Here is a 287123-nt window from a genome sequence, read left to right on the forward strand (position 1 = left end):
GAGGGCTCAGGACATCTCAACCCTTTTTTCCCCTTCCTGTTGTGTGCCAAGGTTCCAATAGAGAACAGAATTGCACTGTGTGAATAAACCGCACAGTCCGTCCAACAATTACTTTTGGTTGTGAGAAACAGATCACAAAACAGAAGTAATATTCAGTTCAAAATCATATAATATTCATTGCTCAGTTTTCTTTCAATTTAATCAAGTCTTCTTACTTTTAAGTCATATGACAAAAGCTTTGCAAACTGCAATATAGTCAGAACAGCAATAGTGACGCAATACAGAGGAAAAAGTAATGAAAATTTTTTTCCTCACTTTGTGTTAGACTATCATATTCTCAAAATATGAGAATGTATCTTATATATACATACAAGACACGTCATAATATTGCATATATATTAAATTGTAATAATATGTCACACAATATTATTATTTTTTTTTTGATATGCATAGGACAGAGGAAACGTCGGTCCTGAAGAGCCACTGTCCTGCAGAGTTTAAATAAGTATCAACAGCGCCCCCCAGTGGTCACAACTGCTCATTGCAAGAGTAGCTCACTTTCTCCGTGAAATGGTACGGAAAAAAAACAACTATTTATTTGTTTACATCGAGTCACCTTGATTAAAACTTTGTCCCACTGTAAACTGGGAAAAGTTATAAAGTTTAGAAATTAGTCATAAGTTCTCAATTTTCGCTGCAGAGTTTTCTTATTACCTCATCATCAACACTTTGTTGAAACCAGCAGGCCATTAGAAACCAATAAGCCTCCCTTTTCAGCTTGCTGCATGCCTTGTGTAATGTAAACAGAAATACGCTAGAAAGACGGACATAATACATAGAGGCAGGAAGATGTACTTTAAACCAGCCTTTATTAATTATTATTGCAGAGATTGGGTTTGGGGCTGCTTCCATGGGACTGCTTCTGGGGGTTCACTTTTTATTTTACCTACCTTTTGTCCTCTGCATTCTCCTTACCTTTGTCTCCTGTTCTTCCCTCAGACTCATCCCCCAGAAACAGTCCCATGGACCCAGCCCCAAACCTCATCTCTGCAATAATAATTAATAAAGGCTGGTTTACCTGCCTCATGTATTAATGCTCATGGGTAGCCTAAATGGGTTCCATTCAGAGCTTAACATTATGTATTTTATGTCAACAAGATTCAACAAGACATTTTCGCCTGGCTATAGGCTACCCAATGTTTAGATCTGTTGTGGTATTTATGCAAATTAGTCCTATATGTAATTAGATTATGCACCGTTTGCATGTTAACAAACAATTTAAAAAACTTGTAATACAGTTTTTGTTTGTCTTGATGTAAGTAATCAACTCAGTAATTTTCATGGTGATATGTAGGCTAAAGGTTAACATTTTTACCCTATTCACGCGAGAAAAATAATGTATTGAATAGGCTATTTGGGTCTTTATCTAAACTTTCCCCTAATGGGATTCTTCGGGGCTTTTTTCCCCTTGATCAGGACATATTGAGGATACAAAATCAGTTGAGTTTGCTTCTGTTGCAATTTGTCCTAGGTTGACCCCCATTTCCCCATTTTGGCTTAAAATGACAGGAGTTTCAGTCACAATACACATTCATTATTATTATTATGCCTACTGAAAACGGCTTCGTAATGTTTCTTGTCCCCAGCTACAACATTAGGCTACACGAATCGTGTAAATTATGGCTAACTCTGTAGATTTGAGCTCTTGTTTATGAAAGTTGAGGCTTTTAATCGGATCTTTGTCATATGAATGGAATGGAAATTAATAAAATGTAGTCTTATAGGCCTATTTTCAATTCAAAATGGCGAAATTAGACAAAAGTTTGTTAGTTTGCCAATTTATTTTTGTAGGTTGTTTAATATTTCTATTCTAAAAAAGCTGTCTTGTCAAATATAAAATGTTATCGACGAGCGGTGAGTGAAAGTGCGCTCGCGTTATTTTCTTTTGCAGTCTCGTGCATGACATGGCGTTCTTCGAACGGCGCCAAAATTCTATTGATCTGTTCTGACTGTGTCGAGGGAAACAACCACGGCAAGGGAAAAGTCAACCACAAATGTATTGACATTACACATGATTTAGAAATTACGTTCCAAGAACACTTATTGAAATGATGGTTGAGGTAACTCATGGTGGTACGAAGTGTGCGTACAGGTAGGGGCGCCACATGATCGAAGTTTACCATTATCTGGTAAAACAAAACAAAAATACACTGGTAAAAACAAATTAATAAATCTGATTGAAACTGGATTTGTTTTGCTGTTCACAGACTTGAGGACAAGATTTAGACTTGACGTCACATTTATTTCACAGAAAAAAAAAAAAATCATGACTAATTCAAATGAAGAGAAAACAGAAATGATTAACTTTTGCTGTGACAAAAACAAACCATAACAACACAGATATTACAGCCAAAAAGCACTGAGGTCTCTACAATTGCCATATCAAAACATTCACAATAGAACGGTCAGCAACAGCAATACATATACAGTATGTTACAGTGTCAAAGCAGATCCGGCTACACAAACAAATTCAGGCCCAACAGCTATTAGTCCAGTTCAGTTAGAGGTTGCCAGATCACCATGATAAACTATCATTATGTGAACTCCAGGGCCCATGTATATACATGGTCTAGTTATGCACAATAGTTGTCATTTGGACATCTGTTGGTGACACTGTAAACATTGTGGTGGATTTATCACAAGTTGTCTTACCATCCTTAATATTGGGACCAAGATTTGCTAGTACTGAATTATTTTTTATTTTTTTAAGCAAGCAATCTGGTGGAAAAACAACAGCTAAATCTGATAAATGATATTTGGTCTGTAGGGGTCATTTGGTATAAAGCATTCGAGGCCTAATACATAGGCTTAACATGTTCATAATCCCAATTGGTTACCTTCCCAGAAGAAAGGCCAGTGTGATTAGATTATGAATCAGATGTTAATTACTCTATTTTTAAGTTACAGAAGAGGAGAGCTTTATAAAAAAAAAAAGACAGCAGCAAAATCAATATCACAATGAAGAACAAAAAAAGTGATTCATAGTCAATGTTTTGCTTATTCTTTGGAATGTCAGACAATGTAAAAATGTCATGTTATAATCAATACTGTCAGATGACGCTTCTAAATTGTTTTGCTTTACCTGAATAGGCACAAACAGATACATTTAAAATATTTTGGATTTATAAAATAAAAACATTGCATGTAAAACATACTAAGAGATACAACAGGGTGTCTTCATTTCTTTTTAAATACATTACCTTCCTAAAGATAAATAAATGTTTGCTTCGCACATGCAGTGATCAATGAACTTGGGATGATTTTCTTTTCCAGAGTCATTTCCTGGCTTTGGCAGAGTTTAAATTGGCTTTTTTGTTTATCAGTGTTTAAGGCCTGACCGTGAAGGTCAGCTGTCTGTGTGTGTCTGCCAAGCATGACAGAAGCACGAAGAAGATACTGTAGCTAATCTATAGATGCATTTATTGGACAATTGTAGGCTACATTTAAATTCTACATTTAAAAAGCTCATTTAAAAAATATTCAAGAACTGTGGTCCACCAAAGTTTTGTCCCTGATAGAATTTACAAATAGGTTAAAACATGAAGGTTTAAAATCAGCAATTCATGGAGATGGCTTTAAAATCTAGAAATCTTCAAACCCTATTTTAAAACATCAGCTCTGCTGGTATTTTATATATATATATATGGATTTTCTGAGTAAATTGAAACAATAATACATTAACCTGGCAAAGAATGAAACGCCAATAAAAAAAATACCTGTATAAATTTTTTTGTTTACAAAAGGTGGCACATACACCACTCGATTGAGAATCAGTGAAACTGTACAATGAGAAAATGTCAGAGAAATAGGTACAAAAGTGTTTATTGATGATTGTATATTTTCCCAACCGATGGCTGGTGCTGGAGCCAACCAAACTGCAAAAATACTTTAAAAATCCTAGCTGCGATGAGTGTACAATGAAGCTGAGATTTATTCTGCTTGATCAAATCTGATACATTTATCCCACTTGGTAAGGTTCACTTGACAGTAAACAAAACCCTTCCCTGTGCAATGATGAAACAAATCACAAAGATGACCAAAAGAGTAAAGGGTTTAGGTATTAGGGAAACAATGGGGGGGGGGGAGAAGAAATAAAAATAAAAAAGTCAAATAGTTTTTTTCCCAAAGCTTTAGGCCAGTTTCACACCGCACGCGTAAACAGAGCATAAGCAGTGCATATTTTTTTCGGCGGCCATGTTAAGATATTAGAGCATTCACACCGCACGCAGAAACGGCGCGTCTCAGGAGCAGAGCAGAAGAGGCAGTGCCGCGATCGTTTCGGCGCCGAGTCTATTTTTCCTGCACCACTCACGCTGAATTAAAGCCAAAGTGCATTGTTATTGATCAAAATTGACCTGATTAACATGAAAAATAATACATTTTATCATAAAATCATGTAAGTGATGCGTTTCGTGTTTCACAATCACCATATGACATTCAGCGCTGTGAAAAAAATAAATAAAATACTCGAAAACACATCACTGACAGGAGCTTTTGGCCTGTTTAATTGATTAAAACTAGAGGTATATCTTAATATTAAGATTACTTTTATCATGTAAACTACCTATATACAGCATGTTACACACGTATGTGTGTGGGACAGAGGGGAACACGGTCGCATCGCAGCAGAGTATGCTGCCTATCATAAATCAAAGCACATGGCAGACAAGGGTCGGAGGAAAACACCATTAAAGGTGACAATGGACGATACTCATCTGTATTTGCAGTACACAAGCCGCGGCTAGTGTGAAAGCACATCAGGCGCGTGCTGCTCCCGCTCTGCATACGCACAGCTTCTGCGCTGCCTCCACACTGCTTACGCGTCGAGTGTGAAACAGGAGATGTTTAAGTGAAAACAGATCTAAACTCAAATGGAGAAATTCAGTCCCATTCAGACTGCTTTGTTTGAATCTGTTCTGCTCAGTACAATGGTATGTCCATTTAAATCTTCTGGAAAGAGAACAGAAAAATAGCTCTCAAATGCATTGTGTGATTTCTTTTATCTATATTTATACAGTACATCAAGGATTTTCCATACTTGACTGGTTCCCGCTGGTGGCATGAACCGAAGTGACTTCTGCAACTTTCCGTTGTAACTTGTGAGAGATGGAGAGGGTGTCATCTTCACCTTCAAGATCTCGTTCCGACTCCCTCTCCCTCTTCCCTGTCACGCTTCCTCCTGTGTGCAGCAGGTGTCCTGCAGAGAGCGCATGTCACACCTCTAAATCAATTTGCACTGGTTGCCAACAGTCGCTCGCATTAAATTCAAGGCACTGATGTTTGCCTACAAAACGACCACTGGCTCTGCACCCCTATACCTAACCTCATTACTCCAGACCTACATGCCCTCCAGAAGCTTGCGTTCACAAAATCACTTTCACAGACCTTTACCTGGACTGATGGTGGAACGACCTGCCTAACTCCCCACTTCTAAAGGAGTGTCTTTTTCATCAGCACATGACCCGTTAATACTACCATTTACTATTCTATTCTATTCATTTTTTTTTTATATATATATACACGTGTGTATATATATGCTATGTGTCTAACTGGAAGTTGTCACAGCACTTGCATATTGTTGCCTTATTGTTGATTTGATTGCTTCTATTGTTCTCATTTACAAGTCGTTTTGGATAAAAGTCAGTCCTGCTAAATGTCCTGCTAAATGCCACACAGAATATTGAAAATGCATAAAGACAAGCATACATTAAAACCTTTCCTTAACAAAGCTTAACTTCCTTAAAACATTTTTTTTTAACTATTTTGTTTTTAACTGTATCATATAACATACATGCCCATTAGGGGGCATGTATAGGAGGTGGTGTGGCGCAATGGATAAGACACATGCCTTTGGTGTGAGAGACCCGGGTTCGAATCCACTGTGAGACACCAATGTGTCCCTGAGCAAGACACTTAACCCCTAGTTGCTCCAGAGGCATGCGACCTCTGACATATATAGCAATTGTAAGTCGCTTTGGATAAAAGCGTCAGCTAAATGAATAAATGTAAATGTACCTGAATTTTGGGCGCCTGCCATGTCATGCGAGACATTACATTGGTTAAGTCGACTGTTGTGCCCCGTGTCGGGCATATGGTGGTATCCTTGGAAACAAGCAAGAGAAAAGGACAGCATGAAAATTTTTTATCTTATAATGTTTTGCAGCTAATTTAGCAAATAATCTTTTGCAGCTATAAATCTAGTAGTGTATTATATTAGTGTACAAGGTGGCACCTAATTGCTGCTGTTTTTGTTGCTGAATTCCACTTGATCCCTTGTGTTCTTCACTGTCAAAGTTCAGCAGAATTCTTCCACTCCTGTTACCACTGGCAACAGAACTGCCCGATACAGCTGGTGCTATTGAGATGTCAGAAAGTCAATTTACACCACATAAGTATGGAGCTCAGCACATGACATGCAGGGGGAAAAAAACAAAGATAATGTGGGAACAGATTCTTAATTTATGGCCATGATATATATATATTTTTTTTTTCTGCATACCATGTGTGGGGAACACGTTTAATTAATTCAATTCCTTCATTTTAGGTCAATTCGTTAGTACATAAGTATATAGTAATTAGTTAAATCGTGGCCACAATTTTAACAAAACTAAAACGAGGGAATAAATTAGTACAACGTGGCCAAAAATTAACAAGTTGCGGAAACAAATTCATTTGTGGCCACAGTATCTTGTTTTTTTTTTTCTTTGTGTCATGTGCAGGGCTCCATACATCAGTAGTTTGTTTTCTTCACATAAATACAATGTAATTTGAATAATATATCATACTATATATAAAAAAAGTATCAATTATTTTATATTATATTATTATAATCAATTATTCAAGATAAAAACCTTGGCATAAAAAAAATTTGCTTTTAAGTTAGCCATAAAGTTATGTTCTCCTTTGTTATCTGTGAGTATTTCTCAGAATATTTAAGAAAAAATAACTACTCATAGGCTGCAAGAAGTAGAAGTTGTCACTACTTTGTAATCTCAAATTAAGAAAACAATGACTTTCACCTGGTGTATTGGTCCCGGACTGCTGTTCCCCTGGGTAGTACGCCATCCCATTCCCATTTCCGTTGTGTGTGGATGGTACGGAGGCCAGAAGTCCTGGAAAAACATAGAAAGAAGAATTATCCTCCACTGCTATAATGTACCAATAAATTTGCTACCATTTCTAACACTTTTACTCTATTTCCAGCCATTTCTGAAGTCATAATTGCACGGGGCTTCTTTTCAGGGATAAACGTGATTGCAAGTAAGCTAGCTATTTGTTACAAGAAACAAATTCTTGCCAAGTCCTCTGTAGCGTGAAAGTTGTTGGTAGATCTGCTTCATCCTCTCGATGTTGAGGCGGCTCGCTTCAGCATGGTTTACCATTGGTTTGGGGTAGTGGACGCCGATGATGCACTTGGCAGCGGCCTGCACTGAGTCTGGGGCATTCCATGGGTCGTAGATATATTTGGCAGGGAAACCTCGGAGAATGGGTAAATATCGTCTGAAAGAACAAAGAGATTAAACCAGTCTCATCATAAACACGAGAAAGGTTACGTGAGATGGTTATTGGGTTCCCATGTTTGAACAAGTGGATACAACCAGAACACGGTTTCTCCGATTACGACAAGAGCCAAGAATGCAGCATGTTAGTGATTCATTTACAAGAATCTCAAAATGGTAAGTCACATTTAACTGAGTATGTGAATTTATGGATATGTGCCAATTCATACTACTAAAGAAACAGTCAACACCATAACAACAACAAAAAGTTCAGTAAGGCTCTACTAAAATCAGGTCTTGCATCACTCCTCCAGGTCCCAGGACAGAAAAGGCCACCTACCTAAGGTGCTCCACCTTACCAGAGCGTGGGGACAGAGGGCTGCAGGAGGCACTGCTTGCAGACAGACGGACGCAGTTTAAACAGGGCAACAGGGTCCCGCCTATTACGGAGATTCCTACTACAACACGCATTAGAAAGAGGCAGTGACCAGACCCTCCCAATATCTCCAGATCCAATGACACAGCACCCTCCCAGAACCCCATCCCACCCGCTTCAAAAAAAAAAAAAAAAATTGAAACTCAGGGCTGAGTGAGAGGTTCAGGTTCGCTCCCTGCCCCTCGCACTGCCACTGATCGTTTTTGAGACGACAGCAATCCCGAGCCAAAGCAGAGAAACCTGCTAGCTGCCAAAGAAGAAACGCAGTATACTGTCCTCTGCCCTTTTGCCAGGAACAGTCACATCCTGCCTGAACAAGCAAATGATCAGAAACACGTTACATCTACAGAAGCAGATTTGAGAAACTGAAGGACGACCTATGGACCGTGAGCGACTTCGCTGGGATGGTGGTGTGCTGAAGGCGTGGACTCTTGTTCTCTTGCACAAGCAGGGCTACATTCAACGCCTAGAGGAACGCTAAACATTTCAAAAAGAGTCTGATAAGGAGGAGTTCTCCAGAGCTAGATTGAAGTTGGTTGCTCTGGCTTTGGGCTTCATCATGCTCTAAGGGAAATGCATTGCGGCTCTCTATGCATTGAAAACAGACCAGGCTTTGAATATTTCCCTACAAAGCAGTTAAAATACCTTTTGATGAAACAAGATGCTACCGAGCAAAAGAACAGGCTACTACATTTCCCGCTGATAAAGCATCAAGCTTCAACCACATTCACAGCTAACAGGTTTCCAAATGCTTTGGCTGAGAATGGCTTTCGTCTTAAAAGCAATCAACCACAATTCACAAAGGGGAAAGGGAAAGCTGAACTTTTCACCCAATCCGCAAAGCGACTAGACACAAGAAACACAAAAACATACAAGCTTTTGGCTAAAATGCATATGAGCTACAGTAAATCTGGTAACAGAAATGTTTACAAGCAAACATCTGTTCCTTGATGTGGCCTATAAAGAGGATAATGTGTTGGGAAAGTCCAAAATCCTGGAATACCAAATAACTGGAACTAGAAGGCCTCAGGTAGAAAAGTTCAAACAAAAAGAGACTAAATGGGACAGGCTTGCTTTCCTGACTAATTCATATAGGAAGGTACTTATCCAATTCTAGACCTCAAATGATACTTTTGTGCATCTCAGTCAGATAAATTATAAAGACAAATGCTGCCCTATAGTACAATAAAAGTTGTATATATGCATATACATTCCTCTAATGGAGTTACTTGAGTTAAATGTTTCCTCAGTTTATTAATCTGTCCTTCCATGTGGTAAATTTTTATGCATTCTAGATTTTAAACAAGGGCCCTTGGTGAAAGCAGGTAATTCAGCCTGGGATTAGTGTACATGTTTGGGAATGTTACCAACCTAATGAAATCGCCGTTAGGGTCGGTGCGTCTGCCGAAACCCACTGGACAGTAGCAATGAAAGAACTGTTGAAAGAAAGAGCTACAGGAGAGCCACATCCAGCTGCCTGCGTTCACGCTCCAGTCAGCATCCAAAAGAAGCTCCTCAAACACCTGTCAATAATAACTACCATTACTCTGCAACCAATCAGAGATGGTTGATATTAAGCAGTCAGACCCATTAAAATGAGACCTATTACCCTACCGTTGAAAAGTTTGGGGTTAGTCAGTAAAAAAAATGCTCATGGCTTTTCATTTCAACCTTTCTGACATGACAAGTGACATTTTTAAATTCCCAAATCCCCCTTCAATAATTAGATCTCATCCTGATCAAACATCCTTCTCATGTATTCAAAGTATTGTTCTGAGAACAAAAAAACAGACCATACTGCAAGACCTTATGGCATCACCGCCATAAGCACAAGCGGGACTGTGTTATTCAACTGACCCACGGAGAGCAACCCACTGAAAGAGCAGAATGGATCAAATTGTATTGAAAAAGGTATGGTTGAAACTAGTCTGTCTCTTACTGCAATAGGTTACACATGTAAATGGACCTATTCAGTTATTAAAACATGCTATTTTTTACGTTTCACTGTTTTTATATTATATATATATATATATATATATATATATATATATATAAAAAATCTAATAAAATTCAAATCTCCCATGTGTAAGATATGCACCTTCATGCCCTCTTCCCAACTGATCCACAGGTCTCCACGAGTGAGAAAACAAGCGACAGCATGACGAGCCAGGTGGTGGATCCAGCCTTCCTGCCGCAACTGGGTCATGATGGCATCGATCCAGGGAAAACCTGTCTTAGCTTCACCCCACTTGGCCAAAGCCTCTGGGTTCTTGTCCCAGGGGATGCGCACACAGATCGGGTTGCCTTCCATCTTATCAAATCGTGGGTTGGTGGTCGCAGCAGTGTAGAAAAATTCCCTCCACAGCAGCTGACCGTAGAGGGAGAGTGGAGGAGTACTGGTTTTCTTTACCTGAAAGGAGAATTTTTATCTTCATTTTGATCAGATATTTATCTTCATTTATACTTATGCAAACAGTATATTACCACATGGTTATCTAACGTACTGTATAAAGGATTTTAAGCTGAATTTTCAAAAAAAAAAAAAACGACATTACTTATAAGATGTATAGCATTACCGCCCACCCCTAATCAATACACCTGTAATAAAAAGTGAAATAATGTGAGCACACTAGGTTTATACACAGACAGTTAGTGTAGAATTGTGTCTGTACCTTCCTGTAGAGGTCTGTAAGTTTAAAATAGAAGAGGCGGCAGGATAGGCAGCCGAAACGGAGGTAGGGACTCAGGCCAGTCGGGCTGGCCAACAAAGAGTTGGCATTCATTCTGGGTCTTTCAAAATTTGCAACCCAAGCCTGGAAAAACATGAGTAAGGAGGGAAAATGTAAAGTCTTAGAAAGACATGAGGGTGAGCAAATGACAATATACATTTTTGGTGAACTATCATTTTAAGGTGGTGCTTCTTTAAATATATATAAAAAAATATATTTAAAAAAATCATGATTCACTTTCAGCCTGTTTTCCCATAGTTCTGTTAAAGCTTAACATTGGCCTAATGTATCTGAAAAGGTCCATCAATAACTATATAGTGAAAATTCATTGTTGTAAAACCACTTTCTGTTGTATTTGTTTTAGCTGTTAAAGGAACACGCCGACTTTTTGGGACTTTAGCTTATTCACCGTATCCCGAGTTAGATAAGTCCATACATACCTTTTTCATCTCTGTGCGTGCCGTTACTCTGTCTGACGCACCCACCGCTAGCCTAGCTTAGCACAAAGACTGGAGGTAAACGGCTCCAGCTAGCATACTGCTCCCATTAAGTGACAAAATAACACCAACATTTTCCTACGCCAACTCTCTGCTCCTCACCACGGGGCTTCTCAGGTGCTGCAGAGTGATTTGCTAGTTATTTTGTCACTTATTGGGAGCAGTATGCTAGCTGGAGCCATTCACCTCCAGTCTTTGTGCTAAGCTAGGCTAGTGGTGGGTGTGTCAGAAAGAGTTACGGCAGGCACAGAGATGAAAAGGCTATGTATGGACTTATCTAACTCTGGGGGATACGGTGAATAAGCTAAAGTCCCAAAAAGTCGGCGGGTTCCTTTAAACACCACCTGGCATATGGCCCCGGGTAATAAGAGTTTGAGTCCCCTGCTGTACATCTATATGTGATCACACCTTTCGCTCCAGATGCCTTTCAATCCTTGTTAATGCCTCCGTTTCACCTCCTGGCCAGACAGCAGAAGGTAGTCCCTCAATGTCAAATCCTGAATCAAGATAATGTAGGTTAAAGAACCAATACTAATCTTGCATAACCTGATGGGTTCTCGTGTTGCAGTTTATGAAACTCGTGAACATGTGTTAGATCACAGTAAATGGACACAGTGATTGTCTCATTTAGGTCAAGTGTATTTCGTTTTCATTTTAATCACCATTCCAAACTGACTTGACTAAACTGAAACCTGACAGATAAAGCTCTTTATCTCAATTAGCTCACCTAGTTCTTCCAGAGAGGGCACACCATATTTGTCCCCATGGTCGTCAGAGACAGGTGTGACGCAGCAGCCCATAATGGTGTTGGAGAGGGTTTCCACTGGCATCTCCGGTGGGTCTATTCGGCTGATCAGAGTCTGGAAACGTTTGTACGTGAGGGGAGGCTGACCACCATTTAGTTCAATGATCCTGAAATAATGGAGATGGTAAATTAATTTTAAAAAAATGAAAAAGAAATATAGCAAAACTAATGGTCCAACAGAAGTGATGCTAGATTTTAAATGGGTAAAGATCATTAAAGCTGAAGTGTGTTGTTTATTTACATTAGCATCAGCAAAAATTGCTTAGAGAATAAATAAATAAACAAACAAACAAGTAAATATCAAACATGCTTTCTGAACTCTCCCCAAGTGCCATTTGGTTGAACAAAAGTTACTGTCGGGCTAGTGGGATTAGGGGTGGCACGGTACATGAAAAAACATCCGAACCGTTCGGTTCGCTTGTCTCGGTTCGGTGCGCGTGTGCGTCGCGCGGTTTGCACGGTTCGACGCATGCGCAATGTAGCCTCGTGCCCGTGCTAATACAAAGCTAAATCATAAATCAGACATATGTAGAATTACATTACAATGTCCAGCAATCGATTTATATAGTACACTGAGTTTACCTAGACATTTAATGAGATCTACTCCACTATATGTTGTTTTTTTCATGTGAATAAATAGGCTACATAGATCGACTGTTCCACGTAGCCTAATGGTCCAGTGGCAGAACTTGCCAAGCGTATCAAAGGTTCTGAGTTCTAATCTGCGCTCGTATATATTTTTTTCTTTATCAAAACCGATTATGTTTATCAGCGGTTGTATATCAAGCAGGGACCGATTTGTATGAATTTTGTTTTATTATTTAATCGGAACGAGTAGCCTTGAGTCTCCTCAATGGATTGAAGCGCGCGTCCGAGTGATGAATGTGCGGCCGCTGCGGTGTGTGCGCGAGCCACGAGAACACTGTATCAGCACCACTGATCGCAACTGCAACGAGCACTTTGATCACTTGATTAAAAAAACACATTTCAGCGCTAAATTGCTTCTTATTTAACAAACGAATGAAACAAATACTTTGCTAGTTAACTGGAAATGTTTTATTTATTTGTATTGGTACACCCGTGCTGCAAGATAATATCAACCCTGGCAAAAAATGGTGGGGACATGTCCCGCCTATGATGACGAGACACGAGGATAAATTGACAAATAACGGTCCAACACAGCCCACGTAGCTCTACAGATGATGGACCTCCAGGGCCACTGAAAGTTTCCTCAGGGTGACTGCTCACTCATATTACTTCAGAATGGGAAATGAGAAGCTGCGTTTTGCAAACACACCCCATTTATGAAATAAATAAATAAATAATTAGATAATTCAGCTATATATCATATGCTGAAGTAAATTTTTGGAGTGTTAAAGATTAAAAGAAAAAACAACAACATGAACCGTACAGAACCGAAAACCGTGACCCTAAAACCGTGATACGAACCGAACCGTGGGTTTTGTGAACCGTGCCACCCCTAAGTGGGATGCCACAGTGTTTACACTTTTTGGGCAAAATCAACCTATAAATGGCTTACTTATAATTGCACATTAAGCAGGTATAGGAGAAAGTATGTAAATATCAAAAATCATTTCAGATTTAAGGAAAATAACTCTTACTTATCAAGATTGTAAAGGGTGTGTGAGGTCTTGACAATGACTTCAACTCCAGCTTCCATCGCAAGCTTTTTAATAGCTGCATCCCTCTCCTTCCCAAATGGCTCGGAGTCATACTCAAAGGTCAACCTGGATATGTTCCATTCCTGCAAAAGCAGATTAGAAACACTGGATAGTTATTCAAAAAAGTCAGGGCAGTGGATTGAACTAAATTGTAATGTGTGGCTTTCAGAAAGAAATACTGCAAGTTCTTTTGTGACACTATATTCAAGGACTGACAGCAGTATTTTCAACTGAAGAATTTCACCTTGAAAAGGCGTGGAAAAACATTGGCTGGTTGTCCTCGGATGACAAAAAGGCGGGAATTGAGTTTTCTTAGATTGGAATCAAGATCATCCAGGCACTGCAGGAGAAATCTGTCAGGAAAAATGTAAAATGTAACATGAAGTGTTTTAAAATATAATTTTAAACATTCAAATTAAAATTAAACATTACGAAAATCGAACCTGATCCGAATGACCGAATTTTTTGATGGACGAAAGTTTCGGAGGCGTGCGTGATTGACATAACGTGAGGTCGTATTTATTTTTTAACGTGCAAAAATTTTGGATGCGAATTTCGGACTCAGTGTGCAAGGGCATTTACTAATGTAAATTCCTGTATAGGCATTTTTGTATATTCTTTCCACCATAAAAGCAGATCCGCCTCCAATGGAATGATTCTAATACGAGTCAAATATATACCAAAAAGTATATTTTTTATATAATGTATGACACTTTAAGATTGGCTATTTTGACTCAAATTCCAAAATATAGTGAACACTGTAGTGAACAAATGGTACTGACATGTCCTGATTTGCCTTGACCAGGGACTTGGCGTGAAAAGTTTGAGAACTATTGATCTACAGCAAAGCCCTGAGGATTTACCTGTTCTGCAAGCTGTCCCTCAAACATTCAGATACTCTAAGTTTCCATTCACAAATCTGTTCATTCATGACCTGTTTAAACCATTAGGAGCTTAACTGCTATTTCCTCTCTACACATCTGCCTACCAGCTAAAGGGACATAAGTACTGGAGTCTTTAAAGAGAGACAATGAATAAATCAGCAATCAGATAACACACTGCGTACTTAGATAAAGAGGTCAGATTTGGTTAACAAAAATAAATAGATAAAAATGTAATAATTTCAAAAGTATCTCTACGTTATTTAGTAGAAATTAAAATCATTTCCAAATAAAATAAAAATAAATAAGATCCTCTTAATTTATCTATCATTTTTATTTCAACTAAATAATGCACTTGTACTTTTGACATTATATATATATATATATATATATATATATTTTTTTTTATTCAAGCCCACAGAACACAAAAACTAATAGCTATTGGGAGTATGAGGATGGAAAACCTATTTTCCAGAACTCTGCCTTGTCATACAACATTACTTATGTAACTGCCCTGGCCTAGATTTGCAGCACGCATGGTCTCCAACACTGGAGGGCATAAAATTAGCCCAGTTACCTCTTTTCAACCATAACAACTCTCAATGCCTAGTCTGAGAAAAGAGCACATCCTTATATTGCCGTTTCCACAGATCGTAGAAGGTTCTGACAGTAGAAGGTTCTGGGCATGACATCTAATGAAAAACAATCAGTCTATCTTCTAGGAAACCAAGATAAGTTATGGGCTACATTCATATTATCAGTTGTTACACAAGATGGATAGCTAACTGAGTAAATACGCCTCATTCGTTAGGGTAGAGAAAGTGCTATAGTTTAGCAAAAGCAAACATTTTAGGTGTTTCACACATTCTGCAGAGTGTAAGCAAGAGACTAACATTCTTGTTCCAAGGTTATGGGTTCAATACTAGAGAAAGCATGAACTGATTTAATGTACACTTTGAATGGAACTGAATGTAATGCAAGTTGCTCTGAATTAAAAAAGAAAATTGGGGGAGGGGAATTAGTACGTTTTTTTAATGGTTTCGAAAGAAGTCTCATACTCAGAGGCTGTATTATTTGATCAAAAATACAGTAAAACACTAATATTGTTTATCCCGATAAATTTAGTTTATCCCGATTATTAATATTGAAAATCCCGAAAAGGACTGTTTATTTAAATTGTCTGTTTGTTCTATTGATGTGGTATTGCTATTGTTTCTTATTTTATTACTGACTGTCTTTTGTAATATTTGAGATTTATATTATTATTATTTTATTAATTTTGGAAGGGCCTGTCAAAATTAACCACGGGTCCAATCAGGCCAGTAGAAAAAATCCTTAACGTTGAGCCCCAAGGTATCATTAACTCAGTAAAACATGATGTAACTGATTGAGTTACTGCTAAAGTTTTAGTGCATAACACATCAAGCACATTTATGACATGATGCACTAACATGAAACAACACATCCCTCTTGAGGATGTAATGACTAGTGTACACAATAGCAGTGAAGACAAAGAATCCTAACTGCAACTAACTTACACGACTATTTTTAAAGGCAATTTAGAGCAGATCCCACAACGTGACCCACCATCTCTCCTGCATTAAAGTACCTAAACTAGGAGCTCAACAGGTGATTTAAGTAAGACTGCAGAGGCCATCTGAACACTGCAGAGGACAATGACAAATCCAGTCACAGGTGCTTCATCTTTTAATCTGCTGAATTCATTAACATTCAGTCAGTATCCATTCAGTAGGTGAGCAGAGCTGAATGACAGGCTCTGAGGACAGACTGTGTGATTGTCTTCTGAGAGCGAAGCATCTGCTGGTCTGCGACTTGGCCTACTTTCTTCGTGAATTACTGTTATAGTACTGGATCGATCTGCATACATGGCCATGTGGTCAGATTACTTCATGTGTGGGTATTTACTGGTTTAAAATAGAAACACATAGGCATATCTGACTGTTCACATCCGACTGCAAACAAAATTCTGCAATCCTTTTCATGAAAACAGCAGGTGCCTGAAAAGGAGTGTTTCCTAATTTTAACCATTGTGTAAATCACTGGTTTTGCTTCAGAACCACAAATTTCCGTTAGACATGAAGTGGTCACCCAACATAATACTAATAGTGTTTATGGTACAAACATAAAACAACTGTTCTTAAAAAAAAAACCATTACCAAGATGTGGACAGACCCAGCAATATGATGTCTACAACATATATCCAATTTTTGGGTCATCACCCAACAGTTAAAAACATTGAGGAAATCTAAGGTCATAAGAGAATATACAATTTCTATTTCTGTAAAAATCCAGTTGCATCAACTAATATAATGGCTGCACCTTTATGATCACAGCAGGCAGCATGTGCCAGTAAAACTATGCAAATTGTAGTGATTTTACAACAAGGTAATCAAATCTTTGGTTTAACCTTTTTTTTAACATGATGTAACGTTGTGACTTTGCCCAGTCGTATTTTACAGTTGGAATAAACAACAACAACAGTATACACAATAGACTGCTTATGTGATCATCAAATTGTCTCAACTCATATTTCAGGTTCATGCAACAAAAGGGTTTGTTTTCATTGGAACAGAATGTACAGAAACCTAAAGATTTTTTCAACACCATGACCTCAATATCAGTTTCTGACCCTCATTCAAATGCAAACAACATAAAGTGACATAAGATGAGAGATCAGTTATGGTTTGTGATAAAATAAAAAAAAACCTGCTAAATGACTATTATGATATGGGTGTGAATGTATCGGAAGAAAAAACCTTTCACTTTAGCAACTAGCTTCCTTGCAGTGGTTATAGTATATGTCAAGGCTACTCTGCTTTTCAATACGTATCAGTTAATTATCAGTAATTATCACTTATCAATAATTTAAGGTACAGATTCTTACAGGGTTTTTCCTACATTGAAATTTTTTTGGCGGCCGCCAAAACGATTTTTTGTCCCGCCAAAGCCTTATTTGATCTGTAATTGGGTTTTGTGAGTGAAGCAGGCTACTGACGGAGAGAACGATCACAGCACCGCGCGGATTCTTATATGCATCGCGATGCGGACGTGGACGATTCTGAATTGATTCACAAATGTCAAAAAAATCAAATCTCTAAAAAAACATAATATTGACGGAACGCAAAAGGCGGAACTCTAGCGGACGTGCAGTGCGCGTGCAGTCTGTGGCGCGCACTTAACAGACTCGCGCACATAACAGACGCATGATGCCTGAGCGCCAAATTCGAACGGCACCCTCTTCGTTAAAAGCTAATGTAAAATTGGCAATTTCATTGTTACCTATTTAGTATTTTTTGTATGAAAGCTGCTTTCAGTATTTAGTTTTCACATCAATATACTGTAAACCGATCTGTTATACTTACATTGTACTGCCCTGCAATATGTGCAATGCCAGTCACAAAAAGTTACATTTTGACTGTGCTCTCTGCAGATGTTCATTCACTTTTTTTGTATAAGCTGTTTTTGATTGTGGTATACAGCAAACATTTCAAGTCATACCTCTTTATTATTTAGTTGTGAATAAGAGAGGCTTTGTATGTTACTAATTATTCAGAATATGCATAAGTCCACAAGCATTATATGTGAGCTGCTGGTACATAATTCTATATTTTTGAACGAAAACTGTTTGTGAATTTGCTACAGCAAAATGTTTTTTGTCTGAAGGATTATATTGCTCATTGGAAATAACCAGAGGATGTTGGTTAGAAGTCTATTATTAAATGCTAGAGATTCAGAATATGCTGAAGTTTGTATTAATTTACAAGTACGCTACTAGTACAGGCACATATTTATTTTCCTGTTGGTTCTTTGCAATGTTCAAATAACTTCCATTTGTTTTATTAATAAAATTATAGGAAGATGGAAGTAAGTTCGTTATGGGTCATCATAAATACTTTGCTTTAAAAGTACCAAGTAAAAAAAAAAAAAAAAACGTTAATAATCGATAATCGTTACCCTCTGAATCGTAATCGAATCGAATCGTGAGGTGCCTAGAGATTCCCACCCCTAATCTGAAATGAGAAAGTAAGTGTGCTTACCTAATTTAGCAAGAGTGTTTAGTAAAATTTAGCCTTAATAATCCACAGTATGTATAGGGCTATGACAATGTGTAGTAAATTACCTAAAAAAAAAAAATCACAAACTGTTTCTTTGTATTTATTTTAAATTTAACATTTATTTTCAATATTGGGCTTGCGGATCACGTGGGTACTAGGGTACTCTTTGCTGTGTGTGGATGACCATGTCGGTCAGCCACCACCGAAGACCAATTTTGACCCAGGAAAAACCCTGTCTTAGTGTCTTGCACTCTTTTTTTGGATACTGATAATTGAGATATTTGCTTGATTATAAGATGAAAAGATGCTTTCTTATAGAAATGCACTAACCTCCACCTGTTGACCCCAAGGTTGGACGACCCAGCGAACCAGGGATCCAGGAAGTAGACACATCGAACAGTGTCTGCCCCACGCACTGCCTCCTGAAGTGCAGGGTTGTCATGGAGACGAAGTCCCTTCCGGAACCAGTGGATGGAATTTGGGGCCATGTTCACTGAGTCGCTGTTCCGGAAAAAAAAAAAGAAGAAAAAAAATGAAATCACACCCTCATTGAACAGTGTGGAAAGTGAAAATACAAGACATTTCTGTCATTTAAAGTTATAAAAATTAAAATAAATTAAATTATAAATACTTGAAGAAATTTGGGACTCTACAATCCAGAGACAGGAAAAATGTTGTCAAAAACTAAAATTGAGGACAATCTCCAAAACATCACACTATAACAGACATGCAATTAAATTATCTACTGATGAAATTGTCTGTAAGACTTTCTTTCTTACTTGAGAGATAAGCATCATCACAATAACCTACAGTACTCTGATACCGTAAAAATGGATTGCCTTTTTTAAATTTTGCTCAGAGACCTTTAGGTATAGATTTGAGCTGTTTCCGTTCATGACAGAGGAATCCTCCAAATCTGGACTTAAAATCTGTCCATCTGAGCAGTCATTCTGTGACATTCAATTCTTGACTTTTCTTCAGTCTGACTCAATGCCATACTGCCTCTCATTAATTATGTGACATTTATAGAAGCCTGTATGTCAATCATGGACATCTTTGAGCCCTGCTTGAAAACTGTCATACACTATAATAGCTAATACAGGATATGGTTTGCATTTGTATAATACAAGACCACTTAATTTCCATGCAATAGTAATTTATCACGTTACTTAAAAAGTGCATAATATACACCAGACACTATTACATTGTTACATTTTTGTTTAAGGCAAGACACTATAGGCAAAAGGTTTTTTCAAGCACTGGTTACAGAGGGTTTGGTTCATATGTGACCCTGGATCACAAAACCAGTCACAAGTAGCACAGGTATATTTGCAGCAATAGCCAACAATACATTATATGGGTCAAAATTATCATATAAAAGAATTATTTTTCTTTTATGCCAAAAATCATTAGGATATTAAATAAAGATCATGTTTCATGAAGATATTTTGTTTATTAAAAAATAATAATAATAATATATATGTATGTGTGTGTGTGTGTATATATATATATATATATATTATCTTATATATCAACAAAAAGAAAAAAGAAATTTGAACCTGGCTTCAGCCAAAATTCTGATTTCTGTGTAGCAAATTAGTGCATATTTAAATGGCTAATGCATCATTTACATATTTAAACAAAACATTTCAGAAAACTTGCAATATAAAACAATTGTCTTTAATGTACTGGAATTAATCCACCGGCTTACTATGGCGATATTTATCTTTCTAATCTCTATTACTATTACTACCCTATTCACCAGTGGTGTCTGTCTTGCCTTAATATCTATTTAAAGACATTTTACCTGGCAGTCTAGTGAAAATCTGACCAACCCATTTAAGATTGTCTACCAGTAGTTTAAACTGTCTGTCAGCTTTAAATTTACAACATGGGTAGGACACCTCATTAGGCAGAAGAAAATCTGGATATACTACCAAAAGCACCCACAACCAAACCCCACACCTTAACATTAAACGAATGCTGTGGGAAGGTAAGTTAGGTCAGATTTTCATAACTGTACCCTTCTCAAATTACCATTGATGGAAAAAAAGATACAAATAGTAGTAAACTAAATAAATATATTAGGGAACGAACAAAAATATGATAAAATAATTTTGTTTTTACATAATAAAAAAACATTTTACAGTGGCACACGACAATGGTCCACGGACACACTATTCCTGGAGTAGAAATTAGGTCAATTCTAAGTAGGTAAAACTGCGCTGACATTGTAGTTAAAAGAGTTAATGTATACATTTCGGGTACTCCACAATGTTCCCTAAATCTAAAACGAGATATACGGAGAAAAACGAAGACAAATATAAGAAAAACATTTGGAAAAACTTCAAAAGGAAAACAGACATCGGAAATTAGGTCACCAGCCCACGTTATGCAACTCGTTTTTTTACAAGGCAATAAGTAAAGCCCAAATAAATAAATACGCGGTTCGAACGCTTTACCTTTGACCGTTATGTCAGTCCCGAAGACAGGGCCATCTCTTCTCACGATATAGCGAGAGTCTCACAGCTAAAACAATTATGCTTTTTCACCGATCCAGTCTGGCTCACAGACTGTCAAGCTGCCCTCATAAGACGCTCGTGCACTGCGCCTGCTCCGTTTGGCTCTCTGTTCTTGCCTGGATCAATGCAAAGCTCTCAATGTGGATTTCCTAGTGAGAGCAATGGCGCTTCTGATTGGTCAAAACGAAGTCACGGGGTGCGTGGACGCTCACGTTTGGAAAGCATGAGCAACTAATGGTGGATATAAATTGAACTTTTTACTGAATAGATAAGCAGTTTGAAAATATCTAAAATAAAAATACGTTAAAAGAAAAGACAAAAATTAGATCTCTCAGACTGCCAGTCGATCTGATCGAAATCCCAAATGTTTATATATCCTCTCCTTTCTTGTTTTGTCAGTTTGTTGCCTGGTTTCATAGACAATAGGCCTAAGCCGAAAATATAAATATAAAGTCGAAAAAATATGTCAGTGCCTTTGTTTTGTCTCAAGATGCACACAGAAATGTTTTTATTTTATAAGGCACTTTTGTAAAAGGTACTTAAATATCCTAATTTAACTATGGCCTACTCCTGGCTTAATCTAAGCCTTGTCTGTGAAACCGGGCTTGTGTTTCATAAATTGCAGACCTGTGCCACACAGATTCCCTTGAGTGCACCGAGTTCCAGTAATTTTCACAAAAGGTTAACATTTTAAATGATGTTTTATTAACAAAGTTCGGGAGGAGCAGGTTCAGATAATTAACCAAATTATGCACAGCTGGAGATTAATCAGTAATCAACTCAATGACAAAGTATAAATTCACAGCAGACCTATCTCTGTTCATTGAAAGTTTGTCAGCATCCCTCCTCCACCCCATCTCCTCACTTACAGTTCCATCTACACTTACCAACTGGGGGGAGTACTCTGGGTTCGGGCCTAACTCCGAGCTCGGAGCCCTCCCCCCGGACAGCACGCCAAATACGCATAAACTTATTGTACTAATTATATGTAGATGTGAACTCGTGAAATAGGCATATAATACACATCTCATTAAAGCTCTTCAGTTTGGTTGACAATATTCTGTAAGATTTTGGATGGATTGTCCCAACCACCCGCACTAAAAAACTCCTTGATTCTGCACAAATCACATAGGCTAAACAACATAATTTTGCTTCAGAATGGCAGAATTCATCAAAAGGTGACGGCCTTGGGGTACAATTAATTTTGTACCTAAAAATAATCGTGGAACTGAATTATCAAATGCAAAAACATGGAAGTTAGCATGGAAGTTAATCAATCCTGGCTCAAAAACCTGAGCGGGCACGTGTCCCCTCGGTTTGAAAAGTGGCGAATTTAACTTATGGGCAAAATTGGAATGTCACACAAAACATGTAAGGGATAATGTAAATCCAGCCAGTTGTTATCTCAGAATAAACACAGACAGGGTGATCAGGACCCCGACGGGAAGCAGAGTTTCTGTGTAACTTTTGCCATATTTTCACACTAAAAAATATTGCTTTGGTAATCCTCTTTTACCTTTGTCCTCTTTTGTACAAAGAAATAAGCCTTCTGACATTTCTCTCCTACGTGGTTGCCTTGTTGTCAGCAAGTCTGTGAATGATTCAATGGGCTTTTAATTGTCGAGAAATTACTCGTATTTAAATGTTTGGTTCAACATACTCACCTGTTGATCAAAAATTGCCTGACTTGCACCAGAAAAGTTTTATTTTCAGAAGGGTGTACTTATTTTTGCAACACAACATTTTATCAATTTGATAAGAAAATCTTCCTGATTAATATTGACATGCTTCTCATTTGATCAACCAGATTTGCTGGAACATTGTATCTTCAAGGAACACTAATATGTCTTCTATGTAAAAGTATAGTATTTGCTGAATTTGTGGACTTTCGGACAGGGTGTACTCATTTATGCTGAGTACTTGTGCAAGCATTTGTGTCTGATAGCCTGTGTGCTTCTATTCCAGAAAATTCACAAATATACAGTACACACACACGCAAACTAATACAAACAAGCAATGCAACTATAGTTTTGTACTCCAAATACATACATTTAACATGTTGTGCTCATGATGATTAAAAACACAATTAAAATCTGACTTCATAATTCCTTGTTTTTTCCTTTATTTTCAATTTACAATAATTAAAATCGTAACAAAACCAGAACCAAACAGAGAGAACAAACAAACAAAAAAAGACCAAGATCATAATAATATTAATTATAACAAAAATATACACACCCTCATACACACACACATCCTGCTCAGTGCTACGGCGATCCTTTGGGAGCAAAATTCCGGCATTGCCAAAAGAGTCCCTCTGTCTTTTGATCATCCCGCGTAGTTCCGCATCCTCTGAGCAGGCTGTGTGTGTTGAATGAGGCCAGTTAGGGAGTGGGATGGTCTGGGAATTCTGGGAAATACTGACTGATAGATCAATACTAATAGCACCTTCTGAAGATGGACTGAGCCGTGCCGGGGTGTCTTCCTGACGTTTCTCGAACCCCATGCTGCTTTCGTTCACATCCAGATTTTAACTTTGTTTTTTCCTGTGTGAGGTAGCTTTTCTTGAAAAATGAAGATCATGCAAATAAACAAAAAATAGAAATGTTTTCCAAATTTTATTTTAATTTTTTTTTCTTTTTTGCTATTATGTTAAGGGACCAAAACTTCCTTGTTTGGGCGATCATGAGAAAAAAATATTGATTTACAAAAACAAAAACAAAACAAAAAGAAAGAAAGAAATGGAACTGCACTTTCCCCCAAAAATTGTAGGTGTGTATAGGCACATGCTCACACACACAAACACATAATTGTGAAAATATATAGATCTGGCTGCTTCAGTAAAGACTGAATCAAGATTTTTTTTTTTTGTTATTATACACAGTAAATATAAACTTATTCCCTCCTCAGGTTTAACATTTCACAAAATCTTGCATAATGTGATGTTTTCTTCTGAGTCACAGTCAAGAGGCAGAAGGAGGGGTGAAGTGGGACTGGGTATGGCCGTTTTTTTTAGTGGGAGGGACTACTGTGGTATCCAGCCATGACGCTGTACAGCATCACCCACCCACCCACCCACCCTCTGCAGGATGTGATGACATCAAGCCATGTTTCTGTCTTTCATTGAATCTCTTATTCTTCTTGTTGCGCTCACTTGTTCTGTCCCCCTCTTGGCTCCCGTCAGGAGGAGGCGCTGCACTGAGGACTTGTGGGAAACATGGCTGGATTTCAGAGGGAGAGACTATTTGGGGCAATCCCATTTAGCGATGGTTTTCCTGCACACTAAACATGGACAGCACGACTTTTTGTGTTTTAGAGAAAAAAAACTTTCGTCAATTTTCAGATTTCTTTTCTTTTCTTCCATATTTCGTTATTTGGAGAGTGTATTGCATCCTCACAGTTATTGCTCGTCATTGGTATTTTTCCATGTCTTATCTCAATCCACATATGTTTTTGTTTTGTTTTTTTTACAAGAAGCAGACTGCACCAATGTCCACTCCAAACTCCTGATCTGCTCCTCCGATGTCCATTGGAGCAATGTCCACGATGGGCAGCCTGGATGTCTTCTGAGTTTTGTACTCAATCACAGTCTTGGCCCACTGACCAGTGTGCTTCTGTAAGACAGCAGAAAAAGCCATGTAAGTAGTGTAAATATTTTATTATTTTATTTGGGGTCAACACAAATTTTTTATTGTTTTTTAAAGAAGCCTGCTCACGATGCCTGCATTTGTTTGTAAAAAAATAATATTGTGAAATATTATTATAATTTAAAATAAGTGTTTTCTATTTTAATATATTTTAAAATGTAATTTATTCCTGTGATGGCAAAGCTGAATTTTCAGCATCATTACTCCAGTCTTCAGTGTCACATAATCCTTCAGAAATCACTCTAATATGCTGATTTTGTGCTCAAGTAACATTTATTATTATTATCATAATCAATTTACTCAATGAAAGTAGCTGATATGTTTTTTTAGGATTCTTTGATGAATAGAAAATTCAAAAGAACAGCATTTATTTGAAATAATGTTTTCTAACATTATAAATATCTTTACTGTAATTTCTAATCAATCTGGTGCTTCCTTGATGAATAAAAGTATTATTTTCTTTAGAAAAAAGATTACTGACCCCTAAACCTTTGAACAGTAGTGTGTATAATTTCATTTATTTCATTAAAATGTAATTAAAAGTATATTATATGGTGTGATTCACCTTGCAGCCATCCTCAATCACGCCATATGTAAAGCGGCTGTTGCCCTCTGCTCTGATCTCCACATCATTGGAGCCCTGCAGCAGAACGGCCTTCTTCAGGTTTCCTGTGGCTTGGTCCATGTAAGCCACACTGTTCTTGCAGTGGTAGGTGATGGTCTGAGTGGCCTCAGTAGACAGCAGTCTCAGGAAGTTCAACTGGATGCTGGTAGTACTAGGAGTCTGGCTGCTATCAGCATAGCTGAACTGTTAGAAAAGATGGAAACAATTATTTTACTTAAAAAACTGGTCATTAATTTCAATGACATGTTAAATGTAACACTAGAAAAATAGATGGAAAACTGGAAAGGAGGGAGTATTTCAGCATAACTCCTTGTCCCTGCTGATTTTCAGTACCATGGACCAACAGAAATTCAGAACTGTGAACAGCTCCCCAAACCAGCTGTGATCTCAACCACATGATTGGAATTTGCAAGGACTCAGGCTGGCTTTGGAACAACTGTTCATAATCAAATACAAATGTGCCTTTTTGTGGTACTGTAAACCTTTAAACAGACTTTTTATGATTTCTTTTTATGTTTAGTTTTGTTTGTGGTCACATAACTAAAATTTAAAGTGAACATCTCCAAAATGAAAGGATTATACTCACGTGGAATCCACCATTCATGCTCTCTCCAAACCACACGTGTTTCAGCCCCTTGCCCTTACTGCTCCACCAGTTCTTGCGTGGGATTTTGGGAGTGCTGGGCTTCACACAGGTCTCTCCGGTCTCCATATTACAGAAGACTTTGATGGCATCAGCACTGCTACCAAGGTTAGGATCAACCCAGTAGTCACCTGTGGATTGGGACCAAACATTCAAGTCAAGTCACCTGTATTTATATAGTGCTTTATACAATATAAATAGTTTCAAAACAGCTTCATAGTAATAAACAGAAAAATAACAGAATTGATGCAAACTTCATCAAATATGAGACAAACTAAAATAAGACAGCTGAAAAGACAATAGAGTCATTATTCACTTCATGTCAGTTCAGTGTTGGTTGAGTTCAGTTCATTAACTGTGTAAAGTTCATCAGTTATTTATGAAACAAGTTCAATTCAGCTGTACAGAAGACAATTGTGCCGTTATTCAGCTCATTTCGGTTCAGGTTTTGTTCTCATCCGATAATGTCAATGTAAAGTCAAATCGATAATATTACAGAATATTAAGTGTCTTTTAAACTCCAACCAAAAGCGACAGTGCCAAGAAACATGAACTCCATCAGGTGACAGAAATGAACATTTGGGAAACCAGGATCAGTCACAGGGCCCGTTCTCCTCTGCTCAAATGAACAAATGTCAGTAATAGTGAGTATCAATCAAGCAAGTGTGTTTGACTGTTTGAGTCAGGGTGTCCAAACTAGGTCCTGGAGGGCCACTGTCCTGCAGAGTTTAGCTCCAACTTGCTTCAACACACCTGCTTGGAAGTTTCTAGTATGCCTTGTAAGACCTTGATTAGCTGGCACAGGTGTGTTTAATTGGGGTTGGAGCTAAACTCAGAAGGAAAGTGGCCCTCCAGGAGCAGGATTGTAGCGATGGTACGTTCGGATCATTTTACTGACTCGAAATATTCGTTCATTTTGATGAGCGAGATCAAACGAGAGAGTCATTTCTTTCATTTAAGTGGCTTTATATGTTATTCTTTTAACAGCCAAATTCCCTGAACACATCTACGCAATCTAGATCATATTCTGAATTAAGAAATCATTATAATACAGCCAAAGAAAATTTATTGGGAACATAAATATTTACTTTACCTTCCAAGTCTTTCATTCATTTGTCATGAGACAGACGCAATGAACGGATGGTTCATGATTGACCCATCACTACTGGATTGGACACCCCTGGTTTTGAGCATTTGGAAGCTCTGTCGTGATGCATATGAACATTCTCCTAATGTAAAATTTTCTCTGAATCATTTCTTCTTCATTTCTTACCGCTCTTCCATTCAGGGTGGCAGAGTTTCAGGTCTCGGCAGGAGCGTGCAGGTTTCTTGCGGGAGCCATCTGGGCTGCGGATGTCCTCGATCTGGCTGTTGATTGACTTCAATGTGGCATCCACCTCCACGTCATGTTGTCTAAGAGAGCTGGAGGCCTCGTCGGCACGCATGTAACGCAGAGGATCGGGTCCTTTCTCAGTCTGAGCCAACCCAGCGAAGGCAGACATGTCAATGCCAGGGCCAGGGGGACCAGGAGGACCAGGAGGTCCAGCATTACCAGGTGGACCCTAAAGAGAGCAGAAAGGAAGAAAAATTAATCAGACATATTCCATTCGATATGAATGTCTGTGAATATTTCAGCTGCACTCACACTTGGGCCACTCTCTCCAGAGCGTCCACGAGGTCCAGGTGGTCCAATGGGTCCAGGCTGACCGTTAGAACCGTCCTTACCAGCTGGTCCAACAGGTCCGGAAGGTCCCTATTGCAAATAAGATGGGTTAAAGACACCATTAGTAATCCATCTGAGCATTGAAGTTTCTAATTTGTGGTTCTCAGCAAGTTTAAGACAACAGAACTGACACTCACCTTAGCGCCAGTTGGTCCAGAAGGTCCGGCAGCACCCTGGTCTCCAGGAGAACCCTTTTTTGAGGAGACACAACAGAGTTGTTAGCTTATCTCATATCACTGCTTTACCATTATAGCCTGTTTGTAAAAACTAAGACTTGTAAATGAGACTCACTGGAGGTCCTGGCAGACCCTGCAGACCGGTGAATCCTCTGTGTCCCTTCTGACCTCTTTCTCCAACTTCTCCTGCCTCACCCTTATCACCACGAGGTCCTTGGGGTCCCTGATGCAGAGAAATGGAAAAGGTCCAGCAACATGTGAGCAACTACAACGTGATATACAGTAAAGCCACAAAAATGACTTTAAATGTGACTTTAAATTAATAACATGTTTAACTTGAATTAAACCAGTTCATTTAGATGTTACCACATGAAGGACAGTTTTTGCATTTTAACTAAATGGAGTTTAGGAGTAAGAAACTGAACTCTTCTGGTCAATTTACTGTATTTTCTTCTTAGCTATACATTGTAAGCATAATATATTTTGAAAATGGCTATTTTGAGGATTTAAAAGCTCAAGCTGAGTATTTTTAGCTTTATGTTTTGGTATACAAGCTTAATAAAAGGTACTTACAACCATGCCTCTAGCTCCAGCCGATCCAGGGGGGCCAGCAGGTCCTTGTGGGCCCTTAAGAAAGTAAACAAGATGGTAAATACATAATAAATAAAATTACTTCATGTAATATAAGTGGTAAACATTTCTAAAGCTTTTTAGCTTTCTCTTGTCTCTTGCACATCATCCTACAGGTGATTTTTCTTGGGGGAAATGATGTAACACTAATGTGTTTTGATTAACACAATTAGTAGGGTTTTGTTGATTGAAATTTGAGACCATAAATGAAATCAAGCAGCTTCCTGTAGAATTTATCCAAAGATATAATGGTGATAATTGTGATATTTTAACAAAGAGTGTCAGAATCGAGGTAATCAGAATGGTCATCATTGGTGATTTGAATAATGGTGGCAATAATTGTCATGCAAGCAGTAAATATATTACTGCTTTGTGTTTCTGTCCCCTAGATGCAAATGTCATGCATTCTTGTATCCAGAAGATACATTGTTTGTATTATTGAAAATTAGATTTCTTAAGTTTATGTACTCACATTCTCTCCTCTGTCTCCCTGTTTGCCAACTGGACCAACGGAGCCAGGAGCACCAGGGGCACCAGGAGCTCCGGGAGCGCCAATCGGGCCAGTGTTACCACGCTCACCCTAGAGAAGAACAAACAAAACTCATTACGTGTTTCAGCTGGCTGGAAATCCATCTGTGTATGGACTAGCCACCATTTTTGTCCAAAATTTTAGACAGAGAAATTACTTAAAATGAAAAAGAAATATTTAACATTTTGCCAAATAACCACATTTACTATATATTAAATAAGTCATTTAAAAAATCATTTTTCCCCAGTAATTTAGAAATGAAAAAAAAAATACGAAAAAAGTTAACTTGACTTTTGGACCTCAGTGTATGTGGTAAATAGTAATATTATTGTTTACTTGTATGGAATTTTTTAGACTTCTTTGTGATTTACAAAGATCAGAGGGCAATAAAAATGTATTATATGTGTTTGTTTGTTTCCTCACCTTCACACCAGTAGCACCATCTCTACCAGGTGGACCATCAGATCCAGGATTACCCTGAAGACAAACAGAACAGATGAGTGAGATCTGGTCTTGATATAGTTGTATTATATATATATTGGAGGAATCTGAACTTCACTTCAGATCTACTTTTGAGTCAGATGAATCCAGTCTAGTTTTGCCTTGTTTTTTTCATGCATGTGTTTTTTACCTCACGCCCAGTCTCGCCAGCAGGTCCAGACAATCCAGGAGGTCCAACTGGGCCAGGAGGTCCACGGTCACCAGAAGAACCAGATGCTCCCTGTTTGCCAGGCTCACCCTGAGGTACAAATCATTAGTGTCAGATTAGGGACATTCCATCAGTATCTAATTATATCACCATCAGTCCTTAATAATGATTTTGAAATCTTTAGATATGATGTAAGCTAAAGATATGTAAGTGGCCCATTAAAAGAGGCATTTTTAATATTAATACTTAATGGCCTGGTTGTTGCTTAGATTTAGCCAGGATTAGTCCTTAGTTCAATTAAGATATTTAAGTAGCTTTTATAAACGTGCCTTATAACAAAACATTACTGGTGTGCATCTTGAGACAAAATAATGGCACTGACATATATTAAGATATGTCAGTGTAAGTTGCTTTCAGTTAAAGCAGTTTAGTCTGGGACTTGCTTAAGCCTTGTCTGTGAAACCGATAGATAAACACTAAAGTCTATGCTAAAATGTAAAAGAATGAGGGATTTTCAAGTGGAAATTATGTTTCTTGTGGGTTTATCTACTTACAGAGGGTCCTGGGAGTCCTGGGAATCCCCTTTCACCACGCTGACCAGGCAAACCAACAATACCACGCTGACCAGCAAGACCAGCAGGGCCAGAAGGACCATCAACACCCTACACAGTAAATAGCGAGAGAAGAAAAATTAGGAATACAGTAAGTAAAAAAATGGAGCTGTGCTGAATACACCAGACAAATTTGCCTTGGGTGATAAAATGGGCATGTATGAATCTGAGCCTTACAGCAGGACCATCCACTCCAGGCTCTCCCTTCTCTCCAGGTGAACCAGGAGGTCCACGCAGTCCAGCATCTCCTGCTCTGCCTGGGGGACCAGCATCACCACGAACTCCCTTAGGACCATCCTTACCAGCAGAACCTGCAGGGCCAGCAGGACCAGGGTTACCCTGAGAGGAGAGGGAAAAATAAGTGAAAAAATATTTTGATTTTCGATTTGGATAATACAGTCTAGTCTATCAATTTAAACTAATTATGGAGGAACCACAGAGAAATGTCTGTGATTTTGAGGGGCTTACATTGGGGCCAGGTTGTCCAACTCTTCCTGCAGCACCTGGGAAACCAGTGACACCCTACAATGGAGGAACATATTTTTGTTTAGAAAAATTAATGCAGTCTAATATCTTTACTTTCAAAGGAACTAGTAAATATTAAAAAACAAATTGCTCATGACTAATTTACTTATTTAGTAACTCACAGGGGCTCCTTGGGCTCCACGTGCTCCCTTGGGTCCTGTAACACCAGTTGGGCCCTAAAATTAAGCAGTGAACATTGATGAGCCAAATATGATCATTTCATCCAGGTAAAAACAGCACAAAGTTGATGCACTATGCTAAACTCTCAATTTATTTATGCAGACAATGACAAAGATTTCGAAAATGTCATGTGGCAATAACCAAAACCAAACTGCTTTCTAAAAACAGCCTCTTTCAATTGAGTATCAGTGTAAAACTGATTTACAAAGTGACAATGCCTCAAAGTAGCATTAGATGCTGAGGCGAAGACCCTTACCACTGGGCCGGGTGCTCCGGATGGTCCTTGGGGTCCAGGGGATCCACCATCACCTTTCTGTCCTGACTCACCCTGCTCTCCCTTAATTCCAGGCTGGCCATCAGCACCCTGAGGAGAGATAGAGATGAAAGGTTGTAACCAGTTTTGGCTTTCTCATAACTGAATGCTCTAAATTTCAGTTTAAATACTAAATTGACATTCCCTACTTGATTATTTCACATTCCACTGGGCTATTTGAGAAAGGCCAAATTGTAGCAACAGAGAATTGTACATTTTGTACATTGTACCTAAAGAGTATTAAGTTTTGTAGCAAATCTGTGGAATGTTCAATAGATGTGAAAATGATGACATTAATTGGCACATTGTTTTTCTCATAATTTTGCCTTTTATGATGCTCTTTAAAATGCCTTGGCATTTCTGTCAAATCTGTCCACCTTTTCATGTCAGAAAATATTTTATTTTGAAAGGAATGCATAAAACAATGTATAATGGTGCTAGTGGGTAAATTTGTATTGTATTAGCATTTGTGTCTCACAGAATATCCCTTTATATTCACATTGTTATTAATTGGTTGTTTTTATTTTTCATTTTTATTTTAATGAATTTATAATGGAAATTATATTTTATGATAAAAGACAGTCTATAATATTCCATCACAATTGTGCGCATTTTGTAACAGTGTTTCTACTTACAGGGGGTCCAGCAAAGCCAGCAGGTCCGGGTGCACCAATCTCACCACGATCACCCTAACATGATGACAAAAGAATAATAAACAAGAAGAAAACTGAAGATAACCTTTAGACTACACACTTGACAAAACCACAAACTCCATTAGAACTTCTTTTTGCTGTCTAGTTGTAATGTTAATGAATTACACTAATCACATTGAATAAAAATGTAACAAATGTTTTGCTTACAGGGGCACCACGAGAACCAGGAGCACCATTTGGGCCAATGGCACCAGTTTCACCCTGTGAGAGAAGAAAAAGAATAGTGAATTAAACAATACCCTCAAATCATTTCAGCATACACTCAATGGTGGAAGACCACAGCAGGGATGAGACATTCACCTTTGCGCCATTGGGACCAGAAGGACCAGGTGGACCAATTGGACCAGTCAAACCCTGACAAAAAAATGACAGAAACATCATTACTTATAATGAGTAAGAAAAATGCAAGCAATTTCCTTACATTTGCTGTATACATAGCACTTACTCTTGAACCATCTTTGCCAGGAGCACCTTCGGGTCCTTTCTCTCCGCTGTCACCCTAGTAAATGAGGCATTCGATAAGTCATTCAATCATTCAGTAGGCTGTTCATAAGTAATATGACATTAGGTTGATGTAATCACTGAGAGGAGGGGTTGTACCATTTCTAAAGACACTTACTCTGTCACCTTTAGCTCCAGAGATTCCAACAGCTCCTCTCTCACCAGGCATGCCCTGCAGACCGGGAGGGCCCTGAACTCCACCAGCACCAGCTGGTCCAATTGCACCCTGTTGGAAATCAAGCAGAAACATGAGTAGGAGTTTGAGAGATTGGCTGTGTTGAGGGTGTTGGGATGGGGTCCAAAAGTTTGAGACCACATTGAAAATCTGTTGTTGTTGTTGTTGTTTTATTTTAACTTGGAAGTAAACAAATATTTATAAAGAATTATTATAAAAAAAATAAGTTATTGAGTTAAATATAAGTTATTTATAAAACTATAAGTTATAAAAATTGAGCTTTTAAAAAAATTTAACTAAAAAAGTGTATGCTGTAAAATTAATACAAAATATTAAAGAGATTGCTAAACAAATGTAAATTTATTTCATAGTTACTGTAACTCCAGGCAGTTAATGTATATGTATATGTACAACTGGAGGAATTAAAGTAGAAAATAGTTATTTTAAATTGTAGTTGAATTTCAAAATATTACTGTTTATTGTATTACTATTTGTGATTTAATAAATGCAGCCGTGGTAAGCATAATAGTCCATAAATGGTAGTTTATGTATTCATTTGACTGTTTAAGGATTTAAATTTTTAATAGTAGAGCACAATCTCAGTCAGATGTGATTTGGGTCTGACCTTAGGTCCATCAGTTCCGGGAGTTCCTGGAAGTCCCCTTGGTCCCTGGAGACCCTGAGGGCCAGCACCTCCTCTCTCACCAGGGAAACCACGTTCACCCTGAGAGAAGCACAGGCAAGAGTTATTTTTGTGCAAAGTAATGAATAATTAGTCATTTGTACTGATTTGCATAAATTGCAAATTGGGAATCTTGTTAGTTCAGGATAGGAACTCACTCTTGGTCCAGTGGAACCGGCAGCACCACCCTCTCCAGGAACACCCTATAGAGAGGAAGAAAATCAGCATAGTCAGGATAGTTAAAATCACTAATAACATCACAACAGCACAAATGGAGAATAACAACATATATCTTAAGTGATCCTTACCTGGTCACCAGGTTTACCGGGCTCTCCGGGGGCTCCAGTAGGTCCTGGCAAACCCTGTGCAAAAATTAGAGTAAATATTACAAAACCCTGATAATTACACTTATTCACTCAAAAAGTGTTTTAACCCTCTTTCGCAGTTAGTTGTGTTGTGTAATTGTACCTGGAAGCCAGATGGACCAGGCTGACCTTGCTCTCCTCTCTCACCAACAGCACCCTTAAAGCACAATGAAATCACAATTTATTTAAAAATCCAAGGAATTATTACAAATGGGATTTTAAGATTACTGATTAATTAAAAAAATTGAGGCATTGTGAGTGATGTGACAAAATACTAACAGCAGGGCCAGGTGGACCAGCAGCTCCAGTCTCTCCATCTTTACCAGGCAAACCCTAATAGAAGAAAAAACAAAGAGAGACAAATCTGAGGATATCTGAAAAAAAAAAAATATGCATGAAAAAAATCTGTTGTAACATGACTTACTCTAAGACCAGACCGTCCAATAAGTCCTTTCTCTCCAGTTTTTCCAGGTTCACCCTGTGTGGGAGAGATACAGTCCCTTCAATACAACACATACACTTCCCACCCACTTTTATGGACATGAATATGAACCCTTGTAGTTAATTTGCAGAAATACTCTAATGGTCTTACATTGGCTCCCTTAGGTCCAGGGAATCCCATCACTCCAGGCTGACCACGAGCTCCCAGAGGCCCAGGAGGACCAGGGCGTCCATCATCACCAGCGGAACCCTACAATGAATAAAACATCTTCAGCGCTGAAGATTGCCCTGAACTATGTTGAAATGCACCGATTAGCATCTGAATATCGTTTGTACCCAAAAGATATTTAGTCACTTTTAAGGTAAAATGTACACTAGCGTTCAAATGTTTGGGGTCTGTACGATTTTTTTTTTTAACGATTTTAGTGCTCAAATAACATTTCTTATTATTATCAATGTTGAAAACAGCTGTGCTGCTTAAAATTTTTGTGGAAGCTGTGATATGTTTTTCAGGATTCTGATGTTTTAAAAATGGTTAACTCTGAAGCTGTGTGAATTAAAGAGACAACAAATGAAAGAAACTGTGTCCCTCAAGGAAAAAAATATTAATTTCTTTCTATGAAAAAAAAAAATCGTACTGACCACAAACTTTTGAATGGTAGTGTACATCACTTTGCAGTCTGTAACTCTTTACTTGTAAAGTGACAAAAAAAAGTGCTTTAAATTGTATAGATACTCACAGGTGCTCCAACTTTTCCTTGAGGTCCAGCATCACCAGGGCGTCCAGTGAGACCCTGTTAGAGGAAGGAACAGATGAATGGTGAAAAATGCACTGAGCCTTTAAAGCAACAAGCATAAAAGCTTAGATTTTAGATTGATGTCTGCTGAGTAAAGTCATGATCATCTAAATTGATCTAAATATTATGTTTTCAGATAAATCCAAGAAATACCACAATGACTCACTCTGGCTCCAGGAAGACCAGGCTCGCCTGCGCGGCCAGGATCTCCAGTCCCTCCTTTTGGTCCAGTCAAACCTGGAACACCACGATCACCAGGTGCACCCTATCATAGGACAGAACATTTGAGTACAGAAATCAGGAGGAAATACATGTGTTAAGTAGTTGAGTAACCAACTATGAGTCTAAATCAACAACCTTTGCTCCAGCTAGACCATCTTGACCAGGGAATCCGCGGTTACCTGGAGCTCCCTAATAAGGAAGAACACATATGGACTTATTAGTGTGGTTCTTTATCATTCTGTGAATCAGAAAAACTCATTTGGATATGATACATACTCTCTCTCCAGGGGGTCCGAGAGGTCCGGCAGAACCAGGCTCTCCTCTTGGTCCTCTCTTTCCTTCCTCTCCAGATGGCCCAGGGGAACCCTGAGGTCCTACAACACCCTGTGCAATTAGGAGAAAAATATGCCTGATTAGTTTGCTACAATATTTCATATGATTGTTATGGCACCTTTAAAGTGGATACAATAGAAAGGACAGCTGATGATAAGTATGATGTGGGTTACTTACACGCTCTCCCTTGGGTCCAGCCTCGCCTTTAAATCCTGGGATACCAGGGTCTCCCTGTATAAATACAATAGTGTTTTCAATAAGTACAATGGCAAACCTCAACTGGTAGAATAATCAGTAACCTGTGCTATCCGGATCCTCTATATGAAATAATTATCTGGAAAACACTGAGAGCTATTTTTAAATTGGTTCAGAATATGATTACGTACAGATTGTCCCTTAGGCCCAAGAGGTCCAGTAGCCCCCTGAGGTCCGGGCGGGCCACGGGGTCCTGGGAAACCAGGGGCACCAGCAATACCAGAAGCACCCTGCAAAGGGGAAATTAATCAATTGTTGTTTACAATAGATTCACTGCAACAGTGTGACCAGAGTGTTAAAGTTGACATGAAAAATTGTATGCTAAAAAACTTATTTTATTTTATTACAGAGAAATTAGAGAAAGACATTTTTTTATTATGTGGATATACTCACAGAAGATCCTTTGGCTCCAGGAATACCATCAGTACCAGGGTTACCCTGCAGAGTGTAAACATTTAATATTTAAAAACTAATTTTAACCATTGAAATCCAAAATATTGTATATATTGTATACAATGACAAAGAAAATCAAATATTTTGCTTGTAATATTATCTGTAAGTTTACTCACAGATGCACCAGAAGGTCCAGGTGATCCAGGTGTTCCGGCTTCTCCACGGGGTCCTTGTGCACCCTCAGGTCCACGAGCTCCGGTGGGACCAGCTTCACCCTGCAGGAGTAAAGATCACATCTCATTGTCAAGGCTAATTGTATTTCTTATACTTCAAATGTTTAAATTTGAGAATGGTAAGGAATTCACAGAAGTGCTGTAGATGACGGGTATTTTACCTTAGAACCAGGGGATCCAGGGAAACCTGGAGCACCAGCAGGGCCAACAGGACCCTGAGGACAGAAACATCAACAAATGATCAAAGAGGCATGCTTATTTCTTGTGCACCCTACACATTCTTTGATTTGTAAGTGGATGATGCACACTTTCAGATTTTTTCAAGTAAAATTGTAAAATAATTTGACTAAATATTGTGTGAAATCATTTGCTATCAAGTTGAATCAATATATTTATATATATCGATAACTGTCCATGTTGATGTCTCTATGTAACCCATATGGGTTTACTATTAGTTAACAATAGCCATAGCATTAATGAAGTAAAACCAAATTATCTGAGAACTTGCACTTGAGAAAGTAAGAAAAAGCACTTACAGGAGGACCAGCAGGACCAGGCAGACCATCATTACCACGGGCACCCTATGGACAGACATAAGTAGAATCATTATAGTTTGAAGCCACCATCAGCTACACAAATTTTGATCATATATAGTATTCTTAATTTGGCCAGTTATCTGAGTGTTCACTTACAGCAGCACCAGTTGCACCAGGACGACCTCTCTCACCGGGAAGACCACGTGGACCCTGACAAATAAAAAAAGAAAATAGGATGGAGAGAGTAAGATGCACTATTTCAGTGTCCGAAAACTACATCTATTGAATCATCAGGCCATTTCTGACTTTAGGTACTCACCATTGGTCCAGGAGCACCACTCTCACCATTAGAACCTGCCTCACCCTGGAGGAAAAGAGAAGAGATTGATTAGACAATTCTGTTGCATAATTTGCTCAGAAATTAGTCAAATGAATTAGCCCATTTAGCATCTGCGCAGGTAACACATGTTCCTCAATGTTTCTTAAAGGTCTGGTGTCTGGAGTCTTCATAGTTTAAAATATCTTTATATATAAAATAAATTGAAATCAATTCAATTATATTAGTTGTCTTTCTGTACAAACATTTAAATTAATCATTTGATACAATGCACTTATGTTTTACATTGTACTTCTATTATTATAATTACCTGCATGTTATTACATCTGTAATTCTTTTCTGTAATTACAGCTATAATTACACTGTTGACCCTTCCCTTCCCTTTTAACCCAGCCTTAAAGGGATACTCCACTTTAAAATGAAAATTCTGTCATCATATACTCACCCTCATGTTGTTTCAATCGTTTATGAATTTCTTTCTTCTGCTGAACAGAAAGGAAAATATTTAGAAGAATGTCAGTAACCAGACAGTTTCTGGTCTCATTGACTTCCATAGTATATTTTTTTCCTATTACGGAAGTCAATGAGACCAGAAACTGTCTGGTTACTGAAATTCCTCTAAATATCTTCCTTTCTGTTCATCAGAAGAAAGAAATTCATACAGGTTTGAAACAACATGAGGGTGAGTATATGATGACAGAATTTTCATTTTAAAGTGGAGTATCCCTTTAAACCTAAACGTACCACCAAATCTTTCCCTAAACTAACCCGTATACCCCACCTCAATAGCAGCAAAAGTGTTTTGCAATACAATGTGAACACAATAAGTACATTGTATTTATATCTGATGTAAGTACATAATAATTAAATACACCTGATATTAAGTGTGACATTATTCAATATATATGTTCCTTACAACTACATAAATCTATTATAATTCTGATGCCCTATGAAACCTGCGTGCAGTTTATTCTTGCATGCTGTTTGTCAGAAATGATAGACAGTGTGTTATGTGACTTTTACATAATTTATCTTTTATCTAAGAGTTGGGTATAAATGAGCAGGTAATATTTGATTAGGGGAAATATGTTATTATCTCAGTTTCTCTTAAGGTCTGGTGTCTTTATAGTAGTCTTTATAGTTTAAAATATATTAATCATATAAAATATCATTAGAAATTAAATTAAATATTACATTAAATAATACATTTAATTGTTTAATAATAAATATATTGTTCCAAAGCATATCTGCAAACAATATTGCCTTACAACTACATCAATTTAATAAATGTCTGTTAGAATTCTGATGCCCTATGAAACCCGTGTGCAGTATATTCTTACAGGCTGTTTGTCAGATATGATTGTAGACTGTACTGACCACAAACTTTTAAATGCAGTGTCCATCACTTTGCAGTCTGTAACTATAGACAGTATATGTGACTTTTACAGATTTTATCTGTAAGAGTTGGGTGTTTTGGCTAAAAACTGATTGTTTTTTATGTTGCTGTACCTTAGCACCTGCGGCACCGGACTCTCCTTTAGCTCCATCAATACCTGGGTGTCCCTACAAACACATTCAAAGATGTTAGATGCATACAGAAATAAACAAACAGAGAAACAAATGACTCCAGTCTCCGCTGAAACTCACTCTGTGTCCCTTGATTCCAGGAAGGCCAGGAGTTCCAGGGAATCCACGGGCTCCCTGTCAAATGGAAAAAAAAACATTCAATGATTATGTTGCATATTTGAATAAATTGTATTATATAAGATTGTATGACCATCATCAGAATACTAACAAGTGACCAAAACTGTTGCATGCTGGCTGTTTACCTGAGGCCCTGGGGGTCCACGCTCACCAGGCTTACCATGTTTGCCAGCCTCACCCTGGAAAGAGAACAGGCATAGACATATTAGTTAATATCTGTCAAGTTTCACTATTTGGAATAGGTTGAATATCAAGCCAATGGCAAAAATTACTCACATCACTTCCGGGTTTTCCAGGGGGCCCTGATGGGCCACGGGGTCCAAGGGCACCCTAAAATAAACCAAAAATGTATTAACCTTGCATTGTGTCCTAGTAAATATACTTTACCATTGCTGTCTGTAAAGCCATGTCATTGTCAATGAGCATATGAATGTGTCATCTGTGTTAGCCATTATGTATGTGGGTATATAAATGTGTTTATGAATGTGTCATATGTGTAGGCTTGTGCTCTAAACCAGCAAGATTTGGGACACTCACAGCAGGGCCGGGTTCACCAGTCTCTCCAGGGTTGCCTTGGAAACCTTGTGGGCCCTGGAATGGAAATAAATGACAGTGTGGGGTTAGGAGTTGGCGTTGGTGGGTTCTAACATTTACTCATATCTGTCTCATCAATGATAACTTCTGTTATTTATCAATAAATTGGGAATATGAAATGATTATATGAACATAAATGATTGTGCATTTACTTACAGGTGCTCCAGAGGGACCGGGAGGACCACGGGGACCCATTGGACCCTGCAGAAAAAGATAAAGTTAAATGCAGATTGGCCACTTTGACCCAGATAAATGGATGCAATGGATTCATTTGAAATCACAGAAAGAAGTAAAATAACAAAGCAGCACCTTAAATAGAGGCCTATGCTTATTTCAATCCTAAATATTGAAATTTCAGGTGTTTTATTCATTTGTGCATGTTTTTGCATTATTTTCATTTCTTCATTGTATTTTACAAATGCAGCTCATGTCTATCCAGACCATTCCACAAGGGGGCAGTTTGTGAATTAAAAACCTACATACTATAATAACTATGAATATTTATCTTGTTCTGACATATTGTTAAAGTTCCATATTAGCCAAGCCAAACTGAGTACTTTAAAATGTGAGATTAATTCCAAATGAGTTTAAAACAGATGTGATGTGCCAAGTCATTTTAATAGTTATTTCATACATATATATGTTTTCAGAGTGGGAACACTGTTTTTTCTCACCATTGGTCCCTGCATCACACCCATCTGACTACTTCCTGCCTTCTCATCAAAACCACCAGCCATCTGAGCAGCAAAGTTCTGCACAAACACACACAGAAAAACACACTTACAGTAACCCAGAAAGAGGCAGACACAAATTTAGCAAGCAGATGAAGGAAAAGGAGAGACGTACTCCTCCAAGTCCATTAGGTCCTGGTGGCCCAGGGGGTCCGGGGGGTCCTGGGTTTCCAGGTGTACCAGGCTCACCATCTCTCCCTCTTGGGCCGAGATTTCCCTAAGAGGAGGGGGGAAAACAGGGCATATGAGTGGAAAAGAAAAGAGAGTGAACAGATTAACTAAAGCCTTTTCACATGACAGCTTCCTGCAGAGTGTGTCCACTGCCCCCTAAATGTACCCGGATAACTGCTAATAAGGTTTGACATCACTTTACCTAACAAGTCTGAGAATGAAAAAAATGTCTTACCTTCTCACCCTTAGGTCCTTTCTCACCACGTGTTCCTTGCTCTCCTGGGGGTCCCTAAAATCACAGAAAGAAAGAAAAGAAAAGTAGTAGATAATTTATCTACAATAAACAATTTATCTACAATCTCTGAAGTGAACTCAAGAACTCGAAAGAAAGTTGCAACAATAGGCAAATAAACGTTCAGGAGAGCCACCTAGTGGAGAAACACAACGCAGCATTACAAATTATTCAGAAATCTACTACCAAAGTGTGTTTATAATCTCACCATTGGGCCAGCAGGTCCTCTTGGTCCAACTACCTACAGAAACAAATAAATAAATATTATTTAGCAACTCCAGTTTTTACAATTTGGTGAAATCATTCTAAAACACAAAGTTGTTTACTAGTGAAATGACTTACATCTGCAATATCGCCTGGTTCTCCTTTCTGTCCCTGTGGACAGTAAGAAAGAACTTATTTAAGACCTAAACCTTAAGAATATTAGGTATTTCTTAAATAACGACCTTGATAAGTGAATAAGTCATGTCAAGACCTCACCTTTGCACCAATTGACTCTGTTGAATCAGGTCACAGGATGAAGGGAAAATAATAAAGATTGACAGTTAGACACAGAAGGAATTCTATGTATACATTCTATCAATTAGCAAGTATTCACAAAATATATATAAGAACCAATGTTGCAGAATAACTGTCTGTCTGGAGTCATAACATCTGCCTAATACATTTAGAACAACACTTGCAAGCTCATTATCAAAAAATTAGGGGTCACAAAAAGGGTCAGGAAAAAACAACCGTGAATGAAGTATTCAGCTGATTCTGACTCCTAATGAGGACGGTAAACCAGTCAGACAGTCAGTGTTACTGTAATCACTAATGAACAGCTATTCCCTGCTGAAAGAATTCCAACTCAACGGCACCCCACTAGGCCGTGTACCAAAACAGCATCATTCTCTTCCCAATCTGCATCGGTTAAATTGTTAAAAGCAGAATATTAAGGTGCAAGCTGAGGATCAGTTTAAAACATGATGTGCATTATAGTTGAATATTAGAAGCATTATTAAGCTATATGTTGCTAAGTAAATTAAAATAAAAACATTTTAATAAATATTTAGAGAAAACTCATTCTGTATCAGTGCCATGATCTGATTACAGTAAGACAGAGTATATTAAAATGTTTAGGTAAAAAAAAAAAAAATTTTGACAACTATGTTCATCTTGTTATTGTGTATATCTGTAGAGCAGCAAAAAACACATTTTATGAAAATGAACAGAAAGTGCATTAAAAAGTTGAAAGAACACTTCTAAATTTTTCGTAGGTTGTTTTGAAAGAGGTAGTTTTATGACTTCTCATTCAAAGAATCTTGTTTTTCAGCTTTTCCGAACTAAAACAGTCTATGGCCAAGGTGAGTCCACTTAAAAAAAAAATTCTATTTCATATCAATCTATTTGAACTACTTATGTATACAATAAATATAATATAATGCTATTATATTATAGAAGGAAGACAAATCATCCTCAGAATGAAGTAGGCTATTATGAGACTAAAGTATAAATAAGTTAGCTCAAAGCTTATTTGTGAGCAGTATAATTAATTGTATTTTTTGTAGTATCGACCAAATATCTAAAAATCATAGATTCCACAGCAAACTGGTGGAAAGATTGGATTATTTTCTGTAAAACAACAACAACCTACTATCAAAGTCAAATGTAAAGTGGGCCCATTTTAGCCATAGCCAGCAAACGTAAAACTTAAAAGTGTTGCTTTCTTCCCCTTTGAATGTTGCTTTGAGTTCTGAACCAAATCACATGACCAACTTGAATAGGCTGTAGTCTGGTATGTGCGGCTGTTGCCATAGTTACAGAACTCAGAGCAGACAGCTAGCGGGACAGGTATGATGAGCAAAAAGATAAGCAGAGAGCGGACCGATAGGCTCGTCGGTTTCGGCAGGGCAGATGGGACAGCACTCTCCGGGTGGAATGATGGGATTGGCACAGTCTCTCAGGTCCTCACAGATGACCTCGTCACACAGCACTGCCCCAGAGTCGCACACGCAGACACGGCATGGTTCTGGCTTCCATACAGTATGGTCTGCATACTGTTGGCCATCTTGGATGCAGCTGCCGAACTCTTCCTCTGCAGCCACCAGAAGGGGGCGACAGAATGGAGTGCATGGGGGTGAGAGACAGGTGAGCAACACATCTTCAAGCATACTAAAATAAAATAAAAAACCTTCCTGAAAAAAGTTGTAAGGGCTTCCTAATATAATTATTATATTATAATTAAGAAATATTTTAGTATATCTATATAAAATAAAATATATAATATATATATAATATATATATATATATATATATATATATATAATATTTTCTTTTATATATATACATATAAAATATGTTCTATTATATATATTCAAATTTGTGTCCCACTTGTGGCTGACATCTGGTTACATTATGATTATACATTCACTGCAACACTAGCTAGCAATATTTGCAGGGTGCATATCTGACACCCTGGTGTAAAATGTGGGCTCTTGTAGTCTGTGGATTTGTAACTGAACCCCAAATCTACTAAACTAGCCATGAATGGGGCTTTCTCAAACACAGACAGGGCTGCATTGACAGCCTGGTGCCTTATGCAAACACACCCATCTCGAAAGCCCCATCTGGATCTAATGGTCTCACTTACCACCAGGGCAAACACACCCTCGTGGGTAGGGAAGGACAGCCCTCACACACACAGAGCGCCTTGACGTGTTTCGACTTTCATATGAAAGTGTAATTTGACTTTAACTCCCAGCAGCCCTAATGTACATGAATGAGGCAATTATAGCTGTTTAATTCTGTAAATATGGAAAATCCACTTTTCTTGGGTGCAAATATAGGCCAGCCTAAACAAGTGTTCAGTGTAATTAACATTTCCTTGTTCACAGTAAGAGCATAAGGATATCATCATCTGGGTGATTTTTCTTCTATCGCTTCAAAGTTGATCAAATCTCACAGTTCATAATCTTTCTCATTCCAAGATGCTTGAGTCCCTTTGAGGTTGTCAGTGTGATGTTTTGGTCATTCCAACAACATTCCAGAAACCCCCTCCCCTTCCACCCACCAAACCTAGTTCCCCAAATCTCCTTTAATCAACGCCAAATCCCCTGAACTAAACCTGAAATATTTTTTGCTTTCTAAACACTTTGCACATGTGCTAATGGTGCACCGTTTGAACCCGTGTAGGAACCTTTGCTCCTAATCTTGAGTGAAACAGCTCTGTCACTAGTGGATATTAATGGCCTATATATATATTATATACACTTTAGGAATCATTTAGGGTTCCTCAGATCGAGACACTGGCAGAATTTCCTCTGAGAACAAAGATTGTCAATATTTCTTCCGCACTTTAAACACATATTGAAGATTGGCTAGTATCGAAAGCAAGTTTGCTTTATCATCTAATAAGTTTTTCTAGCATTACAACTAAGAAATCATAATTGTTCAGCAACTTTTAGGGAGTTTGCTTTTTTCTGTCAGTAACCTAATTTTGTGGACGCAATCGATGTCACTTAACTATTTTAAAACGTTTTATATCAGACACTTTTTCTGTCATATATGTGGAAATCTATATTAAAGTGATAAGTAATGAGAGAAGGAAATGTTTATTCACTGTTGACACTGATCCTATCCAGCAGAAAGTGCTCGAGCAGCGTATTGTTGCTAGTAACCTCTTGCAAACGTTTGTAAAACGCATACATACGTAATGCCAAAAATTAATACATGCATAAATAGTTTAACTGTTTTGTTCTTTAACTTTAAACGTAGAAAACTAATAAAAACAAGCGTTTCAGTGAGTTAACCTGTCGCGCAACGTCAGCATCTGTCATTCAGTCTCCACTGCGCGTGACTGACGCGCGAAAACCAGAAGGCTCTGGTGCGTCGCATCGCATGTTTGCAGTGTAGACTGCGTTCAAACTTTAAATATATGCAGACTTAGACTTAAAATACAAGCATACTGCATGTACTTCAGGTCTTATATTTTACAAAGAGCAAAAGCATCCCACAGTCCAGAGGTGAAACGCGCAAATCAAACTGATCAATTCCAAACTTTCCTCTCAAGTCACCATGGCAACACTGTACAATTTTTTAGCAGAATACTTTGAATTTCAATGTGAAAAACTCCAACTTACGGTCATCTTCTTGTTGACATCTTACAAGGGATAGCAAAACGCATTGCGTTGCTACAAGTAGCAGGAGAGTCCGTGAATCCACTAATCTGAACATGTCTAAAGATTAGACATGCAGGTCCTCAGGGGTGAAAGTCGCCGAAGATCCGGCGGAGCGGCAACTCTGTGCTCGCGACGAGTGTTTAAGTGGATGTGGATGTGTTTGGGAGGATCCGACGCCAGGCACACACAGACAGAACCCACCGCGTCTGTCAGAGCTCCGCGGTTTTATGTTCACTGGCGCATTTATGAATCTTAGTTTATCCCAAAACGTGAGTCCAACCCCGACCCCCATGAGCGCTGAAATTCGAGCCATATCAGGCCCCCAGCCCACCCCATTGAGAAAGAAGAGGAAAAAAACTCCGCCACTCCTCTGTCTCAAGAACAATTCCATCCAAAACCCATCCACCCCCTCCCCTCGTTGCCCTTTCCTGGCAAGTGGAGGGCTTTCGCCCTGTGCCTTTGTATTAAAGTGCATCAGAATGGCCTTTGCTCAGAAAAGAGACTTGGAGAACCAAAATACATTCATTGTTTGAAAGATTTAGACCCACCAGGCTGCACATGACCATTGAAAACCCAAGATAATGTTATGTATCGAAATACTGCGAGTATAAGAACCATGGGTGTTCATACCTGATGCAGCAGATATGTAGAGTTTGGATTTTCAATGTTACTTCCATATTCTTGCAAGAGGTTATTAAAGGGATAGTTCACCCAAAAATAAACATTTTTGGCATCACTTACTCACCCTCAAGTTATTCCAAACCTGTATGAGTTTCTTTCTTCTGTTGAACACAAAATAATCCAGACAGTTGATGGTAGCCATTGACTTCCATAGTAGGAAAAAATACTTTGGAAATCAATGGTTACTGTCAACTGTCTGGATACCAACATTCTTACACTGTAAAAAATGTCTAACCTCCCCAACTCCCCTAAATTTTTTCTACATTTTTCAATTGGCCCAAGTGAAATTCTGTACATTATTACATTTACAGAATTTCACTTGGGCCAATTGAAAAATTAAGATGTGACCAGTCACTAGAAAATTTTGAGTTGGGGAGGTTAGAAATTTTTTACAGTTATGAACATGCTGATTATGGATTTCCCCCAAAATCACTGCGAATCACAGCTTTGAAACAACAACAAAAAACATTTTGTTTTAAATTCACAATTCTAACTTAAACTTGTGTCAACTTTATCAACTAATAATCAAGTAACCTTCAAAACTCACTAAATCTAAACTAAGCTTACATTATTTTCTATAACTGAAAGAAAGCTGAAAAATAAATATATAAACTTAAATGAAAATTAGAAATGTTGCCATGGCAAATAATTGAAAATAAATAAGTTTGATAAATAAATAAGAAATAAATATATTGAAATACTAAAATTACAAAAAATAAAACTGTAAAAAAGAACCAACAAAACTGACAAAAGCACATAAACTAATTAAAAATATAAATAAATAATATAATAGTATATGAATGATACTAAAATAACACTTCACATATATAATTTATCTGTTGAATAAATACTGATCTTTTGAACATATAACTGTAAAGTGGCATGCTTGACTTGTTTTTTTGCTAAAACTAGCAAAGAATTCTCCATCACAGATGTATTTGTTGTGTCTTCCCCAGTTTAGTTCCTTTATGTAACTGTTCCTCAATTCAATCACAATAAAACATCTACCATATCATTTATCCCACTGTGGGAACAGAGGAGAAGAGAAAAATTGCAATGCTCGAGGGATTAAAAGATCAAACTGCAAAAAGCGAAGCATGAAAGAGTAAAAAATGAAGAAGGATACTGGAATCTCGGCCTCGGTGTGAGACATCCTGTGTATGTAGATGAGTGTGTATACAGTGTGCACGTATGAAAATCAGTGTGTGTGTTTGTGGTCGTGTGCGCACATGAATGCGTGTCTATTAGTTTTATGAAGGGATATGTGTATGTGTGTGTACTCATCGGTGCGACTGTGCACACACCCTGTTCGATGTGTGTGAGTCCGAAATGAGCCCTGACTGTGTGCTCTTTAAGACACACACACAATGCGGCTCTGTGTGCAGACCTGAGGAATGTGAGAGAGCACCGGGCAGTGGGGGAGAAGAGAGCCGCGGGTGTGGATGGAGGGAGGGTGCGGAAAGGTAGAGGGATGAGGAGAGGAGAGGAGCGGTGGCAGGAACACGGCGAGGCTCCAGGGGTGTGTAGGGTGGCTGGGTTGCTGTGGATCAGATGATGTGGGGCCTGACCATTGGCAGGAAACCCCGTGTCGGCAGCAAAACACTAACCATGATTGGCATAAGGCGTCAGAAGGCCGATCCGTGCCCGAAGATTAAGCGCCCGCCAGGCTTTTCTTCCAAATGTGGAGCTTTTTGTCCATTCTTTCAAAGCTAAAAGGGAATAAAGCAGAATTAAGTGAATAAAATCCACTACATGGCATACAAGACCCTGAAACATTCACTTTACAAAATGTTCTGATCCATGTGCCAAGATAAGATGCCCAATGGCCTCACATGAGTGAACATTTGTGTCACTTGAGACTAAACCGTAATTAAAATGCCGAACAAAGTATTTGCAAGACAGTTAATTGAAATGAAAACATTTTCTGTGATAATTCACCTTTCAAGGCACGTTCACACCACGGATGATGACTATAATGGTAATATCATTTTAAAAATCATTCTAAATTTAAAAGAGTAGCAGTGTCCAGACAACAACTATAAAGATAAGGGCACAGATATCATTATCAAACTTTTTTTCCCCAGCTGACAGCCAATCTTGCTATTAAGAGCTCAAGCATTTAAATTAAAGCGATGGATGGACAAACTGCTGCACATGCTTTGAATAAACAAAACATTATCGTGCTTTGGTGTGGATGCTAATATAGTTTTCATATTAGCATATATAGCATTATAGTTGTTATAGTTATCTTTCTTGGAGTGAACAACAGGCCTTCAGTTTAATCAGCCTTTTACGGCCGTGGGAAACCGAACTGTTCTGTTTGATATTACAGTCCACATATGGGGCCTGAAGTGGGGGAAGGATTCGTTCTGTCTTTGTTTGGTCTAATAAAGCTTTCTATTTATTCTCATAACTTTTGAGATAAGCTATGGCAAACAGAGAGGCTGGTGTCCTGGGATTTTTTGAATGAAGAGTCCCTGTTGATAGAGTGATTTAGGCCACAAATGAGCTTAATTTATCCAGGACACCACTGTCTGGGTTTAACAGCTCCCCTTTTGACTTTATCCAAAACTTAATGCGTTTCATTTCTGATCCAGCTTTCACCATTTGATTTAATCAAAACTCTTGATCAGGGGGGGTTTAAATGGCGGTCCAGGGTCCTCCAGGGGGACGCAAGGGGGAACTACAGGGGGTTCACAGAAAATTTCAGGATTTGATCATATAGGGATCTTTCGCATCAAAACGTTTGAAAATCTTGCACTAAATCATTGAGGCTTTTGTAATGTTGCCTCAGGTGCGATTTTATATCATAGAGCTCTGTGCAAAACCAGTGCTTCATGTAGTCTACTTTCAGTGGAACCAATAGTGTTTACCAATGCTGGATCTATGAACAAACACACGCGCACACACACACACACACACACAATGATTACTTAAACAAAACAAACAGTTCACCACAGGATTCTGCATTCTTAGCAGCTCCCTGGTACAAATTCGAGGGTGAAAGTTAAGTCCTGTGAACTGGCCTGAGAAACTGACCCTGTTCGTGGACATTGCAGTCCAAAATCCTCATCAAGGTTCTCTAAGAATCCAGGTAGAATGTGGATACCTGTTCTTACACAACACCAGCACCATAAAGTGAAGAAGAAGATGGCAGAGAATGATCAACGATGAGAGTCATCAAAGCCAGGTCCAATAAAACTTTTTAAATAAAATAAAATAAACACAAAAGAAGAATCTATATGTGCAAATATAAATCAGTATAATTATATACACAAACACACACACACATATATACATTTTATATATATATATGTATATGTATGAAGACCTCCGATGCAAAAGCCTCTAAAAGCCACCTCTGTTAAAAATGAGATAATAATATTGAGTGAATGCTCTCCGCACATAGTTTATGTTCATCAAATACTTTAATTTCAAACTCTCTAAATCCCAGCCTCAACTGATTCAGAAATGCTGGTACTTGGGTAGAAACCTATAGGAGCCTGATAAAAATGTTAAAATTAAACAAAAACTTTAGACGGACTTAGAGGCTTTTGCATCTGAAGTCTTCATATATATAAATATAAATATATAGCTGTAAATTTAAGTGTGTTACTTTGCTAGTTACTTGGGAAAAGTAATCTGATGTAAGCTTGTGTTACTTGTAATGCGTTACTGATCACAAGAATACATTACATGTTAAAATATATTAAAGTTTCTATAAATGGTAATAATGTTTCATCAAGTAAATGTAGACTTGGTGAGCATAAGAGACTTCAAATATATTTAAAAAATCTTACTGACTCCAAACTTTTGAACGGTAGTGTATGTACATACTGTGTATATTTATGTTTGCAAAATATGTGTTACAGAATCAACTGATAATCAATAATGAGAGCTTAATGAATAAATAATGGTTGCAGTCCGAATGTGTGTTGGAATTATTGACATCCTATAATTTCTTAATTTTCTTAGAGCAAAATGCGTTTTTGAGTTTCACCATTTACACATGGCAGTTATGGCCAGTACAGAGATCAGAGAAAGTTGGGAGAGGCAGAAAGGAGGAAGATGGAGGGGAGAGAGGGGGGTTTAAGATGGAGCAGGTAGACAAAGCCTGCATTCATGGACACAGTGAAGGAATGAAAAACATTCTCCACCAAGAGACGCATGGTCATCAGTAGGGCATGGGTTAGGGTTGCGTGCATGTGCGTTTGGATGTGTGTGTGCCAACACGAAAGGATATAATACGAGGGGAAGGGGTGTTTGATCTAATGATAAGTGGGTGTAATTTTACTCCAGGCTCTGGTTAAAAGGAGCCCTCGCTTCAAAATCTATCAGCTGCCGTGGAGCTGGTCAGAGGAAAAGAGTGGGGAGAATGTCAAATTGCATGGGTAAAAAGTGTGAGGTTTTTTAGTGTGAGTATGTGTTGGTAAGTGTGTGACCGGTCCCCAAAGACAACAGTACAATGGCCCACACAGCTTCTGTGGAATGCATTCAATCAGAGTTCACAGGCAATTCTGTCAGTGTAGAACTTAAAAAAAGAACACCCTTCACTTATTTTTATGCTTTTCCACAAACTGAACAAATTGAGACTGTAAATAAACCCCCCAGTGTAACAGAAAGGATAATGTCTGATCTGGCATTCGGCTGTGGGAAGGTGAGGTTAGTCAGTATGTTGGACTCGACTGATTCTCCGTGTCCGTTTATAGAGGTGAGTTGGTGCGGTCTGCCCCCTACAGCCAAAAAGGGATATTAACAGCGCTCCTGGTTGGACAGGGGACGCAAAAGAATCCTCGTTTTAGTCTAGTCATATCATATGGACGTTATGAGCAATTCGACTTATATAAATACATTTAAAAGTGCAAATTCACAAATATTATAAACACTGAACTGTTTTATACGGAAAAGATCCACTGACACCAACATCAGAGCTGGGCTTGAACTGCGTAGTTACACCAAAGTCCACCAGGGGGAGCCACAAAAGAGCAAAGCTGATTCAGTTCTCAGATCTGTTGGATACAGAAACTCATCACTTACAGGCTATATGAGCTCATAAATCCAAGGTTGACCATGAGCCATGTGCCATGCAGAACCAAGTCTCTGAAATGACGTCTCAGAAGGTCTAGAATGTCAATAGTATGATCAGGGACTTCATAACATGAAAATAAACAGGAATGTTACTTCAGACCCTTTGATGGGGTGAGCCGACTATGGTCCACTACCCACTGTCGGATATGGGGGGGGGGGGGGGGGGGGGGCCTGCTACTATGAATTTAAGTAAAAGAGTAGGAGTATGATGATCGCAACTTTTTCAACCCAGCTAATTTTTACAAGAATTTTACATTAAAAGTTATTAGTGGTGGAAAGAAATTAGAAATTTCGAATTTAATAAAAATAAAACGCATTTTGTGACATTCATTTTATTTTTTCCATCCTAATTGTAAACAGTGAAGCACCAACATTACAAAATTGTGAGGTTACAGGAAAGTAGTATACAACTATCAATACTGGACAATACAAACCTTTAAAAAAATATTTTGCTTTCTGACCAGCAATTCTAGCTTGTCAGAACTTGATTTCTAAGTTTCAGTATTTTCTATGTAACAGGAAGTTGTAGAACCCAAGTGCAGTTTATTTCCCAAACATGATCGAACATAATTACCACCAGTGGTTACACAAAACAATTCTTGACCAGGAATAAGGTAAACATGAGGGCTTAAAAACACAAGGACTAATGACAAGACAAAGGACACCTGTGCACAATGAAACAATGAACAAATGACAACATGACAACACAGAACACATGGCAGGATCACGTGACTAAAACAGGGGATCACATCAAATCAACATATTAGAATGATTTCTATAGGAAACAAGAACATAAAAGTAAAACAAAACGTGACAGATGCAAAGCTGAATTTTCATCAGCCATTTCTCCAGTCTTCAGTGTCACATGATCCTGATAACTTGATATGCTGATTTAATATTCAGTTATCATCAATGTTGGAAACAGTTATGCTGCCTAATATTTTTTGGAACCTGTGATACTTTTTTCAGGATTCACTGATGAATAAAAAGTTAAAAAGAATAGCATTTTAAACTATATTCAAACAGAAAACCATTATTTTAAATTATAATATTTCACAATATTACAGTTTTTTCTGTATTTTTGATCAAAGGCTTGATGAGCATAAGAGACTTCTTTCAAAAACATTAAAAATAGTAATGTTTCCAAACTTTTGAATGGTACTGTGTCTGTGTGTGTGTGTGTGTGTGTGTGTGTGTGTGTGTGTGTGTGTGTGTGTGTGTGTGTGTGTGTGTGTGTGTGTGTGTGTGTGTGTGTGTGTGTTATTGTAAATATCAATGTAATATCATAATACATTTATTTCTACAATTTTAATAACTGAATGGTAACTGAATGTGAATCAATCAGTTATTAATTCAAAATGTTTTGCCACTGGTCACAATTGTTTACATGTCTTGTGATCATGTGATTTATGTGAATACGACCTTTATAGATCATTTATATAGCTATCTCTTTACCCTTCAAGCTCAAAAGTCAACTTTGGTCACAAATATTATCGGTGGGATTCAATGGGTTAATATTTATTTCTGATTTTGTGCCTTCTGATTAATTGGCAAAATGTCCATGCTCAGTAAGTATGTCCTTTGTACAGTTCTACTATTGAGCCATCTACATGTGTTCTGGCATCCACCAATGATCTATCTCTTTTTTGCCCCACCGCCACAGCCGCTAGGAGGCGTGTCCTCACCTGCGTATGATGATATGATCCCTCGGTTACCGGCTAATTTTGTCAACAGAAGTCACTACCTTGCCTCGTGGGACGATCAGGCACTTGGAATCCAATAGAAAGCACGCGATACATAAGAATACGAGACACGCGTTGTTTATTCAGACTATTTTACAGCTGTCGTTGGTTTAGAAGTAAAACATTTCTGGATAGATTATGCATGGTGTTAAAACCCTACTGGCGTCTAGAGCTGGTGTTTTGCTCATAAGGAATGGTGGAAAATGGGAGAGAGTTGCGGGAAGTTTGGAAAGAAGACACTCACCTGCTCGGCTGTTGCACACGAGCGCATCACCGGGCCAGCATCCTCGCCATCAGCACGTGATCGCAGAGACGGACGCCGGCACGTGCAGGTAAATCCTCGGAGAGGCGTAGAGAAAATATAAAGTCCTTTTAAGAATTGATTTCGGAAGGGTGACTATCTTAATGAAATTAATTGTATTATGCATTGTATTTTGGTAAAACATGTTGTTTTCTAATTTGGCTTATGTTTTGAGCAGTAAGAAGGTGGTTGCTGGGTTGGAGGACTTGTTGTTCTACACAATCACCCAGGGAAAAGAGAAACTCTCAGTGGCACGTTTCCTGACAGTGAGTTGCTCTCTAGAGTCACAGTGCTGATGACATTATGCGTGTGTGTGTGATTTAGTCAGCATGTAGGCTACTGCTGTGGCTATCTGTCAAACCAAATGGAATAAAATGCATGCTATAAACATCATGTACACTCATGCTCTCTATTTTGTTTAGTATGATTAAAATAAGACACTTTTATTCTTACACAGGTTATAATCATAAATCTTTGGTATTATATAATAGTAGACGTCATGTTTGTGCTAGGTGTCAGGGCTACATTAAAGCCCCTAATAAATATATCTATTCCCAGACACATGTGGATCCATATTTGGATGTTTGAGTTTATACTAAAGTAGGAATACATAAAATGATGGACTGTTTTGACCAAGGTAACACATTCCATTTCCAGGCATAGTGCTGCACCTTCTTGTGAGTGTGTTTGTGTGTGTGCTTCAGTGCACATGCCACCCAGAAATAGATAGCTATTAAAGTGTCTGCTATAATTTATATGCATGGGGTTGTTTTGTCTATATATGATGGTCATCTCCACCAGCTGCAGTCTAACAACTCAGATGCCATATACCATTGAATGAAGATAACATGTTCCTACCAAATGACTGATGGTAAACTCTTTCAATCGACTTGTGTAAACACTGTTGCACAGTACCAAAGCACCTTAATATTTTAGTCTTTGATTGAATCTTAATGTATGTTCCTGTGCTTATTGTAAACAATTCATCCATGTTCCAAAAAACTTGCCTTCGTCATTTTTTTTTAATCAAAATGTAAGATCTTGCTCCGGCTTTGAAAGACTTTCTTTTTCTGACACCTGTCATATAGCCTAGAGACCACTTTTTACGATCCATTAGACTCCTAATGGATCAAATCAAGCCCCACTTTCTTCTCATAATTTCCTGTTTCACTCGCAAATACACTACCGATCTATACGTGCACTATACATGTACTTACAGTTTACTTACCTAAGAAAGTACTGGGTAATATAAGGCAACTACATGGGTTAAGGTTAGGTTTAGGGGTAGGTTCAGGGTTAGTACCTAGTTATTACCCAGTAAAAAAAAAACAAAAAAAAAAACCTATTTCACAGTTTGCGTTCTCGAGCCACCAGGCACTGTTGTTGTGCATGTGAATCGATCAAAACTAACTTTAGCTGGACAATAACTTTATTCTAGAGCTGCTGGAAAGCCAAAACAATCTCTGTTACTTTAATTTCCTATTATCACTGTAAAGCTGCTTTGAAACAGTCTGTATTGTTAAAAGCACTATATAAATGAAGGTGACTTGACTTGACATAGTTATGAACATGGGAAACAGGACTGTAAACTAAAGTGCTGCCAGAATTTTTAATGTTTTTGAAAGTAGTCTCTTATGTCATGAAATATTATTACTATATAAAATAACTGTTTTCTGTTTTAATATGCATTAAAATTTAGTTTATTCCTTTGAGGGCGAAGCTGAATTTTCCGCAGCCATTACTCCAGTCTTCATCATTCTAATATGCTGATTTGCTGCTCAAGTTTCTCATTATTATCAATGTTGAAAAGAAAAGTTATGCTGTTGTTCTAGTTTTTTGGAAACCTGATATATATTTTCTTTGATTCTTCGTTGAATGGAACGTTTAAAAGAACAGAATTTATTTGAAATAAAATCTTTGTAACATTATACATGTCTTTTCTGTCACTTTTGATCAGTTTAATTCATACCTGCTAAATAACAGTAGTGTAAATCAACTGGGTTGTGAACGCTGTTTCAAGCTGACATGAAATGTCTCTATATAACTTATTTTATGCTCCTCAGCACATAAATTTGTGCTAAAATTTTCAACCAATAATTTTTCACTGACCTGTGTTTTGACAATGAATTATCCCAGTATTAAAATACATGCTGTTGTATTTCTTAGGCACTCAAAAGCACAGGCTTGCTGACCTCTGACCCCCGTTTGAGAGACTGCATGCGACAGATCCATCTAGCTGTCAAAGAGTCTGTTGGAATGACAATGATGGACCAGGAACTGTTCAGAAAGTGGGTAGAAAATTGACTCAGCAATGCAAAGAGTGAGAGAATATGTGTTCATGTGTTTTTAGTGATTTATCATCACTTTCAGTTTACCGCCTACAGCTGTCGTGACTCATGCCCCTTACGGGTAAACGATAGCTCAAATTTCTTGGAAGGCTGGAAATATAAGCATCATGCCCACATATCATCACATACAAATGCTTCACCTGACTTTCTGCTCCCCAACAGAGATAAATACAACACTCCACCTGTTGTATTTGTATGTATTGTGTGTATATGCTTCCTGCTGGAGCGTGTGTGGAGCTAAGCTATGTTAAGCAGTGATAATGTGTTTGTTAGTCCTCTGAGGCACAGCTTATGTTTCTTTTGAACCGATTCCATCAGTGTTAATAAACATGGATCAAATATCATTTTCAGCCATGTACAACTCTCTTAGCACATTACTGATCACAGGTGGCCATTAAGTCACAGTTGTGTCACATTGGCATATGTGTGTGTTTCTGTTTCTAGATGCGTTGGCAGTAACATAGTCCTCCTGACTCAAGCCTTCCAAAGGAAGTTCATCATTCCAGACTTTGAGGCCTTTACCTCCCTCATAAACCATTTGTATTATAACGTACAGGCTCAGCAAGGAGGGAAAGTAAGACATTGATTTTCCTTATCGCTGTTTTTGAATCACCTTGTCTTTTAAAAACACATTTATTTACTTCTAATCTCTATTTGTCCCTGTGCGTGTTTGCTCAGGTAGCAGACTACATCCCTCAGTTGGCTAAGTTCAGTCCACACCTCTGGGGAGTTTCTCTGTGCACAGTGGATGGTCAGAGGTAAAATATATTATCTTCAAACTTTCTTTATTCACATCTGTGTGATGAAAGTAACTTTTTGCAGCATCTGTAAAACAATTGAAGCATTTGCAAACAATGCACAATTGACCACATTTTCTGACCAGAAATACACTACGTTCAAAGTTTGGGGTGCTAAGGAGGATTTAAAAAGAAAAAATGCTTTTATTCAGCATGAATGCATTATTAAATTGATCAAAAGTGGCTTTTCTTTTGAATTTTCTATTCATCAAAAAGTCCTAAAATAAAATTAATTCAATGAAAATATTGTCAACATTGATAATAAGAAAGGTTTCTTGAGCACCAAATCTGCATATTAGAATGATATCTGAACGACTGGAGTAATGGCTGCTGGAAATTCAGCTGGAATAAATAACGTTTTTAAATATATTAAAATAGAGCCGTTATTTTAACTTGTAGTAATATTTAACAATATTACTGTTTTTAATGTATTTTAAATTTTTATATATTTTTAAATACATGCAGCCTTGGTGAGCATGAGACTACTTTCAAAAACGTTCTTTCAAAATCAACCATTACCTTTTGAATGGTATTGTATTTCAAAATAAGTGTACAATCATTTTCTTATAAATATTTCTAAAATATTATGCAATTATTTTAATGATTTTTTCCTGTCTCAACAACAATATAATTTTTTATATATTTTGTCAACGGTTTTAATCTTTGAATCATTGACATCACTTCTCACTATCAAACTCATCAGATTATCATTCTTACAGTTCAATTTAATGTGTTATGGTGGCCAAGAACTTTATTAATCCATAAAGTTCTTGGCCAACTGGCAAATCCAAATTTCACTCACATCACATGCTTTCTGGTTAATTCTGGATCTTGAATAATAGCAATTCTGTCTTTTTTTTCTCTTCTTATCCCTCTCTCACTATATCTTTCAATTGATCTCTTCCTCTTTACATAGGCATGCAATAGGGGACACGAATACGCCATTTTGTCTGCAGTCATGTGTGAAGCCTCTGGAGTATGCGCTGGCCGTGCATGAGGCTGGCACTGAACATGTGCACAAATATGTGGGGAAAGAACCTAGTGGCCTCAAGTTCAACAAACTCTTTTTAGATGAAGAGGGTGAGAAACCATCAAAATCTATCTTATTTCTCTTTTTGTTGGTGTCACTAAAAGATATGGCCACACAAAGTGGTCTCAAATAGTATTTGGACATTTAAAGTGAAACATTGTCAGTATACTTGTATTTTATTAATCTTTCTTTTTAATTTCCCTGGAAGAAACTCCAGAGGTTCAAAATCAATGGCATGACTCTAAATTAGTGATCTCAAAGGCTCATTGTGTTCTATTGCAACATGAAGTCTTGGAACAAGTGGAAGCTTTAAAACAGTTGTCAGTTATCAGACGTCCTTTCAGTATAAACCTTATCAATGGATTTCCTCACCTCTGAGGAACATTGCATCTGCAATCTTTACTGGAGCTTTACTGAATCCTTCCCAGTCAACATGATGCTCCCTTGACATTAAGACTTGATCATTTATAAACTTTTTTGGGGGGGGGGTTCCCAGATAAACCTCATAATCCCATGGTGAATGCAGGAGCCATTGTAATCAGCTCTCTCATCAAGGTAAGATGCTATTTTTGTACATTTTTATTTCACTGTTGATATACATTCATTATAATAATACCACAAGTACAAACTCAAAATGAAATTCCTACAGCCATAACACATTAATTTGTTGGTTTATTTTATTTTTGTCCCAGCCTTTACAGGGACACCCTTTAACCCTAACCTTGAAGAGTTACTTTAAATTAAGCAGCATTGCTGTGGTGCATGTTATTGATATTAAACAGTAAAATTATTACTGTGACAGGCAAAATGCTTTTATTGGGACAAAATTAATTGTCTGTCCTTTCCTTTTGACCTGATTTTAAATAGCTGACAAGGTGTGTGTTTGTGTGTATGGTGGTAGTGGGTGGTTCAATGAGGAATCACATAATAAGTGCTGCTAGTGGTCAAGAGGTGTGTCTAAACAGCCAATCAGAAGATGTGCTGAGAAATACGCCTTTCAGTGTGTTTAAAAGGGCTGCTATGAAAGAGTAAAAGGTTTCAGTGGTTTAACTGATACAAAAAAAAAACCTAACTGCATGTATAATTAAGGGACTTCTTACTTGTAGTATTAGTTTCTAATATGACCTATGCTCTTAAATATGTTACACAACCTCACGGAGCACAGACACACTGGAGTACATTTTAAGATGAAGACATCTAACAGCTGTGATCGCATTACACTGACCTTCTGGACTCCCTCGTGGAACTGGTCATCTTAACGTCACACCTTAGGACATATGAAACCCAATATGTGTACCACTGTACCACATGTTCAGTTACGTTTATGGATTTTTATAGGATGAGACAGTTATGATCTCATATCATACCACATTTTCTTTGCTGCACCTCTGTGCACACTGCCACCAAGTGTCTAAATACAGCACTGTATTACTGTTTGCAGAGGGATCTTTGGATCAATCCCAAAACAAACTGTCACTGGAACCACTGTTAGCTATATTTATACAATTGATTTTGAGCCCATTTGACTAAATGTGAAGAATTAGTGGACAGTGTGAATGTTAAATGTGTTGTGTGTTTCACATCTGACTCTTTCCTTTTGGATCTTTCTGACTGTGTTTGTACTTAGATGTTTTATTGTCTTGAAGATAAGTAGCATTAGCTATGGGTTAGCCCTAAGAAATTTCTAATGGCTTTTTGAAATGTATTTATGAGTAAAATAAGCCATTATAGACTAAACATATCACAAGGATTTAAGTTTATTGGCTTGATGAATCACAAAACTTGTGTAGTCCTATAATATTATTATAAATAAAATTAGTGAATTAGCCTTTTGTGCAAATTAGCCTTCCAGGTTGGCCTTCTATTACTGCTTTTAGTATCAGTTTTATTGGCTTGACTACACTTGTGAAAAAGAAGTGCGCTTAATTCTATTGAATGTGCACTTGTAGTAAACTTCAAATCTTAAAAGTATACTTTTAAAGAACTGCATTTGCAGATATAATAATATTAATGAAATAAAAGCCCACTTAAGTGTGAGAGTGTACTTTAATGACTGTTTATTAACACATTTAAGGACACTTTAAATAGTACATTTTATATTTATTATGTTTTAATAATCTTTTGTCATGCTTTAAAGAAGTACACTTATTTTGATGTGTTGACTATTGTACTAAAACATGTAATGTATATAAATATACTAAATTGCAACTTCAAAAGAAATTTCATTAAAATATATTTTAGTTTACAGAACTAGTACATTTGACAGAACATTATTTCAAGAGTTGGTTCACCCAAAAATGAAAATTCTATCATTAATTACTCACCCTCATGTCGTTCCAAACCCGTAAGACTTTCGTTCATCATCGGAACACAAATGAAGATCTTTTTAATGAAATCTGAGAGATTTCTGTCCCTCCATTGACAGATTATGCAACTACCACTTTCCACCCGAGAAAGGTAGTAAAGACATCATTAAAGTAATCCATGTGACATAATTTACCAATTTATTTACAAATTATTAATCTCCAACATACATTCACTAGACTAGAGCACCACGATGCAATTTTGCGTGTTGTGTCATTGACACAAGAGCAGTCCTTGTCACATGAACGTGCGTTACAGATTAAAGGGATAGTTCGCCCCAAAATAAAAAAATTGTCATCATTTACTCGCCCTCAAGTTGTTCCAAACCTGTATAAGTTTCTTTCTTTTGCTGAACACAAAATAAGATATTGTAAAGAATGTTGGTAACCAGACATTTGACAGTAGCCTTTTCTTTTCATATCATGATCTTACTTATTTTCTCACTTTCTCTCTTTTTGTCTCTATTACAGCCTGGTTCCAACAAGGCAGAGAAGTTTGACTTTGTGAGTACACTGCAAAATCTCCACCATGTGAAATATCCCAGGTTTTAAATTTTATCTCACTTGTTATAAAAATTGATTTCTGTTTGTCTGTCAGATGATGGATTATCTGAATAGAATGACTGGCAGAGAATATGTTGGGTTCAGTAATGCGACGTGAGTTTTTAATACAACTCTTTTATTTGTATCAAATCACACTCTCCTAGAGGTGAACCTTATGTAATTTTTACTGGTTTATTGGTGAATGATAACATTTTCTTGCTTTTTACAGTTTCCAGTCAGAGAAAGAGACCGGTGACAGGAACTATGCAATTGGCTATTATCTCAAAGAAAAAAAAGTGAGTGTTTTTTTGGTTATTGTTTTTTTTTATAAGCCTAATGATGGGATTTGTCAGCCATTCTCTCACCTGCTGCTCTGCTCTTTTTCCTGTAGTGTTTTCCCAGTGGAGTTGACATGATGGCAGCCCTTGACTTCTACTTTCAGGTAAAAGAACTGTCATTCTGACACATACCAATTGTGTTTAAAAGTAGAACTTGCTATTATTGCTCAGACTAAACACAAAATGTGTTTATGTCATTCTTTCATTTCCAGCTGTGCTCTATTGAGGTGACATGTGAGTCCGGCAGCGTCATGGCAGCCACATTAGCTAATGGAGGGATTTGTCCAATCACAGGCGAGCGTGTGCTCAGTGCCGAGGCCGTCCGAAACACTCTCAGTCTCATGCACTCCTGCGGCATGTACGACTTCTCTGGCCAGTTTGCCTTTCACGTGAGTCACACACTCACAGCCAAATGATTGCTTGGAGAATTCCTCAGTGTGATAAAGCACACAGACACAATGGACTTTACAGCTTGACGAAACTATTCAGTTATTTACTTTAAACCTCAGCTAATTACTCAAATAAAATCACTGTTATTAGATGGGGCCATGCTGCAAAAGACGTGAGACACATGCGCAATGTGTGTTTACATTGAAAAACGGTCAAATGTGTAAACCGGCCCTATGTGTGTCTCTTCCTCAGGTGGGTTTGCCTGCTAAATCTGGGGTGTCTGGTGCCGTGCTGCTCGTAGTTCCTAATATTATGGGAGTAATGTGCTGGTCTCCGCCTCTTGACCGTGTCGGCAATAGCATCCGAGGCATCCACTTCTGCCAGGTACTTTTTCATGATCTCTGCTTTTGTCTCTCTTTCTATATCTTTATTTTTCTCTGAGATCATTAACTTGTTTCTCTTTTAGGAGCTAGTCTCGCTGTTTAACTTCCATAATTATGACAATCTGAGACACTTTGCGAAGAAGTTAGACCCTCGCAGACAGACAGGCCACGAGAGGGTGAGACCACAGACCAAATTCACACTGTGCTAACAAAGCAAATAGTTAATAGTTGTAAGCACTGATTATATTTAATATATTTCAGAACAAGTCTGTGGTGGATCTGATGTTTGCTGCTTACAGTGGTGATGTTTCAGCTCTCAGGAGGTAAAAATCTCTTCTTTTTAAAAAAAAAAATCCCAACATTTTTATGTGAATGGTCATGAGCAACAATGAGCTATTAATTTGTTTCAGAATTGCTCTCTCTGCAGTCAATATGGAATTGACTGACTATGACATCCGTACCGCCCTACATGTGTCCTCATCAGAAGGTAATAAGGCTGAAAAATGTGTTTTATGTCTCTCCACTACCATTAAAAAGTTTAGGGTCAGTACGAATTTTTGACATTAGTACTTTTATTCAGCAAGGATGCATTAAATTGATCACAGGTGAAGTGACTTTAAATAACTGCTGTTCTTATTCATCAATGAATCCTGAAAAATATGTATCACAAAAAATATAAAGCAGCACAACTGTTTTCAACATTGATAATAATAAGAAATGATTCTTAAGCACCAAGTCAACATATTTGAATGATTTATGAAGAATCATAAATGCAGCCTAGTTAGCATAAGAGACTTATTTAAAAAAATCAACTTTAAAGTTATTTCTAGTCTAACCAGCAACAAATGCATGACATTTTTACCGTCCCAATCCAAATCACATTCATATGTGGTTGATATATAATGAGTGAATGCATGATCTAAAATACAGTAATGCCTCAAATGCTTATTTTGTCTCATGTGCCTCATGATTTGATGTCATAATGGAGGTCAAAAATAAAAGATTTTCTGTCAGTTGTTGTCTTTTGGCATCGTTCTGATGCTCAAGTCATTATTTAATTCATTACTACTATCATCACTAACAGCGTGAACAGTGAGTCCTAAAGTTTGAATTGTGAAATCTGAATTGGGTGTAAATGAAAAACTAATTTATGCATTTATTAATAGGTTCCTAAAATTCTGATTTCAGGGCACTTAGATGCGGTAAAATTTTTAACAGATACCTGCAAAGTCAACCCCAATGCAAAGGACAGGTAAGGCAAAACTCACCTCCCTTGCACTTTTTGTGGTCTGTTTTTGTTTCATTGATTTAAAATGCATGCCAATCTGTTCTTCAGATGGGGGAACACACCTCTCGATGACGCTATGCAGTTTGGGCACAACGCAGTGGTCAAGGTACTACAGGAGTACCAGAGCATTTACACACACACACTAATACCAGAGGAGCTCAGCGCTGACACGTGTCCCGATTCCACCATTGACGCAGAGGGACTAAATGCTCTTGGAGACACTGAATGGTTTAGTTTGAGTGAGAACTACCAAGGGAAATGCCAAACCGCAATGTCTCGTGACTTCAGGGAAGCATGAGTGTGTGAGATTTATGACAAAGCCTGTGTAAGGACTGAGCAGGTGTGCACAGGTGTTACAGAGATAGTGCTTCAAACCAAAGCTTTGCTGTATGTAGACCTCGGCTAGCTTCTACTGATGGTCTAAGATAGTCATTACTGTAGGTTCTCAGACCTCCATTCAGTCTGCTGTGGGATTATGAATCTACCAGGTACTTCCTGGTATTTTCTGGTACGGCTCCTCAAAGACAGTTTGGTTTATTCTTGGACCAATTTAGAAATGCTGAGGCTTCCTAGTTTATCCTTGCAGAAGAATTTTTATGTAAAAGCCTTAACTCAAAGGAAGCCTTAGGAACCAGGGGCCGGATTCACGAAACATTCTTAGGATTAAAATTCTTTAACTGCTATTTTCTTCCTGGTTTCTGACTTTAAAAATTATGAATATTTTGTATTCCAAAAATACTTGAGAACAATTTTACGAAAAAAAGATAATAGCATTCTTAAGACAAAACTTAAGAATTCATATTCTTGAAAACTGTTCTTAAAAATACTTATAAATAACTTCGTAAAGTTAGGATAAGCTCTAACTTAAATCCCTGTTTAATGCATTCGAGTTGTTTCAAATATCTAGCATTTCAACACAACACTAGCTTGAACTTTAGGAACCATCTTTTGAACTTCGAATTTATCTTTACTTATCTTAACTTCTTTCTTAAGAAGATTTTTGTGACTCTGGCCCTGTTACTAAGTACAAGGTTAGTGTAAATTTAGCAGGCTGTCTATCAAAACAAACATGCATGCACATTAAAAAGTAGTTTATTTATAAAATAACCGTACTGGAAATGTCATTACATCATATTGCCTTGAGTTAAGAGGTTAGCCAGCACTCTTCATAATGTGAACTGTAGCCCAGTTTTTTAAGTTATTAATAATTTTTGGCTAAACATGTTGAGCAGGTATTTGTATATTTGTACTATTCTTAAGATGTTGGAATTTTTTATGTTTGTTAATAGACATTTTTGTAAGGTATTTAATGTAATTTAATGTAGGGCACAAAAGCTCTAACCGAACCCTCTGTGGACTTTGCACACAAGAAATGAATGGTATTTAAAACTTGGTACATGGACAAACTTTATTGCTGGATTCATAACTGGATGTTTTGAAAAAAAGATAGTTCAGATAGTTATAGAAGAGCGTTTGTTCCGAATGAAAGTGAAAAGTGTGAAATGGACAGAATCAGATGACGTGACACAATAAAGTATAGAATAAATAAAGAATAACACTAGTGAAAGGTGTCTTTTTATTGAAAAAAACACAGACGCAAAATGAGAAATGACTAAGGATATCAAGTATTCATATGTGCATGTATGGATTCATCAGTATTATACCAGCTGAACGGACAAATCTTGTTTAATGGCAGTAAAAAAAACAGCTGTGTTCCCACTGAATGTCTATTCATAAGGCCCTTACTTCCTCTTCTCTATCCACTAAGAGGCATGTAGCATCAATGTGTGAATAATGAACAAGAGTCACTGAAGCCCTGGTGGAATCTCCAGTCCAGAGTGTGAGAGTAACTCCCCATCCCAGAGTGCAAAGGCAGGACAGATGGGCGAGCGGAACTGTGTTCTTATCGTATACACCACTTCAGCTTTCTGGGTGTCCACCAGACTGAACCGTCCCGCCTCGTAGTCTAGCAAGAGGCCGACACGATCAGGTTTCCCCACCAATGGCACCGGGACCTGCTTACCGGTGGTCATGGCAAACCACTTCCTCTGGACAAACGCGAACACCCAGGAACTAGAATTCGTGCCCACACATTCGTCACGTGATGTCGACACCTCGGCCACTCCCACACGGAATTCGTGGGACTTTTTAACCGTGATCTCCCAGTAGTGCCGTCCAGAGTCAATGTGGGTGTCAGCGAGAACCACAGCCCAGTCCCGAAACCGGAGAGGGGTATCCTGCACGAGGGAGGGGTCCACGCCTAGCATTCGATAGATCACACCTGTGTCCTTCTTAAAAAGGTCCAGGCTGCTGTGGGCTGTCCGCTCATCAAGCTTAAACTGCAAATCTATAGAGACATAAATAATCTTTAATATATAAAAAAAATATATATGTATTATATAAAATACGTTTTGGATTGTTTTATATATATATATATATATATATATATATATATATATATATACACACTGATACCACTGTAATTCCATGATATCCCTGGCGTACACTGTAAACACTGTACACTGAGCCTTGTAAATACCATGTTAAATAAATTATAATTATTCAGTATCATGGTAAATAACTGCTAAAATATGTACAACAACAACAACAACAAAATCACTGGTCACTGGTCTCTCAGTGGTCCAATGTCTAATTCAGATGATCAGACTGGGAGAAACTATCTATGACCAGCAAACCATTTTAGACTGGTGCAAGATGTTTTTGATTTTTGTTCCCAAGTACACATTACACTTCTAAGCTATAGTAGTAATTTTTGTAACGGTTGCTATTAACAGTGGAAACCTGATATTAGCCAACAAATGTCATTTAAAAAGAAAATAAATACAAATAAAATAACATACATTTTGTAAGGTGACTCACGCATTTTCTGTAAAGCTGCTTTGAAATGTGTGTTGTGAAAAGCGCTATACAAATAAATGCTTGAATGGAATAAGTTACATTCTGAAAGTTGTATAAAGCAGATAACAGATTAATTAATAATCCCTGCCACAATTAGTAGTAGCAATTGCATGGTATTTTGCAGGTACCATGGTTACTGGTAAGCATAGTATACTGGGAAAGGATAAAGGATAAAAGAAAAACGATGACTCTTTCGAGTACTGATATGAACATAATGTTCCCGTTGTCAGATTATCGAGATCACGATGATAATGATGATGTGGCCACATCACACTTAAGAAACGGGAACATATAATGTCGGACATTTGCACTGTTATTCACAATGACCAGCGTAAATATCGCATTACTATCACGAACATTTATAATGATCTCGTGCCAATCTACTGTAATCTCTGCTGAGACACGTGACTATTGCCAACGGTCTACCGCATAATTTTTTTTTTCCTTTTTTTCTTTTACAGTTAATGCAACAGAACTGATATATATGTTGTGTAATGCATGCCACTATTGATAATTAATAAAAAGGAAATGTTTCACGTGTAATTATTATAACGTTAGCCAGAAGTATGACCTCCGAGTTTGACTGGACTTCACACTGAGGTGCGTGGAAATCATTCCATTTACTCACTGTTGCCTGCACTGGCAGTAATATACCATCTCCGAGCTGTGAGGGTTTTCCCACGGCCGTGACCGAGCGCAGTCCCCAAAGATCTGCCTGTCAAACGGCAAAAGAGTACCCTGCCCGAGGACATCGCCATATTGTCCCATTTGTAGTGCGCTTTACCTCTGTTTTTCTGTCGCAAGGTTGCACTGTACAAATGCTTGAGCGCTGCTGCCCCCTACTGTAAAGCGCACACACACACACACACACACACACACACACACACGGAGTGTTTAGCTATAGGCTACTTGTGAGGACCTCCATAGAAGTAATGGTTTTTATACTGTATAAACAGTACACTCTTAAAAGAAATGGTTCTATTTAGAACCAGAAATGGTTCTATCACCCGCTTCATATATGGAACTCCAAAATGGTTCTATATAGAACCATTTAAAAGGGTTCCATAAAAAGAACCCCAAATGGTTCTTTGAATCCAAGTTAGATGGTTCTAAATGGAACCATTTAAGGGTTCTTTATTATTAAACGAGTTATTATTAAATAAGAAAATATAAACAATCCAGAACGCAACGCATGTACGCCACCAGGGAGCATTTTTACGATTATTTGTTTTTAATGTTCCCTTCGATAGATTAAAACCATCACAATATGGTATACAAAATAAAGAAAACTCCTGGTTAGTTTATTTTTTTCTTCACAAAATGATTTGTCAAAAAGTTTAACTATAATATATTAGGAAATATAAGTTTCATGCTAATGTACAGCTCATATTAATATTTGTTTACTCTTGTTTTTGACTATAGCAGTCATTCTCATGGGTCTTGACTCAAAAAGCTTTGTGAATGTGTTGTGTAATCTTTAGTTTACACTTCAGTCATAAAACATGAATTATAGAACCATTTTAATAAAAAAAAGGTTCTTTGCTATGCAAGGGTTCTACATAGAACCATTTTTTTGGTAAAAGGTTCTATTGGCCAAGTACTGAACCCCAGGGTTCTATATAGAACCTCGAGGAACCCTTTTTTTTAAGAGTGTATATTATATCCCCTTAGTATGATTTATAAGCTGTTTTCCTCATGGGGACCAAAAAATTTCCCCATTTTGTTTTATAAACATGAGTGGCCTAGCAGTCAAACATACATGAGACAGTAAAAATCATCCATGTAATTTGAACTCTTTATTATTCACTAATAAAAGCAGGGATTGATTTACAACAGGGTAATTTAATGGAAAATGTGTTGTGTGATGAATGTCTGAACACAATCAATAAAAGAAAATAAGAACATACCTGAATTAAGCTAGTAATAATTATTTTTCTGTTTGGCACTAAAATGATTTATATAAAAACAATCAATTATGATGGTGTCAATACTCACTACCAAACAGCAATATTAATAATACACATTAAAATAAATACACAGAAAACAAAAACACACTTTATACTTTTCCTTTTCTCATTTCTTGTTGCCATAAATAATTTACATTTAAAAAAAGGTTAAATATAAGAAATTATCAAACACTACTTACTAATACTCTCGGTATTCGAATGTCTCAAAGGGTTTCAAACTCACCCAGAGACTTACTTACAATTCATACAATAAAAAGGATGTGAACTTTATCATATGTTCATTCAGAGCCCTATGAGGATGAAGTAATTTGCCATGTTTGTTGTACATGAGAACCATAATGGACAATCTGATTGTGAATCGCGGAATATGTGCTTTAGTGGAAAAGCATTAGCATTAGTTGATTTTCCATAAGGGAATGGCAAAAAAACAGTCAGGATGAATAGATGCATACAATATATGCAATACAAAACTTGATTTGAGCAGTTTGACATTAGAGCTTCTGAAAAAATCAATGAGAATATTTATGTTATTTTCACACAAACAAGTAATTATCCTAAACCATCAAGCAAAACCTACCACAACTATAAGATGTATTAGTCAGTCATATCAAAATCTTGATCAGTTCATTAATAATGGCTATGAATAATTCAATATTCACAGTTTGTCTGGATTGCTGTGTTAGCTTAGAAAACTTCAGAATATCCTGGTACTTGTAGAGGTCTTGGTCATGTCAAATTAATATTAACTACAGCAGTTTTTCCTGGATTTGAGGACTCTGGTCTCCAGTCACGTTCATCCAGAGTTCACAGTGATGTCATTAACGGCCATGACTCCTCTAAGGTGAGCTCGTATAAAATATCCAATCACAGTTATTGCTATCCTCTCCCAATCTGTGTTTATAGAATAAGGCGATACACGACCCAAAGGCCAAAAGTCAACCAGTGGCTTGTCCAGCTGAGCTGCATCCATTTCTGAATGGTGTGGCTGGCCATGCTATCCTGCGGACAAAAGAAAAATATTTTAAACAAATATGAATAATAACCTGCACAGAAAGTAAGGACCATAGGATTTCAGGAGAAGTGGCTTGTACCTCATCAGAATCCATGTCATCTGTACTGGAGCCAAAAATAGAGCCCAGGTATGTAAAATGTAGCACTGCTAACATGCTAAATGTCCCATTAATTAAATATACCCACAATTCCTAGAGAGAAAAAAATAGGAAATATTAAAAAGTTACATTTTTAAAGACATAAACTCCAAATTAAGTTTTTACTTGAAATTTTTTTTAATATACAATTTTTTTGTGGCTCTTTACGTTTTCTTTTTCTTAAAGATTGCTTAAATAGCCATAATGACATATACAACACCTTTTTATGTCTGTGTTTGCAGTCAGATAGGCATCTCTTGGAGAGGACGCATGCATTTAAAATGGTTGACAATCTTTTTCTAAGCACTGAAAACACAGAATGAAGGCACAGTCCGTCAAATACACAACCAAATAGCAAGATGAAAAACAACCAATAGTGTGAAGAGCACTTAGAAAATTTTCAATTAGAACATTTAAAACATTTTATAAACTGATTAAAACATTTTATAATGTTTTTAATTACTGCAATAACTGAAAACAGTGACATGAGCAATAATAAATGTCTATGCTTAAATAACTGTACCTGAACAGATACTCACCGTGTTCAATATATGTTATGAAGCCTAGTGTAAATAATACTGCCACAATGTGGAAACTTAGACCCTGTATGCACAGAAATACAGTATTGCATTTATTGTACTCTTGAGAAAGAATGCAATAAATTCAAATTAAAAATTAAAAATAGGCCAGAACGCACTCACATGCAGCAGAGCGCTCGCTGTGTATGTCAAGATAATGGCTGTGAAGCTCCCATATCTGAGAGCCTTCTTAAACACATCTAAAAGAGGAGGAGAAATGAGACTTACCCATATACTTGGAGGTATTCGAAATATAAAATATACAAAAGCCTGCTTTAAATAAAAGCTGGTCATTCTGTTCATTCAAGTCTTTTGGGAGCTAAAATATTTAAATTAATATCAGAGTGCAATAGAACCAATACAAAAATTTTAGAGAAGCCATTAACAAACGGACAAACACGTACAGGTGTTGAGCCAGCGGGACATGGGCAGGTTCCAGGACGTGACCACTTCAACCATAGACCTGGGAAACTCAACATTAAGTGGCTTTGCTATTGTCATGTCCCTGAAAAGACAGAAATGGAATGACAAAAAGAGAAACTGAGAGAAAGAAAGAAAGGAAGAGCATGAAATATTGATCAATTAAAAGTAAATGGCAATTATAATCTTTAAGTGAAATTAATCATTGCAATGTCAGAAATAAACTTTATTATATTTTTATTGAAGCTAGGGTAGGCAATGCTTTTCATAAACACTTTTTATTATACTGGTTATAACTCTCTTCACATCCTGATAGCAATTACAAATAGAAGTGGTGTAAATATAAAAAAAAAATTATATCTTCTGTGGAAGTCTCAGGACCAAAAAATGTTCGCCCAATCATTGCATTCAAAAAGATAGGATTTATGAATAGGATTTATAATAGGATATATTAATATTTATATAGGATATATTAATTAAAAATATATTGTCATCACATATTGCTAGCCTCTCTGAAATTGCCTTCCCTAGCTTTAAATGGAATAATAATTTTAGTAGCAGTAGTAGTAGTAGTATATTTTATTAATTAAAATTAATTAATATTTGCCCTTTATAATTTATTTTTTATAAAATAAAACAAAATAATTCCTATAAAATAATCAGACAGTAGGTGTAATGGCCATCAGTGTCTTGAGACCATACTAAACATAACATCAAGCCTATGGATTTGGATTAGATTACTGTGCATATGAAAAAGAAGGACTTTCTCATGGGGCTTGTTTTATTTCTGACACTCATTGGTATTATGTGAATCTGTATAATTTATACAAACCACTTAAGATTGTCCTTCTCTTCTGTGAACCCAGCACCTGTCAGTGTGGTTGTCGTCTCACCAAGGTAACTTACAAAGTAATTACTGAAATGGAAGGACAGGCTGTTCTCATAGGCCTGTAGCCACCTGATGAGGAGAATCACAATGCTGAAGGTTATCACAGATCAGAGAGAAAACCACAGAGACTGTTGGGTTTTAACATTAAGGGCTTGTGCATTTCTTACCTTTTAATAGAGCCTCTGCATTGAAATATAAAATGAAATTCATTATTAAACACAATCCAAAATGCCTAGTTTATTAATGGACAGAATTCAGAATTCTCTAACCATCATTATTTTAATTCATATTCAAGTAAATTTCGCTGATGTATGCATGTTTTATGCTTATATTAATTTGTCTTTATTCCCCATGATCAGATTTTATAAATGTATTAATAATATAAGTAGGACAATACCTCATCTTTCGCTTCTTGCTGAGGAAAAATATGAAAACAGATCAGTCAAACATTAAAAACCTTCACTGAGCCACAGATAGCATTAACATGTTTGATATTAGAAGAATCCATCCATACTTTACACCTTATTGCTCACTGAATAAACTATACACTCAAATTTATACTCACTTGCGGAGCAGTTTGTCTCCAAAGACTGGGATGAAGTAGGGAAAGAGATAGGGGGCAATGCAGTTGGAAATGACCAGACAGATCTGGCTCTTTACACAGCTGAAGATTGACTTCATAAACCAGGAGGCACTCTGTGGAAAATATCAGATAGATGCTCTAAAGTGCTGATGGAAAGCTCTTATCCATCTTAAATTTAATTCATTTAATTCATTTAATTTTAATTCTAAATTGCATTAGAACGAAAGCTGGCAAATTTGAGACTCACAAGTTTTCGACTCTCTACCGCATCCATGTAGCTGCTGAAACTGATCCAAGGCCCAAAGATGACGGTCCCCACAAAGTAAATGTAGCCCATGAACTCCACTGGAGAGGGAACTTTCTCCACTATGCCTTTGTCCAAGTCAAAGGCAAGAGAAACTGCCTTCATGGCCACTACCATCTGGGAACCTGGGTGACCACAACAACAATTTCATTTTAAATTTAGTCAAAATTCAGTACAGTAAATATCTACCATCCTGGTCAAATAGTCACTGTAGTTAGATAACAAAACAACAACAAAAATACTGACCTCTCATTTTATGCCAGGTTGTTGTATCCATCATATGCAACTCTCTGAAACAGAAAGAACAGAATCTTACCACTGTATCTCTAACTCTGGGGAACATATATATAATATATATACATATATATTAGTTTTGGTCAGGATTATTGGCACCCATGGTAAATAAGACAAAAAATGGCTGTAAAAATGTATCTGCATTGTTTATCCTTTTGGTCTTTCATTCATTCATTCAAAAAAAAAAAAAATCACAAAAATCTAACATAATTATTGAAGTAAAAGAATTGAAAGTGGGGGGGAAATCACATTGTAAAATAAATGTTTTTCTCCAAAACACGTTGGCCACAATTATTGGCACCCCTATATATTTTTTTATGAGTAAAATATCTCTGAAGTATATTGCCATTAATATTTACATTTTTTAACACACCAGGGTGACTAGGAACATGAAATTGTCTTGCTATGACTTCTTGTTTCACAGGAGTATAAATATGAGGAAACACGAAAGCCAAATTCCCTTAATCATCCATCACAATGAGTAAAACCAAAGAATATAGTTCTGATGTGATGCAAAAGATTGTGGAGCTTCACAAAATAGAAAGTGGCTGTAAGAAAATCCCCTCAAAATAATTGAAAATCCCCATTTCCACCATCAGGTCAATAATTTAGGAGTTCCAATAAACTTAAGATGTCACAAATCATCAAAGAGGACACGGACACGTGTCTATATTGTCTTAATGCATGAGGTGGAAAGTTTGAGTGGCCAAAGACTCTCCAAGGATTACAGATGTTACAGAGTTTAGGTGGGTCTTGGGATCAAACAACCCCTACATCACCACATGTTGTTTGCAAGGATTTCAAGAAAAATCCTCCTCGCTCATCCAAAAACAAACTCCAGCCTATTTAGTTGTCAGACACGACTGGAACTTCAAAAGGGACTAGATTCCACGGTCAGATGAAACTAAATTAAAAAAAAGCTTTTTGACAGCAAACCCACCAGATGGGTTTGGTGCAAACAGGGATAATAAAAAAAAAAGTACCCCATGTCCATGGTTAAATATACTGCTGGATCTTTAATGTTGTGGGCCTATTTTTTGTTGGAGGTCCTGGAATCCTTGTTCAGATACATGGTACCATTGATAAATATGCTGAAGTTTGTTTTTGGATGAGCAAGGAGGATTTTTCTTGAAATCCTTGCAAACAAAAAAGATTCTAGCAAATACCAACAGATAAAAAATCTAAACCTGACTGAGCACAAAATGAAGCTTCTGCCATGACCATCCCAGTCCCCTGACCTGAACCCTTTAGAAAATGAGTGGGCTGAACTGAAGAGAAGAAGTGCCAACATGGATCTAGGAATCTGAAAGATCTGGAGAAATTCTGTATGGAGGAATGGTCTCTGATCTCTTGTCAGGTGTTCTCCAAACTCATCAGGCATTATAGGAGAAAACTCAGAGCTGTTATCTTGGAAAAAGTAGGTTACAAAAAGTATTTAATCAAAGGGTGCCAATAATTATGGCCAACATGTTTTGGAGAAAAAGATTTTTTAATGGCAGTGTACAAAAAAAAAACACTATCCAATTAAATATACATATATATGAAGAGTTCAGATGCAAAAGCCTCTAAGTGCCATCTGAAATTTTCTTATAGAATGATAATTTTTATCAAGCTCGTATATTTAAGTTCAGTAATTTCACTTAAATGACAATTAATAGGTCATTTTCATTGCCATTTAAGTGAAATTACTGAATTTAAATATAAAATTTCAGAAAATTTCAGATGGCACTTAGAGGGTTTTGCATCTGAACTCTTCATATATATATATATATATATATGAGATATATTTATCTCAGTATTTAGTGTTCAAATCCTTCAGCCTAATTCATCTAACAATATTCATCTCCTCATCTTAAGTATTTCCACTGTAATCAGATATACAGTAAACATTGACTACATTGTAAATACTATGCATAAAAATGACGAAACAGAAGAGTGTGAGAAGACGACAAACCCCAGAAGAAGGTAGATGAGGATAGTGATGGACAGGAAGGGTCCGCGGCTGCTTGAATGACGACACAGGAAGAGGATGAGGTAGCAGAGGAGGCTGAGAAGCACCACCCAAACCATGTGCAGCTCGAAGAACAGGTAGAGAGTGTAAAAACCGCCCGCCACCGTACTCAGGTGTTTCAAGAAAGAGGGCAGACCTGAGAGAGAGGAAACAGCTTTAAAAAATCTTTTTTTAACATAACATAATTCAATTACATGTTTTTAAATATGACAATTCTGTCATTATTTACTTCCTGTCATGTATTTTGAAACATTCTTCTTTCCATGGAACACAAAAGAAGTTATTTATAGTAGAAGTGTTTTATCGCACAATGAAAGTGAACGGGATCGCAGCTGTCAAGCAAGATACAAAGCTATTATACGGCTTCAAAAGACCTACTTTTATAGTGAATTATAGCATTTTTGTCTTTTTTTGGTGCTTAAAAAACATAGTTATACAGGTATATGTTTGGATTGACATGAGGGACTATTCCTTTAAGATTACAATACATGTTATGTGTTGCATCAACCCTCTTACCCAATCTCCACAGCAGCCTACATACTAGGCAGATGAGTAACAGCTGCCATACTTGTTCTAGACCCTGCTGGACAGTTGGAAGCAAGCAACCGAATCCCAGTTCCTGGAAGAACTCCTGTCTGCTTAGAGCTCCCATTGCTATGACTCTGAGAAAATAATAATACAATTTGAGTTTGTACCATAAATAATAAGATCAATAATGTCAGGGTATTTGGTATGAGCAATGACAGATGCTTTAAGCTTGAAAGGTAAAGCTAAGATCAAGGCTGAATTGAGGTCAGTGTTTGTAAAAATTAATCTCAGGGCTAAGCTAATACTGAATCCAATGCACCTATATGTTATGATTGCAACAGCTTTTAGAAATAGAAATATATTTTTTATAATTCCATTATAGAAATCTATTCTCATCAGGATGGGGGAAAACCTTATTGTTGGTATTCTGAATATATTTGTTATTATGACCCCCAAATGTTAAGCCATGCAATAATCTTACCTCTGCAAGATGTTAAATACCTTTACACCGCAGTGCAACCAGACCGGACGTTCGAGATGCAAGCTATTTGTAAAATCGACATCAGGTGTTATATCCTTTAAATGGGAATGATAATAGCTCAAATGTACAATTCGTTACAGAGCGCGAGAACGGAGGAGGACGATGAGCACTTCACCCCCACTATCAACTCAGACAGCGATGAACCGCAATAGGAATACGTCTGTAGGTCCCTAAAATGTCAAGTTTTGCATACATTCTCTTATATTACATAGTTACATTTAGAATAAAGATGTATCTTTTTCGCCTGGGTTCTTATCTAAATATTGAGAATTGTGTTGGGCTTCGTACAGCACAATCGGTCCAGATGATGCTGGCAATGCGCCTGATGTGGTGGTTGAAGACTGATTCCCATTGATGCTGTCCGTCGTTTATGATTACAGCGTCCCAAAGGGGACCGACGACCAATCATCTTTCTGAGCATCTGTGGCTGAACCAATCAGAACGAAAAGGCGGGGCTTTAATAGTCTGAATGCGTGTTGAAATGTATTCAACGTATATGGGAATATAATAAACAAATATAAATAAATACAATAAACTACTTAGTATTGGTTTAAAATTTTCTATATTAAAATATACATTTAAATGTTATACATTATTTCTGGCGAAATATATCACGTTGTCTGTTGTTTTGTGACAGTTCCAATTATAAAAATAGCAATTTAATCATTAAATGCACAACTTATCAGCCTACATATTGTTTGTGTATAAATGGCCTGTTTATATTGGTACTTTTATTTTGAAAAGGGTGAAGTTGGTGAGGCGGAAGTAATTAATTAAATATTACAACCGGATTTTTTTTTTTTTTTTGTGAAGCCGTTAGTGAAAATTATCTTAACAAGCCGGTTTTTTTTTTTTTAAGGTTTGTTGAAATATTTTTCTGAATAGAAACGTTAAGCGAGAACAGGCAGCTAATTACTGTTGGCCGTTCCGAAAGCGACAATATCTGTCAGACATCCTGCATTCATTCAGTGGGTTGCCAGCTTGCAGAAGGTTTGGAATTGAAGTTGAGATTTAAGAAAAGCAAGCATAATTAATTAAATTACAAGTTGTATGATGGCAGGGCTGCTCTCTACGCAATATAATTCCGCATGGAGTAAATTACACCTGTTAAGAAACAACCCTGCGCTCTCAGTTCTAACGAGCGCTCAACGTAAATACAGTAGTAAGGATGGAGCTGGGATTGAGTTTTTACACAAAAGTGTCGTCCCGACCATGCACTACCAGAAGAGTTTACCAAGGTAAGAGACTTATTAAAATCACAAAAATGACATATAACCCACGTCAGAGAATGAATTTCTGTGACGCTGTGCTTTGATATTGTGTCTTTGATTTTGAATCGGATTTTAGTTGGAAATACTATAAGTAAAACGTTTGTATACGACAGTTTTAAGTCATATTACAGAATGTGGGTGAAAGTGCAAAGTCTACGCTTTGATTGCAAGGGGATGAGGACACGGTGTTACACGTAAATACGCCCCCCCTGCCTCAATTTTCGTTCCCCCGGCATTGGTCCGTGTTACATTGTAGAGGTAGAATTGCATTTGTTAATAATGAAATCAATTTAATTGAATGAAATGTCCTTGAAGGGAAATTGTCTTGAGCTTGTGATGCTGTATACACTACCGTTTAAAAGTTTGGGGTCAGTCATATTTTTTAATATGTCTCTTATGCTCACCAAGGCTGCATCTATTTGACCAAATTATTTTTACAATTTAAAAGGATTTTTTTTTATTATTATTATTTTACTATATTAAAAAATGTAAATAAATAATATGATGGAAAAGCTTAATTTACAGTAACCATTACTTCAGACTTCCAAGTCACAGGATCCTTCAGAAATCATTCGAACATGCTGATTCGGTGCTCAAGAAACATTTCTTATCATCATTGTTGAAAACAGTTGTGCTGCTTAATATTTTTGAGGAAACGGGATACATGTTTTCAGGATTCTTTGAAGTTCCTACGGTCTAGAAATCTTTTGTACTGTGTAAAAATACTTTGATCAGTTTAATGCAACCACAATGAATAAGTAATAATATATATATATTTTTTAAATCTTACAGACCCCATTCTTTTGAATGGTAGTGTACATCAACAAAACATTGTTAAAATCAGAATTTAAATAAGAGTAGTAAATAATTATACCAAGTAAAATATCTCACAATAAAATCCATTCAAAATGATCTGAAATGCAGTAAAACAATACAAAAGATTTAAGTAGTACATTAAAAAATATTATACAGTATTGAACAAAACCGACAAATACATAAAACTGTCAATGAATTTGTTTTCCGAAATACATTTTACATGATATTTACAGGTTACCAGTCCCAAAATTGGAGGATACAATACAGAGATATTTGGCAGCTCAAAGGCCCCTGCTGAATGATGAACAGTACAGGTAATAAGCCAAGGGTAGCTATATCAACTAATTCAAAATTAATTTGAATTTTGATATTTTCCTATTTCTGTTCCCTTGAAATCCAACAGTAATACAGAGAAAGTAGCTCACGATTTCCAGAGCGGTGCAGGCAAGCAGTTGCATGAGGAACTTGTGACCTTAGACAAGAACAACAAGCAAACCAGCTATATATCAGGTGGGATATATCTATATCTATCTATCTATCTATGTATATATCACATAATAACAATTGAATTTTGTTTTAACTGTAACCTCAATTCAGTGAATCAATGAATTTCTCCTTTTTACCTTGCAGCTCCATGGTTTGACATGTACTTGTCTGCTCGGGAGTCTGTTGTGCTCAACTTTAACCCCTTCATGTCCTTTAACCCTGACCCCAAACCTGAGTACAATGACCAGCTTGTGCGGGCCACCAACATGGTGTGCTCAGCCGTCCGGTTCATGAAGACCCTTCGTGCTGGTTTGCTTGAGCCGGAGGTGTTTCACCTTAACCCCGCCAAAAGTGACACAGATAGTTTCAAGAGGCTGATCCGATGGGTTCCCCCCTCCATCTCATGGTTTGGAGCCTACATGGTGAACGCCTATCCCCTGGATATGTCCCAGTACTTCCGCCTCTTCAACTCCACACGTATACCCAAGTACAGGCGCGATGAGCTCCTCACAGACAACAAGGGCCGCCACTTGCTCGTAATAAGACGAGGCAACCTGTATGTGTTTGATGCGCTGGATCGGGACGGCAACCTGATAAAGCCTGCTGAGGTTCATGCTCACCTGAAATACATCTTGACAGACCCCACAGAAGCTCCTTCATTCCCGTTGGGTGTTCTAACCAGTGAGAATAGAGACACCTGGGCAGACTTAAGACAAAAACTGCTGGAAGCTGGAAATGGCGAAGCTCTGCAGTTAGTAGACACCGCTTTGTTTTGCCTCTGCCTGGATGAGGAGGTGATGAGAGACCATATTCACATCTCTCACAACATGCTTCATGGAGACGGCTGCAACCGCTGGTATGACAAGTCCTTCAGTATCATTTTGGCTAAGGACGGACAGGCGGCCATCAATTTTGAGCACTCTTGGGGTGATGGCGTGGCCGTTCTCCGCTTCCAGAATGAAGTCTTCAAGGACACCACGGAAAAGCCTCTGGTTGGCCCTGGCTCCCAACCCGCATCCGTGGACTCTGCCTCTGCGGTTCGCAGAATAGGGTTCAAACTTGACGAAGAGTTAAAAGCTGGAATCACAAAAGCCAAAGAGAACTTCCACGCCGCCGTGTCAAAGCTCACCATCGACGCCATGGAGTTCAAGAAAGGTGGAAAGGAGCAACTTAAGAAGAAGAAGCTGAGCCCGGATGCCATCAGCCAGCTTGCTTTCCAGATGGGCTTCCTCCGGCAGTATGGCCAGACTGTCGCCACATACGAGTCCTGTAGCACCGCTGCCTTTAAACACGGCCGCACTGAAACCATCCGTCCCGCTAGCATCCACACAAAGCGCTGTGCCAAGGCCTTCGTCCAGCAGCCCGGGCAGCACACAGTGGAGCAGTTACAGGGGCTGTTGAGTGAATGCTCCAAATACCACGGGCAACTCACTAGAGAGGCGGCCATGGGTGAGGGCAGCAATTCAACAACCTTTCGGTCATATTCATGTGGTGTCTTGTGATTTTAGGAGACAAAAACTGATTTTTTTGTTAGTAAGAACTTAACCAGTATTGAGCAAGTTAAAGGGATGAAAATGAAATGTTCTGTCATCATTTACTCGCTATCTTGTCATTGCAAACCTGTCTGACTCTTTCGGTCTTCTCTGGAACACAAAATAAGTTGGTTTTTTTTGTCCATATAATGAAAGTTATTGTGATTCAAAACAACATTAGACCCCATTGACTTCCATTGTATGGACAAAAAAAAAAAATCTTCCTTTGTATTCCATAGTCACACAGTTTTGGAACAACATGATGGCGAGTAAAAGGGGTGAAGCATCAAAATTAGATCTTTAGTTCACTCTCAGCTTATTTCATCATTGTCATTGTTTCTTCTTTGTGTATTTTCATCTAGGTCAAGGGTTTGATCGCCATCTTTTCGCCATGCGCTACCTGGCTAATTTCAAAGGAATGGCACTGCCTAGTCTGTACCAGGATCCTGCATATGCCGCCATAAACCACAACATCCTGTCCACCAGTACTCTCACCAGCCCAGCAGTCAGTCTGGGTGGGTTTGCTCCTGTGGTGCCTGATGGTTTCGGAGTGGGCTATGGTGTCCATGACGAATGGATCGGATGCAATGTGTCCAGCTACCCTGCCAGAAATGTTCATGAGTTCCTTAAGTGCGTTCACAAGTCCTTGGAAGACATTTTTACAGTCCTTGATGGAAAACCCATTCATTGAAAGTGCACTTAATATTTTGAAGTTTATTAAAGCACTTGGCCTATGGGCTAGTCTGAATTTAGTGCATTTGTTTTACTTTTATTAGATAAGCTCTCAATGTTATTAGGTCTGTTGGTTTAAGGTAGAACTAATAAGCTTTGTGCTGTGTGGATAGACAAACGTGACTGCTTGATTTTAAACTCATACTAAAGTGATAACTGATTATTGGTTGTGGGGTATAGGCAATTCTATCCTAAAATCTATTCTTTTTGAAATTTTTGCAGTGTATTTCCCCATGTTCAGTTTTTTGGACTGCAAAATTCTGACTAATGTTTAAAAGAAAATTCACCAAATGCAGAATCACTGTAGCATACAAATAACTAAAAGACGAAAGATGTGCCTTATAAGATGTAAGAACATGGAAAACTATGAATACTGTGATTGTAAATATTGTAATAAAGCTTAATAAAAATAGCATGCAGAGTGAAATAGTTCTGCTACATATGTATGCTTATGTGCATCACATACACTAACATTCAAAGGTTTGGGGTCAGTAAAACATTTTTGGAAAGAAATATTTTTACTCAGCAAGGATGCATTAAATTGATCAAAAGTGAATTTGTACATTGTTACAAAAAAAATCTACTTCAAATAAATGCTAACTTTCTATACATCAAAGAATTGTGAAAAGGTTGCAGCATCCAGAAAAATAAAATGCAGCACAACTTTAACTTGATCATAAGGACTGCTTCCTGGGCATCAAATCAGCACATTAGAATGATCTCTGAAGGATCATGTGACACTGAAGACTGGAGTAATGAAAATTCAGATTTGCCATCTTACATTTTAAAATAGATGCAATTATTGCTGTTTTTACTGTATTTTTAATCAAATAAATGCAGCCTTGGCCAGCATAAAGGACCAGAAGTGTGTATATTTTGAAGCTCTTACACTCACATCATACCATTAAGGTATAGAAAAGATCTTTTGAACGTTTCAGAAATATGAAGCACATCAACAGTTGAACAAGTTTTTATTTAAAAAAAAAAAAAAACAGCAAAACAAAGCAATATACAAATGTTGAAAATAGCTCAAAGTCTAACAATAAACTAAAACATTACTTTCATCCAGAATAAAAGCAACTATGCAGTTAGATGGGCTTGATTTTGAAGTGGAGGCCGATGAGACTGAATACGAGGCATTTGAGGTCCTGAACCAGGTAGTAGAAGACTCTGAGTCCCTCCGGATCCCTGAAGAGCAAGATTGCAAATGTTACTCTCTTGTAATACACATTTACAAACAGTAAAACTGCAGAGTGGGGCATTGCTTGATAATGTAAAAGGGAAAGCAATAGAATGCATGACAATACTAAATAAATGAAGCAGAATAGATCTACAGTACATTACAATAAATCATTTGTGTTACTGCAATGCCATGTTTCAAGATTTAAGAAAGTAGTGCAGAAGAGATCAAGAGGAGATTGTTTATCTATGAAGTCCATCCATGAAATAGACTTACTTGGACTGGTTGACATCAATTAAAGATCCAATTTTGGAGGTTGTGAACGAAATGTGTTCATCACCGATGACAATCTCCAGTTCCTATGAAGCACAAAGAAGAGCAATTAGGATGCTGAGTATTCCACCTCACATGGTGACCAGAGCAAGAGTAAAGAAATTGCGAAATATATGTTCCTACAAACCTGTCGGCCGACTCTGTCTGGAGGGGGCCACAAGGCATCATCTTCTTTTGTGATCTCACTGTCGTCAATGATTCTCTTCAACTCTTCCATCACACTTTTATGTACATAAGCCTGAAAGAGGGAAAATCTTGTAAGTTACACATTCTGCTATTCAAAATGCTGCAAATTACAAAATATTGTATGTTACGTCATCATGCAGCTGACTTTACCTCTTTTCGGATCATTACATCGTTCTTGTAGTTACTGTTGTTTGCATATCTCAGCTTTCCTGAATGAAAACAAAACGATCTATTCATATTACATGAAAGCTACTTATGAGAATATTTAAGTCACTTTGAAACATTCTATCATAAAAACAACAATTATTCACCAGAAACATTTATCAAGTTACACTAATTAAACTCAAGATATCAGACTGGCAGTTAAGCACTTAAAATGTTGTTTAACGTGTTAATTCGTTTATCTACAGAAACAAACCCACTAATTTGTCATGACTAAACAAATTAACAAGTAACAAAAGTTTAAACAGACTGAAAAAAATGTTTTCGGCCAGGTATGAAAGCAAGCTCAGAATTCAATAGAAAGGCTGTTAGCATTTAGCAAGCTAAAGTTGGCGCCTCGCTTACCGTCCGGTCTGAATTCAAATTCCAGAAATTCGTGGCCGAATTTACCTTTATGGCCCACATAGTACCTCAAATAAAAGTCACTCGTGGACATAACTGCACAGTAAAGAGATATATATATCTAAATTACCGCACGCACACACTTCCTTCAATGAAACGCTTTAGCTTAAACGACCAATAAGAAATCGCATGCGTACTGCAGGTCGCGGTGTGACGTCGCGCACCGGTCGCATAATGATGATGCTGCACCTCGGCTTTTTTTTTTTTTTTGCAACTGGGCCTAATGCAGTTGACTAAAAGCACAACATGACCCCCATGAACCTGTTAGTGTTGCTGTATTCTTTCATGTTGTCTTTGTTCTAATCTAAACCATTGTGTACTTCTGTCCAGCTTGCAATAAAGTTCTTAAAAGAGAGGGATTTACAGACTTATTTTCTCTCATGCAAGCAAATGTTACTACAGCACTCAGGTGTCCATGTGTTGAATCGAGGCAATGAACGTGGGTACAAAAACTTTTTTATTCAGCTTTGCTGTCAATCCACTTTGTTATGCATTTTATACATGATGATACAGTTGTCATGGATTTATTAAACCACAGAGACATTAAAAAGGAAAAAAAGCCCATATCCAGCTTCAAGAGTAACTTTTTAAGATAAAGTGTACTCATTGCAATGTCACAGAAATGCTGTTTTAAAGCCTTGCAACTGTAGTTCTATTTGGTCCAACAACAAAAGCATGCAGTGTTTTCCAGTTTTAGTATGGTTTGGCTTTCTTTGCATTTTGCACCCCTTTTGCAAGCACCAAAACTCAAAGGCATCAATAATGAACATATAGGCTTATGATACATCATGCAGAACACCCCTTTTTTGAAATCCCTTCCAAAACCACTCCTCTTCACAACAAGACAATGTTCCAGACTAGGATTTCTTTCTAATGTCAACATAAATAGGTCACATATTCTGGAAAAATCTGTATTAATCACAGACAGTAGTGTGGGGATCCAACTAATTGATTGCACATTAAACAATGACAATATCTTAAATCTTTGGAATCCCACAAATTTCAGTAAAGACAATGCTGTATTTGCATCAATTCCAGTCAAGTAGGATTACACACTGGGTGTGCAAGTTGGTAAGATGACAATGAGATGAAATCATGATTTCATTCAGGGATGAACTGTGTGGTTCAGTGAAAATAATTGTTTGTAAGGTGTACTGCATTTTTGAAAGCTGGTGTTTAAATCTGTGCTAATATATCAAAACCCTGACGAGAGGTATTAATATCTCTGTTCAACAGCCTGGATGTTTGAGCAACCAAGTGTTGTCTAGAAAAGTAATATTTACAATATTTAGCCAATGTAAAAAAAAAAAAAAAGGAACAGTCTGTAATTTCACACGCAAAAATGCTATGATGGCACAAAATTTGTTGCAGAGGTTTCAAACTGGTTCTTGAGAAGCATCTGGTAAGATATCTCAAATTAATTTATGACCATGCTGATTGAATCACACATATAATACCTAAACGAGACTAAGGCCCAAGACGTCAACAAAAGACTTGTAATAACTTGTGCAATTTTGGCCCAGGGGTGAAAATGCCTTTGACAACAAAATAAGTATTCAATTTGCAAAATTAGGTTTTTTTTTGCATCTGGCCCAGGTATAAATGATGATGATTAAATGTAATAACCTGATGTTTAGATGACGTCAAAGAGAATCGATCATATTCAATCAAATAAATATTCACATCATTCAATAATGGATCATTTAGAATTTTCTACATACAATTGTAGATGAGTCACCCTGTATAATAGCAGCAATGTGAAAGAATAAATAAAATATAAAACGCTATTTTGAATAAGAACAGTACACAGATCAATGATTAACCAATTTTAAGTGAACATTTTCAAGATCAAAGGGAAGATATATGGGGTTTAAAGGTTGGATTGTTCAGGTTCACATCTCTGCATGATTTCAGTGTGACTTGAATTGGCTTTTTTGTAGCTCGAAAATAAAGAAAACCGAGCTACAAGTGAAAATATGTATTGCGTATAAAAAAAATTCAACTGCTTGAATTGTGAAAACATATGCTGAAAAACACAAAGTTAACTCTTTGGTGAGTTTCTCAAAGTGGCATCATGGTGTAAATATTATGGGTAGTCTGGGCATCTATGAAGTCACAACACAGATTAAATAATGGTTAGACTAGTTTAAAAACTGACCAAAAAAAAAAAAAAAAAGAAAGAAAGAAAGAATAGAAAACATGGGAAAAAGCATCGCAAAGGATCAAAGAATTCCATTCAAGTAAGCATCTCCATTTGTATAAATGCTTCTCACAAGTCTAATTAAAGAGAATCATAAACTGAGTGTCAAAATGCAGTATTAGAGTCAAGGATACAGTGCATAGTATATGAACATAAATCTCTTGACAAATAGATCGCTATTAATGCTAACACTGCACAATCAACCACTGGACTTGGTTTATAAGTACATGACCATTCTGAATGAGGCATCTTTGTAAATATTCTAGAGGTGCCAGGAGTCTGGGTGGCTACTGTATGTAACACTCAAAAGTGATTCAATTGCAGTTCAGTGTACAATATATATGGACATAACAAAAGCAAATGTAGTCTTGCTTAGTTAGCCTGATTACTGCCCTTTATTTTAGAGTTGTGGCCTCTGATGCTTTCTATATTAAATGTAGAATACAGTTCTTTCTCTTTCCTTTTAGGATAAAACTGAGTTAATGTTTTCATTTGTAGTAACTACACCCTGAGAGGCCTGTTGTGACCTAGCAACACTGCCTGAATTGTTCAAGTGAAAAGGAGGAATAAATGTTTATCCTTCAGCAAGAAATACTGATCTTAGGGACATCATATCAATAATGCCAGAATACTAAAAACTTATTCCATTACTGACAACCAAGGAAAAAAAAGAAAAGGAATTTTAAAACATTGACTGTTTTTGGCCTCAAAAGGGTTTTCCAGGGATGCAAAAAAACATAAAAGGTTATTTAAATAAATGTACAAATGTAGTCCTTTCTGATAATAAAATAATTTTTTTAACATTATGTTCAGTCCTCATTACCATGGAGTCATAAAATATTTTATTATTTGCATCCCCCCTTTATTCAACAAACCTATTCTCAAAATAAAATGCTAAAATAAATAGTGAGGAAATATCAATTTTGACCTTTAACAATCACAGACCTAGAAGCTTATCTTTCTAACTCCTAAAACATCAAGTGTAGCCAGTCCAAAAAACAAAGGAGGAAGTAGAATGAAATAAAAGGCAGTCTTTGAAATTCTTGAGTTTTTCGTGATTCTTTTGTCTTATACAATGTTGGCTGATTAAAAAAAAAAAATGCACAAGCAATCCTTTTTTTCTCTTGCATCCATCCTTCAAACATTCATTCTCTACTGCATTCCCTGATGTCCTGGTATAGGGCTGGTCAATGTGGCCTGCTGCTGGACTCTGAGGGTTGCCGTTTACGCGGTGTGTTGTGGCCGTTGAGGTATCCATTTAAGCGTTTGTTCAAGCCACCATTCAGAATATCCTGAATGTGCTGCACTATCAAATTTATGGCAACTAGAGAGAGAGAGAGAGAGAGAGAGAGAGAGAGAGAGAGAGAGAGAGAGAGAGAGAGAGAGAGAGAGAGAGAGAGAGAGAGAGAGAGAGAGAGAGAGAGAGAGAGAGAGAGAGAGAGAGAGAGAGAGAGAGAGAGAGAGAGAGAGAGAGAGAGAGAGAGAGAGAGAGAGAAAAAACAACTTTACATATACATTTCTTCTTTTTTTCCCACTTGTTTCACATGTACTAGAAGTACTTCTACGTCTAATACATGTGAAACAAGTGATTTAATTATTTTGTGTTTTGGAGTGCTGGCCTTGATAGGCACCCTCAAACATTCCTATTTTCAAAACAATATCTGTATATGATAAACCGTTCCAAAACATTTCCATTTCCAGGTATTTGTATCTCCTCTATTTCATGGTAAAATCTAATAGCACATTTGGACAAACATTCAAAATCTCACCCAGATTGTCAACTCCCCTTGGAATGATCACATCAGCATACTTTTTTGTCTGAGGGAGAAAAAAAAAATAGAAGAAAAACAAAATGAGAAGCCCTGAAAAGAAAAATTCAATATGACAATCAACAACAACATTCCACTGGGCAAATATTTCACCACCTGTTTCCTCTTAAAAGAATGTCAGAAATACATTCTCACGGAACCTGAAAGACTTATATTGGATCCGTATATCAATGAAAAAAAAGAAAAAAAAAATGGAGCTAATAAAGGGTCCTTACATATATTCTATATAAATAAAAATGTATATTTAATTTCAATTTATATAAAAACTAAATAGGACCATTTATAATATATTTGGTACAAAAAAAACAAACAAAAAAACATGTAAGGTTGTTTTGCAATTCATTGTATAATATCACAATATTACTGTTTTTCTGATCAGTGAGCACAAGACTTCTTTCAAAAACATGAAAAATATATGGCAATGGTAATGGTAGCGTGTCTGTCTGTCTGTCTGTCTGTAAATTGATAACGCAAACACCATTAATTAATAAATAAAAGAAATAAATACATACATAAATAAAAACTAATTCCAAATAGTAGGTCAGCATACATGGTAGAGAGTGTAAAACTTACTGGCAGACAAAATTCCTCGAAGGCAGGCTTAACAAATGTTATGTATTGGCTTAGCACTTGCTCTAGGTCACGGCCTCTCTCACTGATGTCTCTCAGGACTATGTGCAGAGGGGAATGAGATGAGAGAGCGAGAATTGAAATATGGGAATCAAATTGCACAGAAACACATAGCCCTATCACTACCACATTATGAATGTTTTTTGAGATCCATTGATCTTGCTGAAACCCACACACACCTCTGCGTGACAGGCGTGTATCTGCATCCGTATCCACAAACAGCTTCATCTGAAACAGATCTCGGATTTCTTGCGAATAAAACATAAGAATGCCTTCAAATAAAACCACGTCTGCTGGATAAACAGCAACCGTCTCTTCTTTCCTGCATATGTGTAAGGAAAACAAAAGTGTTTCAGGATGCAGGAAATACCTGAACAAACAGATTATGTAACATCAAGATAAGGCCCGTTTCACTTTGCACTCAAGTAGTGTAAGACAAGAAACAGCAGTTACAATTAGTATTGAAACTGCTACCTTCCTGGAACCACTCAATATGCGCACCAAAATAAATACATGCTTCTTACACATTGCTTTCATGTGTAGTTCTCACATGAAAACAATACAATACAATGATAATAGGTTAAAGGGTTAGTTCACCCAAAAATGATCATTTACTCACCCTCATATTCCAGACCTGTATGACTTTGGTTAATCTTCAAAATACAAATTGTAATATTTTGAATGAAACCTAGGAGGTTTAACCTAGGAAACTTAGAAGATGTCATAAAAGAGTCGTAGAACAAATACAAATCGAACGGTTTAATCCAAGTCTTGTGACGAGATAAAAATCGCTTTATAATGATGAACAGATTTAATATAGGCTTTTTGTGTTTCGAAGATTAACCGAAGGCTTATGGGTTTGTAGTAATGATGAATTTACTCAGAAATATTATTTTTGAATGAACTGTCCCTTTAAGCTATCTAAACTGTTCTCAAATGTGGTCTGAACTGACCTTGAATGGGTAACAAAGTCGTAGACTGGAATTTGGACCGTTCTTCCCTCCATGATATCACACAGGGTTTTGACTATCAACTCATTATCAAACGCATCTGTGAGATGGAGTAACAGAAGGTCAGTGAGACAACACAGAATTTGTTCTAAGGTTTCCTGATCTACAGGACGTGGAAAATCAAGAAAAAGCAAAAAGGTGATAAAACCGCTTGTGCTGCTGCAGAATGAGTGTGTATGAGGGTGGCTGAGTCAGGCAGACAGTCACTCACACACACACACACACACACACACAGTCTGGATTAACGGTCATGGTCTGATCTGTATTCTGCTCACAATAACATGCTGCAATAGGCATCGTTATTTGGCAATACAAAAAGCACACATGAAGAACCATAAATCAGGTTAAAAAAAAACTAATTTAAATAATATAAACTAAAATTATATCAATGTAACATGAGATTTTCAAGCTCTTTTACCTGGGTGGTCAAAGTTAAATTGTCCTTTTAGAGCCTTGGCCTTTTGTTCGGGGGTCAGTACCCTGTAGAAACTGTCCTGACTGAGGATGGCCACCTGCCTCTGATGATGGTCGATCTTATTCTGGCCAAGGAGCTCCATAATCTTCCCACAAACTGATGACTAAAAAAAAAATTAAGAAAGGATTGTAGTTCAGCACATATATGCTTTAACAGCATGTTTCAGTTAGTAATCTTCATTTAAACTGTGAAATTCTGACAAAATGGCCAAAAAAAAAAAAAAAAAAAAATCAAGGTTAAGTGTGTAATTCCTGTGGGTGGCCACTAAACTTGGTTAAGGAACTGATAACAGTTTTGTATTCAGATCTAAATAATAATAATAATAATAATAATAATAATATTAATACAAGATATTAATTATTTTCATAGTGTTCAGTTCCATTCAGGGGCACCTCATTTTTTTGACAGTTCTGACACCTCGTCCTCAGACTTGAGCAATTTAGTTTTAAATTTAGTTTTTAAATTTAAAGTTTTAGCATTAAATCAGTTGGATTAATCTGACTCACTCACTGAACCGCACATCATTAATTTCATCATGACAAAACATGAATGAACTAAGAACTGATACAGTGTTACCTTGAACAGTACTTAAAGTCACCATGAAATAAAATAAAATATTCTTATTTTTATGGAATATTGCAGTATTTATTATAATTTTTTTTTAATCGAAGCACATTTTTATTTTTAAAAACATGTGCCCATAATCTTTCATCAAAATAACTTCCCCTCTCCCTTCTATGGTGACGTGTTTACTGGCTCGAGGGCGGCACAACCAATCACAGCAATGACAAACCACAACGATCCAATCAATTTCTGATGTATAAAATTAAGTCCCACCCACTCGGATTTACATAACAATAGGGAAGCAAAGACTATCACAACTTCTATTTCATGCTACTTTAAGGCTAGTTAAACATTCACATTATGACTATTGTTAGTGGCATTTTGACACAAAACAATGACATACAATAAATATAAAATATCACTAAAAATCTTTCAGTCATTACTTTCAAAAGCAAAATCACACCACCCACATTCAATGCATAAACACAGGACCGTGTGTATTCAATCCCTAAATGCCTTGCTCTGCTGATATAATAATATACATGCTTATTAAAAAGATAAAACAGAGCAAGCACTATAACCTACCAACACACACAAAACAGGTGACACTCCCTGTACAAAAAACCCCACAAACCATGATCAGTTACAAAAACACACAGGTGTTTGTTCACATTGTCACTGAGAGATATCAGCAGCCTGCTGCACCTTGAAAATGTCTAGTTCACTGACTATCTTCATAAAAACTGATCTATATTCCCAAGGCAGTCTACTAATGAACACCATCATTTGATATATTACATGATATGGAGGAAGGAGTCACACCCTGATGAGCCCGGCACAAAAGAGAGAGAAATGTACAAGGTCTATGGTGTACCTTTTCAAATTGCTGACTTAATCATGATGAGAAATATTAATACTCTAGCACATCCTTAATTCGGAAAGGGTTCATACACACTCTGCAAAAATGACTAAACTTACAGACACAAAGTCGTTTGATGTATGACGTAGAACTGACTAATAAAAGCTACTATTATGAAAGACCAGAAAGTATAACTTAGCGATCGACCGATAATCGGTTTTGCTGATATTTTCCCGATATTTAAGCATTTTTCCATAATCATGTATAGCGTTTGTTATATCGGATTCACCGATAATTCACCATTTTTATTTTTTGCACTCTTTCAGACCCCTTTATTTACTAAGTGTGTTTTATGTATGCAAAAAGGCAGTAAAATTACATAAATTATAGCACAGAAAAAAAAACACAGTGTTGAAACAGTTTTGTTCAGTTCAGTGCTGTTATAACTGTCAAAAAAAAGAAATAATATGTATCGGTACACAAATATTCAGTATTGGTAAAACTAAAGAGACAGGCCGCAGTGCAGGCATCTTCAACTGAATCCTGCGGAGTCTGATGAAACCCTGCTGTATCTAACCTATGAGTATGCGCTAAAATGTCTTGCAAAGCTTTCCCTCACCAGCTGCAATGCTGCCTGCCAGTCCCTCAATCCATTTAAAGCATAATCTACAGTTCAAGCTGTCCCAAGCCCTATATAAGAAGCTACACACATATACACAAAGCAAATGTTAAACAAAAACAGCCATCCTCTGCTTCAAGTCCTTCATGTCTTTCAAAACACAATGCATTTCTGATTTAAGAGTTACGGAAAGCACTGACTTTTGTCACTCACACACAAAATAATCACAGCTCTGCTCAAACACATTCATTGCATTAACTTTGTGTTGCATATAGTTTTGTGAGAATTTTACCTGCATCACAATAACTCCACCAAGAAAACAACTCTTCTTATATTTATAGCAAATTTCAACTTCAATTTGGCATGCTGGGTCCTTAAACCATTTTGACGGTGACACTCAACCACATTTTTAAATATAGTGGTGCACTCTTATTTACACCCTGTGCAATTCAAATGGACAAGCAGCATGTTGAACAGTGAACAATAAAGCACTAATTTGTATTATTTACTGGTAAGTGGTAACACTTACTGGTAACAAGGTTCCATTTGCTACCATTAGTTTTCCACTATATTAAAGTCTTGCAAAAAGAAGAGAGAAAAAAAGAGCTCAAAAACAAAAACATTTGATGGTAAAGGTCTGTGCCCAAGATCTATGAACCTCAAGCAAAAGTAGCTTCCAACCCAGTCCACATGCTCAATGGCCTCTTTCAGTGACATCTCTTCTCTGACGGCTTGTTTAACGGTGAGGGCAGGATAACCTGTCACTCACATTAGATCATCAGCAATAGCAAACCACAACAATCCATTGATCCAATACTGATGGTCAAAATTAAGTCCCACCCTATATTGTTTTCTTGTTCGAAAAGCCGTTTCACTTCTACGTCACAGCAATAGGAAAGAAAAGAATATCACAACTTCTGTTTCATGCTAACTTTAATTCCCAAGCATTGTTGTGTACCTAACAAGCTAAGCTGCAGTTTAGAAATGTAATGCGAATGCTACCGAAAGTGCACCTATAGTGGGTTGTATGATGTATGCCCTCAATGCAAAGAAATGGCTGCATTAAACGAACTTGCTTCAGTCAACTATCTGCTTTCTAGAGCAGTTCCAGGATGTAAACAAACTGGTGTCCTTAAACAGCACACTGAGTGGAGAGCATAACATGTTAGCACTGGGCAAAACATTGAGTGTCTACATGGCCAAAGGAATGTTAACATTCCGCTTGAGGGAATCTATACAGTCAAAGCATTTTCACTGAGAAAATAGACTACACGTTCTCCAGCAGTGTGGTAGAGAGAAACCTGCACACCTGACAGCTGGGAGATATAGCAGTCACAACATAAGCAAACAAGATAAGCCAACGGAAGAAAGAAACAGACAAGTTGTGTACAGAGACTATTTAAATTATGACTAAACAGAGTAGTCATTAAATACACTGTAAAAAAAAAAAAAGGTGACTTGAACTTCATTACCATTGGTCTTTCCAGCAACTATGGCCAATAATAACATAAAAACTGTTACCCACACATTCACAACACAAAATCTTGCACACAAACATAACACTAACGTCTAGATTATGACATGCTATCAAGTCATAATAAATTGAAATTATGAAATGAGATAAATCTAAATTATGAAATAAGTCAAAATTGTGACATTAATAAGTAGAATGACATACTAAGTCATAATTATAAAAGAAGAAGTAGAAATTGGCATACTAAGTCAAAGTCAGCATAATTATGATTTAGTCTACAAAATCCATAGGCTACATAAAAGAAAAATACGACCAAAAAAAACATAGAATGTATATAAATTATGTCATTAAAAAATTCATTACATCAGTTACTTGCATTGGTTCTCTCTCTCTCTCTCAAAAAAAAAAAAATAATAATTATGGGAAAATATGATCTATAAATATTTAAAATGACAACTTAAACCAAATCGAAAACAAACACGTCTTCATTGGAGCAGCTGTCTTGACGCATCACTGCGTACGCACGCACGCCGCCTTTACGCACGTAAATGAGGTAAGATGTGACACATTCGCTGTGCCGCTGACCCCAATAACGTTAACTAACAAAAGCTCCGCGATTATTCTTCTTTATCGTCCAAATTCAGGAGTTGTTTATGTTTAACGCTAATCACACATATATAGAACCTGTTAGCTCATTCTCTGATATCACACACACCACTAGCCCATGAAACAAAGACCGTTCTTTGTGCTTGTATAACTGTTATCCTAGCGGATAATGCTTCATTCATGCACATATATAATAACTATAACCGCAAAGTTAGACTTTCCTCACACCACGTTGTAAAGTAAAACTGTAATTAGGGTGTTCGCCAGCGGATGGGATTTTACAGAATCTGATGGAATGTCAGAGCGATTGTGGTGATTTACCCGGCGCAAGTTTCATGCTGTTCTCTAACAACAAAAGACAGACGTGGTGATTTGCTTCGATGCAACAACATCTGATCCATCCTGTTATTTTTCGCAAATGAATTAACTGGCTCTTGAGCACTTCAAAAGAAAATAATAGTAACGATTAAATGCTTATTAATAAGTTGGTACGTCCACCATCGCCGTGGTGTTTGTATGGCGACGGTGTGTGGGAGCTGTCTATAACAGGGAAATGACCAACATTTTTGTTTTTAAGGGATATAAACTACTCAATATATTCTTACTGTACGTGTATTTCAGTTTTAAAATACTAGGCTACCATACTGTATTAGTTATTACTTTAGTCTAAATGCGTAAACTTGATTAAAAAAAATATATAAAAATAAGATCACTTAAATGCTAAAAGTCTACACGCCCGTTTTTGCATTGGACCTGTCAAACCATCTCAGGGAATAAAATACATTTTCACACTGATGATTCCGTGACAATGAGCCACGCGGTCAGTGTGCGCTCATCTCATCTCATCTCATCTCATCTCATCTCATCTCTGTGACAAACATACAATCAAACGATAACTAATATTCATGTAACGTAAAGCAGAATGCCAACCTTGCCGCTGGCAGTGCCGCCGGCTACCCCGATGAGGAAAGGTTGCCTGACAACATGCTCATTTTCGGCTTGATTGTCCAACTTGCTGTCGCTGTCTCCTGCCATGCTGTCAGTGGGCGCACTGAGGCTCTGGGCTGCTTTAACCACGGCAAGCAGCGGCTCCTCCTCCTCCCCCTTCCTTTCAATTGTGTCTATCCTTTTCCTTTGCCCTTTGTGTGAGCAATTACATCTGTTTGTTAGAATTCTCAGATATCCAGATTGTAAGAAAGTATGAAAAGTTTTTAAAAATCTGCATTAAATTCTAATAGTGTGTGTGTACAGATAGACAGACAGATAGACAGACAGATAGATAGATAGATAGATAGATAGATAGATAGATAGATAGCAACATTTAAGCGGACAAAAACAAGTATGAAACACAAAACAATTAATGAAAAAGTATACAATGTGTAGGCTACTGTATTTGTGGACTATCCACAAATATCTGTCAGTACCTGTGTCTTTCAAATCATCCCTTAGTCATGTACTAATCCATTTTCCAATCTAAATGTTGGTGATAACATTTGACAAACTTTATATATATAGGAAAGCTAAATTAAATCATTTTAGAGGTTTAGAAATATTACGTTTGATTTTAATAATATTACAAAATAATTTTAATAATATTACATTATTTTGTTATAATGTATTATAACATATAACATACATTATGTTTTTGTTTTTTAATCAATTCTTTAAACATTTTAACAATCGCACTAGAGTCCTGCCAACTTTATATTTCTTATATTTTTGTATTTATATGAGAAAGTGAATTGTTTATAATATAACTCAATGTAACAATGTACATTAAGAAAAAATGAGGTAATATGAATAAAGTGTCATCACATTACAAAAACAATTAAACGAGAGCACAGGCTCACAACTGCCATAATCTGTTTGCACACACAAGCACACAAGCTTCCAGTACGAAGACAACAACAGTACACAGATAGTAAAATAAAAAAAAGATTTATGTAAATAAGACACATGTATAAATATAATATACCAATCTGTATACAAATGTGCTTTATACAAATAGAATTAGCAGGGAATGGAATAAGAAGAGGTATGGTATTGCTGATATAAGTATATAAGTGATATTGCACATAGTTATCATTGCATAGTGGGGAGAACATTTTACTGTTTATGAGGCAGATTGTCTGAGAGAAGAAACTTTTCTTGTGCCTGGCTGTTCTGTAGCCAGATGATAAAAGTTTAAAGAGAAGGTGGCTTGGATGTGAGGGATCCAGAGTGGATTTTCTGAGCCCCTTTTTCTCACTCTGGATGTATACAGTTCTTGGAGGGTGTGCAGGGGAGCACCAATAATCTGCTCAGCAGTCCGAATCGTCCCAGTCTTCTGATGTCTGATTTTGCAGAGGACAGACTCATTGACGGCTGAGTAGAACTGCATCAGCAGATCCTGCGGCAAGTTGAACTTCCTCGGAAGTACAGTCTCTGCTGGGCCTTTTTCACCACTTCATGTCCTGAGAGATGGTGAGCCACAAGGCTACAGATAGTTACTGGGGGGAGTGCTGGGGGGGGGGGGGGGGGGGGGGTCTCCTAAAGCTCACTATCATCATCATCATCATCATCATCATCAGAATTGTCATTCTGTCCCGTTCATGCTGGCTGATAATGCCGGGTCACTGCCACTAGTAGGAGATGTGGTTTCATGAGTTCATAGCTCAACCACATTCTCACCCACGAGGAAGCCGGGCGCACATTGATGACATCACCACAGTAATGCTGACGCTGCTACAGTAGAGGTTATCGCCCCACCAAAGTATTAACTAGTATTATTATCAGTTTCCTAATCGTTTTTCCAAAATGAGCACAATGTTTGCAGATACAATTCTAATCGTGTTCATATCTATTTGCACAGCATTATTAGCGGAAGGTATGTAAATGCTATCTTGAAATTCTGGTTTACATGTCAGAAAACGTATCGAGTGTCTAGGAAAATGTCGTAAGCTCAGCAAATACAGGACAAATGCTTTAGCTCAAATCGTGCTGGATAACCGTTTGCTTTGCTCTGTTTCTACAGGAATAACATGGGTTCTGGTGTACCGCACAGACAAATACAAGAGACTAAAGGCTGAGGTTGAAAAACAAAGTAAAAAACGTAAGTTGTGTGAATGAATTATGTGTCTTTTGCATTTATTTAATCCGAGTGACCATTGTTTAAAATTGTGCAACATGTTTCAGTGGAGAAAAAGAAGGAGACAATCACAGAATCAGCTGGGCGTCAACAGAAGAAAAAAATTGGTAAGATAGTTAAAATTATTATGACAATTATAAAACAAAATTGTAAAGCTATTATTATTATAAGTAAAATAGTAAATTATTAACAATTAGTACAAATTCAATTATTATTATGCAACATGGTCATTGGTCCTCAATGAAACATAAATGGAATTACTATATTGTTGTCTTTAACAGAGAGACAAGAGGAGAAACTGAAGAACAATAACAGAGACTTGTCTATGGTATTCTAATATTTTCTATTCCAATCCTTATTTCTTATGTTGTGTTATTTTTTTATAAATTCTCATAGTAAATGTGGTGATCTGTCTAACAAGTTTTTTTTTTTAATGCCATTGTATTAAAGATATTTTAATTGCAGGTCCGGATGAAATCGATGTTTGCCATTGGCTTTTGCTTCACTGCTTTGATGGGCATGTTCAATTCCATGTAGGTAGACTCATTCGTTGCATTATCACAGAGGCGCTTTGTTATAAATGTTCAATAATATCTTAGGCTAATAGTGGTTTGATTCGCTAAAGTTACATGAAATGGCCTGATACTTAATTTATGTGCTTTTAAACACATTCTGGGTGCTTTTTTTCCATTCCAGCTTTGATGGTCGTGTTGTGGCCAAACTTCCATTCGTCCCATTGTCGTATATCCAAGGTCTCTCACACCGTAACCTCCTTGGTGAAGATTACACCGACTGTTCCTTCATCTTCCTCTACATCCTGTGCACCATGTCGATTCGACAGGTAATGTTTATATATTATTTCTTCAGTGTTTCTGTGAGTGAAAGGGGCAAAATCCAAGTTGTAAAAATGTAATTGCAGGTTTGTGGGAAGAGTTTAAACTTTGACACTGTTCAATTCAGTTGTTTGTTTTATGTAATGCATGCCTTAACTTCTACCACTGAATACCTTTCATTTCAGAACATCCAGAAGATGTTAGGTCTCGCCCCTTCCCGTGCCGCCACCAAACAGGCTGGAGGGTTTTTAGGACCTCCTCCACAAGCTGCCAAGTTTTCATAAACTTTTGTAGTGAGGTATCTACAAAAAAACAACAAAAAGATGAGACACTCAGCTGTACATTGTGTGAGCAACACTCAGTGTGAGAGTATGATTGCCAGGTTGTGCAGCTACCGATACCTGTGATGACCACAGAAGTCATGTACATTTGTGTGTGTGTGTGTGTTTTTTAAATCAGGTAAATATATAACTTGTATGTAGTCCCAATTCTAACAGAAAATGTTTCTTGAGCATAGGTAGTTATAATTATAAATTTAGTCTTAAGCATTTCTTTAAACCTTTTTGTTGCTCAGAAGGCCAAAAAGATTCTTTGTTAAAATGATTATTATTTTATGATTAATTACAAGCAATATTAATTAATAACATTCATATTGAAAATTTGAGACAATAGTTTTTCACCCGTGGATTCTGTTTATCTATTTTTTTTATTGTCTGTTAACGTTTAAGTTAAAGGATTTTTGTGAGTTTAGATTGTGTGCATTTGTTCTTCTGTATTTTGTTTATGTCACTATTTAATGTTCAAATGACATTTGTACAGAAATAAAATTGACTAAGCAAAGAGCTTAACAGTTTTCCTTTAAAAAAAGTATGGAAAATAAGGCATAGGCCCAAGTTGTCGTTTTGCAATTTGGAGTAAAGTTTTAGCCTTCTGTAATTATGCTGCAATTTTCCTCACAGAATACATTTTATTCTACTGTGAGTTACTGTTCCTTTTATAATGTAGTCACAGATTGTTAATGTAGCTTTAATAATATCTGGATGGTGGATTGTTGTTTAGGCAGGTATGAAGATTGCATACATTTGACAGATTGCTGCAAAATGGACATTCAGGGTTTCATCAAAGAACCAGACAGACCTCAGCACAGACCCTATGGCCAGCTTCGGCTCCATACTGGCGTGATGAAGCCGATCTTCAAACAAAAGCAACTGGATGAATATTTGATTTCTGACTTTTGATGCAGACTGAATCATAATCACACAGTGTTTGTTCGTTGGCCAGTTTGAACTGGCCTCCAGACTGAACCTGATTTCTCCCAAAGTTATTTCTGCATTCTGTCACTTGATGGAGTTTGGGTTCCTTGCCACTGTTGCCTCTGGCTTGCTTAGTTGGGGACACTTAATATTCCAAATTATTGTTGATTTGACTGTATTGACACTGTTGTGTGAAAACTGAACCTAGCTCAACTGATAACATCTTTTTCTTTTCTTTTTTTTTTCTTTTTTTTTTGCAGAACTGTTTTATAGATTAAATGAACTAATTTAATAATTTAATTAACTGATCTTTACAACGGAACTGAATCAACACTTAAACAGCCAAAATGCAGATAAAATGTGCTGACAAGTACATGTGAGAGAGAGCAAGACCGAAGAACAGTTGCAGTGCATTCAATTTGAAGATGCATATCTTGATGTTTTGCGCAATTCTTGCCCTTTGGAACTTTGGCCAAAATATGTTGAAAGTAACCATAAAAATGTGGTCCAAAGGCGGTGCTCATATTATATCCCACCCCCCATTTATGCAAGCAAACCACGGGGTCAGTTTGAGCAACCATATTTAAAGTCCAAAACAATTGACACACCCCTTCTTTTTCGCCCCACAACCATAGAAGGTGAACGATCTACTTGTCTTTTGTGCAGTAAACAGTTTGTTTTTGAAAAGGTAAGGAACTTGACCTTGGAAAGACTTTTTAGTGCGTCGCATGCAGTTCTTTTAAAATATTGTTGTTTTTGTAGAATTAATGCATGAACTAGATGCGTTGGTGCTGCATTGTTGTGGAACTGGCAGTGGTGTGGATTAGTCGAGCTAGACAATGGGAAAACTCATTTTTCGCCGATTACTGAATATTATATGGTGTGTGCACACCAAAAGCGAAGGGAATATTCCCATCGGATGACTCGCTTTAATTTACTCGGGGGATGTTTCTTGTTTTTCGAGTCACTTGCAGTGTCTTCACCTTCACGCACATCAACATTTATTTCTGCCATTTTTTCCTTCATCAACCATGTTGGAGATACTAGCCTATATCCAGAGCATATTACTCTGAGAACTTCGCCCACTGGAGGGGAACGTAATCGGCGAGGATATTAGCTAACAGAAATATAATATATAAACGACATTTGGATATATATGACATTTTGATAATTGATTTACCAGTGACGAAATGTTTACTGCACACGTCGTGAATTTTTAGTGCTTGCTTACTGAGTGTCAGAATCCCACAATTTACCCATTCTTCCAGCTGATGCTTCGAAGTCTTATTCACTTTTGTGTCCTTAAACGCTCGTTTTTTGGGGTCGACAGCTTATAAAAACGTAGTTCTGGTTTTTTTTATATTGTTTGCTCTGCTGTACACCCTGTCTCATAGCAGATTTTAAAGCGGCACCAGAGCCCGTCTACGGAGAGCCTGCCCACTCCCTATTAAGCCCTGTTGTACCGAATTTTGGCTGTAGTACCACCAGAGTTCCAAATGAATGGGAGTCAATGGGGCTAGACAGCTAAATTTGTCTCTTTCACCCGATTGCAGTTGAGAAATCTCAGATCTGATTGTAGATTTTGCAAGTTCAACATGGGTTTTAGGTCGAAAGTTGAATGAACGAGTACTTACGTCCTTTCGATTTCTTACAGGTTGAGTTGTTGTTGCCCATAACACGCTAGCATTCTGCTAATGAACGCTGATTGGTCAGTGAAGGACTGATTACGACCAGAGATACCGCTTGATGGCATCGTGGCATCCGAAGCGGGACCAGAAACAAACAAAACAAAAACTCTTCTAGCATGTGTATTTACCTGTGTCAGCTGTGTTGTCGATGCCTCGAGAGAAAAGAAAGTGCAGAGCACGAAAGCACCAGAGTGACTGAAGGATTGCCGTAAAGCAGTATCTCTGGTCGTACATGTGTATGACGTCATTGACACTTTAAAAGACTTTTTAAAGCAAATAAGTGACTCAAAAAAAATCTAACACCCAGCAATGTGTCATTTATTTGCATCTCCTTTCGAATACAACATTCAAATTACTAGACAAAAAATTATATCCTGAGAAAAGTGGATTAGACATCCATTCATTCTGCACTCGTCCTGTGAGCGCCCTCATATGGAATCAGAGAGGAACTGCAACCAGTTCAGAAGCCGGAAGTGTACTGAGAGTGAACTTCTCGCCTTATTAGACATTCTGGCGGCACTATGCAGTTTTGCCAATTTCTTCGCTGTTTTCTCGCTTTTTGCTCGCGGGTTTCTCTAGAGCTCCCCCTACAGCTTCGGAATAGATATTTGACAACACTAGCTACGTTTACATGGACACATTTTGGTTCAATCGGAATTAAATCAATACGATTGATGAATCCGAACACGGTGTTTACATGAACGATAAATAAAGTAATCGGGTTGATGTGCGCGTTTATATGTTACAAGTTTCAAATCGGAATAAATTTTTGATATGCATGCACACACTGCACAAATATACAGTTTCCCGCTGTTCACGCATAACTATTCTCCTTTATTGGTTCTTTACTTTTAAACAGCAGACGTAATATTAATCCGTCTCTGGTCATGATTTGGAGACAATGAGCATATTAACCGTTTTGCCGTGCTGCTTATATTTATCTGTGGTATCTATCATCTGTGGATGAGAATCCAAAACAAGGACTGGTGGGACGTTATCCTGCGTCACTTCACAGATGCTGAGTGAAATGAGAATTTTAGAATGATGGGACACTTATTTATGAGACACTTTATTCAACAGGAAGAACAGCTTGTTCCGTGCATCATACGTCATTACGCTATTTAACGTCATCGCACATGAGCAGTCCTTTCAGTTTTGGTTTTCAATCCGATTAAGTGTTTACATGTTCTCTCGATCGGACTACAAAAGGAATAAACCAGCCCTTTCAATCCGATCGAAATTTCTTTTGGATCGAGCTCAATCGGATCGATTAAGGTGTTTACATGAAGGTTTTTTAGTCCGACTGAAGGGGTCTACGAGACTAAACCCGCCCCACACCCTCACAGTTTATACATGGGACCTGTCTACGGTCCTCAGGGCCCTCAAGGGCCATCCCTTCGAGTCACTCCAGCTGGCCGAATTATGGCCCCTTTCGCTAAAGGCCGCTATCATGCTAGCCTTAGCATCGGTCAAGTGAGTGGGTGACTTAGAAACGCTCTCTGTGAGTGCTTCTTGCCTTGAGTTTGGGCCTAACAACTGTAAGGTCATCCTCGAACCATGGCATCGCTATGTGCCAAAGATGCTCTTAACCCCGTTCAGGGCACAGGTAATTACACTCTCTGCTTCCCCCATCTGACGGCGAGCAGAAGTCTCATCTACTCTGCCCTGTTCTGGCCTTAAAGGGTTAGTTCACCCAAAAATGAAAATTCTGTCAGTAATTACTCACCCTCATGTTGTTCCAACCCCGTAAGACCTTCGTTCATCTTCGGAACACAAATTAAGATATTTTTGATGAAATCTGAGAGCTGGCTCACTCCTCCATAGACTTCTAGGTGACCGAAACTTGCTGGCCCAGAAAATGTATTAAAGAGATCGTTAATATAGTCCAAGTAACTACAGTGGCTCAATCTTAAGTATGTAAAGCGACGAGAATACTTTTTGTTCGCAAAAACAAACAAAAATAACGACTTTATTACACTATTCATTTCCTTCTATCTGGGCCTCGAGTTAGTTCACGTAGTGTTTTTGCGCAGCGCGTCTGTGTTGTGCGTCACACGCATCACACACATGACCAGCGTCGGCCAATAGTGAGCCTACGTGGTGACGTGTAACACAGACGCGCTGCGCAAAAACACTACGTGAACTAACTCGAGGCCCAGATAGAAGGAAATGAATAGTGGAATAAAGTCGTTATTTTTGTTTGTTTTTGCGCACAAAAAGTATTCTCGTCGCTTTATATACTTAAGATTGAGCCACTGTAGTTACTTGGACTATATTAACGATCTCTTTAATACATTTAATGGGCCAGCAAGTTTCGGTCACCTAGAAGTCTATGGAGGAGTGATCCAGCTCTCAGATTTCATCAAAAATATCTTAATTTGTGTTCCGAAGATGAACGAAGGTCTTACGGGGTTGGAACAACATGAGGGTGAGTAATTACTGACAGAATTTTCATTTTTGGGTGAACTAACCCTTTAAGAGTATTTATTGAGTGCTCTGCCCCATTCAGGCAGTCAGAGCAGCTCTTCGTGTGCTTTGGCAGCCGCACCAAATGGCATCAGGTCACGAAGCAAAGACTGTCCCACTGGATGGTTTGTGCGGCGGCTGGCTGATCCTCACGTCCACATTCGCTAGATTCTATAACCTGGATGTCCCTGCGCTACAAGCATAGGTCCTGTCTGTGTAAACCTGCTAGAACCCTCCATGCGACTCCGACATGTAGTCTTTGTTTTTTGGGCTATTATAATGCCTATCCTTACCCTGGTACTCGTGGGCCCTTATTCAAGCGCCCTTGGCCAGGGCCCCAGAACAATTGTCGGCCTGCAGTTTAAGCACTGCCCAGCGATTGGACTGGGTTCCCATTGTGTCTAGCAATGCAGTACGAGTGAACCATTTAAAAAAAGGGGAAACGTACTTGGTTACTAATGCAACCTCGGTTCCCTGAGATAACGGGAACAAGTACTGTGTCCCTGGCCTTGTTATCAAGCTCCACAACTCGGCGTTCGTTGCTTGTCGCTGTAGTCGAATTAACCTTATTCCCTATGCCAGAATGCTGCTTATATAGAAAGATAGCCCTGCCCATTTCGGCCCATAGGCTCATGCCATTTCACTGTTACTCAATAATCTTCTAGCCTGGAAATCCAGACCCAAATCCGAAAGATTAAGGGTCTGGCATTGAGTAATGAAAATCGCCCAACTCGAGGGGCGGTACCAAGCATGTATTTGAAAGTCTTGAAAGTCAAATTGCACGCAATTGGATAACACTACGACCAATCACTGTCGTGATTGCACTGTCACTAGCCATCATCTGTTTAACTCGCCTCTGGCCCGCCTATATCAGACACACCGATGTGATTGATGCAGCTTGGCTACAAGGGCATAGTTAATGAGCATCATTACTCAATGCCAGAGTAACTCGCTGAGCAAATTCAAATTGTGCTCTCTCGAGAACTCTGGATTTCCAGGGTAATAATCTTCAGTAATCTGAGAAAAAGGAGTTTTCCCATTCCATCTTGTGACGCACTACTCATTCCCATTATCTCAGGGAACCGAGGTTACGTTAGTAACAGAGTACGTTATTATTTGAAGTCTGTGCATGCATAAAACTTTAACTTTGCACAAATTCCTGTAGTACACGTTGCCTATTAATATTAAAACTACTGCAGCCAATGATTCATGATTGATTGGAAACAAAATATACTGCTAACAAGTATTGACATTGATAGAGTATTTAGGTTCCCGTCCAGACCAGAATGGCTCAGCAAATGCTACTGTCGCTGCCCGAGTTTCAGAAAGTTTCCACGGGTACTTTGGTGGTGAAGGAGCCGCTGAATTTCTGGGGAGGAGTGAGAGTGAAGCCGAAGGACACAAAGAATTCGGAACCAGTATACGAACCTGCAACTGGTATGATTTATTAACCATAATAAGTTACTTTTAGGTTATGTGCACATATGTTTTTTTTGTTTTTGTTTTATCCTACTATGGAGTGGGTCGCCCCCTAATGTGCATTTCCGTTTGACATCATATGATCAGCATGTCATGCAATTGACCAACTATATAATGCATTAAACATGATGTGGCTAGGACTTAGCTAGCTAAAACAATGAACATAATATACATACTAGAGACACTGGAGCCCAAGTTAACAGCATAGATGAAAAAACTAAACAAATAGCCTTAGTGTGAAGCAGGAGCAGCTGGTAAACAAACTTCATGTATCCAGGGCAGGCCAATTGATGTCAGTATAACATAAAAAATAATAATAATTTTTTTAAAAATCAGAAGAGTAGTACATACTACCAAATCATAATTGTGTCTGGGAATCCACAGATTGTTGTGCTGCATATGCTGTAACTGTGTACTGCAGGTCAATGATCTTATCAGTTCATTTCTTCATACGCACTTTTGACGCTTTTAATTTAATTTAATACTGTACAATCTCAACAATTCATCCTTCCATATTGGAGGAAAAAGAAATAGCAGTAGCATGTTGATCTGCCAGTCCTGGGTCATTTAATAGCAATTTATATTGCTTTTGTGAACTTTTATAAAGATGTGAACAGCACGTTGTTGCAGGTGAAATATTAATAATTATAATATAATAATATAATAATTATTTTTCATCAGGTTTAGATACTGATTATTAATCACTTCACCCCATTTACCCAAATCTCTACTTAAACTTTGGTCTCACACAGATCTGTCATGTTTGTAGTTCTTTTTATTTGTGTTTGTAGTTCTAAACGGAGCCTTTAATCACAATGCCATAGTTTTACAGGCTGTGCATGGAGTTATTGATTTACTATAACTATCCTGCTCACATCTCAATAGACAATTATAGAAACATTACTTTGAAACTAGATGCGAAAGTTCGTCGAGACAAACTTTAAGTTGGCTTGATAAAGTCGGACCAGAAAGTTTGAAGAAGTTTGAAGTTTAAATTAGTTTGAAGTTTAAATTAGTTTGAAGTAGTTTGAAGTTTAAAGTAGTTTGAAGTTTAAAGTAGTTTGAAGTTTAAAGTATTTAAAAGTAGTTTAAAGTATTTTGAGTGGTTGGTTAGTTGTCACAGATGGTTACTATGGAGTTTTTATAGAGTTCTTAGCATGATCTTGGCATTATTTAACACAAAGAAAGAAAGATAGGTTAGAAAGATAAAAAGGTTAGAAAGAAAGATTAGTTCGAAAGAAAGAAAGAAAGAAAGAAAGAAAGAAAGAAAGAAAGAAAGAAAGAAAGAAAGAAAGAAAGAAAGAAAGAAAGAAAGAAAGAAAGAGAAAGATTAGTTAGAAAGAATGAAGGAAAGATTAGTAAGAAAGAAAGAAAGATAGGTTAGAAAGATAAAAAGGTTAGAAAGAAAGAAAGAAAGAAAGAACAAAAGAAAGAAAGATGGATTAGTTAGAAAGAAAGATAGATTAATTAGAAAGAAAGAAAGATGGATAAGTTAGAAAGAAAGATGGATAAGTTAGAAAGAAAGATGGATAAGTTAGAAAGAAAGAAAGAAAGAAAGAGAAAGAAAAAGAGTAGTAAGAAAGAAAGAAAGAAAGAAAGATCAGTTAGAAAAGAATGAAGGAAAGATTAGTTAGAAAGAAAGAAAGAAAGATAGGTTAGAAAGATAAAAAGGTTAGAAAGAAAGATTAGTTAGAAAGAAAGAAAGAAAGAAAGAAAGAGAGTAGTTAGAAAGAAAGAAAGAAAGAAAGAAAGATTAGTTAGAAAGAATGAAGGAAATATTAGTTAGTTAGAAAGAAAGAAAGAAAGAAAGAAAGAAAGAAAGAAAGATGGATTAGTTAGAGAGAAAGATAGATTAATTAGAGAGAAAGAAAGATGAATAAGTTAGAAAGAAAGATAGATAGATTAGAAAGAAAGAAAGAAAGAAAGAAAGATGGATTAGTTAGAAAGAAAGATAGATTAATTAGAAAGAAAGATGGATAAGTTAGAAAGAAAGATGGATTAGTTAAAAAGAGATAGATAGATAGTTTAAAGTTTAAAGTAGTTTGAAGTAGATAGATGGATGAGTTTATTTGTTTAAATGAGTCTCAATGGCTCATATAGTATATAGAACGGCAGTTTGGTTTAGTCTTCAAGGTGTTTAGATTTAAATTTTTGTCGGTTTGAATTTTTTAGAACTCCCCAATGTAAGTCAATGGGAGTTTTTGAATGAGTTTTTTCGAGTTTTGATCGTCATTTTTAGGAAAACCGTAAGTCCGATCAGTCTGAAAATAGATAGCACACTTAGTCAGAAAAGTTTGAGTGTCTGAGCCGAGTTTGGAGTATGTAGAGTTAAAGCTCTAGGAGGAGTTACATATAGAAATTTTTAGTCTCAGAAGAATAATAAGTTTAAGTACAATATCAGTAAGTTGGCTTTCTCAAGCCAACTTAACTAGTATGTTAAGTCTAAATATAAAAATCCTGAACACCTTTAATTTAATGTAACAAAAGTATGTGCTCACAAACAGCCTTACTTTATCATGTTCAATGCTTGTACTTCACCCTCTGTTCTGTTCCCAGGTCGTGTGCTGTGTGATATGATTCCCTGTGGAGAGGAGGAGGTAGATCAGGCCATAAAAAGTGCTCAGTCTGCATACCTAAAATGGAGTAAATTATCAGGAATGGAGAGGGCCAGGATCATGCTGGAGGCTGCCAGAATTATTAGGGTAAACACATATAATGTATAATACTGCTTCTAAAGATGTTCTCATGAACAGTGTAGTAGTCAATTGAGTGCAACAGTCGGGTTCTGAAAGTAAAAATCTGATTAATTTTCTCCATAGGGTAAATTATTTTTAATGATAGATTATACACCTTTAAGACAGACCTCAGAGGGTGTTTATTGAGGGTATATGCTTTTGTCGAGAGGGTACATGTTTTTGTATATTGCTTTTTGAAGTCATCCGCCTGCATTATTTAGGGGCCAAGCACTGAAAGTGCGTAGGCACCTCTTGAAATTGTTAGCGTTCTTCTTATTATTCTTCCGTATGGAAATCTATGGCAGCTCATAGAACGGCTTGCGGGAAAGTTATGAAATTTGGCACACTGATAGAGGACAGTCTGAACAGTCAACATAGCAAATTTGGAGTCTCTAACTCAATCCCTCTAGCGCCACCAACTGTCCAAAGTTTCACTCATGTTTATGCTAATAACTTTTGAACCATAAAGGCTCAAAAGACAAATTTGTTTCCTCTGATTCCTTTGCTCAAGACTATTCGTTTGCACCATATGACGTAATTTTCTGTCATGGAAATCTTTGAATTCTCTGAAAAAACTACTTTTTCAAACTCCTCCTAGACGGTTGCTTCCTTTTTTCATGAAAATTTAACCAGATCATCTTCAAACCATTGCCGACAAAAAGTTATGGAATTCAAGTGGATTCGTCAAACTGTTCTCGAATGCTGCGCAAACTAATTTTACGTAGTGCTTGCAAAAACAGATGTAAGGCTGTATCTCCGTAACGCTTTATCGTATTCAGACCAAACTTGGTACATGTCATCACAAGCATGACCTGAGGCTACATGCTGCGTTTCGTCGCAGCGCCACCTACTGGTCCGGAGATACGAAAAATGGCTAATTTTGCCTATAACTTCTGAACGGTTTGTCCAAAAATCATAAAAGCTGTCTCGATAGATTCAGAGTTGTCTGATATCCATATGGACTATTTTAGGTGTCAGCCATTTTGAATTTTGTACCAAAATCCTGTATTTTATGAACGCATGAACGTATCGTTATGAAACTCGGTATGGGTCATCAGTACAATGCCCTGAAGGAGCCTGAGAAGTTTCGAACTAGCGCCACCTAGTGGTAAAATAAAATGTTCAAATGCTTATAACTCTGGGTGTGGTTGACTTATTTCTATGGGATCTCCTTAGATTCCTGAATCCTTGCAGAGTCCAACGATACCAAACATGCTATGTTTCGCCTTAAAAAGTTTGTGTAGCGTTGTGATTTAGCGCTTAAAAAACATTTGCTAATATCTTCGAAACCGTTAGACCGTTCAAGACGAAACCACCGCAGGAAGTTTGGAAACATAGGTCGTTGGCAAGACACTAATGCCCAAATGTCAAAATTTTGATAGTAAGTGTGTTGTGAGATCTGATATTATCTCATCTCCTGATTAGCCTCATAGTAACCAAAGTTATCTAGAATAGCCTTGTGCTGTCAGGTCAGATTTCAAAGATTAATCTCCCTTGGCTTGTCTAACATATATCAGCAAATCTAGGAATATCACAATCCTATTGTGTAACAATACAAGTCTACAATTTCAAGCCTATGGATCAAAGTTTATGCTTACCTTCCAGCAGAATCTTGTCCAAGGTTGTTCTTGAAGAATAATAGTGGTATAAGCTACTCTTATAATGCTCTGTTATTATATTTATAGAACTGTCTTGTGTTGAGCTGAAATATGAGTAAACAGTACTTGTCTTTATAAAATAAAATGTATTTATACAAAAGATTAAAATACTGGTTATACAACAAAAGGTTTGTAGCAAATCAACAAAAGATTATAGGTTATAATACTTTCAGCTCTATCCTATTCCAGGGCAGTCCTGTGAATGGATTCGCAAAGGCTAAATACCTTATATGTAAGAGCAATATCAATCAAAGAGTCTAAATAAAACTGAAGATGGGCTATATTCTCTTCAGGGCTGCAACGACATCAAAATCATAAGCGCAACCAACTCATACAGAGGCACTCATATATATAGGAACGTTTGGTTACATCAGTTCCTCTGCCTACGCTAGGGTTTTTCCCTCAAGAAGTAAAACCATGTGACTAATAAATCATATGACAATGTATAACATGTGACATATATAAATCATGAAATAATGTGACTTTTAGTACTACATTGTATTAACTCCTGGGAACTGTGTTCAAATTATGTTCACCATAAGTGTGCATTCATTTCAACAATCTTTCTTCCTTTCCTTCCTTTCCATCTTGGGAACCTATGTGTGTGTGTTCTAGAGTACAAGTCCGGAAATGGAGATGTGTTTGTTAGTGCATTATACATTTCAGTGCTTAAAGAATCTTCCCGTGCAAGTGGCAAAAAAATCCAATCAATGTCATCCATGGGTCATTTTTTTATGCTCTCATATAAATGTATATAACTCTAAAACAAAATGAGATATTTTCACTAAATTTGACACACACGTGTATGGGCTCACTCTGAGAACACATTAAAAAATGGTGGAACTGCACCACTTGGTGGCGCTATAATAGAACAAAACAAGGACATTGCCATTAATTACAATATAATATCATGATATTAAATGCTACACTTTACGAATGCATTGTGGCTCTTCAGCTATCAGGTTAACCATAAGCTACATAAGCATTAAGATAGCTTAACATGCTAATCTGGATAACATGCTTTTGTGTGCTAATTCCTATTCTGAAGCCTCTCCTCGGCATCAACTGAGTGGTGCAAGCTGCTAAACCACGTGCCATGAACCCCGAACCAATCAGGTCATGGGTTTGAATCCTGTGTTGCACATTCCTAGACAGCAATAGGTACTGTGGCCAGAAGTGGTGCAAAGATGCTTAAGTTCCAGACATGGTTTCTCTCTGAGAAGGAACTCCATAAATAAGACATGTGGCGCATATAATAATTATTCATTTTGAGTAGATTCTCACTTGAATTATGGAACATCAGCATCTTGGTGAATGCACGTCTTTGCAGTGGCACAACGAGATAAATGACAGGCTTTTCATCCAGAGATAGTGGGTTTGAGTCCTGCATGGGACGACTTTAGAAAAATTATGTGGAATATTGTGTCATTTTGATTCCTTTATTATTCAAGCGTTGTACTAATCTTTCTTTCTCTTGGATTAGAAATAAGTATGTTTTTGTTCATTCTGTGTTCATTCTCATCTGAACTTCTGTTCATTTTCACCTGTACTTCTGAACCAGTTGTTTTTTTCATGCATGTTCAATTTCTACTGATTTTGCTCTTCCTGCTCTGCACTGCTGTTGCAGCTGCTTCAGGGGCTTGGCCCCGTATCGCTGCTTGCAGCTATATTTCAACTTATTTTTTGAAATAATCACATTCAACAGCGGAATTTTTAGTGTAGAGCTACATGATTCTGCTGAGAAAACTCCACCAATCGGAGTATCGCGACAATTAAATCACACCGAAAGAACTGTGCCCACCCAATCCTATGAAGAACTACAATTGATGTAATCAATCTCTCTACACTCTCAAACTACTTAAACATTTATATACATAAAATGCATATTTTGCAATAAACCCAAAATATCTTGTTTCTAGTTTTATATTCCTCCATGTTTAATTTGATTCTCATTCACAATGCTTCATAGAATTGTTTCTGAACTTTTGTTCTCACATGCAGGAGCGCAGAGATGAAATTGCAAGAGCAGAAGTGGCCAACAATGGCAAATCTATCACTGAGGCTCAGGTGGATATTGACGTTGCTTGGCAGTGTATTGAGTACTATGCTGGCATTGCCCCCACACTGTCAGGTAAGTTTGGATACTGGTTGATAAACATGAAAAGGTGACTGATATTCTCAAAATCTAAATGGAAATGCTTTATACGTCATAACTAAGAATGTTTTTTGTAAACTCAGGCCAGCACATACAGCTTCCAGGAGGATCTTTTGCCTACACCAGAAGGGAGCCACTGGGAGTGTGTGTCGGCATTGGAGCTTGGAACTACCCATTCCAGGTAGCTGCCTGGAAGTCAGCCCCAGCTATGGCCTGCGGTATGAGAATATTGCTTTACATATCTGTAATTTGTGACAGGATATTTTTACATGCAGTCCCCATGATTGTGTTTACTTAATGAAAGTGGTCCTCTATCATTTCCTTGCTCCCCATGTCTGTTTCTGTCTCATATGCAAACATATGATTATCTTCCCCTCTTAGGCAATGCCATGGTGTTTAAACCGTCTCCCATGACCCCAATCACAGCAGTCATGTTGGCAGAGATCTATAAAGAGGCAGGTGTCCCAGATGGACTCTTTAACGTGGTACAAGGAGGAGCCGAGACTGGAGGGCTGCTGTGTCACCATCCCATGGTGGCTAAAGTGTCCTTCACAGGCAGTGTTCCCACCGGAAAGAAGGTATAGCATGTAAACAAAACAAACCAGGAGAAAATCAGTAACATCAGTACAAGGTTATGTTAGCAGTCAATATAAACATTTTGGTTTCCCTTTGAAGTCTTACATCCTCACTCTTCTAGTGTTCACTCTTTCCAGAAGTTCTGCTAAAATTATGACAAAGCTGCTTTTTTTTTTACATTTAGCTAATTAACATTTAATTCATTTTATATATACAGTATATAATTAATTAATCACAATTTTGTGATTCCAGAAGTTATGTTCTGTATTCCAGAACTATATGTTCTTCAATAAAAACAATAGATATTGACATTTAAAATGTATTTCTGATGTGGTGTGCCCTTCTTATAAAGGTTATGGAAATGGCAGCCAAAAGTGTGAAGCAGGTGACTCTGGAGCTTGGAGGAAAGTCACCACTGATCATCTTTAAAGACTGTGAGCTGGAAAATGCAATCAAAGGGGCCCTCATGGCTAACTTCCTCACCCAGGGAGAGGTGTGTAAAAAACAATAACATAATTTCTGTGTCAACCACACACTTTTTACTATAAACACAGACATTTGCACATTTGTTTTTTGCACTTTCAAAGGGTGTCTGTTTTTGTTGTCACTAGCTATGTTTCCATCCACCTGTTTTTATGCACATTTTGGGATGTCTTAAAAAAAAAAAACGCTGGATGGAAATGCTAACATGCAACTAATTCACATGACTTTACCTTAACAGAGGATATGATTGGATAACTGGACTAACCAGTGGCCCAAATTCATTGCACAGCAACTCAGATTATGGTTTGGTCATTCTGAAATGCCTGAGCCAAAGTCGTCTTCAAAATTATTTGGTTAAATTCCCTCCCAGAATTGTGTTTCCAAACACCAGGCATCCGAACGCAGCATTTATCTGATATGCTGCATCATCTGCGCGCGCTCTGAGGCACACGTCATTTATGATGTAGCATAAAAGAGCCACAGTGGCTTCCCCCATTGAATAAACTTGCATATATTTTGCGCCAATTTCTCAGGAAGTAACAATTTTGTTCTCTTGACTTGAACACATGGGATGGAAACGGTGCTTTATTTGCAAACGTTTCATGCAATGGTCCTCTGGATGGAAACATAGCTAATGAAAGTGAGTACATTGCACATCACTGGCTTCCCCAGATGCTTTTATGTGACCCAGATGGGACTCAAACCCAAAAGCATCAGCTTTCACTAATGTGTTGCTGGACTAGTGTAGTACTGCATGTAAATTTTAACACATTTCTTGAAGACAGCTTCTTTATAAATAAACCAAACCTGCAAAAAACTATTTGTGTACCACTGGTTGCCCAACATTATTAGAACAGAACAGAAGGGCCACTCTCTTTAAAGACAGTATTGTAAATGTGTTGAATTTTTCCCAGGTGTGCTGCAATGGAACACGGGTGTTTGTACAGAGGGAGATCATGCCACAGTTCTTGGAGGGGGTGGTGAAGAGGACCAAGGCTATTTCTGTTGGAGATCCCATGTGTGACGGGACACGCATGGGGGCTTTGATCAGTAAACCCCACATGGAAAAAGTGCTGGGCTTCATCAAACAAGCTAAAGAACAGGTACTGTAGTACAGCTACTTGTGAGCATGAAAGGAAAGCTCACTTAAAGGGATACTTCACCGATTTTTCATATTAAACTATGTTATTCCCTTAACTAAGACGAGTTGATACATACCTCTCTCGTCTCAGTGCTAACTATAATGTATGGCGGAATAGCACTTGAGAGCACTTGGACTCGGCGCAGTAATATCATCACTCCTGAAAAATCCTCTCCCTCTCACTTCTGTCATTAGAACCAACGTGACTTTTTACTGCGCCGAGTCGAAGTGCTCCCAACGAGTCCCAAGTGCTATTCCGCCATACATTATAGTTATCCTTTTTACCCGCTTAGAAAAGCGCCACGTTTTATTTTGTGTCACCATACTTGGTCGTGTAACTACTCGTGTAACTGTATTTAAATAGTGAAAACGTGGAGGTGTTTGGTCGCTTCTAGCTTCATCTCTGTCTGGATCCTAATGAATGAACTGGGCTAAGCTAAGTGCTATCAAAGTGTCGCCGCGCGCCAGAGCGATTGAGTGCACGCACTGAGACGAGAGAGGTATGCATCAACTCGTCTTAGTTAAGGGAATAACATAGTTTAATATGAAAAATCCGTGAAGTATCCCTTTAAGGTAACTTTATCATATGTAAATGTAAAACATCTCGTGTAATTTTAACTGCTGTATTTTTCTTTTTGTTTGGATGTTATTTTTTATTGTATTTACGTACGTTTTTTTACCACGAAAATAGCCTTAGATGCTGACATGGCATAAAAATCTATACTACTACTGCTCAGCATGTAATGAAAAGTCATTCCATCCAAATTGTTAAAGGTGACATTATGCCCCTTTTCACAAGATGTAATATAAATCTATGGTGTCCCCAGAATGTGTCGGTGAAATTTCAGCTCAAAACACCCCTCAGATAATTTATTATAGCTTGTCAAATTTCCCCCTTTTTGGGTGTGAGCAAAAACGCACTGTTTTTGTGTGTATCCCTTTAAATGCAAATGAGCTCCCCGCCACCGGTTAGAAGACGGCCGATCCTTTACACGAGCTTCGGATTCAATAACAAAACACACAAATAATCTCACTCATCCAAAATCTCAGAAATAACCAGTAGCGGAGTGCAGCTTTACAGAGAGACTCAGGAATAGGTGTCTCCTGGACACAGGAGCTGCACCTGGACGTTTCTGAATGATTAATGGATACATTTATGTAGTTGTGGAGTTACATTGATTCATCTGTTTCTGGGGGATTTCTGTTGAAAATAAAGTGAATCCACTGCTCTCTTGTCTCATCTGAGGCTGGGACTCTAAATAGTGCAACCAACGACAGAAACGTGCAGATTAAGGTAACGGTAATATTATCTAATAGTAGGTAACGGTAATGGGGAGCGAAATCTGATCGGTTTATTTTTTGACATGCTTGCAGAGAAAGGCTTACCACAACAAAGTTATTGGGTTGTCACTTTTCACATTTTCTGGGTTGGTAGATGCACCGGGACCCGATTATAGCACTTAAACAAGAAAAAAAGTCCGATTTTCATGATATTTCACCTTTAATGCATGTTATAGATTATTATAACATGCACGTATTTCAGTCAAGAAGTCTTCCAATTACACTCAAGATCAACATATTCGAATCTGCACGTGTCTCAATCCTGCTCTATGGTTGCGAGAGCTGGATCCTTAGCAGCAAACTCAGAGACCAACTCAACAGTTTTGCCACCAACTGCTACAGAATCATGCTTGGCATAAAGCGTCTGGACAAGAAAAGCAATAAAGAGATTTATGAAAGAGTCGGCCGCAACCAACTCGTTCTTCAAGTACAACAGAGGCAGCTAAGATTTGTAGGACACTGCCTAAGAAGACATGAGAGCGACTTGATCAAGTATGTCTTGTGCGCGCCACAACAGCGGCATGGCAAAAGAAGTCGAGGCAGAGCGCGAAAGCTATACCATCAATATATCGGCGAACTCATCAATAAGGACGTACCAGCAACAGCGAGCGAACTACGAGAAGTTGCCAGCAATCACAAGGAATGGACAAAATTAGTGACCGACTGTCAACCTACCCTGTTCGCAGCCGATTGATGATGATGATAGATTATTATAGATAAATCTTAGGTGTGAACAAATCACTTGTAACGTTTTTTTTTAACCTCATACTGTTTAATCAAAATGTCAACTTGATCTTCAGGTGAACACAACAGACTTTTATTTGATGACATATGACTTCTCCATTCATTTAGTCTGCTTAAACCCCGGCCCTTCATAATTGACTTTTGAACGCAATGGCCACATCACAAACACGACACTCATGCTTATTTAAACTTTTCACTGTTTAAAATATCATTCATGTAGTTGTGAAAACTTGATCATTTTTGTTTTAGGGTGCAAAGGTTTTATGTGGAGGAGAACGATTTGTTCCCAGTGATTCCAAACTGAAAGACGGATACTTTGTGTCCCCATGTGTGTTGGGTGAGAAAGCCGTATTATTATCATCACCTTCATATTACAATTTTCTTAAACAAATGTTTTAACTTTTTATCTCACAATCAGCTTGATTCTGATCTCTTTTTTCTTTACCTGTACTTATGCTTTTGCTATGCTACACGCACAGATAACTGCAGGGATGATATGACCTGCGTAAAGGAGGAGATCTTTGGACCTGTGATGTCTGTTCTGCCTTTTGACACAGAGGAGGAGGTTCTTCAAAGAGCCAACAACACAACCTTTGGCCTGGCGTCTGGAGTCTTCACTAGGTGACTCCATACAGAATATATATTGTTTCAAAATTAGGGTCTCCCAAAGCTAACACGCATGTGATTTAAATAAAAATGTTTAACTAAACGTCACATTGGAATTGATCGGAGACCACACACACACACACACACACACACACACACACACACACACACACACACACACACACACACACACACACACGTATTATCTTGGTGAGGACTTTACTAAGATAATTATATTTTCTGTCCCCAACCCTACTTTGAAATGGCCCGTTTACACCAAGAACAATAACTATAATGATAACTAACTTTACAGTTTTAATAATCATTCTAATTCTGAGAACAAGGAAGTCCACACCACTATAATAACAACCCACAGGAACAATATAATTTGAATCACTTCCAGATTTTTTTTTTTTTTTCAGTTGATAAAACGATAAAAAAGAGAGCCAATCAAAATCTAACTTTAAAGAGCTTGAGCATTTAAAGTGGCAGACAACATAACTGCAGTAATAAAAGTTATTGTCCGTTGGTGTGGACGATATATATTTATTGTTATCTTTATAGTTATTCTTTGAATGGACCTTAAACCTAGTTTTGAACCAGGAGATATTTTTTTATGGTTTATTTATTATGTTTATTTTCAATGTTGTTTTGTGGGAAGTGCTAAGATTTAGTTGTTTAACTGAATCTGTTATCTACAAAAAATACATTTCTGTGAATTTTAACATAATTTTTTTCATATTTAGTTTTTATTAATTGGACTAAATGAACCCAGTAAACAAAATAATAGATTTAACATTCTCCTGTGCTTTGTTTTTAGGGATATAGCTCGTGCCCACAGAGTTGCTGAAAACATTCAGGCAGGAACGTGCTATATCAACAACTACAATGTTGGTCCTGTAGAAGTTCCTTTTGGAGGCTACAAGATGTCAGGTACTCTAAGCTTATCTTTCACGAGACGATTATCAGGAAAAACTTAAACCTAAATCAGTTCGACCAAGTGTTTCAGTACAAATAAGTATACTTCGTAAATGCTAGAGAGATCTAACATGTTATTACCTTCCCCTTTTACCTTTTCTTTTAGGGTTTGGAAGGGAGAATGGGCAAGTGACGATTGAGTACTACTCTCAGCTCAAGACTGTTGTGGTGGAAATGGGAGATGTGCAAGACTACTTTTAGGCTACCCCACACAGCCATGTGATTTCCAAGTTTTCAGATCTAGTTTACAATGGAACATCTTAAAAATACAATTTACAACTTACACTCAATTATTTGAAAAGTAGCCAAGAGCTATGCTGTTGTTGCTTTGACAGTCCATATGTCTGTCTCCAAATTCCATTATGCCTTAAATTGTGTTGGTATGATATTACCAACATGTGAGAACACTACAACAGGCTTAACTGTTAACTTTTTCAGTACTGTGAAACATGTTTGACAAATAGTGCCATGTATATTTTTTTTAATGTGCATAGCTCACTAATTCGATCAAAAGCAAGTGCCTGATGTTTTGTATGACAGTCATGTATGATCGGGGGTGTATTCCAGAAAAGGTTATGTTACCATCAAACATAGCCTAAACCCAAGGTTGATTAAACCAAACCAAACCTAACCATGAACATACTTATAAACTTGCTCCTGGATGCGTTATTGGAACCAGCATACCTCGAGCAAGTAAGGTTTGGTTTAATCAACCGAGTGTTCAGGGTATGCTGCACTTGTTTGTTTACCATCCCTCTGTTCCTAACTCTCAATGCCATGAAGAATTTGTGTAAGACTGGTGGATGACAAGTTGGTAGCATTTCAAATAAAAGTACCTTGGTTTTCAAGAGTAAAGAAGTTGTACTCTTTTCCTTCACTTTTATGTAACCTGTGTCTGTGGCGTCACAGGTTCCACAAGTTTGTGGGGCTATTGTGAATTAAACATAAACACCTTAACTTTGTAATAACATCAGAAAGTGTGTTCTACAATTGAATTCAATTCTATTTATTCCTCAGTTAAATAAAGATAAGATTAAAACACTGCCACTGGAATCAGTGTGCATTCTACTAGATTGCTAAAACATGGATGCATAATGTGTGCACTTGAGGAGGAGTGTCTTACAGTTTTTCTCAATTGCTAAAACACTAAAACCCATTGGCTGAACAAAGTTCTCAGTTGCCTGAACTCATTTAGTTAATTGTGCAGTCTGTTTTCAATACCTTAAACAATTAATCCAAGAAAGGAAGAGGGACAATATTGCTTGTGATGTCGACGAAGTGGTCTGGCCTGGCCTGACCCAGCCCAAAGACAAGAAGCACACTGATCACATCTTTACTCCTTTGATTTTTGTCCCTTTTAGTATTGTATACTGTAGTACAGTGCATTGTAGGCTGTATACTGTACAATGAACAAATTGTATGGCCCTGAACATTGTGCTTTCTATTTGTTAACAGTACTGACTGCTCAATAGATTTTGACTGGTTGCAGGTTCATATCAACAAAGAACAAGAATTACAGTATCACAGAGACAAAGGACAAGTTTGTGAGATGCAGGGTACAGTACTGTAAAAATAGGGGTACAAGGAGGAGGAAGAACAAAAAAAAAAAAAATGCAAAGAGCAAAGCAGAGTAGTAATTTCTGATCAATTTTGAGCTACTATGATAGAACATGTTTTCGTTCATCAAAAGACAATGACGGAAAAATATGAAATTTGTTTTGAGATTAAAAATGTACTTCTCCCTGAGACCTATATGTGTTTTTGTTTTTTACTTTTCTTTTTATTTCCTTTTATCAAGTGCAGTCATACAGTATTGTCACATATGAACTTTTTGATAGTACAGTAAGGTGTCACGGTAAGTCTACAAACAGAATAGCAGTCCATATATCTTTCGAGAACTATATGTTTTGAACAATGTATTTTCTATTTTTTGGTGTATTGTTTACTGACTGCTTGATAGTGTGTATCATTTTGATCACTTAGTTTCTGATTTGAGAGCAGTGTTTGATTTTGAACACAAGTAAACCTGTTTTGAGGCGACAGTTTCATTTTGCAAGAGGAGTCAGAGGTTTTGTAAATAGTGCTTGAAGATGAGGTTTTGTGTTTAATGTTTACAGAAAATGGAGCAAGGTTTCAGAAATTGTGTTTTAGCAATTGAGAAAAACTGTAAAAGAAAAATGGTCAGAAATTGTCTCTTAGGTTATGAACAAGGCATGCATAAACAAAACTATGAAAAAAAGAATTAAAAACATATTTTACATAGAAAGGAATATAAGACTATTAAATGAAGTGATTATATATTTTGTTTAAGAAAATAAAGAGTGTATTGTAAACTGCATATTTAGTTAGCTAAATTTATTAGTTAGCTAAATATGTCTAAATCGTTTTTTTTGTGGATTAAGCTTTATGAAAAATAAGAATGGCATTAAATAATTGAAACGGTTAGAAAAACTTTGGTTTGTTGTGAGTGACTTGGTTAAGCCCTGTGGAGTTTCTGGAATTTTATTATTTGTAAGTAATTTATTTAAGATATCGTTTTGCTTTCAGTGTATGCTGCTTGGTTTATTATGGGTCTGTTTAACAATTAATAATTCCTCTTTGTTATTTGAAGATATTTAAACAATATTTATTTATTATTATTGCGCACATGATGTCCCTCTTCAGAAAACTTCCGAAAGAAACAATTCACAAAGTCAAACAGTTCCTAGCGATACCCGGAACCACTTTGGCGCAGTCGCATTTGGAAAATGTGAGTTGTCCGGAACATAGGGCAAAATCCGAAATATTATCTGTGTTATGCCAGCTAGATAATTGGTGAGTATGTTTTTCAGACTATAAGAACAAGTTTCAGAGGTTTTTGTTCTACGTGTCAACGTTGATTTTTAGCAACTGTGTTTGCTGTATTTCAGGTTATAATCTACTATCTTATTATCTGTCTGCATTTTCATGTCACTGGATCATTTGTGGTTTATAAGTTTGTTTATGTGGTGTTGTTTCTACATTCAGGTCCATTTCAAATCCCCTGCTATAACACAACTTATTGATAAAGGAGGCATTTGTGCAAGAGCAATGGCAAACGAAGTCGACAGTGGTAAATATAGCCTATAAAATGGTTCTGAACTTTTGTTTTATGCTAATCTAATCTGCATACATGTCCATAACTTGTTTCATTTTGCTGACATATTAAATGTTTTAGATTTAATATACTGTCAACAGCCAGGAAAAAGATACTGTCAACAGCCAGGAGAAAAAAAGTTTTTAATGAATAAAATGTTATATAAATCACGCAAATGATGTATGAACAAACTCCTCTGTAAAAACCTTAAGAATATAGATAGGAACATAATTGTTAAGTTTAGTGTATGTAAGTGCTACTTAGTGGAGATTTCTGGAAAAAATCTTGAGAAAACGACCTTTAAAGGTAATATAATTGAAATCCAGAGAGGCAAATAAATAAAGTGTAATAAAATAAGCACTTGGCTGTGTATTTTAGATGCTTTCTTTCCACTAGCCTGAAAGAAGACATATTATGGAAGCAAAATAGCCCAAAATCTCAAAATTGACCAGTGCATGAAAAAACAACAATAGGAATCAAGAAAGAAAGAAAGAATGAAAACTGTGCTCAAATAATTGAATGGGTCTTTAAAACCCTGACCTGCTCCTTTCCTCTTTTCAAATGCAGAATTAACATCTGCAGTGACTGATCCATCTAGCGGTTCTTTGTCAGATGACAAAACTTCAGTAGAGGGTGGTAAGTGACGTGTTGCATGAAGTCAAACTTTTATTATCACGATCATCATGATAGAATTTATGTTTGTTCAAGTGATTTTTAGGGATTTAAGTAATTCCACAGATTTGATGCAATATGCTGTTCCCTTACCTGACAGAGAAGACAGGGCAACCTTCTAGACACTAAGCAACATTTAGGAATCTAATTTCTATAGATTAGGTGAAATGTTTTAGCAATTTGAAAAGTGGTTTAATTTTTACATTTAAAAGCTTTTGACTGTGTTTGCATTTAGCATCGATAATAAATAAATAAATAAATAGCCTCTTCTGCACAAGACAACCAACCACAGATCAGAGTTGCAGAGAATGAGAGTGAGTTGAATTTTTACATCACATCATATCATTGATTAACAGAGGGAGTTTACAGTGCTATATGTAGTACTTCTTTGTATAGTGCATTTCCAGATAATCCACCCAAAGAGAGTGGTACATCTGGATTTCAAACAGAATTAATGCTTGTCAAAATGTTCTCTGAACAGGGAAATATAAAAATGTTGGCATTCAGAGGTCAAGTATTAACTTTAATTTTGTGTGATATTAGTTGTACATTTCACATTTATTGTTAAGATAAATGAGGCTATTTCACTGGCAGTATGTCATGTTAAATAATTGTGTAAATTTTAGAACCTCATTACTAGATTAGGTGAATTATTGTTGCAATTTGTAAAGTGTTGTTTTACAACTTATTATTATCCTATGTTTTTCCGGCGTGCATGTTAACCAATGAGTGCATTCACACCGGGAGCAGTGGAGCGTGGGTTTAGGCGCCGACTCCATTTTTGCTGCGCTGCACACTTTTGATGGACAAAATAAATATGATTTCACACAAAAAGTGGCCAAAATTCACAGAATAAGCATGTCCAGTGTTTTTGAACAAGAACTGGATTATGTCAGAAAAGAAAATGAAAACTCAAAAATATTTACTGGAGATTTACTCATTTACTGTAAATTGTTTTTAATTATTAATTTTGGGTGAAAGTATGGTGTAGCCTATTATAAAAACACTAAAGTAAACTAGCCAGAACATAATGATATATTAATTTTCTTTTAGTTTATGTAATACACAAGAGGCTAGCCTATAGCACTACCCAAATAAAACCTGAGTGGGCTTCTTTTTTTTTTTAATCTGCTGACGTGCCGCTCACACTTGCACTGTGAAACGGCTGTTAGGGTCAATACGTCATATACTGCTTCTTCTGGACCACAGATCAGTGTGCCAGAGAAAGAGAGAGTGTGTGTGTGTGTGTGTTTGTTTGTTTTTAAACTGCATTTCATATCATTGTTGTGTAACGTTGTCTTTGTCATACAACAAAAATATATAGAGTACGTTAGTGTATGAAGTCGACCATTACAGATTTAATGTAACGGTTTATAGTGATGTTTATGCTCAGTTATTGCACACAACACTAAATACTTTGAATTGGAATTGGATTGGAATCAGGTTAGGAATCAGGTTAGAAAGTTTGAATAAATAGCTAAAACTGCTCTTCTACTGCTACTTTACAGATGTTGACTCGTCTGCTGATTGTTCTCCAGAGACTGGAGGTAAAGATAAGGATGGTAAGTTTGGTTTTCATAATGGTCTCTCCACTGGGAAATATAGAATGCAGTCAGTCAGAAGTCAAGTATTAATGTTAATTTTGAGTGATATTAATTGTACATTTTGAATTTATTGTTGAGATAAACAAAGGTATTTTATCTGCTGTATGTAATTATTATTTTTTTTTTTTTACATTAATAAAAATGTTATATATGTGTGTGTGTGTATATATATATATATATATATGAAAAAATAAAAATAAGTGTGGCACTATTACAGATTTCATATTTGTTGTAATGTTTTATAGCACTGCTTACGCTCAGTTATGCACACAACGTTATATACTTTTTGTTGTATGACACAGACAAGATGAGACTTCTCGGCAGTACTCAGACCGGGACTGTCCCTCAAACTGGATCTACAGTAAAAGAGGATAAAGAGAAAGAAGAGGATGCTCAGAGCGGGACTGTCCCTCAAACTGGATCTACAGTAAAAGAGGATAAAGAGAAAGAAGAGGATGCTCAGACCGGGACTGTCCCTCAAACTGGATCTACAGTAAAAGAGGATAAAGAGAAAAAAGAGGATGCTCAGACCGGGACTGTCCCTCAAACTGGATCTACAGTAAAAGAGGATAAAGAGAAAGAAGAGGATGCTCAGACCGGGACTGTCTCTCAAACTGGATCTACAGTAAAAGAGGATAAAGAGAAAGAAGAGGATGCTCAGACCGGGACTGTCCCTCAAACTGGATCTACAGTAAAAGAGGATAAAGAGAAAGAAGAGGATGCTCAGAGCGGGACTGTCTCTCAAACTGGATCTACAGTAAAAGAGGATAAAGAGAAAGAAGAGGATGCTCAGAGCGGGACTGTCCCTCAAACTGGATCTACAGTAAAAGAGGATAAAGAGAAAGAAGAGGATGCTCAGACCGGGACTGTCCCTCAAACTGGATCTACAGTAAAAGAGGATAAAGAGAAAGAAGAGGATGCTCAGAGCGGGACTGTCTCTCAAACTGGATCTACAGTAAAAGAGGATAAAGAGAAAGAAGAGGATGCTCAGACCGGGACTGTCCCTCAAACTGGATCTACAGTAAAAGAGGATAAAGAGAAAGAAGAGGATGCTCAGAGCGGGACTGTCTCTCAAACTGGATCTACAGTAAAAGAGGATAAAGAGAAAGAAGAGGATGCTCAGACCGGGACTGTCCCTCAAACTGGATCTACAGTAAAAGAGGATAAAGAGAAAGAAGAGGATGCTCAGACCGGGACTGTCCCTCAAACTGGATCTACAGTAAAAGAGGATAAAGAGAAAGAAGAGGATGCTCAGAGCGGGACTGTCCCTCAAACTGGATCTACAGTAAAAGAGGATAAAGAGAAAAAAGAGGATGCTCAGACCGGGACTGTCCCTCAAACTGGATCTACAGTAAAAGAGGATAAAGAGAAAGAAGAGGATGCTCAGACCGGGACTGTCCCTCAAACTGGATCTACAGTAAAAGAGGATAAAGAGAAAGAAGAGGATGCTCAGAGCGGGACTGTCCCTCAAACTGGATCTACAGTAAAAGAGGATAAAGAGAAAGAAGAGGATGCTCAGACCGGGACTGTCCCTCAAACTGGATCTACAGTAAAAGAGGATAAAGAGAAAGAAGAGGATGCTCAGAGCGGGACTGTCCCTCAAACTGGATCTACAGTAAAAGAGGATAAAGAGAAAGAAGAGGATGCTCAGAGCGGGACTGTCCCTCAAACTGGATCTACAGTAAAAGAGGATAAAGAGAAAGAAGAGGATGCTCAGAGCGGGACTGTCCCTCAAACTGGATCTACAGTAAAAGAGGATAAAGAGAAAGAAGAGGATGCTCAGACCGGGACTGTCCCTCAAACTGGATCTACAGTAAAAGAGGATAAAGAGAAAGAAGAGGATGCTCAGAGCGGGACTGTCCCTCAAACTGGATCTACAGTAAAAGAGGATAAAGAGAAAGAAGAGGATGCTCAGACCGGGACTGTCCCTCAAACTGGATCTACAGTAAAAGAGGATAAAGAGAAAAAAGAGGATGCTCAGACCGGGACTGTCCCTCAAACTGGATCTACAGTAAAAGAGGATAAAGAGAAAAAAGAGGATGCTCAGACCGGGACTGTCCCTCAAACTGGATCTACAGTAAAAGAGGATAAAGAGAAAAAAGAGGATGCTCAGACCGGGACTGTCCCTCAAACTGGATCTACAGTAAAAGAGGATAAAGAGAAAGAAGAGGATGCTCAGACCGGGACTGTCCCTCAAACTGGATCTACAGTAAAAGAGGATAAAGAGAAAAAAGAGGATGCTCAGAGCGGGACTGTCCCTCACACTGGATCTACAGTAAAAGAGGATAAAGAGAACTTCATTAAAAGTGGGAAGAGAGAAAGAGGTATTTTTTCTTAGAATGAAGCAGATTATTGCATTTGTTTGCTATCAATGTGTGTTTTTGTCATTTATAAGCATTTGTATAGCAAACTGAATTAATTCTTGACATAATGGTCTCTAAACAGGTACATATAAAAATGCAGGGAGTTAAAGGTCAAGTATTAACTTTTATTTTGTGCGATTTTAGTATTCAATATTCAGTATTTAATATTTTCTTATAGACGACAAAATTGTGGCTACTTCAGAGACTAAAACTTCTAAAGAAACAGAGAAGGCAAGAGATATAAATGAGAGAGGTGATGGATTTAAAGACAAAGATAAAGAAAATAAGGAGATGGGTGAGGATGAAGACCAGGATCGAGATATGAACTTGAATGCAGAAGCTGAGAAGGAACCTACGCCCAGTTCGGAAGGTAAAATACTATTTGAGAAGTCAGCTTAAATAAGTTCACAGATTTTCAGCCAGTTTTATAATGTAACAATGTCAGTAGTATTACGTAAATGAACAATGTGTACTCTTTCTCCATGTTACCTGCATTCGGATACCCGTTCATTTGTCATGATGCAAAATGTATAATTTTGCGTCATCTGGCAGACTTTTGACAGCTCCAGGGCTTTTGTTAAAACTACCAGTGGAACTTCTGCATTTTTGTGTTCCTGTCCATGAACAGTTGGATCGACAGAGGGGCAGCTCCAAATTCAAAAGTGTATAATGAGTGTTTTAAGTTTTTGACCAAAGGGAATGCCACAGCCCTTTTTCTCTGTTTTCTCTAGTCATGTAGCACCAATATCCAAAAAACATATATATTGTGTTTCTACTGCATAGATAGCCAGGTTTTATTAAAAGCCCATCTTGTCACCAGTGAATTAACCCCTTTAAGTGATTCTCCTGTAGTATGCCATTGCCATATTATAAATTTACATTTTGTAATCAAATTTTTATAGATTAGGTGAATTGTTGCAATTTGAAAATTGGTATTTTGTTCTTACATTTAAAAGCTGTTGCCTTGCTTTTTACATTTAGAGTCACTACAGCGTGAGTCTTCTGGATTTCTACAAGAAAGCCAACCACAGATGAGAGTTGGAGGAAATGACAGTGAGTTTTTCTCTCCATTCTGACTGTCTATAAAGAAATTACTTGACTAAAAAAAGTCTTTACCATTATGAAGAATGACTGTCAAATGATTATCGCAGAGAAGCAGCCAATAATATCACTCTAATCATTTTTTTTCTTACAGAACGGTTTTGGATTTGTGCTGTTGTTGTCCTTCTTGCATCTGTGGCTTATGGTACATTATATTTTTCTGACTCAACTCCACCTGTACCTGAAGAGTTTAATGTGGTGGATGTGTTCAATCAGGAAATGGAAAAACTTAAGACTAGCTTTCCAAATCAGCGGCCAGAACTCTGGAGGAGGAGTCTGATTCATCTCAGACGCCACCTAAAAACTGAGCAGCCCACAGAACCCGTCAGCCTTATTCTAACGTCTGGTCACAGGGCTGAAAGGACACTTGGTTGTCTGGCTCAATGCTTGGCTCATGCTTTTTCCACTGCTCGTAACTCATCGGTTCTGAACATTGATGGAAAAAACAAAGCGTCACAAGACAGTGATCAGGTCAAGCTGGACATTGATAGTGAGTTGAGAAATGCCTTTGAGGGTAAAAAGTTTGCTGCGGTAATCCACCGATTTGAGGAGCTCCCTCCTGGATCCACTCTCATCTTTTACCGATACTGTGACCATGAGAATGCGGCTTATAAAGACGTCTTCCTGGCCTTTACTGTAATGCTTGATACAGAAGTGGAAGTGCCATCCAATGTCAGTCTAGGGAGAGTTGAGGAGATGGTTCAAGAGCACGTAAAACAGAAGTTTGTCTCCTCAGACAAGTTAGCTACGTTTAATCAAATGGATGTGGACAAACTGAGTGGACTGTGGAGCAGAATTTCACATCTTATCTTGCCTGTGGCTGCAGAAGAGAAAATTGAACATCAGGGCTGTGGTGGGGACTGTGGTAAATAATTTAGAAATAGTTATAAGAATTTTTTTTTTTATTTTTTTATTACGACTTTAAATGTTATACTCATGTGTTGTCTCACAAATTTACTTCGAAATTACTTCAAATTTAAAGATTCATATTTGTATGTGTTGCATGTATGAATGACGGTCCTGACAATTTTCTTTCTTTCACACTAAATAACTTTTCAGATTGACATTTTATAGAAGGATAAAGCGAAGTAATTTTCCCATTTGTATTGATTTTCTTTGCTTTCATGAAGATCTTTTTGTATTTAAATTATGTCTTACATTAAAGTTATTTTTAATCTGTAAATTTGGTTGACCAGGGATGAACGTGTAATATATTTAATGAATTGTTGAGGTTTTCCTACTCAAAAAGTATTTTATCTAAGCTGTATTAGATAAAATAAACGTGCCTTAATAAATTCATCTGCCATGTGCTTCCTTTGATACGCTTGTGACGGATTACAGATAAATCAGAAATTAAGACCAATGAATGCTGTTGACCTACTGGCGCATTTGTGAAATGAAAGTAACTAATTGTGAACTATTTCCGGAAGTTAAGTTGTGTTCCTCTAAAGTCGCTCCGACGAAAAGCACCCTTAATGTTCCGGTTTCCGGTTTCAGCTGCATAGGAAAAGTAAAAAGTTTGTCAAAAGAAGTGTGTGATATAAAACAAATGGATTCGGGTGTTTCTAAAGAAGATGGAACTGCAATTAGGAGAAGAAGCGCCAGAACTTCATCTAAGACAGGTTTGACTTTATAAAACTCTTAACGTGACTTCAATACTACAGAAAAGTAAACTGAGCCAAATGCTACTTACCTTAAATAAATATTGTCTAATGCCAAAAGAACGATACCGTAATGCAGGGTAAATATAAGTTATATATTTTATGTTAGGGGTTTCATTGCTTTCAACAGTCTAACGGTGCTTAGTAAACCTTTATGTTTGAGTTTACATTCTGGGCTCAGTCCTCTGTCTTTACAGTATTTTTTATTATCAATATAATGCTAATCAAATTATTTCAAGGTCATTGTCTCCGTAAGTTACATCAAGTTGATTACAGCGGTTTTAAATTATAACGTAAAGCTTCGCAATTTGCGTTCAGATTGTCTCATACGTTTGTGCACCTCGGAATTCTCTTTATAAAACGGAGCAAAACTGTTCTTCCAAAGCTTCTCTCTCTCTCTCTCTATGTAAAACATAAGTTATTTAGAATTATATAGCTTGGATTCGCTAACTAGGCGAAATTGTTAAAATATCCACTGGTTAGCTTGAGCATATAAGCTAATTAGCTAATAGTTACATAATATTAATATATTCTCAACAAGTCGTTTAGTGTAAACATTTTATTAACATTTCTTATAAGGCTATTATTGAAGATCACAATGTGCAGTTGTTGATATGTCTGTTTAAAATCCCGTCAAAATCGGTTGTCGCTGTGTCAGTTTCCGCTAATGCAGTAGCAGCTAGCAGTACTTAACAAAACCTTGTAGTTTGTTGTTATTTCTGTAAGATAAATTTCTCGGTTCGTCCTCAATCTTTATAATTTTTTACTGGGCAGCCGAATGTCCATTCCTCAAAAACCTGTGGACCATGAAATACACAGACCTAAACCCCAAACAAAAAATTACAGACCAAACACAACATCTGGAGGTCTGTTATCATTAAGAAAATACCTTTCAGTTTCCAACTCCTTTGCATTGAAATGCATAGATGTGTCAGTTGTAGTTGATTTTACTCACAAGTATTTTTTGTATTTTTTTTTCATTGCAAGATCCCTCTAGTTTGGGTGCTGTACCACTGGAAAACCAACAAGACGCCTTAAAGAGAAATAAGAATAGCCTGAAATATCAGAATCAGAATCCCACAACGAAGAAAGCCAAAAGTTTGTACAATCTTTATATTGACCAATTTAATGCATCCATGCTAAATAATAGAATACATTTTTCTATTTAAAAAAATCATTCTGAGCTCACATTCTTTATACTTGCTTTTAACCACGTCCTCTATCTTAGCTTTATACAGTGCTGATGTTGAACCCAGACCCCAACTAAAAAGAACCTGGCAAATAAGGGAAGATGATGGTGCATCCAGTACTGTCAATGGATCCAAAAAGTCCAAGAGCCTCGAGAAAGGGGATGATGATGGTACGTCAAATTAAATAAAAAAATAAAATAAAAAAATTGTCTAACATTTTGTTTTCTCAGGCAAACCGTATTTGTTATTCAAATGTTTGCACTCATTTATATTAAACCAATGCAGAATCCCCTGTCAAGAAGAAAAAGCTTGAAGAGACAGAGAAGGCAAGAGATATTAATGAGAGAGGTGATGGATTTAAACGCACAGATGAAGCAGATGTGGAGATGGGTGAGGATGAAGACCAGGATCAAGATATGAACTCAGATGAGGAGGCTGAGCAGGACAATGAGCCCGGTTTGAAAGGTAAGATGCTATTTGAGAAACAAGCATAAGTGTTAGGTCAAATAATATTAAACAGGTGGTGCTATATTTCTTCAGTGGATTCCTATCAGCCAGGGGCAGTAGAAAAGCATCCTGCCTATGCACGTGGAGAAAATCTGAAAACTGACGAGATACTGGGCAGCCGAATGCCCATTCATCAAAAACAAATGGACCATGAAATACACAGACCTAAAACCCAAACAAGAAATTACAGACCAAATACAACATCTGGAGGTTTGTTATCATTAAGAAAATTACCTTTCAGTTTCCAACTAATTTGCATTGAAATGCATAGATATGTCAGTTGTAGTTGATTTTACTCCAAAGTATCTTTTTCATTGCAGATCTCTCTAGTTTGGGTCCTGTCCCACTGGAAAACCAACAAGACGCCTTAATGAGAATTAAGAATAGCCTGAAATATCAGAATCAGAATCCCAGAACGGAGAAATCCAAAAGTTTGTAAAATCTTTATATTGTAATTATATATATTAGAGTAAGCAAATTGTTCACTGGTAAAAGTGCACATTATGATACTTAACATTCTTACTGTATATGTCACAATTGTTCATGAATTTTAGTTGATTAAAGTTTATATCCCATCACTAGATGCCCCATGTCCTGGTAACTGGAACAGATACCAATCTACACCCCGGATGATCAATGTCTACCCAACAATTACGCATCCCATTGCAAAACCAACCACTCATCTCAAAAACAAAGGTAAAAAATTATGTTTTGTATTTGTCACTTACTATTCTCTTATTTTATTACTTGAAAAAAGATTTATAATCATTTTTACATTCATAACTTAGTCTATTAAGAAAAATAGCCAATAAAATAAAATGGTTAATATTTAAGAATTTGTAGATCATAATTATTTTACTTTACTTTGTCTTCAAGAATGGAATAATTTGCAGAAACCAGTCACCTCAAAAGCAAGTCCGGTCTCTTCCTCTCGAGGTATTTTTTGTGTCCTTCATCTATTCCACATAGTTTAAACAAGCAGATTTGTCTCACATTTACTATGCTTTATTATGCATGTTTTCCTAGGCTGGTTGTGGCTTCTTTGGTGTTCTCTGATACTGACAGGAGTCCTGGCTTTGAGCTTTCTGTTCTTCTATTTGCGTCAAACTGATGTGTCCCATTCTGAAACCATAGAGAAATATGATCTGGACTTAGCTGCTCTACAGATCCTTTTTCCCAGTCAGCGTTCAGTGTTCTGGAAGAGGAGTGGGAAACATCTTAAGCGCCACCTGGAGACGGTCAGCCCCACTGAACCGGTCAGTGTAATTCTGACTGCTGGCCTTCAGGCTGAAACGACGCTGGGCTGCCTTGCTCGAAGCTTAGCCATGACGTATTCCAGCTTCCATAACGCTTCAATCTTAGAAATCAACGGGACCACCAAAAAAGCAAAAGACAGTGATCAGGTCAAGCTGGAGATTGATGAAGCGCTTAAGGAAGCGTTTGAAGGTGATAAACCTGCAGCTGTTGTGCACCGTTTTGAGGAGCTCCCTCCTGGATCTACGCTCATATTCTATCGTTACTGTGACCATGAGAATGCAGCTTATAAAAAAGTTTTTCTTGTCTTCACTGTGATGCTTTCGGTGAATGAAATAGACCGAAATGCCAGTCTGAGTGTAGTTGAGGACATGGTACATGACCATGTAAAACAGAAGTTTGTCTCCTCAGATAAATCTGCCAAGTTTAATCAAATGGACGTGGATAAACTGAGTGGACTGTGGAGCAGAATTTCTCACGTCATCCTGCCGGTGGCTCCAGAGGAGAAAATTGAACGGCAGGGATGTGGGTACTAACCTTAACAGAAAATCGTAAGATTAAATCACTGTATTGGGCTGGATATGTCATTTTGTAGAGTCCAATGACCATATAAATGTACATAGAGGATCTTTATTCCAAAGAGGTTTTTAAAAAATGTGTTTGTTTATAAATGTTTTATACAGATGGTTTTGTATTGGACTCCATTTTGGTTCTTTGTTTTCTTTGATGATAATATATGCGTGAAGGCAGACACTTGATCATATAATAATAATAATGCAACAGCATTTGGCTTACAGTTGTACATTTCTTCCCAAGGCCATGACTGAATAATGACTGAAGTTTTGCACTGATGTTTGAAGTTAAGCTCCGAATTGTAAACTATACTCTTTTTACCAATCAAAATGTAGTTTGGGTTCATATATTTGCTTGAATAAGATTATAATAATTAAAAGTCAGGCTATATTTGTTTTCTTGTTGTGAGTTTTCATTTTCTTATCCTCTGGATAATGCTATTTTGTCATAGTTCCTGTTTTTGTAACATTTGTAACATTTTATTTAGTTTATATATACGCAGATGCAGTATAATTCAATAGTGTGGGGTTGATTGGATTTTTTCAAATGTTTTTGAAAGCCTTATGTTTACTAAGACTAAATTTATTTGATCAAAACTACAGTAAAAACGGCAATATTGTGATTTACCAATTAAAATAACTATTTTCAATTAGTGTAGTGCTGATTTGGTGATCAAGAAACATTTCTTATTATTATTATTATCAATGTTAAGTTGTGCTGCATGATATTTCTGTGAAAACTGCTTTTGCAGGATTCTTTGATGAATAGAAAGTAAAACAAAGAAAAGAACTGCATTTATTTAAAATAGACTTTTGTTACAAATGTCTCTATTATCACTTGACCAATTTAACGCATCCGTGCTAAATAATATAATTTATTTTTCTATTTAAAAAAAAAATCTTACAACAAACTTTTGAACTGTAATGTGTATTTGTGGCAAAATGACCGATGGCGGAGTCAGGGAAGATGCAAGTTTTCTAGAAAGCCTCTTGTTTATTTTTCCTTTTATATTTTCAAAACGTGCAAATATTTACAGTGTCAGGATAGTCAAAAAAATGCAAAACAAAAACTGTTCATAAAGAAAATAAATAGGCATTAAGTTGCCAGGCTACGTCTCTCAAGACCCTGCACACTTTACCCACCAGCATTACTATGCCACAGTTCTTTCTCTCTGCTCAGCCCCTCTGCTACTGAGGCCATGGGGCCTAATACAGCCTTAAATTAGCTGTAGCCCCACCCACTAGATTGCCCCATTGGTAACAAAACAATTATCCATGTAATCACATGAAAATAATTGAATAATAAATCAAACAAACAAACAACACATAAACAAACATATACCAAACGTTTCTCCCCCACCAAAATCACATTTGTAGAGAAAAACCCATACAAGAAATAAACACAAAAACACCCCTGCAATATTGGTTTCTCCCACCCATCACCCACGAAACCCCTCTATTTCAACCCAGTGGCACATCCCCTCGGCTTCCCCACGCGAAACCAGGAAGTTGAACCGGAGATCGGGACGGTGGTGGGTTAAGTATGTACAGTGTTGTAATTACAAAGCTTTTAACTAAATAAATAAGAAGTTTGACAGCCAGTGTGTATATTTTCATTACTTGAAATCAAAAGACGTTAATACAGATGGGTGATAAAATGACAATGTATAGTTCGTGTAATATATGCCTGGGATCATGCACAAACATTTGCTATTTAAGAATGCCGGTAGGCCTTTCCCTGCAGCTTAAACAACATTGCATACTAGCTGGCAATTATGGCAAACTGTGGTAAATGACATTGTAAATAGTGCACCAGTAATAGAACAGCAAACGGCAATGAAAGCGATATGACACGGAGAATAGCGGCAAAACAGCTTGAATGTTAGTGCCGGCGTTTGGCTGCCTGCCCGCTTCATGAGCACGTCACGGCTCAGTTCGTGACAGTATTTGTATTGCTTTTAACCACATCTAAAACAGGAGCGAATGTAATTTGGACCTAATGGGTGGAGCTAAAATATCCAACCACACCCTAACGCTACCCAGAACTCTATCCCTCCACCCCATTAGACGTCCAGAGAGGAGGAGCGTCATTTGACTCTGCAGTGAGTACCAACTTGAAAGGGTGTGTAATCCTGCGAAATTGCTGATGTCTGGTGACATGACTCATCATGCACTTTACTGCCACAAGAAGAAAATTATTAACCAGATATCTACAAGTTCAAAGTGCTTCAAGAATAGTTCCATTGTTTTATCCACTTTTTTCCTAACGAGCCTATACTGCGGTTTAGATTATGGGAGGAAAATGCTTATATTGCGTTCATAGAGCAAAACTTTTTTTACAGTTTACAAGTTACTCCCAAAGTTCACGCAAAGCGTCGTGAGCTGTAGGAATTAGGTAAACAAGTGGTACTGCTCAGCTGTGTCCCAATTCAGAGGCTGCATCCTTTGAAGGCTGCGAAGGTCGGACAGAACCGAGCGTTGTTAAATGGGACTGTCTGTCTAGTCTACCGAGAATTGTTCTTGTCGCCTAGCTAGCTACTAGACTTTTTTGAAAGTTATATTAAACTGTCTGAAAACAAAACAGGGTTCACAAACTGTCTAAATATGTTCACCATGGTTAATTTCTGTATATAATAGTATAATCACATCTTAGTAAGATATAGGTCAAAATTTGAACCACTTTTAAGTTGTTTTCTTTTGTTTTTGTTTTACTTTTGTATTGTTAGATATTTGAGTGAGTTGAAACCCAATACTTGCCTTTAAAAGTGTAATTTGGCAATGTCTTTCAAAAATAAATCCTGTTGTCACTGGCGCCGAATGAATTCTGGGTTAGGCAGGGCCGCGAAGGATCCATCTGTTGTATTCATCATTGCGCGGGAAACGAAGGATGCATTTGGAGGCTGCATTTGAAGGAGCCTTCAAATTGGAAGAGACTTTGACGATCCGCGGTGACGCAATCAGCCTTCGAATTATGCAGCCTCTGAATTGGGACGCAGCATAGTGTTCGACTTGAAGCGGCGCCGACATAATGGGTGGATCTTGACCTAGTCCAGCTCCACCTCTGTGGACCTAATGGGTGGAGTTATATGTAGCAATAGGGTTATAGGGTTAGGGTGTGGTTGGAACGTCTAGCTCCTCCACACATTAGGAGTGTTCGACTTGAAACGGAGCTGCGCAGACCGACCGGTGTATGCTTGGATTGCGATTGGAGAGTAGACGGCTCCGTATACTTTGGAATTGCTCTGGCAGTACCTTGATGTCATACACCGATCCGTCGTCGCAGCTCCACTTCAAGTCTAACACACTTATTACGTCCAGCGAGGGGAATCGAGACATCAAGCTCCACCATGCAGCTTTACAAGAATGAAGCCTTCCGGTTGAGAAACACCCAAACAAAGCATTTGGCAGAGGTTTGAACTGATGACAGTTAAGCAGAAAGATAAACAGAGAATTGGTTTTACCCAAGCAACTGCTTTTTAATGTTGATGGAATGAGAAAAACAACAGGAAACATGACACATCGAAACTAATTGTAATTGCGTAAATATTTTAGTATCAAAATACTAAAACAGACAAACTCAGATACATAATTCATAAGAATTAATAAAAAGGTGTAAAAAAAAAAAAAAAAGGTGTAAGGCTGGGAGCATACGTTGCTATTTTGAACCAATAATCTGAACAAAAAGCATTTAAAATATATAGTGCAGATTTCAGTTTATCTGACTCCAATATAATTAATCTCCATTAAAGTTGTTGTCATTATTTGAATGAATGAATGCTTTTATTTCGAACATAAACATAAAACAAGTAACAAAAGAAAGTAAACTGAAAATAAAAAGACAACTAAACCAAACAATTAATGATAATAATATGAAACCAACATGTCCGAAAAGATTTAACCTCTTATTGTTCAAAGGTTCAAGTTTTCTTAGAACTGAACAGAAAACGTAGGATTTAACTTGAACGTTTAGATTACAGAAGTTATACAATCACTTTAGCGTTCAACATTATCAGTGATAAAAGGAAGGATTCTACGGAAGCGTATTGCATTCACTTGAGGAAAAAAAATCTACTCTGTTTTTCTGAATTAATGACTTAATTATCTCAGAATTACGAGATAATTTTCATGAAAATTTTTTTTTTTGCTCTGTTTTTCTGAATTAATGACTTAATTATCTCAGAATTCTGAGATAATTTTTTCTTGAAATAAAAATATTTGCTCTGTTTTTCTGAATTAATGACTTAATTATCTCAGAATTCTGAGATAATTAAGTCATTAATTCAGAAAAACAGAGCAATTTTTTTTAAATGAAAAATTATCTCATAATTCTGAGATAATTAAGTCATTAATTCAGAAAAACAGAGCAAATATTTTTATTTCAAGAAAAAATTATCTCAGAATTCTGAGATAATTAAGTCATTAATTCAGAAAAACAGAGCAAAAAAAAAAATTTTCATGAAAATTATCTCGTAATTCTGAGATAATTAAGTCATTAATTCAGAAAAACAGAGTAGATTTTTTTTCCTCAAGTGAATGCAATACGCTTCCGTAGGATTCTCATCAAAAGCAGACAAAGTTATGATGATGAAGGGCATTTTTCCATCTTTAATTCACATGTATCCTTTAAATGATTACTGAATACTGATGTACTACTAGAAGTGGAAAGAGTTGCACCCACTTTGCTCAGCCTTTCAAAGGTACCAAGATTAAAAAATTGCCAACTGAAGAATCTGCAGACGGTCTCTCAATTTATCATTCTGACCAAAGACACTCCTGTCATAAGTGCTGCTGTCAACATTACATTAAGAATTGTAAAGATTATAAACATAAACATCCATGGGGATAGCTGCAAAAAAAAAGAAAAGAAAGAAAAGTCTTAATTTACAGTAATATCGCAATATAATTGTATGGTCTTATCATTTTGTGAGTTCCTAAGATGTTGAGGTCAACCTGTTACAGTGGATATAAAAAGTCTACACACCCCTTTTAAAACAGCTGTTTTTTGTGATGTAAAAAAAAAAAATCAAACTGCAAAAACAATTATGTAAATATTACAACCATGCAATGCCACTGAAAACCAAAATGACACATTTCAAAGAAAAATAAAAGGACCCACTTTATATTAAGTGGCTTTAAGTACTATGTACTTGCATCGAAAAATAAGTACAATGTACATATTGTGTTCATGTTGTATTGTATATTGTAAAACACTTTTGCTGCTATTGAGGTGTGATAAGGTGAGGGACAGGTGTAGTGTATGAGTAGGTTTAAGGGTGGGTTAAGGTGTAAGAGAAGGGTCAACAGTGTAATTACATACATTAATTACAGCTGTAATTACATGCAGATATTTTCAAAATATAAGTACAATGTAAAATAAAAAAAATATGTACACAATAAGTCCAGTGTATCAAATTAATCATTTCAATGTAAGCACATAGTACGCTGACAGCACTTAATATAAAGTGGGACCAAATAGGAACTTGGAATAACTAACCGCATAAGTGTGCACACCCATGATGTGTTGACAGTGTTGTGTAAATTCATGAGCTTGAGCTTGATGATTAGTCATTCTCAACAGATATAAGTATTGAAGGGTGCACACCTTTTTTCCTTTGAAATGTGTCACTTTGGTTTTCAGTGGCATTGCATATGTTGTAATGTTTACATTAATTGTGCAAATGTTCTGATATGATTTATCTTTGTTTCATTTCTTCATCACAAAAAAAAAACAAAAAAAACAGCAGTTTTAAATGGGGTGTGTAGACCTTTTTTAACTGCAAGGATCTTGTCTATAGTGCCATAAAATCTGTGTGGGTCTGTGTTTGTTGCTATACACTGTAAAGTTTATTTTATAGTGATATACATGTGTATTAAGCAGGTTGACTGAAACTGGAATGGCTTTATCTTTACAAATCTAAGATATACAGATGTAAAGTTCACTTACCCTCTTCTCCCAAATATGATTCTTATTTTCTGCAGACATACAAATGCAAACAAATGAGGTTGTTAATAAATTCTAGGACATGCATAAGGAAGTACAAAAGACTGTGTCTGGGTGTGAAAGATAACACATAGCATTCTTTAAAATCCATTTATGAGTCTATTTATGAGGCTTGTGTGGGAATCTGTCTAATGCCTTGAATCAACTGGTAGGCTACCAAGGATACTTACTTCTGACTTTTTTTCTTGTCTGGTATTTTTCATAGCAACCTGAACCAAGGTAAAACATGATCTCCCAAACAACATAAACTCCCATTAATATTGGCAGCCAGCACTCCTCAAAGCACCACATTCCAAAAAATATCGCAGTGGCTATAGTAGATGAAAGAAAAGGATTATAAACAAAACAAAAAATTTATTAGATAAATCTGAATTAGCTTTTCATTCGTTTGGATGAGTAAATGAGTATTTACACCTACACCAAACTTATACAATATAACAGAAAAATTTAATTTACTAATAAAGAATGTGAAATACTGAACCTTACTTGTAATGGTAGTATTCATTAGGTCAACCATTACAATGGCACAGAGCCAACACATCCTTCTGTAAGTCAAGGTTTTTAGAGTGTTAAATTCAAAACACAAATGTTTTACAGTCTAACAGCCTGACCATAAAACAACTCATTGCAACACTGAATCAACCAATGGTGTGAGTTCGGGGCGGAGCTAGCAGACAAATATGGAGTGAATTATGTGCCATAATTAAACAAACAAATCCAGCATTTTGCAAACAAACTCGATCTACTTCGCAAAGGAAAACTCGACTCGCAAACAAACTCAGGAGAACTCAACTCGCAAACAAACAGAAAGCAATGTGCAAGTACAAAGGTCAGTTTGAGTGAAAATGCAGTGGAGTAACAAATATGTATTGTGTTTTACAAATATAAATAAATGAGCCAAGATAATACTTCACGAATAAATACAAACCATCCTACAAATTGCATGTAACCTTTGAACAAATACCAAATCTAGTGCAAACAAATGCATATCTGGCTGTTATGATTGTGTGAAACTTGGCTTTTTATGAGATCTCTCAGCTCGATTTTCTCACAAATGTGTCCAGGCAGATTTTCTCACAAATGCAGTTGAGCAACTTCCTCTTCTAAAACAGTAGATGGCGCTAAACTAGGGGATTAATTTAGCGCTAGTCTCCCGGGAGAAGCACTGATTTGAAACTTGCCTTTGCCTACAGCTGAGCTAAATGACCAGTGAACGGGTGTGTTTCTGTCTTAATTTATCTATAATTAACCTTTTTGAGGTTTTCTTTTGCAAAATGTTTATTACATATCTAGACAGATTAGCACTTAGCAATTCACTCTCTCTAGGATAGGGGAATCTATAAATTGACAGCTCTGCCATCATATGTTGATTTTTTACATTTTTGTAAAAACTTTACATTTACTGAACAAGACTATTTCTTTTGTTCTCCATAAATTAATGAGAACATTTCATTTAATTGAAAGTCAGCTTAACTGTTAACTGTCTGAACTGTGCCCTTCGATTGTGCCTTTCCAATAGCTCACAACCAACAATTATCGAGATCGTTTGTACTTTCTGGAACAATACACACAAGGTCAACCTAAGGAACTTGTGCGCAGTTGTCAGCACATGGATGCACAAAGAGGATATGTGCAAGCTAAAGCATTGTTAAAGGAACATTTTGGCAATGAGTTCAAAATAGCTGCTGCATATATAGAGAAGGTACTTGGATGGCCTTCAGTAAAATCAGAGAATGTAAGTTCACTGCAGTTATGCTTTCTTCTTGCGTGGATGCTGTAATGCAATGGAAGAAATTAAGTACATGGAGGAGCTGGAGATGCCAAGCAATTTGAAAACAGTCATCATGAAGCTGCCTTACAAATTAAGGGAAAATTGGAGAACTGTTGCTTTCTAAAGGAGAAAGGTATTTGCTTTGGCTGTCTTTGTGTTGGACACATGAGCAGAGATTGTGAAAAGCACTTGACTTGCACAGTATGTGGCCAAATGCATCCTAGCATTCTGCATATTCAACAAAAGGAGAGAATGTGCACTCAAGAACAATCCATCACTAAGTAGTGCGCTTGTTGCCCTTCAAGCATGTGGTCAAACAGGGGCCGGTAATGGAGAATGTGCATTATCAATTGTACCAGTTCAAGTCAAATCCTGTAAAGGACAAAATGTAATTCAAACATATGCATTCATGGATCCTGGTAGTTCTGCCACATTTTGTTCAGAACACTTAATGCACCGTTTGAAATTAAAAGGAAAGAAAACTAATATTCTTTTGAAAACAATGGGCAATCAAAGGTCTGTTAATAGTTCTATTCTGACTGGATTGGAAGTGTCTAGCCTTTATAATGACATTTTTTACAGTCTTCCGGATGTCTTCACTCAGGAGAAAATGCCTGTGTCCAAAGATAACATGGTCACCGAAGGGGATTTGGATAAATGGCCATACCTGAAAGGTGTTAAGATCCCTCAAATTCCTGCTGATGTGGATTTGCTAATTGGAGCAAATGCTTCCAAGGTAATGGAGCCCTGGGAGGTTAAAAACAGTGATGGAGAAGGACCTTATGCAGTTATAACCCTACTGGGATGGGTTGTGAATGGACAATTAAATGTCCGGATGTTACTGTTAATAGGATTTCACTAGGCAAGCTGGAGGAGGTGCTCAATAAACAGTATAATCACGACTTTAATGAGATCGCTTCTGAGAACAAAGAGATGTCAAGAGAAGATCATGCATTCATGGAAAAGGTAAACAGGTCAATTGAACTTCAGGATGGACACTACAAATTGAATCTTCCATTCAAAATGGAAAATCCCATGTTGCCAAATAACCTTTGTGTGGCTAAACAGCGAATAATGGGATTGAAGAGGAAATTGGACAGAAATAAGACTTTTCATCAAGAATATAAAGTTTTCTTGGATGAGGTCATCAATCAAGGTTATGCTGAAAGAGTACCATTGCATCAGTTGAAACAGGATGAAGGGAAAGTTTGGTATATCCCTCACCACGGTGTCTATCACCCCAAGAAAGGAACGTTAAGAGTGGTATTTGACTGTGGAGCTGCTTTCAAAGGTACATCGCTTAATGATCAACTGCTGCAAGGCCCTTATCTGACAAATTCACTTCTGGGAGTTCTTGTGAGGTTTCGACAAGAGCCTATTGCATTTATGGCTGATGTGAAAGCAATGTTTCATCAGGTCAAAGTTGCAACAGAGGATACAAATTTTCTTCGTTTCTTGTGGTGGCCAGATGGTGACTTGAAGCAAGAAGTGACTTGCATTTGTTTGGAGCTGTGTCATCCCCAAGTTGTGCTTGTTTCGCACTACGCAGGACAGCAGAAGACAATAAGCCCAACTTTCCAGAAAAGGTCACTGACACAATTCATGCCAACTTCTACATGGATGATTGTCTGAAAAGTGTAGCTTCAGAGGAAGAGGCCATTTTGATGATCAAATATCTCATAGCGGTTTGTTTATCCGGAGGTTTTCAATTGACCAAATGGGTCAGTAATAGCCGTGCTGTGCTGCAAACTGTACCTGAAGAACACAGAGCACATGGCATAAAAATTATGGATCTGGACAAGGATCAACTACCAATGGAAAGGGCTCTTGGTTTGTTGTGGTGTGTTAAATCGGACACTTTCAAGTTTAAAACGACCATCAAAGATCATCCTTGCACCACGTGGTGTTTTGTCGATTGTATGCTCTGTATTTGATCCTTTAGGATTCTTGGCACCATTCACTCTTACAGCAAAATTTCTTCTGCAAGAACTGTGTAGGATAAGATGTGGATGGGATGATCCGCTACCCTCAAATCTTCAAAGACAATGGTCTTTATGGTTAAAAGAACTTGAGAGGATTGCAGACTTTAAGGTGGATAGATGTTTAAAGCCCACAGGATTGGACCAACTTACCAACATTCAGTTGCATCATTTTTCTGATGCAAGTACACTTGGATATGGTACTGTAACATATCTTAGGATGGAGACAAACAAGGCTGTCCATGTTAGTTTCCTACTCAAGGCTGGATTAGTACCCACAGGGGCCCCTGGGCACTGAAGCTCATGGGCCCCCCTCCCCTTCCTGACAACCACACTCTCCAAAGGAACACACACACACACACACAGGTGGCCCACCAGGTGTGGGATTTAACATGCCAATCACTATTGATCAAAAGCTGAATGACTAGTTCACAAGACAATGATACAAAATAATTTTTTCTGAAAAGTAGGGCTGCACAATGTGGGAAATGTCATATTGTGATTATTGAGGTCAATATTGCAATATGCGATTGCGATATAGTAAACAAATGGTTTCATGAGTTAACTTGCTTATTTCTCAAGTAAAATGCACACACAGATTAGTGACAATGCTGAAATTTGTAGCCTATTTCTCAACTCAAACTAGAAACAACAACTAAATGCACTGTGTTTTCAAATTAAAATAAAACATTTTTTAAATTAAATATTGTTATTTGTCTCAATAATACAAGAGTTAAAAATAAATGTCATATTTACCTGTGCCTGGTCTAGGACACGGACATATACCGAAATTTAATAAAGTTATCAAACTGCACTGCATAAATTATAAATTATATATAGACTAATCCTTATTACAGCAAAAAAAAAAAAAAAAAAACCTTTAGTCAACAGCAGTGAGTCATTTTCTCTGTTCTTTTTGTTCTTTGATTAACTTTACTGACATAAAGCTTTATTGGCTGCTGTCTCTTTAAGACCAGCTGACGGAGACGCGGATCTCACACGCGCCTCATTCTCTCACAACTCTTCACGTTCATCATAAGACAGCTCTAATGTTATGAAGATACTCGACAAAACGGACATTTTGGCATAATTGTGTGTGTAAGTTCAATCACGAAAGATAACTGTATTCTGGCGTGCGGTCTGTGCGCGCGATACTGGCGTGCGCGCGCGTTTTTCTGTGTCTGTGTGTGTGTGTGTCACAGTCACACTTTTGTCTTGTCACACATGAATTGTTTAAAAGCATTTGCATGAATAAGAGATTATATAATGTAATATATACTTTTTTTTTATTATGATTGGATAATTATCAAGATCGAGGCCAAGCCTTGTGTATACTATTTTTATGTAGCAACGTACATGGCGCAAAAAAAAAAAAAAAAAAAAAACCTCCGACCACGGAGGGCCCCTCTCTGCGCAAGGGCCCCTGGGCACGTGCCCAGATTGCCCGTATGGTAGATCCGGCCCTGTTCCTACTTGGCAAATCAAGAGTAGCACCATTGAAGCATGTAACAATTCCACGTCTTGAATTGACAGCCGCTGTACTTGCTGCTTGAGTGGACAAAATGTTGAGGGCAGAGATACAGTTTCCATTGGTGGAATCAGTGTTTTGGACAGATAGTACATCTGTGATAAAATACATAAAAAATGAGGATAAACGCTTTCTGACCTTTGTGGCCAACAGGATCTCTTTTATAAGAGAAGTTACAAGACCGTCGCAGTGGAGATACATATCTACATCTCAAAATCCTGCAGACTGTTGTTCAAGAGGTATGAAAGCAGACCAGCTGTTATCGAGTGAAGAATGGATCAGTGGACCAGATTATCTGTGGAAACCACAGGAAGAGTGGCCAGTACAAATAGTTGATTCTACTCTTAAGGTCAATGATCCTGAGGTAAAGAGGAACATGAGTGTAAACACCACTGGTGTAAATGAAGTGTTAAGTGCAACAAATGCCACTCATCGACTGATTACACACTTCTCAGATAAAGCTGAAAGTTGCTGTTGCTTGGTTTTTGAAGTTAAAGAAAGTTCTTAGGCAACGGAGTCAAAGACGAAAAGAAATCAAAACCTCTTTAGACTCTTTGGGTGTATTGCCATCCTCCAAGAAGATAGAGAATGAGCTTCAGAAGCTAACATTCTCAACGATTACACAGAACTTAACTTTGGAGGACCTGACTGAAGCTGAAACCGCTATTGTTGCATTTAGTCAACAGCAACAGTTTGGAAAGAAAATTGCTGCTCTATCATCTTCATCTGTTTTAAAGGTAAAATGAGACAGCAAGTTGTATAAGTTGGATCCTGTCTTTCAAGATGGTCTATTAAGAGTTGGAGGACGACTGAGGAATGCTGCTATGCCTGAGGAAAGGAAGCATCCTATCCAGGGGCGTCATGCAAGCCAAAATTCTGGGGGGGCACAATCTGAGACGTTGCAATTGTTTTCTGATGGGTGATATGGATCATGTTAGGAGGGGTCAGGGGGTTTCTCCCCCTGAAAATTTTTAAATTCTGGCTGCTAAACATACCATTTCAATGCAGTTTGGGAGGGACAGAAATACCTTAACGGAGATAGCAGCAACCCTCCTTTATCTGAGGACTAAGTTAAAGTATCTATTTTGTAAGTTTATGTAAAAGACAGGTTGATGAAAGAACTGTAAGAACAAATTCAAAAGCTTTTGAAGTCTACTTCATTAAAGCATGTTTACACACACACACTTACTGTACACTTAGGCCTACTACACATGATTTTAAAAACAGTACCATTGCAGTTTTTATGTTATGATTTTAAATTGGTATGTGACCTAAGAACGATCTTACATTAAAGGTACATAGAGGTACATAAAGGTGTTGAGGTCTGACTTTGTGGTGCTCTGAAATTAAGTTATTTTAATATTAATATGTGATGAAGGACTTTGAAAGAAAGCGTATAACTAGACGCAGCAGGCGCGAATTTGACGCGCTATTCGCGTCCGGTAGGAGCGCACAGTATAGCCTACATCACGGTCATAGCGATCTGTATAACAACTATGCTGTAGCTTTCGAATCTTTTTTCACTGCATTTGAATTAGCTGCCTGATCCGTGAAGAACCGTGAATAACAAATTTAACACCCTCGTTTCTATGAAACTGAAAACAATTGAACCAGCTGGAGACTATGACACAAGACAAAACAGAACAGATGTTTCAAAACCGATCAGATAACGTTACTATGGCTTTGTATGGCAGTAACGTTAGCCAACTAGTATACGGTTAGACTAGGCTAGCTATCGATAACGTTACACTGACACAACTTAAGTTAATGCTCTGAATTCGCAGCTAATATCAAATCCATAACTTTATGATCAAGTAAAAATTTCCAGGTCAACCACAAATAATCCCACTACCTTTTAATATCATCCGATAACTAATTCAATGCTGATTTGTTGCTTTGCCCACTTACCACTTCAAGAGCATCTGTAAAACATTGCCAGCTCAACGTGCGAGACGAGTGAGTTGCTTGAACATACACAGCAAAGATTCACGTCAAGCGCTCTAGATTTGATACACAGACACCATATTAGGAAAAAGGGCTGATGCTGACCGATTTATTACACATCCAGAAGAATACATTTGAGTCGTTATAGGCTCTGGTATATTATGGAGCATAATAGGAATAAAGTTGTGACAAAAAAAATATCAGGGAGGAAAAATCTGAGGGGGCACGTGCCCCCTCACTTTGAATGGGCATGACGCCACTGATCCTATCATTCTTTATAAAGATCAGCATATTCATTCATTCATTTTGCGGCATATTCATCAACAATTAGGTCACAGTGGAAGAACTCATATGCTTTCCAAGCTGAGAAAAGAATATTGGATCATTTAAGGTAATGCAGATCATATCTAGTTGTGGCCATTGTAGACGTCTTGGAGTTAAGGTTGGTGAGCAGAAGATGGCAGACTTGCCAAAAGAGAGACTCATTCCCGACCTTCTTCCATTTACGAACATAGGAGTGGATTATTTTGGTCCTGTAGAGGTCAAAAGAGGATGCTCCATTGTGAAACGTTATGGGGTCATCTTTACTTGCATGGCAAGTAGAGCAGTTCATCTGGAAGTCGCCTATTCCTTGGACACTGATGCATGCATTAACTCTCTAAGCAGATTTATTTGCAGACGAGGACAAGTTGTTCATATAAGATCAGACAATGGTCCCAACTTTATTGGAGCAGAAAGAGAGTTAAGAAAAAACACTTAGTTCATGGAATAAAAGCAAGATTCAAAAGGCAATGCTTCAGAAAGGTGTTCAGTGGAGTTTCAATCCTCCAGGAGGCTCACATTATGGAGGAGTGTGGGAGCGTGTGATCAGAATGGTCAAGAAAATTTTGAGTTCCATCTTACATCAGCAAACTTTGGATGATGAAGGATTTCATACTGTGCTATGTGAAATTGAAGCCATTCTAAACGATCGTCCAATAACAAAGCTCTCAGATGATCCTAATGACCTAGAGCCACTTACTCCAAATCACCTTCTTCAAATGAAAGGCAAGTCAGTTCTACCACCTGGACTCTTTGACCAATCAGAGTTATACAGCAAGAGGAGATCGAAACAGGTCCAATATATGTGCGACTTATTCTGGAGAAGATGGACAAGTGAATACTTGCCTTTGCTTCAAGAGCGACAGAAATGGAACAAGGAAAGGAGGAGCTTTGTTCCTGGTGACATTGTTGTCATTGTGGACTCTACAGCCCCACGTGGATCCTGGTTGATGGGACGAGTCTTGGAAGTTTTTCCTGATAAAAATGGACTTGCACGTTCTGTGCGAGTACAAACTAAAACCAATATACTTGAGAGACCTGTGACAAAGCTCTGTCTATTGTATGACCGCCTGGAAAAGTAAAGGACTGATTGCAAAGACTATTATGTTCTAACAAACGGAAGATTGTTTAAATGCAATGTTATACAGTGTCGCTTTGGACTTTAATGGCTCTTTGTATAAATATTGTATTGAAATGTAATGTCTACCTGTCATGTACAATTAGGGGCCGGTGTGTAAGAGCCATTATGCTCTATTTAAATGTCTGTTGTAGCTCCACTGGAGAACACTGGGTGGAGTATGGGTTTAGGGTATATAGGTAATCAGAGAGCAAGAGACGTTAGGTGTAATGGGGAAGCAAAATTTTTTGACCGTGTCAGGATCATGTAAGGACATGCCAACTGGTGATTGCAATGTGTTTGAGCATCAGAACTGAGACAAATAAAGAGGATAAATGCAGTACTGGACTGGAAGTGTATTTGTTTGGAACCACGCGTCATATAGCCCTCCAAACACCTCTAAGTGACAAGATGGTCATTTGTCGCTACAGTAATAAAATAATTAATGAACAAAACAAACAATACAATTGCTTGCCTGTGACGTATGCAGTGCCCAAATTATTATTTTGGACAGACAAATGAAACCCGCCTCTCAGTTAAATGAAATGTTCTCATTAATTTATGGAGGACGAAAGAAATAGATTTGTTTGTCTCAGTGTAGACATAATCACTAATTTAGTAATTTCGCATGCGTCCGATGTAGAAAAAATGTACAAAAAGCAACATATGATGGTAGAGCTTTCAGCTTATAGATTCCCCTATCCTAGAGAGAGTGAAGTGCAATCAGTGCTTCTCCCTCCCGCGAGACTAGCGCTAAATTAATCCCCTAGTTTAGCGCCATCTAACATTACTGTTTTAGAAGAGGAAGTTGCTCAACTGCATTTGTGAGAAAATCCGCCTGGACACATTTGTGAGAAAATCGAGCCGAGAGATCTCATAAAAAGCCAAGTGTCACACAATCATAACAGACAGATATGCATTTGTATGCACTAAATTTGGTATTTGTTCAAAGGTTACATGCAATTTGTAGGATGGTTTGTATTTGTTAAGTATTATCTTGGCTCATTTATTTATATTTGTAAAACACAGTATCGCTACCCTACTTCCGGTCTCGGTTGCCATTTTGTGAAATAGGCCTGTTGCTTTCTGTTTGTTTGCGAGTCGAGTTTTCCTTTGCGAAGTAACTTAGATCGAGTTTGTTTGCAAAATGCTGGATTTGTTTGTTTAATTATGGCACATAATTCGCTCCACCCGTTTGGAAAAGGTTATAATTTCTATTTTCTGCATTTCTCTTCGGTCACACCAGTGGCGCTGATATTTTGCTAAAGACAACACTCACAATTCATGGCTTGGCCCGCAGTGAAGGAAAACAGTGATAGTGTGCAGCAGGCTTGAAACCATGGCAACCATCGTCAAAGCGGTAAACACAATCCTGAAACTAGAACACTCGTGTACGCACTCATACTAACACAGAAATATGCAAAGATTGAAATGGGAACTAAATTGGATGTTAATTTCCTTTAATGCTTTTACTTTTTATTCCTAATATAAAGTGTAATATTCAGTATAAACAATGTAATACTGTCTGTCAAAGTCAAATGTAATGTATTAGAAAAATAATCCTTACTTTAATTGCTTTTATTAGTACGAGGATGACAGCAATAGTTTTGGATGCTAGTTCAAGGACAGACGCACTCATGGTTGCCTGTGAAGAGATACATTATTTGCCATATGCGGAAATTATGTTTAAATTATGGATTTAGTGTAAATCTGTTAATTTAAAATGGAGGTCATAAAGTTTTTTGACACACTTACCGTTTTTTTCAAAACTGGTCTAATGATAATCAGGAGTGAAGAGCCTCCAAGAAAACAGAGGCGACTGAACAATAGCAGTGCTAAAACACTTCTCTGACATGTATACAAAAATATATAAATGTACAAATACAAACACACTCATGTAAAGTAGAAAAAACAACATTGATAGTCAAATATACATATTTTAATAACCAACATGCAGATCATGAAAATTACATTCATGGAAGCAAGAGGCAAAAAGGCAAAATTAGTGAGATAGAGACAAGCAAGCCGTGCAAGACTGCAAAACCTAATTGCATTTGTAGATTCATCATGAGAAAATTTGATTTATAAACATGCTTGCTACAATAAAATACCACTTAGCAACATGCATAGTCTACATACCATATATTGCGCACACTGAGAAGGCGATGATGGTATAACTACAATAAATGAAAACAAATGACAAGATTTATCATCATGCTCTTAAATATAAAGGTTCTTTATTGGTGTAAGGCCCGCCCGCTGGCCCAACGACGGTTTCCAATAGAGCGGGTGAAGGATACCTGCGGGTTCTGTCTTTTCAGTGTGAAAAAGTAGTTTAATTCCAATTAAACTTTTATCTGACTCCATTTTATCACGACCTCGAATTTAGATTAGAATGACAATCGATTATTGACCATCTATATAATAAGTTATCAAGACAATTGATTATTCTATTTAACTCTTTACTCTTATTGTACTAGTTCATTCAGATACCAATGGCGCTCATGGGTCTTGCGCTGGCCGTTCTTTTACGCAGATCCCACTCGCTAGTCTTGGTGACTAGACAGAGGTAATTGACTGTACTATTTAGATGGCCGCTCCAATGCTTGCTCTCTCTAAAAGTATTATGTATAGTCCCCATAGATCTGTATACACTTGAATAAAGCAACACTATCTCTAGTCAGAGGTCACGATCACTACTACAGATATAGGCCGACCAATATTACTTTCTCTGATGGTAGCTTTGGTTTGGTCATGCCATGGCTTCCCATGTAGGTCTACACTTAGCTAGAGTAACATTACAATAAACAGAGGTAAGGCTCACACTATTTAGGTTGGTCGATCAACATTCTTTTGTCCTATATGGAAATTCCCTTTGTAGTCTTTACAGTATACTTGAACCAGTTAGCCGGCGCTCTAAAATCTCAGTTGGCGTGCCCTATGCTCCACTTCATGAAGTTTCATGTAACAAAGTTCGGGAGGAGCACGTTCAGGTAATCAACCAATCAGCACAAGAGGAAGCTGGTATAAATAAAGCCTTTCCTCACCTTCAGTCTCACGACAAGTTTCTCAGCATCCCTCCACCAACCATCACCTCACACCCCATTTGGTTCGGGCCAAATTCCGAGCTCTGAGCCCTCCCCTGGACAGCAAGCCAAATATGCATAAATACTACATCAGATTTCATGTACGTGTGAACTCGTGAAATACTGGACTTTAGTCCGTTACTAACCTGAACACAGATTTGCGGTTACAATGGATACAATGTAATCTACTAGAGTTCATAATTTCAGAGTTAGTCAGAATAAATTCAAATGTAACTATTTATTTTTAGTCAGGTAAATGTATCGTTACTATTGCTCAGAAATAAAGAGTAAAGGATGCATACCTAACATCAGAAAAATAGACAATCAGTACTATGGGCTGATCTGGCTATACAGAATCGCTTTTGCAACATTTCTTTAAATACTCATTCCAAGACAAAACATCCCCCAAATTGAGGAATGAACTTAAGATAGGAATTTGCAAAGACCCTGGGAGAGGGCACATCCACCACAGTAACCAAAGTATCTCTATCATCTGGTTTACTTCAGTGGGTATGAGACCATTGTACCAATCAAACAGAGACATTTCAAATTATACCAAACATGACTGTTAATTCACTTGCATTGATATAGAATTGACATCATTCTAAGTGAACTGAGTGAAGGGGGGAATGGGTAAAGAGAAGGAAGGACAGGAGGGAAAGAAGCTTTCCCGCATCTTCACTCTGTGGGGTGTGGAGACAAATGCCTGTATTTGTTTGTGTTGTCCATATCTCAGGAGATCAAAGTATCTGAGGTTCTTTTTGCCTTACATTGGCATCCGTGGTTCCACAGACAACCTTTCACATCCATGAAACCTTTCCATTGTGCAAAAGAGTTCTGAAAATAATTACTGTTTTCAAACATGTTTCCCAAAAATACTGTGATATGTTCTACCCCAAACATATGTCATCTACCACTTTAAATGCTATATATATAGACTGTAAAATAGTGTATATACACTGTAACAAAAATCTGTGAAATTTAGGCAGCTGTGAAGTGCCAGAACTTCGCCGTAAAAAATGCCTATGATAGCAACATTTTAGTTTTTACAAATTGAACTTAAATTTACAGTAAAAACGTGTATAAATTTACAGAAAGACACGTGTAGACTGAATCTCATCACAAGAAGTTTTCCCACATGGCTGAGGTCAATACTACTATATAGAAGGTGCACACAAATACCAAAAAAAAAAATAAACACAAAAAACATCACAGTAACACACAACACTAAAATAATGCAATAACCAGTAATTTAGTATTTAACATTTAACACTTTAACAAAGAAGAAACTTATAACAAAAAAATGTGACTCCAGAACATCAGAACTGGATACAAAGTGCTTAAAGGATCCCATAAGTTCCGGCAAGAACTGCAGGCTCCTATTATAAAAGAAAGAGTTTTGAGGCACTTAATATACATTTTGAAGTTCCTCAACAGGATAAGATTGAGGCACCTTTAGTTTTTACAGTGTTTAATTGTCTCTGAAACACAAGTTTATTTATATTAAAAACACAAATTTTTGCTAATATATTTAAAGGTATTAATACCAGCCCTGCGATTTTGAAATAAGTATCTTATGCTCACCACTGCTACGTTTATTTATTACTAAATACAGTATAAACAGAAATATTGTGAGATACTTTTTATAGCTATTTAAAATGACTGTTTGCTATTAATATATTTAAAAATGTAATTTATTCCAGTGATGGCGAAGCTAAATTTTCAGCACCCATTACTCCAGTGTCACATGATCCTTCAGCTGCTTTTTAACATTGATAATAACAACAAATGTTTCTTGAGCATCAAATCAGCATATAAGACCGAAGTAATAGTGGCTTAAAATTCAGCTTTGTCATCCAAGGAACAAATTACATTTTAAAATATATTCTAATATTATATTATTAAAATACCAAACAGTAGTTTATATTCTCTTTCTTGTTTGTTTTTGATGTTGTTGTAAATTTTGTTGAGCTTGTAGAGCTTGTAGCGGACATGCTTAAGAGGAATGCTGAAAGCATCACAGAGCAACAGTGTTTACACTGACTCAACAGAGAAGTAATCTACAGTAAGAATGTGTAATGTATAAATGTCTCTGAAACATAAGGAAGTATTTTTTAATTCAAAAACACATATTTACAGATATCACCAGCCCTGCATTAGTGGTTATATAATGTAATTGTTTTATATGTAATGCATTTGGTTTATATATTTTACCTGGTTTGTGTGAGACTATATTTGATATTGATACAAATTTTGTTGTGCTTGTAGGTGGGTTCGTTTGTGCACTATTGGCTTCAGTGGTCAGTGGTGCTGTGGACATGCCTGCGAGGAGAGCTGAAAGCATCACAGAGCAACAGTGTTTACACTGACACAGAAGGGAAGTAACCTATGAATATGTAATATATAAATGTCTCTGAAACATAAGGAAGTATTTTTGCATTCAAAAACACATATTTTAATATATCACCAGCCCTGCATTAGTGGTTATATTTGTCTGTCTTATATATATTTTGCTTTTGGTTTATATATTTTACCTTGAATCTGTAAGCTTATATTTGATAGTGTTGCAGATATTATTTTGATTGTAGGTGGGTTTGTGTGTGTACAGCTGGCTTCAGTGGTCAGTGGTGCTGTGGACATGCTTAAGAGGAGAGCTGAAAGTATCACAGAGCAACAATATTTACACTGACTCTACAGGGAAGTAACCTATGAATGTGTAATGTATAATTGTCTCTGAAACATAAGGAAGTATTTTTGCATTCAAAAACACATATTTAAATATATCACCAGCCCTGCATTAGTGGTTATATTTGATTTTTCTATATGTAATGCTTTTGGTTTATATATTTTACCTTGAATCTGTAAGCTTATATTTGATAGTGTTGCAAATATTTTGGGGTTTGTAGGTGGGTTCGTTTGTGTACAGCTGGCTTCAGTGGTCAGTGGTGCTGCAGACATGCTTAAGAGGAGAGCTGAAAGTATAATAGAGCAACAGTATTTATACTGACTCAACAGGGAAGTAACCTATGAATGTGTAATGTATAATTGTCTCTGAAACATAAGAAAGTATTTTTGCATTCAAAAACACATCTTTAAATATATCACCAGCCCTGCATTAGTGGTTATATTTTATTGTTCTATATGTAATGCTTTTGGTTTATATATTTTACCTTGAATCTGTAAGCTTATATTTGATAGTGTTGCAAATATTTTTGGGATTGTAGGTGTGTTCGTTTGTGTACAGTTGGCTTCAGTGGTCAGTGGTGCTGTGGACATGCCTGCGAGGAGAGGTGAAATCAAAGAGCAACAGTATTTACACTGACTCAACAGGGAAGTAACCTATGAATGTGTAATATATAATTCTCTCTGAAACACAAGGAAGTATTTTTACATTCAAAAAAACATATTTAAATATATTACCAGCCCTGCATTAGTTGTTATATTAGATTTTTCTATATGTAATGCTTTTGGTTTATATATTTTACCTTTAATCTGTATATTTGATCGTGTTGCAGATATTGTTGGGCTTGTAGTTAGGTTTGTTTGTGTACTGTTGGCTTCAGTGGTCAGTGGTGGATCTCCTTCAAGGATGGATCTCTCTGGATCTCTCATGCTGAGAATGAGATCACCTGAAATTCACCCAAAAATCTATATGGTTTAAATGTGAATTATTATCATACAGTTTTATACATGTTTGGTATCATTTGAAATGTCTCAGTGCGACTGGTACAAATGTCTCATTCCCAAAGAAGTAAACCAAAAGTTAAATAAAGTTTTTAAGAGTTTAGAGATAACCTGCACACAGAGGAGGGCGTGTCTTCCAGGCAAATGGCATTCTGCTCACAAAAGGTGTAAACTCTGAATGCAAATTCCCATTGTTAGCAAATGTTTCCATGTGAAAGTTTCTGTCTTGGTCTGGGTATATAATGAATTGCAACAAGGGGCTCAGGGAGATTTGTTGCTCAAATTAACCCGTGATGCTGAGAGTAAACGGATAAAATGGCCAATCCAAAGCTATTATAAGACAAGTAAAGTTGGTTGACTTATATCTGTAGTAGTGGCCATACCTCTACTGAAGTAAACGTTATTTTAATTTCAAGTGTATGCAATCACAGGGGCTATACCAAAGTATCTTTGATTGTGTAAGCGTGAATTGCGACCAATCTCAGGTATATAGCATTTTCCTCTGTTTAGTGACCAAAACTGATGAGATTGTGATCGTGAGACCCATGTTAAACAAGGCGCGAGGACCGCTGAGCGACATAGCTTCCTAATATGAATGGGTAAAATATAAGTAAAGAGTTAAAAAGAATAATCAAACATTCGCTCACTTTTAATGATGCTAAGATATAATTAAAACCTTTTTCATTTATGGAGTCAGATGTTTAATTTAATCTTGTTGTGTTGCGTAAAAGGAAAGACAGTAACCCGTATTATTGGAGACCGCCATTTGGACCGATAAACTGGCTTACAACACACACACACACACACACACACTCATACACATTGCTTTACTAGTTTACATTACTTTCGTAATAAAGCAATTCGGTCGAATGGGTTTTTTCGACTACCTCTGGAAGTGGTAGAAAGTGGACAAGCTCAAAACCTTTTAGACCTTGTATACATAAAAACACCTGTATTTAGTGTTATCCACTTGGTACCCGATCGTCCAAAACACATCTTAAAGTTTTTTCAAATTACTTACACACTTAAAGTGGAACTTTACACTCAGTTTGAAATTGAAAAACAAAACTTTTTGCAAAACTCCAAACACAGTTCTCTACATGCCACACTCATTTACTGATGACCTACACCCAATGATCATGTGTGAAAAACACTTATACATAAATATAACAGAATAGATCACATAGAAACCAAAACTCAGTTTTGAGAAAGAAATTATTTTTACCCCTTGAATTTTTGTTTATAGTGTTGAAGGGGGTGGACTGGAATCCACTGCTGCTTCAATATATATGTAATAAGTGATTAATAATCAAGGATAAGCAAATCATTTCTATATTCAATGACATGAGTGATTAAAATATACTTTTAATCATATGTTTGCTGTGAGTGTTAACCAGCTGCTTTTAGGTACATTCTGATGTGACCCTCAACATGTGTTGTCTATTTGATCTGTTTCTAGCTGACGAGTTAAGGTTACAGGGGTCCAACTATACGTGACTTCAACTGATTTACAGAATTGTACCTCTTTCATGTGTATTTCTCTAGAAACTAAAGTGAATAGTATCTGTACTTCTTCCTGAGGAGGGAATGTATGTTTTGGTAGTTTGTCCTGATGATAGTTAGCTCAGGCCCTCTTCAACCTTGGAGAAACTGCGATTCCCTAGTGCTTGTGTGTGCGTTGGACACTTCGGGATGCAATAACAAACCTGGAGACGCCTTTCTCCGACCTCCGAGGTCAACGCAGACCTAAATCTAGGAACTATAATGACTAATGGCGACATACTCTCTATCTATCCATGTATGGAAATTTGCTTAGACTATATGAGTTCTTAGCCAATCAGAAACTGCAACCTGAAGCAAGGACGTAGCTTAGAACTTGGTGAAGGGTTTAATTGCTGTGATCTTTGTAACTGTAAGGGGGGCGGCCTACCAACTCCTGTGTGAGTCTTGAAGCTGACTTCTGCTAATGAAACTGCAAACTATCTTCAGTAAAACTTTTCTTCAATTTATTATAAATCTGACTCCGGGTCTTCTTTCAAACATCTGGTCCTTGGGTCCTAAACTGTTACCCACTGTAACAGTGTAAATATACAGTATATGTATATATATTTACATTATGTATTTATGTATGTATGTGTGTGTATATACACACACAACGCATATATATAAGTACATACAGGCTACGATATACAGTAGATTGTTTCACAGCAGGTTCACAATAGTAACAAATTCAAAATCGCCTGAGAAGCAGCTTGGCCAACAAGCCAATAGTGTCAATATTCAGGTCAAGTCACTTCAGTGTTGATTTAGTTCAGTTTACTAACTGTAGCATTCATCAATAGTTTTGAATGATGTGTTTGCTTTTGCAAGAGATGTCAGATGTTGGTTTTGTGTGTAGAGTTTCAAGAAATTGAGCCATAGTTTCAGAAATTGTTTGTAAGCAATTTGAAAAAAATGTAATACCAGGGGCATGTTCAAGTTCAAAACGGTGCGCAACGTTTTGCTACGGTTTCCGGGTTGAACGTCATGTTTCCTGGAAACGGCATGCACCGGTGTGCAACAGGGTTTGAGATACGTTTTCTCTTGTTTGGTGGGTGTGTCAGAACTGCAGTCCAATCAGCATCAACATGTATATAAAACACGGGTATTAAAGTGAACTCGCACAATGGGTTCAAGGAAAGTAATTTACAAATGTGTTCGATGCAGCTCGGTATACGCAACAACTGAGGATATAAGAAGACATGTTTGTCGTAAGTTTTATTGTAAAAATATAGGATATCAACATAATGATGTAGTTGTTTATATTTTTAGCTTCATTGCAAGTGTATGACATTTGGTATAGAAATAAACAATGGTAATTAAGTGCTTTTCCTAAAAATGAGAAAGAAAATACAGGGTATTAAAACAGTATGACCTACAAATAAAGTCAGTATGTGAGGCTAAATAGATGTGTTTTAGTCTGAATTAGGTAAGATGTGTGCTTCCATTTCAGTTTCAGCAATCCCTTCACTCGATTGGGATGTTCTCTTTTGTTCTGGGCGGCAAGTGCAGTAACTGTAACATCGGGCATATTTTGTAGTATTAAACACATATTTATACCGACTTCACAAGGCTCCGAAAATTCTAAACAAAGAACACAAAGAATGGCCTTCTCAGCTGCAATAGTTGCAACTCTTGCGTCATCAGAACAGTGTGTTCAACGCATCACCGTTTCTGTTTAAAAAACATTGTGCAACGTTTTGTCGGGGCTGAACGCAGTGCTTTGCCTTGTCATGTCTTGTCTCACCTTGTGTCATGCCCTCACTTCCTTGTCTGTTACCATGGTTGTCCTTGTTAGTTTCCCCAACAACACGCCCCTCCCCTTGTTATCTAGTTTGCTCCTTGGTGTATAAATAGGACCGTGGTCGAGTGGTTTGTTGGTTATTGTTTGAGTTTCTCATTGTATGTTTGTTGCGTTGTCTTGTCATGGTGTTCATGCCTTGTCTGCCTTGGAGTTCATGTTATTGCCTTGCCAAGATTCATGTCTTGGCTGTTTGTGGATTATTGTAACTGTGCACGTGTGGAATGAACTGTTCGCAATTAGATCCTCATCTCTTTATTTGAGACAACGCTGCAGATGTTACAGAATAACCAACCCTCAGATGGATCTAGCAGCAGTTTTACCCCCTGGAGCTCGTCTCCTCCTTCTACGTCAATGCAACCGTTCCATAGAGGATCATACACAGGACTTCCTGGACCTTGCTCACCAAAGTGACTTTTCAGATAAGTCGCTTCTTTTTTTATCGGACTAGTCTTGCTCCATAGAAAACACTGAGCCTCTTCTGTCATGACTCATGAGCCTCTTCACGCCAGGCCTGCCGAGCCTAAGCTTCTTCGCGTCAGGCCAACCGAGCCTGAGCTTCTTTGCTTCAGGCCTGCCGAGCCAGAGCTTCTTCACGCCAGGCCTGCCGAGCCTGAGCTTCTTCCCCGTCAGGCCTGCCGAGCCTGAGCTTCTTTGCGCCAGGCCTGCCGAGCCTGAGCTTCTTTGCGCCAGACCTGCCGAGCCTGAACTTCTTCACGCCAGGCCTGCCGAGCCTGAGCTTCTTTACGTCAGGCCTGCCGAGCCAGAGCTTCTTTACGTTATACAAGCCCAGCCAAAGACTGTTCACGCCATGCATGCCACGCCTGTGTCTTCGGACAAGATGGCCGTCGCGCCTGAGTCAGCTCTTGAAGATGCAGCGCTGATCATCGTGGCCACGTCTGTTTTGTGTGTGGGCAACACACACATCGGATCCAACCCGTTGAGCCCTCGGCCAAGGTGGCTACCGTTCCAGAGCCTCCTGCCAAGATGGTCACCGCCCCTCCAGAGTCTCGTCCCAAGATGGCCGCTGCCACACCAGGGCCCTCGGCCAAGATGGCCGCCGCCAGTCCAGGGCCATCTGCCCTCCCATGCTCCACGGTAAAAGTCCTCTCCCCCTTCACGGGCCTGGCCCTCCGTTATGCCCCTCGACACTACCTTCATGAACTCTTTAGTGTGGCGCGTCTGGAATCCGCTCCTTAAGCGGGGGATTCTGTAACAAACTCAGTACTGTGCTGTCTGAGTTTGGGACTTATGTTGAAGTGTGGTTTTGCCATGTCTTGTCTCACCTTGTGTCATGTCCTCGCTTCCTTGTCTTTTTGTAACTGTGCACGTGTGGAATAAACTGTTCGCATTTAGATCCTCATCTCTTTGAGACAACGCTGCAGATGTTAGTCAGAAAAATACTGATCCTCCAACAGTTTTAGTTTTGACTGCCAACTTTTTAAAATACATCACTTATCAGTGATAACATATCTACTTCCGAAAATAACAGGCAGTGGGGGTTACAGAGATAAAAAGATGGAAAGGCTTTTTCACTAAACTCATCACTATTTTAAATTATAGTGTATGAAAAAATTAAAGAATTAAAATCCCTTTACGTTTAAAGGGTCTGGCCTGCTCTTAATGAACACTGATCAAGCTATTGTTGCACATAAAACAGCCTATGTTCAGAACAATGAAAAGAATACAAAAACCTTTAGAAACTCAAGTAGAGTTTAGTTCAGCTTCACACATCAGATATATAAATTCATTATATATATATATATACTTTTTTTTTTACCTGTAGCCTGTGAGTCTATATTTGATGTTGTAAATTTTGTTGTGCTTGTAGTTAGGTTTGTTTGTGCACTGTTGGCTTCAGAGATCGTTGGTGCTGGGGATGTGCCTGTGAGGAATGCTGAAAGCATTACAGAGCATCAGTATTTACACTGACTCAGAAGGGCCTATGAATGTCTTTGATAAAACTGTCTATGAAACATAACAATGTATTTATATATATACAGTCCTTGATAAATTTAGACCATCACCCAATGTAAGGTTTGTGCCACAGCTGCCCTAAACTAACAGTATTGGTGATTACCAAAATAATTTTTTTATGTCTCTGTAATCTGTAATGGTTAATCCACCAGTATGTGTAAACTCTTTAGTCACAGTTGGCCAGGTCAAAGTCTGGGATTTAGTGGATTCAAATATATATCACACAAAAGTTTCATAAAAAGCAAGTATTTGGAAGTTACAACAGAGACTGTGGAAAACTGTACATAAAAACAATGCCAACAAGAATACAAGCTGTTATCAAGGCCAAAGGACGCCATTCAAAATATACGTTTTTTGGTTATTATGTGTGAATAAAGACTATTTAGTTGTTTCAATTTGTTATTTGCCTAATAAATGACAATATCATTTTTAGTTTTAAACAAGGTTTTGACAGATTCCTAAAATATTTGTGTTAAATGTAGGCTACATATAAAAAAAACTAGTAAAAGTACTCATGAGTAGTGAGTACTGAGCTATGGATTCTACCCTTCTAATAATAAATACTGTACACTGCAATTTAAAAATTTAGAAAACACTGTACATACTGTAATACACACATTCCCATTTGCTGTTTGTCATAAAAAAAATTTTGAACACTGATCCTCCGATGGTTTTAGTTTTGACTGCCAACTTTTTTAAATACATCAAACTATTGTTGCACTATTGTCTTTGTTCTGAACTGTAAAAATAATTCAAAAACCTTTAGAAACTCATATAGAATTCAGGTCAGTATCACACATCAGAGATGGGTTAAAAAGGGTTCTCTCTAAAAATGTCTCGCTAAATTAATGTCCAAACCAGCGCAAGTTTTAGCATTTTGTGATAGAGAAATGAGAATCACTAATATTATGAAACCGTTATCCTCTCCTAATGCACTGAAATAGGCAAAGATAGTGAGCTAACACTAATAACAAAGTAATTCCATATAGTAGGCTATAGAATGCTAATATGGCATAAATATCAGCAGCCAGCCCAATAGTATCAGTGATAACCAGGGGTTAACTAGGATTTTGAGGTGGGGGAACCCTTAATTCTACAAAAGTAATGCTTGATTAAAGAACACATAAGTAATTTTTCTAATTGCAGTATTGCCATTTTGACGCCCCTTAAAATATCTATTAATAGGCCTTAAAAGACACTTATGATTTGTCTGTTATTTTGCAACTTAAAAGCAGAATTACATTTATTACACAGACTATTTTGTTTATTATTCTATATTAAATGACAAATAGTATTAGTGATATCAGATGTATTTTATATTAATTAAAATCAGTTGGGCCAAGTTTACCTTCTTTTCCCAGGAAGTGGGCACCCTTGAGCTTATATCTGAATATCTTACAATTTAAACGTAAAAATGCACATTGTTTTAAAAGGGAACATCCTCCCCTACACAGCTACTTTTACTTAAATTGTTACGCTGACAATATAATTTGTAATGCAATATGTGCATTAAATATAGAAGTATTTTCACCAGGGAAAACTTTTTCCAAAAAAAACACAAACACATCTCTTGGTGGGGCAGTGGCACTCACTAAATGAAGAAGAATTGTACAAAATGAATCAAACAAAACCAGCTGCCTATGAACAAGCTGTAGTGTCACCTCACACACTGACAGAGATATAACACCAGTATAACACCATGGGCAATCAATAAGGTGCATACTGAATTTGGTAATTCAATTTGACTATCTCAGTAGCCTACACTAAGGAATAGTTGAGCTTTTTTCACAATAAGCGTTTTAGAACCGAGACTGATTACGTTTTATTCACATAATAAGCTCCAATATATTTATATAGTAGGATTTACTGCTTCTGTGGTTAACAAATATAAACTATGTCCCCAACTAGTGTCCCCCCAGTGATTCTCTGTCATATATGTGTGATGGCTTCTTGAACAAGAAAAAATATAGGGCAGGAAGTGACTTTGTCCATTGGGAATTGATTGGATTGTTAGATCATTGTGGTTTGCTACTGGCCTTTTTCACAGACTGTGATGACGAGGTTTCAGTTATCAACATTGCAATAGTAAAGTTTTTAATGTTTTTTTTTTTTTTTTTTTATGCATTTAAAATCCTAACTTCGTGTGTAAAGAAGTTTCAGTGCTCTTAGGAGACTGAAAACATGGCTCAGAACAATGGCACAAGTGATACTTAACAATATTGCTGTGTGCCATGTCCAACAATTTTGGAATGATTTACCAACGGAAATAAAAACAGAAACCGACCTGAAAACATTTAATAGAAAGGTGAAACACTGGCTGAAAGAAAATCAAATATGTGGACATTGAGTCATTTTTGTTGTAGTGTATTGTCTGTGATGGATGTGATGTGGTGTTTTGTGTAATGTGGTCGGGATTGTGTAAAATGTTAATGTTAGTGTTTATAATGCATTTGTCGCATGATTGTGTAATTTACACGATGTAGTTTTTTACAAATTATATATGAGGTATATGTTTTTAGAAAGGCCCGACCAGGGACTGGGGTTGCAAATTAGCCTATCGGCTAGAAACCTTTTATGCAACACATTTACACATTTTGTTATGGCTTGCCTATGATAATTATGTATGTAATAATGTGCGCTGCATTGTCCCTGACAAATAAACTAATAAAAAAATAAATAAAAAAATAAAAAAAACAGGACAAACTGGACAATACTGATGTGAAACAAATGTGCCAACAGTTCATTTCTGTTAACGGCGTAGTTCACTTAAAAATGAAAAATTTTAGGCTAATGTTAAAGTCATTATAGACTAAAAACTTTAATACATTATCCTATTCATTTCCTGATTCCTCAGCTTCTTGGGATATCTCCACCAATCTCAAAATAAAACGTACGCCCTCCCAGCATAAGTTGCCAGAGTGACTGAGCTTGAGCAATGTTAAATTAGCTATATGAAACCAAATCATTTGACAATGAGTCAGACTAACTGAAATAAGCGTGGCTTATTTGGTAAACTTGTTTTGTAAAACAGGCCTTTGGGATCAGTGTTTTTCCAGTGTTGTACCAAAATAATCTCCCATTCATTTTTAGCAAATCAGGTATAAAGAGGTTGAAAAATGCCTATCCCCATTAGAATTAAATTAGTCCAACCTACATTTTTATTTAACTTACTCAAAAGGTTATGAACAGTCTACAAGAAAAAAATTGATGACTAACATTTAAGACAAGCCTTAGTGGTTTATGCAACCGGACCCAGATGTTGTGGCATGGTAGGGGACATTATTTTAATAAAAAAAATTACGAAGGCATGTAAATTAAAATAAATATTTATGTGCATGGATACATAATTTATAATGAATACTGCAATTACTTTTAATAAGAATTGTGAATATTGATTGTATGGTGTTGACTAGTCCTACTTAAAAAATAATAATAAAACAATTTAAAAAAACAGTAGGTTACAAATTACAAAAAATTTTCTTACCCGTGGCATGTGAATCTGTTGGAAATATTGTTGGGCTTGTAGTTAGTCTTATATGCGCACTGGTTTCAATTGGCGGTGGTGTTGTTGTGGACGGTACAACTATCCGCTTCCTTCGCCAAAACGTAACAAAATCTTCTACAACTGCAGCTCTGAAAAGGAAATTGAAGATCAGATTTGCAAACTAATAATATGAAACGTAACAAAATTATAATGATGCTATTCTGTTTCATTTCGTCTTATTAGGCTCCACAGTAAAACTAGGTTACCTGAAGAAAAATCGCCCTGCCGATCCGGGTGTCCAGGACACTCTGATTGATCTTTTCCCTATGTTATTAGGTTGAGCAACGACTCTGTTCTAAAAATATGCACATAAACAGTTGACGTTAGTTTAATGAATGAATAGCTGCTAACATTTAACACATGCTCATGGCGTAAAGAATAACTTGTGTGCAGTGGGTGCACGGCAGGACTCACACCACAGATGAGTAGGCTGTTGTCTGGGTCCACCAACCTAAACCTACCAACAGGCGGACAGTTATCACACTCACGAGAGTCCAACATAAACCCCATAAACGCTCTCGATCCCGAAAGGGTAACTGTGGTAAAATGAGTGATTTTAAAGTGACACATCTGAAAAAAACATTTCGTTTACACTAATAAAACAATAAACTGTGTGTGTGTGTGTGTGTGTGTGTGTGAGAGAGAGAGAGAGAGAGAGAGAGAGAGAGAGAGAGAGAGAGAGAGAGAGAGAGAGAGAGAGAGAGAGAGAGATGTAATTACCAAATTCAGAAAAATTCAATCATATTTTGGGAGAAAACTTTAGCTTGATCACAACAGCAGCAAAATAGGCAATATGTAACAGCCTACCACAAACTAGAGAGTCAGCCAGCGGACAAAGCTAAAGTCAGAAATATTCTTAACATGCCTGAATGTTGGTACAAATGTACAAAACTTAATTATTTTTCTTGTAATTTCTTGTTTATAAAATTGTATTCATGTATTTGTTTGCTGATTGATTTATTGACTTTATTGATTATTTGTTCATTGCTTATGTAATGGCCGATGCTTTGGCAATACTGTACAAGCCATGCCAATAAAGCTCATTTGAGAGAGAGAGAGAGAGAGAGAGAGAGAGAGAGAGAGAGAGAGAGAGAGTCTACCGGTAATAGTGGCCGTATTCCATTCCGAGTCTGCCAAAGTTACACTTTCTGGTTCGACCTTGAAAGGGGATTCCGTGTTTTGTGCTGCTGATCCTTCATGGATAATATTCATTTCTTGACATTGATCCTCCAAGGCACCTCCATCGCTGAAACAGGAGATGAACCTCAGCATGGATCCAAATGAAAGAATAAGGAGACCTCTCGCAATATACATCTGAAACGACCAATATAAATAATAACATCAATTTTAAACTACTGACTTGTAACAATTCCCGTTCATAGACACTTAGCCATTACTGAAGTTCAAATGTAATAAAGTTATTACAATACCTTGTTTTAGACCTACCGTGCGCGTTGCTGATTAGAGATATAGGCTAAGAGAGGAAAAGTAAGTGTCTTGTTGTCAGTTGATTCTTTATAGTGTCCCTGAGTCCGTCGTCAGCTCAACAGATAGGTTATTTTATTGCCAAATTAAGTTGGCTAAATGGTTTCTAATGCCCTCTTTTGGCGAATTCAGTTATTACGATCGAAGGGGGGAAATGGTTATGATAGCAACTTTGAATTGTCCTTCTGCCCCACAATAAACGTGCATAAGGAAGTAGGCTACACATGACTTCTTTTTTTTATCACAGTTCTTTAGAAGTGTTTATAATATAATCATGAGGTCACAGCAGGCAAACCCCTGATGATACAGAGCCAATCCTTTCTAATAATCTCAGACTTGTTTTTGACATTTTGGATTACTCAGATCTGATACAGGATGATTCATTTATCCTCCTCTTAGACTTCTACAAGTGGGAAAATGTTGTGTTTTGTTTTTTTAGAAAACAAAGTAAAGAAGATATGTTCTTTATTATAAATGTATTAATTGTGCAAGCTAAATTCTATACCCAAAAAAAGCAAATATATAAAACAAAAACCGGCCTTTAAACATTTTTATTGTGATATGTTATCGTATATAAAATTAATTAGTGGTTCATTGAACAAAAAGGTTATGAATACTAGAAATATTTGTATAACTTACAATTTGTGTGAATGTATGTGATGTCTATCCCCCTGGCAAGGGTAATATTAAGTTGTATGTTTTGTATACTTTGTATACTGATGTTTACGTTTGAGCAAAAAAAAAAAAAAAAAAAAAAAAAACCGGAGCCAATCCTTCATTTTGTAAGTCAAGGTTTTCAGAGAGTTAAAAGGTGAGAGAATAATTTGACCTAAATTGCAAGTTCATGTCACAATCCTTTGTAAAGAAGATAAAATAGCCTACAACGTCTTTGCAGAGAACTCTGGGTCTATAGATTTCTGAGAACAAGAACCTTAAGCTTCAGCTCGTGTTTTTAACACAAGACAAAAATCAGCACACCAGCAGCTGGAAGCAGAATCCAAAACACAAAATATATTATAATAGTTACAAAAAGCATGTCATTATTTACAGTATATTTAATCTGTATCCATCTGCAAATAAAATATGGAAGACGGTAATGACAATTTGCCCTTTATGAAAATGTATTTGATTAGATTAGATTTGATTAGACAAAAGTAAAATACACTTGTTCATCAGGATAACAATAAAGTTAAGGACTTGTTTCAATTACGGTCCTTGATGTTAAGCACAAACTTCACCCCATGTGGATAATGGCATTGTGTAGTATTATAATAAATACAAAATTACTATAAAACAATCACAATTAAACACATACACACACACACACACACACACACACACCATATACTAATACAAATTCAACACTAAAACAACCTATCTGACCTAAATCTTTTATTTGAAGGAATGTAGACAATGACGATTCTGCAACAGTAAATTTTCTGGGGTTTACAAAAACATTAAATAAAATCTCTGCTGATTAACACCATTTGCTCTACTGTAAGTGGCAGTACTCTGAATGTCTTGAGTGTATAATAGTATAACAATTTAATATGCTGTACGTCTTCCAATAAGGAAACTGTATGAATAACAGATGTGTCAAAACAACGGTGTCACTGTCTGTCTGCAACCAACCAAAACAAATGCTGTCAATCAGAGATACAATCAGAGATTCATTTGGGGTTTTTTGTTTTGTTTTGTTGTTTTTTTTTTTCAAGTGAAATGCGGGTACAAGATAAAATGTAAAAAACATCACTCAAATGACTCAAAAAAAATAATAAAAATAAAAGGGATCCAATAGCATGAAATATTTACTCCAACATAACAGATAACCTTTCTAAACAGTCTTAGTAACCTTTTGGCACACCTGTCTAATAATACAAATAGATACACCTGTATCTATTTTAGAGCTCTTAACATGAACAAAATCTATATAAGAGTTTGTACTCATGAACAACTTTGAGTGGTAAAAAAAAAAAAGGTGTAATTCAACTTGAAAATAACTACATTTAACATGAATAACACAAAACAATTGTTGCCATGACATTTAAAATGAACCAAAACACAAATTTGTACAAATGTACCATAAAAATAGCTCAATATCTCGATTCTATTGTAAATAGAATTTTTTTACAGTTACAACTGTAAAATCATAATTAATCGTGTTATTTAAACTGCAATAAGCTTTAATTACATTGTTGTTTCAAGACTCTCGTTTCCTGACCACATGACTTAAAGGTCATTTTCTCTGAAAGAAAACCTGCATGGCAACATTTCTGTTGTGTGAGATTACAATCGTTGAGAACAAAAATAAAGTGCATTATTAGGATCATTGCCGTGATTCATGACCACTACAAAAATGGCATGCATGGTTTAAAAGAACTCAATTGACAACAGGGTGTATTGTAGCCTACTTTTTGGTACTTTTATGTTGACATTTGTAGCAGGGATGGATCTCATGGAGGTGAATCTTCGAGGTTGACATGAAATCAATTCAAATCAAAAGCAATGTTTGCTTATTCAGAACAAATAAATTGAATGTATTTGATTCGATGTACATTCATAGGTCTAGATGATTTAAAAAATTGCACTTAAGTGATTCTCCACATGCTTTATAACTGATACTTTGAATAATAAAAGTAAAACAATTCAAAATCTAAAATAATCCTTGTCAGAATTCTCTGTAACATTTTGTTTAATGTTTAAGCTCATGAATTTAGACAAAAGTTTTTTATTAACTGTGGAGGTATTTTCAATTTTGTAAGCCTGACAACTTCTGTAGAAAAAGAAAAACACAAAAACAGTACGTGTGTGGATTTATTCTATAACAGAAGCTAAACAATCTGCAAACAATTAGGCTATCACTGTTACATTTTTTAGTGTGAAATTACAGTATTCCAGGTTAATAATTGCATGATTTTCTCAGTAAATCCACAGTATCGGACGTCTCTTGGATCTGTATGCACTCTTGGAATTTTCTTGGAAAATCCTGTTCAACACTGCATATGTACCTGGAGGTATACCCAGCATGTAATGTGGATGAATATAATGCTGTGGAGTTTCTTGATTCATGTTGGTTTTATCTCTGGTGCTACGTTTAATTTTGGTTCACTTTTAGCAGTTTGTGTTGTTCATTTTGTAATGTTCAAAATTTATCTTTTTTTATTATTATTATTATTATTTGTTGAGTGCCATTGTTGTGTTTTGAATTAGTATTGATGTCTGTGTCAAAGATAAATCTCAGCAGCTGCTTTACTATTGTGAAATATCAATCTACAAAAATTATGAATTATATTGGTAATTTTTTTATGCTGAAATAACGCTTATAATATTATAGTTTGAAGCTTAAAATCAGCCAGTTGGCTTATTTTATTCTAGCTTGTCATTGTTTTAACAAATGTTTTCATTTGTCACACTTCTGACTTGACTAGATCAGAAATTTGAATATGAATATACAAGGTCCAAGATCCCAAGCTTATGGAACACTGTAACTATTATAGTGACTTCAAAACAAATACAGTACTATAAACAATATAATTTCTTACAGTGCACTGTAATAAAGGTTATTATTTTACAATAAATTATTGTAGTCCGAAATTTACAGTGAAATTAATGCATGCTGGGTCATTTTCTTACGAGTTACTGTTAATCAATAGCAAAATGCTGACATCAGAGTAATGTTTTTTACTGCGAATTCACATTATAAAGATGTTTTTAATCATAGCCTATTTTTTAGAACGGAACCTTCTCACAGACTGTGATGACGCGTTAAGGGCATATTTAAATCCTGCATAGTTTTTTTAAATAAATGTTTGTACTTTTATATCACTATACTTTTGTATTATATAAACATTGCATCAAATTACAAAAATGTAACGCTGCTGTGGGGGTGTTTATAATAGCTAGCAGCTGTGGGAGTGACGTTTGACATATAAAATTGACATATAAAGACGTCTAAATAGATTATGATAATATGGCTACCTGTTTTGATGATAAGATGTGACAATTCAGATTATTCAGTGAATTTAATCCTAAAAGCAATAGTCTATTGGGGGTCTGTTTGAGGAAATAAAAAATAGAAATGCATTCAATACAAAAGAGATTAAATGGGTAGCCGACAAACAGGTCCTGGGATAAAGTTATGACATCATTTTGCGCGGAACATGTGAATGGTGATGTTTGTATAGTAACCTGTGGGGGCAGCATCGGCACAATCAGTTACAAATCGCAGAATAAACGGGGGCGAAGAAACGTCTCCCGCGGATTTTGACTGTGTTGTCTTTTCGTCATCATTTAGATTTAGAAGATGTGAGATTTGGATACTGTAGGTTTGGTTTATTATAAAAAGTTTCAAAAAGATGTCGAGTCTCAGTCAGGAACTAAAGCGCTGGGCTATTGAGGAACTTGATTTGCCTGGAGCCAGACTCCCGGATGACGGCTATATGAAGACGTTAGTGGGTTGTTATGAATTTTAACATTAATCCTCATCAACGATTTTAGAATGATCACGTGTTTACGTTTTTGTGCAGATTATGTGTCGGTCCTGGAGCTTCCATTTGGAAATATATAACGCAACATGTTTATAAAGAGAGGTGAGAGCTCAAGGTTTTTATAATCTCTAATTCTTACTAAATTACGTGTTTTTTTTTAAATGCACAGATTCAAATGTCTTTTGAAATATATCTTACAGGAATGTTCGGGTCATGAGGGGGAATGTTCAATGGTATCCTTAAAGTTTTCTGTAAAATGTGATGTGTTTTATTTACACACACACACACACACACACACACACACACACACGTATATATATATATATATATGCGCCTTTGTTAATTTAAATAAAGCTGAAATATAATTAAAATATAAATATTACATGAGAAGCTTAAAACTAAAGAAAATAGAAATTACAAAAAGAATACTTAAATTACTAATACTCAAATTAAAGCTAAATAGAACATTTAGATTTAAACAAAGACTAATAAAAATGGTAAAAGCGCATAAAAATTGAAAATTAAAAGTACTGAGCTAATTAAAAATAGAAGATAATTCAAAATAGCAATAAATGGTATATAATTAAATTTAAATAACACTGATTATGTGACATAAATCATTGCATATACAGGATCTGATGATTTCAGTAGGCCCATCACAGTTTTTGTGTTTATACTACACTGTCAAACATGTTGCAAATTAAGTTGTTACTTAAGATAAATTGTGGTTGTCTGATCAGTGGAATTGTTCCTTGACATTCTGAATCCTTAGGTACAAAGTTTTACAAAATAAAGAGGTAAAGAAGAGGAGCTTATTTGCTTAATTTCCTTTTTGCTTTTCTGCTCCTATAAGGAATTCATATAAACAGTATGAAAAGGTGATTGTTCTTTGTAGTTTAAACAGTTGAAAAATCAGAATAAAGATGCAAGAAGGCTTGAGCTTCAGAGAGAGATTAATGCCCTTCAGACTGAACTCCTTCAACTGGACACAAAGATCAGTAGAGCGGAGGATCAACTTGCTACTGAAGGTGAATTTTCTTTTTCTGTTCATTTCTATCCATTTCTATCCCGATGCTCTTTTATACTACCAACCCCTGTGGTACACACCTGCCACAGACAATGTGAATCGTCATAATGAGATCAAAATGGTCTCTTAATTACTTAATGCACGTCACTGGTTTTATTGTAAAATCGGTGTATGCTTGCTTTTTTTGTTTATAATTGTAACTTAGTCTTAGAATAACTTGCTCTGCCCCTGCCGCAACTTTCATTTTAAGATAATTTGTTGCCCATTTAATATCCCGTTTAAAAATACGTCAGATTACGAAAAGGCATTTTATGCTGTTGTTGTTACTAATATCTTTCCTCCCTTGTGACTGCTAAGCAGAGCAGAACGTGAACAGGAACTGGGAGGACTTTATGGAGAGCAGGTGCAGACAGATCCTGTTGGAGTCGTTCAGGCAGCGCTGCTCTGAGGAGAGAAACGTGCTGTTAGAGGACACACACATGATTGGCACCCAACGCCATGCCCTGGAAGAGTTGAGCAAGTGAGCAAATGCCCATATCACCTCCAGACTGTCATATTTCTATGGCAGCTTTCTAATGCTGCTGTGTGCTATTTGTTTGATGTTTTAAAAGTAATACTTTCCTCCAATCCCTGTTTAATGTGCGGAGACAACTATGAAAGTTCATTTATATATGGATTTCAGATGTGCAAAATGCAAATCTGGTACCAGTAGTGGAAGATTTATCTCTTTTTTGGGTTGTAGAGACATCTCACACACGTCGGTGATGTGAAAAATCGTAACTGTGGTTTGTACTCAGTAACACTTTAGAATAATGGTCCGTCATTAATAAGTAACTATGCAGGATCACTAGTAATTCCTGCATGGTAACTAGGTAACACTTTAGTGATACATTTTATGACTATATTCAGAGTAAAAATGATGACTGATTACGTCTCAGACACACAAAAATGTTCTTTATAATTTGTCAGTTAGTTAATAGTTATTGATGAGGCTAATCTCATTAAGCAATTATTGATTACTTTATAAGGAAATAACTTAGTCCTACATTTTATATTACTTACTGATTCGTTAAGCTTGTTTCTAGATTAATTAGTAGCTTCAGTAGTAGCTGAAGTGTTAATGTAGTACTACTCATTAGTCCTGCATTACTTCCTGCACAATTTCGAGTTTATAACTTGATATAAACTTGATATATAGCATGATAAAATTGCTAGTCTCAATTGCTAGTTTAAAAAGTCAGAATTGCATAATATAAAGTCTCAATTGTGTGTTATAAAGTCAGAATTGCATGATATAGTCACAATTGCGTGTTATAAATTCAGAATTGTGAGATATAAACTGAGAGTGGAGTAGGACTTTATAACTTGAGTTAATATCACAATTCTGAGAAAAGATGTCAGAATTGGAAGATAAATTTGCAATTGTGTTATAAAGTCAGAATTGCGAAATATAAACTTGTTTACAAAAAAGATATAAACGAGTTTATTTCTTGTGATTGTGAGTTTATATTTTACAATTCTGACTTTATATCTAGCAATTCTGAGAAATAGTCAAAATTGTGAGATGTAAATTCACAATTGTGAGAGAAAAAGTCACTATTATCTTTTATAATGTTTTGTTCTGTGGTGGAAACAAGCTTCCATAGACCCCAGACTTTTGAACAGTAGTGTGTATATACTCTAAATCACACTATTTCTCTTCTTGTCCAGGAAAGCAGAGGTGAAGCTTGTGTTTGGGCCGTCTGACAATTCAGACAGTGAAGATGGATCAGATCCCTTAGTTTTAGTAAGTGTTGCTGTATTTAATGGTGTTTGTGATGCATACTGTAATATTGTAATATAGCTACATTTTGGCCTCTTGTCATAGTTGATGTTTCAGGCAGATGATGCAGTTACAACATCTTCCACCAGTAAGGGATCATGTAAACAAGCCAAACTCAACTTGATCTCTTGATTAAACAACTTGTCTTTCCACTGATTTTATGAAATATCTTTTCCGTCTCATTTCAGAAGAATGTGAGAGAGCTTTGCAGCGAGAGGGTTCACTTCTTCCAGTGCCTGTTAGAGAGTGAACTAAAAGCAAATCCCTCCACTGAGTAAGAGACACAGGCCTTTGACGTTGATATTGTAGATCACAGCTTTAGCTCTGTTGCCTTGTTGATGCTAATTCATTTATTTATCATTTAGATTTACTCACGATCAAAGGAATGCTGTGATCCAACACTGGATGAGTTCAGTGGAGGTAGGTGAAGCACTCGTTTTAAGAGTATGCATGTCTGTTTATCATCTGCACATCAACACCTTATGAGAACATCAACATGTTTAATTCCTCAGAACCTCCTACGGTCTCATCCTCCAAACCAAGTGCTTTCGGCTCTGCAAGCCCTGACCTCCAGACAGCAGGTGGCGTTAGAGGAGAAGATTGCAGCTTTAAATGTGGAGCGGGATGTTTCAGCCCTAGGGTAACATTTTCCATCGTAATGTATTATCAAACCCCACACTATAAAGTATCACATTATTGAATAGCTAATTTCTCAAGCATTTGTGTTTATTACAGGTTTCGTTATGAGCGTGATCACCTAATAGATGTGTCGTCAGAGCAGGAGGAGTTAACACCTGTCCATAGTCTATTACAGGTGATCAATTGAGATGGTACTCTCAGTGAGAGCTTTTTACACTCTTTCTCTTTTGGCTCAGGTTGTATTTGTGTGTGTGTGTTTGCTCACAGTCTGCTTGGGAGGAAGTGGAGCAGTGTTATTTTGAATTGTCTCAGACTCGCAAAAGACATGGGCAGCTGGAGACTGAAATCATAGCTTTGATGAGAAAAGCAGAGACAGCACACGAAACAGACCCAATGTCCAGGTGAGGATTCCCTCAGCTCAATCTATATCATTATGGCAAAGAATATTGTATTTTCTCATGAAATTTATTTGATGCAAAATTCATCAAATTTATAATGTTGCAAAGTAATTTTTCAAATGACTTGCTCAATTCCTCAAAGCGATTACTGGATTATCATCTAAGAAACAAATAGATGTTGTAAAATACAAATGAGTTTTGTTCTGTTTGTGAGCAGGTGTGTGTTTGAATTGGAGATGGAGGGAGTGAAGCAAGTGGCAGTTCGAGACAGCATCAGAGAGCAGTGCTGTCAGCTACAGCTGCAGGCCAGAGAGGGGCTGGACTCCATCAGAACCCTGCAGACACAGTGGCAAAGTGTCATGGACTTCAGACAGCTTGTGGTACGCAATTGTATTTATTGCTGATAAAAGACTGCATATTCATAGTGTGGAGTTGTTACGTGTGTGCTTTGTCTGTATAGGACAGGAGACAAGAACAGATACGGAGCCTGATCAAGGGGAACTCCTCCATGAAGACTGAGTTAAGCCGTGTCCATGCAAAGGTATCATCTCATCCAATACATTCTATATATTTATATTTGTATATGTATATGTGTGTGTGTATGTAATCATATACAAGAAACCTTTTTCAGGTTGGACAGTTTGTTCAGGAAAAGCTCAATCCTCAGTTTGGCAGTGTGATTGAAGCCAGCAGCGGACACCGCAACTCTGTGTCACAAGGGGCCAAGCACTTTAGCTGTGTATCACTGGCTGCACTGGATTGCAGGGTCATGAAGGGGTCAGGAAATCTACCAAAATCCATTTTTCTTTCTCCATTAGTAGGATTTAAATGCCATTGTACAGTATACCATGCTTCACTAGAATTTCAGTTGCTTTAAAACATAAAGTCAGAAGCTAGTGAAGATGTTAAAACATTTTCTTAGTTACTGTCTGTTTGCAGTGCACATTAATATTGCGTTATCACTGTTTCATTGGGGAAAAAATATTCTCTGAGGCTTAATGTCTGTGCAGTGACCAAGCCTTTGATTGTTTTTGTTTTTTGTCAATAGGGGGCAGAAACTACCAGCAGCTCAGCTTTCGATCCGCCGGATACAGTCCCCAGTTTTCCACAAACTCTGTGAAAGTCTGTCATTCCCCATGTATATGGTGAGATGCTCACTTATAGTGTATTAAGGCGAGACATGGCAGGCAAAAACATCGGGGTTTTTTTACTGGTCAATTTAGAGATTTTTGGGATATTTGTCTTCAATAACATGTCTTCTTTCAGACTTGTGGTGAAAAAAAGTCAGAAATACACATTTAGGTCTTTATTTTATTACACTTTGTCTGTTTGCGTCTGTAGATTTCTCATAAATTCAACAAAAGTTGGCGTTCTTAATCAACATGCTGCTCCATGATCGCTGCCGGCACCCTTTCATCACATGCAGAGGAAGCTCTCTCTCCTGTACAACCTGTCGGATCCAAATATGGTCATTTCCTTTTTATCAGCAACCAATCGTGAAAGTAAAAGGGCTGAATGCGCAATCTCATTGGCTGATGATAAAAACCTGTTTTCTCAAAATGACCTTTCTCTCATACTCCAAGTCCGAAATCTCCACTTCAGTAGCACCTATACACCAAACTTTCCATTCTTGTACCTAGTTATATTATGAAGACATTTACAGAGGGATTTGTAAATATATTATTCCTAGCCTGATTTATATAACATTTTATTCCAAAAAACATGGCAAAAATCTTTTTTTTAAGGCTATTGACAGTATATTCTGATTTGCAGGATAACAAAAGTAGATATCCATAAATCCCTCTGTAATTTTTTTCCCATCTAATATGTGAACACAATGAAAAAAATATTTTTAACTTGGCTTTATCCAATACTCAGATTTCGTTTTTTAAAATGTATGCAAATTAGTGCATATTTAATTAGATATTGCCTAATTTGCATATTTAAACATTAAATTACAGAAAACATCTCATCTTAATGTAGGTAATCAACTGGGAAAGTTTCATGGTGATATCTGCTAGTTAAAAATGTTACCCTATTCACCTGTAGTGTCTCGTCTTAATACTCTTCATTTATTCCTAATTTTTCTGAATGCCATTTTAAAGTTATTATTTTACCACCTACAGCAATTGTTACCTTTCTGATAATTGCTGCTATGACAGATTAAATATTTTTGTCAAAGATTGACAGTATCCATATCCTACACTTTTCTTTCAACCCAAACTTCAGCCAAAACTGCTGGTAGAGTGTGTCAGGAGTCTCGTCTTTCTTTCTGTCAGGCCCCAGAGGAGCTTTGGTCTCAGGCAGCAGCCCGACGGCTGGAGTTACGATATCTGTGCAGGCTTCTTCAGCTTTTCTCAGAGTCAACATCAGACCTGCAGAAGCTGACGGCACAGCTTCTATCTCCCGATCAGCAGAGTATGTCATCATGGCAATATTTAAAGTGTCCCTATTATGCTTTTTCAAATTTTATCTTTCATGCAGTGTGTTTATACAGCTGTTTGTGAATGTAAAAAGTCTGCCAACTTTTAAAGGTAAAAGTGCATGACAAATAAAGTTATCTCCTAAAAGTAAGAATTGATTCGGTAGACCAATCACTGCAGACTAGGCTGTCTGGCCAATCAGAGCAGAGTAGCTCATGGAAAGGAGGGTTTTAGAGCGACCAAATCTTCAAACAAATTGTTTTCAGCCTCTTTGAGAAATTAGGTGATGTGCAATGTATATTATGATAAAATGTTGTTTTTTTTACTATGGAAGCATGTAAACTTATTGTAGGTGACCTCCAAAACAAAATTAGGAACCTTTAAAATAGCATAATGGGGGACTTTAAAAACTCAAACACCTCTTATGTCGGTTTCAGCTTTGCTGCAGCAAGTGAAGACTGTTGACGGAGAGATTCTGCAGACGTTGCTCCCGCGGGCCCGTGAGCTCACACAGAGGTGCTCTAAAGGCCTGCTTTACTCAGAACAAGTGAAGACTGCCATCACACACTGGTAAGACATGGACCTCTCAAATGTTTCCAACATTGGCCCTTCGTGGAATGTTTTGAAACTAACAGCTACAGGAGCACTGATCCTCAATTGTTCAAACTATGATTTGAATGAGATCAACACACTGTTTGATTGTGTCTGTCGGTGCAGGTGGGAGCAGCCTGGTCAGTTTGCCCTGCCAGACATGCAGAGAGAGGGACTGACATTCCAACACTGGCTTCAGCGGTGGAAACTGGCAACAAAGGAATCCTGATTTAGTTCTGCATTTGAAAGCAAAGTTCACAAGCAACTTTATCTGTACAATTAACATTTCACTTACTTTCAATTCACTTTTTGCAGTCATTAATAAACTTCACTATATTCAATTTGTGTTTGAGGGCACATCCTGTTCAAGAAATATTTTATGAACTTTTTCTGGATTTCTCAATAAATAATCTAATTGACAGTGGATTAAAGGAATCAATGTTTTGTTTTATGGTGCTCTAACCAACTAAAGGATGAAATTAGTAAGATCCAGTTTATACAAGTATACCTATATGGGGTTGGTAAGATTTTTAAATGTCTAATGTTTCTATTTGAATATGTATTAAGTTATTTATTTTCTGAAATCTGAATCAGCAGTTTTCAAATGTCTTTACTGTCTCTTTTGATAAATGTAATGCATCTTTCATAAACAAAAGTAATATCTGTCTCCAAAGTATTGAATGTCTGAGCCCTAAGTTATTCAGGTGAGAGTGATTTAGTCATTCCTGTATGACATGACATTGCTTTCATACTCTATTAACTCTACTCTTATGAATTATATTTCCCTAAAGATAACAAAAATCCATCAGCAAACAAAAACTGCTGCAGGGCAATTACATGGGTACAAAGTATTTCTAACCCTGTGTGCATCTGTCAATCTTATAGTAAAGGGATTTCTAATCATTTTGTCCACTGAATCAGTTTGACCTGAACTATTCACTTTAAGTACTCGGAGATTTATTAGTTCAGTAATTCATATATTTAAAAAATTTAACCACCTGTTTGTGGTTCTCTGGTTGGTTACTGATCACTTTATGCAGGTAAACAAAAACTAAAGTGTTTTTGATTTTGATTTTTGTTTATTTAATATTTTCATGATTTAATTATTTCCTTTTCCTCAACTCTCACACCCAAGTTTGGGAAACTGTTCTAGTATGTGCAAAACGCTTATGGTTTCTGATTCAAACCTTGTAAAGAACATGAATAAATTTGCCAATTCATACTCAATTAACAAATGACAACAAACCGTAAAAAAATGTTCAGGGTGTTTTATAATGCTCAATATCAATCTTAAGCAACTCAAGTTAAAAACTCAATTTTCTTTCATAAACATTTTTTTTTTTCACCCTCACAATCAAACGATCACTCATTAGAATGCTTACAAATAATTCCAGAGGAAGCTGTTTCACAATGGCTAATTTTTTTCTTTACACCCTGATTCAATGGCATTGTTTCTGGCTTAAGGCTTGGATAACATACGTCATACATCATAGACATTTCTTTTTAACCAAAAACAATCACATAAAACCATGAACTGAACTGTACACATAAAAGTAAACATAACAATTGAACTTAAAATGAAATATCAGGGGAGACAAAAACAAGTGTTGTAGATGAGACAGCAGTAGATCTTTATGTCTTTTATGTCCAGTCTACTGCATGTGATTGACGACATGTTATTAAGATTCAATCAGTTTTATCAGCACGATTATCGTATTCTGGTGAACAGGTTTAAAACTGAGACAGATTCCTAAAAGACAAGAGAGAGAAAATTACATTGAGGACATGAACTTGAGGAAAAGCCAATATTGACAATATTTCACCAAAAAATACCATACCTTTGTTGATCGCGTTTTACTAAATACATTCCAAAAGCGTAGAGTTTCATCACCTGCTCCTGTCACTATTGCTTCTCCATCTGGAGACATCGCCTTCAAGATAAAAGAATAGTTTCAGTAAACAGCATTTTCATACTCATTTACAAATAAGTACGTCTAGACATTATTTAAGTAAAACAACAGAGGGAAGCAGTACTTACCAGATAGAGCACCCTATACGAGTGGCCCGTCAATTTGGCTACTTGAGTGAGCGAGGGGTATTTCCACACGAGGATCTGATTCTGAGAGTAACCGTGTGTGCTGACCTGGAGAAGACAAACATTGGACCACTCAATAAGACCTCCATCATACCTATTTGTCTGTATCTACAGCCATTATCCATGTAATAACGAACCAAAACAAACACATCAACAATGAGCATTTGGTCAGTTGATTAGAATAAACATACCAGTTCATTGGTGTGTTTGGACCAGGCCAGGTTGCAGACTTGTGAGCCGGTGTCGATACACTGCAGCGGCTGCGCTGTGAGGGTGTTCCAGAAGCGGATGCAGCGATCTGCCGTTCCCCCTCCGGAGGCCAGCAGCCCGTGCTGGTGAGGAGACCAGGCGATGGCCTTCACTGCGGCCAGGTGCTCGGTGTACTGCTGCATCGGTAACACGCTCGAGTGATTCCACACTAACAGCTGCAGGGATCACAGGATTGTTTTTAGATCGCAGAGTCCTAAAATCTTTTTTTTTGTGTTTATTATTCTGTAAGCACAAGCAAGGTCACCTTGTTGTCATTTCCACCAGAGGCCAGCAGCTGATGGTCAGTGCTCCACTTGAGTCCGCAGACCTCTTGTCTATGACCCTGCAGCCTGCGCTCTGACTGCAGAGGGGGCGTCCTGATATCTCTCTGAAGGATCATCCGGTCCCGGCTGCCCGATGACAGCTGATCTGCATTCCAGGCCAATGCACCTGAGGGTACATTTTTCATAACCGTCAAGTTTTCATAACTGGTTTACCTTGCGCATATATTTCAGTCACATGATGTGACTAGAACGTGAAGCACATATATTGCAAAAAATATATATATTCCTGTGATAGTTAAGTGAATTTTCAGCATCATTACTCCAGTCTTCAGTGTCACATGATCCTCCAGAAATCGTAATAATGTGCTGATTTGGTGCTCAAGAAACATTTTGTATAATCAACGTTGAAAATAGTTTTTGTGGAAACCGTACAGTACATTTTTTGCATCAGCATTTATTTGAATGTAAATATATATTTGAATATGTAATATAATTTGATCAATTCAATGCATCCTTGCATAAAAGTATTAATAAAAAAACAATGAATTTCAATGATTTTAGCCAAATTTTTCCAGTTACTTCATGATAAGGATTTAAAAAAATGTATCTTACCAACTCTTGCTGTGTGTCCCTCCAAGGCAAACAGCTTTTTGCCAGCAGTAGCATCCCAAATTTGTACAAAGCCTTTGTGTGTACCCACAGCGACAAGATTACCCTATAAGAGAAGTAATAGGCCAACTGTTAGACCACAAATTCCAGAAAGCAACTTCCAAAAGTCCAAGTCATAAAAGCTTAACTCACTCTCTCCGACCAGCCCACAGATGTGACTGAATCTCCCTCCACTGATAGGTCACATAGTCGTGTTACCTGTAGACAAACCAAAGAAAAAAAACACAACTTAGACCAAGTGTTCCCTGGATATTTACAGAACAGAAATTTGGATAAACATCAAAAGTATGTTAAGAAAAATGTATATCATGCATACTTGACTGGTGCAGGCACTCCAAAGGTAAACACAAGTTCCCAGTCCAACACTAAGTACATTTAAAGAGGACCAGTCTACTAAGTTGAGGTAGAAGTCATCTTGTAGCTCTGGTGCGTCTAGCACCTTAAACGGAATCTTGGAAATTTTGCGCGTCGGTTTTCTTGGCGACCGCAGCAGCTTCTGACTATAAACAAAAACAAAGCATGCAATTAAAACCATGCATTTTTACTAATCAATCACATATTTATCAAGAGAAATATTCAACTTACCTTTTGCTGCTAACAGGGGAGAGGGAGTACGGGGAAACACTGTTATCGTCAGGAGTCGATCTTTTGGCACTGAGCGAATACTAAACATACAAACACAATGTCCACAGGTGGCATTAAAAACACGGATCAAAACACTCAGGTGGCATCAAATGAACAGATTAGAGGATTTAATAGGCTTACACTAAAGAGGCTCCTCCTCTCGGGTGTGGAGGGCTGTAGTCTTCTATCTTCTGTCTGAGGATCCAGGACCTTCTCAATCCCAGCCCCAAGCAACTCATTCTTCAGCAGGGCAGAATACGCCAAGCCATCCGCTGCCAGACAACACAGGGAATGAGAGAAATTACAACAAGTTGTATGACATAAAGGGACGAGCATCATCCATCAAGAATGAGGTTTATTTAAAGCATAGTCCACCATAATGAAGTTATCATAAGAATTGCATAAAGCTAAAATATAATATACACGTATAAATAAATAAAAAACTTAAATAAGTTGAAGTACTAAAATTACTTGTTGTAAATCATTTAATCTCTAGCTAAAAAAAAAAATAATAATAATATTTTTTCAAACAACTAGGCTAATAACCAATATTTAATAAACATATGAAATGAGGATAAAAGATAATTCAATTTCCAATATGAATAAATAGTATATAAATAATCCTAAATAACCAATGCATGGTAACATGTAATGGTCTTTGGTGATGTGTATTTTCATAAACTGACATCATGACTGAACAGCTTTATGAAAGCAGGTCAAATCAATGCAGTCCTCTCCACACTCACCTTTGCCAGTATCTGATGTTGCGTCTTTGGTTTTTTTATTCTGGCTTGGAGACTTCTCGTTTTCCTGTAATAAGGGTAAAAATATATATATATGAACTTGACCCTTCACATTCGAATTAAATGATAATCACTTTGCTTCATTGCTGTTTATTTTTTTATTTTACTCACATTTATTCTGTGGAAATTAATGCTCCAGTTAGCTCCAGCTCGAGATGGTATGAACCTGTCACCATGCTTGCTTGGTGATGACAGCGGTGACTCAGGGGTCGGGGTCAGGTGACATATCACATCTTTTACTTTCTGTATACAAAAAAAAAAAAAAGAAAGAAAGATTTTAAAAAGTATTTAAATTACATAAAGGAAATGGCATGCAGCACGTCAAAATCAGCCAATTTCAAGTCTGCAATACTGAAGATGATAGACTCACTCACCATGGGGCTGGTGTTGTCATTCTGAACGTTGATCTGCCGCAGTAACCGGCGCTCATAGTCCTGATCCATGGATGTGATTCAGAAGTCTGGGAATGTGGAGATCCAGAGGCACGGAGCCTAAAACTGCATTAGTGCAAAGAAAGAAGAAACAAAACGAGAAGGTTACAATGATGGAACTACAGTTAAAGCTCTACACCTTTTGAGTTCATCTGTTTGCAGAAGGATGTAAGACTCGTCAGCAAATGCCATCTGTTCAATACCGCATAAACAGGTGTTAGAGAACAGCTGCTCAAATCGACCACGTCCAAACAATAGGAACACTGAGACAAGAATATGCTGGACAGTGGACACCAATTCCAAGTGCGTGACAATTTATTAAGAGAACTCAAGTTTATCATGTATTCGTTGGGTGGCCTAAGTAAACAATGACAGCCAATTTTACGGCATACATTTTATTTACACAACTGCTGAATAAAAACGTTAAATGCTTATTTTCTAACAGGTAATGTTAAACAAAAGATCGATATAATGCCAAGAAGAAACCACCTAACGTTAGCTACTAGATTCCTTTGTCAAAACAGCTAACTATCAACACCAGTGTTGATTTGAGCAGAATCATCTTATCATTATATATCAAATTAACATAGGTATAATCATTTATAAAACAACAGAAGCTGTGGTAACATTACTGTCCTGCGCTGATTATTTTCATTTCGGTGTTTCACAATGGATTACTGAGTAGCTTGTTAGGCTAATTTGATCCCACAAGTCATCGGACCTACCTTGACAATGTTACTCGGTGAATTTATAATCTGATCGGCTCGGCCTTAACCAAAACAAAAGCGTCGAGTCAAAACCTTGCAAAATAAATGATTTGATAACGATTATAGGATACGCTGCTCCGATATTGTTAGCAAGTCGACACCGCTGTTGTTATCGATGGCTGCGCAAGGAATCATGGGACTGAGCTAGACGTTGACGTCACGACATTTGAAACAAAACAAAAACGCTGCTATATTATTAAAAGTGCAAAGATTAACCTTTTTTTCTGCAAAAACAAAATATTTGTATCTAGCATTTGGTCAAAAATCACATAGTATATATATATTATGGAGAGTTTGTGTGTTGTATTTTTAAATGTTTATTCCAGGGATGTGAAAAAAGTACTGCGGAATTGTAAAGAACATAATACTATATGCCAAATATTTTACATTTTGTGTAAGTACCTAGGCAAAAATGCATCTGCTGTTTAAATAAAATAAAAGTTAAACTTACGTGAGCATGATTGATTGGCTTGTTAGTCATATTAGAATAAATGCTACTATTTTTTATTTTTAAACAATTAAGGAAATATTTGAACTACATGAATTCATAATTAAAAGTCCACATAAAATTGTAAGAGATTAATGTATTTTCCCCTTGAATATGTAATTGAATTATAGTACACATAATCAGTTTTAAACAGAACTCATGTAAAGAACAGATTCCCCAAAATAACAGGTATAGTAGTGACTCGTGAGGTACTAAAACTCAAATTCGTTGCACCTCTAGGTTTTTGCTGAACACAAAGGAAGATATTGTGAAAAATGTCGGTGACCAGACAGTTGATGGACCCCATTGACTTCCATAGTAGGAAAAAAATACTATGGAATCATGGGGTCCATCAACTGTTTGGTTACCAACATTCTTCAAAATATCTTCTTTTGTGTTCAGCAAAGAAAGAAATACATCCAGGTTTGAAACAACTTGAGGGTGAGTAAACATGACATAATTTCCATTTTTAAGAGAACTATTCCTTTAATCTATTTTATACAAATAAAAGGAAAGAGAGAAGAGAGGCAAGAGATGCTGAGATATCTTAATCAAAAAGGTAAATTCCTTAAACTAGCAATGGAATCAGTCATAAAATTTAAAATGTATTTAAGCATTTTCATTTTCCATTGTTAGAAAACAAACTTTTATTTTGACAAGAACGCAGGAGACCGGAAGTTGCCCTCCTTAGCGCACCGTTGTTTATGTTTGTGTTGGGAACACTTGTTGTGCTACTATTTTATTTGATGATGAATAAGCGTCACTAAATCACGGAAACACTCCCCTGTGTAGAGTGTTTATTACTACACGGCGCACAAAATGCCACGTTCATACTTGAAAACGGACGAGGCGAGAGATGCTGCGGAGATGAAATATTTGCTTGCATCCAAAATTAGGCGTCGAAAAGAAGAAATCCATAACTACATATTAGAAAGGAGGGCAGAAGTTCACAAACGAATCAGATATCGAAGGCATCTATTCCAGAATTATCTCAGCACGAGAACGGTAAATGGTCATTTCTGTATTACAAAGCATTTCTGACACTTTATTCAAATCACGGATCATGTTGTGCACAGCAATGTGACTAGTTTAAAATCCCAACTGAACCATACAGTACACTTATTTTTTCTGTACATGTGCTCTAGTCACCATCACCAGATGAAGAAGATCTGCAACACAATCATGTCCCAATCCCTTCAGACCCAGACTGGTGGGAGAGAGTTGTGATGACAGAGTTTGGACCAGAAGACTGGCTTGACAAGTTCCACATCACAAGAGACATCTTCCTTCTTCTGAGCAGCAAACTCAAGCCCCAGCTCGAGCAAATGTATATACAACAAACCGGACAGACCATTACACTAGAGAGATGTATCGCCATGGCCTTAATGCGTTTGTCCACCAGCACAGAATATTGTTTCTTAAGCGAACTCTTCGGTGTGCCCATCCCTGTCGTCTGTCAGTGTGTGCGGGAGGTGTGTGAAGCCATCATTTTGTTACTGAAACCCCTCTACATGCAGTTACCTGCAGATCACGAACTAGAAGAAAATGCGGAGCAGTTTAATGCTCGGTGGGGTTTTCCTCACTGCATCGGTGTCATCGACTCCCTTCACATCCCTGTTAAATCGCCCGCCACGGACACGCAGGATTGCTGGAACCCGAGAGGTTGGCACTCCGTGGTTCTTCAGGGTGTGGTGAACGCACAAGGTACCTTCTGGGACGTTTGCTCGGGTTTTACAGGCAGCACAGATGACATGACCATCCTGCAGAGCTCAGAGCTGTGGACTATGGCAGAGCTGGGAGGATTCTGCTCTCAGCCACCCAAAGAACTCATGGGTCAACCGTTGGGATTTCTGCTGCTGGGGGATGCGGGTTACTCGCTTCAGACCTGGCTACTGAAATGTTATCCCTCATCGCTGAATCTGACACATCAACAGCTAACCTTCAACGTCCAATTAAACCACGGCCTTAAAGTCATCGAACATGCCTTCCAGCGCCTTAAAGCACGCTGGCAGTGTCTGCACAACAGAAATGACAGCAACTTAGACTTGGTATCCAAGATGGCTGTAGCTTGCTGTATCTTACACAATATCTGTAATGTGCATAACAGCCCGTTTAAAGAGGAGTGGGTTGAAGCACTGAGTCAGAATGAATGTCCACAGCCCACAGACGTTTCTACGGTCTATATAGATGATCCGAACGCTGAGGCAGTTCGTTCTCTGCTCTGTAGCTATTTTGAGCAACAACAGATGAGTAAAACACTTGATCAGTCTCCAACAAGCAGCCCGGTTCTGCCTGTACCTGAGCCTCCTCAAGTTGACTGTGCTGGAAACAACATAGCTTGCATTGACTAATCATTTTATTGCTGCCATTTAATATTTGAAAATTAACTTTGATTAGCTGGCAGGAAGCGTCTAAAATTATTGTATTTAAAGTCAATCTCATATTTTATGACTCTTAATAAGGTGATTTGTTTTATTAACTTTTATAAATGAATGACTTTTAATATGACAAGTTTTATTTGGTGTCTGATGTATTGATATTGTAAATAGTAGATCTATCTAAATGTTGCGTTGAAAGATATTTTTATTTCTGTTTTGTTGAAATAAACACTAATATTGATGGCAATGTGTTTCAAGTTTTTGAGAATGACTTCAAACCTAAAGATCATCATTTATTCACGTCATGTCGTTCCAACCCATATTACTTCATTTTTAGCCCTTGGAACATCATCCCCCGGTTTCACAGACGAGGCTTAAATCTAGTCCCAGACTAAAATGCATGTTCAGCTTGCACTGACATATCTTAAAATACGTCACTGCCATTGTTTTGTCTCAGGATGCACACCAGTAATGTTTTTTTGTTTTGTTTTTCTAAAGCACATTTATAAAAGCTACTTAATGTCCTATTTGAACTGTGGCCTAATCCTGGCTTAATCTAAACCCTGTATGTGAAACCGGGCCAAAAGATGTTTGTGTGTCTCAGTCCACATTGACTCTCCTAGAATTTAAAAGTGCTGCATCAACAATGTAAATCAGTGGTTCTCACAATTAGGCTGCAGAATGAATAAAATGTATTTTATTATTAATACATTAAAAACAATCTAACTTAATTAAAAACAGTTGAGATGTAAACTGGAATCACATTTATTTTTTTCCCCTCTATATATATATGAGAAGACTTCCGATGCAAAAGCCTCTGAAGACACCTTATAAAATGAGATTATAATATTGAGTGAATGCTGTCCGCACATAGTATATACGTTCATCAAATACTTTCACTTAAAACTCTCTAAATCCCAGCCTCAGCCCATTCAGAAATTACGATACTTGGGTAGAAACCTATACAAAGGAGCCTGATAAAAATGTTAATATTAAACAAAAACTTTAGACGGACTTAGAGGCTTTTGCATCTGAAGTCTTCACACACACACACACACACACACACACACACATAGTGTTGGACATTTTCGAGCCAAAAAGTTTGAGAACCAACCACTTCTGTAAATTTTATATACTCTACGGTTTGTTTACAAATTTAACAGTGGTTTCACTCCAATCCAGTAGGTGGCGGTAGAGTAATTCCAGAACTCACTACTGGAATACACGAGTGAAACAGTTCTTCTCTTTGCGTGCAGTGCGTGGTCGGCATGGGGAGCTAGATGGAGAGCACCATATGAGTGAAAAACAACATCTCCGCTTGTAGTAAGTTTAAGATACAAATAATTTAAACATTGTAATGAATCAGATTGTAAACTCGGTTAGCGTCATGCTGTCACTAACACTGTAATGTTTTTTAAACCCATCATTCTGCCTGCTACATAACACGCTTTTTTCTTTTGATAACACCCTTACACGTAGTTGGTTATTCTGAAATTAAAAAGCACATAAAAGACACATTTCTATCATACACCACATTTTTCTATTAATATCACTTTCTGAATCTTTCCAAAATAATCTTGAGGAAAACAGAATCAGATATCATGATGACATCATTATGTCATACCATAAAGGTTTACAAACTGTTAATTCCTAAAGATCAGATTTGTTTGCAGCCTATGAAGCTAAAAAATGCTGTCAAGTTTGGCAGCTCACAAGGTTTTGAATCATCATATGAGTCATCACATTTAATGCAGAATTGAAGCTTTGCTTTTTAGTCCAGGCGTTTTAGGAAAAAAGGGTGAACAAATTGCAACAGAATCAAACTCAACTGATTTTGTATCCTCAATATGTCCTGAGTAAGGAAAAAAAAGCCCCGAAGAATCCCATTAGGGGAAAGTTCCGAAAAAGACCCAAATATATCCTATTCATACGCCTATTCATTATTTTTCTCACATGAATAGGGTAAAAAAATGAACCTTTAGATATCACCATGAAAATTACTGAGTTGATTACTTATATCAAGACAAACAAAAAATGTATTACAAGTTTTTAAAAATTGTTTGTTAACATGGACAAACGGTGCATAATCTAATTACAGATGTGCTAATTTGCATAAATACCACAACAGGTCTAAACATTGGGTATAGCCAGGTGAAAATGTTTTGTTGAATCTTGTTGACAAATAACAGTAAAATACTTTATGTTAAGGTCTGAATGGAACCCATTTAGGCTACCCATGAGCATTAATACATAGAGGCAGGAAGAAGTACTTTAGAAACCAGCCTTTATTAATTTTTAAGAGATTGGGTTTGGGGATGGGTCCGTGGGACTGTTTCTGGGGGACGAATCTGAGGCAAGAACAGGAGACAATGGTAAGGAGAATGCAGAAGACAAAAGGTAAGTAAAATAAAAAGTAAATCCCCAGAAACAGTCCCACGGACCCATCCCCAAACCCAATCTCTTAAAAATTAATAAAGGCTGGTTTAAAGTACTTCTTCCTGCCTCTATGTATTAATGCTCATGGGTAGCCTAAATGGGTTCCATTCAGACCTTAACATAAAGTATTTTACTGTTATTTGTCAACAAGATTCAACAAGACATTTTCACCTGGCTATACCCAATGTTTAGACCTGTTGTGGTATTTATGCAAATTAGCACATCTGTAATTAGATTATGCACCGTTTGTCCATGTTAACAAACAATTTTTAAAAACTTGTAATACATTTTTTGTTTGTCTTGATATAAGTAATCAACTCAGTAATTTTCATGGTGATATCTAAAGGTTCATTTTTTTACCCTATTCACGTGAGAAAAATAATGAATAGGCGTATGAATAGGCTATATTTGGGTCTTTTTCGGAACTTTCCCCTAATGGGATTCTTCGGGGCTTTTTTTTTCCTTACTCAGGACATATTGAGGATACAAAATAAGTTGAGTTTGATTCTGTTGCAATTTGTTCACGGTTGACCCCCATTTTGGCTTAAAACGCCTGGACTATTTGTAAGCTTATTGCTTTTAAATCTAGGTTCTATACATGTGCTGCTTTCTGGAGTACTGGTCATAAGGACATCACCCAGACACTGAAAGCTTGCTCATGGCAAATAAGGATATAGCTGCGGTGGGGGGCATTCTCGTCAACCCGAAGCAGGACTTGACAACTCGCTTTAGAGCACTTTTTACTCTCCGCAACCTTGGTGGACCAGAGGCCATTAGATGGATCAGTGAAGCCTTTGTGGATGAATCTGCACTTCTGAAGCATGAGCTGGCGTACTGCCTCGGACAAATGCAAGACGAGCGGGCCATTCCTGTCCTAGAGACGGTCCTGAAAGACACTAATCAAGAGCCAATGGTCAGACATGAAGCAGGTGAGGATTACAGAGAATCATTCTCTTCCTTATTTTTTTTTTTTTTTGCGGAAGTCTCATTCAGTGCTTTTGTTATATTTTCAATTCTAGGAGAAGCTTTGGGAGCCATTGGAAATCCCAAAGTCTTAGATTTATTGAAGGAATATGCAGAAGATCCAGTTATTGAGGTACAGTAAACCCATATCACCCATTTATTCACCATTCATTGTTACAGTAACTCTAGAATAGATTTGGGTGGGCGGGGAGGGGGCATATAGTTTAGGAACTAGTTTAGGGACTATTACAGCATACAGTACATAGTTTATGGACTATTACAGATGGGACTGTAATAGGGACTGTTTAGGGACTATTACAGTATAGTATTGTGATATTTTGCATGGGTATATTGTAATCGATACATGGATGCCAACTATCAATCTTTTCATGGCCTGAATTTTGGCTTGGGATTGCGAGTGTTGTGGTATTTTTTTTATTTTTTTTCTGTGAAAGTAACCACATAGTGCCATCTAGAGGTCAAGTTGTATGCTTCTTAAAGGGATAGTTCACTTTGAAATTAAATTTTGGTATGTTTTAGCTTACCTCAAGGGCATCCAAGATGTAGATGTCTTTTTTTCCGAAGTAGATTCAATTTTGATATTTTTAGGTCAAACCGTTCTTGTCTGTCAGTCATATAATGCAGGTCTGTCTGTGGTCACCACCTCAAAGAGCATGCACAGAGTCCAAATTAAAACAATTCCCCATCGTAAGTACACATTGATGGCCTAAGACACGAAACGAGCGGTTTGTGTGAGAAAACGAACAGTATTTATATCGTTTTTACCTTTTGTACACAGCGACGTCCAAGTGATCTGATCTGACGTGTACGCAGACTGGTGCATAGATATATACACTATATTCGTTCAATGAATTTTATTTGACAACTGTAATTTCTATTAGAAATCATCTAAAATACAAGTCTAAAATAGTGTAAAATACCAGGAAGGAAAATATTGAACAAGGAAGGAACGAACGAGATGGATATGAAGATGAGAACAGTCAGATAACTTGCATTCATTCTCATTTTTTGTAAAGGTGGCAGAAACATGTCAGCTGGCACTACGGAGGCTGGAGTGGCTCATGAATGGTGGGGATAAGACAGCAAAGAAGACCGATGAGAACCCCTACTCCTCCGTGGACCCCGCTCCCCCAGCCCCAAGAAAAAGTGTCCCGGAACTGAGGGCGCAGCTCTTAGACGAAAGCCTGTCACTGTTCGATCGCTATAGAGCTATGTTTGCCCTGAGGAATCTTGGGACTGAAGAGGCTGTTCTGGCTCTTGGAGATGGTGAGAAAGATTTGAACTGCACTCAGTCCACACATGATGAAGATGCAATGCTAGGTCACATCAAGAACGTTTGAACAAAAGTTCCCAAAAAATTGAGGTCTGAAAGATTTGTAAATGTTTTTGGAAGAAGTCTCTTATGTTCACCAATGATCAGGAATACAATTAAAACAGTAATATTGTGAAATATTGCTGCAATTTAAAGGGTTAGTTTACCCAAAAACCCGTAAGACCTTCGTTCATCTTCGGAACACAAATGATAAAATCCGAGAGGTTTCTGACCCTCCATAGACTTTAATGTCATTGCAACTTTCAAGGCCCAGAAAGGTAGTAAAGACATTGTTAAAATAGTCCATGTGACTACAGTGGTTCAAACTTAATGTTTTTTTTTGTGTGCAAACCCTTTAAAATAACTCTTTTCTAGTTTTTTGCGTTATAAAATCTGAATTGGCAAAGCTGCATTTTCAGCATCATTACTCCAGTCTTCAGTCACATGATCCTTCAGAAATCATTCTAATATGCTGATTTACTGCTCAAGAAACCTTTATCATCATCATCAGTGTTGAAAACAGTTTAATTTGATACATTTTCTCAGGATTTTTTTGAAGAGAGAACAGCATTTATTTGAAATAGAAACACTTTTTAACATCATTACTGTCACTTTTGATCAATTTATTGCATCTTTGATGGAAAAAAAGTGATAATTTCTTTCAAAAATGTATTTTAGGTCTTCAGTGCAGCAGTGCCTTGTTCCGCCATGAGATCGGTTACGTGTTGGGTCAGATCCAACACGAGGCCAGCATCCCTCAGCTGCGGGCAGCTTTGGAGAAGACGGATGAGAGCGCCATGGTCAGACACGAGTGTGCGGAAGCGCTGGGCTCCATCGGGAAGGAGGCGTGCTTACAGATCCTAGAGCGCTACAGGAAGGACCAGGAGCGGGTGGTGAAGGAGAGCTGTGAGGTGGCGCTGGACATGCTGGAGTATGAGAACAGCTCGCAGTTCCAGTACGCAGACGGACTGCTCAGACTGCAAAGCGCTCAGTGAAACCTCTCACACAAACGTTAATGTTACACAGCCGATCCAAATTTCAAACGGAATGTTTTTCAAATATTTAATAAACACTGGTTTTTCAGATACATCTAAAAAAATCCAGCCAGGAAGACCTTTACATAATAAAAGCATTCATTTGACCACGTATGCTTGTCTGATGTTGTTCTGTTTTTAAGCTTTAACACTGCGTCATAAATATTTGTGATATCGCTTACTAAGTTTCTTATCTTCAGTAAGGTCATCGTGACTAATGTTAAATCCTCCACTCATGAGCAGGGGTGATTAGCACAGCTAAGAGACATGTATAACAGTATGTTCTGACTAACTAATCCACACAGCGGTCTATCTCATTTAATAAGAGTCTTCTTTAAAAAAGCACATGGAATTAAAATCCAAATGCTCTAATCCATAATTGATCATCCCTCTCTAGCATATTAAACAATTACTGTAAACAAACAGAAATGTGAAGCATTGCACTGATTACTTATGTATCTAAATCAATTTTATATCTGCATAATTAAACAAACTTTAACAAAAAAAAAAAGAGGTTTGCCAGTTGTTGTGCAGTTTCATTTAAGTAAACTGCTAATTTACAGATGATAGTGTGGGTGGAGGGTGACCAACCTGGATTGTTGTGCTCAGCAAAGGCTCTGAAAATGTTTAAGCCTTGTTTGAGCTTGGGGGAGGAGAGAAGACCACGTACTGGAGAAAAGGCAGGACCAAGCCACAGGAGAAACACTAAAAGTAACACAAAGCAGAGAAACACTGCAGTCAGGACAAAACTTGCAAACATGTTACACCCCTTAATGATTGGTATTATCACGGTTAATACATCCATGACCATTGCATACTGGATCTTCATTCTGACAGAAGCCTTTCATAAGAAGACTGACGATGAAACCGAAAAAGTCAACCCTGCTTAGCCAACACACCCTGCGTGTAGTTATGTATAGAGAAGGTTAGGGTGGACTGTCTTTTGTCTCATATATATATATATAAGAAAGAAGAAAAAATCTGTAAAAATATTCCATGACTTCAACTCTCCAAGGACTGGTTTACCTCCAGGTAATATATTCAGTTTTTTAATTACTTTGTTCTGCACAAAAGTGGAGGACAATATTAATTAAATATCAAAACAGTTTCATATTTTTGTATGTTACCATTTTTCCTGAATGTATTAGCATTTCATTACTGTTTTCTTTTTCTGAAAAATGACACTACCATTAAAAAAAAAGTTGGGGTCGGTAAGATTTTTAAAAATGTTTTTGAAAAAGAAGTCTCTTATTTGATAATAATAAAAGGAATACAGCAAAACAGTAATATTTACAATTGATATATTTTAAAATGCAATTTATTCATGTGATGACAATCATTATTCCAGGCTTCGGTGTCACATGATCCTTCAGAAATCATTCTAATATGTTGATTTGGTGCTCAAGATTTAAAAATGTTTTATTATTAATCAATGTTGAAAATAGTTTGGATTTTTTGGATACTGTGATACTTTTTTCAGGATTCTTTAATGAATAGAAAGCTCAAAAGGATGACATCTATTTGAAATCAATTTAAAACTCTTTGCTGCCACTTTTGTTCAATTTAATGCATCCTTGCTAAATAAAATAATTAATAATAATAATAATAATAAAATCTTACTGACTCCAAACTTAACGTTAAAAGTAAAAGTGAATGTTAGTGAATGTTATGGACAATGTCCTTTTAATTTCATATTAAGTATTTTATTGAAAAATAAAAAATAAAAAATCTTCTCAAAATCATTATAAATACATGACTGCTATGGGACATGTTGTTGCAAAGGTAAACGTGTCAATTTAACAATATTGAACTATACATTTTTTTCCCTAGTCATGATCAATTGCCTTTGTCTAGTCCAAACCTTAAGATATGCGTATATATATATATACAAATTTATTTAATAAAAAAATAAACCTACCCCAAGTCCATACCTTTTTTGGTGTAATCTGTGTAACAACAACATAAAGTAACATGACAGAGAGATGATTAATATCAGATCATGTGACTCAGGATCAGATCTGTCTGGGTCAGTGGCTCAAACAGAAAAGCTCTTCCTCTGCCTGTCAGTCAGTCAGAGACTCTGAGAGAGTTTGTGCAGCATCAAGCTCTGAGAGAACGCCAACACAGCTGAAATTAGACATGGAACCCTTAATTATCGGCATATTGACTGCCAACACAAGTTTAACTGTTGTGTTCTGGAACTTTATTCTTTCTCAGGTTTTCTGCAAGAAGATCAAGGATGCACCCAAACCTGAGGAAATTGCGATCTAAGTGAGTAGCATTGATGTTATTAGTCAATGGGCTCAGTGTCATGACCTGTTAGATACTGTCCTAAGTTTGGCGTCAATACTTTTATTCCACAAAGACGCATTCAAATGTTACAAAGGATTTATATTATAGGTTACCCTATATAGCAGCCCAGCTGTTTTGCTTTGCCAAAATTTTTTTTTTTTTTAAATATATTTCACAATATCACTGTTTTTACTGCATTTTTGATCAAATAAATGCAGCCTTGGTTAACATAAGACATTACAAATCTTTTGAATGGGAATGCAGGTTGTAGATCACGTTTGTTACACAGAGTTGACACCAATTAAGGCTAAAACCTTTAACAAGCAGAAAAGTTTGTATACTGTCTTACATGTCTGTAAATCTTTGCTGAGCTTTTTGGAGTATTAATCACAGACTAATCTTCAGTTATGTATTCATTTAGCTCTTTGCTCCACCACCTGCTTTATCTCAGACTCCGATGTTGAGTTATCAGTCTACAGTGCGTGCAGAATTATTATCACGTTGATTTTCTGATCATATTTTTTTTCCCAGGCACATTTTACCAATTCCAAACCACATTAATCTTAATAACTACTACTAATTTTGTATTTAATAATTTATAAGTGATATATAATTGTTCATGAGGGCTGGAAATGAAAAAAGTTTGTGGAGTTCATTTTTAGTCCGTCGATTCAGGGTAGGAGATGGACTAAAAATGAACTCCCAAAACTTACTGCCAGATTCTGGAAGATGAATTCTTCAAACAGTGGTACAAGAGGTCCTTCAAGAGTCACTCTCAATATGTCTGTCTATAAAGCCTATAAAACCAGCCTTCATGTATTTTACTACACTCCAGCTTGTGATTCTTATTAAGTGGGGGTCATTTTTTAGGATTCTTTACCTGACCTAAGTCTCTGAGATCCTGACACCTTGCACTTCTGGAGACTCCAGGTAGGCTGCAGTTCTGGAAAATTGTGGAACTTGAGACTAAAGGGTTCCTGATGGTTTCACGCTTAATTCTTCACCTTAATTCTTAATTCTTTTGCAGTCCATTGAGCATTTCACTGTCCAATGGTCCTGCCTTAACTGCAATTTCTAGTATTGCATTAGTATTGCATCCTTCTCAATTTTTGACTTTTCAGTCATTATGCACACCTGAATATAAGACATTTTTCATTTCCAGCCTTCATGAACAATTACATATCACTTATAAGTGATTAAATACAAAATGAATAGTAGTTATTAAGATTAATGTGGTTTGGAATTGGTAAAAATGTGCCTGGAAAAAAACTGTGATCAGAAAATCAACGTGCTTAATAATTCTGTATTCTCATCCACAGGATATATTACTAATTATGGCACAGTACATTTTTGTTTTAGTATAACCTTTAATTAAATTCACATTTATTTGTATAGCACTTTTGACAATACATAGCAGCATCACAGAAAATGCAACCCACTCCTTCTTGAGAGTGCATCTCAGACAGGATTAGGTGGATTACAGAATAGCTAACCCTTGATTAAAAGCTTTCACCTTCATGAAAGACAGCTGCCATTACCAGCAATGGAATATCAGAGTCAGCGAGACATCAACCAAAGGATTAAACTGGGATTAAGATAATCATATCAGGCTATGTCACAGCACATTCACTGGCCTTTACAATAGTATAATGAACTCTGGTCTTATTAGCTCATATCTGCATCTGAAGACATAACGTTTCTTTTTCCACACAGATTGAGGCCTTGGTTGTGACCCTGACGATGAAGAGGAAGAGGAAGAACCAAAGTCTTTGGGAGGGAAGGAAGGAGGGATGAGGAAGACAATATAAGATAAAAGGAGGAACCGACTACATTTGACCCAGAAGTGGACGGACAGAAATTCTGCCAGGATTTAAATCCATGTATTTGACTCATGAGGTTAAAAAGGTGTCACTGAATTCATTTATGAACAATCCTCTCTATCTATCTTTCTCTCATCTATTAGTCTTTCTCCACAAGCCCCAAATCTCTTGTTCAACCTCCATAGTTAACAAAATGTTATCTTTCTTTGTAAGCGCTGCTCATTTCCACCTGTTGTAATTTACCAAAAAATACAAATCTTCTGATGTGCTTTGACGTCTGACTCTGTAGGTTTATTATTATTATATATTTTGCTAGATTTAGCCAAATAGATGTCAATATCTATCTGTCTCATTCCCTTAATAATAAAAGAATACAACGTAGAGAGTACTCGGCTGTTTACATGGCAATTGTCATCCTCTCTGATGCGGATTAGCATGATTAGCATGATTAGCATGTGCTGCTTCAACACAGACAGAGGGTGCTGTGTGCTCACCATACAGGACATAACATTTGTTCTCTAAAGTTTATGAAGAACAAATCTTTTTTTTAAGCGTACATCCTGTACTGTGATCCATGTGACCATACGTTTGGGCTTGCTTGTACAGTTGTAACATTGCTGTTACAAGTTGTTGCTACTTGATCTAACCAAATACTTTGGTTGGTGTAATGTAACGATTTCAGGCTGATTCAGACATTTTAAGATAATAAGATAATATTAATTAACCAATTTAAATATTTTTTTTAAATGGCATTTAAGACCAGTCTGTTTTAACAGAAACCTATATGTTTTAGAAACGTAGCAGATTTCTTAAGCAATGACGATAATTCATTTTCTCTGAATTGTAACATGGCAAAGTTACAGTTTCGTTTTCATTGATGTCATTGGTTCCACTGTACTTTAGAATATACCAACAGGTGTTGAGACGTAGACATGGAATAGAAAAAAGACTAAATCCTGGCTCAAGGCTTCTCCTTACGCCACTAAGTACATTAGCTTGATTGTTTTCTGATGTTAATTACTTGAGGTCTGAGGGAAGTCCTGTCACGGTCACTAAAGAAGAAACAGTCATTCAGAGAAACTATCATTCTGTGACATCTTTTGTCGTGATTTTGTGAATATGCAACGAGAAGGAAGACAGCTGAGGAGCATTCAGCATCAGAAAGAGAGAGAGAGAGAAAGAGGGCAAGTGTCTGTCAATGAGGGAAAGAAGCTTTGCAGGGTACACAACATATTATCTGACCATAAACATGGCTATACTGATAATGAGATTCAGATGTACTGTATTTAACCCTACCTCTCACTAGTCCAACCCTAATCTTAACCTAACCTAAAATTAGTTAGCATTATGTGCTCTGTTAAAGAAAGTATAAACTGTCACATTTCAAATGTTCTAAATCTCTTTTTTGGGGGGAAATAAATAAAAAAATTATTCAACAAGAATGCATTAAAAATGTACCACAATTTTCACAAAAAAATGAAGCAGCACAACTGCTTTCAACATTGACTATAAAAATGTTTCTTGAGCACCAAATCCCCAAATCAGCATATTAGTATGATTTCTGAAGGACTGGAGTAATGATGCTGAAAATTGAGCTTTTTTTATATATATATATTAAAATAAAAACAATATAAAATAAATATACTGTATACATAATGATGTTTACTTATTGTTTTCTTCCAGATCATCAGAAAATGAATGAAAACTAATGAACTGTTGTTAAATTGTTAAACTTAAAGACAGTGGAGTAAACAACAATATTTATGGATTTAGGTAAGAACAAAAGTCTTGATGATGCGGACTTATTCAAGGACTACAAACCCACAGAAAATGATCCGCTTACTCTACCCAAGCATGTAATATATCTGCTGTTGGCTGTAAGTGTGACAGGCGTCACTCTGTTCGCCATCATAAGACACCTCATCAAAGATCTCATCCATGATCTGGCAGGTATGTGACAGGAAACAGTACAAATGTCCACTTAAAGAATTACAAATCCGCTTTGAACGATATCTGGCTAGTTTTCAATGAGATGCATGACATGGTGTTCCTTTTTAACTGGAATACACTTGACTGCTTTGCCAAAAACATAAACAGCCTAAGAGGGTTTGCTGGTTTTAGCTCTTCCTCAAAGCTTTTGGTTGGTTTTAGAGTTTTTTGTTTGTTTTTGGCTGCTCAGGGTTAGAGACAGCTAAACACCAGCTAGGCAATAGGCTGTGAGACCAACTTAAAGGTGCTGTAAGTAATTTTTTGACTGTATAATACCATAATATGTTTGCAGATATTTAGGAAACATACTTGTTTCTCTGAAAAAACAAAGCTACAGCCAGTTATTTTACTTTGAATCCTGTTCAGTGTTGGTCTGTGTGATCTCGCCCACTGCTTATTTACCCAATTGTATTTCGACACCCCGGGTTTCCAGTTAGCAGAAAACACTGCATATTACAGCCATTGAAGCCAGCAAACTGAACTGGGTCAGAGATCGCAGATTCTACCTGACCTAAAAAGCCTCAGAATCTATATCTCATTATCTCTATGAATGGGAGCAATATCAAAATACAAATAAATCAACTCATCAACTTACAAGTGTGTAAGTCTCCACGCCTTCCATTGTCAGTTGGGCTTGCTCCTGTTGTGTGTCCTTAATCTGGCAACCCGCGTGAGCATCGAGTCTGAAGGGGAGGGGGAAACAACTCTTTGCAGTACCTATTTCAACCGCTAACTGTCAATATTACATACTACACCTTTAGGTCTTTGGGCCCTATTTTAACGACCTAAGCGCATGGTCTAAAGCTCAGGGCGCAATTGCACTTAGGGCATGTCCGAATCCACTTTTGCTAGTTTAACGAAGAGAAAAATGGTCGGTGCTCCCGGCGCATGGTCTAAAAGGGTCGTCCCTATTCTCTTAATGAGTAATGGGGGTGTTTTGGGCGTAACGTGAAATAAACCAACCAGAGTCTCATCTCCCATTCTCTTTAAAAGCCAGTTGCGCTCGCGCCATGGCGGATTGCTATTTACGTGACGGAATTTGCAAGCGGAAAGACTGAACACGTCTCCAGAGCGCAAACGGATCTGCTAGTGCGCAAGGTCAAAGCGCACAAGCAGACCATACGGGATTCCACCATATCTTTATGTACACAATATTGTAATCCTTTTATTTTTAATATTTGGCATGTTTGTGTGCTGCTGCACATCCCTGCAGAGTGTACGCACGTTGTGGACCCGCCTATTAGGCGCACATTACTAACGCGCTCTTTAAATAACCCAAAAAATATTGACCCATTGACTTTAGACCAGGTTTTAGTTGGTCAATGGCGCAGTCTATTTCAGTTGCCTCAAAATAGCAACGTGCCAACAATGCGCCTGAACACACCTCGTTTTCAGACCAGCACGCCCATGGGCGCACAAATGGGCGCAAATGCATTTGCTATTCAAATAACGTGGCGCAGGATGAAAAAAGGATAACTGTGTCGGGCTGAAACTAGCAAAAAACACTTGCATCGCGCTTGGTGCTGCTTTGCGCCGGGTGTATGATAAGGCCCATTGTTTGCAAAGCACAAACTTGGCGCTAACAAAGTCATGGGTTCAATTCCCAGGGAAAGAATAATAAAATGTTTACCTTGCAAATGGAAGTTGCTTTGTATAAAAGTGTATATTATTGTAAATGTAAGACAGTCACAAACTAGCTAAGGTTGGTTTCATTTTTTTATCATTAGTTATTCCTTAGACTCGATGATCGTAATAGCTATCAACATCCCCAAAAAATGCAAAAGCCTTTGAAGAAATCTATCAGCATAACATGAGACTGAATGCTCTTTGCTGTCCTGTAGATTACCTGTTTGGAGAGCAGCCTATGGAAGAGCAGGAGATTCCCTGGGAAAGACGAAATAAGTTAAGGGAAGACTGGATTCCAGAAGCAATGCCTGAGCTGGCCATGGTGAATGCAGAGCAAGAACTCATGGAAGGCACTGAAGACTTGTCAGCCATCTGGGTTACATCAGACAGACTTAAGCCTTGTGCACCATCCTCCATTCAAATAAGTGTTAGCAGCAGCTAGCATGAAAACAAGACTCAGCATTTTTCATCTGAATACTCACACTAGTGAGCTTAAATCTTTTTTTCTCATGAAATTGTTTGGCACAGTTTTCTGTCCTAAAATGACATACTTCCTACTGAAAACATGAAGTTGGCATTTATATCTAATGAAAGATGAAATGAAGAAAATTTGCTAAAAATTTGTTAAAAATTAGGGGGCGGGCAATGATCATTGTAGAGAGAGTTTGATTGGACAAAAATCTGTCAAGTGCAGGATGAGTCATCAATATTTTTGCTCTGTTTTCCCTGGAAGAGAAACACTGTCATTTTTAATGTTTATACATGCTCAAAGTGAAATTTGTCAATTTTTAAGAGGGCACTATCATATAAAGGACCTCAAAGCAAATTAACTAAAAGCAAAACCTTTTCCATTTTTTTTTTTTTTTTTAATATTTGTGCAACATCAATTCTCAATAGACGTTCTTTAGCTCTTATATCAGTTTAGATATTTTTAGTCTATGGTTTAGACTGGCATGACTTCTGTTCAGTGCCAGCCTGGAAAGTAAATATTTTGCCTTTACAACATAACAGCATGTCACATTGTCAGTGGGAGATTATATAACAATAATCATACACACTTACTCTGTGAGTGATATGCTGTAATCTGTGATCGCTCTAATGGATTTTGTACTTTGGACACCAAGAATCCTTCATATATTTACAGACGACTGAGAGGGACACAGCAGTGTGCGCAGACTGTAAATTAACCATGTTTCATCCACAGAATATTGTTGCTTTCATAATACTCTTGGTCTCTATTTGTCAAGCTCAAGCTGGTGAGTGATTTTTGTCTTTCTTTGTTATAGTATGAGCTTTTCAATGTACTAAAGTTCATTGTGATTTTGCTCACTAAATCTATTCAGTGTAAAACCACATATTTTGATTTAAAGAGCAACTTGCAGGTTAAATTTATAACTGAATTAATACTTGATTTTGTCTGAAGAGGTTTTTTAAAAACATATATGTAGAAATTACTAATGAAATCTAATTGGTTGTAGAGATTTTGATGAAAATGTGCTAGGCTCTGGAATACGCCTTTCCCCCTATAGCAACGCGTCATATGACGTATGCCGAGGTAAATATGAGCTCGCGTTCAGCCAGCGCTCTCATTGTGGGTGTAGTAGTTAGAGCAGTAGTGAGCGACAGAGAAAGTTTTAGATCGAGTTTTAGAGAAGCCATAATGGTAAATTATTGTGTTTGTGCTGGTTGCACAAAATCCAGCCTGTCAGGACATCGTGTCCATCATTTTCCTTCTAGGAAAAACAAGGCTTTTCGTTCTTGGGTGCGTTTTGTTCAGGTGAAGAGAGCAGACTTCACTGCCGCGTCTGTCACCGCACACTCGGTCATAGGCATGCTCGTCGGAGAACTCGGTTTCTTCATTTACATCCATTGTAATTTGTAACCTGAGCTCTTTCAGTGCACGCATCTTCGGGTTCTCCCGCCGGATGTAGGCGCGAGCACAACATCAACTGGCAAACGCAATGTAAGCGGAACGAAACTGAGCTACTCGTTATTGTGTTTGTGTGGACCGTTTATCAGTTTGGACCAGTGCAGCGCGAGCCTGATCAAGCAACACTGTAACTGCGAGATCCAGTAAATCAAGCATTTGAATTCGCCACTGAAGTAATAACATCGCTGCGAGATCTAGTGAGAAATATTCACATTTCTCCGTTATTAACGGATCAAACAGTGCTGACGTGGAAACCAGGAATAAACATTGTGCAATGAATGAACGAACTATCCAGTGTCCACAGATCAGCAACATTCACCATGGCTTTACTGTAGTAACACTAACTGCAACCATGCAAGTTTGGCATTTTCCACTAAGGCCCAGTATGCATCCACCTCCCTGCAACACTGACTTTCCTCAGCTGTAAACATTGCCTCGCATTTCCCACACAAGCACCTATGGAACAAAAAATGTTAGCAGGAATAAATATCTCTCTGTCTCTCGATGAGAAACCGCTAAGTTATATCACGTAACGTTAGTCTGGGCGGATATTAATGAGCATGACAAACGCCTGATCAAAGCTTAGTTTCTGTTATTTGTAAGTTCCAATATGTTCTGTCTAACATTGATCCTGGCCTGTCCCTGCTCTCTTGGCAGCCTAGCAGGCTCATAATTGTATGGCTGTGGTCCGTCAACAATTTCCTCAGCGTCCGAAATGTCATTGCAATCCATATTTCCCTGTTGTTTGAACCGACAGCTCTCCCTCGTGCCACGTCACGACTCTCGCCCGTCACGCCCATTTTCAGATGCGGAAGTAAAATTTTCTCACAAAAACGACTCCAGAAGCCACTGTAGCGTATTTATAATTTGTTTTTTAAGAAAATCTAGTTCCTACATTATTTTTCTATACATTGACTTGTTGGGTCTTCTAACCTGCAAGTTGCTCTTTAATATATAAAAGTTGTATAGGAAAAACCTTCACAGGGTGAAATACCTTATGGACAAAAAAACCTTTAAGTGATACAATGTTACTCAGGTGGTCAACGGGCAACGTCAGATACATCTAAGGTCACATTACAGCCGTGGCTGGTGGGACTGGCAGCTGTTGTTGGGTTCCTCTTTATCGTCTTCGTCCTCGTCATTGTGAAAAGACTCTTTTTCAAGAACTCAGACAAGTGAGTAGTGACCTGAAATGGTTCAGGAAAATATATACTGTACACGAGTCATGATGAAAAAAGCTACATAGATCATATAATAACCTGATTCTTCTTTATATGTAACTTTTGACAATACAATCAGTTTGGTTTTATTTAAAAGGAAATGCTTGATATTTATTTTAGAGGTTCAAAATGGCGATAATCTTAAATCATTTGATTAGTTATTGACTAACATGATGGTGATGAGGAGTTTATGGTTTTTGGAATGATTTTATGACTGTACACTTACTGTCAAGGCCACATTCAGACCTGATCAGCCAAGACACTCCTAAAGCCATAATAAACTAATGCATATAATTTCTAAACATTAATGTACAGCGTACATGTTGACTATTTTTATTGTGTAGAATGTATACACTCCTTTTCAAAAGTTTGGGGTCAGTGAGATTATTTTTTGAAGAAATGAATACTTTTATTAAGCAAAGATGCATTCAATTGATCAAAAGTTACAGTAAAGACATGCTGTTCTTTTGAATTTTCTATTCATCAACAATTAAAAAAGTATTAAATTTGCACAAAATCATTAAGCAGCACAACTGTTTTCAATATTGATAATAATAAGAAATGTTTTTTGAGCACCAAATCAGCATTAGAATGATTTCTGAAGGATCGTGTGACACTCAAGACTAATTAGATAAATAATGCAGAAAATGCAGCTTTGCATCACAGGAATGAATTACACATTAAAATATATTAAAATAGAAAACTATTTCACAATATCACTGTGTTTACTGAATTTATGATCAAATAAATGCAGTATAATGAGCATAAGAGACTGATTTCTACAGTGAATACATGATTTATAAATGATTAACAGTTTACCACCATCCAGTTTCTGATGAGTTTTGTTAATGATCAAACTGTATAGTCTCAGTGCAATGTGACTCTTTAAACAAAAAGCATTTCATTATTGTGTATCTCCCCTTGCAGAGATGAGTTTGAGGAAAAGCATCAATTTTACGACAACCTAGCGGATGATTTGGAGGCAAATGAGGAGACCAAGCAGACCAATTTCTGAGAAGAACCGATGATCACAGTCCTGCGGCACAACAATCTTTCAATCTCTGGAAATCATGCCATAACACTGTGAAGAGTAATTCTTACATAATTATATATTATCTTATGTAATATATTATTATCATTTTAACTTATACATTTTGTTTTCATGTCTTCGTAAGAGTTGTTCCTTACATCATCCACTAGATGGAGCAGCCTTCACTTAATCACAGCTTTATAAAGTTGAAACAAAAAGATTAGAATAAAGTGGTGCTCTCTAGTCTTTTTCTGGGCATGTTCCCAGTTTAAGTTTGATTAATATGGTGTAACGTACCTGAAATACCTAAATTTGAAACATTCATTAGAGTAGTGAAACCACTGGAATAAAAGAGCAGATGCTCAGTGTGTCACATGGTGCACATAATGCTCCGATTAACTGGCTTTTGACTCGTGTGACAGTTCTGGGTTGGGCATGTATATATGCTAAATGGACAAGGGTATGAGATCCATTACTCATTTTGAGTGGCAGTTTGGACATGTTAAATGCTTCCAGTGAAATGATGTAACACAGTTTTGCTTTTGGAACCATTTGCTCATCCCAGGGGATTATATGATGAAAATATCATTTGCAGGAAAAATGGCCAGGTGTTCAATTGTGTTAATGATGGGGGACTATTATACTTGTGTTTAAAGTAGACCTTGGTCAGGCGTCGCCTAAATGAACAGTCTGTGATTAGAAGATGTGTTAATTATGATGCAATAAACTACCTAAAATAATAACACGCTTTTTATATGCTTATGATTACATAAAAGCTGATCTTCAGGTTAAAGGGGAACTCTTGCAGTGAGTTTACACTAAAGGCTTATTTAATGTGAACTTTATCATAGCATTTTAATTAACATTTAACTCTAAGTAGGCAGCTGACTGTTTCTCAAGGTTTCCCATCCATGGGAAACAGTTTAGCTGAAACCGTGCTGATGAGTGACAGTAACTAAGCCTACAGACAGCAGCAGCAAGTGAAGCGTTAAACCAGAGCGAGGGAGAAAGACAGACCTCAGTTCAGTCTCCTCATTCTCATTTCACTGCTGCCTTGAAACTTTTATTTCGTTGTTTTTATTCTGGCTTCTGAGCGACGTCATCTTTGCTCCACGCATTACTTGGGAGCCGGCGACAGATGAATTATTCTTTCTTTTCGAGCATTCATTACTGCAAAGTTAAATGACAAAACCTCAAATAAAAACATTCTGGAAGCCAAAGGGTAAGAGATACTGATGAAACAACCTTCAGTGAATCAGTTGAGCTCTGCAGAACTGCTTTCAGTCCTTTTCTTTTTTTCTTGAATCAATAAACCAAATTCAATGTACATTTGAAAGAGAGCTCTAATGCTCGCCAAGGCTGCATTTATTTGATCAGAAATAGAGTAAAAACAACAATATTGTAAAATATTTTTATTTATTTTTCTATTTTAACATTCTATACATTTATTTAATTTTTCTTTGCAACGCATATTTTTTAAGTAAATTTCACATATGGAATTAAGTAAACTCTACTTACCTAAGTTAAGTGAAAGTAACAAAGAAAATAAGTAATTTTAACTTGGCTAGTATCTATTTAGTTGAAGTTTCCTTTGCAATACAATATAACATTGAATTAAACCACACTTTTAAAGTATATGCTTTACTTTAAAACAAATAATTAATACAATAGTTATTGTGAGAGACACCATATCTACATATCAATAGTTACAAGTCATGTGAACGCAGAGACCTCAATACTTGGTAGACAATACACAATGACGGTAACATTTGATGGATCGTTTTTGTGTTTGAATGTGTCATTTTGAGTAGAAAATGAACTCCAAATGTCCAAAACTAATCCTAACAACAAAAGCAATGACAAAACAAACTCATTAATTATGCAAGGCCCAGTGCATGATGGGAACAACAGTATCACCAAAGTTGAGTAATTTTACTTAATTTTATAACGTTGATATTTACGCTTTAATTTCTACACGCTTGAATTGAGTACTAATGGACCTGAACTAACTTTTAACATTGTTTTTTTTTTCAGTAGTATTTACTTCACCACAAAATCATTTTTATCAGTGTATATGACCCTGTACATCAATGATTATTTTAATAGTTTTGAGTAAATGTATGAAGTATGTAATTATTGCTTACAAACAGACAATGGTGCAAGCAACACCAAGGTCATGGGTTTGATTCCCTTGGAATGCATGAACTGATAAATAACTATATAGTGTGAATGCAAAGTAAGTTTCTTTGGATAAAAACATCTGCCATATGCATAAAGGTAAAATATAATGTAATATATACAATGTAAAAAACTCTCACATACACTTGTGCCTGCGAGAAGCGGGGGTCACGTTCATACTGCACCGACGCGCTCTCAATCCCAGAAGTCTCTGTATAGCGGAGTGACCTGATTGTGATCGTGTTGCAGAGAAGGGAGTCCTCGGGGAGTTGCAGTCCTTTGTTAAGACATCTGGAGCCCATTACTGCCGCATGCTTTTACAAGGGCCTTCCCATCGCGTACTGTAAATCGAGATATTAAATTCATAAGCACAGCTAGAGAGAAACCAAGGAGAGAGAAATCACTTTGAACCTTCAAGTCTAAATAGATATAATCAAAACAACCACAATTCCACCTTCTGCAGCTCTCAATGTGCAGAGCAAAGAATAGACCACCCTCAGCCTGTACCTGTAATATCAATGCATGTTATAAGCCCAGATAGCCTACCATTTAAACACACTTTTTGTTTAATTTTTAAAAAGAATATTATAAATATTCAACATAAAATTTCAGTTTGAGTACTAATAGACTGAGTATTGATAATACATTTAAAATGAATACATTAATAATTCAAATGCTACCAGACATGATTTATTTTTATGGTAGGCTTTTTAAAAGCAATATTCTGTAATGGAAAAGGATTTAATGAGTATGTGGACATATCCTGGAGTGATTCTCACATTGATAAATGCAGTAGAACAACATAAAAGAATAAACGCAGTAGATAACCATATTAAATGAAAACATTTTAGAAAATTTCTGAGCCAAAGAAATTATATACATATAACCTAGCCTTATTTTTCTATTGAGAGCAGAGCGCGCAACCGTACTTTAGTTCTCGGCAGCATGGACAGCGTCTGGGTGTTCATTAAAAGTCTATCGCAGCAAAGGGATTTCCAACATTTTTTTTTTTTTTTTTACTTTTAAGCAAAAAACAAACAAACAAAAGAAAAAACAAAAAAGAAATTCACAGGGAGTACTGAATCACGTCCAGACGAGCAAAAAGTTGCTGGCTGCAGTTCACTTAACGGCCACCGGTGTCACTAATAACAAGGGTTTCTGAATTCCACATATAGCCCCTTTAAACTTTACTTTGCTATCAACTTCTTAAAACTGAATCGCCCAGTGGTACCTATTAACATGTTTACAATGATAGCATGTTTACAGAAAAGCACATTTGTTTTCCTCTATATATGTTTACACCCCTAACCTCAACTTTACCATAGTTTAGACTAGAGGCTCTGTGTTGGTGCGCATGGCAGTGTTGGTGTCCTCATCGTTCGGCCAACATCAGCTCAGCCTGTAATTAAAATGTTTCTTTAGAGACTCGTGAATCAAGCTAGGTTTCCTCTTGCCTGAGTGAGAGCTGCAGTTCAGGCAACTCCCGAGGCCATGCTGTTTTCTTTGGAGTGGAGAACTGTAGTTTCAGACCGATCTGGGAGAAGACTGGCCCAGGCTTTGGGGAGCTGGGCTGTTAGCGGCTCACTCTATGAGTAAAGGTCATAAAAAATAGTCACACCGGGCACCACATCAAGGTCCTTTTGCTCTCAGCCACTTGCTTTTGAAGCCCTATGTTTGTAGTATGTTACTGTACATCATAGGCTGATATGCGACTGTCTTTATGAGTGAATCACTGATTCATTTACTCAAACGATTCACAACCGATTCACTCTATTTATTATTGAGTCATGGATTCATTCACTCAGCTGAATCATTCAAAAACGTTGATTCATTCATAAACATTGCTTTGCATTCGTACTTAAAGGTGCTCTAAGCGATGTTGAGTGAGGCTAGCTCCACCCTCCCTCCTCCTCATCCCGTCCCCTCCCCCTCCATTCCGTGCTTCCTGAAACAGTCATGAACCATTTAGACAAACTGGATTTACCCACCTGTCCAGCAAAAACAGAGTGTCACCTGAATGTCAGATTGGAAGCCCTTCTGCCGGCGGAGTTCTGGTCACCTTTTGAACGCTTTTCCGATGTAAATTCGGGACTTCGCGTTCCTTCTCCTTTTCCCTACGTCTCTTTGGTCGTGTGTTGGCCGTATCAAAATTCTCAAGAATATACAATTTTAACGTTAGTCGTTGTTAGGGCATCTCTCCTCAAGCTAACTTCCCTCTTCATGCTTCTCTCTCCTCCACTCCCAGCACGCGCACTAACCCCCCAACCCCGAAATCATTCTTGTCGGTTATTGGCTGGAACAATGTTTGTTATGTTTCGTGGCCAAGGCTGGGCCAGTTTGTTTTTCTTGCCGTTAGTGGAGCCTGGGCTGTCTATAGAGACCGCGTTTATTTACAGTGTGTTCATGTTTGCTGGACGTGACAAAAAATGTTTTGGCCTAAAAAACGCGTGACATCGCTTAGAGCACCTTTAACTATTTTCTTTGGCGAGAAAAACACAAAGTGTCTAAAATAAGTTACTCAGTACCGAGCTCTTGTTTATCGAACTGTTGTAGAAATATATATCACACACACACACTGTATATGAGTCAGATGTCTATGAGTTGGTTTTAGAATAAAATCATACAGGTTTGTAATTTGCTGTCCGAAAGCTAACGTTTCATTTAAATACTGAAGTTGAACAGGTACCTCTGGTTAGTGTCTGTTATGGAATTTGACCCCCATTCTGCAGTGAGCTCATGAGGGGCTCCTGGCGAGGTTCATGTGAAGCTTTCAACAAGTGCTATTGCACTCGTTCACCCCCTTCATATGTTTAAAGAAAAAGGACCTTGTGCTGGCTTGGGCTATTTTGAACCATTAAAATGAAATAAAACTTGACTTCCTTTCCAGAGCTGAAATTATACTTTTCCAAAAGCGGCTCCAACAATCTTGTATCTGGGGTAAATGGATTGAGGGATGATTAGAGTCAGGTGTGTTACGCTCCTCAGCCAAGTTGAACTGAAAACAAACCTCTAACCGCAAGTGTTCAGTTCGCTCTTTCATTCTCTTTCTCCCAATTCTCCTGTTTTATGCAGCTCGTACTCACAGAATTAAAACTGTCATTTAAAATGTTTGGTGATCCAAAGTTTGTTCTGCCTTGAAATGAGTCATTCTCTTCCTGCGTAACTGCCATTGAGTGTCGATTACAATGACAAAGTTTATTAAATAAGATTTGGCATGAAAAATATGTCTCATGCACGCTGATGTGTGATTACTAATTTATCTTCAGTCACGTTTGACTCTTATATTCAGTACATATAATACCCAAAATGTTACTCGCCACAAGACTCTTTTAATGCATCATTAGAGCCATATATAAGATGTCATGCCACGTCTTGGAAACATCTTTTCCTTTTCTGCCTCTGCAACTGTGATGGCAAAAGAGCTTCGGCTGAGCTAAAATTAGCTTTGTCCTCAGGCACAAGGCCTGTTTTCGCCTGGGTCCACGTTGAGGGATGATCTACAAATGAACAGCGAATACGTACACATCCAATCCAACACACACAAAGCAATGATAATACACCTCCAAAACACACACACCACTGATAATCAAGATCAATCTACACAAACATTCAAAACATGCCAAGAAACTTTAGCAGACTTTGCGTCTAATCGGTTAGAAAAGAAAAACACAAAGTCACCTCATTTCTGAGTTGTAGCATAGCTTTGTTTATTTTTTATTTAATTTTAATTTTTTTGATTTTTTTGCATAGGGAAACATACTCACTTCCAGTACTGTATTCATGAGCGATTTTTTTTTTTTGCGAACAGCGATGGCTGAATACAATGTTATAATGAAATATTGTTAAAGCTGTAATTTCCCCCTCACACCAGTTCAAAAACACATGGCAAATTTAGTTTGTTGTGCATGAGAAAAACAAAAACATTTTCTCATTGGTTTCAAAACCGACATACCGACTTTTGCTGATAGATTACAATTTAGCGAGGTTCTTGGAGAAACAAAGACAAATAACAGAAATCCGATGCTTTCCAAAAGAACGTGGATGCATGTCATCATGCCAGTTGTGAATGTGTCTGAACTAAATGTCCACATGCCCCTTCCTGGTGTGAAGTGTGTTTATCTGTGCAGCAAGCAAGCATTTAATGAGTAACTACTATGGTAATATTTGTAAAGAATAATGTGATTAAAAAAAAGAGGAAGGAAAAACTAACAAAAACCTTGAAATTTAACACTGCATTAGAATGCTCTCTGAAAAACATTTCAACCTTCGTCCTTTCAACTCAAAGCGTCCAAAGATAGAGAAAACAGCATGCTTAAAAACAAACAACAATAGAAATATTTATAGAAATGAAACCATAATTCATCGAACAGAATAAAACAAAACAATTGTTCTAATGGGGGAGAGGGCACCCTGAAATATTGATGCATGATTGTTTTGGGGGTCTCAAAAATTCAGGAGTAGGCGGTACGTCAGGGTGTTTTTGGCAATTCATTTGTAAATGACTTATCAAAATATTGCATAAATTGCAAAGCCCACAAATGGCTTTTCTCCCCTATGAACAGAGACATAACTAATAGGTATTCTTCACCCCGTTTGAGCCATTTTAACCGTAGGGCCAGATTTAGTAAAGCCCTTAGCACACGCTAACATTCTTAGCATCTTCAGACTATACCAACCTTTAGTTAAGGTCGATGTGTTGCAGCACTCGGAGGTTGTGTTATTGAGAGGCTTTGGCAAATCTGGCCCCTTGGTTGGACAACAGCGTACAAAAAGCGTTTGATAAAGAAAAAGCTGTATCCAATCCAGATGATGTCAGCAATACAGCGAAAACCCACATAACAGCTCACATGGGTGAGGAAAAGAAACCAGAGAAAAACGATACATGACAGGCACTGCATGTTACAATTGTGTTTTTAACCCATTTTGCCATTTATACCAATGTATATACCTTAGATTTGAATTGCTGGTTTGCTAGGAGTGAAAAAGGGAGCGTAGAAATAACTAGCCATTCTACAGTTAAGGATGGGTCTTCATTCATATTTATCTGCTATAGAACTGTACACCAGAAACTCAGATTAAAGCCCTCCATCAACCCCCACAGCTCAATCAGCAACACGAGTATCTGAAACAATGTTTGAGAAGTTTGAATTACGTACTTTAAATGGGAAAATGTCAGTATAATCAATGTCTGAACAAATGTACTCTTGGGAGTGACAGTTTTAGACCTGGGCAAAGAAGAATTTTATAATGCTGCATTCATGTCATGTCAGAATTACAGCAATAATATATATTATTTACAATACATATACTACAGTTCAAAAGTTTGGGCTTGGTAATAAGTCTCTTTTAAATGCGACAAATACAGTAAAAACTGCTTTAATATAGTTAAAAATGTAATTTACTTATGTGATGGTAAAGCAGAATTTTCAGAAATCATTCAATCAAGAAGCTGTGATAAAAAAGAAATAGTTTTTTGATGAATAGAAAGTTTAAAAGAACAGCATTTATTTGAAATGTTTTTAAATGTTTTTACTGTCACTTTTGATCAGTTTAATGCATCTTTACGGAATAAATTGATTAATTTCTTAAATAAACCCTTACTGACCCCAAACGTTTGAACAAGTGTGTGAACAATATAACTTTTGTTCCATCTATATATATATATATATATTGAAAGAGCAAAAAGAGGTGGGTTAATGTAGTGATTAAGTATTTTGTGAACATTTCATATTGAAATCTCATTATGCTAATTCTGACCAGATGTAAACGCAGCATTAGTTTCACTATACTACCGGGTACAATAATAGTAGGTTTAACCTAGCTTGGATGGCTTTACACACATTGAAACTGTCCTTAATATTAGCAAGAAGTTTCAGCACAAAGATTTCAGTAAAGCCAGGATTAGTTGCATAGATGCTGTACAATTTCCAGATCATTTAAAAACCTTTAGTGTATTACTACTAGTCTGATTTCAAACGAAGCAGCTTGATCGAGCTGTTATCATGGGATCCAAACCAGTGCAGACAGACACAACTGCACATCATCCGTTTCAGATTCACCAGTCGCTGCCAGTATCAATCATGTCACGTATCAGTTCATCAGCTGACAAGAACTATGACATGCATCCTGCCAAGTGTCACGACATTGAAAATGGAAGGAAGGAAAGAGTAGAAACTGCATTCCAGTGCCTCAGCCCTGAAGAGGATGTCCAGCCCTTACTGAGAGGAGACAAAACAAAGATCTGACCACATGTTCACGTTTCTATCTAACTCGACCGTGCAAAGCTCAAGGTATTGCAAGGTTTACATTACGCAAACCGCAAAAGGAAACGGTAAGAGTGAAACACTCTTGCATGTCTAATTCTCTCGCGTATGCCTGAGTAGGGTCTCCTCACATCCTGTTTATGTCCGTGGGTGAACAGGGAAATTGGACTGGGGAAATTTACATTCTATTCAGCATAATTACATGTGTCAATGACTAATTAAAGTGCCTGGCCCTCGGAATTAAACAATCTTTTCAGCGACGCACATTCCAGGCTTGAGTAGGTTGATCTTACAAAAACAGGGGAAGATCACACAGCGTAAACCCACATCCAACAGCTCTATGCTGAATCCAGGAAGGCACTCAGAAGAGTGAGGTCTAAAATCCTGCTAGTTATGCATGCTCCATAAAACTATCAACGGGCTGAAGTAAGCCATGCCACTGATTGTCCACAGGTGATTTAAGAAACTACACTGCAAAAAAAAAAAAAAATCTGTATTGTTATATTTTTTTCAAGTAAAAAGGCCTAAACATCCATTTTTTTGTTTTTTTACAATACATTTATACTGTACACAACTATTCAAAAGTTTAAGGTCAGTAACATTTTTTTAAATGTTTTTGAAAGAAACCATGGCTGCATTTAAAGGCTGCCTTTAGAAATCATTCTAATATACTGATTTGGTGCTCAAGCAACATTTTTTATTATCAATGTTGCAGCTTAATAGTTTTGTGGAAACTGCAATACTTTTTCTCAGGATTCTGTGATAAATGGATGCTGTTTTGAGAAACGTTTTTTGAAACATTTTTCACTTTTGATCAATTTAATGCATCAATTTAATATTTTGTAAATGTATTTTGTTTTAAGGATGTTTGGGAAAATGGGAAAATGCAAAGTACTGATTTCAAAAATGATTGTTGCAGCATCTTAAAAGGGTTATTTTTTCATTTTCACACACAAATGACAACGGCTAAATAAAAGGGTGCCATTCAAGCAGCTTCATCTCTCTATCTTTCTTTCATTCTCATTTTAATCTGTATTCATCACGGTACGTCATCAAGGCTGAGAAATATCCCCAGAAAAGCAAACCTTAAAAAGAAGTAGCCTATTATTATTATTATGAATACCAGAATATCTAGTGCAACCTTCCAAGTAGAAGTACAGTAAAATGTGTTTAAAGATCTCGAAGCTTGCATGACAGAAAAGAAAAAAATAAGTGCTGAGGTTTAAAATAAGTCTTGAATATAACAAAAAAAGGCAATGGAACCAGCGTAAACCTCTCAAAGCTCGGTGAAGCTGTTGGCTCGGTTTAAAATGACGACAAGTGATGCTGAATTTACTAAAGTTCGTATTTTGTGATCAAAATGACACTCGATAACTGCGTGAAAGGTGTGTGCTAACGGCGCTGACATTATATTCTCAACAGCAGATCCTTTAGAAGGAGCTTTCAAAATTTTTGTGTGGCTTGACCACAAGCTTATGACTACTAAATCCAAACAAACAAACAAAAACATATTTTCTCTTACAAAAAGACATTTTTAATATACATTTCGCCTTTTTCCTCATTCTACTGGAAATATGGTAAGCATTTATACACAAGATAACTGTGTTCAAAATGTAACATTTCAACAACAAGCATAAAAATGATAATCATCGCTCTATAAAAAGGATTTCGAAATCAAACAGTAAGATAATGTTTCTTTTTAAATGCATCAGCTCTAATGCATTATTCACGTCATAGAAAGTTCAATCATCACCTGTGGCCACTTTAAAAAGCACACACTGGGGTAACAACCTGCTCTTGAAGTGTTTCGATCTCTCGGCCGTGTGTAGCCAATGTTAGCAAATACAAAAAGCAAACGAAGAAGAAGACTCGTGCACACAGAGCTCACTACAGAGCCGCTGTGCTGGCGAAACCACCTTCAGACCCCTGTTCTACTGAGCCCATCATCGCACCCTGGCCAGAGGGTTGACAGCTTTAGAAAGGTGAAAATGGAGCAGTGCAAATCTTCACGGGACAGGCGGCGGGCCATGTGAGTCTGTACCGGAGAGACGCCTTCAACTCATTAAAATCTAAGAAGTTTGCCATTTTTGCTTCAATACGGTTTATAATAAACAAAAAACAGCATGAAATAATTCCAACTGCGCCCCACGCTTCGAGGCAGACCCCTGTCCCATCGCCTGTCCTGTTAAACACAAGAAAAATTGCTTGCTTAATGAAGCTAGCACTTCTGCAAAGGTTTGGATCATGGTGAAGATGGAATGCCGTTTGGCTTCAGCACTCCGATTCGGCCAGGGTGGACAACGGGGGACTCACAAATCATCCACGATCAAGATCTTACCACAGGCATCATGTAAACAAAATCTCTCGTTCTTTCTCATCCGACTTATACTTTTAAATAGCTACCAGCAAATCGTATTAGCTACCAGCGTTGCAATATCCATTGCAGAAACAATACTGTACACTGCATCACAAACTACAACATGGCCTCTCCTGACCCAGCTCCAGAAATACACAATATCTTCTCCTCCGCAATATACTCCCCTGACACTACATGCTACAAATTATAAATTATCTCCTACCATCTAATTTTATAAAAAGAAGAAGAAGCATCCTGGTGTATTAATTCATTTTCTAAGAAGACACAAAGTCAGCAGTTCTTGTGTCTGTATGTTGAATTGGACAAATAACATTTCAGCTACTCTCAATGAATGCGTTCTACAATCAACAAATGGACATATACAAGGGACTCGATTGGTAAAACAACTTAATCACTAATTAAAGAAATCATCAAACATTACATATTCTATTGCAGTCAGTGTTGTGAGCCCTCAAAAAGTGGTTAAATGGACAGTTCACATTTTGTCATTAGTTATTCGCCCTCATGGTTTTCTAAACCTTTTGACTTCAGTCAAATTTTTTATGCACATTGAAAGTCAATGGGGTCCAAATCAACATTAGTCTCTTTTTGACTTTCATTGTATGAACAAGCATTTTCAAAATATCTTGTTTTGTGTTCCATTGAAAAATGAAAGAACGTCATGAAACTACATGAGGGCGAATAAATAATGACTACATTTTCCTTTTGTGGTGAACTGTCCCTTTAACAAATGCGTAGGTTTTCAGAAATAATGAAATGTAAATTTGACCCTTGACAAAAAGCAAAAATCATGCAGTGGGGATGTAAAGTCTCGTTGATTGCAAAATAATTTGCTAAGTGCTTAGTTGTATAATTTAAAACTAACCAAAACTAGTTAATGGGTTTATAGAGGATGGCCATCTACTTTTAATCTCTGGCCTCTCCTCTTCACATCCATAATGGGTACAAACTCATTTAAATACATGACATACAATCTAAACAATTTAAGAGAAGTCTAACATGAAAGGGAATCAAAATATCAGCTCAGAGCTGATATGGAGAGAGCTGGTACCGCATCTTTCACAGATTTTGTTACTTTCTCATTATATGAAAAGTAGAGTGAAATAATGGGAACAAAATAATGCAATGAAGATTTCATGCCAACTACGGTGCTTTTAAAAGAGTTAGAAAAAAAAAAAAAAAGCTTCTCTCACCCATCCAAAACTACAGCTATCAGGTAACCTGTTAGTCTTAATCTGATTATGACAGGCAATCAAACATGCAGCATTTTTTTCCTTGATGACACTGGTTACATAAAATAAAAAAAAATCGGAAAAAAAATCAACTCCTTTGAAATTACGCATTATCGTTCTTAACTAAAGGCAAGGCACATAATATGTTTATAAAATATCGTGCAAAGTAGAAGAGGGATCATAGGATAAAAGTCAAAACCAATGTGGTACAAAGGTAAAATCCATCTGTGTCATTGGCTCTTTGCTCAAGGGGGGTCATTAAGGAGAAGTCGGGGAGCATTTAGCTTTAGAGCTAATACTAAGATTATCTGCCATGCACCCATGTCAGCGATACGGTGGTCGTTTGAGCTTAATTCTCATGAATTTTCTTTTGAAAGCACCATGCACAGTTATATATAACTCATATATAGAGATTTCCATATAATTTTCATATCTGCACCATTAAAACAAGTCATGTTGTATGTATTCTGGGTCTATGGTCAACTCAACAGAATGTGTATGCAAAGCCATTATAAAAGGTTAGCAAAAGCAACCAGAGTGTGTGGATATTATTTCAGATCGGTGTGTGTATTTGTAAGGGTACCTAGTTAATCTCTGATATGTGTTGATCTTGTCATGTTCCAGCAGAATATAAGGGTGTGTGTGTGTGTGTGTGTGTGTTTTGTTCAGCCATCTGCGTTTCCTGTGGCTAAGCGTTAGCCCATGCAGCTGATGAGGGGCTTGGGGGCTTGCTAGGCCGTTTAAAATATCTCTCTGGGCATAAAAACAACCCCTTGAACTTCTACAACAACAACCCACAGTAGATGAAGCAAAACATCCAAGTCTTTAAAAAAAGAGGAAGAATTTAAATGAAAATCTAGCAATGTCTCAGGCACTTTTCATGGCTTCTTGATTTGGGTTCGGTAGCGTTGTAGATTAAGCCCTGATGTTATTTCATTAGTACAAGAGTGCAGAATAACCCATTTCTGAGGCAACCAGCCAGAGACATGCTGGTCGTAGGCGTACACCTCCCAATGAACTCTGGGAGCTTAGCCACTGACTGACCTCCTCTTTGTATTGTCGTCGTTGGGCATTACAGCCCGTCTCACGTCAAACATCCAAATCATTGACATTCCTACGGATTAAAGTGTATAATATGCTTCAAAATAAAAACAGTCATAGTTTTCTGAAATAGAAACATGGGGAAAAAATATAGCCTGTTTTGTTTTCTTCTTAAACTATGGGAATTGTATAAAAGTAATCACATAAACATGGAGACGTTTACATAGAAAATGTAGGATTGTTCTGATCAGCTTTTTAGCTTCTGGGAAACCAACCCTCATCTACCGTGAGATCAGAACATGACAAAAATAACAGACTCGCAGCATTCCGTATGATTAGGCCGAACAGGAATTTGCAAAAGAGGAAAATTAAAAATTCAAAGTAGTGCAATGCCTGTAATTTCCAATGAATTTAAACAAATTACACATAGAGAAAAAACTTCTATCCTCTACACCCAATACTGTCTAAGTAATGACAGAACTATATTTCAACTCCCTTTGTCACTATGTGGAAAAATCCACGCATCTACATGAATCAAAAACCCCCTAATCTGTGAACTCACAGAGATGAATAAGGGACTACCAATGTTTATGACAAGCACAAACACACAGACGCACACACACACACACTTACAGCGGGTCCAGGGAATGAGGGGCTTTCATATTGCGAAGAGAGGAAGGTGCTAATTCACCCCTGCTATTCCCTGGCTCATCCTATGAAGGTTGTATTACAGCTCACACACACCTCATATAGCCTTTAACAGTACATGCCATTGCCTCTATATAGGTGTGTTTGCATGTAAGTGTGTGTGCATGTGTGTATACACGCTGACTGTGATGTATAATGTCACTGAGGTACCACTAATATTCCTCCGATGTACAAAAAACATGACGGGCTTCCACCAAAAAGTGGACTCCGTTACAAACAGTGGAGAATGTAATTTAGAAAACATCACCCTCTGAACGAAACCAAGGACGCAGAAACATGATTGTCAATAAACTGGATGAAAAGTAGCCTTTTTGTTTCTTTTTCCACAATGCTGTGTGAACGGAAGCATCAATCTTTTTGTTTCCTTTTCCATGTCGTGTTGCCTTTGCGCACTTAAAAAAAGAATAAAAACAGACCGTGCTCACCTCCAAACCTGTGGCGAAATGCTAGCGGAAAAACCCCTTCCTTGAGGTTTCTCGTCCCTGTTCGTTAAGAAAATAAAGGATACTTATTTTGCATATAGGAGGAAGCAGCACCTGTAGCAGAAGGAGGGGGTTGAGGAGAGGCATTCCAAGAGGCAGGGAGTCAGGGTGGGCCTTTTCGACACGTCCATCAATGTACGCCATAGTTCGGGCTGCCCTCCCAGAAAAAACATCCTCCTCTTTTGTCTTCTTTTCTTCCGTTCCATCTATGGCAATTCTCTCACGCTCGTCTCCATTTCCATTGTCTTTTTTCAAAAAAAAGTGTATTGAAGCATCTTTATACTGTACGTTGTTATGCATATATAAATATGTGTGCACATATATCTATACACACATATTGTGTATATATATATATGTGTGTGTGTGTGTGTGTGTGTGTGTGTGTGTGTGTGTGTGTGTATATATATACAAATACTGCATATATATCTGATTTTCCCTCTTGCATCTCGTTCACAACTTTTTTTCTAGTAAATTCCACAAAAAAATGGATTTTTCAGATCCATGTCTGTGCCTCCTCAGGTTCGTCTGTGTGTGTGATAATCAGTTCCCCAGATACCAGGACTGCAAGAGAGAGAGAAAAAGAGAGAGAATCAAAATGACTAAGACATCTGTACAAGCACAAGTAACACAATAGGAGGAGTGCTATGGGATATCCACCTAAATCAGATAAAAACTCATCTGAACGTGACCGCAATCTAGTTGAGATGGATCCATTTCATCAAAACTGAATGCACACTGTGATTTACATGGGTTTCTTCAACTATGGGCAGGGACATTTGGCTCTCTTAAAAATCACTTTTCATACCAGTTGATTTCATTTTTCTACTAACAATGTCCAAAACAGGACAAACATTAATCAGAGGAGAATTCTGGCATTTTTCTGAAACCTCAAACACTTTCACCACAATGTCGTTTCCATCACATCTCAAACAATGCATTGTGTTGAATAGCATTCCGGTTGAAATTACAAATTTTTCATGAACACATTTCATGTATCCAAATGCTTGATAACATATTTGATTAGAAATGATACACAATAAAAGTATTCTGTTCATGAATGATATGTTACACTACTGTTCAAAAGACTGGGGTCAGTAAATTGATAAAAAATGACAGCGAAGAATTGTAACATGCCTTTCTATTTCAAATAATTGCTGTTCCTTTAGAAATTATGTTCATCGAAGAATTCTGATAAAATATATTACTGTTTACACAAAAATATTAACATAATAGTAAGAAATGTTTCTTGATAAGCAAATCAGCATATTAGAATCATTTCTAGCAGATCATGTGACACTGAAGACTGGAGTAATGGTTATGAAAATTCAGATTTGCCATAAAAAAATAATTAAAAAAAACCCAGGGACAAGTGTCAGTAGCTTAAGAAACATACACATATACCCTGCTAGAATGTGAGGTGTGTGTGTGTGAGTTTAGGTTTTGAAGGTGGTGGTGGTGACAGTGACAGTAGGTGGTACATGTTTCCTGTCCGTAAGGAGCTAAATAATGCAAAGCACTTTACTCTGCCATTCAAAGCAGAACCTAATGAGAACAAGTCAGTGCCTTTTTTGATAATGTGTAGCAAACACTTAGCCTGGGACCAGAACTGAGGAACCTATTAAAACTAATACAGAGAAAAAAGCTATGAGTTTGAGAAAGAGAGAGAGAGAGAGAGAAAGCGCTCAGCAGGATCCCACCCAAACCTTTTAAAAGCATAACAGGATTTTGGCTTTCATTCACAGACCGCTGAAGTCTTTTTAAAATTTGACAAGGTTTAAAAACAGAAGGAAGGAGTTCATGCCGTAAGCCCCTGTCTCAATATTTTCCACTAAGGTTTAAGTAATTTCACAGCAGTCCAACAGACGTCTTTAACTACCCCCAAATGTATTGATTTAATAATGCTAAAAAAGGAAAAAGTGTTCCTATTCCCTGCTGAAAAGTTTGTATACATCAGACTGATGGCTTGATTCTTGTACAACAGCAAACCACAGACTAATGACTCCACAATGCAGTGCCCAGATAATAGCGTACAACCATGAGAATTTAAGTTAAAATAGTTTGACACATTTATGTATTAAAAACAGCAGTGGCGCCAAGGAGTTTTGGCAGGTCTTGCTCATTGATTAATGAAAAGGGCAGTATCACAATCTACGGACCACATGTACGACCAGGAATCTAAAACTTTAATTATATAGTAATAATAAAAAATATTACGTACTTTGAGTACCTTTTCTGGGTACTCAAAGCGCTTTACATGGAAGGGGGAATCTCCTCAACCACCACCAATGTGAAGTATCCACCTGGATAATGCAACGACAGCCATATTGCACCAGAACGCCCACCACACACCAGCTTACTGGTGGAGAGGAGACAGAGTGATGAAGCCAATCAGTATATGGGGATGATTAGGAGGCCTGGCCATGATGATGGACAGAGGCCAATGGGGCCAGGATGCCAGGGTTACACCCCTACTCTTTTCGAAAGAAAGTCATTTTTTGTGACCACAGAGAGTCAGGACCTCGGTTTAACGTCTCATCCAAAGGACGGTGCTCTTTGACAGTATAGTGTTCCTGTCACTCTACTGGGGCGTTAGGACCCCCACAGACCACAGGGTGAGCACCCCCTGTTGGCCTCACTAACACCTCTTCCAGCAGCAACCTAGTTTTCTCAGGAGGTCTCCCATCCAGGTACTGACCAGGCTCAACCCTGCTTAGCTTCAGTAGGCAACCAGTCTTGGGCTACAGGGTGATATGGCTGCTGACATCAATATCTTTTAATCAAATCAGTTTATTTTTTACTTCTGTTTGCTAGCTAGCTGAGAATTATTTGATACTGCTATTGAAACTGGAGCTAAGGTTAACCTTACACAACCCTTGACACTTAAGCATACTTTAGAACCTATTGCCAGGAAGAGAAATATGTTTATAATGACAGCTGACACTGCTGGGAAACGCAAAGATGCTGCTTTCTGAGTGATTACCATAGTGTATTGGCATGCAGTTTTCCCAAATCATATTTCGTGTTGATTACTGGATCAAATCCGAGCCCATGAGAGTGGGCAGTGTGGGGATTGTACGTGTTTTTGTGCCTCGTGACTTTGACAGCACAATTACAGCCACTCCTTTGTCAAAATTCATTTCACCCTAAACCAAAAGGCTAAATGTTACCCTTGAATACTCGAGAGGAAAAACTGAATGTATAAATATATTCTGAAGTAACACACACACACACACATATATATATATATATCCCAGAGCTCTGGATATCATCTTGGCTTTGCGTTGAAGTAACAACATGCCATTTTACTATACTGAAAATGTCTCTTGATGAAATAAATCCACAATTCTCTTTCTCTAGAGTGGCAAGTTGAGATTTAATATGTTTCCAGTATATGTTATGGAAACTCAATCTTTTCTTCGGTAGAAAAATGTGCCGCAACATATGCCTCTCTTCTTGGTTGTGATATTTTAGCAGATATAATCTCTTGTCTCACCTCAAAAACCGATGGCCTGCTTAGTATTTACACTTAAATATGATAAAAACAGCTTAAGAGAATATGTGTAGTTTCTGCTGTTATTTGTTTGAATAATGTGGTGAAGACCGACAGGAACGGGCCAGGAAATGTGGAGTGATTATCAAATTCATCTATCCAAATATTGATACTTGCAAACCAATGCAAAACCACTAGTGAAGCTGACTAAAGACGTTAAAATAAGCAGATATTTTATATTACCCAACAGTACCATGAAATTGCATACTATTTGCTTTCTTTGTGGACATTTTCAGTGGTCATTATCTTGGTAAGCTGAATCAGATCAAACAAATTAAGGCTGATTAGAAGAAAAATAAACAAATGGGTTAAAGGAAGGATGGCATTAATTAAAAACTACAAAAAGTATCTAAATGATATTAAAATAACACTTGATTAGCTAAACTGTGAGCATACCATACAGCCACAACTTCTGTTATATTTATAACAATTTGACAAATATTCTGTTTTTATTATTAAAAACAGTTTACAAAAAGATATATAAATATTTAGACACTCTAAAATCACACACACACACAAATTGCTCAAGGCCTGGTATTAAAATACTATTCCAAGTATAAAATCTGGAGTGTAACTATTCCAGCTTTGTCTCATCACATGGGTTTGAGTCGACTATTCCAGGCCATTCTTCTTTTTACCAGCTGCCTGATATTTTCATTTTGCACTAGGGCACATCCAAAGCTGAAACTTTCTCACTGAAACAGTCTGTCTTGAGAACACAGCAACCAGTAGAGCCCGGGCTAACAGTGGTTAGGCGTTCACTCCAAACAAAATATTTAGTTCCCTATAAAAGCTACAGGCTTTGTCTTGGTGACAGGTGGTTTAGGTTATGAAAATATAAAGCTGAGACGAGGGCGGGTTCACAGTCCAAGTAGGGGGACATATTAGACCACAAGGGCCTAACAAATGACAGTCTCTCCCTTTAATTACAATGCTTTGGGAGAGCTTGGAGGTGAGGCTGAAATACAAGCTCCTCTAAAAACAAAGATTGTTAGTAAAGTACCCTTTTCATCAGAGAAAAGAAAACAACAGAAGTCCATTAAACTTTGAGTTTAATACAAACACAGATCGAGAGAGTAAAGATGAGGGAAGAAAGAAAAAATAGAATAGGAAAAAAACAGGTATATTAAAAAATGCGTTTCATGTGGTAATAAAAAAATTATTTACCTGGATGTTGTATTTAAATTCAGGGTCATTGTAGGTAATTTAAACTGTATATATATATATATATATATTTTTTTTTTTTTTACTTGAAATAAAATAAAATAAAATATTTAATTTCAGCTAGTTGTAAAGGCAACATTTCTCTTTTCATTCAGCTTAACATGATATACTAAAATAACTAAAACTGAAAAAATAAATAAAAACATATAGATAAAAAAAAAAAAATTATATTAACTATCACAGTATTTAAATGATACTAAAATAACACTGATTCATGTAAACAATAGTGTTTAATATTAATTATTATAATAATCATTTAAGTTATTTTTAATGGTTAAATCAGGTAGAAATCCTCATGACTTCACTTTTCAGTGACACTTTCATAGTGCAAAAAAAAATATATATATATATATTTTAAGACTAATAAAGTCGTTTTTTATAGTCAGATCAGTTAGAAATATCTAAAGATAGCTTACAGGGAAAGAGAAAATGTACAACAACTGTACTCGCTTTTTACAGTGAAAGAAAGAAAAAGACAACTGTGTTTTGTCAAACTAGGCCTGGACAGTCAGTGATTCCCTGGGCAGTCCTGTGTTAGTCACGGTTGTGCAAGACAGATTGGTCAATTTGATTGGTCTGCAGTGGACTCTTCCTTTTCCACTCCCTCAAACACAGGTTCATCCGGCAATTACATCATGTCTGGTTTCCCCTAGCAACCAGACAGCCCTGGACGTGACCATCTCGGAGCAAGTGAACGGAACCTCCTTTCCCCCATTTGTTCATTTGATGACTTCTTTCCCCTCCCTCTAGCTGAGAACCAGAAAAGTTTCGACTTTCTCTAGTGCACAACTTGCATGAAAAACAACAGTAATAACTGTGTGTGTACTTGCTGTGTCTGCTTAACGGCTGTTTGGTTGAAGGTTTTCAAATAATGACTTCAAATACATATTAACCCACACTAGTCGTCCATTATTCATTGATCACTGTTTTGTCTCTCTCTCTTTCTCTCATCGCATGGCTCAGTCAAGTGCATTTACACTTTTTTATGGAGCTGAAAGCACTGCAATGCAGTATTGCGCTCGGACTCCTGAGCCATGCAGTTCAATCACCTCCACAGTTCAGATTTTACCTGAGCACTGCTGCATTCCCCAGCCAAATCAAACGTAACTGCAGCTGTTACTTAAGGAAGACCTTTCAAGAGTTTGTTTATTAAGGGCTGATGTCCTCTAGGATTTGAGAAGCATCACAAAAATGTCAGATGCTATTTTGCGCCTTTTAAAATAAGGTCAGGATTTTGCTGAGCATGCAAAAGTTAACATGTTATTAAAGGGATAGTTCACCCAAAAATGAAAATTCTGTCTTCATTTACTCACCCTCAAGTTGTTTCAAACCTGTAAGAATTTCTTTTTTCTGCTGAACACAAAAGAAGATATTTTGAAAAATGTCTGTAACCAAACAGTTGATGGACCCCATTGACTTCCATAGTATTTTTTTTTTCCTACTATGGAAGTCAATGGGGTCCATCAACTGTTTGGTTACAGACATTTTTCAAAATATTTACAGGTTTGAAACAACTTGAGGGTGAGTAAATGATGACAGAATTTTCATTTTTGGGTGAACTATCCCTTTAATAAATATGAAGGCTGAATGCACTATTATATAGTGCACTGCAAAAAAAAAAAAAGAAATAATAATAATAATTCCATTCATTTAATAGAAGCCCCGAATATAGATACATTGTAGCCATGAATTAAGAATTCGGTCCCACGACTTATTCATTTGTTCCCTTGTTTTAGTAAATCATGGCCACGATTTAGTAAGATGAGGGAATTAATGATTATAACTCGTGCACGATTTACTTAAAACGAGAGAACGAATTAGTAAAACATGCTGACGTATTAGTAAGTCGTGGGAAAGCATTGTTAATTCATGGCCACGATATACCTTTTTTTTTTTTCTGCATGTCATGTGCGGGGTTCCGTAATTTTCTTTCTTTCAATAAAAATATTCAAATAATTTAAATAATAATAAAAAGTAAAAAATAATTTACTTCAGAAGCATAAAAGAAGGTTTGAGCTTAAAAAAAATGTTTATGCTTAAAACATAATGAAAATTTTTTTTTTTATATAAATAAAAATATTCTTTGAAAACAACATACATATTACATAATTTTGTAATATGTATATTTAAATTTTTCACCTAAAAAAAAAGAAAAAATACTGACGAGTAATTTTTTAGACATTCTATGAACACACCATCTATTGGTTAAGGTGTTGTATCTACATTGGCTGTCTCTATATTTAATGTGAAAGATCACATTTCGTTCGCAGCTGAGGGTCTAGCGGTGGTTACTGTATCTGCTCATTTCTGATCTATAATTGAACACGGAAGGCTTGGGTCTCTCAAAGGGTCCAGACTAGAGCTGCTGTAGTGTTTCCTCAGGGCACTGGGGTTCAAGGGAATTTTTCAAGTGCTGCTTGAAATCAAGATTGAATTTTCAACATTTTCATGGTGCTTAGGTTTCTGAAAGTTATCAAGAAAAAGTCGAAGTTTCCAGTAGTTAAAATGCAGTTATTCAGTTTAGTCTATAATTAGCATTACAATTTCATCTGAGGTGTGTGTGTGTGCATGTTTGAGAGTGGATGATCTGTACATTTGTGCGTGAATAAATGTGTATGGAGGTTTGTGTTGAGATACCTGTGCCTGATACAGACTGCCAGGGTCTCGAGAACCAATTCCTACGAAGGGGCGGTTGGCAGGTGGCGTCCCGGGAGTAGAATATGCTGAAAGAGAGGGAGAAATTTGCGATTAAGAGCAGAACAGAGAAAGTGGCGAGAGTGTCAAACATGCTCATGCAAATCTCTGATATCACAAACAGTGATATCAGTTTCAAGTAACGTTTCAACGTTCCTAGTGGATTTAGTGTTTAAATCACAGGTAAATATTACTCTATTCAATTCAGATCTCGAATACAGTTTGAGTGTGTATGGCGTGCATCTGTTTGATGCTGTAATTGGGTCAGTTTCTATGTTTGTTACCATCAGACTGTGTAAATAAATATTCTGTCTAGCGGAGGCTGATTCTGTTGTCTGCTTATGTAAATGCAGTCTGTTGTTAGTGAATGTGCGCCTTCATCTCTTGAAGACTATATTATCAGCAATTACAAAAGCAGATGTGCTTTCTTATGCTTCTTTGGAAATTCTACCAGCATGTCTTTTTGGTAAATAGGGAACACACAACATAACAATCAAAGCATCCATCTTTATCAAATGGGTCTTTGGATAATTACGGGACATGATTTTAGCTGAATAATCATGCTGAGCATTGAGTCTGACAGTGTGAGATGGCGTATTGAGGCGATTGATCATCGGGGATTCTGCAGCACAGCGGATGGTGAACATATTGAGCTGTTCTCTGCATTAATAATGAAATTAGCATGATAAATGAACAGGGCAGCAAGCACTGGCCCATTGAAGCTGATCGACTTGTCATCCAAATGTATCTTTTTATACTGTTTACTGATGAAAAGACCCTTGTTGTGTTTCTCTCACACCGAAATCATTATTCACATTTTTTTTGTTTTTTCATAATTGACAATCCAGTTTGAAACGGTTTTAAAATATATATTAATGTGCCAAGTTGCAACATTGCTTGGCAACTGTAAAAAGCCAATAGTTATGCTAATTAACAAAAAAACTATGAGGCATTGTTTATTCTAATTATTAATATAAATAAACTCTCTCATGAAAAAAAAAAAGTATCTCATGCTCAACAAGGCTGCATTTATTTGATCAAAATACAGTAAAAACAGTAATATTGTGAATTTAAAATAAATGTTTTCGATTTTAACATATTTTAACATGTAATTTATTCCTGTGATGCAAAGCAGAATATTCAGCATCATAACTCCATACTTCAGTTTCACATGATCCATCAGAAATCCTTCTAAAATGTTTATTTGCTGAAGAAATATTTTATTTAACTTGTTTTATTACTTTTTAATCAATATTGAAAACAGTTTAATATATAATCTAGCGTAATATTCTCGTGGAAACTGTGATTTATTTTTTTCCAGAATGTTTTGATGAATAGAAAGTTCAAAAGAAATAGAAAAAGAAAAAATTGTATTGTAGTATTTGTGTGTGTGTGTGTATAAAATGTGTCATCCAATTAAAAGCAGCCAAGACTCCATTAAGGTACTGTAGTGGTGACCAAACCAAGATGTGTGTCTTTGTGACTGTGTAAATGGTTTGTGACATGAGCCAGACCACTAACTCTGAGCCAGCCATTAGTTTCTTAGGTTTCTTGTTCTGCTTGACATTTTAATGATTCTAAAAAATATATATATACTTTATTAAACCCTGGGGTTTAACTCTACCTGTTGATGTGTGTGTGCTGCTGTTTGTTTTTTTGGCTATCTCTGGGTCTCAGGGACAGAGAGGGCGAACGAACGGATGGGTTGCAAGCGTCCCACTTACTGGGGGATGTGGGTGAGCTGGCAGCTGCGTCTGCAGAGGTGGTGCTGGATTTGGACTCTGGGGGCAGCGTCAGACGGGGCAGGCCGGGGGGTGGTGGGGGGGCCAGCATCTGAGAGGAGATGTAGTGACTGGATACCTTCACCTGACCACTGCCATTCAGCTGCAGAGGAAGAGAGGGCAACAGTCAGCCACTGTGGGGAGGGACACCTCACTGCCTCTACACAGCTAACATCAACAATACATGCATCTACTGTCTGTGTTTGGGTTACTATCTCCTTAGCTCTCCATAAGTACTTAATGGTCTCAGCATATTTAGGACTACTAACTAAATATAGCATGTTTGACATCACAGCAGGTTCTAACGCTCTATAATATGTTGATTTTGAGAACTAATGCAGTGTTCCATTCATTTAAAAAAGTCGGAATTTCCAACGCCCTACTTGGAAAAGTGTCACATGATAACTTCAAACTTATCAATCCTGACACTGAAAAACATGAGGGCACAAAATTAATGTAAAAATTTATTTAAATTACATTTACATAATAAATGGCAGAAGCTTTTATCCAAAACAACTTGCATTGCATTCAAGGTATACAATTCATGCATTCTCTGGGAATTTAACCCATCTCCTTAGCGCAAGTTTTTGAGCCATTGCGCTTCATTTTCCAAGCGCAAGATAAAAAATTTGTAAGAAACTAGCACAAAATCTAGTGAAAATATCCCGCATCCGACATTGAATGGAACACAGAATAATTAAAATACAATGCAAGCAAAATAATAGAAGTTTTTTTTCCAAACATGCTGTATTTGTCTAAAGTGCTTTGTTTCTTTAGGCACATATTATTTAAAGTGTAAAAAATGACTTTGTGTCCCAGTCTGATTAAACTTTAAAGTCCAGTCATATACTGTATCTCCATCAGCAGTTATGTGGGAGAAACAGAGTAACGCTGTGCGCACTGTTCTAGCGAACGGCCCATTATGCATCGTTCTGTCGTTCTACCATGGTCGCAAATCCATAAAACCCTCCATCATGCTCTCTTTCTCTCTCTGAGGGTTTGGCTCTCGTTTGCATTCTCGCCGAGTAAAACTGCACACTCACTGCCCTGCACAACAATAGCTGGTGAGTGAGTCAGCGGCATTATGGGTCGGTGCGGCTGTTCTTTGTGACTGCTTGGCTACAGTCAGACTGCAGTAGGGGGAATTTCAATGAGTCTGCAGAATCGGCTGGGCCCGGCTGCCACAGGGCAAGATTCATAAATGTGTGTGTGTCTCTGTTTCTTTCCCTCATGCACTCTCTCTCTTCCCCCCTTTATTGCCAACATCAGCAACACCCCTAGACACAGAGATCTCCTCCTTCTTGGCTCTATTTCCTGTTCTCTCACTCTCTCTCTCTCTGACGTGGAAATGGCACATGACTCTCCTACAGGCACTCCTGAGGATAAGTCATTCACACTTTGTGTTAGTTCTTTATGTCAGTGTCAGAATGATGTGATCCAGCCAGTCCAAATGTTTCTCACTCCGTTGAGTCATTAAAGTTACTCAGTTGGCATCCTGGTGTGTATGATAAGCCATTAAGAGAAGAAATAACACTCAAATAAAATGTTTAAGCCAATTTAAATGTATGACACTACCCCTGGAAAGCAAAACAGTTATTGATATTAAATAAATTCACTGGTGTTTAAGATTACATTTATGTTAGGGGAAACAAGCATGCCCTATTAAACATGACTAAAAATTCACTCAAATCTGTTTAATGCTAGGTACACACTACAAGATATTTGGGGCGATTTTGGACAGATTTCTCCCCTTCCGACAATGCTAGGTAAGGTCCCGATTATCTTGATGGTTCTTCATATTATTTTATCAGATTTTCCTGTGGTGTGAGGTGTAAAGAGCGACTGAATCTACTCGGAAGAATCGTAAATATTTAACATCTTGAATATTTACGATCAGAAATCCTGTTGTGTGGGGGGAACCACAGGGACAAACGCGCGTACGCTCAGGAGATTATCACGTGAGACGAAACAATACCCAATCAGAAAGCGAGCTGACGGAAGACTCACCTCCAGCTCCTGCTGTAACATGTAAAGTCCATGTTCACACCGTCTCCATGACTTCATCTAAAAAATGTCCCCCCCCCCCCCCCACCCCACAAATTTTCTGTGAAAAGCAGTCCATACACTAAATGCGCCATTTCTTCTTGCCGGCCATCCGCCATGTTTGTTTACTTTAAAGTCACGTTTGATGCAAGAGATTTTGCGAGATTTCCTGTGTTCACAGGCGGGACTCTGTTGTTTGTGAATGGAATCTGTTAGTGTGTGGTGTGCTTTCTTGGTCACATCGCGGCACTCTAAAAACGGTTACTCTAAAAAAGGAACAAAACGGTTAAAATCTGAAACCTCATAAGATTTAAAAAATCTTTTAAGCCGGGCTCAGACTACAGGAGTTTTAGGCCGATTTATCCCAGATTTTCCCCTCCCAACAATCTGAGAAAAAATCTTGTCCATAACTGTTGTCTGTGAGTGTGTGTGAAGGAAAAAGGGCTGAAGGATGCTGGTGTTTAGACTACAGGTTGCTTTAACGGAAAGGGTGAAATCTGACCAAGGCAGTGGTCAGCTCTTTTTGGCTCAGATTACATGGCCTACGATCCATGTACAGAACATGATGGCATATTTATCTGTCTCTTTTTCCCTCTGTCTGGCTCTCTCTCACTTGCACACACTTAAACATACTGTATATGCAGGAAGTAAGCAGTTGATTTCTTAATTCATCCTTTCTGGTATCATTTATTTAATTGTTTTCCCTGAGGTCCACTTGTGTGTTTTTTTTATTCCAACAAGTGTCAAAATTTGAGTTTTTCCCAATGACCTTCTCTCTGACCTAAAGAGTTAAATAGTAATCGTTTTAAAAGGGACAGTTTACACACACAAAATAAAAATTCTGTCATAATTTACTCACCCTCATGTCGTTCCAAACCTGTAGGGCCTATATCTCCAAGGAACACAAACAAAGATTATTTTTGAAAAAAAGCTGGTAACCAAACAGTTTTGGTTAACATTGACTTCCACTGTATGGACAAAATAATTGAGACATTTCTCAAAATATGTTTTATGTTCTATAGAAGAAAGTCATACAGGTTTGGAACAACATGAAAGTGAGTAAATGATGATAGAATTGTCATTTGTAGATAAATATTCTTTTGAGAAACTCTCCCGTTGCATGTAGAGTAAGACACAGCACTTTTCCTCCACTAAGTCAGGAGCTTCAGATTTGCTGTTGTATCCCATAAGGTTTAAACTGGCCAGGAAAATATGACCTCTTTAAGTACAAATTCAACTAATTTTTTATTTGACATGTTAACAAATCCAGTGCTGAATATAATAAACACCACAGGCTCAGAGTTGTGCTTGGCTCACGTTCCCTTACGGGGTCCTACAAGAATTATGGCTGCTGATTGGTGGAGCTGATGTTTGGATGATTTGGGATTTGTTTTCACATTTCTTGATCTGTGATAGTAAGGGATGTATGCTGAAAGTTATTTAAGGTATGTCTGAATGCTCCATGGGATGATCTTACCGGGCTGGGCTGTTGATTGGACGGGTCACAGGCCAGAGAGACCAGGTCCTTGAGCGGGTCTTGAGAGCTGAGGTGTGGGGGGTACCGGATGGCCGTGTGCGGGAAGTAGGTGGAGGCGGTCTGGGAGAGAATGGGACCAGCAGGGAAGTGCAGAGACGAGGAGGGATGTGGACTCCGAGAAATACCTGAAGGACATAAAGACATTCTGCCTTTAAGGAACCATTCAAGACCTATTCGGTTAGTGCGTTTTTTTTTATATTCTTTAATTCAGCAAGAATGCATTAAATTAATCAAAAGTGACAGTAAAGACATTTATAAGGTAGATTATAATAATAAAGATAAAAAAAAAAAAAGCAGCACAACTGTTTTCAACATTGATAATAATAAGAAATGTTTATTGAACTCCAATTCAGCATATCAGAATGATTTCTGAAGGATCACAAACTGGAAATTCAGCTTTGCCATCACAGGAATAAATTGATTTAAAAATATATTAACATTAAAAACAATATTAGAGTCTTTACTGTATTTTTCATCAAATAAATGCAGGCGTGGTGAGCATAAAAGACTTTCAAAAACATTAAAAAACGAAACCAACTCCAAACTTTTGAATGGTAGTATATCTGTAAATAAGCAAGCACATTAATGTGCACCACATGCATTTTAGTGACACATTTGATAAAGCATCACATAACTAATGTCTAAATTAAAGAGCTTTGTTCAATTGTCACGTCCCTGTCATATTTGAACATCAAAACTCCCTAGAGTACTTTGTATGCTGTAACACATTTGGCAATGCCCAAAAGAGAGGTAAAATCAGCTGGATGTTTCAATGCAGGCACCATATGGCTGACACGCTTCACCAAGTCATCTGAACAGCCAGGCTAATTGTTAGAGCATAACTCAGCCAGCTGTGAGGCTTTGGAGACGACAGATCACTGTACTCCCAATAAGAAATGACCTGACAGAGACAGCACCCGCGTCTCAGCCCAATAAAATCGTGAATGATTTATCTGTGCACGTTTCATTTTTTAGAAATCTAATTGACCCCATAATTTTTTCATCAAATTGTCAGAATTTCTTCCAGTGAAACGACAGACTTCTCTCTGATGATGACCTATGCCGGACTTCTCCAATCCTTTAGGCCGTTTAAAGCTGCAGTCCGTAACTTTTGGTTAATAAACAGTTTTGACATCAAAATCATCATAATCTTGCCTTTATCACTTAAGATAATGTTAACCAATAGCCAAATAGCTATTTAGGCATTTTTTCAATCAGTGTGGCTCCATTCTGGTATGTTATTCCAACTTTTCACCATCTTTCACAATTCCTGATGGGTAAAATAATGTCTCTACATTTTTTCTTGTTCTGTATCTTATTTCACTCAGGAAAACGTCACATTAAAAAAAGCTAAATTCATGTTGACTTTTACCAGGGCCACATATAAGCAGGTTGTACATGATATGATTATATTAGCAGAGACAGTTTGGATAGCTTAACACAAGAGTAGAAACTGTATATTTGTTTCCCCCAACTAGCCATTTGCTGTGTTTGTGTGTGCAGCGTCGGGCCTGTGATGACAGAACAGACAGATATATGCATGTGTGTGTGTTGCCCCCTCACCGCTGTGCACTGCAATGACAGGTCTGTGGTGCTGTGTGAAGCCGAGGCGTGGAGAGCTCTCTTGAGGAGATGGACTATCCATCTCTGTCTTCTTAACTGTAGGGGAGATTCCTGTGTGAAAAAAGAGAGAAAAGTATAGAGAGATGGAGGAGGGGGAGGAAAGCGCGTGCTTCACTAATACAGAATACTGCAAATTCAGCTCCATTGTTCTATACAAGGACAAACTTTTCTGAGTCTAAAGGGAAGCTTCGTCAGCTAATTAACAAGCACTGCGTGGTCACTCTCGATGCTTCTGTCAGGTCACAGCAGATGCTTCCAGTCACAACAACTGACCAGAAGGTGGCGCAGTGTGATGAGAGAACCGGGAGTTTTGACAGTGCTGCGGTGCAATGCAGAGAGCACACTCTCTTCTTGCGGCCAGACCAATGGGATTATGGGAAAATAGTAGCTGATGATCTGCACTGGTTATTTAAGGTCAATGCAATGATACAGTCTCCATATGGATGTTTCCAGAGTGATATATTTAGAACCTTCTCTACATGGAAGATTTTCCTAATAAGTGACTTCTTAAGTTCCCAGAAGTTGCTTTGTTTTCAAAGAAGGATATGTGAAGATCTTCATTCAATGTTCTTTCATATTGTTTGTGGTTATATGATGTCCATTTATATTTGCTCACCCTGATGTTGTTTCAAACCTGTTTGACTTTTTTTTCTTCAGCAGAACACAAAAGAAGATTTAAAAAATTTCTTTACTGAAAGTCAATGGAGTCCCAACGCTCTTCAAAAAAATTTTTTTCATGTTCCACAGAAGAGAAAAAGTCATACAGGTTTGGAACGACATGAGGGTGAGTAAATGATGACAGAATTTTACGTTTTTTAAGTGAACTATACCATTAGGCAAACAAATCATAAATGGATACAGACGCCACATTTTAACCTCCAGGTCTCAATCCATAAATACCTGTAAAGGTGCGCATAAAGCCAGAGCACAGAGCAATCAGATGGAGGATTGTTAAAGAGAAACTCATTAGGATCGTCTAGACAGGAAGTTAGGTGGATAGGGTCGGGCCACCACAGGGGGTTCAGCTGTGTGTACGTTGATGGGATTTGCCATAGAGGCTGATATGAGAACAGTGATACTACTTAATACACAGTGATAGATTTCAGATGCCTGCTGTTTATAGATCAATGGGGAGGGGTGAAGCAGGTCTCCTGATATCTTGACAGTTTTGCCTGGAGGGTTAATTGATATTCACAAGGGTGTGACAGAAGTCAGATGTTATGCAAGGCCTGAAGTGCCAACTCAGCACCTTTCTAATCTCACAAATAACTGTATGTAAATGCATGCAAATTAATAAATAAAAAAAATGTTTTTTTAGATAAACAAAGATAGATAAAATACTGGGTAAAATAATTTTAATTACATTAAACAGTTTTTTTTTTTAATCTTTCAACATCTAATTAAATATATTATGCTTTATTATTATTATATATTAAGCTTTAACAAAATAAATATTATTAATATTAATATATGTTATTTTATATATTCACTACAATTCAAATATTTGGGGTCAGAAGACCGCTACTAAAAAAATCAGCTTTGCCATCACAGGAATAAACTACTAAATAAATATTTTTTTAAATATATGCTGAGCATAAGAGACTCTTAAAAACTTACCAACCTTAAACTTGTTAACAGTATATTTATAATAATCTGTGATCTTAAATAAATAAAAATTCTGAGCTCTTCACAATTCATTATAAGATTCCATTTTCTGCAAAGGATGCAAGCCTTAGAATTTGGTCAAAAACAAGATATATTATAAAGCAAAATAATTCAGATAAACAGCCTTTAGTGTGATGCCTTAAATGCTCCTTCAACAGGGAGATTGCTAGGTATTAGAACACAGTCTTTCATTCAACTAATTTGACATAGTATTAAAAGCAGACTCAGCAAGGTCACACAGCATCAAATATATTTCAGAACAAACAGCATTAACATATGTGCACCTACGAACCGCACATATTCTTTTATGCTCCCACAAACTGAACTCCCCTAACATAGATTGCTCATTGAAACTTCCCCTTTCATAAACCCAGAGGTGGATTACAGTATGGTTTCTATATCTACTGCTTGCCTGACTTTATCTGAAATTAGTCAAGCTGCATCAGCAGAAAAACAGCTGTCTAAAATGGTTTTATACGGTTATTTTTAAGGGTCTTTACGGTGCGTTGATGGCTGTCAAAACCCCTCAGCTATTCACAGCATCAAAGGCAATGATCCTTCACACACATATCACTCATTAGTTATGATTTTGCATCAAGTGTGAATCTGATATGCACTGTCACACATAAGCTAGACCCAATGTACAGTCCTGCTACATAAATTGAAAATCCTCAAAAACAGAAATGAAACCACAAAATAGCATTATGAGCATGGCAGCAAACCAGCCGAGTCAACTCAGTTATTCTATTCATAAGCCATTTACCTAGAAGTGCTTCATGAAGATCCCAAGGAATCAAAAGTATAACGAAAAAATTATGTTTGCAGAGTAAGGCAACCGAAGGGTCAAAGGTCAAACGATTGACTACAGTGATACAGTAGATCTCTCTCAGTATGAAAAGACAGCAAATACTGAGTTCGGAACAATTCTGCTCCAAGGTACAGAACAGAGTGCAGTGCTGCTTTCTGCAGACTTTCACAAAAAATGAGAGTTCATGAATTAATTAGGATTTGGCACTACGTTAAGGAAATTCAAATCCAAGTCCAGCCTAAGCTTGTGATTTCAGACTTCCTCTACTGCAGTTGAAAACCTGATATGTTTGTCATTCACTATCTGAATGGGCTTCAAAAATGAGGCCCACAACTATGCTTATGGAGATGAAAATCTCCATGCACAATAGGCACCCACTAGTCAAAAAATCGGTTAGTTCTAGCACTATTCATTGCTTTGGATCTGTGTCGACTAGATCACATCATTTCGGTCAGTAGCACTTCAGTATAGCAACAAAATCGTTTTGTTCGTATTTTGGAGTTCAAAATGAACCGCACAATGGACCAACTAAACCTCAAGTATTAAAAATGTCAACATTGTTTTCGTTAATTGAAATAAAGCTGAAGTAAAATAGATGAAAATTGTAAGATCAAACACAAGACTGACCTCCTTCCATCTCCTCTGGCCAGTTGCGTGAACTGCTGGCGGGGGAGTTGGGAGAGGTGTAGTACTCGCCCCCTGGGCTGGTGTCTATATCATCCTCCATGGATCCTGACTTGTGTCTCTTACTTCTGCGTGAGACAAAAAAGAGAAAGAGAAGAGAAAATGAATGATGGAGCAAAGCATTGTTTAGCTGAACCTTCAGACACATGCTGTCAGGCCCTACTTTATGCATGTCCCTCGGACCTGCTTTTCCCAGGCACTTGACTACAATGAGCAGATTGCCAACATTCACCTTTTGTTTTAGCTTTCCAGTGCGTTTAATGGAAAATAAGCGCATTAATCAGGACTGAGGCTTGAGCAAACCACAAAAGCAGATAAATCAAATAAACTGCCCTCAGCAGACCTGAGTGAGGGGCCATGTTCCTTTCACACTCACTCATCTTTCCCAGGTGCATGTAAGCATGTAGTTTTGTGATGTTTTTATTCAGCTTTGTGTATCGCCCGAGGTGGTTTTTGCCGTGATGCACACATGACAAATCGTATTGTCGCTGTGGTGTACTGATGTCTTGAGCTCTAAATGCCTCGGGCTTCCTCTGTCTAATTCAGCCGAAATAGCAATAGTTGACAGCCAACATTAATCTCATGGCGAGATTCTGACAGGTACATTTAAAACTCTCTAAGCATTGTCTAACCGCCCCGAAATCTCACGTGCTCCACAGTTTCAGCCTGGTTCGGATAAATAGGCCAAACAAATTCTGGTTTGGACCAATAAGCATCTGCTGCAGGCTGTTGAATGCATAGCAACACAGAGGACCACAAAACTCAAAAACAACAGCTGGCGTACAAACATCTACATTGTAGCCGCTGTTGGGAAAGTTATATAAAAATGTACCTTTTTATGAAATAACAAAGGCACAAATGTACTTCACAATGACAACATAATCACAATACAATTTTACATAAAAAATATAAATGATATGCCTTTTTTAGCCATTAACCAATAACTATTGTCATGAACTTTGTGATGATGAACCAGTTCAACGACATCATCACTAGAGTGCCAGCCTAGTGGTATTTTGAATTTACTTGGTGTGCTGATTGCAGGAATAGATTACTATGTTACTATGTACATATGTTGACAATCTATATGTGGATGGACAATACCAACATCAAGTGTTCAACGCGTTAATGTTTTGACTGATAATAGAGAGCCATTGTTTGTTTTAAATTATTTCTTTATTGTGTAAGTTTGCATATTATAGCACAGGTTAGATCTTACCTGTCTGAGTCAGTGTTCTGTGTACCATTTTTCAAGATGGAGAGAGACATGAGTGCTATAAGGTGTTAAATGTCTGAGTTTGAGTTTGTGTTGTATGTTATGTATATTTGTATTATGATTATTGCATGTCAGAAATGAGTTCTTGAACATTAGTTATATTATTTAGGTGCCAATGTTTTGCTGTGGAATTCAGTGATGAGCGTTACGGGGAAAGTTCCACCCCGTGACAATGGTTCGTCCCACTAGTGTTTGGCGGGAAACTTGCATATTTAAACCATTGTCTGAGCATGGTTGAGGGGGAACGTTGCATCCTGTGTACTGTGCAAAAACTTGAACATGTCTGAGGTGAGACATGCTGATACTTTTGTGGATGTGCCACTAGGCATTGTTTAGTGCCAGTTATGCTGCTCACAGCATTTTTTTTCTTCTTTTTTTTTGAAGACTATGTGGACTGCACCTTAGCATAAACCACAACTGGCATTTTGAAAACCACTCCACCATACTGAGCCTTTCTAAACTTCTCCCAGGCCTCTCGACAACACTCTACATGACAAACTTATTAAATAAAATACTATAATAAATAAATAACAAATTAAAATAATATTTTTTGATAAAATCAAAAATATTCATATTTACATATTTAATATTATTTAAATTAATGATATTTGATAATGAATAAAAAAAACAACTTTATTCAACTATTCATTTTCTTCTGTGTGGGCCTCTGAGTGAGTTCACGTAGTGTACGTACTACCCAGAAGCGCTGCACTGTTACACTACGTGAACTCACTCAGAGGCCCACACAGAAGAAAATGAATAGTTGAATAAAGTCGTTTTAAAAAAAAAAAGTAAAAAATAAAAATAAAATTGCGCACAAAAAGTATTCTCGTCGCTTGATAAACTTAAGGTTGAGCCACTGTAGTCACTTGGACTATTTTAACGATGTCTTTACTAACTTTTCTGGGCTGGCAGATATCAATTACCTTGCAGCCTATGAAGGAGTGAGCCAGCTCTCAGATTTCATGAAAAATATCTTAATTTGTGTTCCGAAGATGAACGAAAGTCTTACGGGGTTGGAACAACATGAGGGTGAGTAATTACTGACAGAATTTTCATTTTTGGGTGAAATAACCCTTTAATTAACATCAGACTGAACTGTATCAGAGTATGTTCATGACTTCAAAGTTAGACATACTGTAGATGGAATCCTTATTTTAATGTGAGCCAATTTTGCTTCATTTCTGTCTTTATTTTATGTTCATGTTAAAACCACATAAATTCACACACAAACATAGATTAGATCACCAGTCAAAAGTAGCTCAAGGACAGAGTGCCTTTGACAAGAGGATTTCTGCCCACTGCAGGCAGATGTGTTGTGGAGACATGAGTACTGACCCACTAGAAGAGGTGCTGGGCAGGGTTCTCCTCATTCCCACCCCCGAAGGGTTCAGGTCGTAAGCAAGATGCCCCTGCAGCTCTCCGAGAGAGAAGTTTGGCCCCGTGCCCGTCACTACCGGTGCTGCACACACATACGGAAACATACAGAGGTTACAATAAGCATATAATTGTAAACAAAAATATAAACACACAAAAAGATTTACTGGCTGCAGAACCATTTAATATATTTATTTATATATTATATATTTGTATAAAGAAACAGTTACTGAAAGTGTCTTATGCTGCATGGGGCTGCGTTTGTAAAACAGAAAAAACAGCAATATTGTGAAAAATAATTACAATTTAAAAATATATTTTATAATTATTTATTTATTTTATGGGAAAGCTGAATTTTCAGCAGCCATTAGTCTACTCTACGGTGTCACATGATCCTTCTAATCATGTGGTTTGGTGCTCGAGAAACATATTAGGTGTGTGTTCATCTTGAAGCGGGGCTGCGCAGACCGATCCGTGTATGACATCAAAGTACTGCAAAAGTATTTCGAAATAGCCGTCTGCTCTCTAATTGCTCTTGTGTTACTTTGATGTCATAAACCAATCGGTCTGCACAGCGCTGCTTCGAATTGAATACACCTATTATTTCAACCCGATCTCACGGCAATTCGTACAAATTTTACGAGGTGGCTAATTCGTATTAATGAATATGATTTTTGCTAAATCGTACATATTTTATGAGTTTCCCAATTCGTATGAATGACCTACCCCTAAACCCTAAACCTACCCATCACTGGGGTTTAGACAACTTGTGTGAGGTCATATGAATTCGTACGAACAAGCCACCTTTTACTCACTCGTACAAATTGGTTGTGAGATAGCGTTGATTATTTCAATGTTGAAAACAGTTGTGCTGCTTAAAATGTTTGTGGAAACTTGCTAAAAAAATTCAGGATTCTTTGATGAATAGAAATGTCAAAAGAACAGCATTTATTTAGGCTTTTGTAACATTATAAATGCATTTACAGTCACTTTTGATCAATTTAAAGCATCCTTGCTGAATAAAAGTATTAATTTCTTTCTTTTTATTTTATTTAAAAATTTAAATAAATAAATCTTACTGACCCCAAACTTTTGAACAGTACTGTACTTATAACAATAACTGAAAAAAGTACCATGGTATTGCCATGATACCATTTACCATTTTGGACATGGTATCACTATAATACCATGTGATTTGGACATGCATCATTGTTATACCATAGTATGTTTTGAAATAGTGACATATACATGAATAGTAGTTGTAACATGCATATTCTGCCAATCTATCAATCTAATGTAGAAACGAGCGTAGAAATCATTTTACGTCAGAGTTCACGTGTGATTCATGAAACATTTGTATGCTTCCAATCCCAGCATACGAATGATCGTACGTTGATAAATGTGGCGGCTCAAAACAGTCAGCATTTAAATATCACGCCCCGAAAAAATTCACGGTTTAGAAGCCTTGCCCCTAGAGTTTACGACATGGAGAAACGTAACCTGGCCAAGAAGTGGAAGTAATCTCTAGGAAGTAGCCTATTTTTAATGGGCCAATAACGTTGTTTAATGGATAATGATCAGTTAAAAAGCGCTGGTTGTCGGTCAGGAAAATAATCTAACTGAACAAAATGCTCTCATTACCATTCTTCACCAGAGTTACTATGTTGCATGCATCCATATTGATAAATGCCAAGGTTTTGCGTGGAAACGACCGTATTTTAACAATGAAAATAGTAAAATAGGGGCAAATGAAAATAGTAATCATTCAGTATCATGGTAAATGCTAAAAATAAAGTAATGCTACAGTACTTATGCATTAGAAGATAAATACTGTAGTGCACATCCTGATAAATCCCTCACCACCATCACATAGAGGAATTTTTGGGGATGAGCCGTGACTCTTTATTGACATGTTCAACACTGGTGATTGTTATCTAGTCTAGTGTACAGTAAACCAAGGTTTTGCAGCATGACTTGTTAAATGCTTGCGTTAGGTGGGTGTAATCTCACACCTTCATGTCTAAATCAATGCGAGGCTTATGAATCTCTTTCTTAATATCATTCTATTACTCTGTGTATGTTCAACTGCACAGTAATAGCTCAAGCTTAATGGGCAGGCTGTGTTATGTGTGCTCAGTTATGTTTGAATGTGTTGTATGTAAATATAATGTGGGAACAATGGGCTTGTTGTTCCAGCAGGTATGACTGTGACCTACAGCATATGAAAATCAAATATTGTGTAGGAGTAAATCAGACCTGGTTTAAGCATGTTGGTTAACGCTGATAAAACTGCATAATGCAAAATAAGACATTTAATTAATCTCTGGCCCTTAACATGCATTCACAATCTATGAGTTTGTATATAACTTGTAAAACACTGTGATTGCACACAGGTGTGAGGAGCGATAGACAATGACCTTGCTTATCTGACTACCAGACAATAGGAAGCCATCTGGGAAAAAGAAAATAATTTCAGCTAAACACAATCAATTATGTTAGAAAGACTGGCGGGATTCCTTCCCTTCTAATGAGGAACTGTCAAACCTGACATGAAACGGCTGTGAAATTGACGATTTTGTGTAATATGTGAACATGGGCTGTGTGGGAGGTGGAAAGGGACAGTTGAGATGGGAAGACAAGAAAAAAGACAAGAAACTCGAACAAACTGATTCACCGAAATGGATTAGACTCTCAAAGATAATTCTAAAAAGAAAGAAAATTCTAAAACCTGTATGACATGAAATGAAGACAATTCTCATTTCTGGGTGAACTATCCCCTTTAGTGCATTCTATAAAATACAAAAGCATCTCACTTCTTGATACTTGCACCAGTTCTGTTACACTGAAGACGCCTGAAGTTATGAAGCTCTCTTGAAACTCTGGGGCATCTGTTAAACAAAAGAAAACATGGAATAAATGATGGCGGAGTGCTTTCCAACACAAGGATATCACCGGCATCTCAAGCACATAGAAATTCAATTTAGTTTTCATTTCTAAGTCACTCTGGATAAAAGCATCTAAAATGAATGAATGTCAATGTTTTACATAAGCAGAGTCTGTTCAGCCAGTAAACACTGGTTGTAGTCAATTATGGACAAAAGGAAATTTTAGATACAATGTTTTACTCCGCTAAAGTCTGATTAAAGTCTAATCAGCTAATCTGCATTATCTTCATTGGGGGGGGGGGGGTTCTCAGCAAATATTGATATTTGCGATTAATACACAATTTAGAAATACATAAAAACATACACCACCGTTCAAAAATTTAGGGTCTGTGAATTAAAAAAAAAAAGAAGTCTCTTATGCTCACCAAGGCTGCGTTTATTTGATCAAATTATAAAAACAATAATATTCTGAAATATTATCACAATTTAAAATAAATGTTGAATGAAATAATTCTAATATGCTGATTTGGTTGAAAACAGTAGTGGAAAAATAGCGGAGACTAAAATAGTTTTTTTCAGGATTCAAAAGAACAGCATTTATTTGAAGCAGAAATCTTTGTAACACTGCAAAAGTCTTTATGGTCACTTTTAAACAATTTAATGAATTTTTTTTCTGAATAAAAGCATTAATTTCTTTCATTAAATATCTTACTGACTACAACCTTTTGAACAGTAATGTATATTATTATAACAATCACATTACAACAGCCACAAATGAATCGGTATGCAATATCATATTTAACTCAATAAAATTCTTAAATCGATTGACTAACTTATTTTTTAAAGAGTTGCCAATGGAAAAAGTACCTCGTCCATCCCATCAGTCCAATAATAATACCACAAGATCATGAGCAGGTCTGAATATGCGAATCACCGACCTGATCTCAATCACATACCATTCCTATCCTATCTAGCATTACCCTAAAAAGAGCTAGATTTTTATCCACCATGTAATGCAGAATAAACTGCTGGCCTTTCAGACTAGTTCTGTTGAAACGGGGGAATGTGTGTAGGAGTGTGACGAACTGGGCAGAGATAGATAGAGAGAGAGGTTGAGTGTGTGGCTATGGGTTTGAAGCTGTGCATGTAGGTTGCGTTGTGTAAACAGGATGTTTGTACAGTGCAGGAGAGGACGCTTACAGGACTGCACTGCACTGTATGCTGCAGCACACAGTATACTGCAAGTTGTGTGAATGTGTGTGTGTGTGTACATGTGCTCTCTTACCCATGGTGGCTGCTCGACTGTCCTCCTGATCTGAACCAATGCCCGTGCGAGGACTGCTGCTCTGTTCAGCCTCTGAGAAAAAACAAGAGACAGAAAGATATTAGTCCCCTACTAAGCAGATTCTATCAATAGTTATATAAAGGCGAAGGGGTCTGAAGAGTTGAGGTCAAGGTTCAGCTTACTGTACAATAATCCTCACTTGCAATCTTCAACATTTGGTTTTCTGTGATGAACTGAACAGTGATAGTGAATGAGTTGGGCTAATTTATATTGAAAAAATATTTAGAAAATATTGTACATTTCAGGTCAAATTCATAATTTTTTTCTAAAAGTAACATGACAGTATGCCGAGGCTGTAAATGTTGATATGTTGTACATGTTATTTTAATGGAAAATAAACTACATTTTAAAATAGTATTAAAAAACCTGCATTATTTGGACACAAATGTTTTGAAAATTTCAGTAAATAATATTTTTTGGTCCCTGCTTTAGTATTTCTAATAAATAAAAATATAAATATAAAAAATGTAAATATAAAAATTATAAAAAAATATGTTTCTTCCATATATAAAAATAAGAAACAGAATATAGAAATATAAACCTTAAAAAACTAGTATTTTTCTGCCACATAAAAATATGTTTTCAAATGTACATTTTTGACATCTTGGCAGGGTAAGTAAAAATCTGAATTACTGGCACAAATAGGTCAGCGGAATATGAATATAAAACATACAAATAATAAACAGTTGCGACAATGTGATTCTGTGCTGTAGTCTGCAGCAGGATTAGATAGAGTCTTGAGTTCTTCCCAAATGCAAGTGTATGATCAATGAACAAAAACCTCTGACATGTTGGCATGTGGTTGATATGTCAGCGATAGCTTTGGTAATTCAATATAAGAACATGTTTCTGTATAAACAGCAGAGAAAGTGAACACTCTGTATGTTTTATATAAATCACTCAAACGTTACTGATACAGCCGTGCGCTCTGATACCACGACAAACTGAGTCTCGGCCAAATGGCTCATAAGCCTTGTAAATGAGAAACACACCGTATCAAAGTGCTCCAAAACCATTCAAATATTCTCTTTCTTTTCAACTTGTTTGGCAAGGCCGAGCGTAATCTCGTTGAACCCTCTTCACTGGCAGAGCATGGGGATTGTATTGCCAAAGTGTAAACTCATTGAAGCAACACAATAATGACAAAACAACCTAATCCAACCATAAAACCTTCCCATTTGTGAGCGTTCCAGCTCTTTGCCACACGGATGTGAGGGGAAAACACAGATAAACACATAAAACGAATTTGAGTCAAGAAGCAGCGGAGGATTTTCTGAATAGGGAATGAAAGAATGGAGGGGTTACCGCAAGGACTCTGGCAGGCGTTCAAAGAAAAGCCAGTAAAAAAGCTCAAGCTGGATAAATAAATAAGAGTGCTCCCTATCAGATGGGCCACACGCCACTGCCAGTTCAAAGTCGAGGAGAGTCTGACCGGCTGCACACGTCTGAATGCAACGCTTCATTACGACTATCACACTCTTTGTGGCCTGCAGGACTTGGAGGCCGACCGCAAACTACTGCTCAAGACACATGAAAACACACAGGCAGCAGCAACACAACAGCGATTACGGAGCAAATATCTTTTTTAAATAGGTAATACAATAAAAGTCCATGTGAATTTGTGTTTGCAACCAATTTCACTTCCATAATGTGACATAATTCCAAACAGGATATTCAGCTAAACTATAAGAAGTGGGCGTTACATACCAAAATGGAACCAGAGTGAAAGCGGTTTTGCTAAAATTGGCTATTGATTAACATTAACCAATAGCCCAAATGACCTAGGTGATGTCACCAGAAAAGAAAAGTGATTTCAGAGGAAGAGAAAGTCATTACATAATGATTAAAGATTGCGAAGACAAAGTATTTTTTTGCCTTTGAAATAAGACACCCCACCACTGAATAAATCACAATAAGACCAGGAATGTGCATTATGAAAATAAATATGGTCGATTGTTGACTTTAAAATCACTTTAAGACTAGTCTTCAATCCGCCCTCTCAGATAATTATTCCAGCGTAATTTTCCCCTGCCACAAAATATGAAATGTTTTCTTAAAATATATGTGCAAAGTGCAGCCTAATTATGTTGTTGCAAGTAAAATACACATGCTCTTGGAAAAAAAAGAAAGAATTATAAACCCTACAAATCTTCGAAAGTTCAATGACATTCCAAAGGAAGCGGTTGGACCCGGGCCATAATACTCAATGTTTTGATTATGAAAAATTGGAGAGGCCTTAAACAGTAGGAGACAGATGGATGCTGAGAGGTCTGGAGTTTGTTCCAGAGGAGACGAGCAATGTTTAAAAGTGCGACAAATAAAAAATAAAAAATAACCCAACACAAAAACATAAACAAACATGTCTGTCATCGCTGCGATTCTTCGCAGGCCAGGATGATTAGCGCTGCCAGCTACAAAGAGGGACACGCTCCAGTTCTCTCTCTCTCTGCTTTTCTCCTCCATGACTGTCTTCAGAGTCCTATACGCTCCTGCCAAAAGCTGTGGCGGTTTCTAGGCAGGCAGCCCTCAGACAGAATCACTGGCAAGGAGAATTGGAGGGAAGGAAAAATAAAAGTGTCAATTTGAGGGAGATACTGGCACCGAAAGGCTCTGACACATCCCGGTGTCCAAAAAGGCCCGTGAAGCTGAAGACACCAAAACATAAAATGAAAATAAGAGTGGAAGTACTGTACCCAAACATTTAATTTCCAACATAAGTCCAAGAAGAAAAAAAGATAGAAATGCAGATGGAAAGTATGATGCAAAACTATTAGCTTGAACAACGGCCATTTTCTTTGTGGTGCATGGAGTAAATGTTTGCCATTTTGTAAGTAGATTTCTCAAAAAAAATGGAACAATAAATGGCAAAACAAAACCTAATCCAATTATAAAACCTAGTTTCCACACAAATCTAAGGGAGAAAACGAAGGTGGCATTCACAACAGAAATAAAAGAAATGTTTACGCGAACAAAAAAGTCGAAATGCAGGTAGAAAATATGATGCAATAAAATGTGCTTGAACAACATCCATTTTCTCTCAAACGCGCCATTTTGTAAAGCCATTTTTCAAATTCTGAAACGCTTTCCTTAGTTTGGACTACAATCCAAAGTGTAATCTGGACACGTTAGTCTAGTCGATTAGTAACCCAAGAAATATTCTGCCCTATCAAGTGGACTGCTTCCTTCTCCTTCAACAAAACCAAAAATCATTTTTGCCTCTAGCTTCTGACTTCTTTGTGTAATATCTTTAGCATCTTGATGATTTAATGGCCTCTAGCTTAAGAACTTTTTGTCCTTGTATATGTTTTCCATACTAAAACTGTCACTTCAGTAAAAGTGAGGTTGCTTCTAGAGAAAGTTGTAGCTATTTCTTTTCATGCAAGCTACATTTCAAGCCAGGAATCAGTCATCAACACAGCCATTTAAGGTTTTTTTTTCTTTTTGGCAGACATTTCATGAGCAGAGAGGAGGTTTGTCGTTGGCAGCCATTTTAGATCACTCTTTCTGCTTTCACTCCCTCTCTCTATCTCTCACACTCACTCTATCCCTCCCTCTTTTTCTCAAGCAAGAACAAAGTTTAAGTAACAGTACTGAAGAGTGCCAGCTTGCCTGTGTGCCAACTCACTCCGTTCAGGGCAGAAGAGAGAGCGAGAGGGAGACAGACAGACAGAGAGACAGAAAGGCAAATGGCCGCTGCTAAATGGTTGGCAGAGACTCTGAAGATTTAGAAAGTTGGAGTGGGCAGAGAGCGAAAGTCAGAGAGAAAGTTTGAGCTGTGGAAGTGACCTTACGTGAAAGACATTCCTGTGCACTGCCTCAGCCATTAGAGTGACTAACAGCTAAATAACAACATGAGATATTACGCAGTTAGTCATGGCAGGAAGAGTGAGCAAACTTTCACTCTTTCAGACCCAGAAGAAAATAAACATAGTTTGCAGCTGAGTTCAGAATGTTCCTCTAGAAATCCTGCACACCGACACACAGAAACGCAACACTTTCCAAATCCTCAAAATACGTCATCGGCTAGATAATTAGGGGTCATCATGGGGTCTAAAATTACTGTGTCATCTTGTTCTAATTTATGTGGAAAAAACATGCTACAGAAAAATTATAATAATAATAATAATAATAATAATAATACATTAGTGTACACTACCAGTCAAAAGTTTAGGGTCAGTAAGATTTTTTTAAGAAATTAATCATTAATTCAGCAAGGTTGCATTAAATTGATCAAACGTGACAGTAAAAACAACTATAATGTTATACAAAAGATTTTTATTTCAAATAAATTACCACAAAAAAAAAAATTTATCACAGTTTTAACAAAAAATATTAAGCAGACCAACTGTTTTTAACACTGATAATAAGAAATGTTTAATTGTAAAAAGTGATCAGTTGACTGTATTGAATCATTTGTATTGAAAAAAGCGAGGAAACCCGTTGTCTTAAAATTATTAAGTAATTAAACTTCAAACGTAATTAAAAAAATTAAGTTATGTGAAATTGCCAAGTTCACATAACTTAATTTTTTCAATTACACTTGAAGTTTATTATTTAATCATTTTAAGGCAACGGGTTTCCTCGCTTTATTCACTTTTTACAGTGTTCTTAATCATCAGATCAATATATTAAAATTAATTCTGAAGGATCATGTGACACTGAAGACTGGAGTAATGGCTGATGAAAATTCTGCATTGCCATAAAAAAAAAAAAAAAAAAAAAAAAGTAAATATATCAAAATAGAAAACAGCTATTTTGACCTGTAATGATATTTTACATTATTACTGTGTTAATGTATTTTAATCAATAAATGCAGCCATTGTGAGCATATGAGAATTATAAAAAAAAAAAAAAAAAAAAATTGGAAATCATACTGACCCCAAACTTTTAAAAAGTAGAGTATATACATTAACAACAATTATTTAAATGGCCTGTAATGTAAGCAGCATAACAATGTACTGTGCAAAAAAAAAATTCTAAACTGTAAGTTATGTACAATACATAACAGAGGGTCTCTGCTTCATCTCTTTATCCTTGAAGACCCCTAGATTATATTAAATGAATAAAAACACAAAAAGTACAGAAAAACAAGCAAAGAGATACTTGACCAACACTACTTGTTACTACCTTTTTAGCTACTTCTACAAAATGCTACTTCGCTGGTGTTCATGTCACACTGTATTGTGCTTTACAGCCAAATGAACTGCAATGCTCAAATATTCACTCCTAAACTGCTGCCTGTCTCAAATAGCATTTTGATGTTTAATTAATTTGAAAGAATCAGTTCATGTAAATGCTTCATTTCAATGAATCATTTTAAAGAAAAAGTTGAACTGATTCCTTTGAGTCCTCTGCAGGTTTAATGCCGTCACTCTTATTGAGATCCTTATTGTTTGTCGATCAGATAAATACTGTTCTGATTGCAACATAAATAAAATCATGAGATAGTTATACATTTGAAAAGAAACTGACCGCTTGAATAGCTTTAGCACAGCTGACTACTTGTTCAACAGGACAGGCTTGACTGTTTAATCACGTTAAATTAACAGTATTTTGTCACGGTGTTTATATGAGTGCTAATGCGTGTCTTTGTGTGTGGATTTGGTCTACATCATTTTCTGAAGCAGCTTGTAACGTTTCATTTCCAGCTGTAGCTGAGCTGATTGAGGGTGACAACCTTTGTCATACCACACCCCAGCGTTCTCCATCACTCTGAGAGGAAGAGGTGCTATTTCCCTCAGCGCAGAGCCAGTAAGACAGATGGACCGGAGGGCATTCAGAGGCATTCTGCCGAAATACTGAAACAATTATGAGCTGTTCCTTTACACTGCAACTATGGAATTTAGTATGAAACATAGAGTCATTCAGAGCCACAAACAGCCCTTATGAATCTTGTATAAACCACACAGCATCCTGGAACAGTCTCATGGTGGCACTTGTTAAGGTAAGCAATGTATTCAACTTATTGAGGAGAGCTACGCTATTACTTTTCTAAGGGATCAGACCTACGATTTGGCGGATGGTAAAGCGGCAAAAGAAATCCTCTGGATTTCCATTTAAAGGGGAAATTGACCTGGAGTGGGCTTTTTTAGCTTGGCCAATAAGCCAATAAAGAACCACTTCATCGATCATAACACCCTAGCAACCACACGGCAACATGCTAAAAACACTCAAAACATCCTAGTAATAGAATCGCAACCACCACTCATAATTTATAAGAAGAAAAAAATGAAAATTTTGTTTTGTGTTTAAAAAGTGGATAACCAAAATGTAACCATATTGCAAATCAAATTCTGGGCTCTCAAACTCAAAGAAGTTAATGAAAGATCCAATGCCAAATATCTTGGAGTTTAGATTCACTCCAGGCTTTTGTAAAGCATAACACAACACAACGACACGGTGCAAAACAGAGCAACACAATAAAACACAGGGATGATATTCAAATTATGTTATTATCTAAGGGGTTGAGCTTAACCTAATTAGGTTTAAGGATAGGGTCAAAGCTTAGGGTGAGGTTGGACGTTCTAGCTCCACCAAGTAGATGCAGAGAGGAGGAGCTGGATGCCAAACTTCACCCACTGGTTCTGGAGTGAGCAGCTTCTCAAAAAGGTTGGAAAACTTCAACACTCACAATGCACTGGGCTTGATTGGACTGTCCATTAGCAAGGATACAAAACCTTTTTTTCATCATCCAGTGGGCTTTTGCTGACAAACAAATGGGATATCTTGGTGCAGGTAACATGGAAAATGTGCACATATTGATCATTTACATACTACTGATATTGTAATAATACAAAGCTGGTTGAAAATCAGCAAAAAATAACCTTTAAATAATTGTAAGTGCATGTTAGATGATGGCAAAGGTAATATAAATGTAAAAATAGAGGGAATTAGCATCCACTATTAATAAATAAAAAAAACTATAAGGTACAGATATATTGTGCATCCCTACATAACGCAATACAACATAATGTAACACAGCCCAATCGATGGATGTGTGTCTCAGACATCATGGACTGTTAATCTGATCATTTCTCCCCTACATTTCCCTCTTTTTTGTCCCTGTGTATCATTCTCTGTCTCTCTTTTCAGCACTGCTGATCAGTTTCAAAGCTCTGATTTCATTGCTGATCTGTTTTCTGCTAAAGAACAAACACAGTGAATGCATATCTCTAAAAACTCTCTCTCTCTTTTCTGTTCAGTCTGCATCTCTTTCTGTCTCCATGAGAGCTGTTAGGGTAAAAGTTATTGATCCTGACCATCGCCATCACAGCCGGCCAATAAGTCTTTAACATCTAGAGAAGAACCGAATGAGAACGTCAGACTGAAAAACTGTGTGTGTGTGTGTGTGTGTGTGTGTGTATAAGAGCGAGACTGATAGGGAGGGGTCTCTTGATGCATTTAGCAGTCTGGCAGACCGCATTGGCCCCCGGGCCTGCATGGATATGAATCCACTGGGAAAGTTTTAATGGGTTATCTTAATATCTTACGAATATCAGTGTTCATCTAAATTCATTACAGACCCTCTAGATGGACAAGCGCCAGGGTAAAACAGAAAGGAAATGCAACAGAAGGTTTTGTTTTTCAAGATCGCCAGGTGTCAAACAAGCACTACTGATAGGAAATTTCTGTTCAGCAACAGTTTCTGAATATGAAATTTCACAGCTGAGAGGAAATATGGGGGGAAAACATGCAGTTGAATTGGATATTGGACCATTTGTATTGTATTTGTTTAGTACTTGGCACTATTTCGTTTTAGTTCATCTTATTTAATTTAATTTATTTATTTAATTTAGGTTTTACCACTGAGGCACAAGTCAGTCCAGATGTTTTCTTTATAAGATGCTTTGTATGTCTGTACTTGCAGTGAGGGTCAGACTATCATTCTTACAATACAATTTAAATGTTGCAGTTTGTAATCAAGTTATCGGCCAACTGGAGAGTAACTCAATTTTATTTACTCGCCAAAGCCCATTTAAACTCGCATTTGGTGCTTGGCGAGTGTCAATTCTGGAACCTGCATGCAGCAATCTGAGAAAGACTGTACAAGAGTGAGAGAGAGATAAAAAAGAAGAGGAGAGAGAGGGAATGTCTCCTCTTAAATCTCTCTCTGAAGTTGCTGAGGTAAGGAGAATAGGGTCGATGCCGCAAAGCTGACATTTAATGAAGGAAGCTTGTGCTTTTATGTGGTCCGGCAAACTGGTGTGCTATAGAGTCAGAGAGAGCATGGAAGGATGAGTACAGTCACATTTATAGTATGAAATAAAAATGTCTCTTAAAAAATACTGTAAATAAAACGAATGCTATAAATTGCCTCTATTCACAGGTAAATTAACTTGCCTGTTTTTAATGTTTACATAAATGCTTAAATGCATTCATTTGTATAAAACATTTTTAATCAATTTAGGCAACACAGCTGTAAATTGACCACAAAAAAAAACATGGCTGAACATGAAATCATGACAACTGGCACTATTATTAGTATTAATAATAATACTACTACTAATAATAATAATAATAACACACTATAATGATATTGCTACACTGTAAAAAGTGATAAGTTGACTGACTTAATAACTAAGGCAACAGGTTTCTTCACTTTTTTTTAAGTAAATAAACTTCTATTAAGAATAAAACTAAAAATCATTTCTGAACATGGAACGCAAAGCATAAGATATATATCGGCATTGTGTATTAAAAATCATTTTGGTCAACCTGTATTATGAAAAATGAAATAATGAAAAGGAAAAAGTGGTCTGAACACACAACAACAAGAGACAGATCTATAAAAAAAAAAAACTATCATTTTCCATGAGAATGGAAAAATAAGCATTCAAAAACAATATTCAGTGAGGACAATCCCTCACAAATATGCAATTGAGGAGGAGCTGTCCGACAGCTGCAAAATCCAAATGACAGTCTTTTACTTCTCGTCTCAACTACTGGGGGGCCTGTGAGGAAGGAGTGGGCGAGGGACGCTGAGAGGGACTCACTAAGGGGAAAATGGTAGGCGGAGGTAATTGGTCCAGCTGACCTTTTCTGCAAGATTGCAGCTTCCTGTGGCAGAGGGGTATTATGGGGCTGCCTGAGTCTGACAGTAATAACACACTGCAGCTATTTGCTCAATCTGAACGCCTGGACAAATCACTGCCAGCTGGAGGAAGACAGGCAAGGCTATATAAGAGTCACACTGCAGGTGCAGACACACACGCACACACACGTTTGCACTCTTTGCACGTGTTACGTTCTAACAATGACACCTCAGAAGCATATCTACCCTAAACTCTAAGCTCAACTAATCGAAATCGAGAAGAACACATGGAAGTCATATTTATTAAAGGAACCAAAAACGTTACCTTTTTGTTTAAGGTTATATGAAAAAGAAAATGATGTCATCAGGTGAGCAAATTTTGGGGTGAAACTTCCTTTTGAAGGAACACACATTATCCATTAAAATGGCTCTTTATCCAATCACAGAACTAAATTAATAAAATAAAATAAAACGAATTGTTTTTATGAAAAGCGTTAATGCAGAACTAAACAGATGCAGATGCACATAGATTAATCATACTCTTCCAATTGGAAGGTGGGATTGCCATTCTTACAGCTGTCAAATATGCGCTTTACGCTTTTCTGCCATTCATTTTTTCTTCTTCTTCATACCATCTCTTGTCCAACTCACAACACTGAAGCTCTAACTCTAAGATTAATTAGGTGGCTAACAGAACGCTGTTTGAGCCTCATCAATCTCATTCACAGGTACAATTGTGTCATGTTCTGCTTTTGAAACAGAGAAATAAACTAGCAGTACTAGTTCAGTGCCAAACCAGTGCTACTCTGACTCAGAGGGCCATTAAACAACAATAGTTATTGAGGCTGTAGTTGAAGAGGGCACTCTGAGGCTTCACTCGCATTGTAAGTAAAGAATTATAAAGCTCCTATTTTTCTGCTTTTCCGCAAACCACAATATAAAAACCAGATGTGAACGGCGTATTCCTTTCAAGTTATTTTTGGATGAGTTTCATAGACATATTAAAATATATATTTATATAAAATGGCTTAAACCACCCACCATAGCCTTTGGATCAGCTATAAAGCACTCTCTCTGCAATTTGAGCATAGCATGTCATTTTTGAGGACACATGCAGAGTGCACAAACGCTGGCACGTGAAATTATAATGCTAAATGATTATATGCACACACAGCATTTATACAAATCATGTGTACACGCAAATGCATGTATGCATATGTGCATGCCACCCTCACGCACAACAATCAGTACTGTAAAAGTTCCAACATCACGTGTGAGTGGAAAAGCCTTTAGCGGCTACCGGTTCATGCCTTCGCAATCCACGGTTTCCATGATTATGGGGATGAAATTGAGAAAAGGCTTAGTTTGGGTTTCCATCAAAACATTCACTGACATCTCTAATTGGCCGTCAGAGCTAACGGGAGAGCGGAGGCTACAGTAGGTCATTGCAGACGGGCAGATCTCGCAGGGCACACTTCCCAGCTCTCCCTCCATCGCCATTCCGGGAGTGGAAGAAGGGCATGGCTGTCTGGGTGGGCGCTGGGAGGGTGTTTGGTTTGGAGAGGGCTCCAAGGCCAAAGTCGCGCCAGGACCCTCAACACAGAGGCCTCACCCTCTGGGCTACTTCCATCACCCTCCCTGTCTCTTCTCGGCACAGGATTCTTTTCAAATTGCGGTTTCTTAGGGCCTAGCAATGCGGTCGGAGATCCATAATAAATACGAATTTTCCTCCGCTGAGGTCGGACAGGCTGCAATCCCCTCTGATCTGACACCCTGGTTCCCGCTCTACTATAACGGACTTTACCGGAATGGACCGGACACAGAGCCAATTGCAAACAATACAACAGAAACCACAACAATACTGGCTGATAACCTACTTTTCACCTATATAAACATTTCACAATTCTGGCATCATTTACTCCTGTGGAATTCTGTGGAATATATAAGAAGATATTTTGAACTGCTTTGTACATAGAAAGAAACTCCACTGATTCCATTGACTTTCATTGTTTGGACAAAAAGAACATCAAATATCTTCTGTTTCGCAGAAGAAAGAAAGTCATACATGTTTGGAACAACATGAGTAAATTATAACAATTTTTGTATGAACCATCCAAACATCCTCAACTGCCTAAAGACCCTAAAGAGCTAGAGGAACTTTTTCGGGGTTATTATTATCACATTGGGTGTGTACAGGATTGGTGCAAAAAGTCAGTGTCACCAGTAGGGGGCAGCGTTGCTGGAGCCAATGTGATCTTGACATGTAGTGAAACTGCATAAAAATATGGAAATTTCCAGTACTAATTGCCTCAATTATACAGTTTGGAATACGGTTAACCATTATATAACATTCAATTTTACAAATTAAAATAAAAAAATGTCTCAATTATAATGTTTTAATTATAAATGCACGCAAAGATCAGTTATTTAACATACAGTACAAAGAGAGTATTTATTTATATAGCGTTTAAGCTCATAAACAGCCTGATAAAGCCATCACACAATGCTGCCGCTACAAAGTGTCAGGAGTTTGTCATGCGTGTGTCATATGTCATGTCATGTTTGTTCCTCATGTGAATTGGGGGAACCATAAAATCAGGCTGAGTGTCTGAGTGTGCTAACCACCCCGGGTGGTTTGCATTGTGGTGGAGAATGTGGTCTGAAACACTGATACACACTGGCCTTGTCTCTGTCTCGGGGCTCTTGGATCCTCTAGTCCTCACGTGGCAGCCTCCGCTGCTTCAGTGTGGCTTGGCTGCTTGCAACAAGCTCTTCGTCCAGGACTGATGAGGGCTTTCCTCATTCAGAAAGCTTGGAAAACCTACACCGACTGCCATGCAGGCCAAGCCCTGAGATCTCACAATTAATCTTCATTGTTTAGTCTATTCAAAGCAAAGATTTTAAGTAAAAACTTTTAAGTTTGTATAAAAGTGATTTAATTTGTGTGAAAGAAAAGTTAATTACAGACATACAGAATTCATGCAAGTGCTGCCCTGTAGGCCTCAAAACTCAAAAACAGACTTTGCATGAATCCATCCAAAACTGTATGAGTCTTAAACTAACAACAATTATTTTTATTTTTTTAGCTAAGCTAAACTAAAAAAGATAGCTAGAAATTAGCTATACATGCTACATTTACTTTTTTTTTCTTTCTTTTTTTGGGAATTAGCATAACATGAACTTCTGTAGCATTTTTTTTTAATTTTAGTTAATGTTATTTTTTTTAATCAAAAGTTGTTCTGTTAATCTAATCTGTTAACATTACTTAATTCGCTGTAAACATGAACAAATAATGAACAATTCTATTTTTAATTACAAACATTAACATTAACAAAGATGAATAAATGCTGTAAAAATATATATTGTTTATTGTTAGTTCACATAAATTAAATCTATTCATAATATAAAGCAATCTCTTCTCTTAAACTGCCGGATGGATTCATTTTATGAAACTTTTATGAACCTTTTTGGATCTTCTAAGTTTCAGTTACCTGGACTTTTAATAGAGGGACAGAAACCTATAGCTTTCAATAAAAATATATTTAGTTTTTTTTGAAGATAAACCAAAGCTTGTGGGTTTGGAATGACATGAGGGTGAGTAAATGATGAGGACAGAACTTGAATTTTTTTACAATATAACTATCCCTTTAACAAAAGATCCCCTTTATTGTAAAGTGTCATACTTTTTTGTTTGTTAAATGTTTTTACCTCTAGAACAGAGTCATTCATTTCATTCAATGAAAAGATTAAACTCAAAAACTGAATTGATTTTTACAAATGAGGCAATGTCGGTTGACAGAAAGTACGGGACACACAACTAATCTGACACATTGTAAGGTAAAACGTAATGCTCAAGCTATGCTTGAAAAACTATAGCTACTCACTACTGAGAATTGTAGCTTCACTATTTCTAGCTACTACTGTCTAACAGTCACGTATCTGAAGGATGTCAGTTACACCTTTCCCCCCCCTTTCCTCTTCGCACCCTCTCCGGGTCTTGACTAGCGTCAAGAAAACGTCACATCTGTGCAGGTCGTAGGGCGGGTCGATTATCAGCCCAGACAGTGATCTGCTCCAGGACTCTGCTCTTTCTCTGATTACACTATTGCACATTGCAACCGATGTTCTATCTGATTTAACAGAAACAGCTCCCCTCTGATCCCCCTTCTCTGTTCCACGAATAAACAACCGTATAAACCATAATCAGTGCATAACAGCAATGCGACTTTAAATAAGCAAAAAACACATGCATGGCATTCCAAAGCTGGCATTTATAATATGGGTTAAGGAGAAGATTCAATACAAGCATCCAGACAATGTCAGCTGTAACTTCACAGTTATGTGGACATACGCCACTGACCCAGAGGCGTGACGTGACACTCCTCTCATGCAGCTCTATATATCAGAACAAAATATGGAATACACTACAAAATCAAAAAATATACAGTATGTGGAGAGAATATATACAGTATTTGTATACTGAATATGATATCGTGCCATTTAACTGGAGACAGAGAAAGTGTGTAAGACAGGAAGAGCACGCTGCACAGAGATTACAACAGTGACGTAGCGCAGCTGTCCTCACATGCCCTCTCTTCAGTAGAGGCCGCCTCTGCCCCTCCTTCAGCAATCTCACTTTCCCTTGCTCTCCCTCCCATCGATTTTACCTCACTCCCTTTCTCGCTTTTTATGATATGCTTTCTGCTACAATGCTGCAATGTGGCAAACATTAACATTAACCTCAAGCCATCTGGACTACTCATTATAAAAGAGCAATATCTGCTTTTCACCCCCTCCCTCACTCTTTTACTCTTTTTTTTTATTTTCCCTCAAAGCCACATTAACCCACTTCAGCAGTTTCCTGAATTGTGTCCAAGTGAATGCTGCAATTGATGAAAATAATTATATATCATGCAACGCTTTAAATGCAATAAAGACAAATACAATCAATGGCGGCGGCATTTGCAACACTGTTGCACTCTGACACAATGGCGAAATCTTCAAATTTTGTACAAATCTTTATACATTCAATCTCCTAACTAACTAATAATTTAGCTAACGTCAAGCTCACAGATAAACAGTGATGTGAACAATTAATGGAAATCTTTTTAGCATGCTGCTCAAAACAATGCAGCTAGCTAAGATACCAACAACTCTACAGAAAAAAAAAAAACAGCTAACTGGAAAAAGCTAGGAAGAAAGTACAGTAATTAAACTACAACCTACATTTAATATTCTTTCATATTGTTTTAATGCATTAATATGTAGAGTTGTCACGGTACCAAATTCAGAAGTCGGTACCAAGTCAAATATTGGTACCATAGCAAAATCTTTTGTAACTACTTTGTTTTATTTAATATTTTTATTTAATTTAATTAAATATATTAAATAAATGTAAACCATTGACACTCTTCACAGAGTGCACACACAAATACAGACAGGAGCGTTTGTATTGGTACTGCAGAAAGACTGGTACCGTTAAATATCAACTTGGCACCAAAGTACCGGCACTTTTGACAACTCTATTAATATGAATACATTAAGGCCTGGTTTCACAGACAGGGTTTAGATTAAGCCTGTATTAGGCCTTAGTTCAATTAGGACATTTAAATAGCTTTTATAAACATACCTTAAAAAAAACTAAAAAAAACAATGGCAGTGACATATTTTAAGATATGTCAGTGCAAGTTGCTTTAAGTTAAAACAGATCAAACATGCATTTTAGTCTGGGACTAGTCTTAAGCCTTGTCTGTGAAACTGGGGGTAAATGTTTTCACTTGAAAAAAAGCACCAAACTCACGCCAAAGGTTGAGATGTTGTTGCTATGCTGGTCTGGTCAGGATGCAAGTAAGTAATAATATCTATATATTATAATAAGATAATATATATTTTATATATTTATGATATATATATATATATATTATAATATAAGTTTAGTAAGATATATAAGGTTTAGTTTTTAAAGAAATGAATACTGTAGTAATGGCTTTGTCATCACAGGAATAAATTACATTTTTTAAATATATATGTCACGTTTTGAGTTTGTTCAAGTTTAGAGTTTGCTTTTGCTCAGCTTTCATGTCTTGGTTTCTGTTTTAGGCTACGTTTACATGACAACGATATGCTTAAGTATAAGCATAAGTTTTCCTTTGAATTTTCCACGTACAAAAGTTTGCGTTTTCAGGCACCCAAAAACATTGTTTTTTTTTTTAAACGGTGTTGTGTAAAGAGCCCCTTAGTTTCTTGGTCAGTCTTTTAGGTTGTTAATTAGTTCTGTCACCCTCGTTCCCTGCCTGTTTGTCACCATAGTTACTGATTTGAGTATTCTGTTCAGGTGTGTCTTTGTTGTGCGCTTCATTACAGCCACCTACTGTGACAATATTAAAAAAGAAAACAGTTATTTTAATTTGTAATGCTATTTTACAATATTACTGTTTTACTGTATTTTGTTAATCAAATAAATGCAGCCTTGGTGAGCATAAAATCACCTGTTTACTTCAGCACTAGTGCACAATCTAGAGTTTATTGCATGCAATAGAGACAATATAATTCACATTCAAACTCTGTAAACTCCAGTGTCAAGCCATGATTGGGTCACAGCTAACACCTTAACCAGACTGTGATTTAACACAAGCCACAAATGCCACCATTAACTGAAGCTTCAAGTAAATCAAGCCAGTTTTGTCTGTGGAGCATTTCAGCCAAATTTCCATTTATCAGTGTGGCCTCCATCAATCTTCAAATAATGCGCAGTGGAGACAGACATGAGAGCTGAGCCCCTACAGGGCTGAGGAGCCGGTCCTACAGAGTTCTGCAGGGACCCGGGAGGCTGAGTTATAAATAGCATGGAAAACCCTGATCAATATTAGAGAGACAGACAGAAAGAGTCAGCCAAGAAACTCAATCTCCGGCCTCACGCAAGCAAGCGTCTGGCCCTGAGTGCCTGAAGGTAGTCTCGGCTATGGCAAACACATTTGCCCACAAATGCACACAGAAATTTGGTTGTGATTTTTATTGGCCTGGTAGTCTTGGTCTAGAAGTGGCTTGACTTCAGTCAACGTTTCACAGAGGGGAATTAGCACTTGGCACTATCAACCAACTATACCCTTTGAAATGGCTTGACAAGTGCAGTTTTCTTTCCTGTATTGGCATATTTCCAACAAAACAGGAAGCAGCCAACATATCAAATGGCTTGTCCCTTTAAAAAAAATTGCCAATAACCTTTGCTTTACATCGCAGTCGTGCGCCATTGCTAATTCTTATGGCTAGTCAGGTGTTAGAGGAGGGAGATTCTCATAATACAGAGCATCTGTATGTGTATATGCCCCCATGAGAAAAAATTCATTTAAAATAACATTTAAATGCACATTTACAATCAGCATTTTTGGGAAAATGAGTCAAAATTATAAATGGGCATTTAAATGTTAATTTATTTTAAAAATGTATTTTTTAATCTGCCAAAAGTGAAATTAGTCCAATTTAGGAGTACAATAGAAAATAGAAATAACATTAACATTTTTATTCATTTGAGTTTTTTAATGTAAAGTTGTTCCAGAATTCTGACCTCTGTAAACGTTTTTATTAAAATGTCATTAAACACCATTTTTCTTCTTCTGACCGAAAGACAAAATAGTGACAAACGAAGCTCAACACGCAAAATCTGTTCATACCGTCAATACTTTGCTTAAGTAAACGGTCTTCAGACTGCTACAATGAAAAGAATATAACTCAAATTCCTATTCATATAGTCAAGTGTCCTCTGAGCATTTATCTATCTAGCATGCAGTTTCAGAGTAATTTATGGGGCAGAAATACCCAGAACAGGCTGAGGGGCTGAACGAAGCTTTGCTGGTGGGGGGGGGTGTCATGGAGGAGCGCAGCTGTGTAACTCAAACCTTCGAAACAGCTGGTGCCAGCATTTTCTCTCTCCATCTAATCCCCCAGCATGCCATTTTATTCCAAATAAACAGCCGTAGAAAATGTTCCATATTTTTCAGGGTGGGCTTAAGCATCCGAGCATAGTTAGGCATAGTTTTTCCTGCCTTCAATCACTTTAATAAGGAATGGGACTAAGAGTGAAAGTGAGAGTGAGAGAGGAAGAGAAAGAGTGGAAAGAGTGACCCTCTCTTTCCAGGCCAATGGTTTTGGGTCTCTTGGCTGATCCCTATAAAATGTGATCTGGATTATATAAGAAATGTTAAATTGCTCCCTCGAATCACTGTGTAAACGGGACCCTCGCGGTAGAAACACCCCCCACAATCAAGTAAATTTCACTTCAGGCACACTATAATTTGCAAGAGAGGTGAAATATGTTTTGTCTTCACATCTATGACAATGTTTCCTCAATTCCTAAATATCACTGCCTGCGCCAATGTCAACAAAGAGCTTTTCATACTCTCCCCTAATATAATCTGTCTCTTTTTGCTTAAGACAATTTAAATGCAGCCTGTCAATTAAATCAGCTTTTGAAGTTTGAAGGCATCACATTCCCACACACACACACACCTGTTGTTTTCTTTTTTCCTATTGTGAGAAATGACAGACAGACAGATAGATAGATTGATAGATAGATGGAGATAGACAGACAGACAGACAGACAGACAGACAGACGGATAGATGAATAGATGGATAGATAGATGCACATAACTGCTGGTCTAGGATCAGTTTTATCCATAATAATAGCTTATTGGTAAAACAGATTTGGCAAATGATCCAGTGTGTACCTGTTCGCGCTCTGGAAAACATAAAAAAAGGTTTCTATTTACATGTTTTTGCAACGTTGATCAATGTAGCCAATCACAAACAGATCTGTTGACTTCTAGAACGCAATGGCCAATCAGAGGTGTTCAAGTTAGCACTGAACAAAACTCTTTTTTAAATGGATTCTGAGTTCTGCACTCTTGCAAATTCTCTCATTATAACAAACAAAGTGTCGACATTATGTAAATAAGAGATACATCGTGCAGTCAGCGTCATCGATTATAACAGAACTTTGGTGGATTGCGATGACAGCATTTAAGTGATTATATAGGAAGCGTTCTGTGCACACTTCTGTCATGCCAAATCCCACATACAGTATGCTTGCTTTTCTGTTAAATTTAACAGTGGTTTGTGAACGTAGGCATTTTACTTACGTGAGATGTCTGTTTCAAGAAAATCGATTTAAATTTGTTTTTAAAGGGGAAGCACATCTCGGAGTTGGTCCACTCTCCACCTATGACTGACTGACTGACAGACCCTAGCTGACTGAAAAATTTCTAACAAAAATTGTGATAATTCAATTTTTGGACTTCTATTCTTCTATTCTATTTTGACGTTGTGATGATCTTTGGTGTGCAGCACAGATTTCCACCAGGATCTTGTGTCTGTTTGTGACGGTTCAGCTCAGTGTCCCGTACAATACCCTGTGTAAAGCACGGTTGTTTTGGAACACGGTGTCGCGCACAAAACCTCCATTCACTGGCACAGAATGACTGGGGGTTTCCCTTTCTGCTCGTAAATATAGATGCAATTAAAGCTGACAAAGACGTAGACTGTAGAGTGGGGCAGATATAGAGCAGTGTGAATGAACAGCAGGATGAAAGCTCGAGCGCGCTCGCGAGCGTATGGCACACCAGCCTGCGCGCTTGTAATTGTTCTGCGAATTCAGACAGCTGCTTCTCTCTCTCTTTACGACAGCTGTAGCCAAGCTGAGTAGAGGTTTTAATCAAAACGTGATGAATTAGCCAAGTGTGGCGTGGTAAGACAGTTGAGTAAACCTAAACAACCATATAATTTCCTCTGTTTCATCCTCCAGGCTGCATGCCAATTGTGCCAGCGGTAGCACTGGAATTGGCCAGTGCCACCAGTGATACTGCCCGCCAATGCCAGGACTGGCAGCTGTCTGTGGGCAAGGAGCAGAAGGGAAGGGAGGAGACGGAGCGAGGCGATAACACACGACACAAAGAGACTCTATTGAACATAACCAGCTACACAGAGTTTAACTAAATTACCTCATATACTGGAAGGTTTTGTGAGACATTGGATGGTTTAAAGAAAAAGCAGAGCAAGATAAAATCAATAATACAATAAATAATGCAGTGAGTATATGTCTACATAATTGCATTCTGTAGATCTACAAACTTCCTGGCGCTAACAATGCTGCAAGTGTATTGCTAGTGGGCACCTGCTAGCATTAGTCCCATGCTATGTCCCAGAGCAGATGGACTGCCAAAGCACTTCTGTCCTGTGTATAGAGTGTCTGAAACCAGGGCCCTGACCTCCTTAAAACAGCCTGTTTATGTGTGTGTGGAGAATAACAGCACAGAGCGCATCTGCTGAGCAGCGCAGCTCTTATGACGTGATTTGTAAAGGGTTAAAAGAGAAAAACAAAAGACTCAAGTGAGCGAGTGTATTCAATTACAAATGCGCAGAGAAACTATTAAACAACACATGCCTCTCTCTCTCTCTCTGTATGTTTTTGAAGATCTACTTGTCTCCAGGGCAGCATCAATCTACGTCTTATTTAGATTCATTTGTAATATACTCCCATCAAGAAACCTGCTGGATGGGCTCACGCACTTGCACATACATACACACACACACACACGCAAATGAGTCAGGACACAGCTCTAAGCCCTAAGAGCTATTTTGAACTGTTCCCTAGTGAAACATGATAGACTAGCACACCTAAAGGAGACCTTTCTGCGTTGTCTTTGTTGTGTAAGTGAGCGTACCGTTTCAAAACCTAGTGAGCAATCTATGAAAGCAGTATTTTAAAGCAAAATAGGCTGTAGCACATATGACGTTTGGAAAAGGTGCAATATTTTTGCACCTTTTTGTCTGTATTGCATGTGCAGACTAACACTATCTAGACCAGTAGTTCCCAAAGTGTGTGCTGCGACTAGATAGGGGTGCAGCTTTTTTCCAACTTAAACAGCCTAAAATAACTATCCTACCATAGAATATTTTTTTATAGCATATATTTTGAAAATATATAAAAACACCAACATATGAGCACGTCCAATCGAATATAAATAAGCGAAACAACAATGATATATATCACTCATATTTAAAGTTTAAATCGCCCGCTCCACTCAGCTCCGCCCTCTGTACTGGTGTGCGCTCAATTTATATTTCACGCAGAGACTGACAGGATAAGGCAAAGATGGAGCTAGCGTTCTCATCCCTGGCATACGTGAAAAACAAAAAAGGCAGCGCCTGTCAGTGGAGGACGATCTACGAGTTACACTATCCTTGATATCCCCCGTATATCAAGAGGCTGTAGGCCTACTCGCAAAAGCAGGCACATGTATTCCATTTATATATATATATATATATATATATATATATATATATATATATATATATATATATATATATATGTATTATATGTGTATTTTTTTGTTTCAGCTGCCATATTGAATATATTTTTTTCTGAAAGTTTCTTAATGCTCAGTGCATCGTCTTCCCCCCCCCCACATTTTTTCTTGAAGTTATAACTTTTATTTCTTTGAATCATTACATTGATTTACACATTCAGGTGATTTACACATTTACATTATGTATATCTATATATAGTTGTTGCCTAGGTAGAGTGCGCCAAATCAGCCACTTATGAGGTTTCTGTTAGAAGCCAGCTGCCTATGTAGGTACAGTAGCTCACTAGGTTTTGGAACAGAGCTCAAGTGTATATAAGCGTTAGTGCACGACTATCTCTAGAAAGGGTGATTACTGAGATTAATGACTTCACACACAGGCTTCAATCTCCCCTCCTCTTTCAGCCACACCAATCACCTTCTAAATGACAGCTGGAAGACAGAGCCACAGGACCCAAGGGCACCTCAGGGCCTGTCTTCTAGCTCTGCACCTCAACAATGTTTACCCAGCATGCTCCCTGGAGCAAGGCCAACTGTCAGCAGTTCCATCCCACAAACAACTCTCCGCCATTAGAACCCAAAGGATGGCCAAGGCGACCGCAGGAGCTATTAGCGGGAAGGGCAGTTAGGGTTCTAGTACCAGGGTTAGCGTTTAAGCTGCAGGGAGCAGATTGTTTCCAGCGCATGTCATTCCTTTAAAACGTGTTCCAAATGCTACAATAAAAAGCTACAATATGGGAGCGTGTTTAAACACCCACACACAGCGCTTGGCGTTGAGTTTTAATGGAGAGCACGATCTTAATGAGGCTTTTCAACGTAAATACGACACGCTTGAGTGATGGTAGAAATAACGGACCTTGGCGTGACCGCAATGACTGAGCAACAATATTTTGCCACGTTTACCGGTATTGTTATGTTTGACTCAAGCTCTCTGTATTTATTACATCATTTAAAAATCAATATTGACAATGTATCGCCTGGTAGCCCCAAAACACAGTGTACAAAAAAGGGTCTTCAAAAAACACTAGTACAACCGTGTGCTTCTCTGCAAAAAAAAAAAAAAAAGTAGGCAGAGGGGGGAAAAGAAAAGAAAGACGGACTCATAACAAAGGTGGAAGAAAAAACAAATTAGAAGACAGGATGTGAGGGAAGATAGCTAGGATTGGCACGGGAGAAAAGAACATGTGAGGATGTAAGTTAACAGGGAAAGAAACCAAAATAACACAACCAGGGCAAAGGAAAATATGATCAAAACCCTCTGTGTGACCTTTTGTTTCTAACACAGGGTGATTTACCAAAAACGCTGCCCAAGATCTGACCTCAGGGATGCTTTGACAAGAGTGGCAGCTCCCTATTGAGAGAGGTTAGGCGCTCTCAACAGGCCAATCATCACACGAGAGCGAGCTAGATAGGTGGAGTGAGGAACTGTCAATCAAAAGCTTTCCGAGAGAACACCTAGGGTCAAATGCACATAGTACAGTAATTTCCCCTTAAAAGTGCAGTAAATAGGCTACTAGGCTACTATAAGAAAGGAGAAAGCTATTGCGAGTATCAAACATATATGCGGATGTTCAATAAGAAAATATCTAATGCTATGTTACAGTATGTAATTAAATAGATTGGCACATATTATTAGTATTATAAAATAAAACATTTAAACATTTATTTGAAATGATTAATTCGAAAATTGGTTAATTTTTTATAAAAACGATATAATCATTTTTAAATGTGTTGCACATACAGCAAATGAAAAACAAACACTCAACATCAAATTTCTGTCATTATTTATTCACCCTAATGTAATCCCAAACCAGTACACTCTTATTTTTCCATACAACAACAGTTCATAGTGACCAAAGGCTTTTAAGCCTCAAAATTCAATACAGAATCTATGGCACAATTTTGTATGTCAATAACATCAAACATTCACTACAGTTCAAAAGTTTGGGATGAGAACGATTTTTTTACGCTTTTGAAAGAAGTCTCTTGTGCTCGCCAAGACTGAATTTATTTGATCAAAAATACAGTAAAAACAGTAATATTGTGAAATACTATATCATATGATCCTTCAGAAATCACTCTAATATGTATCCTTGCTGAATACAAATATTATTATTTATTTTATTTTTTTATGGGTAGTGTAATTAGTTCTAAAGTATTTTGTACAGTAAGTACATATTTGATTTGAACTGCAGCATAGAGAAAGAATATGAGTGAAAATGGCTTCAATTTTGGTCTGTTCTTCACACACACTCAAAAACAACTACAGAGTGACATGAGGGTAATTAAACGATGACAGAATTGTCATTTTTAGTGAACTACTTTAACGTGATTTAAAACACAGCCAAATCGGTGTATTTTATACTGTGAATTCATGAAAGGAGATCATAGTAGTTTACTGATGTCAGACAGGAGTTTTGTGAAAGTTATTGTGAAAAACTGTAGCATTGCTACAGAGTGAGGGCAGTAAATTAAAGCGGCAGTTGAAATACGTCATGCCGGTGAACCAGATCGCTCTTGCCCCAGCCAAAAGTAAAAAGTGCACTTCGTTCAAGCCCTGTGTTGCAAAATGAGCAAAGGATATGGATTAAGATCTCACAGGATGCTTGCCAAGCATTAGAGGGTGAGGAGGAGGAGCTGCATGGTAGAGTAATTGCATTTGATGTCCGCAAAGGACGTTAATTAAGTTTGACTTCCTTTAACATATAATGTGGTTTGAACCATGAATCAGGCAATATGGACAGCATGGACTGGAAACTGCAGCTGATTTTACCGATAAGGTAATGCTAATGAGTAAAGCATGAAGAAATGGGAGAGCCCTTTTAATATCTGGTTTCAAGGATCTGCTATATCCCGTTGTAAACATTGCCGTTGCAAACGATGCCTAAACTGGCCAATGTGAGCGAGATGTCGTAGAAGCAGCGCTCGTACAAACCAGCACATCTGGTCAAGCTTCAGGATCTACACTCATTATCATACAAAATGACTGATAATGGAAATGGCAGAAGGGATGAGTTGTGGTGGATATCAGGAATGGGAAGACAAGCAAGGTTGAAGGAGGAGTGATGGGTTCCCATCTGTGCAGTGCAGCGAAGTTTGTCATAAAAAACCCTGCACACGTTAATCAGAGGCTGTTTTAGAGGACATATTCAGAACTTCACTGTGTCGGGCAACTGGTTTTACTTTAGGAACCAGATTGCGAGTGAACCTACATGGTACCAAAATTGCTTATTTTAAACCTTATTTCAAAATGAAACTTTAAAAGTCAACCATTTTTTAGCGCAATTTTCCACCGGACAAAATTGCGATTGTTAACTCATGATTTCTGTTCTGTCCACCAATCTTGCACTTCTATCTACTCCTCAACCAGACCACCTAGAGACTTCGGGTTTTCGGCATTATGTTAAGGAAGGTCTAATCTCGGGAACGCACAAAAAAAATCCAGGAAAAGAGTTTGGATTTCCTGGAAATTCCAGAAAAAAATTCAGTTTTTTGCTAATTTCTCGGCAACCATAATAGCTATCGAGTTGAAACAAATTGCAATCGATAGCTTCTAAAATTTACAATAATATTAGAAAAAAAGATTTGATCAAAAATCTTTCCTTTATGCTTCAAAAATTGAATTTTGAGTGTTGTGATCCCATGACGTGAGAAAATTGCGCTAAAACACTCACTGAGTTTTTATTACTTGTTTTTAATGATATATATATACAGTATATATACATTTACCTAAAGGATTATTAGGAACACCATACTAATACTGTGTTTGACCCCATTTCGCCTTCAGAACTGCATTAATTCTACGTGGCATTGATTCAACAAGGTGCTGAAAGCATTCTTTAGAAATGTTGGCCCATATTGATAGGATAGCATCTTGCAGTTGATGGAGATTTGTGGGATGCACATCCAGGGCACGAAGCTCCCGTTCCACCACATCCCAAAGATGCTCTATTGGGTTGAGATCTGGTGACTGTGGGGGCCATTTTAGTACAGTGAACTCATTGTCATGTTCAAGAAACCAATTTGAAATGATTCGAGCTTTGTGACATGGTGCATTATCCTGCTGGAAGTAGCCATCAGAGGATGGGTACATGGTGGTCATAAAGGGATGGACATGGTCAGAAACAATGCTCAGGTAGGCCGTGGCATTTAAACGATGCCCAATGTGCAATGATGCACTAAGGGGCCTAAAGTGTGCCAAGAAAACATCCCCCACACCATTACACCACCACCACCAGCCTGCACAGTGGTAACAAGGCATGATGGATCCATGTTCTCATTCTGTTTACGCCAAATTCTGACTCTACCATCTGAATGTCTCAACAGAAATCGAGACTCATCAGACCAGGCAACATTTTTCCAGTCTTCAACTGTTCAATTTTGGTGAGCTCGTGCAAATTGTAGCCTCTTTTTCCTATTTGTAGTGGAGATGAGTGGTACCCGGTGGGGTCTTCTGCTGTTGTAGCCCATCCGCCTCAAGGTTGTGCGTGTGGTGTCACAAATGCTTTGCTGCATACCTCGGTTGTAACGAGTGGTTATTTCAGTCAAAGTTGCTCTTCTATCAGCTTGAATCAGTCGGCCCATTCTCCTCTGACCTCTAGCATCAACAAGGCATTTTCACCCACAGGACTGCCGCATACTGGATGTTTTTCCCTTTTCACACCATTCTTTGTAAACCCTAGAAATGGTTGTGCGTGAAAATCCCAGTAACTGAGCAGATTGTGAAATACTCAGACCGGCCCGTCTGGCACCAACAACCATGCCACGCTCAAAATTGCTTAAATCACCTTTCTTTCCCATTCTGACATTCAGTTTGGAGTTCAGGAGATTGTCTTGACCTGGACCACACCCCTAAATGCATTGAAGCAACTGCCATGTGATTGGTTGATTAGATAATTGCATTAATGAGAAATTGAACAGGTGTTCCTAATAATCCTTTAGGTGAGTGTATATATACACACACACATATATTAACCTAATAATAAGTAAACAATATACTGTAGTCAACATTTGAAGTGGATCAAAACCTTTCATCAAAGTTACACATGATTTTTGAACAATACCCGTTCTTGTCTTAGGACAACTTTGATGAACTTTTTTGATCCACTTCAAATGTTGACTACTGTATACAGTGTGTGTATATATATATATATATATATATATATATATATAAATACATACCACACACTAGGGGTGACCCCGAATAGTTGAAGATTCAATGCTTCGATTGGAGGAGCCTGATTCGACTACCGATCTCACGGTCGAATCTTCGCAGAGGTGTTATGAAACGAGGATCATGCCACTTTGGCTATATGAGGGCGCACAATGTCAGATTTCACATAGTACTACCGGTTTTCTGTCAATACGTTAATATTCAGCCTATTATGATAATGCTGTATATAAAAATGTGCTAAGAAAGAAGCTTTTAATAACAATTTTTTAACGTGCGTGACAGATTTAAGTTTCACTTTCAATCCGTGACCGACAGAGGAGCGTCTTGGCGGCAAGGATTTAAATCTTTAACAATGTCTGGGATAAGAAAATCTAAAGTGTGAATGTACACCATCAGAAAGGATATTCTTCCAAGGGTGGATTTAGCATCAGGAAAACCATGATCGCACTTCTGCCGGCCAACGTTAACAAGTTGGTTTTCCACAGGACATTCTAAAATGCTTAACGTGAAAAAAGCTTTTAAAACGCTTAAAAGGCACTTTAACGTGGCTTAATGTATGTACACAGTACACACTTTATTAAGAAACCATGCTATGTGCAGATGAACCCAGAATATGAACGCAATGCGTTCCTACTATAGTAAAGCGTTTTCATATTTTAATTGAACTATTTTAGGAGATTAAGTCGTTAAACGTTTTAGAATGTATTTTATCCGCGCGCACAAAAGACTCCAACGGACACAGACAGAGTGAAAGACTGGATTTGTTCTCTCGATCAGGTAGGGTAGAAGTGATTTCAAAACTTTTCAGCCGGTTCTAATTTGATTTTTGGATGCTGTGAACATTTTTAGCTAAAAAGACTGCCACTCCAGTTTAGCATTTATTGTTGTTTCTGCCTAACTCTCGTTATTCTAATAATTTCTTTATTTTAATTTTATTTATTGATCTGTCAGGGTTATCTAATCTAACTATTTGTGGCTTGTGTCTTGAATATATGTTCCCCTGCACTTTAGGCATTTTGCACACATTTGCTCCTCATCTTGTGACTTGATTCTGATTTATTTCGTTTTGTATTTTTATTTATTAGAAAAGGTATATTCTGTTCTAATTTAACTTAGTAAATTAATTGTTTCTTTTTTCAGTGCATCGATGTTGTGCTGTACTTAGAGCCTGCTCGCACAGCCAGTAATTTAGCCGATTTAATTTGATTTGCATGTGAAATGTAAATCCTGTCTGCAGTGTGGCCTTTCTGGAGTTATTTATGTTATTTCTTAGTTTTATTGATGCAAAATGTATACATTTTCTTCTATATCTTTGTGTGATTTTCTGTACATCGCGGCTTTGAAATGTTAAAGCCCCGCCCCCATACACATGATTCGACTATTAGTCGACTATAGGCAAGACTTGACGATTCTGATTCGACTATGAAAATCCATAGTCGGGGACACCCCTACCACACACACACACACACACACATACACAATATATATATATATATATACACACAAAAATGACATATAGCCACCACTACTACTACTACTACTAATAAAAATAAATACTGTGATTGATGGATGGATGGATGGATGTACAAAATCTTATGTTTCTTTCACCACTAAATGTAGATTAAAGGTGAATGCTGTAAAAATGCCATTAATCGACCACTGAAACACATTTACGAGAGAATCAATATGTAATTTAAGTTTGATATGCACAGACACTGCTTATTACTGCTTCACGCTTGACTCTTCACACACATTTCACTTCAAACAGAGTAAGCTGAAGTTCACAGTCTGACCCACTCAAGAAAGTCTGGACAAGCGAATTTCAAATGGGGCTCCCACTCCAAAACAACCACTTATGCATCATTTGGCCGTCAAAGCACAGGGCAATCTCCCTCTCTAACTGTGGGGATTAAAGGCAGCCTCTTAATTGCTTCCTTTGAGGGCAGGGAGGATTAGATCAGAGGCAATGGAGAGGTGATGAGGACCCCGGCGCCCAAACTGGGCCAAGACTACAGTTCTCCCAGGATTCCCCAGTGTAAATCACTGCGCACGAAGCAATCATTAGCATGAGACCCAAAAAGGACTTCTGGGAAGGGATTTCAAAGACTTATGAGGCATCAATGCTGTCGCAGAGCTATTTAAAGAGGCTAAACTTTAAGAGTTATGTGTTGAATGACAGTTAGGGGAATCAGGTGTTGCACAGTGCATCTACATATTAAAAATATTTTTTACCAACACTTACACCAAGAAATGTGTCAAGTGGAGCCTAGTCACACATGCTTTCCCTAAGATCGGCTAGTCTTTCCAATAACCAGCTGAATAGATGATTATGAATATAAGTCAAAAGTCTACTACAAGTCGCTCTTGGCCCACACAAGCTAAATGGCAAATTAGTATTAATTAGTAGTTTATTTCAGCTTACAACAGATGCAAAACCCCACACATCCTGATCGTATGAGCTACTGTGAAGAAATTAGAAAAAATGAATGTTTATGTGTGTGGTTTAGGTTGGGTTGGGGGGTAAACAAGCAGTCACTGCTGCTGCAGGGAAAGACAGACAAGACATTGAAAGCCACAACCCACTACACAGACACCATGTGCTCTGAAAGAGATACACAGGCATCAGATGTGACACAACAGCACCATTCAAAACCAGTTGAAAACGATCACATATTCAAAAAACAACCAGTCTTTCAGTTGGCACAAGGTAAGGAGAGTTTATAAATCCCCTAAAATGAAATAAGTGCATATACATGACATAAGTGTCAACATCAAACACTGTGAACCCGATGTGGGTCATTCAACTATTATTTACTCTGAAAAAAAAATTAGCTTGCATTGTAATTTAATTGAATTAAGTATTTCTATAAAAAGAGCTCAGACACTGAGAAATGTAGCTACTGTGGCCAAGCGTGGACACTTTCTACATTAATAATAAATTGATTATTTACATAATATAAAAAAAATGAAGAGGACAGAAATAAATTGTTCATATTTTTATATTTTTGAAAAACTTATATCATAACAATTTAAATAATTTCGACAAACAAACTTTTTAACATGAAACACAATACTTCCTAGAAGATTATGGTTTTAACTAGTTAAAGGGATATTACAAATGACAAAGATGGAAAGTGATACTGAGAACATAAAAAAAATGATCTGACTACTAATTAAAACAATATTCCCAAGAAAACATCTTTGTTTAAAACATTTCATTTAGAGAAAAAAAGGAATATTTCTTAAAGGAGAACTCCGGTCAATTTTAACATTGAACTCATTTTTTTGTACATTTGGAGTGCTGTCAGTACAGAGAACAACAACAAAAAGGTTTAGTACCTATGATCACGCGCGTGAACTCGACAATCGACTACTGTGGACTTCGACCGAAAACAGGATGTAAATACAGGTATGTGCGCTGGCTGAATAAACATAATTTTTATTCATATCTTTCACATCTACTGCAGTCAGATTCACCCGCGTTCACTCCGAAGGAATCACTCACATGACCTGTGCACTTGTAATGACACATCAAGGATGTTAAGAGGCTAAAAGCAGGTTTAAAACTTGCCCCATTGAAGTCAACAGGGTGCAAATTTTAAAAAGAGGATAACACGGTGTAGGCAACACCGAATTTTGTCGTTGTTCTCTGTACTGACAGCACTCCAAATGTACAAAAAAATGAGCTCAATGTTAAAATTGACCGGAGTTCTCCTTTAATTAAGTTAATAATGACAAATGTGGCAAACCAAAATAGTAACTAAAAAACATTTTATTACATTTTTATAAAAAACTTAAACAATAATTAAGCTATTTAAAATGACCCGTTATGTTCACTGTCCTACGTTGTGAAAAACTAATATGATTTGCACCTTTAAAAATGTATCCAGTATTGAATCATGTATGATGGGTCCATTATAATGTACTGCATAGTGAAAATGACCCATTCATATATTGAATTGCATGTATTGTGGCTTAATGTGTGTGTCCAATCTTGGGCACTGAAATGGGGATAGTATGTTATGCCTTATAGAGGATGTCAGTGTGTGACCTGGGAGGTTCTGCCCTCTCCTCTCGTCTCTGTCTTTCATCTGTCACTTCTCTCTTTCAACACTTTGATCTGTTGCTCTCTGTCAAACATCCCTCAGCCTTAAGATCTCATGCCTCTATGGAGCAATACCAAAGCGGCTTTAAAGTCAGACAGAGAGAGAGAGAGAGCGAGAGAACTATAGTACTCAGGTTCTTTCATCGCCTTCCCCTAGCTGAGTAACTGTAAAATGCACAGCATAATTCAGACAGCACGGATATCTGTGGACGCTGCAGGATTGTGTGATACACCAGAGCTAAAAAAGTACCAGAAATATAATTTAAAAAATTTCGCTAACTGACCCAGATGACAATGTGCTGCTAATTCAACACAGTTTGGACAGCGAGACACGAAACATAAAATTGAATCATAACTGTTTCACTATAAAACAAATACACTCTTTTATTATAATCATTATTATATAAAACTATATATAGTAAATATTTGATATAATTTATTGTAATATATAATTATAAATAAAATAATAGATGTTAAATACAATATTATAGAATTATAAAAGTCTTCCTTCCCCTTAAAAATACTACCCTAAAAAAGGATTATTCACAAATGCCTGACTTTGAGTGATTGAGTCTGTTGACAGCTGGCTGCATCTCTGTGCGACTCTCCAAAACAGTTACAGCGAACGACTTCCAAAACCTCAAAGACGTCAGGGGGAAACCAGAGGAAGCCCCTCAAAGGGTAAATGACAGGCCGAATCGCCAGACTCATCAATTCAGCTAAAGCATGGTAGCCGGAGAGGGAATTTTTCTGGCTGAATAACATGTCTTCAATTGTCTTGTCACAACACACCACATTAAAGAAGAACACTGCTGTCACAAAGAAAAGCTTCTTGTAAAGTTAAGACACTTGCGTCAGTGTGTGTAGAAGTGCGTATTTTTCAAGTTTCATTTATTGCGAAGGAGTTTCAGTAACGGCATTTAAACAAAGCTGTCAACGGTAAAGAAAAATGAGAGTGTCACTTCCTGTTCGGGGGGGACGGCTTCTGTTGTCGTCATTTCAGGCATCCTTCTGAGTCAAGATGGAAAATGATACCAATTTAATTTCCCATTTGTGGTCACAAAAGCATTAGTTTAGACACGTATTGAAAGTAAACTAAATCAAGGGGATTCCAACCAAACTTGATAAAGCTTTCAAATCTGTGTCAAAACTGACACTTTGATGTACCTGGTTTCAATCGAATATTTCGGTTTCGATCCCCAAATAAGTTCTTTACGGTAGCACTGTGCTCAATGACTTGCTATATAACGTCCAATTTTGGGCATTTCCATGTTCCATTTTTTAAAAAATCAATTATAGTCTTATACAAAAATGATAGTTTCCATAATGGATACTAATACTTTTGAAAATGGTGTTTTGGAATAAAAAAATGCATCTTATTCACTATTTTTCCAGTTTAGTTACGTGCTAAATGTGTCTTCAGTATCTAAATTAAAGAGATAATTTTATTTTTTTATTACAATGTAAAAAAAATGATATGATCAATAAGTTATGGCAAACAAACGTTTTTCTATTACTTTTAAAAGATTTTAAATTGAAGTAGATGAAACCTTTTAACTGTGAAATTCAGTGAGCTCCAGTGTTGTTTTGGACCCCATTGACTTTCACTGAGTAGAAAAAACTATTGAAACATTCTTTAAAATATCTTCTTTTGGGTTCCACAGAAGATAAAAAGTAATACAGGTTTGAAATGACATATGTGTGAGTGATAATGACAGAATTTTCAGTTTCGAGTGAACTATCACTTTAATATTCACATTTAGCGCATCGCCACACTGGAATAAGAGTGAATAAGGTGCATGCTTTTACACTGAAATCCCACGTGCAAAAGTTTCGCAACTGTTTAGAGAATCCTCCCCTCAGTGCAAATCTCTATAGTCCTCATAGTGGTCATTGGCAGCTGTGTTGAGGTTGAGAAATGAAGCTGACACTCTCCTTCACACACAGCCTGGCAGAGCAAGACAGGGTGAGTTAAGTCAATGGAGTTGTCTATCTGCACTGTAACAGCTAGGGCAAAGGCATTTCAGAGGAAACATTTTTATAGGGCTCGAGGACACCGTCGGTCTATCACACACAAATGTTCTCACTTTCAATCTCCCGAAAGCTTCAAACAGATTCCCAGCACTTCTTCATTCATTCCCTCCATCTATTATCTCATATAAAGAATCTGTAATCCAAGACTCCTGGCGAAGTTGATCCCGCTAGAACCTCAAACACTTTCTCTCTTTCACTCACACACACATAACTCCAATTAGTAGCGGTTTAGTTGAGTCTGACCGGCAGTCAGGGAGTCACAAACAGTGGTATCATGTAAACGCCTTCCTTTCATCATAAAGCAGACTAAAATGTGTGTGTCCGCCTGACAAGTCAAGGACAAGAGCCACTCTTCAAAATCCACTCTTTAAAATCGAATAAAAGCAGAGTTTCACACTCAGAGTTGTGTGAAAACAAACGTCTGGTAAATTGGGCCTCCGCTGCTCAGATAGTTCAGGTGGCCTCTATTAAATTTCCACTAAGCAGAAATGCGAAGAGTTCCAGATGGCTTGAACGATGGTGACCTGTAACAGCGGTTTGAGATACAGTAATGCATGAGGGGTTTATCAGGGAGTCACTGTTTAATCAGCGAGGAGCCATGTCTGGTTATCAGCCGCACTCTTCAGGAGGCTATATAAGGTCGAGGAGTGCGTGTCATACACACTTCTGATCGAGCTGATGTTAACCATCAGGTGTAGTTTATTATGAATGCATTGCACAGCTATGCGTGTTGATAGAAGACACCGTCCTGTCATATCACCTGACGCTAATATTTATTAGCTAGAACACGAAGTTGAAATATTTGATTAGACCATTCTCTCGGGATAGAATACGAGGCCCAATTAAGCAACAGATTTATTAAGGGGTGAAAAGAAATTCCAAAAATAAAATATAATTCTGCTTGTCCAATCAAATTACTGTAGATGACTTATTTGGATTTTATACTGTGATTCCTAAGTATTAATTTTGGACTCACTGAGCACTCTTCTGGATGCCCAGTCCCACTGACTGCGGTCTCAGGGGCGGTCAGCGTATCTCACGTGGAGTGGAGCAGTAAGCGTGTTGTGAACAGTCAGCACTGTGCGCTGTATTCTGTCCGGCTGCCCCACACATTGATCTGACAGATTGATTACCATAGAGCTGCAATGCTTCTGACTTTCATCTGTGACCTCCATCCGTCTGCATCTCTCTCTCTCTCTCTCTCTCTCGCCATATATTTGACATTTATCTATCCATCCTATAAATGTATACATTATTTGATTTATTCATGCTCCTTACTCATGCTGTTTTATTTGTTCGGTGTGTCTTTTGCTCAGTTAGTCACTTCATATTTCGTTTCCCCTTTCTCAACTCTCTTGGTTATTTCATTTATTTCTTGGTTTTCACTCATTTCATCTGTAGTTAATTTAGAAACTATGAAAAAATATAGATATATACCATGGTAATGAATAATTGCCACATTCATGTTCTGCTCATAAGTTTAAAAACCCCTGGCACAATCTGTGGCACAGAAAGCCATTTCAGACAGAGTTTGCACGGATAAAAACATGCAAAATTATGCCAAAATGCCCGTTTGTCGAGTATCCTCGTAAGCTCAGTCTTAAATGAGTTAGATTAAGTCTTAACGTAAAGAGATTTGTGAAAATGGGATGCGTGTCAGATACACGTCATGTGCGGCAGGTATTAAAGTGACAGCAGCCTAATAAACCCGCTGCTGTCTGTCATTAAGGATAGTAAAAGAACAAAAGAAAAAGAGAAAATCACTCACTGCTCTTTACTGAATAAGTTTTGTAGCTTTAATAAGGAATAATCTATATTTAATTTATGTGAAGACTGTGAAGTGTTTGATAACTTTATACAATTTTTGTATATTTCCTAACTGTTAGACTTACCTGAAAATCTTAAAGCACTGTTTACAAGGTTACAAGGGTCAAAAACAACATAAACAATAACTATGAATTAAAATCTGAACTTGTCTGACTGGGACTTAAATTAAAGGTTGTTGTATTTAAAGCCTAATAAATGTTAAAATTGATAGCTTTCAATTCTACTGTAACGCTGAATGGATATAATTAATGGCTAAAACAAAAACATCTATTTAATAGAGACATCAGTGATACTGGCCTTCTTTCATAAAAAGATGCCATTAAACAACTATTTAAAATATAGCTACTGCCTTTATGTTGTTTCTACATTCATTTGGAGATTCAATGTGAAATTATTAAAATATTAAAAACATATTAAAAACTTTACTTTGTAAGGTGTGATTAATTGCAATTAATTATAGAAAAATGTGTGATTAGTTTTTAATCTATTAACAGCACTCACATATTATATATATTAGCCTATTTACAAAATAAATGATTATTTAAATAAACCTTTTTCATTGTCTTTATCTCTCTTTTAAAAAAAAAGCTAGACATCTAACAGATAGGACCCTCATGCAACAGAGCAAGTTTTTAGTGGTGTAAAGACAAACCGTGTCAAAAGTTGACATGATATAATGGAGCTTTGATTCCTCTATGAGTTGTTACTGAACTGAATATTGACATATTCCAACTCCAAGGGTTTCTCCCTTCAGACAGAGATGTCAGACTCTTTTAACAAGAGTGCTTTCTCCCTCTCAGGAAGCGCCGTTTAGAAAGCAGGCAGTATTAAGCTAACAGTTATTTACTCTAAATAGCAGGTCTTTCACCAAAATATCTAAAGAATCAGTAAAGTGTGAAAAGAAAGTTCTGTGGGGTTGGAACACTTTGATGTTTTTTCATAAGACCAGCAAGCTTCAGCCAAAGTCTTGTTTTGTTTCAGGAAATCGCACCTTTAGCTGTCAGTAACGATATCTTTGCTTTAAAGGGGTGGTATAATGCCCTTTTCGCAAGATGTAAAATAAATCGTTGATGTCCCCAGAGAGTGTATGTGAAGTTTTAGCTCGTTTAAGCATGTTAAAATTGTAAATTTTTGAGGGTGAGCAAAAACGCACCGTTTTGTGTCTGTTCCTTTAAATGCAAATGAGCTGCTGCTCCCGGCACAAAATTTCAAAAACTTTTAGCCTTTTATGTTCAAACTGGATTCAGACAATGATGGATAGACTCAAGAAGAAGTGACATCATGTAGAATAAAACAGGACGTTTCTGAATGGTTATTGATGAATTTATGTAGATTATGTGTAGTTATCTTCTAGTCATTGATTAGCATATTCTGTCTTGATAATCTATAAATCGTGTGCAGGGGACGGGGTTTATGTAAATTTTAGGGTTGGTGATGTCACTAACCCTGGAGGAACGTTGTGTAGTCCCTACCAGCCGTTTGTTGTAGTCCTTAAAGCGATTTCTTAAAAAGCAAATATCTCCCTTTGTCTTGAACTTTGAGCATTGTAACTTTGCAGATGTTGTGTATGCTCAAACAGCAACATTACACACCACTAAAGTTTGAAAAGTGAATTCATAATCAACCACCCCTTTAAGTGCGTTGAGATCCAAAAATCTGAGACACCAGTGAAAAAATGTCACTATTCTACTTCAACTTTTTCAGGAGAAGTTATAATATCAGCATAACAACCTGAGAGAAAAGTTGTCTTATTACATGGTTTGTATCTCTTATGCTTTATTGACAGTAGCACTCAATCTGCATAAACTGACCATCTGACCATCTAAGAGAGTTCACATGACCAATGTCACAAATGTCAATTTACTTATTTGATTAGTTACCTAGAAATGCAGAACTGAATCTGAAAAATGTCTTATTCATTTTACATTACATTTCTTAGTTTAAATTGTTCCCAAATACTAAAACCGTGTGTATTTCCAAGATTAAATTAGATGAAATTTTCAATATGGTATCAGAACCCCATTGTATATTTGATGTAACAGCTTATTACAGAATTATTATAACGTAACTTACAAAAGCAATTATTACTGACATACCTGTAGAGTACAAGAGAGTTAATATAAAAATGTATATTTTTTCTAAAAAAAGAAAAAGAAAAAAAGATAAAACATTGAAAAATTCTCCCGTCATAGCCCAGTATGTGCTGCTTTGCTTCACAGGCTGCTGGCCCTTTAAGAAGATAAGCACGCTGAACACCTCCCCCTGTTGGAGGCTGACAGCGCTGTGAACTTGACCTGAGCTGACCCTCTTTCTCCCACCCCTCCCAAATTTCCGCTGCCAGAGCACTGGAGCACATTCCAGCTCCTCAGTGTTTACTGAACATGTGTATGTGTGCGTGTGTGTGTGTGTGTGTGTGCGTGTGCGTGCACGTGTGTGTTTGCTGCATCTTCCTGCTTGGCTGACTAACAGTGCATTCTCACATGTAAAACAAATGGATAGAGAGTCTATATGTTTTACTGCCTCTTTGTTCACCGAAACACGAAGGGCAGGATACCGGGGCCTGGAGACTGAGCCTCGGCTTGATATCTGGCACAGATGGCTCCAGTGCCACCAAACCAACTGTGTCTTCAGGTTCGCTCAAACCACCATCCTGTTTGTTTTGACAAGTGAAATATTTATTGTCCCAGCAAAACCTTCAGAGCTTGAGAGTTATAAAAAAAGATCAGAGGAGGACTGGGGCACAAGCCAGGTCATGTGACCCTGCTGGAAACCGATACGGCTAAAGCTGAGAGCTAGATAAATCGTATATCTCTAACAAGGCTGGTAGCCTAATCTTTCAAAACTGTAATTAATTTGATCATCTTTCGAGGGAGCCGTTTCCCCCCGAGAGACTTGCGGTTAAATCGTTTTGCGAAGCGAATAGTCTGTTGAATGAGAGGAGGGGGGCAGTAAGAGTAATGGCCACTGTTTCTCGATCTGGCCGCCATGCGGGACCCCCGCCCCAACCTGCTCTGCGCTCCATTAGCAAAGATACCGAAACAGAGCTGAAAGTTTCAGCGCACACACACACTAATACACACAGCTGCTGCTGCAGAAACACTGCCGGCCCTGTTCAACTTCACCGAGATGAATGGAATTTGAGCATGCCTTGCAAGTGAAAGATGGCCCTGTGCCTTTAAGCGCAAATGCTGACTGTATGCCTCTTTCACTCTCGCCTTTCTTTCAGCCACTCCCCCTTTTTCTTTTCCTTGCGCTCCCTCTCCTTCTCTCTCTGTGATGCTGCCGTTAGTAGAAGTGAGGGAGAACGGACACAGTTCCTTATCGGACTGTTTACAACAAGGAGTTTGTAGGCTATTAGGCAGGTCAGGTGACATGCAGGCTGCCTGTCTGACCCAGACAACTGAGGGTGAAGGTCGCCTGAGGGGGCGGAGAGAAAAAAGGGGCGGAAAAGAGAAAGAACGAGAGAGTAAGGGAGAGAAAGACAGAGAAAAAAGGCAGGCAGCAACCGTAGATTTTCAAATGCTTGGCAAGCATTTCTATCCTTCTACAGCACTATTGTTTTTATACAACAGATGACTAATAAAAGTCTTTAGTTCCTAAAAGAGCTAAAGAATCAAATTTTATGTGTCGCCAAACAACAAACAGACTGGAACAGAATATGTGAGTGGAATGGTGTGACATCAATTTAATAAATAAACTACCGTTTTAAAGATTTAGATTTATTTGAAAAAGAAATGAATACTTTTATTCAGCAACAAAAGATTTTATTTCAAGTAAATGCTGTTAGTTTGAACTTTCTATTCATCAAAGAATACTGAAAGAAACACTGAAAGAAATGTAATACGGTTTCCAGAAAAGTATTAAGCAGAACAACTGATTTCCACATTAATAAAACGTTACTTGAGCACCAAATCAGATTATTAGAATACTTCCTGAAGGATCATGTGACACTGTCTGAAGTAATGGCTGCAGAAAATTCAGCTTTGCCATGACAGGAATAAATTACATTTTGAAATATATTATAATTTTTGATCTAATAAATGATGCCTGGGTGAGACTTCTTTCGAAAAACTTTTGAGCAATTCTGTACTCTGGTCTGTATCACTACAAACACAAGTGAAGTGATACAAGTGATAAAAAGTCGTTGGACTGTTTTTCAGTATCATATTTGAGGACCGGAACTTACTGCTGTATAAAGAGTTTTGAGAGTCAATCGATTCCATTTACATGTCTGATTGGTATGCATATATTTAAGGTGCACAAACACAAGACTCTCTTCTGTATATAGATTTAGAGTACCATGAAAAAGAGAATACACAATTCCAACACCATTGAGACCTGGTAATTTAATAAAAGGTTTGGAACACGATCAAGCACAGAGGGAATTTGAGAGAGATGCTATCGCAACATTCACACATAGGCCTACTTAGAACGTTGAGTCACTCTAACTGCCACTGCACTGAACACACACACACACACACACACACACATCATCTTCTCACATTGACCACTCAACTGAACTTCTATGCATTGCACATCCTCAACATACACACCCCACAGAGACTGCGCATCTTATACTTCTACAGAATTATTTCTGAATTACAGGGAACGGTTTTACTTTAAAGTTATATCTATAACTTCTATGTAGTGTCTATAGACATCATCTGTGGCATGCTGTTAATTACCACAGAAAAGAATGTTGACTCATGCTTTACTCATACTGGTTTTCAAAAACAAACGGAAAATGCGGAAGAGCATAATGTGAAGTTTGTCGTTGAGTTCAAGAAATTTGCAGTAAAAATAGCTATCGATTAAGCCGCTGAATTGCCCGAATCATCTTTCTGAGGTCTGACTACTTTTCTAGGTGGATGAACTTCTGGTTACGGCTTATCAGTTTGAGTCCAGTGGCTGGAGTTTGCTTTATGGATAAATACAGCATATTCGTTCCATGTTGCTTACTGGTATCCTCGTGCAAATACCAAGTTACTAAGTTTACATTAAGTTTATTAAAGTTATTTTTAAATGTATACATTTATTAAATGAATATATTTTAAACAATGTGCAAGGTTGCTTGTTAGGCTTAACTGTAAGCATATTACAGTTAATTTTTACAAAGTACCTTTTTTAAAAACAATTATTAAATTGGTAATATTTTTTTAAGTGGTCTCTTATGCAAACCAAGACTGCATTTATTTCATAAATACAGTAAAAACAGTAATATTTTCAAATTTTATTTCAAATTTAGAATAATGTTTTCTCTTTGAATACATTCTAAAAAGTCATTTATTTCTGTGATGCCAAAGCTGAATTTTCAGCAGCCATTACTTCAGTATTCATCGTCACATGATGCTTCAGAAATCATTCCTAATATGCCGATTTTGTGCTCAAGAAAAATGTATTATTATTAATGTTGAAAACAGTTGTGCAGCTTAATATTTCTGTGGAAACCATGATACAGTTTTTTTTTTTATTATTATTTGAATATTTAATGAGTCAATTTAATGAGTCCTTGCTGAATAAAAGTATTAATTTCTTTCAAAAGAAAAGACTGCAAATTTTTGAATAACAGTGTATATAAAAATATAGAAATCCTGCGTTTGTTTGAAGTTTATCTCTGCATATGTATCCTTTGAATACCTGCAAAATGATTATGGTTTCATACCTAAAGAATAATTCACAGATGATGAATACAGGGTTAAATGTTACATCAGCTCATGTATCCCCAACAGCTTTCATATTTCAACAAAAAACATTTAGTAACTTGAAACACATCTACCTGCCTGTCAGAGCAGACCCACTTATTTTAAATGATTTACAGTTTTTGGCTCTGCTTATGTCTTAAACTCTCTTTCTTTCTCTCTGATTAAAAACAACTTCCCGTCTGTGATTCTGACAGCACAGCTCTGGTTTAAAAAAAGTCGACTAGTGCGGTGCCTAACGGTGTATTCTGTGGCCTGCAAGCCAAAGCTGCACTGGTACCAAGCAGCACAGGATGATGAGTCAACAGCTTTCTCAGAAAAGCGAGCCAGAGCATCTTTCAGTGATTTACGCCACATACCAAACTGCCACTCCACAAGCTTAAGTTTTCTCTGTGCACAACAGGACTTCCCAGTAGTGTCATCACGGTTCAGCGGAAGCGTAGTTCTGAGAACCATCCTCTCCACCAGGTACTAAATGGGCGAGGATTTGTTCACATGTGCGAAACCAATGTTAGTGTAGCAGGTGTGCAAACTCACCTCTCTCCTGCACAAAGTAGGCGAGGTAGAGGTCCAGCTCTTTGACGGACACGCTGATGTGATGGGGCTGGACGCAGAGAATGGGATTGGAGCACTGGCCACCTTTGACCAGCCGTTCCCCGTCCGTGCTCTCCAGAGGGATGCCCTTGAACAGAATCACCATCACCAGGTCCAGACGCCAGACCTTATCCGCCTGACGCAGGCAATCTATGCGCCTCATCTTCCCCTTCTGGTCTGGGTTCGAGAGGACGCAACACGGAGGCTTCTTCCCTGTGATGGACAGCACAAAGTCCTCCCGACACTCCGGCCGGATGTCCTTGCGGAGCTTTGCGAGGAGGCGTGACGCCCACTTCTGTTTGACCTCGGGCTTCTCACCCAAGAGCTCGTCCTTGACGGCGCGCTCTTCATCCTTGGTCATCCGCTTCTCGTGCTTTTTGAAATATTTGCGCTTGCGGGCCTGCAGGTTGAACCAGGTGTAGGCGAAGGCACGCACATGCGGCAGCAGCGCCTCGATGAACGGATGGAATTCATCCTGGAAAAGAACAGCAAAAGACGAGTTATTCATTGTGTTGTTTACTCAATGCGGTTTCTGACAAGCAAAAGCCACATCTGCAGTTCAATTCGAGTACAAAGAGGAAATGAATCATCTTGGCTCTTTTCAGTATTGACGCATTTATTGAAATGCGTTTTTTCCCATTCTCTGTTGTTTACCAAAACAGAAAACGTAAATTCCAGATTAAATTTTTTCTTTAAAAAAAGTCTCAATGATATTCAACAGATTTCACTGGTTGAAAATGTTTTTTTTTTAAATTTCACAACAAATCACACGATTGTGTTGCGTTTTCTATCGCACCCACAGTCCTCCATTGTTTCCATCTTTCGCCGAAGCCCCATGTGCAGTCATCATTTATCCAATTATGTTTTGTTGACTATTTTCACTTTCAGTGGTAAGTTTTCAACAACAACAACACACACACAGATGTACCTCCCAGGCACGTCGCAGACCGCAGTCTCTTAACCGTTTTGTGCGGCATTCATTTGGTCTGACTAATTACTTCCATATTTGACCATTTCTAAAACCCTAAACTAGCACCAGGCCGTGCTATAAATGTTACTAAAACCCCAACCGAACATTAAACATGCGCATCTATCAATTATCATTAACAAGACTCGAAGCTCTGTGCGCACTGCTGTGGCCATTTGTGCATGTGTGTGCATAAAACAGTCATAATGAGAGCGCTGCTTTACAGTTCTGTGATAATCATCAGCCAGAAAAATCCCCACATGCGAATGAAGCTGTTCCATAGGAGGGTTTTGCGCTTATGGCAAAGTAATGAAACTCAGAATCAAGCTGAATGGTGTCAGCTGTTGCATCAATATAGCATGACATAGTTACCAGCGTGTCACTTCTGCTTAGGCACAATGCAACCACAGAGCACAGAGCACAGAGAGAGAGAGAGAGAGAAATGGCCAAGGGCTGCTTGGCCGCAGTAATTCAAACAGAGAGAAATAAAGAAAAAAGAGAGGAATCACAGCGCTCCCCGGTCTGGTTGTGCTGCGAGCACTGAGCAGGTTTTAAAGGAACATAATGAGACGTGACTTCGGCACGCTGTGGATCTCATGCGATAAGCCAGATCTACAGCTTACGGCAGCAAAAGGCTCTTACACTACTACAGCTGCTTCACAGAAACCATCTCCTGAAACACCAGAACATTTACTGTCTTCTAACCTAAAACATCCTTTTCCTTAAACACCTTCCTCAAAACACAACCCTCAAGACCTCAACTGGCAGGCCATGAGCCAAAAATAAACCTTAGGCATGCTCTGATAGGCCGTGGACAGCAGCGGAGGGAAAAAAACAATGCTTTATGCAAATAATAAATGCAACTAGTCAAAATCATGCATTTAGGATAGCATTTCAACAATAGTACAGTTGGACACAAATCACCATGAACAATTCTACTTAAGATAAAAGAAAATACAACCCAAACTATGTTAAAACACTTGCTTCAAGGGAAAATATTTTAAATTATAATAATTATAATAATTTCTTCCTTTTTCCCTTGATGAATATAAATAAATAAAAATGTATTAACAATTTTGTATGAGGATTTTAGAGACATTTCTGTTTATTACTTTACCAATGCATGTTGTGGGAAAAAACAGCCCCAAATTTCCTTGAATCTAATCACAAATTATATTTTGAGCAGAATATAGTTTCTTTAGTGCAACATTTTGAAAGGACCCCAATTTGCATATGTAATTTATTCAGACATAGAGAGAACAAAAACTGACTGCCCTGTCCTTGTGCTGATTCACAACTGTGTTGAAAAGACTATAAAACCTCTTTTAAGAGTGTTCTCACTGAGATGGGCTGAAAATAAAAACCATTCTTGACATATTTTTTTAAAACCCAATAGCAACAGCAGGTCAAAATGTTTTTATTTCCAGCTATTTCAATTTTTGAACCGGGACAAGCTGAAAGCAAACAGGGTGCAATAATTGGAAGGTTGAGAGGTTGAGACTGTACTCTCAACATCTGTAATCAGCCGACTCAGACGGAACTGATACAGTTACTGAGTAAACTTTACAAAGATTTACAAAGAAAGAAAGAAAGAAAGAATGAATATGGGAAGTTAAGGCTGACAAAAACCAGAGAACCAAGCTGTACAAACAGACACAAGATACGATGTCCAAAAAACTGCTAAACCCTCCTCAGGTTCAACTGCATGTGTTTAGAGAAACGGTAAGGTCGTTTTATTTAGCTGTGTTAATGTCCAAAATAGTTTGACCCAAAATAGTTTTCCAAACTAAATTTGGTTCCATTGAACAAATATTCAAACGGACATTCTGGCTTGAGAGCTCAGTGAAGTCTGGACACAATTTGCACCCAGTGACAACGGAAATTTCCAGGAAGGAAACGCCAGGAGGAAATAGTGATTTCAGGAATAGAGAGGGATTAGCCTAGAGATTCCCTGCAAACATGTGTGGATGTATTTTCTTCTTTTAAGAGCTCCTTACATTGCTCTAGCTTCAGCACCAACCACTCCAGCAGAAATAAACATTTGTTGGGCATTTTCTCCTTTCCGCTAGGACTGGGAAACTGTGTAGTTTCTGCATCACTAGTGTCGCTAAACAGAATTGCAAACAGGTTTCCTGAACACAACCAAAATTATAAATCACAGTACGACAAAGGACCACTTCTGCAATAAAATTAAATAACTGAACAAATAATTAATTACTAAATAAATAAATGTGTACATATACCATATGCACACACACACACATACACATACACATACACATACATATATATATATACACACCATGGTCTGTCTGAATACTCAATTATGATTGGCTGGAAGGTGTGCAATAAAATGGTTTAATGCACAGGTAGTTCAAAAGACAGTTTAATCAGCGTTCTATATTAAGCGCACGCAATCATACGTCACTCACACACAGAGAGCAACAAGGGGGTAACATTGCTGGTTTTAAAGTAATAAAAGTCCTAGCTTCGTTGTTAATAGAGATAGACGCTGAACAGACACAGGTAATTCACGCACACACATCTCTCATCTCTCATCTCTCTCTCTCTCGATAATTAATTCAAATAAATGCAAAAATGTATTCATTCAAATAAATATAATCTCAAGCACAACATTATCTCTGTGTCTGATTCAAAGCAGGCAGAATGCTAGATCTAACGAGCCGTAACGGTCAAATATTGCACTCCAAACATCAATAACAGCTTTAAGCTGTCAATGCTGGCAAATGACCATGGTATAAGAGGGATAATCTATGGCTAGCTGTGCTTTAAACAAGTCAGCGTCAGGTGGTTCTTTTCTTCCACGTCGTGCATTGAAACTGTTTAAATGCACATCTCACCGTGAATTATCCCTTACATAATATATATAAATTTGGATAATCAGATGAGTTAAATACTTAATAAATGACATTTGTTGACGCAAATGAAAAGATATGGTTAATCATAAATGATTAAAAGATCTGGCATCAGTGCAAACACAGCATCACATTATGTAACACGTAAATCAAAAACAAAACACTGAATAAAATGTAATTCTGATTAGATGAGTCACATTTAAAGCTGCTGTTAAAGTGATAATATATTAACATGTCACAATACATCAGCTGAATTTTGTATTAATGTGGCAAGTTACATATGATTAGCTATATAAATCATAAAACAAAGTTTTCAAAATAACATTTTAAATATTAGGTTTCAAATAACTAGCCACAATGCACAGAAACCTCTTAGGCTAATTAAAAGTTGTTCCTCTTCTTGACTATTTTGGTAGTAATTTTGTATTACTTTCTGTGTCGCTAACGTGTACATAACGTTAAAACATCTGCAATATATAGCACAATTTCTACCAGCAGACACACATCACACAATATATACCATCATACAGCCAAGCCCTTGATAAGAATAAATGGTAAATGATGAGGAGAAACAACATCAGCTCATCCACATAAGCACCACGGCTCAATGTGTCAGAGCACGCAAGGCCACATCTCCGGCCTGGAAATATATATTTTTCAACTCTCCGCTTTACTGCTACATCATTTACAACACCAACATGAAGACTTTTAGTGGAGAACTGAGAAGCATATTGCATTTCTCTCTTTCCTTCTTTCCCTCTCCTGCCTACTCTGTCTTTTTCCATATTAGGCCTGGACGCGCTCCAACGGAATGCTCTGTTTTTACTACAATCAGTCTGAGAAGAGCGCTCTGACTGCATTTCGTGTGCACATTAAGGATGAGAATGTTATTGATAAACACGGCTGATGAATGGCTTCATTATGGCAGATGAACTGAGCATCTTTGATCTGACGGAGGCTGATGGCAGGGCGGCTGTGATAGCATGAGGGAAACGGTGACCACTGGAGTGTCCTAAAAAAGCCAGGCCTACCAACTCAGCCGCTCTCGCTCTGTCAGCCGCACACACACACAGCTGTATTTATGCAGTAATTGAATCATTTTGTTATTGCGGAGCTCAGGGAAATGTGTTTTTATTCCTGTCCGTTGCTCGGATACCATCTTTATTATGTCTTAAACAGAGAATGTGATTTTTTTTTTCTTTTGCGCAAATCTTTTTCCAAGTACAGACAAAGAGAGAGAGAACGGGAATGAGAGAGGGAGTGGAGAAGTCCAAATGATGACAAAATTGGGGTGTTGCGGTCACACACACCCACACAAAGTGTTGCTATGGTCACTCTGCGTGTCACAAGCATGTGTCCCGGGCTGAGCTTTTCCCAGACAGTTTTCCCCAAATTACGTAGTCGGGGGAATTGAAAATTGACTATGATCCTGAAAAATTAGAAGATTTTCCAAGACACATCATTAGCAATAAAAATAACTACTGCTTTTAAAACTACTATTTTAGTAAAACCATATGTAGCGATCAATTAAATAACGCTGTTTTCATACTTTGCAATGATTCACCTTTCACCTCGTGCAGAGAGCAGTGCGCCAAGGGAAAGAAAATGCCAGTAAGCCTTGAATTTTTGTAACACTGCAATTTACCCAGAATGCCCTCTGAGCATTAACAGCAGACATTCACCCCCCCACCCTTCCTGCACTGTTGCACTGCTGTTGCCAAAAGCACTTTCTTTCTCTTTCTACTGACTGGCTGAGAAGTGGATAGTCTAGGATCTGGGTAATGGATTCAACTTCGACATTCTTTCAGAGACACAACAAAACGGGGAAGAGTAGGCATGCTTCTGTTTGGGACACATTTAGAATGAGATATTCTGGGTATTTCAATGTCCTGCATCCTTTCTATACAAGTTTTACGGCAATAAAATATGCACTAAAATATCACCAATCAAATATAATTCAGAACTATTGAGCCAAATAGTAAATGGGAAATTGACACTTTTTTCGATTTTTGATTAAAATGTATACAAACGTATAAGAGAAAGTATAATTTTAGGTGCTCTAAGTGATCGCCATTTATTTTAAAGGAACAGTTCACTACAAAATGCTAATTTTGTCATCATTTACTCACCCTCATATCTTGCGAAACAAGTATGGCTATCTTCTGAGTAACACAAAAGGTGATATTTAGCAGAATGTCCAAGCTGCTCTTTTGATGAAAGCGTTAAACAATGGATGTCAAGCAATATTTCCATAAAACATTCAAATATAATCCATTGAATATTAATGCTCCTTGTGCTCCACATAAAAATAAAAAAACATAGATTAAAATATTAATAAAAATTCAGATAGTTTTCTGCTATCACTGCTTGACATTATGTCCACTACCAAAATCCTATGTTTTAAGACTGTATTAGTCCACACTGTCTCACGTAAATCTTGAAAGAAAGAAAAAACACTTGCTAAAATAAAAACAAAGCACTACGTACTTTAAAGAATTAGAAATTTAACCATGACAACAAGTTATATCTCTATAGTCCTTTGTGTGTCTTCCTTTCTAAACACTGTTGGATACATCTGAGAGCTTATCAAAGACACAGAACACTGCAGTAGGTTATTCCTCTGTGCCCAGTGGGCTGATGGGAGATGAGGTTCTGAATGCTGAGTGGATCAAAGTGGATGTTCTGTGACTCACACTGCCTCTTTCTTTTCCTCCCTCTCTTTCTCTCTTCTGCACAATCGCTGAGTCAGCCCTCAGACACGCAGCATCATAATGTAGGGAGGGGGATGCTGGGTAACCAACCTCTCTCAGGAGGAAAGGCAGTGTGTGGACTATGTGCTGCAGTGGTATTTGGGTTACACTGTTTGCTCTTTCTATTTAATGTGACATTTTTATTTCTAGTAGGAAACTAGTAGAAATATAGCAGGACTGTTAATTTAAAACAATAATAGAAAAATGTGACTAGTGCAACAGCACGTCCTGTATGAACGACCAAAACAAACTCGATCCATCTTAAGCCTGTCATACAGTATACAGTCCAAAGAAATTCAGTCAATACATGGAAATAAATTGGCTTCTAAAGTTAAATCAATCAGCATTTAATTTAATTTAATTTATTTAATTTATTAACAGGCCAAATTTCTAGTTATTTTTAATAATACTGCCTTATTTTTAGAAAGTTTTTAAACATGTATCTAGATTTAGAATTATAATTTCTCACACTCACGGACTTAAGTGAATTTATTTCTACAAGTTAACAGCAAAAAAAGTGATTCATATGGTGACCAGATATGGTATCTACAAATACACATTTTCCTTACACATTGAGATGAAACTTAATCTAAAATCTTGTTGCCAAAAAATTGAAATTCAATTACAATAAATAAATACTTCCCCTTTAATCAGGCTAATTGAATTTATGAGGAGAAAAGAACTACTGAAAACAAAGATCACATGATAATATGGGGCAAAAAGATGGTGGGAAATTTCATTTCATAAGCACAAAGGACAACAGGAAAGCATATTCCAAAAGACGCATGTGACTTTCTATCATAGGGTGAAGTCACAGGGTTCATGTTACCATGACAGCTAAAAGCACCTGTTTCATTAGCATCTGAAATGCCATGAACCTCCCATTGATGGAACAAGGAGAGGGTTTGTTTACTTAAGATTTTAAACAAAGATGAACCAGCATAATTATATGCATGATTCAATCTTTACAACAATTAGTGTCTCACAATCACTAGATCTTCAAGTCTTTGTTCCTCATGTGTCTGATAGAATGAGGGGAGTGGGGGAAGGAACAATCGCAAGCCTTCAATTAAAAACATAAATTGAAGGGATGGTTCACCCAAAAATGAAAATGTTATCACTTACGCACCCTCAAGCTGTTCCAAACCTGTATGAGTTTCTTACTTCTGTTGAACTCAAAAAAAGATATTTTGAAGAATGTTGGTAACCAAACAGTTGACGGCACCTATTGACTTTCAAAGTAGAAAAAATAAAATAAAAAATACTATGAAAGTCAATGGGGCCTATCAACTGTTTGGTTACCCATACTCTTCAAAATATCTTCTTTTGTGTTCAAAAGAAGAAAGAAAATCATTTTGATTGGAACAACATGAGGTGGGTGAGTAAATGATGACAACATTTTTATTTTTGGGTGAACAGTCCCTTTTAAAACATGGGAAAATGTTGTCTTTTTTAATAAAAGTGCCAAAATGTTTATCGCTAGGCCTTTCCTATCCAGAAAGCAACCTGACTAACTTGACAAACATCTTCAAGTACCCTGATTTTAGCAGAGATTGGGGCTCACGAAACACGAAAGTATAATTGTGCGTGCAAAGAATTCAGTCGTATGGTATTTTCCACTCAGCAGTTGCTTGGTTCATTTGCAGAAAGGGATGCCAGTTGTGAAAATGTCCCCAAGTTTCCTGGTTTCTAAATGACTGAGGACAAGATCACTGTGAACAAAGAAATGAAGTTCTGAAAGGTGTCAGACACCTTGCACCTTACCCACGCACACACAAACTACAACCATTCTGTGATGCTGCACAAAAGGTCAACTATTTTCCCTGAAATTATCAAGCAATATTTGATTTTCATTTCAGAGAGAAATCTCTCTGTATTTTTCCTTTTTTGGCCTTATTCGTTACACATGAGCAGAATGAATTTCTATGTAGGCTAAATCAATCGTAATACCATTCTCATGTAAATTGCTGCATTCAATGTAAGAATGATTTTACGAATTATTTACACTGTTCTGCTTGTGTTTCATGCATGAGGCCCAATGCAGTTTCCACCTCTTCTTCTCTGATTAAAGTCAACATAAAATCAAAACTGACGCTGTGTACCATCAATGCACGTTCCTGATCATTTTGTACATGTTATAGAAAAGGGGAAAAAAATTACTTCGTCAATGACTTGCTCGTCCTACGAAATGACTTCCCTTTTCCACTGACATTGGTAATGCAGCGTGGGCTACTAGATAATGTTGACCAATACACAAATAGCTATTTAGAGACAGTTGCATTCTGGTACATAACATTCCCAATGAATAAAATTAAGCCCTGCTCTACATTTCTTCTAACTGAATATCCTCTTTCACTTGGAAACACGTCACATTATGGAAGTAAAATGGGTTGAGAATGACAGTTGACATTGACTTTATACAGAAATTTTGCTTGTTGAACCTCTACTTGTACAGTTTATTTTCTCATCTCATCTCTTTTCTTGGGGATAAATACCCTCCCATTTTCACATGTATTCTATTGCTTAGCAGAGAAGCACATGGCTATAGCATTTCCTACTTTAAAATATGACAAGAAACGTCATTTGGAATGCTTTTAACATCTGCAATGATGATATAGCTCTATTTCCAAAGTGAAACAAAACAAAAATAAACTTAAGTGGAAATGATTTTATCCATAGGAATTGACTAAAATGATGAAAACGCCTATTATAACAGCATTTTTCAGCATCCATGCAGCCTTGATTATGCCATCTCTAAAAGTCATTTCAGAGGCAGAGAAAAATTATCATGAAGATTAAAAAAACAAACACTTTTTCTTCAGAATAGCATGAAGTGATGAATTATGCACAATAAAACACAGTAGTGACGTTCATCAATCACTATTGTTGAAACGTTGCTGTTAAATACCCTCTTCAAACAAATATGCCAGCAGTTATTAATAATCCACTTTGTCTTCCTGTCCACTGTATAGTCTGGTGAATACAGCTCATTCCTTCGCTCCACCCATTCACACTTTTAGAGGAAGGGACAGCTGCTG

The 287123-nt window shown here is 37.3% G+C and overlaps 20 protein-coding genes and 2 long non-coding RNA genes across 34 annotated transcripts in view; 11 read left to right on the forward strand and 11 right to left on the reverse strand.

Annotated features, from left to right (window-relative positions):
- Window positions 1-3866: 3866 nt before the first annotated feature.
- On the reverse strand, window positions 3867-21310 carry cry3a (cryptochrome circadian regulator 3a). 2 transcript variants are annotated; one of them, XM_084389578.1, is made up of 15 exons: window positions 21128-21310; window positions 18996-19166; window positions 13953-14061; window positions 13649-13791; window positions 11949-12133; window positions 11630-11718; window positions 10668-10808; window positions 10094-10405; window positions 9367-9518; window positions 7358-7560; window positions 7080-7172; window positions 6293-6415; window positions 6076-6162; window positions 5099-5257; window positions 3867-5010 (listed from the first exon to the last, which is right to left on the reverse strand). In XM_084389578.1, the coding sequence occupies exons 2-15, from the start codon at window positions 19151-19153 to the stop codon at window positions 4952-4954; spliced, it is 2013 nt and encodes a 670-aa protein (XP_084245704.1). In that variant the 5' UTR covers window positions 19154-19166; window positions 21128-21310; the 3' UTR covers window positions 3867-4951. The 2 variants fall into 2 exon arrangements, with proteins under 2 accessions (XP_084245704.1, XP_084245703.1); XM_084389577.1 differs by having other exon boundaries at window positions 4818-5010; window positions 6293-6418.
- Window positions 21311-24629: 3319 nt separating this feature from the next.
- Window positions 24630-45306, reverse strand: col2a1a (collagen, type II, alpha 1a). 3 transcript variants are annotated; one of them, XM_084389579.1, is made up of 53 exons: window positions 45035-45306; window positions 41394-41410; window positions 41256-41288; window positions 41122-41154; window positions 40857-40910; window positions 40566-40667; window positions 40394-40471; window positions 39876-39920; window positions 39663-39716; window positions 39402-39455; window positions 39251-39304; window positions 39069-39122; window positions 38931-38984; window positions 37404-37448; window positions 37241-37294; window positions 37085-37129; window positions 36710-36763; window positions 36492-36590; window positions 36316-36360; window positions 36054-36152; window positions 35845-35898; window positions 35611-35718; window positions 35470-35523; window positions 35279-35377; window positions 35056-35109; window positions 34467-34565; window positions 34299-34352; window positions 34154-34207; window positions 33978-34031; window positions 33818-33871; window positions 33668-33712; window positions 33453-33551; window positions 32771-32878; window positions 32597-32650; window positions 32452-32505; window positions 32299-32352; window positions 32074-32127; window positions 31382-31489; window positions 31068-31121; window positions 30889-30942; window positions 30598-30759; window positions 30364-30471; window positions 29792-29899; window positions 29584-29637; window positions 29104-29211; window positions 28575-28628; window positions 28117-28224; window positions 27963-28016; window positions 27748-27855; window positions 27376-27664; window positions 26046-26233; window positions 25400-25642; window positions 24630-24801 (listed from the first exon to the last, which is right to left on the reverse strand). In XM_084389579.1, the coding sequence occupies exons 1-53, from the start codon at window positions 45126-45128 to the stop codon at window positions 24655-24657; spliced, it is 4266 nt and encodes a 1421-aa protein (XP_084245705.1). In that variant the 5' UTR covers window positions 45129-45306; the 3' UTR covers window positions 24630-24654. The 3 variants fall into 3 exon arrangements, with proteins under 3 accessions (XP_084245705.1, XP_084245706.1, XP_084245707.1); XM_084389580.1 differs by having other exon boundaries at window positions 41122-41150; window positions 41252-41288; window positions 45035-45230; XM_084389581.1 differs by lacking the exon at window positions 45035-45306 and adding an exon at window positions 42781-42986.
- A 7198-nt stretch (window positions 45307-52504) lies between these two features.
- On the forward strand, window positions 52505-63930 carry gls2a (glutaminase 2a (liver, mitochondrial)). The gene is made up of 18 exons (XM_084388749.1): window positions 52505-52916; window positions 53064-53151; window positions 55052-55173; window positions 55678-55807; window positions 55912-55991; window positions 56947-57110; window positions 57557-57615; window positions 59895-59927; window positions 60022-60080; window positions 60196-60262; window positions 60358-60408; window positions 60517-60693; window positions 60947-61078; window positions 61161-61253; window positions 61339-61400; window positions 61488-61564; window positions 62266-62329; window positions 62414-63930. The coding sequence occupies exons 1-18, from the start codon at window positions 52723-52725 to the stop codon at window positions 62661-62663; spliced, it is 1902 nt and encodes a 633-aa protein (XP_084244875.1). The 5' UTR covers window positions 52505-52722; the 3' UTR covers window positions 62664-63930.
- spryd4 (SPRY domain containing 4) lies at window positions 63928-66097 on the reverse strand. The gene is made up of 2 exons (XM_084388750.1): window positions 65913-66097; window positions 63928-64712 (listed from the first exon to the last, which is right to left on the reverse strand). The coding sequence occupies exons 1-2, from the start codon at window positions 66040-66042 to the stop codon at window positions 64171-64173; spliced, it is 672 nt and encodes a 223-aa protein (XP_084244876.1). The 5' UTR covers window positions 66043-66097; the 3' UTR covers window positions 63928-64170.
- A 1907-nt stretch (window positions 66098-68004) lies between these two features.
- On the reverse strand, window positions 68005-74594 carry porcn (porcupine O-acyltransferase). The gene is made up of 15 exons (XM_084389040.1): window positions 74488-74594; window positions 73995-74140; window positions 73422-73614; window positions 71420-71463; window positions 71117-71298; window positions 70852-70982; window positions 70684-70701; window positions 70454-70468; window positions 70230-70355; window positions 69382-69482; window positions 69101-69177; window positions 68939-69002; window positions 68620-68705; window positions 68343-68453; window positions 68005-68250 (listed from the first exon to the last, which is right to left on the reverse strand). Exons 2-15 carry the CDS (start codon window positions 74128-74130, stop codon window positions 68149-68151), a joined length of 1386 nt encoding a protein of 461 aa, XP_084245166.1. The 5' UTR covers window positions 74131-74140; window positions 74488-74594; the 3' UTR covers window positions 68005-68148.
- A 700-nt stretch (window positions 74595-75294) lies between these two features.
- On the forward strand, window positions 75295-80244 carry cpt2 (carnitine palmitoyltransferase 2). Its single transcript, XM_084389039.1, has 5 exons — window positions 75295-75785; window positions 76868-76948; window positions 77038-77144; window positions 77265-78569; window positions 79015-80244. The coding sequence occupies exons 1-5, from the start codon at window positions 75598-75600 to the stop codon at window positions 79341-79343; spliced, it is 2010 nt and encodes a 669-aa protein (XP_084245165.1). The 5' UTR covers window positions 75295-75597; the 3' UTR covers window positions 79344-80244.
- Window positions 80245-80338: 94 nt separating this feature from the next.
- Window positions 80339-81856, reverse strand: magoh (mago homolog, exon junction complex subunit). The gene is made up of 5 exons (XM_084389041.1): window positions 81651-81856; window positions 81234-81292; window positions 81025-81135; window positions 80841-80923; window positions 80339-80572 (listed from the first exon to the last, which is right to left on the reverse strand). The coding sequence occupies exons 1-5, from the start codon at window positions 81739-81741 to the stop codon at window positions 80473-80475; spliced, it is 444 nt and encodes a 147-aa protein (XP_084245167.1). The 5' UTR covers window positions 81742-81856; the 3' UTR covers window positions 80339-80472.
- A 292-nt stretch (window positions 81857-82148) lies between these two features.
- On the reverse strand, window positions 82149-93076 carry uck2a (uridine-cytidine kinase 2a). Its single transcript, XM_084389042.1, has 7 exons — window positions 92904-93076; window positions 87795-87954; window positions 87320-87416; window positions 86546-86688; window positions 86310-86407; window positions 85677-85725; window positions 82149-85231 (listed from the first exon to the last, which is right to left on the reverse strand). Exons 1-7 carry the CDS (start codon window positions 93006-93008, stop codon window positions 85095-85097), a joined length of 789 nt encoding a protein of 262 aa, XP_084245168.1. The 5' UTR covers window positions 93009-93076; the 3' UTR covers window positions 82149-85094.
- Window positions 93077-94601: 1525 nt separating this feature from the next.
- Window positions 94602-96257, forward strand: tmco1 (transmembrane and coiled-coil domains 1). Its single transcript, XM_084389045.1, has 7 exons — window positions 94602-94839; window positions 94987-95064; window positions 95148-95207; window positions 95382-95428; window positions 95566-95633; window positions 95797-95941; window positions 96119-96257. The coding sequence occupies exons 1-7, from the start codon at window positions 94770-94772 to the stop codon at window positions 96215-96217; spliced, it is 567 nt and encodes a 188-aa protein (XP_084245171.1). The 5' UTR covers window positions 94602-94769; the 3' UTR covers window positions 96218-96257.
- LOC311278300 lies at window positions 95834-105448 on the reverse strand. Its single transcript, XR_014625406.1, has 3 exons — window positions 105330-105448; window positions 96107-96235; window positions 95834-95972 (listed from the first exon to the last, which is right to left on the reverse strand). It is a non-coding gene; the product is annotated as an uncharacterized lncRNA (long non-coding RNA).
- Window positions 97770-116094, forward strand: LOC311278298 (4-trimethylaminobutyraldehyde dehydrogenase A). Of its 2 annotated transcripts, none has more exons than XM_084389043.1 (12): window positions 97770-97874; window positions 102600-102777; window positions 105376-105521; window positions 109214-109343; window positions 109451-109585; window positions 109749-109945; window positions 110296-110436; window positions 111341-111529; window positions 113902-113989; window positions 114132-114273; window positions 115079-115191; window positions 115343-116094. In XM_084389043.1, the coding sequence occupies exons 2-12, from the start codon at window positions 102627-102629 to the stop codon at window positions 115435-115437; spliced, it is 1527 nt and encodes a 508-aa protein (XP_084245169.1). In that variant the 5' UTR covers window positions 97770-97874; window positions 102600-102626; the 3' UTR covers window positions 115438-116094. The 2 variants fall into 2 exon arrangements, with proteins under 2 accessions (XP_084245169.1, XP_084245170.1); XM_084389044.1 differs by having other exon boundaries at window positions 97793-97874; window positions 102609-102777.
- A 1780-nt stretch (window positions 116095-117874) lies between these two features.
- LOC311278400 (uncharacterized protein) lies at window positions 117875-125410 on the forward strand. 2 transcript variants are annotated; one of them, XM_084389192.1, is made up of 8 exons: window positions 117875-118050; window positions 118243-118327; window positions 118919-118987; window positions 120532-120585; window positions 120930-122951; window positions 123169-123360; window positions 123972-124043; window positions 124186-125410. In XM_084389192.1, exons 2-8 carry the CDS (start codon window positions 118306-118308, stop codon window positions 124962-124964), a joined length of 3210 nt encoding a protein of 1069 aa, XP_084245318.1. In that variant the 5' UTR covers window positions 117875-118050; window positions 118243-118305; the 3' UTR covers window positions 124965-125410. The 2 variants fall into 2 exon arrangements, with proteins under 2 accessions (XP_084245318.1, XP_084245319.1); XM_084389193.1 differs by having other exon boundaries at window positions 117951-118050; window positions 120562-120585.
- Window positions 125411-125535: 125 nt separating this feature from the next.
- LOC311278401 (torsin-1A-interacting protein 1) lies at window positions 125536-129669 on the forward strand. The gene is made up of 9 exons (XM_084389194.1): window positions 125536-125713; window positions 126740-126850; window positions 126981-127112; window positions 127228-127407; window positions 127483-127659; window positions 127770-127880; window positions 128032-128145; window positions 128326-128385; window positions 128476-129669. The coding sequence occupies exons 1-9, from the start codon at window positions 125641-125643 to the stop codon at window positions 129237-129239; spliced, it is 1722 nt and encodes a 573-aa protein (XP_084245320.1). The 5' UTR covers window positions 125536-125640; the 3' UTR covers window positions 129240-129669.
- A 3123-nt stretch (window positions 129670-132792) lies between these two features.
- On the reverse strand, window positions 132793-146202 carry LOC311278987 (uncharacterized protein). Its single transcript, XM_084390202.1, has 8 exons — window positions 146076-146202; window positions 145692-145784; window positions 145504-145581; window positions 145216-145340; window positions 135763-135821; window positions 135447-135587; window positions 135220-135248; window positions 132793-134121 (listed from the first exon to the last, which is right to left on the reverse strand). The coding sequence occupies exons 1-8, from the start codon at window positions 146076-146078 to the stop codon at window positions 134020-134022; spliced, it is 630 nt and encodes a 209-aa protein (XP_084246328.1). The 5' UTR covers window positions 146079-146202; the 3' UTR covers window positions 132793-134019.
- Window positions 145854-161129, reverse strand: LOC311278986 (uncharacterized protein). Of its 3 annotated transcripts, XM_084390199.1 has the most exons (12): window positions 161014-161129; window positions 160668-160881; window positions 159982-160103; window positions 159774-159862; window positions 159508-159656; window positions 155827-155943; window positions 150508-150651; window positions 150193-150300; window positions 149875-149994; window positions 149557-149676; window positions 149237-149356; window positions 147511-148401 (listed from the first exon to the last, which is right to left on the reverse strand). In XM_084390199.1, the coding sequence occupies exons 2-12, from the start codon at window positions 160879-160881 to the stop codon at window positions 148313-148315; spliced, it is 1392 nt and encodes a 463-aa protein (XP_084246325.1). In that variant the 5' UTR covers window positions 161014-161129; the 3' UTR covers window positions 147511-148312. The 3 variants fall into 3 exon arrangements, with proteins under 3 accessions (XP_084246326.1, XP_084246327.1, XP_084246325.1); XM_084390201.1 differs by lacking the exons at window positions 147511-148401; window positions 149237-149356; window positions 149557-149676 and adding exons at window positions 145987-146113; window positions 146984-147078; XM_084390200.1 differs by lacking the exons at window positions 147511-148401; window positions 149237-149356; window positions 149557-149676 and adding an exon at window positions 145854-147078.
- Window positions 161130-165210: 4081 nt separating this feature from the next.
- haus5 (HAUS augmin-like complex, subunit 5) lies at window positions 165211-173114 on the forward strand. 2 transcript variants are annotated; one of them, XM_084390472.1, is made up of 19 exons: window positions 165296-165499; window positions 165579-165641; window positions 165740-165772; window positions 166312-166336; window positions 166435-166567; window positions 166927-167086; window positions 168277-168352; window positions 168577-168662; window positions 168754-168808; window positions 168901-169028; window positions 169124-169202; window positions 169295-169428; window positions 169643-169805; window positions 169886-169966; window positions 170057-170202; window positions 170474-170570; window positions 171705-171843; window positions 172286-172418; window positions 172566-173114. In XM_084390472.1, exons 1-19 carry the CDS (start codon window positions 165408-165410, stop codon window positions 172666-172668), a joined length of 1926 nt encoding a protein of 641 aa, XP_084246598.1. In that variant the 5' UTR covers window positions 165296-165407; the 3' UTR covers window positions 172669-173114. The 2 variants fall into 2 exon arrangements, with proteins under 2 accessions (XP_084246599.1, XP_084246598.1); XM_084390473.1 differs by lacking the exon at window positions 166312-166336 and having other exon boundaries at window positions 165211-165499; window positions 165740-165802.
- A 578-nt stretch (window positions 173115-173692) lies between these two features.
- On the reverse strand, window positions 173693-178511 carry fzr1a (fizzy/cell division cycle 20 related 1a). Its single transcript, XM_084389582.1, has 14 exons — window positions 178320-178511; window positions 177538-177660; window positions 177275-177406; window positions 177107-177170; window positions 176502-176632; window positions 176322-176401; window positions 176053-176236; window positions 175869-175934; window positions 175680-175782; window positions 175049-175233; window positions 174726-174959; window positions 174478-174582; window positions 174278-174370; window positions 173693-174189 (listed from the first exon to the last, which is right to left on the reverse strand). The coding sequence occupies exons 2-14, from the start codon at window positions 177604-177606 to the stop codon at window positions 174148-174150; spliced, it is 1488 nt and encodes a 495-aa protein (XP_084245708.1). The 5' UTR covers window positions 177607-177660; window positions 178320-178511; the 3' UTR covers window positions 173693-174147.
- A 1000-nt stretch (window positions 178512-179511) lies between these two features.
- On the forward strand, window positions 179512-181473 carry LOC311278316 (putative nuclease HARBI1). Its single transcript, XM_084389066.1, has 2 exons — window positions 179512-179853; window positions 179994-181473. Exons 1-2 carry the CDS (start codon window positions 179668-179670, stop codon window positions 181197-181199), a joined length of 1392 nt encoding a protein of 463 aa, XP_084245192.1. The 5' UTR covers window positions 179512-179667; the 3' UTR covers window positions 181200-181473.
- Window positions 181474-182409: 936 nt separating this feature from the next.
- On the forward strand, window positions 182410-187104 carry dohh (deoxyhypusine hydroxylase/monooxygenase). The gene is made up of 5 exons (XM_084390061.1): window positions 182410-182549; window positions 184252-184591; window positions 184682-184758; window positions 185663-185912; window positions 186637-187104. Exons 2-5 carry the CDS (start codon window positions 184321-184323, stop codon window positions 186951-186953), a joined length of 915 nt encoding a protein of 304 aa, XP_084246187.1. The 5' UTR covers window positions 182410-182549; window positions 184252-184320; the 3' UTR covers window positions 186954-187104.
- A 560-nt stretch (window positions 187105-187664) lies between these two features.
- On the forward strand, window positions 187665-191503 carry LOC311278914. The gene is made up of 3 exons (XR_014625497.1): window positions 187665-188024; window positions 189210-189263; window positions 190998-191503. It is a non-coding gene; the product is annotated as an uncharacterized lncRNA (long non-coding RNA).
- Window positions 191504-195863: 4360 nt separating this feature from the next.
- On the forward strand, window positions 195864-199632 carry smim24 (small integral membrane protein 24). Its single transcript, XM_084390062.1, has 3 exons — window positions 195864-195975; window positions 197686-197824; window positions 198797-199632. Exons 1-3 carry the CDS (start codon window positions 195909-195911, stop codon window positions 198882-198884), a joined length of 294 nt encoding a protein of 97 aa, XP_084246188.1. The 5' UTR covers window positions 195864-195908; the 3' UTR covers window positions 198885-199632.
- Window positions 199633-213067: 13435 nt separating this feature from the next.
- nfic (nuclear factor I/C) overlaps window positions 213068-287123 on the reverse strand; it is a 93511-nt gene continuing 19455 nt past the window's right edge. For 2 of the 5 annotated variants that reach the window (XM_084390058.1, XM_084390056.1), the window contains exons 2-12: window positions 277436-277967; window positions 237613-237684; window positions 236256-236330; window positions 233404-233527; window positions 230733-230857; window positions 227573-227683; window positions 225950-226134; window positions 225332-225358; window positions 222373-222532; window positions 220592-220677; window positions 213068-213741 (exon numbers count right to left, since the gene is read on the reverse strand). In XM_084390058.1, coding sequence (XP_084246184.1) covers window positions 213721-213741; window positions 220592-220677; window positions 222373-222532; window positions 225332-225358; window positions 225950-226134; window positions 227573-227683; window positions 230733-230857; window positions 233404-233527; window positions 236256-236330; window positions 237613-237684; window positions 277436-277967 — 1518 coding nt within the window. In that variant the 3' untranslated portion in view covers window positions 213068-213720. The remainder of the gene's footprint in view (window positions 213742-220591; window positions 220678-222372; window positions 222533-225331; window positions 225359-225949; window positions 226135-227572; window positions 227684-230732; window positions 230858-233403; window positions 233528-236255; window positions 236331-237612; window positions 237685-277435; window positions 277968-287123) is intronic. The other 3 variants (XM_084390059.1, XM_084390057.1, XM_084390060.1) reach the window with 2 other exon arrangements.

The sequence above is a fragment of the Rutilus rutilus genome, assembly GCF_951802725.1.
Source record: "Rutilus rutilus genome assembly, chromosome: 19".
Taxonomy (NCBI): domain Eukaryota; kingdom Metazoa; phylum Chordata; class Actinopteri; order Cypriniformes; family Leuciscidae; genus Rutilus; species Rutilus rutilus.

Excerpts from the sequence above, each read along its gene's own strand:
- cry3a (XM_084389577.1), bottom strand. The coding sequence starts at position 19,153 with ATGGCCCCAAATTCCATCCACTGGTTCCGGAAGGGACTTCGTCTCCAT. Across the intron at positions 7,173-7,357 it reads TTCACGCTACAGAGGACTTG|GACTTCTGGCCTCCGTACCA; the intron begins GCAAGAATTTGT and ends ATGTTTTTCCAG. Across the intron at positions 5,258-6,075 it reads GGCAGGCGCCCAAAATTCAG|GACACCTGCTGCACACAGGA; the intron begins GTACATTTACAT and ends CGCTCTCTGCAG.
- col2a1a (XM_084389579.1), bottom strand. The coding sequence starts at position 45,128 with ATGTTCAGATTAGTGGATTCACGGACTCTCCTGCTACTTGTAGCAACG. Across the intron at positions 39,456-39,662 it reads CTGGTGAACCCGGCCCTGCT|GGTGCCCTTGGACCCCGTGG; the intron begins GTGAGTGTCCCA and ends GGTTTATTTTAG. Across the intron at positions 30,943-31,067 it reads GTGGAGCCCAAGGAGCCCCT|GGTGTCACTGGTTTCCCAGG; the intron begins GTGAGTTACTAA and ends CCTCCATTGTAG.
- gls2a (XM_084388749.1), top strand. The coding sequence starts at position 52,723 with ATGCATGGTGTTAAAACCCTACTGGCGTCTAGAGCTGGTGTTTTGCTC. Across the intron at positions 61,079-61,160 it reads GAGGCATCCACTTCTGCCAG|GAGCTAGTCTCGCTGTTTAA; the intron begins GTACTTTTTCAT and ends TTTCTCTTTTAG. Across the intron at positions 61,254-61,338 it reads GACAGACAGGCCACGAGAGG|AACAAGTCTGTGGTGGATCT; the intron begins GTGAGACCACAG and ends AATATATTTCAG.
- spryd4 (XM_084388750.1), bottom strand. The coding sequence starts at position 66,042 with ATGGCGATGTCCTCGGGCAGGGTACTCTTTTGCCGTTTGACAGGCAGA. Across the intron at positions 64,713-65,912 it reads TACTGCCAGTGCAGGCAACA|ATTTGCAGTTTAAGCTTGAT; the intron begins GTGAGTAAATGG and ends ATGTCTCTATAG.
- porcn (XM_084389040.1), bottom strand. The coding sequence starts at position 74,130 with ATGGGAGCTCTAAGCAGACAGGAGTTCTTCCAGGAACTGGGATTCGGT. Across the intron at positions 70,983-71,116 it reads CGGTAGAGAGTCGAAAACTT|AGTGCCTCCTGGTTTATGAA; the intron begins GTGAGTCTCAAA and ends TATTTTCCACAG. Across the intron at positions 69,178-69,381 it reads GTCCCGCTGGCTCAACACCT|ATGTGTTTAAGAAGGCTCTC; the intron begins GTACGTGTTTGT and ends CTCCTCTTTTAG.
- cpt2 (XM_084389039.1), top strand. The coding sequence starts at position 75,598 with ATGATGGCAGGGCTGCTCTCTACGCAATATAATTCCGCATGGAGTAAA. Across the intron at positions 76,949-77,037 it reads CTGAATGATGAACAGTACAG|TAATACAGAGAAAGTAGCTC; the intron begins GTAATAAGCCAA and ends GAAATCCAACAG. Across the intron at positions 77,145-77,264 it reads GCAAACCAGCTATATATCAG|CTCCATGGTTTGACATGTAC; the intron begins GTGGGATATATC and ends TTTACCTTGCAG.
- magoh (XM_084389041.1), bottom strand. The coding sequence starts at position 81,741 with ATGTCCACGAGTGACTTTTATTTGAGGTACTATGTGGGCCATAAAGGT. Across the intron at positions 80,924-81,024 it reads CAGACAGAGTCGGCCGACAG|GAACTGGAGATTGTCATCGG; the intron begins GTTTGTAGGAAC and ends TGTGCTTCATAG. Across the intron at positions 80,573-80,840 it reads ATTGATGTCAACCAGTCCAA|GGATCCGGAGGGACTCAGAG; the intron begins GTAAGTCTATTT and ends CTTGCTCTTCAG.
- uck2a (XM_084389042.1), bottom strand. The coding sequence starts at position 93,008 with ATGGCAGGAGACAGCGACAGCAAGTTGGACAATCAAGCCGAAAATGAG. Across the intron at positions 87,417-87,794 it reads ATTTAACTTTGACCACCCAG|ATGCGTTTGATAATGAGTTG; the intron begins GTAAAAGAGCTT and ends TCCATCTCACAG. Across the intron at positions 86,408-86,545 it reads TACACGCCTGTCACGCAGAG|TCCTGAGAGACATCAGTGAG; the intron begins GTGTGTGTGGGT and ends CTCTGCACATAG.
- tmco1 (XM_084389045.1), top strand. The coding sequence starts at position 94,770 with ATGAGCACAATGTTTGCAGATACAATTCTAATCGTGTTCATATCTATT. Across the intron at positions 95,208-95,381 it reads TCAACAGAAGAAAAAAATTG|AGAGACAAGAGGAGAAACTG; the intron begins GTAAGATAGTTA and ends TGTCTTTAACAG. Across the intron at positions 95,942-96,118 it reads GCACCATGTCGATTCGACAG|AACATCCAGAAGATGTTAGG; the intron begins GTAATGTTTATA and ends CTTTCATTTCAG.
- LOC311278298 (XM_084389043.1), top strand. The coding sequence starts at position 102,627 with ATGGCTCAGCAAATGCTACTGTCGCTGCCCGAGTTTCAGAAAGTTTCC. Across the intron at positions 111,530-113,901 it reads TCAAACAAGCTAAAGAACAG|GGTGCAAAGGTTTTATGTGG; the intron begins GTACTGTAGTAC and ends TTTTTGTTTTAG. Across the intron at positions 114,274-115,078 it reads GCGTCTGGAGTCTTCACTAG|GGATATAGCTCGTGCCCACA; the intron begins GTGACTCCATAC and ends CTTTGTTTTTAG.
- LOC311278400 (XM_084389192.1), top strand. The coding sequence starts at position 118,306 with ATGGCAAACGAAGTCGACAGTG. Across the intron at positions 118,328-118,918 it reads GGCAAACGAAGTCGACAGTG|AATTAACATCTGCAGTGACT; the intron begins GTAAATATAGCC and ends TTTCAAATGCAG. Across the intron at positions 120,586-120,929 it reads TGGAGGTAAAGATAAGGATG|ACAAGATGAGACTTCTCGGC; the intron begins GTAAGTTTGGTT and ends TGTATGACACAG.
- LOC311278401 (XM_084389194.1), top strand. The coding sequence starts at position 125,641 with ATGGATTCGGGTGTTTCTAAAGAAGATGGAACTGCAATTAGGAGAAGA. Across the intron at positions 127,660-127,769 it reads ACCAAATACAACATCTGGAG|ATCTCTCTAGTTTGGGTCCT; the intron begins GTTTGTTATCAT and ends TTTTCATTGCAG. Across the intron at positions 128,386-128,475 it reads TCCGGTCTCTTCCTCTCGAG|GCTGGTTGTGGCTTCTTTGG; the intron begins GTATTTTTTGTG and ends ATGTTTTCCTAG.
- LOC311278987 (XM_084390202.1), bottom strand. Across the intron at positions 135,822-145,215 it reads TGCGGGCCAAGCCATGAATT|AAGGATGTGTTGGCTCTGTG; the intron begins GTGAGTGTTGTC and ends CTTGACTTACAG. Across the intron at positions 135,249-135,446 it reads GACAAGAAAAAAAGTCAGAA|AAAATAAGAATCATATTTGG; the intron begins GTAAGTATCCTT and ends GTATGTCTGCAG.
- LOC311278986 (XM_084390199.1), bottom strand. The coding sequence starts at position 160,881 with ATGTATATTGCGAGAGGTCTCCTTATTCTTTCATTTGGATCCATGCTG. Across the intron at positions 149,677-149,874 it reads TATAAGCTTACAGATTCAAG|CTCTCCTCTTAAGCATGTCC; the intron begins GTAAAATATATA and ends TGATACTTTCAG. Across the intron at positions 148,402-149,236 it reads TATAGTCTCACACAAACCAG|GAGCCTGCAGTTCTTGCCGG; the intron begins GTAAAATATATA and ends CTTTTATAATAG.
- haus5 (XM_084390472.1), top strand. The coding sequence starts at position 165,408 with ATGTCGAGTCTCAGTCAGGAACTAAAGCGCTGGGCTATTGAGGAACTT. Across the intron at positions 169,029-169,123 it reads CGGGATGTTTCAGCCCTAGG|GTTTCGTTATGAGCGTGATC; the intron begins GTAACATTTTCC and ends TGTTTATTACAG. Across the intron at positions 169,806-169,885 it reads TGGACTTCAGACAGCTTGTG|GACAGGAGACAAGAACAGAT; the intron begins GTACGCAATTGT and ends TTGTCTGTATAG.
- fzr1a (XM_084389582.1), bottom strand. The coding sequence starts at position 177,606 with ATGGATCAGGACTATGAGCGCCGGTTACTGCGGCAGATCAACGTTCAG. Across the intron at positions 177,171-177,274 it reads TTAATTTCCACAGAATAAAT|GAAAACGAGAAGTCTCCAAG; the intron begins GTGAGTAAAATA and ends CCCTTATTACAG. Across the intron at positions 176,402-176,501 it reads AGAGGAGGAGCCTCTTTAGT|TATTCGCTCAGTGCCAAAAG; the intron begins GTAAGCCTATTA and ends TTGTATGTTTAG.
- LOC311278316 (XM_084389066.1), top strand. The coding sequence starts at position 179,668 with ATGCCACGTTCATACTTGAAAACGGACGAGGCGAGAGATGCTGCGGAG. Across the intron at positions 179,854-179,993 it reads ATTATCTCAGCACGAGAACG|TCACCATCACCAGATGAAGA; the intron begins GTAAATGGTCAT and ends CATGTGCTCTAG.
- dohh (XM_084390061.1), top strand. The coding sequence starts at position 184,321 with ATGGCAAATAAGGATATAGCTGCGGTGGGGGGCATTCTCGTCAACCCG. Across the intron at positions 184,592-184,681 it reads AATGGTCAGACATGAAGCAG|GAGAAGCTTTGGGAGCCATT; the intron begins GTGAGGATTACA and ends TTTCAATTCTAG. Across the intron at positions 184,759-185,662 it reads CAGAAGATCCAGTTATTGAG|GTGGCAGAAACATGTCAGCT; the intron begins GTACAGTAAACC and ends TTTTTTGTAAAG.
- smim24 (XM_084390062.1), top strand. The coding sequence starts at position 195,909 with ATGTTTCATCCACAGAATATTGTTGCTTTCATAATACTCTTGGTCTCT. Across the intron at positions 195,976-197,685 it reads TATTTGTCAAGCTCAAGCTG|GTGGTCAACGGGCAACGTCA; the intron begins GTGAGTGATTTT and ends AATGTTACTCAG. Across the intron at positions 197,825-198,796 it reads TTTTTCAAGAACTCAGACAA|AGATGAGTTTGAGGAAAAGC; the intron begins GTGAGTAGTGAC and ends CTCCCCTTGCAG.